Genomic DNA, 288,358 nt, shown 5'->3' on the forward strand with positions numbered 1-288,358 from the left:
TACACACAATGCGACTGTCTGACGAAGACCTGTCTGGAGTGACAACAGATCCCCATCTTGTCTTTTGTTTCGATCATGGATTGTGCCTTTAAAACTGAGAATTGCACAAGCAAAAAAGATACAAAAAAGATTTTATATCTGGTTTCTGTTCCTGTTGGACTGATTCTCACACGAGCCAGCGCAGGAAGTGCGGTGGCAATACTCAGGAAGACACACCCTCAGCTCCCCGGCAGAGAACAGCAGGAACTTCCTCTATAGATACCATCATTCGAATGTACAAATCACATTGTGCGTCTGTGAAAAGTTGAATCTTGTTCTTGCGGTTTCATTTTTGTCTCGGTGCCTGCCTTTGAACTTATACAATGATAATTATAACTCAACTGATGCTATAAAAAATGAGAAACAAAGGTGTGAATGAACAATTGAACAATGGCTTTCAACAAAAATCTTGTGTGGTAATAAATCCTGAACGTTTGACTGGATGACCCCTTCTTCTTTTCCCCTGTAGCCAGCTGGGATTAGGAGACTTGATCAATAGCCAGCTGTCATCAATACGATAGCCTAGCTTCTGTTGATGGGCCCCGGTGGGAGGAGGGAGCCGTTAGAGCCCTGGAGGTATGGCAATGGAGATCCATTGGTCTGAACCTGACAGCTGCTGCAGCAGGAGGGAGAGGTGCCTTACTGTACACAGCCATAGCTGACATCCTGCCACAGGAAATTATAGCAAACCTCATTAGAAAACAACTGGGGTGTTATTTTATATTATGATCGAGAGTGCTGATACTTCGTATTTCACTTCCTTTCTCACTGTTTTATTTTAGCTCTTTTTACCCCCCGACAAACAAACAGTATGTTTTAATCTTCTCATCAGTCACTCATCAGGCCCCGATGTCTTCAGTGAGTAATGCAATGCTCTACAGCTCAGTGTAACAAACAGTATTTGCAGATGGATCACTGAGGGGCGCTTTCAACCAGGGTGACTGGTCACATCTTGTGGACTCATGTGAACTGACCCTCCTCCCCCCACCACCACCACTCTCTCCCTCGGTTTAGGTCCACGTGGAGCTGATGTTTGAGTTCGGAGACTGGTTGTCAGAGGCCTTTTCACATAAGAGTGAGACAGCTGGGCCAGGCGGGGAGGCTTTTAAAAGCAGAACTTTTGCTAAATAATTTCTGAGAATGCATAATACATGACCCTGAGAGATCACGAGGGAAAGGATGGGGGGAGGGAGGGCAATGAGAGTGCGTGAGGAAAAGGAAGGGGCATAAAATCTCTCCAACCTCCTCTTCCTAGACATTTACTGTCTCAGTCTACCAACAAGGCTTCCATTCCTTCATCCTCTTTTCACTCTTCTCCTGCGTTGCGTCACACATTCACAGATTTCATTCACTTCTCCCTCTCACTACCTTGTCCTTGAGAAGTAGCCGGGCTTTAGCTCCAACAGTACTCACGCGTCTGTAAGTCATTTTCATTCATAAGACTGAAAGCGATTAGGGAGGCTGTGTTTTGGCTGCAGATTATGCCACTTATCATTACCAAGGTCTGCCTCTTGTGAAAATATCTACACAGAAACACTAACACCCTTGAATAAGACCCTTAACTTCAACAGACCGTCCCGCCCTCTGACAAAATACATCAGATAATTACACAGAGTACGTAGTAATCTGCTGTGTGTCATGTCAGTGCTGCTATTTACCAGAAAGAATTTCCCCATTGTTTGCAGCATTTACATGCAGAATAACAATCTGAATATCAAGCCTGACCATGACGTAAAGACATTGCTTTGGCTCTGATTAGTCTGGCTATATTTGACAATTATGAACAGACAGTGAGCTCACACTCTCTGTTGCACATGACTCCCTTCATACAAATTGGCCATGATTTGATTTGCCTCCTTAGTGGGTTATAAATGGGGTTGCATTATCCCAGCTTATTGGCCATGTCTAGTCTGATGATGTGAGTTGGCCTGATGTTGAATATGCACCCTCCATTGTTGAAGTTTTTTTGGCCTAGACTCAAGAGGTATCAGCAGATGTTCAGCTTTATGGTATGTGAAACCGGGGTGCCAAGGTTAGCCTGCATGTAAGGATGTTGCACAACTACAGAGTGCAATCATAAATGACTAATATTCTCAGTCTCCTCTCTGATGTTTCCCCTGTTTATGGTCTTCAAATCAATATCTGTAAGAAGAGGGATGGTGGGGTGGAGGAAGAGCATCCCTGCATCTTTGATGAAGAGTCAAAGTACAACTGTTACAGGCCTTTGGATTGTCCACTAAGAATACCACTGCCGGGAACTGTGAAATATCGTACTGGAATACCTACTTTGGCCAGACATCATTTTTTTATAAAGGGAGAAAATGCATGTAATGTGCTACTTACTGAACTCAAAACAGACCGACATTGTCAACATTTTAAAATTAAACTGAAAGAATTTTAAAAAGCCAATTAATTATGTAGGCATGTGTAGGGGTGGGGGTGAGGGGGTATGTATGTGTCTGTATGTATATATGTGTATGCCGACGAGTCGTACTGCTGTTCCTATAAGGTCAACAAAATGTGCTACATAGTTTTACTCTGTTGTCTGTGAACATTTTTTTTTATTTTGAAGGCCCTTCTAGAGACGGGCACTGGAAATTAGCAGTATCTATACATGCTGTGATGAATTGCATTGCATAATTGCTGTGCAATTCTCAATGTAGATTGTATCTGTCCCTACCAAACAAACATTAAAATGAATTGAAATGAGTGATACTGTGAGATAACAGAGGAATGTAATTTCATGTGTGAAAAGGTGCTTCAGGGACAGATAGTCAGCCTCATTATAACCATTATTATTATTTGTCTCTTCTATGCTCATTTATTTCAGATATATTCTAGATGTTACTGTAAATAAAGTTACAATTTCAACTTTCTCTTAAGGATAAATGTGTTTGTATTATTTATTATTGTGAGCAAGATTCCCAACATAAACGCAGTTAAATTCTGGTACCAGCAGACTTATTGAACGAGTACCGGATGAGTCTTTTCTCTGTACTGCATAGCAACAAATTACCTTGACAGAACAAGGACATGTTGTATTACTTATGCATCTACAGCCAGACTCAGTCACTATCTGATCCAGGTTCAGACCTGCATTTTGGACCTGCAGTTCCAATCCAACCTGTGCCACTTATAGACAAGGAAAGTAACAGCTGCTGCAGTTTCAATAGTGTTACTTGCTCACTTTACATGTTTATAGCGGTTGGTTATGGGGTTGTGGCTGTTTAAAATTTAACACACAATATTTAACAAGTTTGATGCCTAGAATATATTTTCTGCTGAATTTTAAGAAGGGTATCAAGTTCACCCTGCACGTTATCTGTCCTCTATCACTGTCTCTTAATTAATTTTTTTTTATTAATAGTGCAAGTGATTACCAGAATGACACAAATGAGGCAGTCATTGTCTCATAATGACTTTGGAAAGGGGTAGTTAGTCCTAGACAGGTTTTATTTGTGGAGAGGAAAAAATAGGGGTGTAGAGGTCAGAAAAAATTAGGATGTCTGAATATCTAAACTGCAAATCTTGCATGTTGTTGAAATACTTTATATATCTCCTGTTTATTGGTGCAACTCTGGACATGCAGCCTTAAGACATTCCACATTTTATTTGCTTGTATGGCTGTCGAGTGCTTAAAAAAACTAAATGCTGGGTTGCAGATGTTTAGAAGGTGAAATAAATACTAAATTAATTTACACGTGTTTCAAAAGCTGCAGTTGTTGCCTGCAGATAATTCATTAAAATTGCAACAGCAGTTTACTCGCCTTTGGGTGGCTGCATATCTAAACTATTACTTTCCTTTCCTGCAAGTAAGATCCATAGTTTTTATTTTTTTGCCATAAAAGAACGAGGTTTTTTATTACTCATCCAAAAGTGGTTTTGTTTTCCTTTTCCCAGAGGACACTGTAGCAATTTACAGTAAACCAGCTCTTGTAAACCAGCTTCCACTGAAATTGAGTGGAAGCATATGTGGAGAGAAAAGTGAAAAAAACAACCATACGAATAATATTTTTAAATTCTGATTTGACACAGATTTTTGTATGGCGATTTAGTTATTTATGTATTCATTTGCTATTTTTAAGGATTAAAAACAAAATGAATCACCATACTTTCAAAAAAAATCTCAAATAATGAGTCTCCTTTGAGCTCCCTCTTATGGAGAACCTGCAGCCTGCTAAATGGCAGAGTTTAAGTTTGAGTCTCAATAAGCTCCGTGGGATACTTCACATGATAAATAACGTTGATATTCCTGTAATATAAATATTACAATTGTTCTGCCTTTAACTGACTGAAATAGTCTACTTTGCACAATGCGCGCGCACGCGTAACGAATCAAACTGCTTGAGCGCGAGTAATTGGGTTTAATTGTACATGCGCGCGCGCGTGTGCACGCTTTTGTGGGCTCATTGCGATTGCGCCCTCGCAGTCTTGAATTTGTCCCGCGGATGCATGAGAAAGAGAGGGGAAGCTCTCCCGTTTGCAAGCACTGCAAAAGTGTGCAGGACGCAGAGCGATGCGCACAGCGAAGACTCCACAGAAGCGGACGTGGAGAGCGAAACAGATTTTTCAAGACAAGGAGACGAAAGTGCAAGCTGTAAACACATACGTCCGCAGCAAAGCCTGGCCATAAGTCCGTATTTCCAGTATTTTTACTACTCTAAACGTCTACATAAAGCTAATCGGAGGAGGTCGCGTGTGGGGAGGACATTGTCTGCTCATTATTTCACCAGGACGGTTCAGTCTGACCATCCGCTACCCGGCTTCAGAAGATACCGTGCGCTCCGAAGATGGACCGGCAGTGGTGATCCGGTGAAGAAGACAAACCGTCCTGGACGTCAACAAGTCCACCGTGCTTTGAGAAAATGGGTTGTTTTTACATTGTGGAGGGGAGGGCTTTGCTGTAGCCTAACACCGGCGGATCATGGCAGGGGTACACGCTTCAGATGCTGTGTCGGGACATTTTTTGGATCTTGCCATCGGCGCCCCGCCAACACAGGGTGAGACCAACGCTGCGGGAATCACCGGCGATGCGGCCGCGCTGCCTCCGACCGGTACCCGGGCTTACTTGGAGGTGTCGGCCTCTGCCCAGGGCTACGGGGCTGAGGGAGTTTACACCAATGGACGGTACAGGGAGCACGGCAGCCCAAGGATCGGGAGTGGCAGCCGTGATAATTCCACCGAGAGAAGCCAGGGAGGTGGAAACACACCTTGCGGCATCATGAAGGTTCGTTGATTGAAACACTTATTTCCCATCCCTTGTCATCGATTCTCAAGGTGACACACCAGCTTGTACCACATTATAGTCTAACTGAGCAATAGATGGAAATGTGTGGTAAATCGAGTGTTACTTAAACTGTGATCAAGACACTTCCAGGGGTCGTTAGAGTTTCAGTGGTTACCCCAGAATAAATTAGATTTAAGCTACTTTACTAAATCTCCTTATAAGTTTGGCACGAGAGAATGCATTAGGGAATTAGACTTTATGTCCCCGTACAACAGATCTACAATTCACTAGTCAAGAAATAAATGCCAAACTCTTCCATCTACTGTAGATCTCCTGAGAACACAACCTGGCCGGCTCATATTCTGTATTTTGGGTCCTTCACATGTCCCTGCATATTTTGTGTCAAACAAAAAACACACAGACACTTAGACAGGAAGTTAGCTCTATATGTGCTGCACCAGTCTTCTTGAAAAAACAATATATATATATATTTTTACCAAGATCCAAAACTCTTCATACAGGTTGCATCATTAATGTCAATTCAAACAGCAGCATGTTTAAAAGGAGCCTGACAATGACATTCTTTGAAGTCGGTTGCTATTGCTGCAGCTACCTTATTCCTCCCACAACACAGCACACAGTGTAGTTAAGCTGTGGTAATACAAATGCACACAATACAGAAATTGTAGAGTTGTAGTGTATTTGTGGTTTGTGAGAGTTCACAGAGGCCGTGTAATGATTTATTTGGTGGGTTTGGTGTTTATAGGTTTAAATTTTCACTACAAAATTTCTAAAGTATTCTGCTGCTGCATCAATGTATTACAGGAATAATTTAGTTTGGGTTTCTTTTTTGGATGAGTTTATATTTTTTAACAGTTGAGAAAGTAAAAGCAGATCTTGAATTTTGGTGTGCTTTAAAAGTTTTCTCCAATATAAACTTGATTTGTGGGCTGGGAGCAGGCCATCTTTCTCCGTGTAGCTCTTTCATTAATAGATAGTGTGGTTTTAATATTTTTAATGGTTGGCTAGTTGTAATTAGTGCTCCCATTACTGGAGGTTAATTAAATGGTCTTCTACTTATGGACAATATTGTCAGTTCCTAATGATACCCCATGTTATACTTTTATTACACATGAATGCCTTGTTTTTGACAGACTGTATCACGGGGTCCTTGGTGCACATTGAAATATTGCGTAGGTGGGACACACTGGAGAGTTGCATTCTGTCATATCAGTCCTAGTTTGCTTAGCAACTGACACAAAACACTGGCTACTTCTTCGTTACCCCCATCATTGGATTCCCAGTGGTGGTGGGCAAACACAACCAGCGCTCGCTCCCTCAAACAACACACACACATCTATGGACATAACGCCAGATTAAATCTGCTGCTGGTTGTCATCTCAGTGAAATCCAAATAAAGGTAAACTTCTCTCGCTGTATGAGCCTTTCATCCTGAGCCTTCTCCTTGGTATTTACCATGAACACATTTATTCTTTCTATACAAAAATAAGAAATATTATATGAGTCAAAAGCCCCTAAATCCCTCCTCTCTCTCCACAACAATCAGTCCACCTCTGTGAAGCTCATGAGCAATACATGACAGGAAAGCTGGAGGGGATTGCGCTGTCTAAATATGATTGATATCAAAGCTTCAAAGGCTCATTCTCTGAATGCTGTGTTCATATGACGTTAGAAAGTGATCCTGCTGAGCTTCGCTGGTATAGTGTGATGAAATTCTCATATACCGTCTCCTAGAATAAACCAGGGACAGCTTTAAAAGTAAGTTTAAAAACAAACTCATGCTGTCGTGTGTAGTTTCCATAATTGAACCTTATCCTGACTACATGATTAGTGTGATGTACTGTATTTGGCATTCAGATGAAAAATCAGCATGCTGTGCTGCGGGTGTTTGAGTGTTAACCTCTTGAATGACATGAGGTGTTGGTGGACAATGTGTGTCACTTGAGTGTGACTCTCTACAGTTGCAGGTAATGACCCCAGTCCTGATCCAATAAACTGACATTTTCAAAGCTCCCCCTATGACTACGTGCACTTGGCTGCAGCCATACATGTCCTTGATGATAGAAAGAGAAATCTCAGGTATGTGAAAGACATAATTTTAGACCGTGTAGCTGACTAAACTGATGAAGTGCAGGGAAACTGTACACTGTTTAATTTTGCATGGCTTGTGGAATTCACATCTCTCATGTTTGAGAGTAAGCGAAACTACTTTTTGCTGCAATTTTAATAGATTGCAGTTTTCCGAACACTTGTCTAGCGTTTTCTCTTTCTCTGGGGCAATTTCAAGTAGTCAACAATACCTCGGTTATATCCAGGAAACAAATGTTGTTGCAGTCTGTTTTGTGTTGTCACACAATGGTTTTGTAGAGCAGCTCTGAGAGTTTAACATAAATATATTTAAGGCACAGAGGTGAAGCATTATTATCGACAAAGATTCAGAGCCTGAAGTATGTCTTGTACTTTTTGATACTTTTTTGATATTCAGCAGGTGTGTCCAAAGAGGGTTTATAATTTGTCTGGGCACCTCTAGAAGGATTCATTGCACATTATAGTCACGACATGATACACACTGTTTAAGCAAAGCAGGGTAGGAAACTGGGTCAGCCATTCAGTAGACTTGGTTCATGTATAGCTTTAGCACGCCCACCTACACTTGAGCGGCACTTTGCCTGTGTGTTTGAGTGGAGTTTTTAAAAGGTGAAGAGGCTGTGGGTCCATGGGAATAGGGAAGCAAATGAGCAATTACAGCATTGCATTACCTCATTAACTTGGCTCTCAACAAGCAAATCTTAGAAGAGAGGAGTTTGCATGTCCGTCCCTTAAGCGGGGCATCCAACTTTGTCCTCTTGTCATTTCCTTAGCAGGGTGACAGTGTCATGGTGGAGAGGCTGCGAAGTGGCTAGAGGGGGGTTTGTGATGCAGCCTTGTTATGTAATGCTGGACTGTGGACAGCTGCAAGGCTGGCTCCAGCCCGGCTGCTGGGTGGAGGGAACTGACAACCAGCAGAACTAGTGAAGGAGCAAACCAAGACTTGAATGGTGACACCATTGGACCTTAACAGAATCTCCAAAGCATTTGCCATGTTGTTTTTTTTTCTTATTTCTTCTCTCCCTTTCGTCCTCTTCCCTTCACCCTGTAGAGTCCTTAACCTTAGCAGTAGATAAAAGGTCAAACATTTATTTTAAGAAAACACAGTTCATAGTCGGGTTAAAAAATAATCCAAAAAGAAGGAAAACACATCAGTGATGTAACACTGTTAATGTCCGTTGGGGAATAAAAATCAATAAAGATCACACAGTTATCAGTCTGCCTTGCATAAGGTCCTCTCTCCCATCCCCCTCTGCACTCTGCCTCCATGAGTGGCAGGATATCAATTCATCCTGTCATTCACGACCTCATATAACAGATTTTAACCAATCTGACCCAGTGTGCCCCTCATCAGATCAAGAGCATACTGGGATGCTTAATTAAGGGCTGACATATATGATTGGCTTATGGAGGAGCAAATCCTGTCGACTGAGAGCAGAAGCTTCTCTGCGTGAGAGAAAAAGAGAACATCCTAGAGGAGGAAGATGGGAAGGTGATACTTTGATTTTCAGGAGGTATAAGAGACGAGAGATTCAGGTTTTGCTCTCGAGAGTTCTTCACTCATTTATATTTAGGCCAGTGAAGTCTGGTATGTAGATTATAGGGAAGAATGTGAAAGGATGTGAAAGGACAAAACATGTTCTGTATAAAAACAGTAACTTGAGTGGTAATTTTGGCACGCTCGCATCTTCCAAGCTCGCCTCAGGTGAAGTGATGTAATCTGCTACATAGTTGCACCTTGGCAGTGAATAAATAAAAGGGATGTCAAATAACTACAAGCTCTATAATGTTCCTTCCAATCTCAAAGTTTTCCTCCTCCACTCACTAAAATAGAAATGGAACTGTGTTTGACCTCTTCTGGGCCTGATAACGGCTGCCACACATCACGCCGGTGACCAAACAGTTGACCTGTACTGTCGGCCATGCAGACCAAAGTGCCTTTCATAACTGCCTCAGGTTGATTGGTGGATAGTCTTTTTTTTATGGTTCATTCACGTTAATCCCACGGGTTCAGCGAGATTGGTATAAGGGATGGTCACTAGGTCATTAAAGTCATTTTACCTGAATGTTCCTAGAATCACTCCTGAGGGATTCTTGCTCTAGTAGAGGTTAGTGAAAATATCTGTTCCCTTGAGGGTTCATAATGGCCATGAGGGATGGAACCTGGGTTGCTACGGCTTGTGAAGGCATCGATTCTACAGGTATTAATAGACCCTGTGAAAACAATTGGACACTGTTGTCTAAATCTTTATTGTCAGGTTTACTGTCATGGCAACAATTGAGTTGAGGCATCCGTGACTATGCCTTTTCCTGTTGCAGGGCTCTGAATGTTGATCACGAGTTGTTTGGGTTTGCTCAGACTTCTAAACTTGGCATCTGTGACCAAATGATGACGTCATATCCTCAACATACCCCGATGTGTTTAAAGTCACTTTAGGTGTAAAACAAAGACCGTATTTGTCAATGATTAAATGATTTGTCCAAGATCAGCCTAATGATGATGATTGTATGACCATTCATTTATTAAATGGTGCATTAAAACAGTGCCAAGTTCATGTTTATGTTGTCATCTTCAAGCAGAAATAAATACAGCAGCAGTAACTTGATTAGTATCACAATTATTAGTATATATGCATTGTCTTGTAATGCCAGTGACACCATCTAACAGTAGAAAACGCACAATAGTGACAAGTTATTAAAGGACTAATTTTTTCTCGAGTTGGTTTGTTTTAGCTACAATATATTTAATTTACAAGTGGCCTACCGGCGGAAGAAACACAACACATTAACATTTTGACATTTAAGAAGTTTCCTTAAAACCTGTCTGACACCTGGATAGAAACGTAACTGTAGAGGATCTGTCAGACAAGAGCACAGAGTCTTAAATTTCTGCCCCTTGATGGATCCCACTGTCAGGCTGCCTCCACTCATGGCTATTGTTTCCCTAATGTGAGGTTTGGCTGATCCTGTCGAGGACATCTCAGTACAAGCCTGAACTAATAACACTGATTACATATAGTGGGATCATCTCAGATGATGATGGTGATGAGAATTGGAATAAGAGCCTATCTACGCCTGACTGCTCATATCACGGGCTTTGCGTAGAATAAGAGCTCCCTCCAGAAATTTAATTTAAAGTAATGGAATATGGCCACAGATCTCGGAAGTTCGGGTAAAATGCATGTCTCTTTTAATTCCCATGTCTCCTGCAGCAGCACCATGTACTGAACGCTTAGATATTTTTGGAAAACAGAGATCTGCACTGCGTTGAAAAGGAGGCAGCAGAAGATGTGAAGTGGTGATTACAGACGTCTAGGGCTGCTGAATCATCGCTTGCTCTCTTGGCTGATTCTTTCAAAGCAGCAATCTGCAAAACACAAACATTTCTAATAGGCCTCTTTGTATTTGAATCCACTGCTTAGTGCTAAACAAGGAGCAAAAGCATCAACAGTTTTATAAAGGTCAGTCACTCACAGAGAAGCTCAAGAGCCCCAAATGCATTCCTAGAACAAGAATGATTAACATCTCGGTGGGTTGAATTTAAACAAAGAAAAGCTGTGATTTATGTATGTTTTGTTTTTGTTTAACGTGTAATGTCAAGGGTATTTGATAGGCCTTGTAAAAATCTCTCAGATCTCTCAGAAATCTGTTATTGCTTCTTTGCCATTTAACTCAGATAAGAGCATCCAGAAGACAAGGAATCTAAGGACAAAAAACTGAGCAGACAGAAAATTTGTGATCAAATTTAAAAGGTAATGATTTGAGGTGTTTTAGCATAGCATTGTAATAATATAATAAAAACTGGGATGAAAACTGAACAGTAATCACTCTCTCTTGGGTGATCATGGTCCTCCAGCTCTTTAATTTCAAAGCGCTAATGCTAATTAGCAAACACTAGACTACACTAACTGCTTTTACAGCTCTGACAAGGATTAGGTGTTTTTGACTTTAACTTCATTGCAAATTGCTAAGAGAAGACACAGCACAGTAGAGTTTTTCTTGTTCGTGTGGCTATTCATCGCCTGTTTCATGGGGATGGAGTTGCCCAAAGTTGTCTCCTAATCCTTCCTCCTCCTTTATTCCCTTAAAGGATAATGACTTGACCTGGAACCTCAATTAATCATGTGTCAAATTGGGTCCCAGGCTAAGAGAGGCTTTCAAACAAGAACAATTGATTTGATTGGACACCACCAGGGTGTGTTTGGGGTGATGCCTTATCTTGATGATCCTTGTGGGACAACAATGCAACAGCGGTGATATCACAGCGGAGGCTGGCGTTTTAGTGTATGTGTGGTTCTCATGACAGAGAAAGATCTCTGGTTAAAAAAAAAAAAAAAAAAGGTCTGGTCAGGACATACGTTTGATGAGGAGATGATACCGCACTGTATTACGAGTCTTGCAGAATGGTCTTGGCTCTCTCAGGATAGCTGTTGTCATTTCAAGGACATAAGTAAGGATGAGTAATATTCAGATTTGTCATGCTGGATATTTACCAGCTTCATCTGGACGAGGGGAACAAGGGTCTGATGGATGAATAGGACAATCTGTCTGTGAAAGCTGCTCCACCGGGCTCTGCTCTGACATGTTTTTTACTGCCTGTAGAACATACGGCACTTCCTTTCAGTCACAGTTTTTCTTCTTCTTAATGTGCAGAAAGACAGGAAGGGAATGTAACAGTAGTCAGGTGACTTTGTGACTCCAGACGATGAAACGGTTTGCGATCATAAAAACAATCCCACCACAATATTCTTTTTTTTGTTGTTGTTTGAAAGCAATTTGAAATCTGTGTAATATCCCAACAATCCATTGTTTCACTGAATCCTATAATGTGGTATTTGTAACAATTTTAACACTGATTTTCAGGCTATTCAGGAGGGACAAGTTTATTTTGTGCTACTCTCATTCTCCCACTTTTTCTGTCATGATGTGTACTGTAGAACTTGTGTTCATGTTTTGTATCCTGTTATATTACAGAAGTAAGTGTAAATCCCAGGTCTTCCCCAGGTAATCCCACTGATGGGAAGGAAACATAGCAGATAGAGCCGGGCCCTGTTTCTTCTGGCTTCTTTCATCACACAACTTAATTAAAAAGAGCAGAAAAGGGATGGTAAAAGGTAAGACCTGCGCCAAGTCCTCATCGGCCTTGCTTTATTTACTCAGACAGTCAATCTGTGAGGTTTGGCCTGTCGGAGGGAGCATGCTGTCTTCACGTCCGCACCATTTCATTCTTCTGTTCCTCCTCCTCCTCCAGCTGCCCAGGGTGGTCTGGTGGCGATATCTCCGTGCCTGAGATCAGAACACAGAGAGAACGATTAGCAGGAGGGAAGGCTTTGATGGATGAATTAGGATGAGACGTGTGCGCGTATGTGTGCCTTTGGTGCGAGCGCGTGGTCACTTTCGATATAGGAAGTGACAGTGGTGGATGTTGATGTGAATTTTGCAGCCTTCTTGCAAAGTGCGCAACAGCTTTTCTCACAGAAGCGGAAGGAAATCCCTAACAGAGAGTTAGTCGGGACAGAAGACTAAATCTTTCACAATTGCTTCCTGAGAAAATAAAATAAAATGACGTTAAACTAATAACGGCCAGAGAATCACAGAAGAAAGGAAGTAACCTTTGATTGGATTTACACCAAGGCATGTGAGAGGCGTATTACTGCATATGATATAATTATAATATATCTCATTAGCCACAGTCAGCACTACTTTAACTGAAAGCACATACTGGTGCATTTTTTTGGTAAATTCAGTGGTTATGCAATAGTGTAAGGTTGGGTTCGGAGGTTTGAACTCCCATATTTAAATGGAGACTTCTCTTCTGGAGCTACTGAAAAAACACCCCTCTGGCTCTCCTATGCCGTCTGGTTTCTATATTTTCGTCTCCCTTGTCAGTGTGGATGCCAGTGTTGTTCCTGGGCTCTGTCTGCTCTGCTTTGCTGTATTTGTTTTCGTTTTTTCATTGCACTCTTCCAGTCATGCGTTATGTCTAAGCTCGCACCATGTCAAGCTCCAGTCTACTACAGACCTCAGCTTATTTATAGATTTTATAATTGCGGGCTTGGTCTTATATTTATCCATGTTGAAGGCTGAACAACACAAAGTGCTTTTTTTTTTTTTCCCCCTCTTGTGGGTTACCAAGCTGAGCAGTCTGTTGCATTTTCAAGTTGCCGTTGAAAGACAGCATGATGAGAATATTTCATGATCTGAACATGACTGACTTAACGTTATCTGATCAGACAGTTGCATCAGAATTTTGCGACTTTATTCCTCAAGTAGCAGGTATTATATCAACAGCAGTATCAAATATTTCAAATAATAACCAGCTGGGTGCCGAGAACTATTTCTTTCAAGTCAATTATCTTTGGTTTCTTTTTTTCAACAGTGGAACTCAGTGCACTGCAAAAAAAAAAAGTATGCAAAGTGCACAATGCATCATGCAAAACAGAACATAACTCATACAGGTCTTTCGATTGCCAAATATAGTACTAATGTGACCAGGCTCCTTCCTAACAAGTGTTCAACTGGCAAGGCGCTGGTACACAAACCTTGCCAGGAATTCACAGATGGTGCCATTTTTCTGTTTGCCCTGCATGGCACAGATGGCATAGGATGAGGAAATTTTGGGGCTTTGAGCACAAATTATTTTAAAATGATGTCTTCTGTTTGTTTAATGATTGACCCTTTTTTGACATTTCAGGGTTAGAAATCAATCTCACCGATTCGATTAGAAAATAACACTAGCAAAAGAAAATATCATCCAAGATTTAGCTCTTCCTTTTATAAAATACTAGTGGTTGAGAGAGCTGCCCACACATTAAAATAAATATCTCTTCTGATGATCCATTCTTAAAGTCAAACACCTACACAAGTCATGAGATGCAACTGAATTTATCTCAAACCCCTCACATGAGACTTCCTCTTCCACAGGAGACATTGCTTTTCATAATTTCAGCAATTACTTTTCATCCCAAATCTTGCGCAGATGTTACTGAGCCCATCTGCCTGGTTTGTTTTAAACATCTGCTTGTTTGTGTCCTCATTCATGCCTCATGTGACGTAGTATGTGTTGCCCCGGGGGTGTCTTTCTGCAGGTATCCGTGCAAGCACAGACGTGTCACTCAAACATTCCACTGATGCTCTAAACTTACACACACAAACACTGCTAGCATTTCCCATGCAGCGACAGTTTGTTTCTCTGCAGATTAAACAGAACACGTTGACGGTTTCTTCTTCAGGGCTTCACTGAATCACTCTTTTACATTGAACAAGCGTGTTTTCAGCTTAGCGAGGGGAAAAACTGCGTCTGTGTTCATCTTTACCTTCCTGTATATGTGTCTAGATGGTTCACAATGTGTGTTTTGTAATACTGTATTATGTGTGTAGTGGTAGTTACTGACAGAGAAAGGCTTTAGTCACTCTTGAGAATATATAAAATATGAGTTTGGGGATTGGAGGATTAGGTACAGGGGTCTCATGTGATCCAAGCTTTCTGTCTGCTCTGGGCCTCTAGTCCACCAGACCTCAGCTGCTGAATGTTCTGCAAATCAGTTTGTATATTTATGTTTTCTCTGAAAGTATACAGTTTGTGTGCGAAGGGGGGAGCAGCCCGGGCTTTGCTGTGACTTTGCGCTGAGGGATTTCATGTTTGTTCTTTCCGTTGCATGTGTAAGGGTCTTGAGCGAGAGATAGATGCGGACTTTACAGTGGGAAATGTGATACTGCGCACTGAGCTCTCCCCCGGAGCTGGGAAAATAAGGGAGGGAGAGGGAAAAAGTAAGAGAAGCCAAGATGACTGAGAGGGAGTTCAGTGATGTTAGTTTTCCTGAAATGAAAAGGAAGAATTGTGGTTAAGAGAAGGTTCAAATTTTCATTTAAGGATCTCCAATTTTATGAAATACCCAGATTCTTTAAGTGAATTGCTAATCTGGAGTTTCATCCCATCTTTTAATGAGCAATGTGAAAAGCATTCAGGTAGTCATTTAACTAAATATTAATACAAAGATACAAAGAAAACCAAAAACAAGGCCCTCCATCTTGAACCGATGAACTGTTCCTCAAACATTTCCAAGTGCGGGTACACTTCAAAGTAAAGTCATACAAAAACAAGAAAACATGATGACAAGTTCTCAACCACAACCTGCCAGTGCCACTGCGACCACATCATCTTTGCATAAGTGCAACATGGTGTGACAGTTGACGCTGGCTAAATGCTAGAGGGAATATTATTTCCACCACCTCATGTTTATTTCAGCTTCTGTGGCTGCTGCAGTTCCAGCTGAGCCTCTCAGCAAGGAGCAAACACCTTTTTTCCTCACAGCGAGAGGAAAAATGAGTCAGGAAAGGGTCGATAAAAGTCACAAGAGCAGTAACAAAACAAGTGGTAAAAACGCTGACGTCGTCTCAGAACAGTAGAATCCCTGAGGTTTACCCTTCTCCTCGTCCCTTCCAAAACCCTTTCCAAGTTTTCCATATTTTAGCCCTTACTGCCAACAATTTTTGACTACTGCATACTGTAAGATTGATTGCCTACCTTCCAGACAGCCATTAATTGCAATCGGTGCCAGGATAGAATAAAAGTCAACTATCAAAGACTTAAGATGAGTAATATATCACGGGGAACATGTTGGCTCCATGGTTCTGTCAAAGTTTGGTTGTCATTGCGGGACAACACAGGATTTGTTTGATAAACTCTCCTGGGTGGTCCATTCAAGGACACCTCTGACAATCCTGAATATTTTTTATTCACGAGCTATGTTGTTTGACAGTCATCCCCAACAATAAAGATCAACAATAAACAAACGGATGTTGTGAATAAGACAGGACAGGATTTGGTTGGTCCTTAGAATAAAAAAAAGTTTGCTGTATGGCAGCCAACTTTGAAGTCTTGAAGGACAAGATTTCAACACAATCTGCTCGCAACTGCAGTACCATGCAAAAATAAGGTTACTAAAAAGTTACAAGGTATTCAAACTAGATATTCATAGCAGTGAATGGAAATTAATGGCTGCCTGAAACCCAACATGCAATTTGTAGTTCCCGTAATGGGCAGAAAACACGCTGAATGTCAAGGTGTTCTTTTTATGTGGGCACCTTATTAATGCCATTGCATAATGTCAGATTTCAATTAGCCCGAACAGAGCAGGTCAGTCAGAGTAAGTGGGTACAAATTCTCAGCACAGAGTGACCCAGTTGTCAACAGCCTTGACAAGGTGTGCGAGAGGAGCACTTGTTGGCACGAGCCTTTTTTAGATGGAATCAGAGGTTGAGAGAGGGAGAGAGAATGGGAGAGAGGGGGAGACTGCTCACCGGTCTTCATCTGGAATCCAATTTTATTTGTGTGCTTGTGCATGAGAGCGTGTGTATGCATGTGTGTGTGTGTGTGTGTGTGTGTGTGTGTGTGTGAGGAGCGGATGTACACACATGAGTGAACGTAACCTTGAGTGCATGATTGTATGATTGTGTGAAAAGGTCAGACACTCATGCAACAGGGAAGTCGGTTTGGTAATCAGAGAAAATTAAGGTCAGTGTGTAGCTGTGATTGTTAGTGGGTTGGCTGGTGCTGAGAGGTGTGGGTGGCACACAGCACCGACCAAAAATACACATTAAGAATCGCAATTAAACTAATTCTGAGCTCGCCGCTCATCCTGTCGACGGATGCAACATGGTATCTGAAAGATTTATAGCTGTTGGATAGCGTTCAAATAAAAGTGTTACATGAGAGGAAATGACAGTAATCAACTTCACCCTTGGCATTGCTTGTTTACTGTTTTCAGTATTCAGTGATTTAAATATACCCTGATCTTTTAAAAGGACAGATTGGTTTTCAACTGGGTTTAATCTTCCCACACATCCAAAAGCTGTACAGTAAACAGGGGGCTGCCACTGTGACTATATTTTCATAATCACTGATCATTCTGACTCACATTAACAGATTAGAATACATCGACGTGTTTTTTTTTAAAGAACAAGAGTGAATAAAAGAAACTGCATGGGTAGGTATCTTTGAAATGAACAGTTATTGGTTTCCTTGTGCAAAAAAAAAGTAGGGATGCAACTAACAACTGTTTTCATTAAAGATGAATCGATTAGTTGTTCGCTCTACAAAATGTCGACGTCCTCGAATGTCTTCTTTTGTCCTGACCAAGATATTTAGCTTACTCTCACAGAAAATCAGAAAATATTAATATTTGAGAAGCTGCAATCAGAGAATTTGGACAGGTTTTTCTCAAAAGGTGCCACAAAACTACTTATCCACTAAAAATAGTTGGTGATTAATTTTCTGTTGATCGACTAATCAATTAAACAACTAATTGTTACAGCTCTACAAAAAATACTAATAATAGAATTTTGCAACTGAAAGTAAACAGTTTAAGTCATTAAAAACACAACATAAAAATATAATCCACCAAAATGTTGCTTATGCTTTCTTAAAATGCTGAAACCTATTTGAGTTATTTCAGTGTTTTATGCCACTAAGTATAAAAATAAATTATATAAACAGCGTCTAAACACAGAAAATTCCCATTGAAACCAATAAATTAGTGTTGGAATAAAAAAAATCTAAAATAATAAATTGCTATTTATGAGGCTAAATCAAATTGTTATCTGATTACAATCAATAGTTCATCCCTGGTCATCTTAACTTGCATCTGGAGGAGAAAAATTGAGGCTGCTTGTTGATCGCCTCACTCCTATAGTGACTGCTGTGTGAGGTCCTTTCAGCACTTGGACATACGCTTTACTGCATACTGCTTATGTGACTTGGCCTGCATGTTAAGTGCCCAGTGATGTACCAGCAGTGAAGGAAAAAAAAAACATACCGACATGTTCAGACTGCTCTGTTTAATGCCTCTCACCAGTGAAGAGAAAATAAAAGGGAAAGGAGGAGGAGGAGGAGGAGAGAGTCAGTCAGTCAGAGATGGTGAGAAAGATAACAAGAAAAAGGTAGAGGGATTGATATGGAGAAATAGATGAACTGAGAGGGCACTGTCTGTTTTACAGCTATGGGCCATTAGCACCTTCAGTTGGCAGTAATCCTGAACAGGGCGGACTGCAGTCTTCTCCCAACAGCACAGTCACGAAGCACGAGGATGCAGAAAGAGAGAAGAGAAGAGAGAGAGACGGGAAAGTGAGACACAGATGAAGGCAGAGAGTGAAGATGCGAAGCCATACATTTTGCATGTACATGCTTCAGTGAAGCCACGAGGGTGCTCCTCTTCTATCTTCCTGTCCTCGTTTAACCTGTGTAGTTCTCGTCTCTCGGTCCTTGAGAGGTTTGAAATGACTAAGGCGGCTTTTGCTTCTTACAAATGTGTGTTGTTTGGCAATTGTTATGCGCCGTCTTGAAATGAATAGCTTGTTAGACAAAGCAAGGTGGTGTAAGAAGTGTGTGTGTGTTTGTGTGCTCAGCAGATTGAGATTCTCTTTCATAAATGAATGCATTGTATATTTGTGTGGAAGTATGCCTCTGTGTATTTGTGTGGGTGCTCAATATAATCTAAAACAATTACACACTGAAATGATTTATTCCTAGATTATATAAAAACAAGATGACTCGTAATTGTCTACTTTATTTCTTTATTAGGTTACAACCACCACAATATATTAGTTACACGATGGATTTGAAATCAAAGCTGCGATGCAGTAATAGTCTGTGTTCTTCTCTTTCTTAGTCTCATGTTTGAGAGACTTGCTGATGAAGGAACCAATTGACTGTTTGTCTGCTTGTGCTTTTAGGAATTTTATTTCTGTGCCAAATTCCACTTCTCTCTTTTTTTTTTTTTTTTTTTTTTTCAGTTTTCACAGTTTTATTCAAGTCACATGCTTTCCCGTCATTGTTTACCCAACATGCAGCGTAAATATCCACAACCTATTAGAAACCAAATCCGAAACAGAAAGCCCCGCTCTCTCATCTGACGCTCACAGGTATGAATACACATGTAAACAAACGCATGTGTATCTGTTTAAACACAAACAAACACACTCACATAATCACTAAAATATGTGTTAGTTATTGCAACTTTACATACTCCTTCACATCATAATCTTATAGTACAGTTTTATATTTAACTTTTTTTCTTTTTTAAAATAAACTCAAGAACCCCTCCGGACATATTTTACGAGATATAAAAATACTCTTTGAAGAATCTTGAATAATTATTTGTGTCTGATATGGTTTTTTCAGTAAAAGGTTCATTGACCTAGTTAGATATTCTTAAGATTGTATTCATCCCTTCTCTCTTTTTGAAAAATCTGTTAAAAATGTAACTGCTGAATGCAAGATGTCCTCTACTTCACTGAGAAGAACATTATCAGTTTATCTGCACCTTCCACTTTCTCTTCTTCTCTCTCTGTCACTCTCTCTCAAACATACGCATGCATGCACACATGCAGCGTTATCATTAATTTGCGATTGCGGTTTTCATCAATGCTTGTGTTTCAGGGTGTTGAGGCTATACCTATGAGTATTTTCCCTATGTGGTATCCGTAGCTTACTTCTCACTCACTTTGCTGTAGCCTAAAGTTGATGGTTTGCGGGTTGGTTTGGGTTCAGGTGGTTGATTAACACATATTTTTGTTGGATGAGCAATGTGGATTTGCTCTCATAACGGGTCGGGTGGGTGCGGGTATTAAAAAACCCTGATCTGTGCATCACTGATGCACATACATCATTCTGCACAATGAAGGTCAAACATCTAAGTGAAGTAACAATAAGCAAAACACATTTTTGAGTGGAGTAGGTATTATAGAGTATTATGGGGTACTTTTTTCAGTAGACCGTAAGAGAGGACAGCAAATTAGATATTTAATTGTGCAGTGCAATTTGTTCCCGATAAGACAATGACGCTTTGAATCTTTGAATCTTGATTGACTAATTGAGGGCACTGAGGGCAGAAAACTTGACAAAATAACCAAAAAGCAAATAGAAAACCCTCATCTCTCTGAGCCAGCCTTTTTGTACGAATTTATTATCGACAGAATTAATGCTTCCTTCATTTTTTATTTGATAACGTTTATTTACTCAGGTTTGGTGAGAATGTGTTCAGAGTGTCTGTACCGATGAGCAAAGATCATTACTGTTGTTTCCGATTGAAGTTTGGGTTCTGAGAAACGCAGGAAGTATTTCAGGAAACCAAATCTGGTAAATGAGAAAAACACAGCAGACATATCTAATACGTGTCAGTCATCTCCATCACCTCAGGTAATTAGTATTCACACTGTATTCACAGGCACCTCATGCTGAGACTGATAAAACTCCCTCAGGCCTTGCATATGTGCCTGTGTGTGCTTAAGAGTGGGAAACAGGTGTGCCATTCCCCATTTGCCCGTCTTTGTTTACCTTGCTTGTGGCTGTGAGGAGGGTATAATGTGTGTGTGGTTGTGTGTGTTATTGTTTATGTGAAGGAGCATTCATGGTGCTGACGACAACGCCAACCCCTGTGGTGCAGCTTCTCTCATACCTGCCACTTACACTCCAGACTCCAGAGACCCATAGACCCAAAATGTGTCTGTGTGTGTGTGTGTGTAAGAGTGTGGTTGTCGCTTCAAAACACAAGTGCAGACTCACACAATAGCACCGCAGTGGAGCTGCCTACTATCACAGACAGAGCCGAGGGAGGGGAGGAAAAGAACAGAGATGACAGGATGAGAAGTAAAGGGGGTCTGGCTAAAGATGCAAGGAAAGTGAGCAAGAGAAAGAAAAAAAAAAAAAACAGCATTGTTTTGGTGGTGGGGGGTATTTTGATTTCCCAGAAATGAGGGAAAGGAAAACAAACAAGTTGGGAGAATGAGAAAGAATAATTCAGGTAACGCTGGGGAGAGAGAGAGAGAGAGCGCGAGCTAGCGTGAGTCTGGAGAGGTCAAGGTGAAAGCTAGAGGGGGTGATGGGTGTTTACAAGACAGAGAGTGACACAGAGGGATGGCGGAGGAAAACAAATGGGAAGGAGGGAGAGAAGAACTTGAGGGTGGGAGTGGGAGGGTTAACGTGATAGTCAGCTAAATCTTGAGGCTAGCCAGGCGCCATTAGATTAGCAGATAACTGCGCAGCAATCCGATTAGAGGCTAGTTTATCAAACAGTGATGCCAGAGTACTGAAGCGGAACACAGGTGAAGGCCAAAGTACACATCCCAGGACAACTTCAGGCTACAAGCACAAGCATACATTCAGTCACACACATACACGTGCACTGTTTGCTAATGTTGTTAAATGCTTTCCTGTCCGTGGAGGAGTTTGTCCTTGTGAGAGGATGTGCTACTCCTCCCTCTCCTCCTGTTCGGCCCCTCCTTCTTGTATTCCCACTCACCGCCAGACAAGAGAGAGAGATAGAGGAGGAGAGGAAGGAGGATCACATTTCCCAGAGTCAACGCTGCATAAGTGATATAGGAACCTCGCAGCCAGCTATCAGTCATAAGCATCTTCCAGCCGGGCCTGCGCCGAGCACCTCCACAATCTCCTCCCCCATTTCAAGTATTGATTTCAGACTGACGGGAGTTGTGATCGCCAGCGTAGATGTGACAGTGTGTTTGCCTGCCCTGCCTTGTGTGATACCTCTATATGTTATGGCTGTCATGTATGTAGGGCCATTAGCGTGCTTGCAGTATCAGGTCAATTGCTACATCCCTTATTGATGGAGCTCTTGACTGGAAATAAATTGAAGTAGAGGCTTGCACATTGGAAATGTGTCATTGACTCTGTTGGGGTCGTGAAGTATATTCATGCAGCGCCCACGAGGCAAAGGGGGCACGCACGCCTGGGGCCCTGGCATGTAGCAATGCAAAATAAAGATATGAATTACATTAAAACTAGATTAAAACTACATGCCACATTTACCTTTTGTTACACACATTATGCATCAGTGTGTTTTGGTGAAATTGAGACATCAGATGGCAAATTTGCAACGTACTGTTTGTTTGCAGTCAACATCAGCATAGAGACAACCAAACCGAAAAGAAAATACCAGACTGGTTCCCAGAATTGACACAATTAAACAGGAAACGGCAGAATTTACTGCCAATCTTCTTAAAAAAACATTTTTTTTTTTTTTTTAGAACAGCACATCCTGTCAGCAATGGAAAATTGCAGCTAGAATAGAGATAGCAGGTAACTGTTGGCTTAATAGCCGACTGACAACTGAACCTAATATTATTTTATATCAGTCAATTACCTGAGACCCTGCTGAAAGAGTTGGATCCATACCACCTTTAAAACAAAAACAAAAAACAGCTTGTTATTTTTATAGTGTCCTGTTCAACATGTTTTAATTCTTTGTGCTTTAGGAATATTAATATATTGTGGATATACTTTTTTGTTATATAGTAGTGGTGTGAAAGCAGTTTGTACACAATGTGTGCAACTATTGAAGTCATAGTCTAGCTTTGTAAGTACTGTTGCTGCTTGCATATCAATAGAAAGAGAAATATCGCTCCTAAATTTCTTCACATTTGCAAGATGTTTGATGGAAGAGACACATCGTTTCATGTCTCTGGTCAAACATCCATCGTGTCTCTATGTTCGTATCAATTCCCCTTAACGGAGACAACATTCAGCGCCACCTGACTGGTTCAACTGGTTGGTTTTTCCACTCAAGTCAAATCAAAATTCATTCTTTTGTTGATTTAAGCTCAAGTAGGCAGCAGCGTGTGACTGCGATCATCGATGATATCTGTGGGGGGAAAATAAGCCTGTGACGATGCTCATAAGCCTCGTCGACCTGAAGCCAGTCATATGAGCACTCCTACATGCTCTTTATTACAGGGTGAAGGAGGCTATTTAATGGAAAATAGCACTGTGATGTAAAGCTGTATGAAAACTAGTGCTTTACCAGTCTAAGGTCATTATTATATAGTGGAAGGTTAAGAATCACCTGCTGTTATCCTTGACCTCTATACATATTAGTTGAATGGGTGGTAACAGGTAGAAGCTTTGTTGAGCTTAGAGTTTTAAGTATGAACATAAAAAAAACACTCACTAGACCTAGATGATATTGGAACCATCATATAAGCTCTTTTGTTATTTTTCTGTTCATATTTTCGGCACAGAAATTTTGTTTCTAGTTACAGAATCACGGCTCTGTCTGGTTTAAGAGCATGACAGAAAGTGAAAGAGGATGTGTAGTCGGAGATTGTTTTCTCTTCACTTTAAAAAGCAGAAGCTGAAAGCTGAACAATCAGCCGGAAAAAGTGGCGAGTCAACTGTTTAGCAGATCCCTCGCTGTATTTGTGTGTGCATGTTTGTGTGAGAGAGAGACACACAGAGAAGGCAAGACATCTGTGAGGTAATGCCTCATAAGGTTTTCTCGGTGCGTCTGGCTTTGTTTTTTCGGAGGGATGAGGGATGTGGCTTGCCGGGGAAGAGACGAACTGACAGCTGCACAGTGCCTGAAAGGACAAACAGTGACCTAAAGGCTAAGAGGGTGAAAAATGCACATACTCTGAGGCTGCTCAGTGTCCTTTGACCAACTAATGTGATATTGCAGCAGGCTTTGGTGAACGCTGCTTTATTTTGCATGCTTGCATCATGCTGACTCATCACTTAGAAAGAGAGAAACAGAGACGCAGAGACAGAGAGAGTTTGTATGCTCACTAATTGTTTCTTGCTGCTGTTAGACTCTTCTAAACACAGCTTTCCCATCACTCCTTCCTCCTTGCATCCTCACTGATGTAACGTTATGTGATCAAACTGTGTGTAACTGAAATGAATCCTGACAGATTGATGAGAACATTGACAGAGTGAGGAAAAAATACGTGCTTTTATTTTATTTTATTCTATTTTTTTTAACTCTCGCCTCTCAACAGAGCTCCATCTACGCCACTTTTGCGCTTTTCAGCACATCTGCCCTTTGTCAGAAATAGCAACCATGCTGGAAAACGTACAAGCAAACACCTACAGCTTCACCTACCTTCTCTCACATTCCCATCCACCTGTGTATTGATTCTTCTTTGCATTTTCACACTGTTCGGGTAAACAGTTAAAACAGGATGACTCATTTTGTTGTGTGCATTGCTTTTCTCTTGCACCAATGGTATACACTGAGTTTGGTGTCCTTCAGACCACCTCTGCACAGCTCAGGAACTGGATGTACTAAGCTCAGTGAGTGGTGCACAGTAGCTTTTAGCCCTCTTCCCCACTGTTAGTGAGCCGGGCTTCTGTTTCACCTGCATTCGAGATATACATCTTTTTCTTGGCTGATGCATATCATCCTACTATTTCCCTGCAGAATCCATTTGATTTCTCCTAAGTTTCAGGTGCTGTGTGTAGAAATTATGCTTGTGAAGAATTTTCAGGTTTACAGCTGAATATGACACACACAGGTGCCAAAATTGTAAACAAGATTTCCATATTCTTGTGTGCTGTAAATAACAGAATTCTGTTTATGGTGTGTGTGTGTGATGTATTGTAATGTTTTTAATTAAAATTTAAATTTAATGAGACTTCAACCTGGTGAGTTAAAGGTTAAAGGAGAATAATACGAATATCACATAGATGATAGAGGTTATTAAGGTAGAATATAAAGAGTTCACTCTTGAGGTAGCGAATGCTTTCAGAAATTATTATTATATTGACTGTACGTGTCCATATTTCCAGACTGTTCTTGTTCTTTTGTGCCGGATCACAGTCATTCCTTCTCTTGTTGGCCCTTGAGTCTCTGACCTTCTTTGAGTGTAAATTAACAGATGAAAGGCATCTTTGAGTCGCTAGGCAACCAGGCCACTCTATTAACCTTTGTACATTTCTCTCTACATTTCAAATTAATGAATTACAGTAGGAATGCTGGATGAACACATAAACATGTGACTGTTTATATTGTGTATATATATATTGTATATTGCATAAAGTCTTGGCAGCTCATACGTTGTTACAATTTAAACCAAATATGACATTGTCTGACCATATCTCTCAGACAAATCTGTTTTAGCTGGAAAGTTCATTAAAATCACTTTGGATAAATTTCTTGTAAAGAGTAAAGCCTTTGTCGTTGCTGTGAAAACAGATTTTTTTTAGATAAGTTGCTCTTTTCATGTCTTTATGTGCAGATTCTCTGTCAGAACAAACTGCAGCACACTGCATTTGCCATGTGCTAATTGTTGCGACTCAGCAGCAGCAATAATACATTCAGATGATGATAATACCACCACAGACCTCAAATGTATCTAATCTAACTGCTATCATAACGGAAAATATAGACTATACATCCGTACTGTTACGCTTGACTTCAGTTGACTGTTTACACCTCAACTCTTATCAGTTATCTTGATAGGTTGTCTGAGTCATATCATTAATCTGCCCATATGTACGTTGAAACATGTTTTGCTCGCTTTAATCATTCCTCCTGTTCATACCGGCCATTAAGAGACCCCCTTCCTAATGCATTTCCAATGTAAGTGATGGGGGACAAAATTCACAGTACTTGCTCTGTGATAAATTGCATTCCCAAGTTTATCTGAAGTTAATATAAGGCTTCAGCAGTCTGAGTTAGACAAATCAAGTGGGTATCCTCCAAAGTTAGCCTTTTTAGTATGAAATTAATAACTAATAACTGTGTGCGTATAGGCATTTGATTGTTGTTTTAAGACCAATGAGTTCAGTTTAACAGTTCATCATCGTTGTGTGTTATGCTTGCTGTTTAACCTCAGATGGAAAAAAAAGTTCTCTGTAGGTGAGAACAAGGTATTATATAGTTTCACAATACTTGGGGAGGAAGTGGGTGGGAATGCTGGCTTCTTAGTCTGCACAGAACATGTAAGCTCTTACATTGAATAGTTGTATGACTGTCAATAGGCTAAGCTTCTTCTAGAGAGAAATAACAAAGTGTCTTATCTCAAAAGGCTTCTCTCTTCTCATGACAGAGGGAAGCAGATCAGGCCACTTTAGGGCTCAACTCACCCCTGTATTTAACTTGTCTCCTATTTGGTCCATTGCCAGTTACCCTGTATTTTTGGATAGGGCCTTCTGGTGTCTGAATATAGCCTTATTGGTTTAGCAAGTAAGATTCAGGGATTCCCCAAACCAAGATCCCTGCTGTTTGTATGACCTTGTAGCCTGAGGAGGACTGGAACAGCAGCAGCTAAAGCCAGAGAAAAGGCACCCATACAATATATTTGATAAAGTCCTGGTTCTTCTGTTTTGTTAAATGTGGTTTACAATGTTCCTTTGTCTGAAATTTCACTCAGTTGGATTTAAATGAATATTCAGCATACCAACACATTACCTGCTAATATACCCCCTTTATCACATGTAACAAAGTGTTTTCATTCATCACCTGATGAGTCCGGCTATCTGCTGTTCCTCTGAACTCCATTAGCATGTCAAATAATGTCAGAATCTCCCCCTTATTTCTGACATTATCATTTAATTAATGTGTTGACAATGTGAAAAAAGAGTGAGAACTTTCAGTATGTGGTAGGTCTCATTTCCTTTTCCTGCTCATAATGTCTCTGTTATCTGTCACAGACAGGTTTGTGAATAATGCTGGATGCAGCTATGCCTAGCTCCCCTGAAGAAAGGTCACTGCTGATGAATTTCAATTACCTGTTCACCAGAAATTGGCAGTCGATTTTAATCTGGGTTCAAACGTAGTCAACTGCATTTTGATTGACAACGTTGTGCACTTGCAGCTCAAAAAAAAAACATCTGTGTATGAAGGACAGGATGCAGATGGAGCCGGTTAGGGTGTGGGCACGGTTCGGGATGCATTTCTTAAATCAATAGAATGAAGCGCTATGATGAAAAGCGTTTTGCTCGTAGGCACCAACTGCTACAATCTGGTGCAGAACTATATAATATGTATGTATATGTATGTGGTTTTTTGCTTCCTGTTTTTCTTGAAAGTGAACAAATCCCTTGCCTCCTCTTCCCAGAGTCCTGCTTTAACATAGTGTTTGCACACTGATGACAATCTCAGGATTATGCAGCTGGTTGTTTTTTTTTTTCTATCTCCCTTATGTTTGATCAGATTAGCTGCTGAGCATTTGCATTATGTTGTGTGTGCATGTGTGTAAAAGTGTGTGTGTGTGTGTGTGACACTTCTTGTCCTTCAGGTGCCCCCGCAATGCAAACAGAGAGCTAAAGGAAATAGAGATTAACGGAGATAGAAGCATTGGAAGAAGGCCTTACATACTTTCTCCTAACATCCGTCGCAAACATGTTGTAAAATTCTCAGTGATATTATTATCACCTTGCTGCAGTGTTACAATACCGTTAAATTTCCTCCTGCACATTAAGCCTGTACAGTGGAGCAGTGCAGAGCTGGCATTGCTGTCGTCCTTAATGAGTGTGGTAAATCAGCCAGGATGCTCACGGATGCAGCATGTTAAATCGCAATAAGCCCTTTGTACAGGAAGTGACAAAGGAGCTTCCACTTTGCATGGCCCAGTGATTGAACAACTTCTGGTAAACAGCACAGGAAGAGGGAAATGACAAAAACACACGACAGATTATGGTCAAGTTTAGCTCCGTTGAGGATGGTACATCCTGCAGATCAGTCTGTTCAGACGTGGAAAAGATATGCCAATAGGAAGGAAGGAGGGAAGGAAGGGAGGAAGGAAGGAAAGGAGGGGTCGGGGGAGAACAGCAGATGGATGAAGAGAGGAGTGCCCTGTAGGATCCCTACTGCATGTGACCATCCGGTGGACTGGCTTCATGCTGCTGAGTTCACTAAGCTGGAGAAGATTTTTCAGTGTTGAATTTTCAAGCTCACATAGGAATTTCATTCACTATATGTGTTAGTGTACAAGAAATAGATTTTTTTTTTCAGGGTAGAAGAATTATTAGGTCTTCCATTGTTAAAAGCAGAATCTTTATTCTAAGCCATAAATGGAGTGGGATTTGTCACTGCAGGGTGAAATTGTTTATTTGAATTAATGGTGCTTTGTGTTATGCTGTTCTCTCCTGCTGCCTTCCCCCCCCCCCCGAAGCTCTCAACAGCTGCTCTGACCCTGGTTCCCCCCTCTCTGCCCTTGTAACACCCACACACTCCAGCCTGGTATGTCAAAGCAGCCACTCCGCAGTGGGATTTTTATTTTTCATTTTTGAAGGACGTTGAGTTCCACATTGTGCACTTTTTTTCATTCCATAATTAAGCAAATGCACAACAAAACCGTTGTTGTCCTTGGAGAGATGTGACTAATGCTGTGACTTTAGGCATAGTGTCTACCTTTGAAATAAGGCCTCTGTATATGTTTGTGTGTGTGACCGTGGATTTCATATTCCATTTCTAAAGCGTCTCAACACAAACGGTGGTGGAGAATGTGAGGAGGTTGCAGGTTTCAGTGTTCACTGATATCATGCAGGTTGGGGCAAAAGTTGTCTCCCAGGCAGTCTTCAGGCGCCAGACGTTGGAGCTTCCCATAGAGAGGTGTGATAATGGGTTCTGAGGGCCCAACCGGGGTAGGTCTACCCTTAAACACCGATGTGGTACTGCTGCCAGAACTACTGCTTCTGTAGCTGCTGGCTGAATGCTTACAAGGTTTTTTGTGCTCCACAGGGGGCTGTGAAGTCAACCACATGAAGGGATAACGTAACAGAGGACCAAAATAACTTAATGATGCCTCACTCACTTATGACACTCATTATAGGTGCTTCCTCCCTTTGATATAGATTTCAGAATTCCTCTGAAGCAGTGTGGGATTGTGTGTGTTGTGTGTTGGGATCTGGGTAGCATGGGAGTGTAATAGCATTGAGATGATCACTTTTGAGGCTGCATTACAAGGCAGAACACATACAACCACAGAGGAAAAAGTCAATGATTCTTTCTCGAAAGACAGACTACGTGATTAGGTAAAATAAACCTATATAACAAGTTTTCTCACTTTTTGAAAAGCAAACTGAAATTGTGGGACTCGTGGAGCCCAATCCTGAGAGGACTGTGGCTAAGACGCTGGTCTATCCAGTAGTTTTTCTTCTTTACAATAATGCAGCAAGTCTTCATACAGCATTTTTTCATACCAAAGAACTCCAGAGGATAACACTGCATATGAGTATATATAATGCGTAGATTGTTTCGTGCCTACCGCATTCCCACTGTGCTGAGAATAACAATCATGCCTAAGAAACAAGGACAGCATGAGAAATGACGCTAGTCATAGGTGACACAATGCAGTACTTGCTTTAGATCAGGATGGCTGAATAGTTGAATAGGGCTTCATCTTCCCACCGGTCCTTGTCTTCCTTCTCTGTGACACCTTCGCATGACCTTTAAACAATAGTGTGTCCTTGCATAGAAAAGATAGTTCAGTTTCAGTGGGGGTCTTGGCTTTTTGGTGAAACTGGGTCGGGTTGTAACATGGCATGGATATCAGCGTGGTTTTCTTACGCATCCTCATCAGATTCATCTCCCCCCCTGCTGTTCAGTTCTCTCCTAGGGAATCCTTACTCCCCCTCTTCACAGTAAAGGAGAGAGGCCAGACCTAAAAATAGGAATCGTTGTTCTCTCTGTTCTTCCCTTGCATGCCAACCGCCTTCTTTATTCCTGATGCAAGACACCCCCCAGTTTTGCACCCATTTCTTTTCCCCTGCCGAGCCATCAATCAACCATGCCCACTCAGATCAGGATGTACCTGATTTTCCCCACTGCAGTCCTGCCAGTCAGGCTTTCCGGGCAAACACAAAGGTCACCTTCACCCAGAGCTCTTCTGCAAAGTGGGAACATTGAACCACTCTGCTCCCGCGTCCTCCACCCTCCCTTCACTGTGCATTTACACAAGCACACCCCCTTCCTCCCATGTCCTACATTTGTGTCCACTTCTGGGAGTAAAAGCTAACTGCAACTGTAACTGTGATTCATCTCAGCAGCAATTCAGCCCAGTTCCACTCCCAGCTCTTACTAGTTAGCACTAGTCAGCCTTAACCAGTGGTGGAAGAGGTGTTCAAATCACTTACTTGAGCAAAAGTAGCAATGCCACAATACGTAAATACATCATTAAAATAAAGGACTACAAATCTTGTTTGAGTAAAACCATGTAAGGATTATCAGCAAAATATTCTGAAGTTATTGTGCAGAGTGGATCATGGCAGTAGTACAATACTAGACTCAGTTACCTTCCACCATTAAGCCCTAACTAGCAATATGATAAAGTGATCATGTAAAACATTCAAGGCATGGTCTAAGTGTGTTCAACCACACGATTATCTCATAGAAAAGAAGAGAGAAGAAGCTGTGTAAGAAGGCTCATCGTCCTGTAGATCAAAGATAAGCGAGTGCAGATACCACGCCAGGGTTCTTTTTTTTTCCACTGGCACTGGAACAGTCCACGAGTCGGTTTGCCAGCCTCTTGACGAGACAGAAGGAGCCCAGCCAAGGATCAGGCTCACGGGGATTATTTATAGAGTTGAGTGGGCTTCACGGACGCAGGCGTGGTGGAATGTGTCAGAGAGAAAATGCATCATTGATCAAAGCCTGCTCAAAGACGTAGTCTTATTTTTGCCAAACGCTGAGCAGAGACGGAGGTTTGGAAGAAAACAATAGCTTGTACCAAAGGCTCCATGTGTGTTGTGCTATAGTAAGCTTGCTTGCTCTTCTACCCACACAGAGTCCTCTGCACCTACACAGGTGACTGGACTTCACTGAACACTTGCCAATTTTAGCCTCTTTCTCTTCTTTCTCTACTCCAGCATCTAAATAGCTTTTCAGCCCTGGATGTTTAAAATACACACATGGTGGGTGTTTGGAAAGTGAATGTACTGCACTCGGAGGCAGGTGTGTATCTTCATAATGATATGTGGGTTTTGTGTGCAGAAGACAACACGACCTCTTTTGGAATTGTGTCACAAGAAATGTAGGTATTTCACAGTTGCGGATTTCTCTCCAATATATACCTCAAAAGAGATAGAAACAAACACGGAATCACTACCAAGGACAGGCTGTGGTTGTGCGTGTGTGTATATATGTTTGTGTGGACACCACGAGGCACATCTGTCAGAGGACAGTGCAGGATGTTGCTCCTCCTTTATCTCCCCCTCTCTACGGTCCCGTACAGGGAGTAGAGAAGAGGGGAAAAAAGAGAGGTGAGGTGTAGGGAGGGAGGAGGAAGGGAGGGGAATATAACAGAGGTGTCCTGTACTGCAGCAGCAGCATAGCTCTCTGGTGGCAGGCGGGGGCACTTCTCTCTCCCCACCATTCGCTGCAATGCAGACGATAGTCAAGGTTATGCCTGTGTGGCCGCATTGGCAGACTGAAGTATTGAGGATGCCTGGTAGGCAGTCCAAGAGACAATGATTATATTTTGGGAAACTTGCGGCCTCATTGTCCTGTAATGGCTGTATTTATAGTCAAAGAAGCTTTATTCTCAGACTTGCAGATCCCATACCAACTCCTTTAATAGTACCTGATGTTTCTGGGCCTTGGAAAACCACATTTTGCTTTTCTTACACTATACAGATAACATCTTTATTATTTGCCTCTTTGCTGCAGAGTTGCCTGTAATCTTTTGGCAGGCTGTCATTCCATACAAGCGTCGTGTTTGAGGTGGAGGGTAAATGCCGTGGAGATGTGTGGCACGGGACTGGCAGGGTGACATTTATTGTTAATCAGCCTCCCGCTCTTCCCTCAGCTTCCACTGTCTGTTTGTGATAAACATGTCAGTCTCAGCTACACTGCAACATGGAGGACCGCAGGCTGTGTGTGGTCAGTGCTTCAGCGAGGTCCTGTGTGAACTTTCATTAGAAGTGGATCAGAGAATGGCCACATTTGGCAGCGTTGCACGTAAGAGCTACTGCAACATGCTCACTTCCTGTGAGCTCTAGTCTTACATAGACACACTGAGAAGAAACAGGAGAGGATGACCAAATTTCCACATCCTGTGTGTGTGTGTGTGTGTGTGTGTACGTGTGCCCAAAAGAATTCCTTTGGCTTCCACTTTTGTTGCGCCTGAGGCTTAGGCAGACGATTCATTGTGAGCGGGTTCAAAACAGCTGCCTCTGTCAGATATTATTGAGGAAGTGATAGATCATTTCCCACAGGGTGGAAAACATTCAACACACCGTTAGTCTGACCTTAATTGTTTCCCAGTATCAATCTCATCTCTTTATTGGTCCTGTACGAAGGGATCTATGTAGCGAAAGAGACAGAGAGAGAAAGAGAAAGAGAGAAAAAAAGGAAAATTAATTCAGGAACCGAGACACAGAGGTTGAGTGACAGAGAGAAACACAGAGTGAGAGAGCAAACAACAGTGAGAGAGTGAAAGGACAAGCAATGAACAGAAAGAAAGGGACCGATGACAAGACCCAGGTGTCAACGCACCACTGTCAACTATTATCCTTTCATAGGTCATCATCGGGAGTTGGGCAAACACACTTTCATGTCACACTCCCCCATATCCTCCACATCTTGAACAAACACAGCCAACATCCGGCGCCTGTCGCTGAAAGTCATTTGGGAAAATGAAAAAGAAAATGCTGTGGTAATGAATGTAATGAGAAGAAAGCTTTGAGATGAGAAAAACACAGTTTAATTAAGGCAATGCAGACCATGGGGGAGTATTAAACATAGTTATATCTGATAGGAGTCAATGAGTGCCTCCAATAGTGATAACTGTGAGGGGCGTGGCGCTCAGCAGTCAGTTTGTTAGCAAAAGGCTGGTCTGCACCTTGCTGTGTGTGTGTTCTCACATTAGAAAAATGTAGCACAAGGCTGTTGCCAGACAAAAAACTCCTATTTTATTGAATTGTTTTGTTTTAATAGGAAGGTAACACAGTCCTCCTTGTGCTGTGAAATTTGACTAGTCTAAATTACAGAAACTTTATGAACCTTAAGACACTGTACCCACTCACCAAAAGAAGTTCTGCAGTCGATAAAAGCTTCCTATTCCTAACTGAGACTACATACTTTCAGCCTGTTTTCCCAGATAAAATTAAGTTGTTTTTTTTTCATCCACAGGAAGTAACTAATCCAAGCCTAAAAGCAAAATAATAAACTTGTTACTAAAGAGAAGCAAAGCAAATACTCACTAGACCTCTCTTGTTCCTTTGGTGCCTTTTGTATGAAGTGAATCCAGAACAGCCAATTTGGTAAATATGAGGATTTCTGCGAATTAAAGTTCTGTCAGAACTTCCAAATTATTTTCTCTCACTGTCACTCGCTTATCAAAACACCAATGTGCAAAAGTCCCAAGTGCACTATAAGTAGTGACAGATGCTTTAGGAGATAAAGATTTTTACTTGACAGCAACAGCATGCCATTTTATGGACTGTTTTGTCCAGAGTGCCTGATAGTGCCACGGGTGCATGCATTTTTAGATCTATGGGTAGTCCTGGTGAGAATTGAATCCTGTAATCTTGACACATTCTGTTCGGAGACAGTCAAACACATTAACTGAATGGGGGCACACAGCTTGTGGTGTGAGTTAGAAATCATGAATATGGGCTAATAAAACAACCCTCAAACATCCTCCACTAAACCAGGGAAAGTAAAGTTGGCAGGGGATTGCAGGGGAATCCAGGGACAAACAACCCCTTCCTGTGTCTCGCCCTCTCATATACAAGGATAATTCTGTTATTATTTAACACAGCTTCTGCAGAATTACCAGCATGACCTGACAGACAGACAATCACTCAGAGTGGGAGCTGACCGACGCTGAGATTGACAGCGGACACCTTGCCTACGGAAGAGGACGATGACAGACTGATTAGACGTTGACCGTGAGGAAATCTGGAACTGGATGTGACTTGAACCTACAAGAGAATCTCTCTCTCTCTCTCTCTTTCACTCTGCCTCATACTTAGCAACAAGCATGCACACATGTACACGCGCAAAACTAACCTGAACTCAGCTTATGAAATAGGTAGTGCAGGAAATAATTGGCCCCATTGGTGGCGCGAGGCGATGGAAAGCATGAGGAAATCAGCTGGGGACAACAAGGGCAGTGCGGTAGCCACAGGAGAGCCTGACATTGGTGTGCATGTATGCATTCAAATGTGCGGTGATTTCAGAATGGTGTGATATGATTTATGACCAAACCCGTAGATGTATTGAGTGGCCTCATGACTGATAAATCATAAATAATAAGAAATAAATGGTCTCTTAAACACAAATGCCAATGTTTTCCCTACCAACAGGACTCCCTGCCCCCCCTGAAAGAAACAAAATATGTTTATTCATGTCTGGAGAGAAACTAGCACAATGCTGTCATTTATGGTCAACCTAAGGACCGAAGCAGTCAACCTAGGGGAAACACAATGCATTGTGACTGAAGTATCTAAGCTGGATGGCAGCACTTTGTGCTTTTTTCTGTGCTTCCACAGCTCGATAGCATTGACCTCCACTCTCTCTGTGGGCCAGTAATTAGTGAGATTGTTTGGTGTGTCTTTGGCTTGTTCAGAGTTCTCTGGGGGGTTTCTACTTATTATCTGAGCACGGAAGGAGTCTTAACAGCAGACTCAGGGCTTTACATTTGAGGTACAGGGAGCGTCATGTGCAGAAGACCACCTGGATGAAAATGTAAATCCATTTGTGCATGGGACAAACACGAGCATGTCTGCACACACTCAATTCACGCATCTCAAATTCCCTCTCCGACCTTTGATTTTCTCGCCTATTCACACATTATGTTCGTGCTCTGCAAACTCTAAGATGGTGCGATGAGTTGCACAATGTGCGGCTGAGACTACCGCTGCGAGAATTCAAGCAGTCGCCCACATGAGAGATTACTGTGACAAACGGTGACAGGCCCGGCTTCTCTCTCCCTCTGACTCTCTTTTCCATCTTGTCTCTCTTTTGTCTTCTTTTCTCTCTGCATCCCTCTCTCACCTCTCCTATTTCCAAAATCTGTATTCAATACAGAGATGCTTTATTGGCATGACAGATAACAATGCCATGTTGCCAAGGCAAATGTTACTGACATCTCTCTATCCATCTCTTTCTCTCTCTTTCTCCCCCTATGAGAATTTAGTTTTTCAATTTGATTTGATTTGCTTTATTGGCATTGAGGTTGCACAGAATTGCCAAAACATCTAAACAGATTAAGTTAACATTAAGCTCATTAAACTTGCTCTCTTTCTCAATCTCTGTCAATCTTTCCTTCTTTATCTCCTTTGCAAATACACAATCTTCGCATAGATCCGCTTTACCTCTCTTTCGCTCTCTCTTCCTCCCTCCCTCTCTCCCAATGGATGCCTCTTTCCACACAGTTTTAGGGAGTAGAGTCTGTTAGAGGCTGAATGATGGCTGCCTTAAGCTCTGTGTGGCAGGATTCAGATGTCAGTTTGTGTAACCGTCTCGGATGTGGGAAGGAGGAGGCACTGTGGTGCCTTGGGGTAGTGGTGGGCAGCCCAGACTTGTGGGGGAGAGGAGAGGAAGGGGGGGGTGTTCTGATGATGACCTCCCACCTACCTCATCCAAATAGACTGGGGCTCACTGAACTGTGAAATCCTTCAAGGCAAAAGCCAGAGCTCTTTGATTCTTCACATCTTTTGCCTCAGCAGGGAACTGTGTTTGGCTTGCCCCCAAAAATATAATATACATAAATATCAGATGACCTTGACTTTTACTTGTTTAGTTTGTGAAGTAATAGATTCCCTGTTTTGTTGCATTTTTGTTTCTTTTGTTCCATTAAAAGCTGGTGAAAATCTTGGCCTACCTTATTTGGGGACAGTCAGGGAAACAAATCGCGATGATGCGTCATATTACTGTCATTGTTTAGGTGGATAAAAACAAAGAATGTGTAAATAATTCAGCCTGCTCAAAAATTGCGAGGACAACAGTTGCTTTGATGAAAATGATGAATCTGATAATTAGAGGACATATTTTTGCCTTGACTCTAATATCAATGAGATTGAAATAGTGAGTAGTGATTTTACCATCAAAAGACACAGTAAGCATGTATCTTTGTGGTATCCATGTGTGCTTGATTTCTCAACCTTTGTCATGTGTGCATTTGATGTCTAATGTGGCTTAGCTGTGACTAGTTGTCTGTCAGGGCATTCTGTATGTGTGTAGACATTGATCCTATGATCCTCCAGCACACATGCAGGCAAACACAACGCACATACTGTGACTCATGTCGTGGAGAGCACATCATCAAGAGGGCCCTGCTCTGCTCTGTTCTGTCTTCACTCCCCATTACGCACGCTCCCCTGTTGCCTTATTCACTGATTCACATTGCACATACACAAATGACACAGTTGCTCTGTGGGTGAGAGGAACTGAGCCGTGCTTGACTTCTTTCTGCAGACAGAGTTGAGATATGAGAGGAGAAAAGAGTAGCGAATGGCAGGCAGCCAGCACAGCCATGACGAGGAGGTGGGATGGTTTGAGGTTTTGTGGGATGTGGAGAAAAGTGGGCCATGGTAGTGAAAGAAGCGGTATGTCCAGAGTCCCACAGGAAGACCTGTAGGGGAAAGATTCATCTTCCATGTGTTCAAAAGCAGGTTGAGTTGCTCAGCACTCTGATCATTTAAGATTTACCCTTTTTAGCCATCACCTGATGAACTCCAGTACAATGTTGCATTTTTCGATGTGTATCAGAACATTCAAGTTGTAAGCATTCAGAGCCAGAGGACTTTTTAGGTTTGCTTGTGCTTTCTGACATTACAAGAGAACAGATAGCAGGAGAGGCCCTTGAGGTTTTTTGTTGGGGTGCTTGTGTTGCACCCACACACACACACACACACAAACAGACACACTCTATAGAGATTAAGCAGACATTCATTTTTCTGACAGTGCTGCATTCCAGGATGTACAACAGACTAGTGGCATACAGGAAAGCCAACCAGATGCATATGCATTTAAAGATAGTATACCATATAATCGGGAATGTATTGATTATTAAATTATATAAGGATAGGAAGTCTATAAAAATACTCTGTTTTTCCATTGCGCCCTACACTACCATTTGAAGGGGTTATTGTTTTGGCATGCCCACTCAGTAGGGTACTGCAGTCTAACAGGCAACCCGAAAGCTCATACTGCTTACGGCACCCAGCATCAGAGTGTGACAATAGTGACAGCAGGGAGAGCGAGTGTGACATACCGCTGCCCTTCAGAGGATGCTGGGGACCCGTCTCGCAGCCTGTCCATCCCCAGCAGCTTCAACCTTCCATCAGGGAGTGTTTGACCCAGCCCGAAGCAGCCAGTATCACCACAGGAAAGGGGATGGGGGAGGTGTAGAGGATTACCAAAATACTCTCACATCACCGCAGCAACAGCAGCAACAGCAGCAACAGGCAGTCAAGTGAGAAACACTCAAGCACACACACATAAACAGGGATACTGACATCTCTACTAAGAGAGACTTCTGGAGGTGTTGAAAAAATGTTAAGAGAGTGCAACAGAAGTTTGGTCGACCAAGGGGAAAAAGACGGCTGCATGTATGAAAACACATAGCAATTAATTGTATGCATGTGTCTGCAACACAAATATTATTTACCAGGCAAGTTAATTCTTTAGGTCACTGTGTTTATGATTTAGCATTCAATAAATGGAATTTTGTTTCAATAATATGTGAAATGATTCCTGGCACACACATATTTTGACCATTTGGTTTTGATTGAGAGGCTGGAGCTGAGGGTAACAGCATGTTGTCTTGCCTGGCTGTCTGGCTAATTGTAACAAAATGCTAATAAGACACAAGATTACCCCTCACACCCTTTGACCCTCTGTGGCTACAGCACTTCCCTAAAGAAGGGATGTAAACAATCAGACCTGAACAGATTTCCGCCTCCTGCCACTCGCTCAGTCTGCTTTCTGTCTCACAGAGTTTTCTTCACATACCCCCAATACCCCAGTCAATGTAGATGTCCATCTGGTTGATTTTGCAAACAGCCCCAGAAAGTGCAAAAGACCAGCTGTCTTTTTGGTCTGTTTTAAAAATAGGCCAGAGTTTTTAACTGCATTTTTCTGTCACAGGAGGCAAAAGGAGCGGGTTAGTGAGATTAAAGAGCACATCATTCGGGTTGAAATGTGATCTGTTGATTATGGCCTCGATATTAATCTCCCACTACAAGCACTATGATGGGTGGGGGGGCAGATGATCTTTTGGAGGAAACAGGGATGAGGATGACAAAGAGAGACAAAGATAGGGTCAGCATTAATGTCCTGCCTCTTATGTGAAGTGGTTGACAAGTTCATTTCACTCACCTAAGCTACTTCTGTGAAAGAGTTGGAATTGTATAACCCTCCAGCTGAACCAACAGCACTCTCCTCATCTTCACAGTCTTGGCAAGGGTACATTACTTACCATGTTCCTGTGGGTCTTGGCAACAGCTCTCACATCAATTGCATGCAAGTGTTTTTGAAGGGGAGAATATAAATGTTTGACTAAATCTGTTTTAACCCATAGTGAACAACACTTTTGACCTGGGTGGTACCAACATCACTAGGCCACAACACACCATCTGGTGTGAGGCCAGTGAAGGCACTATAGAATTTACAAAAGGTGTTTTCATCTACATTAAAGTATGAGCAGTCTTTCTAATCAATATGATTAACTTTTTTTCCATATCTGAAGAATTATACATTTGGAAATAATGATATTGAGTGCTCATGTGTAGGGAAAAGAGATAGAGGTCATCAAACAAGGGCAAAACCAGAGAGTGATGATCATGTCATTTCTTCGGCTTTGCGTCAAGTGGTGCTCATTTATCGGGATGATGTGCCAGACGTCATCTGCCTCTGACCATCAGGTGGAAGATAGATGGCCCTGAGGTGTTTCTATGTGACTAGCGTTGAACCATGTTCTGGGGAGATCCATCAGACCTGTAAAGGCAGTCATTGTCTTGGGGGGAAGGCATACTTAATCCTCTGTAGCCCTGTGGCCCTCTGCCCTTTCTAGCTTACTTTGAATTAAAAAAGACCAACAGACATGAGAAGAAGACTGAGATTAGGTGGCTTTGGTTACATTCATTTCACATTAGGGGTGTTGCAAGTAAACACACATCTCTACTGACATGTCACCATGGTAATAGATGTTTTCAGAAAATTCTTTTAAAACAGACTTTGTCTTCTGTCCGAGTTTCAACAATGACAGTCTCACAGGCTTTGTGTCTAGAATCTTTGATATGTAATAGTAATTTGTGGATTGGTTTCGGTTTGACTTTAATGTACTGTTCTCTGTGGTATGCATTATTCAACAAGCCCATTTTCTGAGCCCTAAACCAGGCCATCTGCATTCAGGCTATCTAGCTTACCACAGCCCTGTGTGGAGATAGGGCAGCACTGTCTGTCTGCTGTCTACAGCTAGCTGCAAAAGTTCAGCCGTGTCATGGCAGGTGGTGTGTGGAGCATCTGTTTTACTACTTTCACAAGTTTGGCTTTTGCCTTGGTTGTTGTAGAGAGGCAGTCCACTTAAAGCATCAACAAACTTTTCAATGTATTTTGAATTGGCTGGCAGAAATTTATTTATGAGAGGTTGTCCACAGAATGAATATTCAACCAGCAAATCTAATTTGCAGTCCTAAGGTAATGTGAAACTGATTTTAAAACCCTTAACTTATTTGGGAGATGAAAAACCATTGAGACTTGAGCCAAGCCGAAATTGTATCCCAGTTTTGTAACCTATAATTACCGCAAGCAGCCCAGTTTTAAAAAGAAACAGACCTCATGTGTCCTGCATTACTGTATATTACGTTTTGTTTCAAGTGAAAACCCCAGAAGTTACTCTGCCCTCACTTGAAGTTATGCAATTTACAATAATAGAAGAAGACTTAGACAAAGAGATGTGTATTTTAAACAAGCGTGCAATTATCTCTCAGGCTATTGGCCAGTTGTAAATATATTTTAAAAGACTCATGTGAAAGAAGTTCCTGCACGGTGCCCATCCACCACTGTGTCCCATCTCCATAAATATAGGCCCTAGCATGTTGACTCTTGTTTGGGAGAAAGAAAAATAAAGACTCCTAGCAGTTGATAACTGGGTGTTTCATTGCAGTACATTGATACATTGATGTAGTCATATTTGTGCAACCAGCAGCTCAGCAGTAAACTCATGTTTAGATTTAGGGTTTTTCTTTCAGGGGTCAATGTGTGTAGGTTTAAAGTTGCTCTGTCATGAGGAAGTAAACTAAGACTTTTGTCTCCTTTCTCCTGTTCTATACATTATCATCACACTGTGGTATTCACAGGTGTTTCCTGAATTCAGATATAAAGTGTAACCAAAAATTATTTTCTGTACCCCATTGTGTTCACAGGATGGTTCCAAACAGAAGCAGGTGAGGAAGAAGACGGTTTCCTTCAGCTCAATGCCAAGTGACCGCAAGATCAACAGCACAGCTGCTTGCATGGCCTTTATGATGGAGGGTTGTGAGATGAAGAAGGTGCGCTCTAACTCACGCATGTACAACCGCTACTTCCTTCTGGATCCAGACATGCACTGGCTCCGTTGGGAGCCATCCAAAAAGGATTCAGAGAAGGCCAAACTAGAGATCAAGAGCATTAAGGAGGTCCGTTTGGGAAAGAAAACTCCAGTTCTTCGCAGCAATGGTCTCTCAGATCAGTTCCCTGATGAATGCGCCTTCTCAATCATCTATGGGGATAACTATGAGTCATTAGATTTGGTAGCTAGTACAGCAGATGTTGTCAGCACCTGGGTGATGGGCCTGAGGTACCTGGTGTCTTATGGTCGGCACACCGTGGACATGGTGGATCCCAGTCAACCAAGTCTACGAACATCTTGGATTGGGTCAGTGTTTGAGCTAGCAGATATGGAAAAAGAAGGCCACATAGACCTGTTCAGGGCCACACAGATAATCAAGGGGCTCAACCCTGGAATGAAAGAGTCTAGGATAGAACTGAAGTTCAAGGAACTCCAGAAAGCTAAAGACCAATACGGAGAGGCAATTAACATGGACACCTTTGTGGAGGCCTACTGTGAGCTCTGCACACGGCCAGAGATCTTCTTCCTACTGGTGCAGTTCTCCAGTAACAAGGAGTATCTGGACAGTAAAGATCTGATGTTATTTGTAGAGGTGGAGCAGGGTGTGGAAGGTGTGACAGAGGACATGTGCAGGGATATTGTTCAGAAATTTGAGCCATCAGCCGAAGGCAGGGAGAGGAGCTACCTCTCCATTGATGGCTTCACACACTACCTCCTCTCCTCGGAGTGCCACATCTTTGACCCCCAGCACAAACGTGTGTGCCAGGATATGACCCAGCCCCTGTCCCACTACTACATCAACTCCTCACATAATGCCTCCCTTCTGGAAGACCATTTCTGGGGTTCGTCAGATATCAGCAGCTACATCCGAGCACTAAGGATGGGTTGTCGCAGCATTGAGGTCATTGTTTGGGATGGCCCTGATAATGAACCAGTGGTGTATGTAGGTAGTTCTGTGGCCTCACAGCTAGCATTATCTAAGGTCCTGGACATTATAAACCAATATGCTTTTGAGAGCTCCGAGTATCCCCTCATTCTCTGCTTGGTGACCCACTGCTGCATCCCCCAGCAGAGGGTCATGGCCCAGCACATGAAAAAGATTCTTGGGGACAAGCTGTACATTGAACCCCCCAACAAAGAGGAAAACTACCTACCCTCTCCTGAGAAACTCAAAGGTAAAATCCTCCTCAAGGGCAAGAGGCTACCGCCCAGTTGCACTGATTCTGAGGGTGATGTGACGGAAGAGGAAGAGGGTCTGGAAATGTCCCGAAGAGTAGGAGCTGATGAGAAGGACCAGCTAAATGGCTTGGGCTTCAAAAGACTCAGACTGTGCAGGGAGCTATCTGATCTTGTATCTCTCTGCAAGTCAGTACAGTTCAGGGACTTTGAGATCTCTAAAAGGGACCAAAAATTCTGGGAGATTTGTTCCTTCAATGAGGTAGATGCAAACAGGTTTGCCAATGAGTTCCCAGAAGAATTTGTCTGTTATAATAAGCGCTTTCTCTCCAGGGTGTATCCCACACCAATGAGGATTGATGCCAGTAACATGAACCCCCAGGATTTCTGGAAGTGTGGCTGCCAGATTGTGGCCATGAACTATCAGACACCAGGCTTGATGATGGACCTCAACCTAGGCTGGTTCAGGCAGAATGGCAATTGTGGGTATGTGTTGCGGCCAGCCATCATGAGGGAGGAGGTGTCCTACTTCAGTGCCAACGCTCGGGACTCCCTGCCAGGGGTGTCTGCTCAGCTCCTTCACATCAAGGTCATCAGCGGGCAGAATCTGCCCAAGCCTCGCGGCTCCGCTGCTAAGGGTGACGTGGTGGAGCCCTACATATATGTGGAGATTCACGGCATCCCAGCTGACTGTGCTGAGCAAAGAACCAAGACTGTGTCCCAGAACGGTGACAACCCTATTTTTGATGAGAGTTTTGAATTCCAGATCAACTTACCTGAACTTGCGGTTCTGCGCTTTGTGGTGCTGGATGATGACTACATTGGAGACGAGTTTATTGGCCAGTACACCATCCCATTTGAGTGCCTACAGCCAGGCTATAGACATGTCCCACTGCAATCACTGACAGGAGAGTTCCTACCCAACACCACCCTGTTTGTCCATGTAGCCATCACAAACAGGCGGGGAGGAGGAAAGGCACATAAGAGGGGTCTATCTGTCAGGAAGGGAAGGAAGGCCCGAGAGTACACCAACACCAAGACTACAGGGATCAAAGTAGTGGATGAGCTCTTCAGAGCTTCCACCCAGCCCCTCAGGGAGGCCACAGATCTCAGAGAAAATGTGCAGGTAAGGAATTATGTACTTATGAAATGTAATCACAAAATTATCACAAGTGGTGGCGGAGGTTATGTTAAGCAGGAGTTTTGTTTGAGCCTCTTGCCTTTTGATTACCTTAAATTGCTTTGTGATGATGGGCTTTGTGTTTGGTTGACTGGCCAGTTCTGTTAAGCTACCCCTACATTTTTGTATTTTTACAGTCTGGTTGACAAATTATGATGCTGATCTTGCAGAGCAAGTAAACAACATCATAGATCACTGTCAGTGTCAGTGTACTCTCTTGAGTGAATCTTGTCCTGCCTAGCACAGTGGTAACCAAACTATTATTACTATCTACTACGATCGGGTTAGCTGATAATACACAGATGAAGTAAGTAAGAGTTCCCTTCTTTGGATTGTCCTGAAATCGGCTAGAATACACTATTTACAGACACTGAAGCCTCATTCATCAACAATTCGGACGGCTGTCACAGACCACAGTAACAGCAGCTGAAGCTCAAATTTGGCACAAATGTCCACTTGGACTCAAGATTGAACTGATTAGATTTTGGTGGTCAGAGGTCAAAAGTCAAGGTCACTGCGACCTCATGTCCATCCCATTCTTGTGAACGTGATGTCTCAGGAATGCCTAGAGGGAATTTTGTTACATCTGGAACAAACATCCACTTGGACTCAAGGATGAACTGATAAGAATTTGGTGGTCAAAGGTCAAACTTGATACCTTTTCTTAAATTCCTTCCCAGTCCTCACTACAAATATATGAGTCTGGACAGACATGGATGTAAACTGCAACCTGATTAGTTGGCAGAGGCATACAACTGCAAGGCAATATTTCTAGTTTAGACTAAGCACTTGATCTAGGCAGATTGTAGCCAGCAATGTGATATATCTCATGTATGAAAATGGCTTAAGATATGACAAGGCAGAGAAGTCTGCATAACTATTAATTGCTTCAGTGGGTCCAAATTGATGTAAGTGTTTGTGACTGGACTCATTTCAGTTGCTGCTGTGGATAGAGGCTTGTTGCTAATTGTACTCTATTAATGTTGTAGAAGAGAACAGTAATAAAGTGACATTGTTGTACAATTATGAGTTTTATAAATAGTGTAATCATTAATGAGGGACAATTACAGCCCAGGGGAAAGGTCTGTGTTGCTAGGCACTTAGAGCACTACTTGAAAACTCCTTCTTAAAAAATGACGATTAGTAACCACGGTGTATATTTGGCTGTGCAGAAGCCTTTCAGTGCAGTTTATCATTTTGTTTTGATGACTGAAGAAGGAAGTAATACAAAGTTTATCTCTCATTTTCTTCACACATGAGCCTGTGAGCCTTTTATATGTCCTGTGTAGTGTTGTTTAGTTGTCATTTTAGGCTGGCAGGCTCTTGTCTTCTCTGACAGCTTTCAAAATAAAAATAATCTTGCTTGAACTGTTGACAGCACCATCAGCAATGCTCTGTCTACCTTGTGAAAGATTGTGTTAATAGAATTTTGTTAAGCAGTAAAAAACATATATACTGTACATATAGGCTGTTGTCTTCTTAAAATGTATGTAAAAGCGCTTTGAAAATCAAATAAGCAAACAAGCTTAGCTTACTCACTTACTTATTTGATAACGCACTTAAAACAAGCCTCCCATAAAGGCAAAATAAGTAATTGGTTATACATGTAAAAACAAAAACAAAAAACAAAAATAGTGATAGTGACATTTTCCTTGTCTAATTGTCAAAAAGAAAATAAAAAAGGAAAAACCTGGCAGCCAAATATACTTGTGGTACTTGAAAAATGTGGAAGGTAGTTGACAATCTAATAACTGTCTTTGATATCCTGCCTTAACCTGATTTCTCCAGTAAACTGGTTCCTTTTGTGCATGAGTAGCAGATGATGGAAGAATGCAGGCTTAACAAAATCAATTGTAATGTTGATGCTTTGTAAAGGAAGACATAAAGTTAGACAGACTCATGTGTGTTCTTCCAGAAGCTAATGTAACACACTCCTCTTTGCATATCCAGGTCATAAATACCAACGTCCCGTCATGTCCATTTGACTGCAGTAAGCCGTAACCTCAGTTTAATGACACAGCAAACAAAAGAGCAGACCAAACTAAATAAGGAGAGATGTGATTAGAGATCTTGTGGCATGCTGTCATGCATTCTTCGGTTGTGGAAAAAGGCACATTCTAAAAGTGGACATCATTTCCCTCAAAAGGACCCCAATACAGAGAAAAATATGTTTGTGTTTGGGAGGTGAAATTGAACCTGTAATTTTAGAGGTAGTAACATCAGTAAATTACAGCTTGAATGGGATAAGAGGAAGGTAATTTCAGGAAAATCATCGGAAATAAAAGTGTGAATACAAGCAACTAAAGAATGAAGAATCCTGACAAAAAAAGTGTTTCCCCACTAGACAACAGATTGTTTCTGGCATAGTCAGTGTTACTTGTTCGAATGATGGCCACCTTAATAGTTTGTCATGATTAGGTCCTAATGTTTGCTCAGGTGTGAGTCAGCATGAACATCTCATGAAAAGACTTGAAATATGGCTCACTGTGAAGTAAGCCTTGTAAGTCTGATAGACTAATGAAACACGTCCTAACCATGGTGAAACTCCAATCAAGCAACTCCAAGTATGGAAATAATCACAAGCATGCCATGTGTCACAGCTGACACTCCAATCTGTTTTGTAGCTTTGAATCATCTCTCATCTCTTAAGAATATAATTTATAGGCTTACATGAAAAATGGCGATAGGTTGATAGATAATCGTATGTAAATCTGTGTTTTTTTAACCAGATCAAACAACTTTTGCGCCAAATTTTCCATGGGAAATGTAAATGTATCTTTTTGAAATGAAAAGATAAAAGTTGATGAAATAAATGAAAGAGGTGGAGTTGAGAGGAAGGCTTTAAATAGGATATATAAAGGTGTTTTGGAAATGAGGCCTTTGCCTTTTAAATGTAAAAAAAAAAAAAAAGACAGTTGTGAAAGCTTTGTAGAGGCCATCTGTGTGGAGCCTGGCGCCTTGGATCTGGAGGGAGCTGCAGGGCAGCAACAGGGCTTGTGGCCAAAAACCCACAAGACAACAACCAGGGCAGCTCTGGAAGCTTCGCCACTCTTGACTTGAAGCCAAAATTAGACGTTAACGTGAGAAAGAGAAATCTTTTGTACCCACACTCATGAAAGTTTTCTGATATCATGGCATACAACTATAGCCTGAAAACAGAGCACACACACGTCAGATGATCGCCATCAAAAGAATCATTTCACCTCACCAAGCTCTTTTAAGACTCCTTTCATCCTCAAACGGCAAAGCTTCCAGGTGGTCTGCTTTGAATAATAACAGACGGACAAGTGCATCGGACTATTAAAAAGACTGAGGTGATACGTGAGCATTGACCAGTAGGCAGTTGGATTGCCATGTTTCATATGTAGATCTAGGCAGCAAATCAATTATTCTGCAGGAGACTTGAATGAAGGCCCATGAACTTTATAACTGATGGAGCTGCCAGCTTGGGGGTTTTTGTTTTTATTATTTAATTTGCTAAAAAGTGTGTGTGCCCTCATAGGCTCTTTAAGATTTACCACTAGTCAATACTGTTGCCCAGATAGAGGAAGAGGGAGATACACAGATAAAGACAGAAAGACAGAGAGAGAGAGAGGGGCAAACAGAAACAAAAGCAGTGTTGTAACCGGACACGAAGCTCTCATTTGGGGAATGTTGGAAGGGGAGTTAAGTGGGGGAGGGGGCTAATTAAAAACACAAGCTTCTCATTGGGTTTTGTAACACCATGGCTGGGAAACAGTATGGCTTTTATTGCACAACAATTATCGAAAAACATTTATGCATGTGGTCCCAGGCACACATGCTTGGAATTATACAAAGCATAATGAATGCTAATAACTTCAGCTGAGGCTACACTGGGACAGAAACACATGCAGTCACACACACACACACATAATCACACACCGGATTTTAATCCAGAACCCCAAAGCTGTCCCGCTTCCACCATTGTGTTCAGTGGCTGTGCTCAATGGCCCAAGAGGTGTTAACTACGGCTGAGGCTGAGCATACAGATGCCGACTGTGTCCCCTGGCCACCCTCTCTGTCTACAGGAAGGTCGGGCCTCGCAGTGACAGCACATCCTCTAGGGTAGGGGGTGGTGGGGTGGATTTTTCTGCAGGCCTGGAGGTCTAGCCCAGGGAGACAGCTGGTTCCCACACTGTGGAGTGCTGAGTGTGTGGACTGCTTCCTAATAACAACACTGGCTTGTTCTCTTTAAAGGCAAACTATGCAGAATTTTCCTAAAAAAACAAGTTATAGACTCATACAAAGGTAATCCTTCTTAACCATCACTTATGACTCACTAGAAGTGTGTGTTGGAGTATTTATCTGCACAGACGGTGCTCTCTGTCTGTATTTTCTTATTATTTTGCTTTGTTCAGGACGCTTCTGGGTGTCAACCTTTAGGCAGTGGGTGTGTAGCCTCCAGCCAATGACAGTGTGCATGGTGTGAGGTCGGACTCGTAGCGTAGCAACCAGGTTACATCGCTGTCTCCGTCTCTCTCCTCTGTTCCGCTCTGCTCTCTGTCTCTGCCTGCTTGACTGAGGGTGGGGTTGAGCTACACACACGCAGACCAGAGAGGCTACAGTGGACAGGACAAAGCTCTACATCCATACAAAATCTGGCAATGCCATGGCAATGTTTGGTGTGTGACCGGATGAGACTGCCCTGAGAAATAACTACGTTATTGCATTTACAACCCTATTGGCAAGAAGGTTAATTCTCTTCAAATGCAAACACACATTCCCTCCCACACATAGCGGATGGGTGTAAGACGTGATGATTCACATCGAACTAGAAAAGATAAAATACTATTTAAGAGGCCCTGTGAAGAAGTATCGCAAAGTATAGTCTCCTTTCTTAGCTTATTATGATAGACTACAAATGTCAGTTTGGGATGAGGCATAGGCTGATAGCTTATAGGGCATTGCACATGCAACAGTTTGATTAGGATGAGATACATCATCATACAGTGATCTAAATTCTTTGCATTCTCTATTTGTGTACTTTTACCTATCCTTAATTTCTCTCTTTTATTATTTATGTATTATAATTATGTACAAGGAAGGGTGGGATGGTAAGTAGTTTGGGGTTCATAAAGGGCATAGTTGATTGTAATGTCCATACTCCCCACATTGTCATCCCGTTGTTTTTACATTGCCCAAAACAACAAAAAGATTATTAAAAATAAATAAATAAAGTTGTGGACATGTTTATTTGTACATTAGAACGTGACTGCCATGAAACAATCTGAAAATAAGGTTTTATTTATCTAATTCACTGCTTTGTTTTTGCCAGCGCCACTCGCTCTCCTCATTCTCTCTCTAGCTTGCCCGACCACCGCTGCTATCTATCTCTCTCAGGAGGGAGGAGGGGCCAGCTTTGAATGTTGTGTGTTTACAAACACACTGACTAACAAATTCTGCAGTGTACCTTTAAATCGTTTTTTTTTTTTTTTTGCCTGTTCCTTTTATGCCCCTTGTTTTTCCTGCATTTATTTCTCTCTCTCACACTCTCTGACCTGACTTATGTTTCCTCAATACTTCACATCATTGCCCCACTACTCTTCTTGTCTCTTTGCAGTTTCAGACTTGCCTGTTCTTGCCTCAGTCCAGATTGCTCTTTCGCACTCTTTCACTGTCCCTTCCTCTTCTCCCAACTCACTCTGTCACACACTCCTTTCTTGCTGTCATTTAATCAAGCTAACTGATGGGATTCCCTGTGAAAAGCAGTGGGCCCTGTTTAGTTGCTTAAATGTCCATGCTGGCAGAAGAATGAAACATTGAGAGACAGTTACCTAGTTTCAAGAACTGCAGAGCCTTTAGACCCAGACATGCAGAAACTCTTAGCTGGCAGAGAGAAAGTGAGGCTGGCAGTGTACTCCTGATGAAAATTGAATTTAGTGTCTTTCCAGAGGCTGCCAAACTGCTGTTGAACATGATGCTGCCAACAAATGACAGTATTCTCCAGACTTGAGGTGTGTCAAATGTTCATGCTAGATGGAGGGGTCTGTGTGTGGAGGGGCCAGTTTGTGAGTAAGGCAGGAGCAGATGCAATTAGAAGAAATCATAAGAGGGGAAAAAATGACATGACATTATTTACCAATTTCAGATTGATGTAGGACTGCAATGATGGCCATGTAGAACTCTGAGTGGACAGTAAATTGAAAGCCATGTTCTGTGTTTTGTTTTGGTGCTGAGTCTTACTACTCAAATATGAACAATTTTGCAAATTAATCAGCTCATAATGCTGGCAGATTTCTCTCTGCTCAGATTTTTTTGATGACATTATGTTACATTCGTTTTGCAGATGTTTTTGTCCTTAGTAATACATACATTGTGAGTAATTTGGATTCTGTGTCTTGCTCAAGGACACTTCAACATGAGTAGGAGCTCAAGGTTTGAATCACCAACCTTGTGATTGGTAGCTGACCAGCACTACTAAGTGAGCTACAACTGCTCCTGATGAAAAACAAGATTTGCTATCAATACTAAATTAAATAAAAAGGACATGTTGAAGTATCTAACAGCATTGAGCTAGAATAGACCATTCTTGTACCTTATGATCTGTGGTTGATGTAGGTTTACAAAACACAAGGATAAGAATGCTTTGGTATTTACTAGATCGCTTTTAAGCTGGATATTTGCAGCAAGAGCAGAAAGATAAACATGTGTGGAGAAAGCAATAGAGAAAAAGTGATAAAAGAGAAGGAGAAATTATGAAAGCGAGGTATGAGTGACTAAATGTGCTTAGCACCTCCAGGCTGTGGTTAGAGGTTTGGCTCCAGAGCCTCTGGGCTGTTGAATGAGCAGACTGACGTTATGGGAAACCGATAATTTTACTGTCACCAAGACAAACACTCACTGCTCTCTTATCTTCTTTTTGGTCTGAGGGGAGTATCATGATCCCACTCATTAAATCTCCTTACTCAAGGTCATCTGCAAAAATTGGTTGCAATATTTGCCATTCCACCCGGACCACAAGCAAGTCATTTGCCAAGTACAATAACTCTATAGGAATTTGCCTTAGTTGGTTTCATCGAAACAGAGACATACTGCAGAGGTTAAGGTTGGGTTAAGAGCACAAGGACACACAAAGATAAAAAGAAGCCACACAGATTATTTATGTGTATTTATTTTTACTGGACACTTTCAACTGATTAAAAAGAGTGAACAGGAAAGGGTTCAGTATCTTGGAGACATGTGTCTGTAAAAACATTCTGACGTAGAGATACATGACAAATAGTGTCCATTCTTTACTGCGCAGTGTCTATTTAATAAAACCAAGACACAAATGTGCCACACAGAATGTTTATGTATGCTTTATATGTTAAAAATTAGACCCATAAGAATATCTGTTTTCTTCCCAGAATGCCATGGTGTCCTTCAAGGAGCTCTGTGGCCTGACTCCTGCAGCCAACATGAAGCAGTGTATCCTGACGGTGTCTACTTGGCTTATGAACAGTGAGCGGTCACTGAGGGTGACAGTGGACCTGAGCGAGACGTACCCCACCATGGAAGCTCAGGGTCCTGTGCCTGAGCTGCTGCGCAAAGTGCTCAACGCCTATGACATGGTAAATAACCTGCACACACATGAAAAAAAAATGTATTTACTGCCATATGATGCTTTCAGGCGACCAGAAATATTCATAGTACACCTGTACCTCAGTGCTCTTGTGAAAGATTGAACATTAGGATGATTAACAGTAACAATATTTTCAACAAATGTGCTCAGCGGAAATTCCTCTCCGCAGTACAGATGCATACATACCCACTTAAATGCATCTTATACTGTGTTCATGTGAGACAATAACACTCTTATTATAGTGTGTTACATCTAATGTCTACTTCAGATGAAGATAAAATGTCAAAGCACTCAAGCTTTTAAGTATAACAGAGGTTGCACTGGGGTGCTGTGATAAGCACTTCCTGCTCTCTGCAGATCTTAGGTGCCGCACTTACAAGAACAAGAAAAAAAAAAAAACACACACAAAGAGAATGGTTAACTTGCTCCCTCCCTTAATACTAGTTTGCTTAGCATTTCATTCAAGCATTCACACAAGTTGAAGTGATTCACAAGCCCTTTAAACATGGCTCAACCACCTATTTTATGTCAGATTGTCAAGTTGCAGCTACTCGTTTTATAATTTCAACATGTCCTTCTCCATCCCTCCTCCTCTCTTACAAGAACACTGCATTTTTCACCACTTGACATTGGAACGGCCAAAAGGGGGCTGGAGGACTCTGTAATTAGTTATCACCTGCTGTTTCTACTCCCTTCCTCCTCCCTTTGAGGCTTGGTGGTAGCTTGTAAAGTGGGTCATGAGGGAGGAACAAGGTTTTTGCGTCCGTTCTGCTTAGGTCGGTGACGCTCCTGCTGCTGACACCTATAGGAGCGCACTGACATCAGGAGCGATGCAGCGCCAGCTCCAAATAGAATCTGCTTTGATTTTTATGAGGCTTGGTACCAAGCGGGAGGCTTGGCACTGTCAGAGCAACTCTCACGCTCCAGTCCACAAAACAGTTTGTGGGAACAAGCAGAAAAACAAGGTATTTTAGAGCTTTTAGAGATGATTTTGTGTACTCACGGTACAATCCTTTTAAAGCCAAAAAATGTTTGTCACCCATGTTACCTCATTGGAGTTTTTTTTCCTTTAATATTTAGGATAATTAGAATGGTTTGCTTTTCAGAGACTGTTGAAAAAGTGCATGACAAAAAAATCCAAGACATAGAAAAATGAATGTCACCTACAAATTTCTTCTTCACACTAAGTTATCCCACAGTACCCTGTAATGACATTTCTAGACACTGTCCTCAGCCTGTCCCAGCACATACAAATGCTTTTGTGTGTTGTATTATGTCAGTGGCTTGCAGTTTTTCAAGGGTGATGTTGAGGTCTTTTGAGTGATTAAATAGGCCTATATGCTTCCCAAAGATTGGCCCGTCGGCACACTCTGCACTGAAGAACAAAGGACCCAGTGTGTGTGTGTGTGTGCACGTACATGTGTGTAAATGCATATGACTTCTTGGGAGCATGACTGCCAACACCGGGCCATTTACTGTAGAATAGTCATTGCATAGCCTGAGTCACCCCCATGTGGGCTGTTGCCAGCCAATGTTAAAAACCATGAGCTGAACAAAGCGTCAGCACGCTGGAACTCTTTCCAGAAGGCAGGCCAGCCAAACGCATATGCCCACATGCACGTACATTTATATGAAGAGTTCATTTGCAAAAACAGATATCTCCATTTTTAGTCATTTAATAAATCATGTTTTTTTTATTGTGCACCCCAGGTAATATCAGTCAAACTGCAGTTGTTGTTTTAATTAAGTAAAAATTGCTCAACAAAATACAGGTAATTTACAAACTTAAACTTTGCTGAAAAATTACTTTTTTTTCAAATTTAAAGTTTTTGTTGTTTTTTTTTTGTTTGGGAGGGGCAAAAGCAGATAACTCCAGCAGTCTTTTTTTTTTTTTTTTTACAAAAACAGATTTCATGTTTCAAACAATGCCATGTAATGGATTTACGTTTCTTCTAAGTGCTATATTTAACATTCACTAACATAAAACAAGTAGATAAAATGCTGAAAATTGCAACAAAAACAGCCCATTTATGGGCTGTATTACATAAGATCATACCTTGGAAAATCCCAGCTAGATTACAAACCCCCTGAGCATGAATGTGCCAGTGTTTTAACCTGTAGGATGCTATTAAAGACCACAGCTGTCCTTTTGTTATAGAGTTACCACAGTGGTGGTTCAGAACTGACTCACTGAGCCTCAAGTTTGCCAGTTTTTTTAAAATCTACAACCAATTCTTTAGAAACTACACTAAACTGTAAAAACAACTATTTTACAGTTTAGTGTACAATTTAGTATTCAGTTTCACAGTATTCAGTGTTACTCAGTATTCAGTGTTACTCAGTGTTTCACAATATTCACTTTAACTCAGTATTCAGTGTTACTCAGTGTTTTAAAGTATTCAGTGTTACTCAGTGTTTCTCAGTATTTATTGTGTCACAGTATTGAATGTTTCATAATATTCAGTCTTTCACAGTATTCTGTGTGTCACAGTGTCCAGTTTTAACTCAGTGTAACTCTGTATTCAGTATGTTTCCCTATTTAGTCTCAAATCAGTACTCAGTGTGACTCAGTATCTCAGTCTTTGGTATTTCACAGTATTCAGAGTTTGACACTTTAGTATTTTCCAGTTTTTGGTATTTCAGTGTTTAAAGGCCCAGTGAAACAGAAGTTAGAGCGTCTTTAGCTTCTGTACTGTGACGTAATTCCCAGTGAAATGGAATATTTGAGTGGTGTACAATTACAAGTGGGATTTAAATCAAATCCTTCGCATTTGATTGGACTGCTGAAAAGTGGGCAGGTCTTACAGAGTTAAGTGTGATATGCAGCTGCAGAGAGAAACGGAGCTACAGAGGACTGTTGGTTCCACACACACCTCCCTCACCTGTTGTTAGATCAGGAGGAAGATGAGGGAGAGATGAAATGAAAACCACTGATATCTAAACACACATCTCTTCCTATCTCTCTCCATATTGCTCTGTTTATACTATGACCCACAAACTGTGAAGTGACGTTTCATATGACTGGTGGGGCTAGCTACGTGCCCAAAGTCACACTTGATTGGATGAACTTTTGTAAACGTCCCTGAGTGCAGGATGAGTCATCAAATATTTTAAACTGTTTTACAGGGAGAGCCGTGACAGGCAACCACACACCACTGTCCAAAATAATCATTAGCAAATGTAATCATAATCATAACTAAACTTAACAAATTGCCATTAATATTATTACTACCAGTTTTCCTGCAGTTCTGTGTGTGGTTTGTCCAAGTGGTGTTGCTGTACCTAGCTGTCCAAGATGGTGGACCCACTCATGCATGCACTACTCAGATAGGGCTGAACGTAGCCGCTGCCATATTGCGTCACCTTACCTGAATACTGTGCACTGATTTGCAGAAAGGAATTATTGGGTTCTATTCAAAAACAGCACTGGCGTTAAATATTAAAACATGACCTTGCAATGCATTGACATTGGACAAAAACAGTTTTGTGACAAAACGTATGTAGGGTTCAGAACGTGCTATGTATTAAGAATAACTCATGACAGTCAGTTCATTTTTTTAAAGGATGGCGTTTTTCAGTTTTGCAAATGAACTCTTCATGGTATGTGCACACATACATTTGTCTTAATCTACTTGTGAGGTCCCCTTTATTATTTAAATTATTCCCTAACATTAAAGAGTCACACTCTCAAGAAATCCATCTCAGGTTAGGCAGAGGTGCCAAGACCAGAACATAGTGCAGCTTCAAGAAATGTTGCATTCGCTATTGCTATAACTCTCACCCACACATACAACTCTCTGTGTGGTTTGGTGAAGACATTCTTGCATATGTAGGTTCATCAGATAATGCAAATAGTGAAACACTGCATTAGACATAAAACATTCTGCATATTTATGATTTTTCATGTTCTCCTTAATGAAGGGACTGTCCAAACTTTTCTCATAAGGAGAGCAAAACAAGAAAGGGCATGCACATATACACACTGTACACACACAGTATAAGAGTGTACTTCCTGTCTCCCTGCTAACAAGAGTGTGAAACTTCATTAGCTTCTTCCACAGTTCAGGGATGGCCCAGCTGGTCCTCCTCAGCCTGTGGGAAGATGTTTAGGTCTCAGACTACACAGCAGTGGTCAGACGTAACAGAAGAGGTGAAAATAGGAAGTTGCATCTCTGGCACCCGTAGTTGCCCTGTGGTAACAATACACACATGATTTTGATCCAGATACTAGGTGACAGGCCACAGTAGAGGTGGAAAGACAGGTCCAGTCCAAATTGCTTACAATTTCAAGTTTATCTAGCTTTCTTTGTACTTAGAGAGAATAGAAGGCAAGGCAAGGGAAAAGAAATCTCAGCTATGCTGTTTGCATGTCCAATTAATTGGGAATAATCTTCTCTGATTATTATCTTACCCCAATTAAAATAAACAGATAAAGGCATTTACATGACAGCTATATTGTCTTAATTGGGTTAAGGGTGACTTGTTAGTGTCTGTGAAAACATAGCAGCTCAGAGCTCAGTTACATGCCTGAATACCTCAAGAGGACCCCTGGCTATTGAGGGGATCGAGTCTTTTAGGTTGTAGCCTCTGCTAGCTTGTCTTGGGTTAATGCACAGTGTGCCAAGAGAGACATCTCTCAGCCATTTAATGTTTCCCTCTTGGTATTTCTCTTTGATTCATATTGACGTAATACACCATGAAGGTCTGCTATGTATGGCTCTGCTGAAAGCTTTTCAGGAGACCCTGATATGACACTGAGATGCAATGCAGACTAACCCCGTGTCCTCTTTGTCTTCTAGATGATCCAAACCAGCAGAACACTGATAGAGTCGGCTGACGTGGTTTACTCCAAGCTTACACAAGCACAGCGGGCAGGTATGCAACAATATAGGATGAGCAGCGCCCTCATCTGCAACATCCTTGTCCTTCCTCTACATTCTCTACATTTCACAACCTGTTTATCACAACTGGACAGGGACGCTGGAACGCATTTTGAGTCGGGGGTGCTATACAGTGTATAGTACAAAGTCACACTATATGCTGTATTTGAACTAAACAGACAGGATAATTTATTTCTAATGATTTTAGCCAAAGAACCTCATACAAGGCGGAAAGAAAAATGATTATATAATTGCACAGTGCACACCAAATGACATGAAAATTGTGAAACCTGGCTTGGAATACCAGTAATATAGGCTTATGCAATGTGCAAATCAAAAGAAATCATCTTAACTCAGTTATCAAAAACTGCATTAACAATACATGCATCAGTTTAATAACTTTAACTCTTACTACTGCTGAATTAATAGGCAATGGTAAATGTTTTGAAGAGCAGATAGAAAAGAAAACAGCCAACTTAAACTTCTTGGTAAACAGAGGAGAGGAGTGAGATTAAGGAGAGAGAGAGAGAGAGACAACAACCCGTTTCATTGCAAGTGACAGATACAGCAACCACCGACACGGGCTAAGCCAGGTTACAGTCAGGTTAAAGATTTAAAGCAATGAGTATACAGCCCTACTCTGCAAACCCCTCTGCTGTTTTTCAAGATTCTGTCACAAATCACAACCAGAGAGGCTAAATATTAAACAAACCTACTGCACAGTGGCAGTACTAAAAAATAGCATCTTACCTCATGAAGACAATTTGAAAAGCCTCCTTTCACAAATTAGGCATCAGCTCTTCTCGTCATTAATTAGTTTCTTTGCTAAAGCAGAGCAACATGTGAAGCACAAGGCTTTATCCATCTCTTTCACATAATGAAGCCATTTCCACTGTTGAAACCAACCTGAGTTGAATGATCTTGAAAAGCCTGGATGGAAAGTTCAAATCCTTTGGCTGGAAAGGCTCCATAAGTGTGCTGACGGTGGTGTTAGCAGCTCCATCTTCTGCTGGTTCTGTGACTGTGGCTGCAGGTTTAGCTGAAGGTCTCGTGTTAGCCGGCTGAATAGGACTAAGGTCATTTTCAGGACCGGGGTCGCCGCTGGTGTTATCAGGGATGGACACCGAAGTGGCTGAAGCTGAATCATCAACACTCGTCATTGAAAGTTTCGAGTTGGTAGGGTTTTTGAAAAAATCCAAAATTCTCTTTTGCAACATTTTGAAATTCACAAGCTACATGTGTGTTGTGTGTGTAACAGAAATTACGTCCCTCTGTGGATGCGTCAATCGCAATCAGCGAAGACAAATCTGATTGGTTAACACACATTTTTGAAAATAACTAAATCAAACATAAAAATAAAATCTCCACCCTCTATTCTCATAGTCTTACACTAAAACCAAAGTATCCCAGTATAAAAAAATCATTTAATAATATATATTTTTAATTGCCATTGCAGTTGGGGTGCACATCCTGCGCCCATGCAACTGGACGTATAAAAAATGAAATAACAAGTGATCATTTCATATATACAGAACCAAAAGTTCAGACACACCTTCCCATTCACTTCATTCACATTCACAGAACGTGTGTCCAAACTTTTGACTGGTACTTTATATTCATAATAGAAAGTTTTTTCCAATGTAGATTCTTTCATTTCATGACACTTAAAAAAAAAAAGAATAAATAAAAAAGCAGCAGTACAATGAAACAAGGCAGGATAAAGTAAATTTCTCTGCTATTGTAATGAAAATGACGATTTAAGGACGAGATTTGTATTAGACACAAATGAAATTACCTCACTTACTGGCATATTTGTGTAATTAAAGAAACATAAAATCATAAGAAACAAAAACATAACACAACTACATTAATTTCTCAAATATCCAAATGAATATTATCAACTCGTCTGCTTTCAGGTCCAAACGAATCATGTACAGTAAGTACGCTCATCTGCAGCCCTTCAAACACATTATGTGTCGTGTCCTTCTGCCTAATAGAATGAGCGTAGTGTATCTACTCCTACAGCATCTCCATCAACATCAACAGTGGCTGTTGTCGATAGAACGGGCCATCGTCAGTGAGTCAGCACCGAGTCATGTCAGTGGGCAGGTGAAAACAATCAGCCAGCCACACAGACAAAGGGCTGCAGGAGAAAGAGGTCAGAGAGCATAAATATCCTTTGAGAGGATGAGAGAAATGAATAGATTTGACAGAGTGTTGAGTGAGAGGGGGAGGGATGGCAAAACAGAGAAAAGGGTGGAATTAAAGAAGCATTTTGTCTGTACAGTGTTTTTTTTTATTTTTTTAAGGGGTGCTCGATGTAAAAGCTCCAGCCTTTTAGGAGAGAGGATAAAATTGACCATAATAAGATCATTAGAAGAGAAATGGCTTCAAATCAAGAAATTTTGTGGCTTGTCTTCTCCAGTCTCTTTTACATTCAGCACTAATTGTTCCTCATTTGCATCACCTCTCTACTAACGCAGCAGTGCCGCTGCTGAAGAGTTCCTCAAATAGAAGCACATAGATTGAATACTGACAATTTCATTTTGTATGTCTATGTTGCACAATCTAATGCCCTAAGCAAGCAAACACATTACTGAAACAAACATAAAACGTACAGATTTAGTTATATTATAGACTTTATAGTAGCTGGTGTAAAGACATTTGCAGTGTCTGTGTTGTTGTGTGTTTTGTGTATGACAAACTCAAAGAAGACTAGGAAGGCTGGCTCACTGTCTCATGCCAACCCAATTTCCTGAGTCCGATAAGCCAATTTAAGCCTGCTATGCCCAGCTTTACTCCCTGGTGTCACACAGAGGCAAGCATATGCCTCACCCTCCCCCCCCTTCCACCACCACCACCACCACCACCACCACAACAAGCCAAGATAGTGGTGCCGTGCAATTATCCAGGGATGTAGGTTGAACGCTGGGGCTTCAATCACAGAGCTGTCCCCTGGCTCCAAGGTTCCCCAGCCCACAGCTAGAAGCATCTTCAAAGGAGATGACTGCAGAGTTAAGCAGTTAAACACCACGCTGCCACAGCCACACTCACAGCAGTGTCAGCAGCCGGATACCGGAGGCTGATGCTCAGTTTAGCGCTGCTGTCAGGTGAAAACTTAACACTTCTAAAATGTCACGTTTTGATGACCTAAGGATATCAGCATCGTTTTGTGCCTCACATGTATGCTTATTTCAAATAAGTGAATTAATATGAAAGGGCCTGAAAAGCCCAAGGGTTGATGCATTTTCTCAATGAGATCGTAATCCTTCCAATCCAATTGAAGTAAAAACATGGAAATTCCTAAATTTGGAGTTACTAGGTTTTCACATAAGTACAGCATTATGTAACGACAATACAATGAGGCAGAGGGCTGGAGCGACAGCCCTTAGGGGCCTCAGCTGCATGCCAAACATAGCACTTTCCCTATCGGCCACCCCCGCTCCCTTTCCCCCAGCACTAACACACATGCCTCAATCCATTCTCAAATGTACATAACTCCCATGCCTGTTCATTCCTGCTTCCAGACATTTGATGTAGTTTTGATAGCGATAAGTGAGGTGGAAAAAAAAAGAAAGGAAAAATGTATTTTCTTTGGAAAAATACAAATGGTAGCTTTTCCTCTGATACACTGTTGAAACAGTGTTTATGAAGATCCAGTAGCTTAGTTTTTTATCTATATAAAAGGTATAATTTGCCAAATCACAAATGGAAAATACAAATTATTAACTTTAAATGAAATGTAGCACTGTTGACCCAAGGAAATAAGGCTGAAGTAATATTAGCTCAGATTACAGAGGGAAGTGAGTTATTTAACTGCATGTGAAGGAGATTTTTGCATAAAAATTCCATCTTACAATATTGTGTGTATAACAGCTCCATCTACACTGACATGAGCAAACAGAACCCCCCAAATCCCCCCCCACCCCCCTCGTTAATAAACTAATTACTTGCTGATAATAATGCAGACACTTCTGTCCCGCTCCTACACCCAGTGTGCTCTTTGTCCTCTCCATCTGCTTCCTGTCTCATCAGGTCCCTGTTGTCTGTTTTTGCCTGCTAATGGGACAGAGTGACTGCTTTTTCTCTCATAAATGCAGTTTTTATGTGTAGTTTTTAACTGCATGATTTAGTGCAAGTTAAGAATTAAATACATCTATGCAGTAATATTATTACATTAAAGTTAGCCTAATGAGCAGAATTCGATTGATTGTGGTATGTCAGTCTTAAAAATTGCTAAGCTACTGGAGGACTGATGCTGCTCTAAAATAAACTTGATCTTCATAATGCTGGATATGTGACAAAAAGAAAGGTTGAGAGGGTTGAAGTAAGCTACTCCAGTGGAACTTTATAATTGAAATTAGTGTGGCTAATTAAATGCTTCACAGACTAACCTGTCTCCCCGTACAAATGCTGCAACACAGTCCAATCTCTCCTAAACCCCAAATGGGCTCTCTCCCTCTTTCTGCTATCTTTGTCTTGTTTAGTCTATGTCTCGGTTCATTATAAGCATTTCTTATCCCCTCGAAAGCAGAAAACCCATGGAGAACATTTGGATGTAGTTTTAGGTCCCCGACAAAATGCTGCATCTCTCTGATGGCTCGGCAAGCATGAATTTATCTCTTTTCATAGACTGACAAGCACTGAATGCACCCTTCATAAGCCATCTCATAAGCCACCACATGATTATGTACGGACTGATGTTGACAATAGCAACAGCTCAAAAAAAAAAAAAAAAATACAGAGAATCAGAGAGTGGAGGCATACGAAGAGCGAGATGGCGGATTTGCATGGAATTGAAGGTTTTGCCCCTGTGATCGATCCGGAAGCCAAAGGTATAATTTTGGTGTAATGGCTGTGTGAGGAACAGAAAAAGGTGCTATTAGAGGACAGGCTGTCAGCGATGGAGAGAGAATATGGGATGGAGTAGGATGTGCATGTGTGTGTGTGTGTGTGTGTGTGTGTGCTGCATCTAAGCTTAATTTAAGGCCGCTGATTGGACCTGACACTTTTGCCCTAGCAATGAAAAGTGTGCTCTGCTCATCAGCTAAATGCTGTTGTGACAAAGCCATAATCACAATGACGCGCGAGGCTATGGTCTGAAAAGAGGGACCTGAACTAACCTCTTACCTCCTAACTTGCCTTTCATTTTAAATCTGAGCAATATGAAATGACTGCACGTTGACAGATGCATCACTCATACAGTAGGAGGCTAGAAATGGCAACGTGGGGTAGTTTTGGGTTGCTATGGCTCTTACTTCCCAGCAACCCCTCCTCCCTTTCCTCTTTCCTTCCTGTGTTCAGTTTATGCCCAGTCATTATTGCAGCTAATCAGTTTAATTTGGGCAGTGAGGCTGACGTGTTGATGAGGATGGAGAGGTGCTGGATGATCCCCCCTGGGCACTATTGATGGCTCGCCATCACACACACCATTAATGGGGGGGCCAGATAGACAGCTGGGATGCACACTCTGGTACCTCCAGATGCTACCACTGTGTGTTTGTGTCTGTGTGTATACTGTGTACACTGGCTTATGTGTTCACATGCATATCTAATCTGTTTGTGTATGGAGAGCCCACTTCTACCCCTTCTCGCCTCTGTTCCGCTAGCTTCTCTAAGTCAATGGGTTTTCTCAAGTAACGATTTGGTTCATCAGTTTTTCTGATGATGTGTCTGGGCTTTTGTATCCATATTGAGTTAAAGTGTATCTGCTGGTGTAGTGGCTGGTAGGAATGCAATCTTTTGTCGTTTTAATAAAGATAAAATGATGATCATTGAATCAGCTTTATTGGCAAAGTATGTTTATGCATACAAGGAATTTGACTCTGCTTTTAATGGCTCTTAATGTACTTACACACAACAATCATCAGGGGATACATATGGACATACAGCCAAAACAAAGACAACAAGGCTGAACAGAGATATGTAACATTAACATATGACCATTATATACAAGCAAGCAGGTGAAAAATTAGATCTATACATATAGAATCAACACATGGACAACATACAATATCTATATACAGGTGAAACAGTTTCTGTAGATCTTAAACAAGGATACACGTAGTGCAAAGGTGTGTAATGGTGCAATGAGTGCTGAAATAAATATTGAATGTCTAACATAATAAGTTACTTTATATACATACAGTAAGTGGTTATGTACAGTATATGCATGTATACAGGTTTGTGTATAGAAGTGTGCACAGATGTGTAGATGTAATTATTGTGTCAGCATTCAACAACTGCAGCTCCCACAGCTCAACAGTGTGCCAGTAGCAGAGAAGAGGCTACATATGTGAGCAGGCAGGATTTAATTAAGACATTTACACAAAACGCATTTCTGTGTATGTTTCATGTCTAGCCTGTGGGGCTTTCAGGTGTCTGGTTTGAATATAGCCCTGCATGCTGCATGTTAAAGCAGGCCCAGGAACAAGTGTAAGCTCACTGTATGGGTTTAGGAGACACTGCCTCCCTGCCCATCTGACAGCGCTTATTGATTGATATCCCCGTCAATGCAACGACTCTGTCTCTGTGTTGATATGGTTCAAGGCCACTCCATATGGATTTCATTACCATGGAAATCCAAGGGATACAGACATCTCCCTTGCTTTGTCTGCCTTTGTAAAGCTACTGTTGTTGCGGCTCATCAGCAGCTGGAAAATCCCAATGATGATATTCTGATTGAGTTCTGCAGTGCTCACGACTTGAGATAAATTAATGAAACACTGCTCTGACTGTATGTATCTCCCTTTCACCCCTCTTCCCATCTTTGTTTTTCACCGTTTCTTTTCATCAGCGCCTGTTTGGAGATTGTGTTTGATTTTATCATTTATGCACCTTACACTCTCCGTCTGACTGTAGCTGTCTCTTTTTCTGTGCATGTGTATTTGGAGCATTAGAAGTGCTGCTACAGGACTCGTTACAAAGGCAAAAACCTTCTCTGCTCTATGCAGAGACTGTAAGCCTTTCCTGAGGTGTGTGTCTTTGTGTGTGTGTGTGTTTGCCTGCGTGTGTGTCTATACAGAACAGAAATGTTGTTGTCCCCTCCGTTACCCTTTCTCTTTCTTCTTTTTTCTGTTTCCACCAGAGAAGCGAAGCATAAGATCCCGTCTCATCAGAGTGTGCCATGGGGGCCACATTTTGTTTATTAACTCAAATTTCACAGAGTTTAAGTGACAGTAAGGAACAGCAACTGTGTTGGGTGAAGAAAATGCTTAATAATTAGGAAATTAAATGCTTGAAGAGGCTGTATTGCGACAAGCCGCCTCCAGCTAATTTCATCTCTTATTCAGCTCCCTGTCTGCCTCACTCCCCAAGTCCTGCAATCACAAACCGCCTTGGCTCAGCTCTGCACTAGCAGCAGCCCATTAACTACACCAGATTACAAGATCAAATCATCCCTAAACCCTGTTAACACAACTTTCAGGCCTTGAAACGGATATTCTGCAATGGCTTTACATCACCAGTTATATGGAAATTGAAGAACAACAGGGGTCCTGGCTCTTTTTTGCAAGGTTGAGTCTGATGTGCACTGGAGACCAAAGATCATATTTTCTGTATTTGCTCCTTGATCTCTTGATCTGTTTTGAATGCGCTGCGGATTATTTTAGAAAAATGTTCTTGCGGTCAGTCTCCTGTTGTCCTGAATGACATTTGCATACATTTGGTGTGCTTCAAGATGGACTAAAGCTAAGAAAAGACTATATACTGAACCCTTTTGTTTCCTTTTAGCACACTTGACTTGGCTATCAGTTATTTTATTGTGTGTTCAAGAGCCATATTATTGTGCTACCTTTTTTCCGACCTTGCCTTGGTGCTTTAAATCAGATGAGGAGGTATACATGTGCATGCATGATTGTTGGCATTTGTGCACTTGAACCCTGTTGCATGTGCAGGGATAGGTATTTATGTAGTGGCAGGTGATGTAACTGCTTGACTAGACAGAGAGAACATGGCATACACTCACAGCACAAATTCTTTTGTGATTCTGGTAAGTTCTCCAATATTATATAGCTCTGTTCATACATACATGTTATCTCTGCCCTTGGAAAATTGCATTTAGGATAAAGTCTCACAGTCGTTTCTTTAAAAAACAAGCAAGAGAGTCTGCCACTGGATTGAGGTAATCCTCCTCCTCTCCAATGAAAATCAGATTGATTAAAGGCTCTTGAGGTGCTGATCTGCCTACTAGTTACTGAAAAGAGCTGAGAACTAAAGAGTGAATGCCTTGTGATGATGGGATTTTTGTGAATTATAGCAAATTATGTTTTGTCAATGTCACGGCAGTGAATCAAAGCTGGGGTGGCATAAGGCCAGTTGTCAGGGACAGATTGAGAGGCTGAGACTTACAGCTTTAGGAGGAGTTTGTTCTTAAAGCCCCAAGGATTAGTAATGGTCTGCCTGGGCTAAATGAAGCCAAACCTACTGACTAATTAGAAGTTAGCCTGCATTGCACTACTTCAATTTTACCCCCATTAGCAATGCAGCACATTATATAGTGATCTATTACAGGGCCCATTAAGGTGCCCCTGAAGAGCTGGCTAGATGTTTTTTCTTCTGCAGAATTTGTGTTACAAAAGTGAAAAAGTTACCATAAGAGTAAGCAGTTATTGTATTATTACCTTTATCATGGTGAGTGTTTCCTGGGTTCTGTTTATTAGTTAGAGTGAAAAGTTAAATACATGTTATTATATTTCAGTTAAACCCAGTGGAAAGTTATGGAACAAGTGATTAATGGATTTTTACCGATGTGCAGAACTGAGAAACTTTTAGGGAGTTTTTAATATTGGGAAATGGGGCATTTCTGAACATTTTTGGTATTTAATCAAGAAGTTGATGTATCCATGATTGTCTATAAATGTTTGGATTTTGATGTATGGGCAATCTAGATAATTGAGAAGCTATTTACATTTTGACTTAAAACTCTTAACTCTCAACAGGAATTTATTCTTGTATAAGTCCAGTGATTGTCCTCATAATTCTGTATACTTCAAGATATTTGCATATGTTTAAAGACTATTTCTGCTCTTAAAGAAGCAAAGACATAAAAATGATCAATTTGTTAAATTATTAGCCATTGTCCAGATGTTTAGTTTTATACAAATACAATACCTGACTGGATAAAATGTAATTTTTGTATTGCAATTCTTTTTAGCGGGGAGCTTTACTGGTGCACGCTTTACATCGTGTATTTTATTTATAATTACATAAATGGAGCCTCGCTGTAGTTCAGGCAGGAATGGAAGTCAGTTAAAGTCACATGCTTCATACAGCCTCCCATCATGTATGTCCACATCCTACTTCTGTCAACATGCAGTCTATATAAACAGTCCTGTCTACAACAACGCAGAGTTCTGCCCTCGATGTTACATGCCTGCCTGTGTCAGTTTGTCATGAATTTTTAATGTTTCTTTTTCCTTTTTAATATATTCATGTTCATAAAATGTTATGTATCTCAGGGTTGTGAACTCAAGGACAGTCTGTGTCAAGCTCGCTCATATTTAGTCCAGAGCATCACATGAGCATAGCCACACTGCCAAACTGAAGTGCATGTAGCAATAAATGGTTAAAATCTTGACATGAGTGTCCTGACTGAATAACATTATACAGTAATTTATAATGTATGTCTGTGTCAAGGTCTGGACTTCCATGAGGACCTGCATCGCATTGGCGCAAAGGAAGGTCTGAAAGGCCGCAAACTGCAGAAGGCCATGGAGAGCTACGCTTGGAACATCACTGTGCTCAAGGTGAGACGGTCTGAAACAAAACACCCCATAATTGTACTGTCACCTCCAGTGTGTATTAAGCACTGGCTAATATCATTGGTTGATGTTCAGATGTGAGACTATAAGCAGCTGGATAAACAATCCCAACCCTCTTGCTGAGATTAAACTACATGGTGTCTTAAAGGGAAACTTCTGTATTTTTCAACTTGGACCTTATTTTCCCATCTTTTTGTGTCTTAGTGACTAATGGGGATGATGTGCAATTGCAACCTGTTGGATTACATTGCAGCCCGTTTTGTGGCTGCCAGCTGCAGCGCTCTTCCTCAATACTGGACCTATTTCAAAAATGATCGTTTCCATCAGTCACTTAGACACAAAAAATGGGAAAATAGGGTCCAAGTTGAAAAATACTGAAGTTTCCCTTTAATAAAGCTCTCTGGTCTAATTGTATTTGCCTCTTCTCTAATCTCTAAATCTCTTAATTAAGTACTGTTATTTCCATTTACTGTTTTATTTATTTGCTCATGTAACTATCTTAACAACACACGATAAGATCGCTGACACTTGTTTGTAGACACACACATGCTGCCCTATTATTCGTCATAAGGGGATATGGGGCCCCTCTGACATGCCTTGAGGATGATGCTCAGCAAAATGCATTCTTGTTTCTGCCTGCCCCATGACACAGGAGATAAGTTTGCCCAATGCCCTCATCTCATTGCTTCTATGAATACTGGCAGTAATACCAACACTGATAAAACACCACATGCTGCTCAGACTGTGCATTGCACAGTGGGCCTGTTTGGCTAAGTAAGGATAGAGCAGCCAGGATATTTTTATCTCATCTCATCACCCTGAAATCATTTAGTATTGAGTGAAGAAGCTCCCTTGGCTGAGCTTTTTGCTTGAGTGCCAGGATAGGTAGGTGATTGCTTGATTCGTTTTTTGCCTTCCCATGCCTGCCTTATCAGACGGGAAACACCAAATATTATAACGATTAGGGCTGCAACTAACAATTATTGTCATTAAGGAATAATATAACTGATTAATAGTTTAATCTATAATGTCAGAAAATTGTGAAAAATACCCATCACAGTTTCTATTCAGGTTGCTTTTTTGTGCAACTAACTGTCCAAAATTTTAAAAACAAACCAGCAACTAATGAAAGCAGCAGCAAATCCTTATATTTAAGTAGCTGGAAACAGCAAATGTTTGACATTTTCGGTTGATAAATGACTTAAATGATTAATTGATTATTAAAACTGTTTCCAATAAAATAGTGACTCATTAATTAACTAATCTGAAGTGAATGTACTGGCCATAGCAGGAGTGGATCGGTGTTAAAAGTCTTTGTGTTCTTGTCTTCCTTGCACTACTACAACAGCAGTGTGTGCAACAGCCAGATTTATCTTAGTTAAGCTTCATTACATTATCTGGATGGGGAAAGGCATGTGCATAAGTAGCATAACAGGTGGACCTAATTCCTGTCTCACCCTCCCTCCCCGCTACACCCATTACCCCTAAAACCCAGCCAGCTCCTCACATCTCTGCCTTGTTTCTCCAAACGCACACTTCTCTCTTTCATCTGCTTCATCTTTCCCAATACTTTAATTTCTTTGATGAGCCACACTGTCAACATGAAGGGATCTTGGCACGCACAGGACTCCTCCTCCTCCCCTTCTTCCTCCCATTCTTCAGTAATAATCTGTCTCATACTGAACATTTGGTGAAAGCCTGGTGCCGATTTGCCGAGGCTGGCAGCCATGCCCAGTTATTTCACCTGTCACCCTCTCCATATCCTCAGCAGGGCTAGAAGCACTCGCTGATAGATAGTATGGAGCTGCAAGGGAGTGAAAAGAGAAAGAGAAAGAATCTTTGCTCTGTCTCTCACTCTCTGTTTCCCACCCTCTCCACCCTCATTTTGACAGTTATTGTCAGATCAGAGCTGTCATTGTGAATAAGGTATTTGCCCATTTCTACCAGTGATAACGCCCCGTCATTCATCGTACCTCCCTGTCAAAAGAAAACCAAAATCAGAGAGACAGAAAGAGAGGCTTTGAAGTGAACGTCAAGCATAATGAAATCCTCTTTAAGAGGAATAACCAGCTCCAAAAACATGTTGCATTTTGTTTCTTCCCAAATCACTCACCATTGTAGTTTTTACAGTAATTGCTGTTTGGGACATTAAATCACATAATTAATTGAGCTCCTGCTAAAGTATCTTAGATTTTGGCAATAGGTGGCCATCTGTTGCAACTCTGGCCCCTCTTTGTTTTACCAACTCTCATTTTGTGCTGCTTCTCTCCAGATTTCATATATTTGTATTGTTCTGTACAGTAAAAACACACTGAATTCATAACTGATAGTTTGGATGGAGATACATCGCTCTCAGTCCCGCTCCTGCTCTGCTGTCACATACTACTCTCTATCTGCATCTATAACCTTAAAATAATATACTCAATGCAGGTTATTGACTGCCGGATTTCTATTAAGGGGATGGACTGATTTTGACAAGCAAAGAGTAGATTAAGATTGAATTTAATTAGGATATAGTGGTGGGATTTGGTGGCTGTCCTTGTTTGGGCTTAGCCCCCTGTGGATAGGTTTAGGCCAGCTGCAGGGGTGAATGCACCCGAATAACAGTGCATCGTGATTTGGTTCTGGAAGCGCAAGACAAGCTTTTCGCTGTCTTATTTTATGCCTGGTGAGTCATGACTTACATAATTTGTGTTCTTCAAACATATGACTTATTCATGCCTATGGTTTGCGTGCTCAAGTGGCTCAGGTAAAAGGCCATTTGCAGCGTGTTAACATCATTGGAGTAGAAAGTTTTGCATTGTGTGCAGGGCAGCACCTTTACTCATCCCACAATATGTCAGACTGCTATGTCTGCCTTATGGCATTGAGAACATTACCCATTTTACCATTTATGCTTCAGTCTGGTGCAGAATGGGTCAGCCGGTGACTATATTCTTTGGGATGTTAGCCCAACGAGCTGTCACAGCAGGTCAGACTGAGTCCAGACTGTTCAGTAGGAGGGAGGAAAAATATGCAGATTCACAGTTGAGAGGGCAACTGTTTTCAGCTTGCTTGTGAACAGATGTTGGAGGAATGGTGGTGTAAAGAAAGTGTTGGAGCAGACACGCTGGAAGAGAGGGGCTTGTGGTGAGACTGGGTGGCCTGAAGGGAAGAGTCAAGGGTTTAAAGACTGTACAAGTGAAGACAGGTTGTAAAAACATGTGGTCAAATTTGTTTTTCTTTTCTTCTTTTGGCCTGTGCTAATAATGCAAGCACCTCACACACACACAGAAAATACCGACTCTACCACATTTCCACATGGCAGAGAGCTAGCTTAAGGAGGCAGGCAGCCATGGCGGTGGCCCAGATTGACTTGACAGTGCTGTATAACAGGATGCCCGCTCCGACCACTTCCTCCACACATGGCAGGGATTCTTCTCTGGGGTGCTCCCACATAACGAGCAAAAATGTAGTATAACATTATCACCATATGACAGCACTATTCACCAGCTGAGAACAGTTTGAAGGGCTGGCGAGCAACCAAAGGCCTTCAGTCAGTGGCTTTACACTGCCCCCTTCTGTACCTTATTAGCTAATGCACAATTTTTTTTCTATACTACTTTACCTGATTTTTTCCCCTTATTTAAGCTTTATTTGACCAAGTAAAGGTACTTTTAGGATTAAAATATATTTCTTAAAAGAGATCAGGCTAACAAGGTATCATAGAACTAGATGATGTTATCTACCGCATGTAGACTTCAAGTTAAATGGATATCAAAGACATTTCTTGCTATTTTTTGTTGACTTAAAATCTGATGTTCTTATATGTTCTCTCTCTCTTTCTCTCTCTCTCTCAATCTCAGGGCCAGGCAGACCTGCTGAAGCATGCTAAGAGTGAGGCACTGGACACTCTTCGTCAGATCCACTGTGCAGCTCAGTCCTGTGGCCTCAGTAAGAACGGAGCGGCTTCTCCTCAGATTCAGCATCATCCTCTTCACCAGCCACAGCAGTTGCACATCCAGCAACAGCCTCAGACCAAGGCCCACCCACAGGCTCCACCACTGCACCAGTCACAAACTCAATCCCAATCCCAGACCGTGCCTCAGGCTTATCTCCATCCCCAACCCCAGCCACATCCCCAGCTACCAGCTCTCCCTCTGGTTCAAACTGTTTCAAAGCCACCGGCCTATCCTCAACCTCCACCCCTTCCCCAGCTTCAGTATCAGTTCCAGACTCAGCAGCAGAGGGCAGCAGGACCTCTGGACTCCATCCCTGAGAAAGAGATGGTCAGTGATGATCCTGCAGGATCCTGCTGACCCGCAGCCTGTGCCCACAGAGAATCCTACCCAAAGAGAGACAGAGACAGTGAGATAGCGATGGAGAACAATAAGCAGAAGGATGTAGAAGATAAGAAGGAGGTGGCAAGCAGTGCCAGTAAGGAAAGGGAGATGGAGGAAGTAATGGAGAGAGTTAAAGAGATGATGATGGTGAGGAAGACTCGTCGTGTTAGGAGTGAGACACAAGTCTGAAGGGAGGTTTTAAGCATTGAGCTGGCCAGAGGGCTGAAGGAGAAAAGACAGAGAGACCTCACACTTCATACACACATTTTTAAACAGGATGGAAAACTAGAAAGACAATGTTTATTTTTCTCCATTGTAAATTTGGAATAAACTTCCATCTGAGCCAGAAGGTTTAGGTCTCTTCTGTCTTCTATAATCTTTGGTTCTCTGTTGGGAAAGTAAAAAAGTTTAACAGCTGGTATCAAATTTGTTGTCTGGACCAGGATGGCGTTCGGTAGTTGGATCAGTGAGTCACATATCCCTGTCTCTCTCTGGGCAGTGCTAGTTACATGCCCCTACACTATGTACTCTAGCTCTGTGGGTACAGGCTTTACCTTACATCGGCATTTTCTGCCACAAATTTGCCTTTTCATTTCTAGAGACTCCTCGGCATGTCTTTGTGCTTTTATTTCTTCATGCTCACGCTTTTCCTCTTCCATCTTAGACATATCTTAAAGCTAAGCGCAAACCACTCCTTTCAATAAAGAGGTTGCCATTTTCATTCAAGTGCACCAAGTTGAGCAGCTCAGCTAGACCGAGCTCTCTAGGAGTCATAGATGACCATTTCAGAACAAACCAGGGACCTGTAGAGATAAAATACATAAAACAAACTGCAGCTGTTGATGTGTTCAGTCACACTGACGCTCTTGCATCCCTTGCTGGTGTCACCCTCCATCAGACCCCACACATCTCCAGTGTCATTCCTTACGATTTAAGTTCTTCATTATTTCAGGACTCTCCCCACAGGGTCTCCTTGTCTCCTCCCAAGGGGCTATGTGTGTGATGTTATGTGAGTTGGTGTTTTGGCCCCCAGGGGGGAGCTAGCCCACGTCCTTGAGTGGCGGAGCTCACCAGCCAATCACAACTGGAATATTTGACTTTGCCTGTTAGAGGCCAAACAGGAACATGGTACTGCTGTCAATAAAAACACAAAATAAAGTGAATATAGATGTAAAGTGTATGTAAAATGTACGAAGGGAACATATATTGCTATAATAATTCTTGCAGACACAGATATTAATAATTGATATTATGATTGTTGTTAGTTCTATTGATATTCTGATTCTTTTTTAACATTACTTCCACATATACAGTGATTTGACACCTGTTGTTCTGTGGTGCAGATCAGGACAACCAGTGCATGTGGGACTGGGAAGAGTGGTTATGGGTTGGCGCTAAAACATGAGGGTCAAACAATAACCTGACATGTGTTTCACTGCAAAGTGAGTGTGGATTCTGTAAGAGCTCCTTTAAGTGGCCCATTAAAACTGGCTTCATTGTTTATCTTGTCCATGTACAGTATTTTACAGGAATGTTAAATATGCATTTTCTTGGCAATTAGAGATGAATTACAATAACGAGTCAATACCTGGACTGATATTTTATTGAAAATGTTTCAGTTGTGCACGGTTCTGAGAACGTCTATGAGTGAATTTTTTTGGTTGCATTCATAAATACATCGCTAGCTCTTCAAGCAAGCAAGCAAAACTTTTATTTATATAGCACATTTCATTCCAGGTAGAAGCACAATGTGCAGCACAGAGCGTTAGCTACCACGGCAGTTGCAGCCACAAGATAAAACATTCAAAACAGTCTAATGATAACATGATAATGCATTCACAACTCAAAGCATTTTGAAAGCAGCTTTCACAATGAATCAAAAGCAGTCAATAAAGCTTTTAGACAGCTTTATTGATGTGCTGTGATGCTCCATTAATTCTCCTGATCTATAATTCTTTTCTTTCCAATAAACTAGAGGTAGGCGGTTTATTTTTTATCATGAATGAGTGTGTCTAAATAAAGCAATGCTTCCTGTTGTCCATGAGGTGGCAACAAATATTAAGTAAATGGCTGTAAGGACGAAAAAGATGAAAGTCTGAAAGTAATTAATTGCTTTGAGGTGTGGCTGAGCCTGTGATTTTCTTATCTGTTTATGTTTACTTTTGGGAGTGCCAGTATTCTACAGTTTATGAAGTAGATCATGTGGGACAAGGGTGTAGCAAGGAATTAAGGGCAATTGTGAAGGGCCTCTCCTTTTTCAATCAAAAATAATAATAATAACTGGAAGTTTTTGGACTCTTTTCAGCTGTTGACACCCCACTAGTGAACACTCTGTGTAGGAGCAAGAAAATGCTGTTACTTTTTGGTGTGTCAGTATAGCACCTTTTGTATTGAAGAATAAAGCCCAAAGAACCTCATTAGCATGACTTTTGAATGAGCTTGTCATTAGAACTGAGAAAAGGGCATCTGGGTTTTTTATTTTCTTATTTTAGAACTCATTGGGCCCATTAGCTAATTGACTTCTGTCTCTCACCGCTCATCAAAATGGTATGTCTTAATAAATCATTGGCATGCAGCCACAAAGACATACCTGTAGTTCATCAAAGGTCCAGAGAAGTGCCTTGGAGATGCTCTGCCACAGAAGACTAATGAATGGCAGCTAGCATGACATCAACACTTCAAATGAGCAAGGAGTAGAAACAAGAGAATTGGTGATTTTATGGCATGTTTGTGGTTGGCTTGAATGACGTCCACACAGTGTGGACAACTCAAAGCAATATAAAAGACACTCTCTTGCTCTTCACCCGGGGGAGATAAGATCAGATGACTCCCTCTCACACGAGCCAAAAGATGACGTTGTTCCCCACCAACTTCCAGAAAGCTGCTGGGATGGAAACGCCTAACAGGGTAAGACAGTTTAAGCTTGATCTTTTACTTGGAATTGAAGTGAGCGATATGTTTAACATTGAAAATTTGTGGTTTTAACAGTTGCATTAGGGCCGTCATGCAACTTTTAGAAGTGTTTGTCTTCTCACTTCTATTTTTATTTCTAAATGTTTCTTATGTTCACTTGTTGATTTATTTTTGTTGATGGGTTTTTGATAAATTTGTTGTATCAGATATTAAATTCTAAAGTATATGTAAGAGAAATTGTTATATTTGTTATGAATATTATATACAAGTGGGTATTCTTTGTCTGACCATGTTACTGAGATCATAAGGTGCTTTGTGACCTGGAGAAATATTTCATTTGAGGTTTCAAATGAAATTAAGTACGTAGATTCAAATTAAGTACGTAGGTTCCTTCTATGGGCAGGCACGCTTAAAAAAACATATCTGAGCAGACGGCTCTCCCAGTTCAGACAATCAATATATAAACCCAAAAAATTTCATCATTTTAAAAAGCTGAAACACTTACTGAGTTGTGATCAAACCTGAAGTGATGGGTAATCAATGTATTTCCAGAATATTATTTCAATAATATTTCAATTTTTCATTTTCTGAAATGTTCATTTTCTTTGTAGTGTTTGTGTTAATGCGTTTTGTACATGCATTTCATTATACAAGCCCATCTAAGGACAAGAGTTGCAAATTAGCTTTGGCTATAAATATATATAACATGCAAGGTGCTTGATTGGGGTGTTTTTGTTTATGTAAAATAACTGACTAGAGATTAAGGTTTTATTATGCACATGTAGAATAAATGTCAGTGTCATATCATTGGAGATTCAGTGATTCATAGCCGTTATGTATGGATAAGTAGTTGGTTATAGTGATACTGTGTGTATCCTTGATTAAAGGTTATGGTTTTATTATTTACATATAGATTAAATGTCAGCATCTTCTTGTTGGAGATTCAGTGACATATTTATTATATGTAGATAAGAGTTTGTCTTTTCATCCTTGATTCAGTTGAATCAACATTAAACATACATTTTTTTAGATTTAACTAGCAATATGTTGTGCATGCTGTAAACACCAGTATATAAAAATATAACTCAAAAATAGCCATATTTCAAAGATAAGTGGATAAATAATTATAATAAAAAATAAATAAATAATGTCACACTTTCTTTCTGTATTGTATCCTGGTAATTTTATCAGTTCTTTTCAACATTAGCTACTCTTTTTTGCCCAGTAGAAAGTCCTGGTGCTGGTCTTGATGTTGCTGCTGTCTCAACTGGCCTGTGATGCTCACAGCGTGTCCGCATGCTGCAGACAACCATCCTGTCGCCTCTATGTGTTGCTGTGTCGCTCCGGCAGCAAGGTCTTGGGGGGACCTCTCACAGACGATGCCTCAGCCGGCATTCTCACTCTGGGTAAACGAAAAGAAGACGAGCATCGCTTGCAGAGTCGACTCCACCAGCTCCTCCAAGGCTCCAGGAACCAAGCGGCAGGAATCCTGACTATGGGGAAGAGGACTGAAGAGAGGGCTGGAGAGCAGTACATGGACTGGATGGCTCAGTCAGGAACCACCATCACAACACCCCTACCTGTTTGAAGTACCTCATGGTATAAATATACTGGGACTCCTTTAAAATGTAGGCAGAAAAATCACACTCATCTGGTGATTTCCCAAAATGTATATTTTTTAGCTCATGTGGAGACAATTTAGTGATTTTCTTTCAATCGTGCCTGTTTGAATGTGATATAAGGTGCATTTGTCTGTAAAACAGAAACTTGGGAAAATGTGTAATATTGTACATAATGTGTAAAAGATCTGGTGGTGTAATAAAAAAGCATAAAGCTGACAACATGCCTTAAGTCATTCATGGGTGGGTTTCCTACAGTAGGGTCGAAACTGTTTAGTTTTTCTTAAACATTTGATAAAATGCAGTAATAATTCCATCATGGCTAAAGCTAATGTTGCATTAGGTTTCACCAAAAGAACTCATATCATGTTGCTTACTATGATTATTTATATAATCTATCCATCTAACAAAAAGGCTGTGATTCAAGCAACTTAAAGCAGTAGGTATGTGTCTTCAATGGGCTCCTCTTTCAAACATCATTGGTGTATAAATCAATATTCTTACTGCAGCTAACAAAAACAGAAGACAGAACTTACCTACATGAAAAGGAATAACTTCATGAAGGAGGAGAACGCAGGTTATTTTATCCTATAATATTATCTTCTTTATTAAAAACAGAATTATGCTGAATCAAAGCCCAGCCTCTCTCAGCTCATGCCAAGAGTTCAATCCAGTTTGATTGAATATGACCTACACAAAGGAGGGGGCATTACAATGTAGAAATAAATTGCACCAAAAGATGGTGCTGATTGTAAAAAGTGAAGTGATGCTTGTGATACAGATGATAGCCTGCCTACTGAATGATGTAATTACAAATAGGATACATCAATTCTGTTTACTTTGATTAACATGCGAGCCAAAATGTTTGGGTTTGATTCAGCATAAAACTATTTGAATGAAGAAATAATATAGAAATAGTGACATCTCTGGGTGATACTTTTCAGCAGAAATCTATTATTTTTCACTTGGTAACTACAATACCACAACTATACATGTAAATCTATAATCTAGGGTCAAAAAATATGATTAAAAACAAGTTCTCTCCCTCACACTCTCCCTCTTTTATTAACTTTCTATCAGATGTAATCAAATTTCTTTTTATCACTCATCATTTGTATGTTCACTGAATAGAGCCAGAGTCCTGCCCCTCTTTGAGACTAGTTCTGTTCCACTTGCCTCTGCTGCAAAATGTGTTTTTTAGGGGGAGATTTATAATGCTAAAGGATACTTGGATTACTCCTCACATTCTAAGGTAAATGGACAAAATATTCTGATCATTTTAAAAGTGGATCTTCACATATAATCCCTGTGAAGACAGAGACCATTTTATTTGACACAATGCAGATTGCAATCGCAGTGAAAACAACCAAGTGAAAGCTGTCTGATTGTACTCAATAGGCATCTAAAACTAGTCCACAAATTTGATAGATTGCAGAGTAAAACCACTCACACTGAATGAGGGATACATTCAAAAAAGACCGCTGCTCAGCAACATGGTACAACATGCACTTTGAATCAAACTGTAATTTTCCCAAAACCATTAGATTACTGCTCATGTAGGCTTTATAGATGCTGTAATTCTGACAGAATAATGATTCGTTGTGTGGACCAATTAACAACCAAAATATCTTTTGAGCAAACTAAAATACTTTTAATATGAAAACTAACATTGATTGTAATAGGCTGTGTTTTTGAACCTGCCACTGTAGAGAAAAAAAAGTCTAATAACCTATTTATTAATGAAATGTCCGGCCTCATTGGATGTGGTTGCACAACAGTTTCACATTCCTACAGGGAACCTGGAAGAAAGTGGTAATTTGCAAGGATGTAATACAAAGAGCCAGTGTGTGTTATTATTTAGAAATGCAATCAATGTGTTGTTTGTGTACATGTGGGCTTACTGTATACTGTCTTTGTTACAGCATCCGTGTGTGGGGGTGTTTGTTTAGGTAACAAATAAAATGTGATATAGATATGGCGATATAGACATCACAGAACCGGAGGCAGCCTGATAGATCCTCCAAGTGGCTCAAGAGCTGTAGAGTCCTTGAGCCAGATAGTGAATCACAACCCAGTGTTCAACCTGACCTCTGACCTCCACGTGTCCATTCTTACTGGACACATTATTGCAAACAACATGTGCTGTGTCTCTGTTTTTTCTCTCTCTCTCTCTCTCTCTCTCTCTCTCTCTCTATATATATATATATATATATAGTCTTCTGTATATTCACTCTCATTATACAATTGATATAAATTGTACACAATTCAAAGCAATTTGGAGAAAGCAGCCAAAGCAGCAGAGCAGCATCTTGTACATCCCAATAGGGAGATTCAGAAAAGGTGCAGAGGAAGATAGGGTGTGAGGGAGAAAGAGAGAGCACATAGAGAATGGTAGTGATTTCCAATAACTTCTCTGGGGAGTGAGAAGTAGAAGGACACATATTATGTATGAGAAAAAGAGAGAAGGCAAGAGAGAAAACTAATAAATCCACAGTGTGCAGGAAGGGGATGGTTCAGGCTTTTGTATGAGAGACAGAGGGAGGGAGAGAGAGAGGCAGGGGACTCGGAGATGGCAGGAACCACGGTGAGTGGAGTTAGACTGAGTGAAAAGAGGCTGAGGCTTCACTGTGATACTGGAGCAGTGCTGGGAGCAGAGTGATGCGCAACTGAAACCTGAAAGCTCCCCGACTCAATACTGAGAGAACTGCAACACCTCCGAGCTCTCTTCTGAAGGAGAAATTAGTTTTCTATGTGATGCGAGTCAGTGGTTTCCTCTCAACAACATAGAATAGACACAACTTGCACTGCGTTTCAAGCTTGTAGAAGAGTTAGGAGAGGCACCGTGGTTCTCTTTCAGGTCTTCTTTGGGGAATGGTGATAAACCACTGGAAACTGCTGTCTGAGAATCTGCAACCATCTCTTATTGTAGAGCAAGATGCCTGTGATGAAGGGCCTCCTTGCCCCACAAAACACCTTCTTGGACACCATTGCAAACCACTTTGATGGCACACGTAAGTATATTTTGGAGAACAGATTTTCATTATAATTCATGATACTAATTGATGATTTTAACGCTCTTCTTCTGCAAAACTTGGTTTGAACACACTCTCTAAGTCTACCTTCATACCTCTGTACATGAATAGCACATATGCCAGTGGTTTTGTGTCCAAACCTTTGACTGGTACCATACATAATGTACATATGGTGGCACTGGGTCTTTGTGGGTTCTGTATCATCACTATACTGAAGCCAATGTGTTTCAAACTTTTTCTCCTGAGACATAAATTATTAAATGACAATTGTGTTGCCAAATAGGTTTGTCTCAGTCTTGAGGCTGCAACTCCACCAGTTAACCTTAGCTTTTAGATTTTTTTTTTGCCTCTGGCATTTCTGTAACCTAGTTTTGGATTGTGACAGACACTGAAGAACACTGCTGTAGACAAATGTGTCCAACAGTAGTGAACTCCAATTATAAGACACCAAGTTATGACCATGAAGACAGACAGTGCAGTTGAGGATGATGTATTAGAACTGAAGAGCCACTTGTTGAGGCACGGTGTTGCTTATAGATGCAGGTTGTTCCACTGTAAGATCAAATATTTTTCACTCAAGGTATTTCTTTAAAACAAACAAACCAAAAGATATTAAATTAAATCCATCAACAGGAAATTTAATGGCTCTAATTTTAAATCTAACAAACAATTAATACCGTATCTTCACACTTGTGTGGAGATTTCTGCGTGTTTTCAGTGAGTCGAACATGTTTCTCTCATGTTGTCATTAATATCAACCTCTTTAACATTCAGGGCTATATATATTTTCATGGAAGGAGAAAGACATGTTGTTATGTTGGTATTTTCCTGACCCTGATGTTTGTTTTGCGCATCCTGTTGGTATACCCAGTGTCAGGCATATGGTGTAAGGAGGAGAGTTGCCAGGAGAGGTGCGACAAAATGGGAGTTGTATGCAAATGAGGCAGCTGAGGGATTCACATTTTTTACTTCAAATATTTTTATTGGAAGCATTTGTGCAAAAAAACTGGACATTTATACAGAATAAAGAAATGCTTGCTGAGGGATTAATATTTTGGTGATAATTGGCTATTTGACATTGCTTAGAATAGACGTCTCAAGACCAGGTTAGTTTCAGCAAAGTGTAAATGTGCAACAATTGTAGCATAAAGCTAAATAATATGAAAAAACTTGTAATTAAACACTCGACAACCACAAGACATTTCAGACCTAAAGAAATATAGCTTATTCTCATTATTATTCTAATAGATCTACTATAAAATGTAATAACATTTTACTTTTATTCTTGCTAACTAACTTACTCACTTACTTACTTCTTAGCCTCACTTACTTACTTTATTTTAACAGTTATTGTGTGCAAAGCAATGTGTCGAGGCTAAGGCTGATTTACACAGTATTTCACCTCACACAAGATTTTTGTGCATAGTGCATGAACAAAGAATGTTTGGGAATTCACTTGAATACACCTTCACAGACCTTGCATATATAAACTTAACTGGTCTTTGCTTTTGTAGGTTGTATCTTCATGCCTTGACAGCAATGTTCACCCACTGTTAATCTGTTTTGACTTTGTTTTGTTGGTTTATATTTTGTTCCTTTATTTTACTAGTCCAAGCCTGTTGATCTGCATCAGAATCAGTAGACTGAAAAGTCATCAGCAAGCACTGGAAAGCTCTTTCCAGAACCTGATGAAAAGTGTGTGTGTGGGTCAGACTGTCCTTTACAACTTAACGGATTCTGAAATTCAGTGTGATGACACCGTTGCACACACAAATCTTCCCTCCGGTCTTGTCGTGCCCTTGCTTTCTGTACGCACATACACACACACATCCATATATATACACTTGCGCTTACACATATTAGGGTGGCAGACATTTTCTCAATCTCAGCTGCCACACTACCGCTGTATCAGATGTGCAAGTGGGCGGATTGACCAAGTAGCTGAGTGGGAGGTGAAGGGGCCAACCAACAAGAGATGTCTTCAGAGCAAAGCACTGTTGAATCTAAGAACAGCCTTGAATTTGTCTTGTTTAAATTGAAAAGCCTTTTTTGTGCAAGGACAACTCTTTTAAGACAAGGGGATAACTGCAGGGCTGAAAATATTTTCAACTCATATATCTATGCAGGAGAAATAATACAAATACCCGCAGTGGGAATGTGAATTCAAGCTGGGCTCAGGGGAATGGACGTGGTATCTACATGACGCTGAAATGTGAGCAGGGAAATGAATTAAAATTAATTATACAGAGGCCAAAAGTCAATCAAATATCATTGGAGGTCTTGTTCAGTCAAAACGGCTAAATTATTCATTCATTCAATAGCCACCTCCCAATATAGGTAATTAAGAGAATAAAGAGAATGAAGACATTGGGGAAAGCAGGTGGTGGCGAGGTATCCAACCAAAATATACCTCTGTTAATAAAGATTACAGATTTACATAAATATTGGTAGAATATGTGTGTGTTGGTAATGTAGTTGAAAGGAACTGAACACAAGTGGTTTAAAGGACTGCAGTTATAGCTGATATAATCACTTAACAGAGTTAGTCAAATCCGTTAAATGAGCTGCAATGAGTTGTGTATGAATCAGAATGAGGCTGATATGGAGATCCTTTATTGGCTGCATCTGTGTTTCAGAGGGCACAGTGTCTCGGTAACCTCATGGATGCAAATTGCAGCATTGCCATGTTTTTTTCTTCTTTTTTTGAACAAATTGCTATGGCAACACGAGCGTGCAGAGCTTGCTTCTTAATTTAGTTTCTTGTGAGATTAACTGCACACATATCAGGTAGAAAATATCCACATATCACTAATTGCATGTCTTTTCCTGTAGAACAAACACTTGTTAACATCCCCTGATGCTGTCTGCTTGGTGATTGTGTCTTGGTTTAAAAGTTGTACTGTATATATCAGAAGAATCTATAACGACGTGCATTTGAATAAACTGTGAATTTTAAGTATGTGTTTACTCTCTTAGCTTTAGGGAGAATACAAAGCATCACACTCATTAAAACTGGCTGCGGCACAGGTGTCCAATGTTGTCCGATGTTATCATTATAGTGTTTTGCAGCATAGCCAAACAAAGAAATTTAATCTGCTTACATTCAGAGAGCAACTGAATAAATAAATGGAAGAGACATCACTCAGGCTCAGTCTATCTATCTAAATATTGAAGGGTTATTTGGGGTTATGTGGAGACAAGTGAAAGCAGACATGCATTAGTCAGTGAATAATGGCTGAGATTTGGCTGTTGTTTCTCTTTACAATAGAACCCGGAGAGCATGACCCCATATACTTTATTTTTACAAATAAGTCTGCAGCTTATAAGTCATGGGTTAAAATGGGAATGGAAGTAGGCCACTTTATTTCCCAGCTTTATTTATAAAAGACTTACTCACACAATTTATATTGGAAACCTTTATTTCTGTGGACAGAAAACATGGAATTGAGTCTGCTGTTTGTGTCCTATAATAGTTCTCATATTACATTATCTGCGCTGTCATAGATAATGGTAGTCTGTCACAACCCTTCTCATCGATTAGTGTGAAGAAACTCTTTGGTATTTACTGCAGAAGAGACTGTTGCAGATTGAGTTCAGTGCTTTGTCTCAATTCGGTGTTATTTTCATGATTATTTTCGTCTGCTTCACCACCTACACTTCCTGCCCCAAAATGACTCTCCACTGCTCCAGCGGCAGCATAACATCTTTTCAAACATTCCATTAATTTTCAGATACCTATCGGAAGTAGTTTCATAAAAGATCTTCTCCATTCTCCATTATTTCTCAGGCATAAAAGCATTCTTTTGATACATAGTGTTCTCTCTCTTACCTTATGAGTGCATGCGAGAAACTTTTATTGTGGGTATAATGGGACTAGCTGATCTTCTGTGTAAATAACACCTTTTTAAATACAAAGGGATGTCACATTACTTCTACTAAATGAATTCCCAAATTACTGTTCAAAACAAAAAAGTCATTAAAAAAAACAGGAGCCTGCCTATAAATATGTGTGGAACATCTTAATTAGGCAGCATTGCACCTATCATACCTGCTAAAGTATAATGATAATTTAATAAACATAAATCACTTATATTATTACAAAACATCAATCTGGGTTTTCCCAGGCACCATTTTGTCAAATAAAAGAGTTTTGGCTTTCATAACATTTTATGATTTTTAACAGAACAATATTCTTAAAAAGGCAAAACAAGCAAATTTGCAAAATGCATCATACTCATTCATGGCACCAGGGGATTGTGTGTGTGTGTGTGTGTGTGTGTGTGTGTGTGTGTGTGTGTGTGTGTGTGTGTGTGTGTGTGTGTGTGTGCAATCCATTGCACAACTGGTGGCAGGATGCCACCATGCCCCAGATGTTAATTAAGGGCCAGAGCCTTGCTCAGAGGCACTGGTCCCCCGTGGAGCCAGCTGGGCCCCTGCATATATCTTTAGATTTCATACACACCACCAACAGCCCTCTCTGATGTACACTAAACTATTTTGGGGGATCTCAGCTGGTAAACAGAAAGAGTGACTATGATTAAAAAAAACAACATCAAAAAAAAACCCCAAAACAAGATGTTTTCTTTTGGTTCACCAACAAACGAGAAGAGAAAAGGCAAACAAAGAAGCTGGTGGCCATGTCTCAACATTACATTCAGAGATGCATCCATCTCAATGTTAGTCACAGCTTTGCAGCTAGAAAAGCAAAAAACTATTGCCTGTTCCTTAATAACACTTTTCTATTCTTCAATGTCATGTATGTAACACAGTACTATTACTTTCCTCTTTTATTTCCCTTACAGACAGTAACTTTCTACTGGGAAATGCTCAGGGCCGCTATGGCTACCCTATTGTGTACTGCTCTGATGGTTTCTGCGAGCTGACCGGCTACGCTCGGACTGAAGTGATGCAGAAAACCTGTACCTGCAGCTTCCTCCATGGAGCAGAGACCAGTGAAAGTTTGATCCAGCAGGTAGACAAAGCCCTGGAAGGCCAACAGGAGCACCAGGGAGAAGTCTGCTTTTATAGGAAAAATGGTAAGCATCCTGTTCACATGATCACCCAAAGGTTGAGTAGACCATGGACTCAAGAACATACACTTTCTTAATTATGATATTACATTTAAACCTATGCGTCAAACCAGTCAAAGCATTTTCCTTACCTTGCTTTCATTGTTGTTGTTGTTATTTTTAAGAAAAACTACTCAAAACCAAACACACAGAGGGGAGTGAGGTGAAGTTAGCTATTAGAAAAAAGTTCCAGTCTTACTAGAAATCCAATCATCACTCAGGGGGAAGAACTGTCTACCGGTACTGTTGTGTAATCTCAGTGTAATAACTTTTTAAATTTCCTCAGGAAATCCATTTTGGTGCCTCTTGGATATCGTGCCAATTAAAAACGAGAAAGGTGAGGTGGTTCTGTTCCTGTTATCCTTCAAAGACATCAGTGAATCACATGGGAAAAGCCATCACTACGCCCAAGGAGACGGTGAGGCCTGCACATGCATTTCCTAGCTGTTAAGAATTTGAATTTTAGCTTTTAGCAAACTATTTTAATTTTAAAATATCATGCTTCCATTTTCATTTAAATAATTGAAAGCTAAGTAGAATATGGCACTTAAGGGACTGACTCAATTTGCATTATTCTGTGGGTTTTGTGCTTTTTGCAAGCAGCTATGTCAGAAGCTTCTCACCAGAGCAGGAAAACCAAACGATCCCACTTTTCCCAAGCTCGAGACAGGGGGAGGACTATTCTGCACCACCTGACCAACCTGTTCACCAAGAGGGGCAAGAGGAAACTGACCGATGTAAGTGTAAAACCCATTAAACCAACAAGATACAGCAACACTTTATCATTCATTATAGCTAAGTGATGTTTGGCTATTCTCCATGAAACAAAGGCATTTGCTTTTTTGATAGCTGAACTGACTACTTTTAAAGTTCCATGTGTCATTTAAATGTAAGTACAGATGAAATTTTATGGGCTTCATCAGTTCAATATGAAATCCCAGTCAGGTGAGCTTTGAGTCGAGTGTTTGACATCAATCTTTTTTTAATTCATGTTGAATGAATATCTCACATTTACTGATATTTTTCAAAGGAACTTGAACATGTGCATCTGTAACCATCTTCAAACAAATCAGCAAGCCTATTTTGCGCATAAATAGTTTATTCAAGTCTATTTAACAGCAATTCAAAATGTTATGATGATGATGGATGATCAGTGGCAGCTTTACTGGCTACCATCAGTGTTTCATGTAAGCACTGCCTCAGTAGGAAGTGAATAAATGCACAGAATTGGCCTTTTTCATTTTCAAATTTGTAATGTTTCATTTATCCTACAAATTCCTCAATCGAATTAATTGAGTTCATCACTTCTGATTCAAATCTAATGCCTTCTCTCTTTCGCAGAATGCAATTTCTAGTCATGCTTTCAGGATTTTTTAAAATGTAATTTGCTTGTGGACTGTCTTTCTCTCCTTTGTCAGAGTGTGTTCCAGAAACCGTCTCCGCCTGAGTACAAGGTTGCAGCTGTAAAGAAGTCACGTTTCATCCTGCTTCACTACAGCATCTCCAAGGCCTTGTGGGACTGGCTAATCTTACTGGCGACCTTCTATGTTGCTGTCACTGTGCCTTATGACGTCTGCTTTGTCAGTCATGATGAGGGCAGTGACCATCATTCACTTGTCAGTCACAGCACTATAGACAGTGACATAGCAGTGGAGATGCTCTTCATACTTGGTATGATTACTATATTTTATTAAAACATTTTTTTTTTACTCATTGTAACCAAGAATTTGTGTGCAGCCATGTAATTTTATGACCTTTCAAGAAAATATATGCAACTTAATCTTTTTTTTTTTTTTAGAAAACAACTGTAGTCTAACTTCTGTCATTGAAAATTAAATGGTAGCTTGCACCACTATAATTTTAAAGTTGCATCTCCAACACTGATTGCATGTTGCACACCAGTTGACCTTTCAAGCTGAGGCATCTTGAGCAGCATTATGAAAAGACAACAATGTTTAAATTAAGAACAACTATATTTCCTGGTGCAGCTGCAGTGGTTTCCCTGGTGATGGTTAACACAAATAAACTTCCTACCTTTCCTCGCCCACTCAGGGTGTCTCTGTTGCCCCAGGTTACGGTTCATAATTAGATTTCTCTCACTTCGTCCCACTTTTCCTCCAAAGGAAGTGTGATAGCACATCTGTCATGAGGCTCTGACTTCCTCTCTCTCTCTCAACAGGTTTGTCTGGGGACAGACGTGCACAATGATATTCATGCCCAAAATTAGCTCATCTTGTATCACATGCTGTTGCTGTAACTTTTCTTTTTGAGAAAGTATATCAGTGTTTTATGCCAGGTCTCAGTGAAGACGTTTAAAGTGGAGCACTACTGTATTTCTAGTGCTTGTTGCAGAACCAGTATCATTTACATTCAATGAACAAGAGAAGAGCCTGTCAGTGCAGGGAAAAATGAAAAATTAGTGCCAGGAATGTATCACAATAATTAGGACATTGTACTTGTGTCAATTTTGAGTTTTTTCAAAAATATAATTGCCATTTTTTGAGCTATTTTATATTCTATTTTATATTTTATATCATTTTTAGCTACTCCCCTAATATCCATGTAATCATCTTACTACTTATGTTTATTGTATTATGATTTAAACTGGTTTTTATTTCACTCTCTTGCTGTAAAGTAACTACCTGTCTTATAATTCTATTTACTTATAAATCATTTTTGTATGTAGTCCCTTTAAAACTCCCAAACTGCTCATCTTAGAGCTGAATTTAAGTAATTCTTTAAAAGTATTTAATTTCTATTTTGTGATCATTTTCCTTCACTTCCATTTTCACTGCTCTGTTTCAGATATTATCCTGAATTTCCGTACCACCTATGTGAGTCAGTCAGGTCAGGTAGTGTACGATGCCCGATCCATCTACCTCCATTACTGCACCACCTGGTTCTTCATTGATCTGATTGCAGCTTTGCCCTTTGACCTTCTCTATGCTTTCAACATCACAGTGGTAAGATTATCATTTTATATAACTATGCCAATGTCATACTCTCAATGTCTGCCTCTCTCTTTGCACTAACTTTAAACTAAAAACTTTCCTGCTGATGGTAACATTAAAGTCAGAGCAAGTGCCTCACAATGGAGACAATTAAATAACCCTTAATCAAGGTTAAATGAGAAAAGAGGATGAGTGGAATAAAACTACATGTGGAAAAACAGGTGTTCTGTTTCCCCTCTCCTGGTCCAGACCTCGCTGGTGCATTTGTTGAAGACAGTTCGTCTTCTGCGTCTCCTGCGCCTGTTACAGAAACTGGATCGCTACTCCCAGTACAGTGCTGTGGTCCTGACCCTGCTGATGTCTGTGTTTGCTCTGCTGGCTCACTGGATGGCTTGTGTCTGGTACGTCATAGGACGCAAGGAGATAGAAAGCAGTGACCCCGTTACCTGGGACATAGGTGAGCACATTGCGTTTGTGTGTCTGACTGCTCCCACACCGCTGAATGAAAAGGATAATGTTCTTTCTCACCCATTAGCTTTGCTTTGCCGTATTTTATGTCCCTCCTGGCAACCCCAGTGGGCCAGAGCAGCACATTGTCTATTTTTCTCCTCAGACCAGAGGAAGTGTAGGTCACAGAATAATTTCATTATATCACCAGTAATGCATTATACCATTGTCTATTATATCACCCATTACATCAAAAGAGAAAGGGTCGTCCATTGAAGCAGAACAAAAAGTAAAAACACTTTCTACAATTAGTTTAGTCACTGAAGACCTCCCACCTTAGTCTTACCCAACCACCCTCTGAACTCATCCATCAGGCTGGCTTCAGGAGTTAGGAAAGCGTCTGGAAACACCATACATCAACAGTACCATGGGTGGTCCCTCCATGCCCAGCGCATATATCGCCTCTCTCTACTTCACACTCAGCAGCCTCACCAGTGTTGGTTTTGGCAACGTGTGTGCCAATACAGATGCAGAGAAAATCTTCTCCATCTGCATTATGCTCATGGGCGGTGAGTTTATTGACGATCGCAGAAAATTCACAGAATGATGACAAATGTTCTCAGATCATCATAATATTACACCCTCTCCCACCCCCCAGCCCTCATGCATGCAGTGGTCTTTGGCAACGTGACAGCTATCATCCAGCGCATGTACTCACGACGCTCACTCTACCACACCCGAATGAAGGACCTAAAAGACTTTATCCGTGTGCATCGGCTACCTCAACAGCTGAAGCAGAGGATGCTGGAATACTTCCAGGCCACCTGGTCTGTCAACAATGGCATCAACGCCAATGAGGTTGGTAAAGGATCACAAATCAGCAGTGATCTTATTGTTCATTTGACACCATGTGCCTGTTACATCTTCAAATATTTCAACCCTAATTAAAGGCTTTGTAGTTAAAGTTTGTCTGTGTGGGCTAATCTCCTTTTAATGAAGAAACAATACATTCTGTGTTGGTGCTAGTTTCTAGATTCAGAAATATCATCCTTAAAATGTGGGTCGTATCTAATTCTCTGGAGTCTTATTCCATTTCCTTAAGTGGATGGCACTTTATTGCAAATAGAACTTTCGTTAACAATGCCAAAACTGATCTAGGAGAAGTTCCCTGTAATTACAAGGGTAGAAGTAGAAATAGAGAGAATACTCATTAACACCCTCGCCACTGCCATCTGTAGATAATTAATTCACTGTTGACAGACACAGCCGCTGCTTTCTGAGAACACATTGGCTTTAACACCTTGTGTCTGTTTTTACTGTGCAGCTTTGCATATCAGCAGAGTTGGTTGTTAATTCTTGCACGTCTTTCAGCAAAGTTTTTCAGTCAACTGTCTCAAGTCTGTTTGGCTGCCCTATGGTGAATGTCATGCCCCTCTCTTGACTCCTGTTTTTGTCTCTCCCCCCAAAAAACCCCCCCAAAAGACAAAAGTGTCTCTTAGTGTATAACAGTATACTGAACAGATCTAGCGTGATACTGATGTTGGATTGCAGCTGCTGCTGTTGTCCTGCTGATGTGTTGCTTTTGCTACGCGGTTGGTGTAGACAGAGGTTAGTGTGTTCGACTCCACTAGTGACCTTTGCAGATTACATGGAGTCATTTGATTACGTGGTACTATAAAAATATTCCTCAATAGAGATTCAAAAAAGATCCAGAGCCTTACAGAGTATGAAATCACGACCATCATGATAATAAACCTTGGTCATTTGAACAAGCTTTTATTCACCACACAAGCTCCACCTACAGCATGTCAGCAAAGCCATCAACAGAGGAATCATTTTGAAATAAGACAGTATACAGTCTTTTGCTATTTTAAATGTTTGAAGTGCTATTGTTTAAATAGTTGTTCGCAGATAATAGTTTTGGGCATGTAGTTGACATGGTGATGAAACACATGATATGTATTTATGTTCATCAATAAAAACAAAGTGATATCACTCAGAGAGGTGGGGGTATTTTTATCTGCTGAAGCAGTGTAGCAGACTGGACTATCAGATGCATTGCAATAGTCATTAAAGTCTTGATTTTCCCCATCCTCTCTTAGCTGCTGCACGACTTCCCAGATGAACTGCGAGCTGACATTGCCATGCATCTGAACAAAGACATCCTGCAGCTGCCTGTATTTGAGCGAGCCAGCAGAGGGTGCCTGCGCTCCCTCTCCCTGCACATCAAGACCTCCTTCTGTGCACCAGGGGAATATCTTATTCGCCATGGAGATGCTCTACAAGCCAATTATTTTGTCTGCTCAGGTTCCCTGGAGGTTCTGAAAGATGGCATGGTTCTGGCCATCCTAGGTCAGTGTGGACTCAAGGGTTAAACATTTCCTCTCTTACTAATTTTTGCATCTTTTAGCTGTCTTGCACCTTGTGTGACTCATCTGTTTAACCGACAATCCCTACAGGCAAAGGTGACCTTATTGGGGCTGACCTGCCAGAACATGACCAGGTGATCAAGACCAATGCAGACGTGAAGGCGCTAACCTACTGTGACTTGCAGTACATCAGTGTTAGGGCTTTGAGGGAGGTCCTTGGGCTGTACCCAGAATATGGCAGCCGGTTCAGCTCCGACATCCACTACAACCTCACCTACAACTTGAGAGAGGGCTGTAAAATTGATGTAAGACATTTGCTACTTAAACCCTGGCAAAAAAATTCAATGTACCATTTTTTAATTTCTTTGCTTTGGGTCATTAGTAGAAACATACATATGCCAAATATAGAATGTGTGTATAATCCCTTGTTAATTTTGACTTCAATACCTCTAGGGAGTTACAAGGTTTCCATGGTCTCCCAGGCAGTCTCAGGTATGTGTGCCTCACTAAAGTAATTACTTTAACCTTGATCTGCTTGATACATCTGACAATCAGTTACAGTAAAAATCTGTCACAAGGCTTTAGACTGCTTTACTTGCAATGTAGAATTGTTATGGTGGAAAAATGGCACATTAACGGCCTAAATTTGTTTAAAAAGAGAGAGAGAGTGCGAGGGAGAAAGGAAAAGTGAAGGAAACATGTTTTGCATGATTTACTCTTACATTTGGCACACTCTGTACATGCATATATCTGTTATTTTACCATATTAGACACCAGAAATTAAACACCAGAAAAGTCACAGCATGATTTCTGATATTGAATTGGATTTGCTTCTATATTTAAGTTCCAACTGTGAATTGATATGATAGTTGTATGTTCCACAAATTAAAGAAAACATCTAACCTTCGAACCGTCTTCTCCTAAGGGTCAAGTTTCTATCGACCATAAACTACCCTATATTATTGAGGCAGATGACGCAGAACATGGAGAAGACATGAGACGCTCTCAGCAGAGGAGAGTGCCTCTTCTACATGGAGTGGGCAGCCCTGTACGTCAGAGCTGCCTCAGCACCCTGTTAGGGGAGGAACTACGCCACATCAATGCCCTGCGTATCTGTCGGTCACCTGTTCAGGGAGGGGGAGGCCAAAGCCCCTCTCCTCAGCCATTCACCAATGAGGAACTCTCTCGGTGTCCATTGCCCAATCTTAGCAATGACCCAGTCTCGACCCATCGGCCAGCTAAGCTATTAATGCCATCCTTGCCTTGTGTTAGTCCACTGAGCCTTAGCCCCAGGTAACACATTCAACCTGTTTTATCCAAATATGAACTGTAAACAGTTAACATCTATTTAGAATTATGTAACAGTGATTTGTGTCTCTGTCAGGGTCGTGGATGGAATTGAGGACAATGATCACGCATTTCAATTTAATGTAGAGCAGAGCGAGGCAAAGACTAATGTAACAGGTAAAGTCTCTTTGAGCTGCATAGTGGATAAAAAATGAATTACTGAATTGGGACAGCAAATCTTCTACATCTTGATTAAAAACACTGTAAATTAAACACAGTAAATTATACAAGGTTGAATAAACATGAGCTTTGTGGCTAACTTTGTTTCTCTGCATCCAACCAACACCTACATTATTTCCCTCTCATTTGGAATTAGATGTCATGCCACATAGCATCTCATTAACCAGTGAAGGGTGTAATCTCAACTCTTTGCTCTATTTTTTTTTTTTGAATCCCTTTTTCAGACCGGCTCCAAGTGAGTGCTAACCTGCTTCTGGAGACTGAGGAAGTGAGACAGAACATCAGCAAACTGAACAAAGAGGTATGTTCAATATGGAAAATATAAATTAGCCAGCTGTATAGTATATCAGTGCATTTAATTTTTTGATATAAATAGTATTTAATTCATTAGGTTACACTTTTTTATTAATATTTGAACTTGTAAGTATTTTTGCTGCTTCTTCGGCACATGCAGAATTAACAGGCCCTGCTTGTTGACACAAATTTAATGTTAAGTGCAAACCTCAAGCGGTTTTAACTGACTCTGCTGCAGGTACTGTAAGAAGTGATCATGCTCTGACTTAAACTGTGGTCTTTGAGTCAACTGATTTTTATCCTTTCCCTCTAAGTGTATCTCTGATTCTTGTAATTGAGGAGTTTTTTTTTTACTTTTTCTTCTCAGGTGAACAACCTAAACCAAGAAGTATCCAACCTTGGCAAGGAGCTCCACGACATAATGCATTTCCTACAGTCCCATATGGCCATGCTCCATTACACTCCTCCAGTGTCCACGTATTCCTATGGCATACAGATGATTCCCAGTCCTAGCATAACTGCTTCCAATGACTGGCAGTCCCATGTCCCTTTAAATATAGCCACTGGCCTCCACCTCCATCATGAAACAATTAGTCACCCTGCCAGAAATGTGTGGGGCTGCAGTGGGATACCCTCCCAGGGCAGAAGTCCCACCTTGCTGCACTCCTCTAGCCCTATGTCATCCTGTTTACACCTGTGCTGTGCCGATAGAGAAGGGGGCACAGCTCACAGGTTACAAAGCCAGTGTGGCCCCTTCCAAAGCTCCAGAACAACTCCTAACTCCCCCTATATGACCCACTCCCATGCCCAGGGAGGTCCATCACTCCTGGGCCTCAGTTCAGCCTTCAGTGGCTTTCCAGGCATTTGTCAGGCCCCACAGGTGGCCTACAATGCCTCTATTCCCACAATGAGCAACTCTCACCCCCTGTGTTCCCCAGTAAATTACTCCCATCCATCTTTGAGTGTCCAAACCAACTCTGATCCCACACATAATCAGACCAACTCCCAGACACCCATCCATTCCTCCGTCACTCCCACTGGCCAACCGCAGTTCCACACTGCTTTCAGCTCTCTCACCCTTTCAGGAGTCCACACTTCAATGTGCACAGGGCACAACCAGAGCCAACAGGGCTCTATCAGTGGCCCCAGGCAAAATGACCCAACTGGATCCAGTCCTATTCACCACACACAGGACTTTGCATGTTCTCTGCTGGGGCAGGTAACAGACAGAGACTGTAGAGCTTCGATGTATAAAGAGACAACTGACAATATTGAATCTCAGGGTATGAGTGGCAGTACTCCAACTGTAGAAGTTCAACCACTTCTCTTGGACATGCAGGGAATACAAACCCCATACTGATGATCTCTGTATCTTGATGTGTAAGTGTTGGATAATGATGACTTTTCATGATGAAACCTTCAAAAACGTTTAGTGTAAAGTTTCCATTGAATAAAATGCTCTCTGCCCAGATGCACGAACATCTGCTGAAACCATACAGCCACAATTAAATAAAATATAGCTTGAATTGTATTCTATAAATTGTATTTTTTTTATACTAATGACATTGTTTGTTAAAATGGTAGAGAATAGATCAATTACTGGCCTACAGCTGAGGCCATTACAAAGACAATGCATTAATATCTAGCATGGCATGCACCACACACTATCTGTCTAGGATTTAATACAGCAATATTTGGATATTGACTTAAAGATGAATTTTATTTGCCAGTGTACTTGATTAAAAAAAACAAAAACAAACCACTGCATGCTGCACAACATCCGCACAAGGGAGATTTACTGTTGACATTTTCCCTGCTGTCATTGTGGCCAGGCTATGAGCTATGAGTCTGCAGCACCGTTCAGTGGTGACATGTGGTTACAGCACAACAGTCGAGGCATTTCATCACATTTTGAAGAGGGAGACAAACCAGTATTTATCTGAGACAAAACTATGATAACCACAGAGAGAAAATCTGGAGTACAACTGTACAGTAAGCTGAAAAAATTGCACTGCACATCTTGCAGGAGGGTGTTATTCGGATTCTTTTTCAAATATATCTTATAGTTTTTTCTTTTTTAACATTCATGAAAACAATATGAACACTCACCAGACCAGATAGCTTTTGAGTTATAGAATGGTTTTGAATTTTTTATGATTTTTTTTTCTTTTACAACCTTTTTCGATAAAACAATATTTTAGCTGGTGTGACTATTAAGATGCTATTGATGCTATTAAAGTAGCTGGCTAGCTGTAGCTGTCACCTGTTGGAAGAAATAAAAGACTCATTTTTACAGTACATGCCAATACCTCACGAGAATCTATGTTTAAGAAAATACGTTTAACATATAGGAGGGAGAAATATATTCCAAACACAAAACAAATATTCTGTATATCACTGAATTTTGGTGCTCAGTGGTCCAAAAGAGGTTGACTTTCAAAAAGGCCACTAATTGTTTCAACTCATCATTCATGGAGTGGTGACATCACTGGTACTTTCTTTTTTTTTGCTGTGCATCTGTTTGACTACGTTAATGGTGACTAATAATTCCTAACTCAATTTAAATGTTTACTTTAGACATAATTCAAAGACACTCACATTTCCCAGTATGGTATTTGAATGTCAACTTTGGAGGATCTACTGACAATTTCAAGTAGATCTATATAGTCTTAACATGATATCCTAACTCTGAAAGGCGTTTGGGGGGCATATTAGCTATAATTCTGATAGTAGCAATATAACAAACAAACCAACCAACCAAAAAGGCTGTGATGTTTTTTTGAGTCCATAGAACAGTAAGAACATGGAAATTTCATGGTTCTTGGTTGAGCCCTAATGAAGAAAAATGTCTTTTCTACAAGAGACAAATTAGGCTTATAGGTTTTCTAGACAATATTTGAGCCCATTACTACCTATTTGTTATCATACAGTACCTGCATCTTAAGCTATCAGAGCTTTATAATTAGCTCTCACACAAACAAAGCTACTGAATATGGAGATTCAATGATAATACTAGTCTAGAAATGAAGAACGTCAAATAAAAATGTACTGATAAAAAAATAGGGAGGTGACTGTGTGGTTTCAAGCAAACAAGTATGTGTACTGGTGCTTTAAAATAACCTATTTGAGCTCTATGTGTGCAGGTTTTATTTTCCATTTCAGACACAAGATAAAATGCTTATGTTGGAATTTTAGTTTATGGACTTACATTCCAGGTATATTGATGACTTAATCTAATGTTTGTGTATTGGAAAAATGACTAGTCAGGGCCCTGCATACATCATGTGTGCTGCAGAGTGGTGGTTTGTGTAGACTGTAGCTGTTGTCATTGGTCAGAGAGACACTGACAAAAAGTGGGAGGTTCCCGGAAAATTTGCTAACCGGAAGGGAAGGCCAGAGCCCAGAAGAAGAAGAACACAGCCGCTGCCGATGAGACCAGCGAAAGAAGAGAAAGTACTGTAAGTCAAACAACTTGAAATGATAGACGATGTCGGTAAAGAGCAGCATTGAACGCACGTTGGGCTTTTTTTTGTGGGCGAGCTGTTAATCGTAGTCAGATCCCCTCTCTCAAATTTTGTTCTACCGACCAGCCAAGTCCGGGGGCTCAGTCGAAATGTCCATCAGACTGGATCGAAAGGCTACGAGCTTCTAGCCTCTGAAAGACCACAGAAAATGTCCAAAACGTCTTGGTAGGAGTATTGTTCATCAGCATATGTCGTCGTTTTCTTCCAGCAGCAGACACAATAACAAGCCTGAGACCTCGAGCTGCTCAAATGGCAAACAGCTGACGACGTGTGGCCGAGAAAAGGAAAGTTGTCTAATGACGTTTTCGACACTTGGCTATCGCTGCTAGCCGGGCTAACGCGAGCAGAAATCAAGTTTTCCTTTTAGCGGTGCTTAGCATTAGTTTTTTTAGCGTCAATATACGCTAAGAAGCTAATGCTAACGCTAGGTAGCGTTAAATGATAAGGTCAGTAGTTGACGTGATCTAATGGAGGTTAATTTTGGTAGTTAGCAAACTGATTAGCACAACCAACGTTACTTGAAAGTGTATTGAAAGTTAATAATGGCGCTTGCTTTGTTTTGACAGGCTACTCTGGCTAACCAAACATTACAATTAAGTTACCAGCTAATATATCTCTTAACAAATTATTTTTATTACGCCAAACAGCGAACCTGTCTACTGTTCTGCGTTTACAAGTAAAGTTAGCTTGTGACTCTGCTAAAGCTAGTAGCAATCAGACAGAAGTCAACTTTTATGGTTAACGAAACTAACTTGGACATTTGCGTTTTAACTTCAAGTTGTAACTGTCATTGCTAACATTTATAGCATGCACCACCCAGTTAGACCTTTATTATCCTCAGTTTATGCCGCTGGTCAAGCAATAATCGCTTTTACATGTGAGACTGAAGTTTACGATCGAGTTAGAGATATACAAGCCACCCTAAGTAGTGTACTTTTAAAACTTAGATGGTTTTTGACAGCTTTTTATCTGAGCTTGTAATGTCCAGATCATTTTTTAGCATACATCAAGTAACTTAAAGCTTTAACCCAGCTGCTCATTCGAGATAGTTTGTAGGTTTCTCACTTACAGGCCAGCAAGCTTGTAGTTACACTCAGCAGTCCTATTACATAAGATATCATAGAGGTGTCATTACTGTTGGCATCATTTATGTGATAATTCTGCCAATTTCTGTACCTTAAGATTATAATGTGACTGCACGTGCGTGTCATTAGATTTAACAGCAAATGTAGACACTCCTGTTTATGACTTAATAAGGGGAACAGAGCTATGACCTTTGATACAGAGGAAGGATTTACAGTTACCTGCTTGAGCTCTTGTTATGTTTATGGCGTATGGACATTGTCCTTCTAAAATGGTGATGCATCTTTTAAAAAAAAAAACACACCCCTGAAAGGATGACAAGGAATTTATCCCTCACACAGATTACATAATATGTGTGCTTCGGTTTATCAGTGCTGCTCATTTTTCTTATTCAGGCCATTTTCCAAGACTGTGCATGTACTAAAGTTGCAGGAGGTTTAGTTAAAATGCCATGTTTAGGCATGGGAAAAACTGTGTAATACTCAGCCTATATTGTGAGATTCATCTCAAATGGTGATCATAGTGAACAGCAGATTTTGGTTAGGCCTCAGGGTAACTATAGCTGTTTTCACATCAGGTCAGGACATTGTCCGGAGTTGCCCTTTCACACATGTAGCGCACAACAGGAGATTGTCCTGTCAGACGCGTTCTCAGCTCTTGGAAATACTCCATTTGGTTTAGGCAAGCGGTGGCGCCTGGGTAGAGCGTGTAGGAGGCAGGACATGATGCAGAAAGTATGCTGCGGTCGTAATTTGGCGTTTTTAAGCTTTTCACCAGAAATTAAATTGCTTTTATTTTATGAAAAATCACAGGAAGTCCTCTTTCCCATTAGCACTAGTTTCACAGCGGAGTGTTCAGGCCCAGTCAAAACAATGCAGCTTAGCTGGCCTGCTGTGTTTATCCAGTGCCAGCTGCATAATAGAAGTGTCATCAACACGCCTACTTGCTTGTTGTGAATTCTCCAGAAAATAGGGTACAGACCTGCTGTATTCACACACAGGCTCAGTTGGACATTACACAGACTTTGTACTAGGGAGCTGGCAGGGTAAAGTCCGTTTAATGTCCGGTCCGACTGATTCAGACATTTGCGTTCACACATACAGCTCCTCCTGATAATATCCAGGAAATTTCAGGGTTGCAGTGCATGTGTGAAAGGGGCTTCTGATTCTCGGTTCGGTCATTGAGCTTTATACACAGAAGTCACGAGAAAGGGAAGTGCCTGTGATTTCCTATTGGCTTTGCTAACAGCTAGTGATGAGTATCCTGTTTGCTTTTCCTGAGTTATGTCACCAGTTTCCCATCAAAACTGTCACTGTTTCCAAAGCCATTCTTGATGGGAAACTTGAACTGTAGAGGGGCTTACCTTGGATCAAGAGCATTTCCTGTTTCATTAGAGATCTCAAGGATTGTTCTGCTTTTGTGTCTTTGTCGTTTGTGGGGGGGAAATGTCTGCTATAAAAACTCTTTTCCAGTAATGTGTAAGTCACAGTTACATTGTACATGGAAATTTTGCTATTTCCAGGTGAGAGTCTGAGCATTTGTCTCAACAGACAAAAGGGGGGATAGCGACGCAGCCCCTCATATCAGACACCACCAGTTCATCCAGGACCCCACCCTTAAAATGAAGTGAGCAATTCAGGTCACAGCTTGTTTTCTTGGAACTGGTATAGTGACACCAGCCATGAAGGTTGTTACACCACCACTTACATGGAATGTATGACTGATCTCAAGTTTTTGCACAGTCATTACATGTTGGCGCAAAGTTATCTGGCTCTTTTCTCTAATCAATAGTTGAGTTTCTTGTGAAGAAAGTATCCTGTTTTCAAGGCAAAGAAAGAATGATGCATTTTAATTTGAAAAAGGGTTAACAAAATATCATATAGGACACCATACAAACTGTTTCATTTTTTTTATTACAACTGTTACTGAGAAGTCTTACAAATACCATATCGCTGTTATTAATGGGTTATACCAGTCAGTATCATTTCTGTTTTTTCTGATTATGGAGGACGTGACAGTAAAACACAGAGGAAGGCGATCAGTATGTGAGCTTTCATAGGGTGAACACTTATTCATAAGAATTGTGTGTCTTTTTTTTTTTTTTTGGCACTGGTTTTGAATTTCAATAGCACAGCCATAAATTTGTTCTACATATCTATACATGTGATTAGTTTGTGCACACGTTCTCATATTTAGGTGCTCAATATACTGCAATCCCTGACAAGTGCTTGGATATTAATCTGGCAGCAGAGCGTACAGGAGGCCACTATGAATATTTCACAGGCTCTCTCTCTCTCTCTCTCCAGTCTGCTCCTCCTTGCTGCCTTTCCTTCTCCCCCCCTTTCTCTGACCCATGTCCCACTGTTTCTCTCTCTCTCTCTCTCTCTCTCTGACCCATTTCCCTGTGGAGGTCTTTAGAGCCCATTACGGATGCCATCAAAGCATCCGTCGCTGGCTGCTTACGATGTGTGCAGGTCTGTCTCAGTGTAACAGAAAAAAAGAGCCTATGATCGCAAGCTCATCGGCTGCACCTACCTTTCACACCATACATTGTGCATAGGTGTTGGCGCTACTGTTTTGGCTGAAAACCGTTTCATCGCAAAAAGGGTGTTATTGAACTCATAACAAAGGTTCAGCTGTAGGACACATGATCTGTTTTGCCACCTCAAGGGTATTCTTTATGTTTCGGAAAGCTCCCTTCACTGTATTCATCCTGTATGCTTGATGGCTGCAACACTCTTGCTCTCCAAAATAGCCAACACAGATACTAACCTAACTGTGCTGTATAACAAACCCTTGTCTTTTTAAAAACCCTTTTCTGTCCTATTCTTGATATAGGCCTACTATAGGTCTGTGTTACCCACCTCTCTTATCCAAACCTTCCAAATCAGCTGTGTCACTGAGCTAGCAAAATTGTCAATTTGTAAAATTGTCAATGTGTGATTCAGGCCTACTTTTTTTTTTTTTTTAAAAAACAAATTGAGTTTGCAAAGGAAACATGCATGCATGACTTGTATTTTTGAAGAAGCTGATTGTTGGGTCTATAACATCCAAAATTTAATTCTTCTGGACATCTGCTGCTCGAGAGAAACTTTGAAAACCAGTTGAGGTAGACTTTAGGGGTTTTTTAATCTGGGTGTTTTGTGGGTCTGCTTGCTAAAACTCAGCCCATCGCTTCTCTTTGCTTCCTCTCGTGAGGAATGCGAACAGGTGAAGCTCTGCTGTGTGCAATCAAATGAGTACAGGCCGACTGTTTGACCCAGTGAACAGAGTGCCTTTATGTCTTCTCCAGCTCCACCGCTGCTGTGAAAGAGTGTGTGTCCTCTAGTTTAAGAGACCACTGAGAATAAAGCTGCAACTAATGATTACTTTCATTTTCAGTTAAACTGCAGATTATTTTCTCTTTTTATAGATAGTCATGTTTTATCTATAAAATGTCAGACAACAGTAAAAATGTCTTGTTTTGTCCGACCAACAGTCCAAAACTCAAAGATATTCAGTGTTTGTTATCATGTTTGACAAAGAAAAGCATCAAATCCTCACATTTGAGAAACTACACAACATGACTCAATTATTCGATTTATCAAAATACTTGCAGATTAATTTGTCTTTTGATCAACTGATTGATTAATGGACTAATCGCTGTAGCTTTAAGTGTCTTATGCGGAGTAAAAGGGAACAAACACTGATGAAATTGGTGTGTTTTTATAGCGCATGATGCTCGGTTACCGTGACTGCTAAAATTAAACCTGTGCTACAAAAGGTAACGCAGCATGATTTGTGCTTTGACACTTACAAATGACACACGCTAGTTCTGACTATTTTATGGATACAGCCATGACCTCCTATCACATGCTGAAGATTAAGCTCAGCTCAACACCAACAAGCTGAGAAAAAAAGCCAAGTACAACCACACTATTGACTATCAGCTGTGAGCTTCTTTACTTCATTTCACCTCATTCTTGACACTTCCCTTCTCACTCAAGAATAGTCTACCCCTACCGCACATCTTTATGCACACATTGTGTTTGTGCATGAAGTTGTCCCGGCGACAAAGTTAAGACTATCCCAAGTTTCAATGTGCTCAGCAGTAAAATGTCTTCTGCAATCTTCACATCCTGCTTTGAGCTGAGTTGTGTTTCCTGTCCTTTTGACCAAGCAGAAGCTGGCTGACCTCATGTGTATCACCCAACTGAAAAAAAGATTAGGCAAGGTTTCAGATACTCAAAGCAGGCCCGAAGAGAATCAAACGTTGGCTGTCTTTTTATACTGCTATCACATAAAACTATGTAGCTCATTTGAGCCAAGTTAGGCTAGATGATTTCTTTTATTTTTTTTTAAAGTTTTGCTTTTCCAAGTCAGCCTCTGTGTTACAAGTTCCTCTTAGTACTAAATGTCAGTTCCACAACAGGATTGAGTCAAAACATAGTTCACATTTTGTTATTACTGCCTTTTAAAAAAACAAAATAAGTGTTTTAAGAAATGCCTGACTTACTGATTAACATTAAATATTAAGTCCTTGCTCTGGTATTGGGTGTTGCTGTACAGAAACAGCCACAAAGATCACCGTGAGAGGGAGACTATAGTTGTAGCAGACTGCGGCCAGACTGTTAAGAGATGAGTCACAGGAACAAATGTGTTGAGGTTGGGAGGGTGTTTGAGAAAACCTATCAGCTAGATTTCAACAGTTTATAGATATCTAGCCTATCTATTTTTCCATTGCTTCAGTTTTAATTTGTTTAATTTACACTTGCACCCATTAATTCTTTAGATTCACATACATTTATTTGTATATACTATGTTTGTGTATTTTTTTTTTTTTTAAAGAATTGAAGCTGAAGTAAAGCAGAAACTATGGCCTATTCTGCACCACATGTCAAAAAAACTTGAAAAGACACACACTGTCAGGACAACCTGTGGGAGCAAGATGGAGGGCACGGTTTCATAAGACACTAATTGTTCTCCTCCAGCACTTGTTTATACTAAACATGGTTAAATAATAAACTCTTTATCTGGAGGCCCAGCCCCAGTGTGCTGCAGGTTTCTGTGTCAACAGCTTCAAATTGTCTGACAATAATTTTGGCTAAAACAAAAAGCTTTAGCTTAGCTTTGCTGATACATTGCATAGTTCAACTGAATTTTACTTTATTCTTCTTACTGACAACTGTCAGCAGGAACAAGAAACGAATCTGCTTTTCTATTATTGAACACCTCTTTGGGTTTTGGCTGACTATAATATTCAACATGATTGTTTTAATGGAAAGCCTCTTTTCTGTTTGGAGCTTAACATACTGTATACGTTGTGTTTTTCCAGCTCCCACTGGTGAGGTCTCCTCTTCCTCCGGCTCATCTACCTGCCTTACCTGAATCTGCCCCCCCATCTATCTCAGCCTCACCCAGCCCTCACCGTCCCTGCACCGAGCCTAAAGTCGACCGGACTTCCACCCTCTTCTTCCACCTTCTTCTTTCTCCCAATTTCCCAACACTGCACTATGGCAGGGCGAGGCGGACCAGCACGGACCAACGGCACTGCAGCAAGCAACAAGATCTGCCAGTTTAAGTTAGTGCTGTTGGGGGAATCGGCGGTGGGGAAATCCAGCTTGGTGCTGCGCTTTGTCAAAGGCCAGTTCCACGAGTACCAGGAGAGCACCATCGGAGGTGAGGGTTTTGTGTTTTGTTTCCAAACTGTTAGTGTGCAGCGCCTGAGGAAGATAATTTTCTATAAATCAGTGAAATAATTATTAAACAATCCCCACATTTTTCATTAAAAAGGAACTATACTGCATCTCAGGGCTGTACAGAATCCGTACAGTATTTGCTCTTTAGCTTGTACTCAGTCTAAAACTTTCTCAACATGTCTGTGAACACAACATGAGTGCTGAAGCTGGAAAAAAAAAAAAAAAACATGTCCTTGCCAGTGCAATCTTTTGTGTTGTCAAAGCCTGTGCAGGAGAAGGAGTGGCAGAACCAGTTCTTTGTAGCCGATCACCTGATTCTCCTGTGAGCCACCGGCCACCTCGCGCATAGAAATAAATTACACTGCTTAATATTTTTGACAGTAATGAGCTGAAAATGACTTTAGCTCGCTCTCTGTAAACACTAGCTCTCAGGCAGCAGAGGAGTGAGGTTACTTGAAACAGGAAGGAATTGAGACAACAATGGGACCTGCTGTAGATCAGTGAATCTGATAAAAGAATCATGTTCAGTTTTAAAACAACAATATGATAATCTACCCGTGACTTTGTCATTTTGCATAGCAGGGGCGGTTAAATGTGTTGGTTTTTTTTTCTACATTATGGTACTGTAGTACTGTAGCCTAAGGGCTACACAAGTAAACTTTTAACTGGAATGTTTGGTGCAGTTACAGGTTTCTACTGGAAGCTGCTGACTTTTGAGACCGGACTCGTTATTCATTATTTCGTTAGCTTTACTCACAGCCTTCCCTCTGGCCATTGCCCTGCTGATTGATGTATTTCGTTCCTCTTCGTCAGCCTGTTGGGTTTAACAGAGATTTGTAACTAAATAAACGGCTAATTGAGATATTAATGATGAATAAATAACGGATTCAGAACTGTTAAGAATTCAATTGATCAAAAATATATTCACCAAATATGCACAAAGGTGGCACAACATATTTCTGTAGGTTTAATCTGTGCAGGTGTGTTTTAGCATCTGGATTTATGTTGGATTTGCATATAAATGAGGAAAGCTAGGCCACGTCTACCCTGAACAGCTCTGATCAAAGCCCAAAGGTGTTTTTGCCTTTTTAAATGGGTGAATGAGAGGGAAGTTTTAAAGCATTTCAGGATTAAAGTGCTATATAAATGCAGTCGTTTTATATATTGTAAAATGTTTTACTCTTATTTGTCAGCCAGTATGTAATTTTCTCTAGCTATTGGGAATTATTAAATTTTCCAATCCACATTCCAGCTGGCACGGGGGTCTTCTAGTTTCCATTTTTTTAGTGTTACACATTTTTTGGTAATAATTAATAACATTTCTGTAAGTTTAACAGCATTTAACAGAGTCCACTTGGAAAATGAATCTCATGGAATTGCTAAAAATAAAAAAAAAAACAGAAAGATGAGAGATTTCAGTTATATCTGTGTCTTATCTGGTGAATCATAAAGTTAAATATCTGGTGTAATTACTGTTATAAAGACTCTAACTTAACTAAAATAACTTCTCTTTTGTTTCTTTCTGAACTCTGCTTTATCAAGCTGCGTATGAGCCGTTGCGTCTTAGGGATGTAGGGACAGGATGCTCAGTGCTTACACTCACCAAAGACTCAAAACCAGTCAGCATTTTTTTTTTTTTATATTCTACTGAACTCTTGGTCAGCTGCATGCCTGGTCAAAGATTACAAAGCTTTAAAATATGTGCTACGTAAGTGTGCTTAGTTTCCTCTGTCATGTGACAGTGGGCTGAGTAAGCCAGTCAAATGCAGTTGTGCCTCCTCTTGTCTTTTATAAACTATGTTTTTACTTTAGTTTTCTTAATTGTGATGTTTTTGTTATTCTAATCATCTCATAAGGGATAAACCTTTCTTTTTTTTAGCTCTTGCAACTACACTACAGCCAGATGATGCTATATTGTGGTCAATATAGCAACGTGTTCCCCCAGATTTAATTTAAATCTTTGTATTATCATCTTCTAATCGACCGTGTGTGATTTTCCTCGTTTCGTCTTATCTTTAATTGTGGAATTTTCCAGTTTAGATCAGACACGTCAGCCCTGTAGACAGCGAGTCTGTGATTTTCTGCATTCTACATACCTCCCGTCTGTCAAAAAGAACTTATCTTATATCTTTTCTTTTATTTTCAGCTGCCTTCCTCACACAGACGGTATGTTTGGATGACACAACAGTCAAATTTGAGATCTGGGATACTGCAGGACAGGAACGATATCACAGCTTGGCACCCATGTACTACAGGGGAGCCCAGGCAGCCATCGTGGTCTACGATATCACCAACACAGTAAGTTACATGGACTTCTGCAGCACATCAGCCAAAGACTTATCCCATTTTGTTAACTGACCCTTGTCCTCCAGCTTGGGTTGATGATTACTTAATTCAGGAGACGGCTAGAAACCTTTGCTCTTTTAAATCCTACAGTCACATGTAACATGTAAAAAACGGCATCAGCGATTTAAAGTTTTTTTTAAAAAGCACAATGTCTCATGATTACGTATGTTGCACTTTTTCTTTTTTAAAAGGATACATTCACACGTGCAAAGAACTGGGTGAAGGAGCTCCAGCGACAAGCCAGCCCGAATATTGTTATTGCACTGGCAGGGAACAAAGCAGACTTGGCCAACAAGAGAGCTGTAGATTTCCAGGTAAAGAGGGATTTTTACTGTCTGACATAGAAGTTCTTTAATGAAATTCTTGGAGAAAAAAAATCAATATATGTCGTCAAATTGCCCAGAGATACGTTTATATCTTGTTGTATTTTGTTTGTTTAGGAAGCACAAGCATATGCAGATGACAACAGTTTGCTCTTCATGGAGACTTCAGCCAAGACTGCTATGAATGTCAATGAGATTTTTATGGCTATAGGTAAGTGCTCCTCAGCATAAACACAGACACATTATTAGGGCTATTAATTTCATTATCGATTAAACTGCTGAATGTTTTTTTTGATTAATGGATCAGTTGTTTAATTTGCAGATTCATTGTTTATGAAAACATTTGTTAGTTGCAGCCTCACTGTCATGTTCCCATCGTGCAGAAATTCATTCGTTGTTGTCTTGAATCCAAAAACAGCCAAGAAGCTTCCTAAGAACGAGCCTCAGGGTGGAGCGGGAGCTGGCGGACGAGCCAGAGGCGGCGTGGACCTGCAGGAAGCTGCACCACAGGGCAGAAGCAGCCAGTGCTGCGGGGGCGGGAACTAACCGACATCAACGAGTCAGCTGATCCAACCAATTTACAGCTTCGATCAACCAGACCAGATATTATCCAGCTGTCAAACAATGTCCCATCGGTCAGACCAAACCACGGTCAGACCGACTACCCTATGAGCAACACAGCACCAATTAAAACTGTTTGGCAAACGAGACCACTGGCCAGTAAACTGCCAGATCCCACTGATGGTTCCAACTGTCGAACCGACCTACAGACCAAGAAATCAACCAACAGGCTTATTTACAGAATCATGTTTTAACCCCAGGACTCGCCAATCCATGACCTCTCTATTGATGATGGACACTTGACGTCACCTTAGGGGGGGAAAAAAAAACAAAAGAAAACGTCCCACTCATGGAAGAAGGTAAAAAAAAAAAAAAAAAAGATCAGTCATGACCAATGGCACTTAGTAGGGCCATCTTGTTCACCCTTGTTTCTGTATTTGTGTAGAGGAAAAAAAATAAAATAAACGCAACAGGAAGGAATATAAACAGGCTCATCGGCCCTGTCCTTTCTCTTCTACCCCCCACCCCCACCCCCTGCTTTCTCACATGCACCATAAATTTCTAAAGTATTTCCATCATGGTCTTATGACGCTGTTCAAAAAAAAACACGAATCCCTTTTTAAGTGGGTGGCAGGTGCATGCAGCAGTCCTTCACTTTTCTGTCTTGTTCCTGGTCAGGCGCCTGGAATTGAAGAAGAGAGAAGGTTCGTAACAGGAGGACGGGAATGGACAGATATTTCCTTCTTGATAGAACTGTGTAGATTGAATTATTACCTTGTTATTGTTATCACTATTATTATTATTATTATTATTATTACTTCTTTTGACACAGGCTGTTCAGTATGATTCTAAAGCCTAGATTACCTGAGGTTTTACAATCATCCATCTTATATTACCAAACCATATACAGTAAATAGTACTTTATTAACATTGTCACCCATAAGTAATTTTAGCATTAATGTAATGTTTTTGAAATCATCAATGTAAAATGACAAATACATAAGGCAAGACTTGTTTTCTTGACCAAAATCACAACTGTGTATCGAAAGCATATTGCTGTATTTGTATCAGACTTTTCAAGTTTATAATCAATCAGTAGTTATTTGTCAAAACAATATCTTCCCAATCTCTACATGATGTCTTGTCAACCTTAATTATTTTGTGATGGATTTTTTTTTTTTTTTTTAATGTCTATTTTTTTTTTTTTTCTTTCTGAAGATCTATGGTATTAAATGCACTGGTTCTGTCTCATCATCTTTTTGTGAATTGAGATGTTATCCTCAGTTTCCTTTCCTTAATATTCTCTTTATTTTACTCTTCATATCAGGGAGGGGATCGCTTTTCGACAGTGTTGTCATCCTGTTATGGCATCAACAACTAGCACAACCGAAACCTGCACAGCAGCCGTTGCTGTGAGGTGGGGGGGGGGATGATGGGGAGGGTGGGGGTCGTGGGTAGAGAAAGAAGAAAAAAAATGTAATTTTACCAATAAACAAGGGGAAGGTATCTTTTTTTTGTATGCCTGTTTAATCATTTCACCATATATAAGTATTAACAGTTAGGTTTAGTCATTTTTGATAATCCTTTATTTAAACTAGCATTTACACATGGAGTCGGTTCTGAATTAGAGTCTAAAAAAGATGCAGTTTTTTTTGGTTTTTTTGCCACGAGTTGGCTTTGCCCTTACCTTTGCTCAGTTCGTGATAATCCTCCCGTTGTTTCTTTCCCATCTCCTATTTCCATCAAGAGGGTCTAGTTGGTTTAAAGTCCTTTAACATGAGACTTTAAACCAAAGTGGTTTCAGTTTCTTGTCCAATATGACATCTACTGAATTCAGTTCACTGGAAGGCTATGTGGTAATTTCTCAAGTACTCAAAATGTATTCCTTAACAATTTGATCTCCAAAATCTAGAAAGTATAATTTACTCTTTATTTTTTTCTGCACCTAAGCAGGTAATCTAAACACAGGTGTTATATGAGTGTACATTTCTTGGCTTATGTGAATGGAAATACTGGTGTCAATCTGTGATACTTGAAGGTGCAGAAGGTTCAGCCAAGGTTTGTATAAATGTTGGTGGCACAAATTTCAATCAGAAGCTTAAAAAAAATGTAGTAATCTCATCCTAGTTGAATCCAGGAAATACTAAACAAAATATACATAAGTAGTAAGTAAAATAAAATTAATTTGTCACTTAAATTCAAATTTTACCAGTGTGAAGACAGATCAACATTTGCAAATATCTATTTAATTATTGTGGTCAAAAACTACATTACCCACAATTCTCACTGCAGGCGAGGCGTGTTGCATTCAAATGCAATTGCTTTGCTGGGACCCCCCCCCCCCCCCCCCCCCCCCCCCCCCCCCCCCCAAACCGAAGATGGTGTAATTACCAACTCCTGTGAAGCACATTGGGTCAGACAGTTTTGTGCTGAATCATGTCTTATCAAGAGACAAGACATGCTGTCACTTCTGAGTAAACCTTGACAAAAAATTATAAAGATAAAAAAAAGAGACTGTGGTGTTTCTAACAATATTTATTGCATGGCTGTTCAGAACCCATGGTGCAGTGCTTCAGATTGATAATAAAAGTATCATTATTAATACAGATCCTATTAACATGACTACTGACGTCGAATAGCCTTATGTTATCTCTTAAGAATATCAGTTAGTAGAATAAATATCTGTATTATTCCCACGAAGAATGAAGAGTTAGTCTTTGACTGCGACCACTACAAATAATTAACATGATTAGTTAATACCATACTCACTGATTCGTTCATTTTTTAAAAGTATTTTGAAGTATAGTATAGTATGGTATTATGACTGGATTGTTCTAGATTTACCTATTTAATGGCTGCAGTTATGACATTTTAACTATAAATATGATTTAAAGGACCAGTATATAAGATTTAGGGGACTCTATTGGCAGAAATGGAATATAATATTCATAAGTATGTTTCAATTAGTGTATAATCACCTGAAAATAATAATCTTAGAATGAGCCCTTTATATCTACAGAGGGAGCGGGTCCTCTTCAACGGAGCCCACCATGTTGCACCGGTCACTGTAGGTCCTTTTACATACTTGGGGGGATATTCAGTTCTGCAACATCACCACTAGATGCCGCTAAATCCTACACACTAGTCCTTTAAACAGAGAAAAATTAAGTAGATGATACATTCAAGGTAAAATTGGATAAAAAAATATGAATCAGGAGAATAACCACAGCTACATTGCAGTGAAAGATAAGAATGAATGGTTTCAAAATTTAACCTAAATTTTCTTGGCCAACATCACTTATACAGTATTGAAAGAGGGTAATGATTTATAATTAATTATTATAGCCAATTAATTATTGACTATAAACATTATGTATTGATAGTCGTAGGATCTCCTGCCCTCTAATGGTGCTGTGGCGCATCTACAAGACTGCAAACTCTCATGGCATCAATTAACTACTCTACCCAGTGTTAATTGGTTTATTTAGACACCGTGTACTACATTCTCTAGTTAACTCTTGCAAGATATTACTCAAAAGTGTCGTTAAAAGCTGTGACCACTGAGTACCGAACACTGGGAACATGTTTATACTCAATAATATCTAACGGTATCAGTTTCACAAGCATCAAGGCAGACGTAACAGCACACACTTACACTTCCGGTGAAGATATTCAATATAACCCTTTTAACTCGGGAAGAAGTGTAAATGCGTGCTGTGATTTCAGGAATATGGTTATATATGCAAAATTAAGCTGATGTAACGAGACCTCTTTCACGGTAACAGAGTAATTTGGGGGTGTTGATTGAAGCGGGTAATCGATACATCCTGCCGTTATCCTCCTGCTTTGAAGGGTCGTTACTGTGTAGATTAGTCTGCTTACAGCGTAAAATCAACATTGTGTAGTCTACGTGTTTTGCCGCCTCTACGTCTGTTTGAATGGAAAAATCTGGAAAAGTGATTTCCATTTCTGAACGCTGTTGCGGTCCTCTTCGGTGAAATTTTTGCCGACAGCACTTGAAGGCATCATATGAGCTAACCGGGAGCAGAGGAAGAGTCGAGTAGCGCGGACATGTCGGACCCGGCGGCGGCGCAGGGCCTCCAACCCCGGCTTCTCCAAGCCCAGGCGACTGGGTCAGCTGGGTCCAGTACCGCCGCCACAGGCTCCGGGTCAGGGAACAGTGATCCGGCCAGACCGGGACTGAGCCAGCAGCAGCGTGCGAGCCAGAAGAAAGCCCAAGTTCGAGCTTTTCCACGGGCGAAAAAGCTCGAGAAACTTGGCGTATTCTCCGCATGCAAGGTAGCTAGCTTAGCTAGCCAAAGTTCTCCACAACAAAGCACCCGTAGCGTTATTGTGTGCGGTTTAGCAAAGAGTAGCACACTCAATATACCGCAAACAAAAAACAAATAAGTAGCTTAATGAGCTCGTGTTAACTTTTGCAGCTAGCTAGCCGCACAACCTCCATGCTACTTGTCTTGTTCACATTAAATCTCTGAAGGTGCGTTTATTATCAGCTAGCATAATTGTGTAGTCATTCATTGACGCATAAAAACAGCAAATGAGTTGCAGTTTATGTCGCTTGATTTGCTGTTTTGCACATTCTGTTTATTCTCAGGCTAGTGACACATGCAAGTGCAATGGATGGAAAAACCCAAATCCACCGACAGCCACTCGTATGGACCTGCAGCAGCAAGCAGCCAGCCTGAGCGAGCCGTGCCGCAGCTGTGGACATGCTCTGGGTACAAACTACTCCCACACACACACCCCAGTACTCCCCAGCCTTCCTCCCAGTAGCTAATAAATCTGTATTCCAGTGACTTCTTATTTCCCAGTGATGTTTGACACTTCACATTGACTTAGATGTGCGTTAATTGTATGTGATGCCTTGTTTACAGCTGATCATGTGTCCCACCTGGAAAATGTGTCTGAGGACGAGATTAACAGGCTGTTGGGGATGGTGGTGGATGTTGAGAACCTTTTCATGTCTGTGCACAAAGAGGAGGACACTGATACCAAACAGGTCTACTTTTACCTTTTCAAGGTAAGCAAAGTGTACCTCACATCTCTTTAACAGGCAGAACAGCAATGCGAACTGAGTTTATTCGCAAGATTTTTCTTTAGCTCACTTCAAAATGTCTGTCTTCATGTCATTGTTCAACCATCAGTATTGTTCTTAATTTCTAACCCATTCCCCTTAGCTGCTGAGGAAATGCATCCTGCAGATGAGCCAGCCAGTCGTAGAGGGATCCCTCGGAAGTCCACCCTTTGAAAAGCCCAACATCGAGCAGGTGAACATGAAACTACAAACACCTGCAGCTCATGTCCTGATCTGAAAGAGCAACAGGCCCCCCCTTTCACATACAGGCACTAGATAATCACACTTCTCAATGTTGTGACAGGCAAACAAACGACAAACTCATCACATTTCACGTTTTCTCGATCTTGTGTTTCCTTTCCATCCAAAGGGGGTTTTGAATTTTGTTCAGTACAAGTTCAGCCACCTGGCACCAAAGGAAAGGCAGACCATGTTTGAGCTGTCGAAAATGTTCCTCTTGTGCCTAAATTACTGGAAGCTGGAGACGCCAACGCAGTATCGCCAGCGTACCCAGAAAGATGACGGGACAGCGTATAAAGTGGACTACACCAGGTGTGTGCTTGTACTGTCATTAAGTGAGCAGTAGGACAGTAACAGTGACTTAAAAGGTCTCTTTGTCAATGTAAAGGCTGATTCCTGCCTGTACATGTTGGATACTGTTATCAGTTTGTATAATAGCCATGTTTTTCCTTTTGACGCCCAGGTGGCTGTGCTACTGCCATGTCCCCCAGAGTAACGACAGCCTACCGCGCTACGAAACCACTCAGGTGTTCGGCCGCAGCTTGCTAAAGTCCATCTTCACCGTGACGCGACGCCAGCTCCTGGAGAAATTCAGAGTAGAGAAGGATAAACTGCTACCAGAGAAACGCACGCTCATCCTCACACACTTCCCCAAGTAAGGGCGGATGTTCTCGGAAATAGCGTATGTGGGTCTGGGCTTGAATGTCAAAAAAAAAAACTGCTGACAAGCCAGAGTGCTTTAGCTGATGTTTACGTTTGAAAGCTTGTGTAAATTACATTTGTGCACGTATGTCATCAGGTTTTTGTCCATGTTGGAGGAGGAAATCTATGGCGAGAATTCACCCATTTGGGAGGCTGACTTCACCATGCCTGCCTCCGATGGCACACAGCTGGGACATCAGACAGGTGAGGCGGGTGTTTAGTGTGATGGGTCCAGACCATAATACAAGATCACGACCTGTTGTGATTTAACTGTTGGGCTGTATTCATTATAACTGCCATAAACAGTAACTTCTGTTCTCAAATCATCAACCAGGTCACCTGACCACAGCAGTAAACATACTGGCATTCTTAAACTTTTAAACATTAACTTTAAACATCTGTAAAGAAGAAATTTACATGTTAGAGGAGCACAAGAAACAAGAGATTGGTAATGGATAAAGAACTTTTTTAATGAAATAAATTAAATAAGACAACACAATGAAATGGTATTCAAAAGACTTTTACTTTGCAATATATTAGGCCCTATTTGTGCATTTTGCAAATGTCGCGGCAAACACAGTATATATATGTGTCTAATGAGTCTAGTAGTGCAACTCCGAAGGCCTTATTGAGGTGATATTGTGACTTGTTAAGAGACAGCAGCAGAGATAGGCATCTATAATGTGTGTAATTTACATAGTATAGATATACTGTGTCATTGCTGTCTTTTACTACTGTCACAGTTCCGGTTGTATTGTAATAAACCGAGCATATCTTGGTGTCTTTCCACTGCAGTGATCAGTCCTGCTGCAGTGTCCCCCGCTCTGTCCAAGGGTCTGAGCAGCGGCTCCTCTCTGGGCAGCATGGACACCGGAGGTGCAGAGCCCATCACAGGTGTGTGAACACTGCTCTGCTACTTTGATACTCTCAGTATGTACAGTAGGCCTCACAAATGTCTGTAGCAGCATCGTGTAACATTGAAGGTTATTATAAAGCATCTGACACACCCATGACTACATGTGTTACTGAAATACAGTATTAATGTGCTTTATGAAAATCACTTAAATGTCAAATGGATCAGAACGGTGTTTAGCTGCTGTTGGTATTTGCTGCTTGAACAGGAACAAATTATTTATTGAACACAATGTGGATTTTCATACTTTGTGAAAGTAATAAATCACAACAAATAACTCAACAGCCAGGAGGCTTTTACTCCGTGTCAAACAAAACTTTTGACAGTTCTGATATAGTAAGCTGTATCCTCTCACTTCGACTTCACTTTGACTTGAGAAATGTCACCGTCTGCTCAGGAGAGAAACGTAAACTTCCGGAGGCGCTGACACTGGAAGATGCCAAGCGGATCCGTGTGATGGGAGACATTCCTATGGAGTTGGTCAATGAAGTCATGATGACAATCACTGACCCTGCCGCCATGCTCGGACCAGAGGTAAGTCAGTCAGGGTTAAAGGGGCGTATTTTGTTATAAATTTAGACTGTAGCACTGACGGTTTATGTTTATACTTCCAGACAAATCTGCTGACTCCAAACGCTGCTCGTGATGAGACCGCCAGGCTGGAGGAGAGGCGTGGCATCATAGAGTTTCATGTCATCGGAAACTCTCTTTCCCAGAAGTCCAACAAGAAGATCTTGATGTGGCTGGTCGGCCTGCAGAACGTCTTCTCTCATCAATTACCTCGCATGCCCAAAGAGTACATCACACGACTAGTGTTTGACCCGTAAGTATATGTCTCATATCGCATGGTCGTCGTGGATCTCTCTACACTATCCTGACATCTCCAACTTTTAACAGGAAGCACAAGACCCTAGCCCTTATCAAAGACGGCCGCGTCATCGGAGGCATCTGTTTTAGGATGTTTCCCACTCAGGGCTTCACGGAGATTGTCTTCTGTGCCGTCACATCCAATGAGCAAGTTAAGGTACATCATCTGCCATATACTCAGATAAATGAGGTGTTTGTCTATAACTTGTGGAAGCTTCTTTAGCACCTTTTTTTTCCTGAATGGCCAGTTAGTGATCATTGTTTTCATACGGTAAAAACTCACCCCCTCTGCATTTGGATTGCCTGTCTCATAAATAATACTGTATCTTTATAAGCTTTTCTTAAAATTTCTTCCACATGCTAAAGAATGAAACAGCCACACGATACTTTTTTCCAAATCATCCCTTTGCCATCCTTGCAGCCAGGCTTTTGTAAAAAAAAACAAAAAAAAAAACACATTTTTGAAATTGTCTTTCTCTGGTCTTAAGGGCTATGGTACCCATCTGATGAACCACCTGAAGGAGTACCACATCAAACACAACATCCTCTATTTCCTCACATACGCAGACGAGTACGCCATCGGCTACTTTAAGAAGCAGGTACCGCAGGCGTGACCTGTACATTATCTCTGCTCCTGTCCCCTCTCTCTGTCTGGACCTTTCTGTAATTCGTTCTTTCCTCGCAGGGCTTTTCCAAAGACATCAAAGTGCCGAAGAGTCGTTACCTCGGATACATCAAAGACTACGAAGGAGCGACTCTCATGGAGTGTGAGCTGAACCCCAGAATCCCCTACACTGAGCTGTCTCATATCATTAAAAGACAGAAAGAGGTATGTGAACAACCAAAAGGTCCAAGTGAGGCTGTTGGATGTTATCATTAAAGCAAAGACCTTTTTTTTTTTTTTTTTTTTTTTCTGTTAATAGTCTCCATGTTTGTAATATTGCATAAACTTGAAAATGTCACATCAGATCATTAAGAAGCTGATTGAGAGGAAACAGAGCCAGATCAGGAAGGTATACCCAGGTCTCACCTGCTTCAAAGAAGGTGTGCGGCAGATCCCTGTGGAGAGTATTCCAGGCATAAGTAAGTGTTTGTGTACAATGAGAAAAAAAAAAATTAAAAATCAGTATTATCATATTACTTACAAGTCTCTTTCTTCTAGGAGAGACAGGCTGGAAACCCAGTAACAAGGAAAAAGGGTAAACTCTTGCATATATTTTTTTAAATTGATGTTCCAGTGTTGAGATGGAGCAGAGCACCAGGCTCTGTGTCCTATTGCTATCTGCCTCTTTTTTTGATGCTACCGCTGGGGAGCGTCATGAAGTAAAATTGCTTCTGCTACAGTGACACTCTGCTATCACCGATGCACATAACTCTTAATGGGTTAATGTTTAAAATCAACAACTTTTAATGCATACTCAAGCCAAGCCAACAACCCAGAAGTCCAATCACACTTGTTTACCTTCATATACATTGAATTGTGTGGAAGTAGTACGATATAATAAAAGCTAAATTGAATCCAACTGGAGAAAAAACAGCCTAAACTAAAACACCTTCATGTCTTTTATTACATCACAGTTTGTTCACACTGGGATTCATTTGTAAACATGGATTAACAAGCCTTTAATATCGCAAGTAATGTGCAATCTACTACGAACCAGATTACAGTACAAAATCTCATTTAGAAACCTTTTGAGTGGGATTTTTTTTTGTGCAGTTTATCTAAACGTAGTCAATCTTTTCCTCATTTATCATTCCTGGTGCTTTGTAGGAAAGAGGTGAAGGACCCTGATGTGCTATACAACATGCTGAAGAACCTCCTGGCCCAGATAAAGGTAAGTGACATTTTGACACCGCGCAGGAACACATTCACCACAAGAGAAACAAGAATGGAGACAAACTAAACCTTTTTTTTTTTTTTTGTTATCATGTTAACAGACCCACCCTGATGCCTGGCCCTTCATGGAACCAGTGAAAAAATCAGAAGCTCCAGATTACTACGAGATCATCCGCTTTCCCATCGGTGAGCGAGCATCCGTTTGATTATGATACAACTTTTCCTCTTCCTGATGACCTCTTATTTATGAGCTGTTCATTAGTTAAATTATGAGTAATTGACACACAGATTCTCTCCTTTTTTTTCGTCCCCACAGACCTGAAGACCATGACAGAGAGACTGAAGAACAGATACTATGTGACCAAGAAGCTTTTTATCGCTGACCTACAGCGAATCATCACCAACTGTCGCGAGTACAACCCTCCGGACAGCGAGTATTGCAAGTGTGCCAACACCTTGGAGAAGTTCTTCTATTTCAAATTAAAAGATGGAGGCCTGATTGAAAAATGAACTCGACACACACAAAAAAATATTTACAGATTTCCTGACGGTCGAGGATCAACTTTCACAGCTGCCACAGAGCAAGATGGAGCAGAGCACGAGGAAACCATCGCTAGTTATTGTCATATCTGAGTTAATAAAAGGGTATGTACACGACTGACAGAAGGGAATTGTTGGACTCGAACAAACATGGCAGAGGGTTGTTTTGGAAATATCAGAGCCTGTTGGGCGTAACGTAAAAATGTCAAAATGGCATTACTTTTCCCCTTACAGTTAACTTCTGTCATTTTTTTCCTTTCCAGTACCTGTTTCATTAAGTGTACCAAAGTTATAGGTCCAAGTTAAAACAATGCCACTCTTTCCACTCTTTATATATATATATATATATATATATATATATATATATAGTTGTCATTTAATGACATTACTTCATTCCAGTTTTGTCACGCTTAACACTCGTCACTCGTACAGACGTACTGTGTATGTAATATGTAGAGTTCTTTCACAGAAAACTGGACCTCGGGACCTAAAACCACGTTGCCTTCCGTTACTGACAGACACTTGAACATCGCAGCCATTTTCATGGGTATAAAGATAGACATACTTTGAAAGATGGGCAGTGCTTTGTTGAGTAGCCCTGAAACAAATTAATTAGCCAATTAGTTGATTGACAGAAAATTAATTGAAAACAGTCGCATTAATTGATCATTTAAGTTGTTTATCAAAGCAAATACCAATTGAAATGTAATGTTTGCTGCTTTTCTTTTTGATTCCATGGTATATATATTTTTGACTGTCAGGAAAAAGGCAAATATTAAGCATTATTGATAATATGGGTTTAGGTAACATCATCGTCTTTATTCTAAACACATAATTGATTATGAAAATATTATCTCATATTAATCAATAATGAAAGTCATTGTTTGATTGCAGCCCTACTCTTTTTTTTGAGTAGTCTGAGACACTGCCAGGCTGCTAGTGATGGACAGGACAAATATTCCCAGCACTTGTGTGCTAATTAAAATAATTTCCCTTGATCGTTGCCTTCAAGAAAACAGTTGTTTTCATGTTGACAGCAACATAATAGATACTTATTTATACAGTAAACGGGACAAATACTGTTTATGCACCATTTTCCACTGGCAGGGTTTTATTCCAAACCATTTAGTATGAGGTCTCACATTAGTATAGCTTTTACCATGCTTGCAGATGACACTGTAGTTGTTGGCATTGATTTGTTCTGTTAATAGACTCTAGTATAGTCACCGTCACATATATGCTAAGTAGTCCTATTTACTGTACAGCCACATGTTTGTGGTGGTCACAGGTTTACTGGATAGTTTTATGTTAAGAACTAAACATAGCGGGGGAGAAGCTAACCAGCAGTTCACACAGTCGTTTTGGGCTTTTGGTCGTCAGTCAAAGAAGAGAATTCTGGTTTATTTATCATAACATACACAAGCTGTAGTGGCTGTTAATGCATGGCGGATAGTTTACAGTTTGCATTCATAAAAACCATCCAACATTTGTTCATTTATGGAAACTACTATTGCAGGTTGTTTTGTTTGTTTGTTTTTTTACAGTGCTACAAGCATAATGAAATGTTAGAAACATTTCTTTGTTCAACGGTCAGTGTCAAATGGAGTGCTTCCTGAGATGCATTCATATGTTTATAGGAAGTAACTGTCAAATGCCGGTTGAGCCTGCTTGTTTGTTCCACTGACGTGTGCGTGTGTATGTGTGTGTGTGTGTATGTGTGTTTATTTTGTACTTGAATCATGACTAGCTTTGAATTACTGAAGTGATGTCAGTGTTGCATTATTCAGGGTTGTCAATTGCGTACTTCTCCCTCAATCTACCTATGCTGCATTTCAGATTTTCTTAAAGGTCAGTCTTTCCACCAGTTTGAGGATGGCTAATGTCTAGTTATGGTATAAATGCCAATTACTGTAACTGTAATACTGTTCATGACAATAAAGGTTTTTTTTTTTATAAACAATTCTTCAACGTGCGGGTGGTTCCTAAGCTGTAACTGACAGAGGTTATGAATCGTTGATTACCAACGGAAAAGTTCACAACCAGACAGGCATGGACTCAAAATGGAACTCAATCAAGATTTTGGGTATTTCAGACTTAACGAAATTTAAAAAAAAAAAAACAACAACACACATTTCACTTGTGACTAAACTTGGTATTGATCATCTTGACTCGAAAAATTTGATACCACCAGCAGAAAACTTGAGCAGGTCAAATGTTCAGACCCATGTTCAAGCTGTAAGCTGATTTTAGGGTTTTTTTTATTTATTTATTTTGTGCAAACATGGCTATCTAAGCTATTCACCACTGATTAAGCTTGCAAATGTATTACCACAAATTCTTAGTAAAGCATCCAAGATAGAGAGTCAATTTATATTTGGTGAAGAAAGCTTGATGCCCTTTTAACAACTTCAATTCCAGTCAGTGTGCTGCCTCAACTGACTTTAGTAACTAAAATGAAAAACTACTTGTCCTGTCCGGTTTGTTTTTGAGGTTTTGGCAGTCGGCTGTAGGTTTTGCTTTCTTGACAAGGAAGAGCATCAGCTAGGGCCCATTCAGGGTGTACTGTACACAAAACATGACAATGTTTGCAATGGCTTCTCCCTTTTGAATGCTTTCAATGAAACACCTTTATAATCAGACACATACAGTGTACAGAATGAGACAAATACATATATGATTTGATTACACATGGGTGGATCATAAAAGGTTTGTTAAATAACTATTTAATGTGTCTGCAGTTTAGATCCTGTCGCTGCATAATGAACACTATCTGTTCCATCAGATCCTCCCTCAGAAGGGCCACTCTGCACACAGTTTTTACTTTTGTTTCTCTGTATTACACAGATGAAACCTGTTATGAATGTTGAGTGCTGTCAGTATGGAATTTGTATGAATCTTGTTATGTGGTTAATTATGGTTAATATACTCAATAGACCTTTTCTATAAGTCCTTTGTGTCAACTTGTGCATGGTTAGGCATCCCCCATCTTTTTATGTAGAGGATAGGGTATTTCATCAAATATGTTTGTTTCTTCACTGATCTTGTAACTGTCTTTGTGTCCAGCGTTTAAAGGGTTGTGGAGGTGATTTGTCAGGTTGGGGAAGCAGGAGTGGACCCAAACACAGAGGCCAGAATGCAGATTTGATGAAAAAAATCTCCTTTAATCGTGGATGTTCAAGAACAGGCAAACAGAGCTGAACAGAACTAGCAGAATAAACAAAACAAATGATCCAACAAAGACTCAACTCAAAACCAGACCTTAAATACAGACTAAACTAATCAGGGAATGGGGAACAGGTGACGAGACACAAGGGCAGGCTGGGAGTGATTGGCTGAGGGGGACACAGGAAGCAGGGCAGGGCTGACGAGACTGATACAGGGCAGGTGTGGGGAAGACACAGAGCAGAGCAGGGCTAACGAGGGTGATGCAGGGCAGGTGAGGAGGAGTACATGAATACACAAGGGAAACACATCAACAAAACCAAAACCCAGAAAACACAATACTCTAAATACAACCCACATCAACCTGTCCAAGAACCACCATGAACCTAAATTTAAGTATACAACACACCAGGCTAAACAATAAAAGGCAGTCCAAACCCACCACCTAAATATAAGAAAACCCATTTGACCAGAAGGACTAAACAGACCTGCAAACCAGGAGACCCCAAAGAACACACAAAGTCCAGGCAGGGTGTGACATGATTACATCCACAGTGGGTCAACCCTAATGTGATGGGTTGACCAACATAGACCCTCACATAGAAAGCACCACCCATTGGTAGGCAGGTCTCTACATTACCTCTATCCCCCTTTTAAGACAGGCAAGGTTGGTGGGTGTGTAGTGTTGTGACCACAAGAGTACAGTAATATTTTTGAGTGAAGCCTATAAAAGTGTTTGTTAATTTAGATTATAGGATCTGTTGCCTGGCGCCGGTACCCGGATCAGTTTTATCCTCATCAACTGTTCATGAGGTAGGTCTTAGAATTTATGATGGTCTCCACTTTCAACTATCCTTTAATTGTTATTATAATTAATGTTGCTGTCTGGAGCCAGTCAATGATGTTTGCTCTTAGCTGAGTTCCCAATCCCCAAGACCATAGTCCTTCCTGAACTCAACTCAGTGACATATCTTGTGTTTTATCTGCAATAACTTGGCTAGTTTTAATTGTATCGGACAGATATTCAAGGTTTTACCCTGTGATCATTCTATATTTTTGTGAAAAAACTGTTATGATGAGCCATAAACATTATTTTATTATTTTTTTTGTTTCCCTTTGGAGCAGGGGCAAGGAACTGCAGGGAGTAGGCCAAACTTTGGTCCCTCTTCACTGCATGCTTTTGTGAGAGTCATGAGTTTTAGTCGACATATTCACTAAAGCTTTTGTAGACTTGCAGTTTAAACCTAAGTTTGCAGTGTCATACTGTCTTGAGCACATGTGGGAATTAGTATAGTATCTCCCTGCAGCAAGTCCTTAAGACCCCCTTTCTTTTTTCTTTTTTTTTCTTTTTTTATAAAAAAACCTATTCATAAAATGATAGCTTTTTAACATTTTACTGTAATAAAGATGCTTTTAAATTGATTGGTTTCTTTACATTTTGGTATTTATGATTTGGTCATTTAAAAGAATTTCATTCTTGTGAATTGAATGCACGTCTCCTGCTCTTTTAATTTATGAGTTATAGTTGGTAATCTGTAGTTGAAGCTGATTTACCACTGTATTAGGTCACACTATTTTCCTGTACTTTTCCCGCTTATAAAGTGAATAAATGAATATTTAGTCACACACAGTATGTTTGATTGTGGAACATCTTCACAAAACAATGACTTGAAAACAAAATCAATAAGTTGCTGAACAACTGGAGGGTAGAAACTCTTTAGATGATATAAGTTACTGTAAACGCAACCACAAGCATTTCTAGCATTAACATTAACAAGGTTTTAGGTTTTGATTTCTTGAAGAGCTGAGGAAACAGGTAGGGCCCAGTTAGGGTGTACGCAAAAACAAAGGACGTTTTCAACACTCTCAACAAAGCACCTCAGCTGTAAGCCACACATAAGAGTACATAAATACATTAAGTACATAGGTTACCTATAAATTGGATATACTGTAGGTTTGACCATGACTACATTACAAAAGTCCTCATCTATACCCATGTGTTCAAACTTCCCTTGTAACTGCATAACGTCAACTAGCTGTTGGTCCTCCAGAGCCTCCCTCAGTTGGACCCCTTTTCAGAGCGTAAAGGATTTACTTTCGTTTTCCTTTCTCGACTTCTTACAGCTGATCACAACCCAGTTTAAAACTCCCCACATACACTGTGTGCCGGCAGTGGACAAGAAGCATCTCCAAAAGCCGCACAGTTCACTATCACAGCTGACTGGTGAGTTCATAAATGCTGATTTTCTCTCTAACAGCTGTTTGATAAATAACAGGGAATGGCTCATTTATCGAGCATGCATCTCCATCAGAATGCTTATTGTTTTATTGTCGCCAACCCTCTACTATGATCTATTGAGACTTTATGGTGTTAATGATTATAGTTTTGACATACTGATATATGATCTACTGTCCAGTTCTTTTCCACAGTAGGGGAGAACGGGGTAAATTGAGACAGTGGGTAAAAAGAGCCACCCCCTTTATCTAGGTAACCATAAACAAAAGTAATCATGTGACCACTAATTAAGAGGATATAGTTCATATTGCTCAATCCATCTTGGACTCAAGCACATGGAGATAGTGGTCAGGAAAACAAAGCAAAAAAAAAAAAAAAATTTTGACATGCCAAGTGAATTCATCATGTTACTAAAGTTATAAGTCTTGTATCTTAATTAAAAAAGATAAGTTTTGGACATTATTACGTGTTAATTTAAGTCAGTCTAAGCTACAAAACAAGGTCATAAACTTAGCATAACTGTGGATCTGAACCACTGTATGAAACAGTTATGTCAAAATGGAGGTTGTGGGGTAAAACGTGCCAGTGATGTTGGGGCAAGTTGAGTCAATGGCTCAATTTGCCCCCCAAATTATTTTCTGATATTCAAGAGACCAGAGACACTGTTCATGTTAATGTTTGATCACTGTTACAAGTGTTACGATGTTGATGAATAAATACCTAATTGTTGACTAATGTTAAGTTTAAGCCACACGAACATGCTGTACATACGGACAGGTGACAAATTAAAGCCAACATAAAGTGTTTTAGTAAGGTGTTGGGCCACCAGAACAGCATCAATACACCTTGGCATTGATTCTACAAGTCTCTGAACTCTACTGGAGGGATGAACACCATTCTTCAAAAAGATATTCCCTTGTTTTGATGATGGTGGTAGAGAGCGCTGTCTAACACCTCAGTCCAAAATCTCCCATAGGTTTCAATTGGGTCGAGATCTGATGACTGTGAAGGCCATAGCATATGATTCACATCATTTTCATACTCATAAAAACATTCAGTGACTCCTCGTGCCCTATGAATGGGAGCATTGTCATCCTGGAAGAGGCCACTCCCATCAGGATAGAAATGTTTCATCATAGGATAAAGGTGATCACTCAGAACAACTTTATATTGATTTGCAGTGACCCTTCCCTCTAAGGGGACAAGCAGACCCAAACTATGCCAGCAAAATACCCCCCACAGCATAACAGAGCCCCCAGATCCCTTCACTGTAGGGGTCAGCATTCAGACCTGTTCCAGTTTTTCCTTTTAATATGTCACCTGTCTGTATACACAAAAGCACATTTACACACACATTCTTTCTGTATCTAACACACAGATCACAGTTTAATTTTTACTGAAAGTGTTTAGGTAACACGTTGAACAACAAGACACAAACATATCATTTTACTTAAGAGAATGAGTTTTTGCCTTTTGTTAAATTGATGGCATTAATAAAGTTCAAAATTATCTCAAAATTGTTTGATTTTGAGTCATTTTTATATGAGAATTTAATGGTAGCACTAATTACCCCGAGAGCACTCAACTTACCCCATCCCCATGCTCATTTTAGTTGTACCATAGGACTTACTTTTTTTGATGGGTCATTGTTCTAAAACCATAATAATTAGATAACTTGTTTTTAATTTCAATGGGTACACAACAACCAGGGGTATATATATTAACTATTATTTGAAACAAATACACTTTTATTTTGCAGTAAAATCATCAAATGTAAAAAGTGGCTCATGTTACCCTGATCTCTTTTAAGTGAATTCTGTGTAATTCTCATGTGTTGTCGAATAGGAGAAGAGTGCAGGATGGCAGATTTTGAACTTTACTCATTCCAACGAGAAGTGGTTGAAAGGGCTCTTCGAAGAGAGAATATAATTATCTGGCTGCCGACAGGAGGGGGAAAGACCCGTGCTGCTGTGTATGTGGCGCAAAAACATCTGGAGACTACCTCAAAGGCTAAGGTGGTGGTCCTAGTAAACAAGGTAAAATACACAAAATGGACAAAGACAGGCAAAGTTAAGAATGATCTTCATTATATTAATAAGAAAGAAAGTTAAATTCTTCACCAGTTTGCTTAAAAAAAGCCAAATATATGTGAAGGATAGACTGTTGTTACCATAGTATAAATGCATTGATGTATTCTATACTGCAGGTTCACCTAGTGGACCAACATTACAACAAAGAGTTCAAGCCTCACCTGGGCAATGAGTACACCCTGCAGCCAGTCAGTGGAGACAGTGAACAGAAGGACTTCTTTGGAAAAGTGGTGAAAAAGTCAGACGTGGTCATCTGCACTGCACAGATCTTATTCAATGCTCTGACTGACACGAACGAAACCAAACAGGTTGAGCTCTCAGGTCAGTAAAATGGAGCTTTAACAGCCTTGATTATGGTGGGTTTTTTTCCGAAGAGGTGAGATGTGGGATAGGTTTTATAATTGCCTCCCTTGTAGACAATAAGATCCACAAACAGAGATCCTTGATGCATTCAAGTGCCCTGAGATGACTTTTGTTGTGATTTGGCGCTATATAAATAAAAACTGATTGATTGATTGATTCATGGTTCCTTACAGACATTACTCTACTGATTATTGATGAGTGTCACCACACCCATAAAGAGGATGTCTACAACAAAATTATGAGATTCTACCTGGAGAAAAAGTTGAAAGGTGAACGAAAACTGCCACAGATCCTGGGTCTCACTGCATCGCCGGGGACGGGGGGTTCAAGGATTCTGAAAAACGCTGTGGAGCATGTACTGCAGGTGAGGGTTTACATAGTTGCTTTCACTGTATTTGTTACTAATATGAGCAGGTTTGTCAGATCTCCTTTGATCTCTCTCCCTCATAGATTTGTGCCAATCTGGACTCAGCCATAGTTTCAACCAAAAAGCACACTGCTGAGCTGAAGAAGAAGGTTCCCAGACCCATGAAGACATTTGACATTGCGGATATAAGGCTTCACGTAAGATTTTTTCTTTCTTTCTTTTCAAACACTAAAACCTCAATAGAATTTAAACATTTCCAAATTTGGCCTCCTCAAGTGGTGATAACAGAAACAGCTGCACACAGTGACACACAGTAATGAAAACATACACCACACCCCAAACTGGCCTGATCTGGGTACATTGAGATAAATGGAATAAAAGCAACATAGACTGCTCTGAATCTTTAATGGGATTGTCTGATATTTTTTTAAACAAACAAAAACTTAAGCCATCAAAATAATAATTAATTCATAAAAATGATACATATATTGGACACAAAGAAAATCTTTTCTCTTTTAGGATCCATTCGGGGATCATCTGAAGATGATGATGCAGAGTATCCATGAGTTCATGACCCTTCCTCATGACTTCAGACTGAGACAGTGCGGCACACAAGAGTATGAGGCAGATGTGGTGCTTCTAGAGAAGAGAGGTAAGAACACAGTTTCTTTTTTCATCCTCTAATGTAATGCTATTGCTTTAAGGGATTGCACGTTTGCCTTTTTGACTAAAGGGGGCAAAAAATGAGATGAAAATCAAATGTCCAGGGAATAGAATACTTCTGTTGACACCTGTGCATAATTTGTGTATTTATTGGACCAGGGGTAAAAGATGACAACAGAGTTCTGGCACAATGTGCACTCCATCTCAGACAATACAATGACGCCCTGCTCATCAATGACACCCTGCGAATGATAGATGCTTACCGCTCCTTAAAGGATTTCTACGGTACCACCACCACCATGGATGGAACAGACTTCCTGGTGACACTTTTCCAAGGTAGGAGTCCAGAAATATTTGCTCCTTGTCTATTTGTATGTTTGGCTGTTTTCACCATGCAACCTATCATATATATCACTCTCACTTATACGCAGAGAATCGAGTGAAGCTGAAGGAAATAGCAAAGAATTGTCAGTATGAGAACCCCAAAATGGGCAAACTTCAAACCGTTCTTCTAAATCAGTTTGGTCCAGATGAGAAATCAAGAGGGATCCTCTTCTGTAAAACTCGTAGAAGCACCCACCGCCTACATGACTGGGTCCTCAACAATGGAGCCTTACAGGACGCTGGCATCAAGGCAGCAGTCCTCACAGGGGCTGGCAATGGCATTAGTCACATGACACAGGTGTGTTGACATACAATATTCACCTATTAGCTTTCCAATTAAGTAACAACTTCTCTATTGATGTGTTTGTGTGACTTAGTCTGTATTTTCTTTTTGTGCATCCTTTTTTTGCAGAATGAGCAGTCAGACACGATCAGCAATTTCCGCGATGGTAGACTTAACCTCCTAATCTCCACCAGTGTGGCTGAAGAAGGCCTTGACATCCCTGAATGCAACCTGGTGGTACGCTATGGATTGCTTACAAATGAGATTGCCCAGCAGCAGGCCAGCGGACGTGCCCGGAAAGAAGAAAGCCAGTACTCAGTGGTTGCACAGAAAGGGGGACAGGAAGAGCGCAGAGAACACATCAATGAATTTCTGGAAGAGCTGACTGGAAAAGCCATTGCTGAGGTCCAAGAGATGAGCCCCCATGATTTTCAAAAAAAGGTGAGGGTGCGGTGTCCATCTTTACCCCTTTCTCACACTGCTTAGTGTTTCTGCCAACACATTTTACTCTTCCTTGTCTCCAGATAAGTGAGCTTCAAAAAGAGGCAGTTACTGGCAGTAAAGTTGCAGAGATGCAAAAAACGGACAAGAGGAGAAGCTTCTCTGCGTCCAGTGTCCAGCTCTTGTGTCGAAACTGTTTTCAGTGTGTGGCATCTGGCAGTGACATTCAACTTCTTGACAAAATGCACTATGTCAACGTGAATCCTGACTTTCAGTGAGTTGACGTCTTTTTGGTTTAAGAGTTAATGCAAAATTATATACAGGCCAGAGTCTTAACAAAACACTCTAATTTTGGCTTGTCTTTGTTCTCAGGAAGCACTACAAAGTCGGTGAGCAGGTTGCGCTAAAAAGGAATTTTGAGGACATGGAGCCTGGACGCAGAATCAGTTGCAATAATGGCAACTGCAACAAGGTACAGTAGGCCTTCTGTCAAATATTAATGTAAAACTCAGAAACACATGCTGTCCTGCTCAAGGCAGTTCATAATAAAGCTGATGTTGGTGCTCATGTTGAGGTGTAAGTTTTATTCTTGTCTAAATTCACAGGATTGGGGAAGTGAGATTAAGTACAAGAAGCGCGCCCTGTTGCCCAATATATCCATTAAGAACTTTGCCCTGGAGACCCCTGAGGGCAGGGACGTTGTGAAGAAGTGGAAGGATGTTACTTTCACCGTTAAAGAGTTTGACATTGAAAAATACCACCAAGACCACTTCCCCAACATGACCACTGATTGACACAGCAAGAGAGGTCTGTGTGGGTTTTTCCCCATTTCACAAGCCAGTTTTTATCTGTATTTTTTTTTCATTCAAAGCTGTATTTCATTCAAAGCTGTATTTCATTCAAAGCTGTATCTGTGATCGTCTGTGCTCATTTAGAAAAGGTAAACCATAATTTTATTGTTTGAGGTACTTAAATATGAACACATGCTTTTTAAAAATTCACATAGCTAGCACGTATTTGTGCTGCTGGGCCAGTGAGGCAGTAGTGTGCTAAAACCCATTACGCATCGATCATGCTAGAAATTAGCATGACAGCTTTGTTGATGCCTAAGGTCTTAACTGCATTTGCGTGTTTTTGTGTGTATTTCCTCTGCTTCATCTCAAGTCAAGCACAGAAACAAAGTACAAAATGAACTCTGCTGTTACATGAATCTTAACCATCATGAACCTTTGATCACGTATGTGTTGTATGCAGATATTGTGTATGTATTGGTAGTTTCACATAATTTATCATGGCCTATGTAAATAAACTAAAACAAAAGATGAGATTTAAATTTAAATAAATGTACTGGTTGAATTGCCAAAAAATTTTTTGTAATTTTTTTGCCCTTCTGAGCCACTAGATGTCACTGTTGGTCAGGAAATGTCCACATAAGAGGACTGTTTTCTAATCTACACTATAACTCCTAGCAGATTTTCAGTGTGAAATGTGTTCACACTGGAAGGGTGGAAAAAAAAAAAAAAGTATACTCCAAACAGTAAGGTCTGCATACTAAAACTACCCTTTGAGTGTGGTGTGGTGTGAATGGACAATAATAGTGGATTGTGGCATTCTGAAGTCACAGTTTGATGCCTTTACACAGCAGTGTAACAGTTGCATTAATTGATCATTTAAGTTGTTTATCAAAGCAAATACCAATTGAAATGTAATGTTTGCTGCTTTTCTTTTTGATTCCATGGTATATATATTTTTGACTGTCAGGAAAAAGGCAAATATTAAGCATTATCTATAAGATGGGTTTGGCTAACATTATTTTCTTAATTCTAAACACATAATTGATTATGAAAATATGATTTCAGTCAAGGTCAGTCTTTCCACCAGTTTGAGGATGGCTAATGTCTCTAGTTATGATATAAATGCCAATTACTGTAACTGTAATACTGTTCATGACAATAAAGGTTTTTTTTTAATAAACAATTCTTCAATGTGCGGGTGGTTCCTAAGCTGTAACTGACAGAGGTTATGAATCGTTGATTACCAACGGAAAAGTTCACAACCAGACAGGCATGGACTTGAGTCACTGACGTGGACTCAAAACAGAACTAGATCAGAACTGGGGGATTTCAGACTTGATGAAATAAAAAAGAAAAACTTAAAACACACATTTCACTTGTGACTTAACTTAAAATTTGATACCACCAGCAGAAAACTTGAGCAGGTCAAATGTTCAGACCCATGTTCAAGCTGTAAGCTGATTTTAGGGTTTTTTTTTAATTTGTTGTGTGCAAATGTGTTTATCTAAGCTATTCACCACTGATTAAGCTTGCAAATGTATTTACACTAATTTTAGTGAAGTATTCAAAATATAGATTAAATTCTGTTGAAGAAAGCTTGATGCTCTTTTAACAACAAATTCCAGTCAGTGTGCTGCCACAACTGACTTTAGTAACTAAAATGAAAAACTACTTGTCCTGTCCTGTTTGTTTTTGAGGTTTTGGCAGTCGGCTGTAGGTTTTGCTTTCTTGACAAGGAAGAGCATCAGCTAGGGCCCATTCAGGGTGTACTGTATACAAAACATGACAATGTTTGTAGTGGCTTCTCCCTTTTGAATGCTTTCAATGAAACACCTTTATAATCAGACACATACAGTGTACAGAATGAGACAAATACATATATGATTTGATTACACATGGCTGGATCATAAAAGGTTTGTTAAATAACTATTTAATGTATCTGCAGTTTAGATCCTGTCGCTGCATAATGAACAGTATCTGTTGTTCCATCAGATCCTCCCTCAGAAGGGCCACTCTGTACACACAGTTTTTACTTTTGTTTCTCTGTATTACACACATGATCATAACAGGTTTTAAAAACCTGTTATGAATGTTGAGTGCTATCAGTATGGAATTTGTATGAATCTTGTTATGTGGTTAATTATGGTTAATATACTTAATAGACTTTTTCTACAGGTCCTTCATGTCACCTTGTGCATGGTTAGGCATCTCCTGAATATATATTATATGTATTATGTACTGTATTGTTTGTATGAAATTCAGCATATTGATTTCTTATACTTTTTCAGTGTCATGTGATTATACTTTTGTCCATCTTTTTATGTAGGGATAAGGGTATTTCATCAAATATGTGGAGGGAATATTGTGGAGGTGATTACATCCACAGTGCATTGTAACCTAATGTGATGGGTTGACCAACATAGACCCTCACATAGAAAGCACCACCCATTGGTAGGCAGGTCTCTACATTACCTCTATCCCCCTTTTAAGACAGGCAAGGTTGGTGGGTGTGTAGTGTGGTGGCCACAAGAGTACAGTAATATTTTGAGTGAGGCCTATAAAAGTGTTTGTTAATTTAGATTATAGGATCTGTTGCCTGGCGCCAGTACCCGGATCAGTTTTATCCTCATCAACTGTTCATGAGGTAGGTCCTAGAATTTGTGATGGTCTCCACTTTCAACTATCCTTTAATTGTTATTATAATAAATAATCTGCAGTTGAAACTAATTTACCACTGTATTAGGTCACACTTTTTTCCTGTACTTTTCGCGCTTATAAAGTGAATAAATTAATATTTAGTCACAAACAGTATGTTTGAGTGTGGAACATCTTCACAAAACAATGACTTGCAAACAAAATCAAGAAGTTGCTGAACAGCTGGAGGGCAGAAACTCTTTAGATGACGTAAATTACTGTAAAAGCAACCACAAGCATTTCCAGCATTAACATTAACAAAAGGTTTTAGGTTTTGATTTCCTGAAGGAATGAAGAAACAAGTAGGGCCCAGTTAGGGTGTATGCAAAAACTAAGGACGTTTTCAACACTCAAAAAAGCACCTCAGCTGTAAGCCACACATAAGAGTACATAAATACATTAAGTACATAGGTTACCTATAAATTGGATGTACTGTAGGTTTGACCATGACTACATTACAAAAGTCCTCATCTATACCCATGTGTTCAAGCTTCCCTTGTCACTGGATAACGACAACTAGCTGTTGGTCCTCCAGAGCCTCCCTCAGTAGGACCCCTTTTTCAGAGGGCAAAGGGTTTACTTTCGTTTTCCTTTCTCGACTTCGCACAGCTGATCACAACCCAGTTTAAAACCCCTCCACCCACACTGTGTGCTTACAGTGGACAAGAAACAGCTCCAAAAGCTGCACAGTTCACTATCACAGCTGACTGGTGAGTTCATAAATGCTGATTTTCTCTCTAACAGCTGTTTGATAAATAACAGGGAGTGGCTAATTTAGTCAGCATCTATCTCCCTCAGAATGCTTGTTGTTTTTCTCTCGCTAACTCTCTACTGTGATCGATTGGGACTTTATGGTGTTAATGATTATAGTTTTGACATACTGATAGATGATCTACTGTCCAGTTCTTTTCCACAGTACGTGAATTCTGTGTAATTCTCATGTGTTGTCGAATAGGAGAAGAGTGCAGGATGGCAGATTTTGGACTTTACTCATACCAACGAGAAGTGGTTGAAAGGGCTCTTCGAAGAGAGAATATAATTATCTGGCTGCCGACAGGAGGAGGAAAGACTCGTGCTGCTGTGTATGTGGCGCAAAAACATCTGGAGACTACCTCACAGGCTAAGGTGGTGGTCCTGGTAAACAAGGTAAAATACAAACAAATGGACAAATACAGGCAAACACATTCAGAATGATCTTCATCATATTAATAAGAAAGAAAGAAATTCCCCACCAGTTTGCTTGAAGAAAGCCAAATATATGTGAAGGATAGACTGTTGTTACCATAGTATAAATGCATTGATGTATTCTATACTGCAGGTTCACCTAGTGGACCAACACTACACCAAAGAGTTCAAGCCTCACCTGGGCGATGAGTACACCCTGCAGCCAGTCAGTGGAGACAGTGAACAGAAGGACTTCTTTGGAAAAGTGGTGAAAAAGTCAGACGTGGTCATCTGCACTGCACAGATCTTATTTAATGCTCTGACTAACATGGAGGAAACCAAACATGTTGAGCTCTCAGGTCAGTAAAATGGAGCTTTAACAGCCTCGATTATGATATTTTTGATGAGATGAGATGTGGGATAGGTTTTCTAATTGCCTTCCTTAATAGAAAATAAGATCCACAAACAGAGATCCTTGATGCATTCATGGTTCCTTACAGACATTACTCTGCTGATTATTGATGAGTGTCACCACACTCACAAAGAGGGTGTCTACAACAAGATTATGAGATTCTACCTGGAGAAAAAGTTGAAAGGTGAACGAAAACTGCCACAGATCCTGGGTCTCACTGCATCGCCGGGGACGGGGGGTGCAAGGATTCTGAAAAACGCTGTGGAGCATGTACTGCAGGTGAGGGTTTACATAGTTGCTTTCACTGTATTTGTCACTAATATGAGCAGGTTTGCCAGATCTCCTTTGATCTTTCTCCCTCACAGATTTGTGCCAACCTGGACTCAGCCATAGTTTCAACCAAAAACTACGCTCCTGAGCTGAAGAAGAAGGTTCCCAGACCCATGAAGACATTTGACATTGTGGAAACAAGGCCTCACGTAAGATTTTTTCTTTCTTTCTTTGTAAACTTTAAAACATCTACAGGATTTAAACATTTCCGAATTTGGCGTCCTCAAGTGGTAATAACAGAAACAGCTGCACACAGTGACACACAGTAATGAAAACATACACAACGCCCCAAACTGGCCTGATCTGGGTACATTGAGATAAATGGAATAAAAGCAACATAGACTGCTCTGAATCTTTAATGGGATTGTCTGATATTTTTTTAAACAAACAAAAACTTAAGCCATCAAAATAATTCATATATCTAAAAAATAATCCCCTTCTCACCCCCCTCCCATGGGGGGTGGTGGTGTGTCTTCCTCAAGCTCGGGTCCTCTACCAGAGGCCTGGGAGTTTGAGGGTTCTGTGCAGTATCTTAGCTGTTCCTAGGACTGCGCTCTTCTGGACAGAGACCTCAGATGTTGTACCTGGAATCTGCTGGAGCCACTCTCCCAGTTTATGGGTCACAGCCCCCAGTGCTCCAATTACGACTGGCACCACTGTTGCCTTTACTCCCCTCATCTGTTTTAGCTCCTCTTTAAGCCCTTGGTATTTTTCAAGCATCTTGTGTTCCTTCCTCTTGATGTTGCTGTCGCTCGGGATTGCTACGTCTATCACTACTGCCTTCTTCTGTTGTTTGTCAATCAACACAATGTCCAGTCGGTTAGCCATTACCACTTTGTCTCTGGATCTGGAAGTCCCACAGGATCTTGGCTTGGTCATTCTCAACCAAATTAGGAGGTGTCTTCCATTGTGACCTCGGAACCTCCAGCCCATACTCAGTGCAGAAATTCCTGTATACTATGCCAGCCACTTGGTTATGGTGTTCCATGTATGCTTTTCCTGACTGCATGAATTCATAAAAATGATACATATATTGGACACAAAGAAAATCTTTTCTCTTTTAGGATCCATTCGGGGATCATCTGAAGATGATGATGCAGATGATCCACGAGTTCATGACCCTTCCCCATGACTTCAGACTGAGACAGCGCGGCACACAAGAGTATGAGGCAGATGTGGTGCTTCTAGAGCAGAGAGGTAAGAACACAGTTTCTTTTTTCATCCTCTAATGTAATGCCATTGCTTTAAGGGATTGCACGTTTGCCTTTTTGACTGATAGGGGCGAAAAAATTAAATGAAAATCAAATGTCCAGGGGATAGAATGCTTCTGTTGACACCTGTGCATAATTTGTGTATTTATTGGACCAGGGGTAAAAGATGGCAACAGAGTTCTGGCACAATGTGCACTCCATCTCAGACAATACAATGACGCCCTGCTCATCAATGACACCCTGCGAATGATAGATGCTTACCGCTCCTTAAAGGATTTCTACAGTACCAAGGTTGCCATGGATGGAACAGACTTCTTCCTGGTGGGACTTTTCCAAGGTAGGAGTCCAGAAATATTTGCTCCTTGTCTATTTGTATGTTTGGCTGTTTTCACCATGCAACCTTTCATATATATCACTCTCACTTATACGCAGAGAATCAAGTGGAGCTGAAGGAAATAGCAAAGAATTCTCAGTATGAGAACCCCAAAATGGGCAAACTTCAAACCGTTCTTCTAAAACAGTTTGGTCCAGGTGAGAAATCAAGAGGGATCCTCTTCTGTAAAACTCGTAAAAGCACCCGCTGCCTACATGACTGGGTCCTCAACAATGGAGCCTTACAGGAAGCTGGCATCGAGGCAGCAGTCCTCACAGGGGCTGGCAATAGCATTAATCACATGACACAGGTGTGTTGACATACAATATTCACCTATTAGCTTTCCAATTAAGTAACAACTTCTCTATTGATGTGTTTGTGTGACTTAGTCTGTATTTTCTTTTTGTGCATCCTTTCCTTGCAGAATGAGCAGTCAGACACGATCAAGAATTTCCGCGATGGTAGACTTAACCTCCTAATCTCCACCAGTGTGGCTGAAGAAGGCCTTGACATCCCTGAATGCAACCTGGTGGTACGCTATGGACTGCTTACAAATGAGATTGCCCAGCAGCAGGCCAGTGGACGTGCCCGAGCACAAGACAGTCAGTACTCAGTGGTTGCACAGAAAGGGGGGCGGGAAGAGCGCAGAGAACACATCAATGAACTTCTGGAAGAGCTGACTGGAAAAGCCATTGCTGAGGTCCAAGAGATGAGCCCCCATGAGTTTCAAAAAAAGGTGAGGGTGTGGTGTCCGTCTTTACCCCTTTCTCACACTGCTTAGTGTTTCTGCCAACACATTTTATTCTTCTTTGTCTCCAGATAAGTGAGCTTCAAAAAGAGGCAATTATTGGCAGTAAAGTTGCAGAGATGCAAAAAATGAGGAGGAGGAGTCGCTTCTCTGCGTCCAGTGTCCAGCTCGTGTGTCGAAACTGTTTCCAGCGTGTGGCATCTGGCAATGACATTAAACTTCTTGAAGATGCGCACTATGTCAACGTGAATCCTGACTTTCGGTGAGTTGACGTCTTTTTGGTTTAAGAGTTAATGCAAAATTATATACAGGCCAGAGTCTTAACAAAACGCTCTAATTTTGGCTTGTCTTTGTTCTCAGGAAGCACTACAAAGTCGGTGGGCAGGTTGCAATAGAGAGGAGTTTTGAGGACTGGGAGCCTGGACGCATAATCAGTTGCAATAATGCCAACTGCAACAAGGTACAGTAGGCCTTCTGTCAAATATTAATGTAAAACTTAGAAAATGCTCAAGGCAGTTCATAATAAAGCTGATGTTGGTGCTCATGTTGAGGTGTAAGTTTTATTCTTGTGTAAATTCACAGGATTGGGGATTTGAGATGAAGTACAGGAAGGTCGCCCTGTTGCCCAATATAGCCATTAAGAACTTTGCCCTGGAGACCCCTGAGGGCAGGGTGACTGTGAAGAAGTGGAAGGATGTTTCTTTCACCGTTGAAGAGTTCAGCTTTGAAGAATACTGCCAAGACCACTTCCCTGACATGACCACTGATTGACACAGCAAGAGAGGTCTGTGTGGGTTTTTCCCCATTTCACAAGCCAGTTTTTATCTGTATTTCTTTCATTCAAAGCTGTATTTCATTCAAAGCTGTATCTGTGATCGTCCGTGCTCATTTAGAAAAGATAAGCCATCATTTTATTGTTTGAGGTACTTAAATATGAACACATGCTTTTTAAAAATTCACTCTACATAGCTAGCACGTATTTGTGCTGCTGGGCCAGTGAGGCAGTAGTGTGCTAAAATCCATTACGCATCGATCATGCTTGAAATTAGCATGACAGCTTTGTTGATGCCTAAGGTCTTAACTGCATTTGCGTGTTTTTGTGTGTATTTCCTCTGCTTCATCTCAAATCAAGCACAGAAACAAAGTACAAAATGAACTCTGCTGTTACATGAATCTTAACCATCATGAACCTTTGATCACAAAGATGATTTCCTCATGATCTCTCTGTCTTTTTTTTTTTTTTTAGCTATTTTAATTGTTTTTAATTGGCGACTGAATTTTAACATTAAATGTAATGGTGTATACATATGCACTGTATGTATGTGTTGCATGCAGATATTGTGCATGTACTGGTAATTTTACATAATTTATCGTGTAAAATTAATAAACTAAAACAAAAGATGAGATGAAATTTAAATAAATATTCTGGTTGAATTGCCAAAAAGGTTTTTTGTAGTTGTTTTTGCCCTTTTGAACCACTAGATGGCACTGTTGGTCAGGAAATGTCCACACCACAGGACATGTTCCAAATCTACACTATAACTCCTAGCAGATTTTCAGTGTGAAGTGTGTTCACACTGGAAAAGTGAAAAAAAAAAGTATACTCAAAACAGTAAGGTCTGCATACTAAAAATACCCTTTGAGTGTGGTGTGGTGTGGTGTGAATGGACACAATGCAATGCACAAATTACATGGAGGAGCCTCTCACAGCTGGACAAAATTAAAAGTAATAGTGGATTGTGGCATTCTGAAGTCACAGTTTGATGCGTTTGCACAGCACATGTATTTCATCATTTCCTGCTAGTATAAAACAATGCCGTATGTTGAGTTCTTGTATACTAACTGCAAGAAACAGCATACTATGAAGGTATGAAGATACTATGTTTCTCCTCTACCTCTGTAGCCTCTTACAAATAGTGTGAGTAAAGCCAGGATGGAAATTTTCTCTGGCGCTTGTCAAACTGAATTCAAGGAGTCCATGCAGTGGCTTTGGGGTCACAGGAGTGAGTCTGAATCCCCAGATGGACTATGAGTAAGGATTAGGGAGATTAATACTCACCAAACTTTGCTGATCTACCATGAGGCAAGGCACTTATCCCCAACTGCTTCAATGGAGCATCTCATTTGTTGATAGTACAAGATCCAAAGGTTTGTATGTGACAATTGGAAAAGAGAAAATGTACACAGGAAAAGGAACAAAGTATTTTCTTGCTTTAAATGTTTCTTAATGTATGTTTGAGTCCTGTTCCTGAAACCTCACTGTAAGCTGGATCTTCTCTTTACTGATTGTGAAATATTCTGACTGCAGCAGCTCACCATGCTGCTTCTGCATCATCAGATCAATACAGGGTTATGTATTTCATCTTGGATCATTTAACACCATCTAAACACAGTCTAAATAGAGGAACAGATTTATTAGACTTGCAAATGATCATTTAACACACTGGCTTCAAAGATACATTTCATTGCATAATAACTTCACTGTCACTCAGAACCCCTAACAGCTTGATTTTTAGCAACCCCCAAAAGACAGATTTAGACAGCTAATCACAGAACATAGTCTTTGCTGAAACTGTTTACCATTTCATTTTCTGCTGTGTTTACATACATGAATCAAGCTTAATATACAGTAGCACAGCTTAAGCTATAATGAGCAGCATCCAAAACAAACCCAGATTATGAAATGAAAGCAACTGGCAAGGAAACCATTAATTCCAAGCTGGCAGCTGTATTGGGTAGATTCACTTTTGACCCACAACGCATCTTCATGTGTCTACAGGCAAGACATGATTAGGTCAACCTCACTCTGTATCACATGCGCCGTAATCCCTTCAAATCTGGCAGAGCGCTGGAGTCAGTGGTGCTACCATGGACATAATCACACTTAAAACAGGCTCTGTTCCGGTGTCATGCCTAACTCAGATTCAGGCAAGCTGAGTGGAGGCGAACAGTAAGATTTACTCTGATCAGGCTCAGGCTCTATAATCAACACTGATTACTTCCTTTTACTTCCCAGCTCAACACCGCATGCATCTTAATTGCAATTAGCTCTCTTCTGAAATTAAAGCAGCTTGGAGAAATTGAGCAAAGGTTGACAACACAGTGCTTTTGTGTGCGTGTGTAAGTGTGTCTGCGTGAATTTAAGGGATGCCACTGACATTTAAAGTAGGCCCCTTGTCACTGATATCAAGGGCATCTGTATGTCTACTGTATATGTCCCATCCAATAGAGTATATGAGAACTACATTATATGAGTCACGTTTTAAATTCAATGGCTAGGTGAGGGGAAGTACATCTTAGCTGTGAGACTGATGTTATATAAAGTCTGACATTCCAACTATATTACTGTACTGTACTGTCCCGGACGAGCCCCCATATGTCACAGCCCGACAAAAATGGGAGACCAGACGAGTTTGCCAGTTAGGATAAGTTTGTTTATTTACAAAATAATAAATCAGAACAGAAAAAACGTGGAAGTCAGTAATCAGTAGTGTAGGCATGTATGGAAACAAAAGACAAACAAAAGACAAAACAGCCGTGCCGGGCCGTGCTCGGAGAGGAAGAGGCGAGATGAAAGAGAAGAGGGAAGCTCTGTGGAAGGCCAAGCTTTATACTCGAGACCACACCGGGCCCAGGTGTGGCTCATGATGGCGATGACGAACCTCCGCCCTGCCCCGGATCCTGCAAGACAAGAGGAAACCAGCAAACGGAACATAGGAGCACCTAGTGGAGCAGAGGGGTCGTCACAATAACTAATAAAATTTGTATTACCGATTCACCAAGTCATAAGACATGACTTTGCCCAACTCACTGTCATTTAAAATATGAAAGTAATTGGATCATATCTGCATGTTCTGACTGAAGAAATGGGGATCCCATTTTCTGTGAGGTCTTCACTGCACAACCCTGGGTGTGGCCTTTGATGAGTGATTGACAGGTTGTTAGCCTTATTAGCTACTTAGAATTGAGAGAAGGTGACCTACTGACCTCACAGTGTTGAACTAAGTAAGGGTCAGACTAGTACAGGAGAAATCTGTCAACTCAGCTGGATTTTTCGTAATAAAATCTCCAGAAAGAGGATATTTGTATTCAGGAGGTATTTACTCGACACAAAATAAACAGAGCTAGCAAACAAGATTTAGTGCAAGATGTGGCAACAAGGTGTGGAAACTCAGCCAGAGTTAAGCACCAGATAAGTGTTTCCAAATTAATTATGAATTGGCAGCTCATTTATTACCTGCACACATATCGCTTTTATAGTTGTAGCTCTGGGCAGATGTGTAACGTTAAACAGTTTGTTGCTACACCTCTTTTCTTTTCCTAACATACACAGAAATACCTTGTTTTTCTGTTCATGGCATTGTGTCGAATCAATTTGGTGCGTTTGACGTTTGTAAGCTGGTGGTCTCTCAGGTGCATTGACTCTGTCATTGTTGAGCGCAAACTTTCTATTAGCTTTCTCGTTGAATTGAATATGATGGAGCTGCTTTGTAGTTTTTTGATTTCACATTGTTAAAACCCTCATCTTTATGAAACATACAAGTTATGGCTGTTTTTCCTCTTTTAGCCCCTGTGTGTCAAATTGTTTCTTGATTTAATTTACATAACAGAGATGCCCCTACAATGGACACCTGAAAAAAAGTCCAAGTAAACTATATTGAACTGTTATCTCTGTTTATTTTATGTGAACCTGATGTGTTTAGATGCATCACCTTTTTGGCTCATGACCCCATAAAATGAAGCAGAGTGATTTTTGCCTTTTCAAACTGTTTAACTAGAAGGATTTTTAAGAGGCCTGACGTGGTGAAACTATAGTATTTCAGAGAGAAACATAAAAAAACAGCTAACAAACAGAAATAGACCTATATAGGCTACATTTTTCTTTTTCCCTTTAATTATCTTGTGTCCCATATGTTTATCCTCTAGTTTGCATTACATATTCTTTTTTTAGATTTGCAGAAAACAGTAATTTAATTTTCATTTCCTGTGACTGTTAAATAAGAAAAAAGTCACAAACTGGTTCAGGAATGTGACAAGGCAGGAGACCATGCAAGAATATTCTTAAAACAAATTTATTAAAACTCAAGTTAACACTAACAAACACTAGGGTGTGTAAGGGTGCAAAAAGCAGAACAAGGTGATGCAGGACGAAGGGAGAAAGAGTGAGCACATTGGCCAGCTTTTATAGCCTGGCAGGCCCAGGTGAACCAAATTGCACTGATGTCTGAGTTTGGCCAGGACAGCCTTTGACAGTGGGAGGGGCGTCACAGCATAAAATTAATGTGGCAAGACAGCATTTATGCAAGACTGTAAAGCCCATCACTTGATCAATTTCCTGGCTGCAGACAGAAGTCACACCTGCTGGTCCACTGTCAGACTGGTCTCACACGCAGCAACACACAACGGTTTGAAACACACAGCTGCTTTCTGCCTGTGCAGTCTTCACATACTCTGTCCAGCATACTCTCTCACAGGACACAGACAGAGACAATGACAGACTGAAATATCTCGTACGGTACAGTAAGCCGGTCACCAGGATGGGTGTTTCCTCTGGGACTGGTCCACTTGTCAGCCAGCTGCCTGTGCTGTCTGTGAGCTTGCTATGTTGCTTGTCAGCGATAGGGTGTTGGCATTAATACTCCTACTGTATGTTGTTATGTATGACGTTTGTAGTTCAAAGTGGTTATCATGTTGCCGCCCAGCCTGTTTGGATGTACAGAACTGCAACTCAGCTATGTATGGGATCTTGTGGTTTGGAGGGAGTGTTGGTATCTTTGACATCTCTGTCTGCTAACGCCATTTGACCTTTTTCGGGACCGTCATCTCAAGGCCATCAAAAAGCTCTTGGGCCAATTCAAGATGGAGAGTATTTAGAGTTTTATACACAGCATTCCTTCCTACATTTTAATTTAGTTCCCTTTTAACACCCTGATGCTTGAAAACATGTTTGTAAGTATTTAGAGGGCAACATGCAACCAATTATAGAACGTGAAGGGTGCATCTTTGTAGTTGTATGTGTCCTTTGATTGAGGGTGTTGCTCTCTGAAGTGGACTGGAACACTGCTGGTGCCAGAGTCGAGCGTTAACCAGCCTATTTCATGCTTTATTATAGAGCAGATAAAAGAGATGCTTGTCTTTGCTGTCTGCTACTTTGTGGCTGGGTTTTTGTCTGCTACTCACTGTCATGTCCATTTATTCAGCCCTGCTTTTGACAGAATTGCTCGCTTGATTATTGGAGTCCAGAAACTCATGGATGAAGTCCTAATAAGTTTTTTGATGTCCCCCCCTGCAGATTGTTTGACTGTTGTGCTGGCAAAAGAATTCACTCTAAAAACCGCAAAACAAGTACAGCTGTCTTTGTTTTAGGTTTGGGCTGACAGTCATCGAACACTGAGCACTCTAGTATTGTAACCCCCCCAGACACACACACATACCACAGACACACATACACATGCACACACACGCACACACACACACACACACACACACACACACACACACACACACACACACACACACACACACACACATGCACACACACCACAGACACACATACACATGCACACACAAACACACCGTAACCCTAACCCTAACCCTTACATTAATTTTTACATTAAGGGAACATGCTTTTGTCCCCATAAAGGGAGGTAAGTCAACAACATGACTGTATAAACAGATTTATGTTCCCACAACATGAGGAATACCTGGTCCACACACACACACACACATAACTATAGAATCGTCCATCGCGATGTTTCGCTGTGGACATCGTCATATGTCAATTTGGTCGACATCACCCAAACCTATTTAGCTCATAAACCATTATGACACAGCTGTAGCACAGACATTAGCACTCACATTAGAATCTCTGGGAGAAGTAGAGACTGTTGACAGATTCATGATCTTGTTGTGCATATCTGTTGTGAGTGTCTGCCCATGTACATAGCTCTGTGTGTGTGTGTGTGTGTGTGTGTGTGTGTGTGTGTGTGTGTGTGTGTGTGTGTGTGTGTGTGTTTGTGTGTGGACCAGGTATTCCTCATGTTGTGGGAACATAAATCTGTTAACACAGTCATGTTGTGGGGACTCGCCTCCCTTTATGGGGACAAAAAGCATGTTCCCTTAATGTAAAATAGAACATAAGGGTTAGGGTTAGGGTTAGGGTGTGTGTGTGTGTTTGTGTGTATGTGTGTCTGTTGTGTGTGTGTGTGTGTGTGTGTGTGTGTGTGGTATGTGTGGTTTGGTTTGGACTAAAATAAATATCTTTCTGTCCTCCTTCCTCTGTCTCTGCCATTGACTGCGGTTTGTGTCACTCTAATCCCTGTTATTAATCCATGTTGCGTCGCTTTGAGTCATTCAGGCTGGTGGTGGGGATTATTGTGGACTCGTGTGACAGCCCACAGTTATTTATTTACTCTTTTCTGTGCTGATCACCGTAGGAAGATTGAGGGTGGCCTTGTTTGCAATGCGGATTTGTGTGTGTGTGGGCTGGGGAGCCTTGCACTTTGAGCAAAAAAGTAGAAATGAAAAAATTATTTAATTGAATCAATCAGCCGACTTGCAAAAAAATGTATCAACAACACTTTGATAGTTGATTATGTTGATTCAAGTCATTTATCATGTAAAAAAACAGTTCCCCAAAAATTAATATTTGCTGTGTTTCTGTTTTATATCATTGTAAATTGAATCTGGATGTCAGGCTGTTGGTTAGACAAAAATTTTAGGTTGGGTTTAGGGAACTTGCAATGGGTATTTTTCTCTATTTACTTACATTTTATGAATTAATTAATTGCAAATATATTTGGCAGATGATTCAAAAATATAAATAATTGTTTGTTGCAGGTCCACAAGCTGCAACAAACCTGCTTACTTGCTGTCACTGTGCATGAGTGCTTAATGCATAAACTGTAAATGTGTGTACAGTTGTGTTTGAGAGAGAGTGTGTGTGACAGAGGGGTGAGTCTATATTCTCAGGGCAAGGCCAGGGGGGGATTTCGTGGGATGAAATAATTGTGCACACAAGAGGAGCCCAAAAAGCATTTGACTAAAACAGGCTATCCCCGAGGTTGCTGCTGAAGGTATCGTTTATACCATGAAAACCTCAACAGTATGATGCAGTCAAGGCTTAGACATGCAGACTCTGTTATTTCCAATTTTTAAAAAAGAAATGAATGACAAAAGTAAACATGACTACAGCTGCCTGAAAAGTGTTTCAGAAAATTCTGCATGTGACAGAAAGAGGGTAATACTGAAAATAGAATGAGGGGGCAGAAAGGAGAGGGTACAAAAATGTTGATTATTGAAGGAAGAATAAGGAGAGACAGATTAAGGCAGAGGGGAGGAGAGCTGTGAATACTTTCACAGACAGTAAAAAAAGTGGGAGGTTGAATTAGTGAGGAAGAACAGCAGCATATGTCCTGGAGGAGGAATACTGCCATACAAAAGTGAAGTCGTTGATTATCTGCAACCTTGCAAGGACACTGGACAGAATCCCAGAGATCTGATGTAAACAGAAAGAGACAACAACAACACAACAGTCTCACAGGGCTGGTTGATACACACCATTACAATCCCAGAGTAGCACAGTCAAACCTAGAAAAAGCCTTGTTTCTGTGTACTAGTTGGAGCCAGAGATAAGTAGAGGGCTCATATGGCATAAAAAGATTTCTACAGATTTATGAGGCTCTGGCACAGTGAAGTATTGATCTTTCACCCCCATATGAACCAGTCAAAGGAGAGTGGATGCAACTGCAAACCTCAGAATGGCTTACATACATTTTACATTTTGGGTGCGTAGGTTGTGTTCGTTTTCCAGAGTGACTTACTGTAACCAGAGACTAAGACATTATTAGAATTGCTGTGAGCAAAGGCAGCTATAGAAGGTCAAGGCACCTCAATATCAAGAGTGGAATCCTAGAAAATAAAAAGGAAATACTAGAAGTGTTCACAGCAAGGTCTGAAGATCTTCCTGAATAATAAGGACATTATATCTCAACACATACAAATTCAAATAACCTTTATCTGGGTGGCAGCAAAGGTCTACAACAGATATCACGGGGGATGAGTATAAATGTTTGTTTTTAATTGGGAAGGATATGGCTAGTGGTTTTCTATATTTTGTCAACAAATCTCATGCGCAGAGCCAAACCACCAATGAATTGATCCTACTCACAAGTATTGTGTGTGTATCCAAAGCCTGATATATATCTTATACGATAGACCTCTGTTGTTGTTCAGACAGATAAACACATCAGTGAGCCACGGCATTGCACTGGGTGACATCTTCCTTTGCCATAAAGAGTTTTGGGTACATTAGTTTGTGAAGAAATGACTCCAAAGTCTAGTAACACTGATCACATTACATCTATATATCTATATATATATATATGATCTCTGGAGGGTAGTTCTGTGTAGACCCCACTGTGCATGTGTGGGAACATACAGTTGTAAATTTCTCAAAGAACTTCAACACAAAGTCAAACGGTTGTGATATGTAATTTTAATGTTTTAATATTTTTTTTAACAATGGAGGTCTACAGCACAGAGGAATAAGATTTGTCAGGCTTTGGATACACACACAATACTTGTACAACACAAACTCTAGCTCCTTATCCAACATGGACAATAAGCTATTTTAAAATGAAATAGCATTTTTGGTTGGACCGCAGGGACCAGCCCTATAAGTGCAAATGTCTGTCCCTGACTGAGTGAGTCACTGACTGAGTGATGAAGTTACACCATTGGTCAGTAACTTCATTACTCGCCTTGGCCAAGTGTCGCCACGTGTCACCTCTTTCTGTATTTATGATTCAGTTCAATTCAATTGTATTTATATAGTGCCAAATCACAGCAGAGGTTATCTCAGGACACTTTTCACATAATTTACAGAAACCCAACATTCCCACATAAGCAAGCACTTGGCGACAGCAGCAAGGAAAAACTCCCCTTTAACAGGAAGAAAACTCAAGCAGAACCAGGCTCTAGGTGGGCGGACATTCGCCTTGACCGGTTGGATTGAGAGAGAAAGAGGGAGGGGAGAGGGAAGAGAGAGAGAGAGAGAAGCAAAGCAACAACAACAATAACAATAATAATAATAATCGAAATATGACTAATAATAATAGCAGTAGCGGTGGGCGTCAAGCTGGACAGCAGTCGATCCACAGCCAAAGGTTTTATACTTGCAAGACGAGAAAGCACAAAACTACAGGGAAGATGCCAAGTTAGTAACATGGATTAATGGTACATGAAGGCGTACAGATGGAGAGGGGAGGGAGGAAAGAGGAGCTCAGTGCATCATGGGAAGTCCCCCTTACAGTCTAGTCCTATAGCAGTATAACGAGGAGCCTGGGCTGACCTTAACAATAAGGTTTTTCAAAAAGGAAAGTTTTAAGCCTACTCTGTATCCGTTGTTTCAAATTAAAAGCCCTCTGGCGTTTCATACACAGTCCAGCCATATTCTAGGTTTTGACCTGGTCTTGTTCTCATAACATTAGCCACCTCTACATTGCGATACACGCTGTTTCTTTATATCCATGTCCTCTGTGGATCATCAGCTTGTTGGTGAGGATGCAAATTTTGGAACATGCAGCTTAAGCCTCAGTCATTTAGCACAATATCATGAATGTAGTCATGAAGAACATATAAAAGAGCCTTTTATAGGATCCTCATCTTAAAACGAGTAAGCAAGAAAAATGAAAACTCAGCCTGAGACAGCATTTTCAACAAACTCACGTAGCTAAAGTTTGCTTAATTAGCTCAGAGCTGATAAAATCTGCCAGCGACAGTTGTCATTTCAGATGACAAAGTCGAGCTGTTTAGAAAGAAGGCTCCTTTTGTCTTTGTCATCTGCCATTGTTTCAAAAAGTTAGTAAGAAAAGGTAAATCTACCACCACTATCATTGTAAACTACATGTGTGCCATGCAAGAACAAAAATCTTGTCAGCTGTAGCAACAGTAACTAAGGGTCCGGACGCAGCTTAGAGAAAAGGTCATTTGATGATTAGAGACCACTCTTTTATGTACCACCTCATCATCATCGTCACCATCATCAACATCACGACCAACAAAAACAACAGCAGCAACAACAGCAAAATAACAAATAGAGCCATCGATCACGCTCGGAGAGCTGCAGGTCATGGGCTGCAGCTTTGCCTAATAGAGGCACTACATTAACTGGTGGAGAGTTTTGACAGATCCAATTACAATGAGCTCCACACCTCTGCCACTGCCCTGCCCTCCAGGCGACCCTCAGACAAGCAGTGGTAAGGTGGCATGGCATCCACACCACTCCAGCTCATCCATGGCCTCACTCATGGGGAACTGCACAAGTACGTACATGCAATAGTAATTAATGCCAAACATTCATTGTTGCTTCTGTTGTTTTTCTTGGCTTTGGATATCCTCATAAAATTTATCATACAGTGTTCGTATACAGTATGTTGGTAGAAAACACATGTTTCCACACTGAATACTTTTCATGCTGCCACCACACCCCCCAGTTGTCCGCATCCCTCAAAATGTCTATTCCTGTCTTTGGTGAAGCTGCTTTTCTCTCGTCTATCCACAAATGTCCAAATGATAGGTTTTGTGTCTAAGGAGAAAAGGGAGTCATGCTTCACAAGATGAAGCACAGCAAAACATCTGACTACTGCCAAGGAGGGGAAACAAAGCAGCCTCATTTTTGCAAAATCTATTCTTTTGTCCCCATCTGAGGCCTGCTTTCATTGTGTACCCTTCACTCTTCCTCCAGCCGCAGTCCTCCCTCTCAATTATTCCTGAGAAACAACGTTGTCAATCTTTTCCCTTTCAATAGCTAATGTTCTATCAGCTGTTGAAAGTCATTTTTAGTCGCAGTAGGAGGGCAGTGCCAGACTGACAGCGTTGACTCACATATCCATTGTTAAGAGAGAGACAACAGTGAGTAAACCAAGGTAAATTAGCCTGAATGGATCCAGGAGTCATTTTTTTTATCTGGACCATTCAATTATGTTTTTGTGTGCATCATTTCCCTGTTTTTTTTCTGCTTTACCACACAATGTGTGCACATGTGTACTTTTGCAGTCACATTCATCGCAGAACACGTGGTATGGTTGAAGCATGAATCAATACGTCTTGTCAGTGTGAATACTAGAAGAAAACATACAAGGCCATGAGAAATGGTGTTTTCAGTCTGTTGCGTGGCCTTGACACTCCTGATGTTTTCTGTGAAGAGGGTAAGTTGTCTATTTTCAGGTGTCATATTGTACCTGTATTTCTCACATTTTGTTATGCTTTCCGCTTTTCAGTCTCAAGACAGCCTGCACATGCCATCTGAACAGCTTTTCTTTGACTTTCTCAAAAGGAAATCTTTGAGAAAATGGAACCTCTGTCACAAGTGCATTGAAAGATGATGAGTTGTCCAAATACTGTTGAGCAAGAATTGTGTGTGAATGATTTTCTTCCCGTTTTTTTTTTTTTTTTTTTTCGCTGATGCGAGCTATCAAACCCCTCATGCAGGCCTTTGATGTAGCTCTCCATTGTCTTGCAGAGCTGCAGGAAATTGAAAGGGAAGATCAGGGGAGTGAAGGGGGAGTAGAGGTGGAGGACGGGAGTGACGCGCAGCACGTCAGGGTTTTCTGGGACACAGCACACGGAAATGAACTAGCCTTGCATGACCTGCGGGAGCTCGCTCTCAAAATGTGAGGATATATGGGGCAGAGACACAAGAACAGTTGTTTTAGAAAACACAAGAGATCAAATAAGTGATTTTTTTTTTTTATTCACAAAAAAAAAAAAAAAGTCTTGGGGAAGAAATCCGGGTTTAATATTTCTGTAACATCCTTCCAAGCCCACGTCGTCTCTCACTACTGCATCCAAAGCTTTATTCTAATTCAGAGAAAACATTAAACCTTTGGAGAATTACACAAAACACACCCGCTCAGCCTTAAAAGAGCATCTGTCCCTCGAGTGTTAAGAGTAAAGTTTTAATGGAACCAAAAATTGATTTGAAGCTGTCTGTGACATGAGCGAAGGAGAAAATCTTCCTTTTTTTTCACTGGCTGTTATTCTCCTCCACACTATAAGTGCTTTCTATGTCTGTCAATGAACACACATTTTCACATATTTCTTCCTGTGCTGATAAATTATAATGACAGTATGAACCGGCTGTTTCAGGTTGGGGAATACAAAATGGTTTTAGGCAAGGTTAATAAGTCCATTTCTGCTCTTTTGTGAGACCTGTAAAGTGGAATTAGCATTTTATTTCAACATGGCCGTTGCATATTTTTGTGAATATATTTGAATATTTCAACCATATTTCAAGACGTGATTAATAGAAGTCATCCATTAGAGGCTGTAAATACTGAAAATTACAAATCGCATAGTTTTCCTCTTGTTTTTATAGGTAGTATATTTCATTAGCCTGTTCAACTGGAGATGAAATTTCTGTCCTAATTACTGTTAGTATAGGCTAATCAGCACAGGAATGAGAGCAATTTCATTTGAATTTATGTAGCAGAGCTTTTACCTCGTGAGTCTAGGTTGTTTAAATAGAGAACATGAGGGAGATGAATACAGAGGACAATGGCAGCAGTTAGTTATATTAAAATGACAGATGCTCAGGTAGTGTAGAGAAGGAGTGGGAAGTGTGATGTGCAACGTGGCAGGTCAGACCCTGGAAAGTGGGTTTGCTCTGGCGGGAAATGGCTATTTACGTAGCTGAAAATGGAGTGGGCCTTTCTGACATTTTCATAGCCCTGCAGGCAAGAGTAACCTTCAACAGAAAACAGAACGATTAAAGAAAAGGGAGGGGGAGAGGCAGAGCAAGAGGTGGGGCAGAAAGGAGGGGGAAGTGATTGTATGGGAAAACTGAAAAATGATTGGAAACTGAGTTTAAGAGAAGAGACAGGAGAGAGAAATAAAGATGGGTAGAAATAGACAAAAATGGTTTGTAGGTCACGGCAAGGTGTGAGAGGAGAATGACGGCCTTACTGTGACAGGAAGAAAAGAAAGGGAATAATGGAGCGAAATGCTGGAGAAGGTTAACAAAATACTTACATCTCATCCACAGGAACACAATAAACAACATACTGTATTTCAGCCTTTTAAGAACAGCTTCACACCTTGTTGCAACTCTTAATCACTGCTATCAAGCCATGCAAATCATTCAACCTTGAAATGTCTACTGATGTGACGAGTCAGACAAATTATGCATGTATAAATCATAATAGCCTTGCACAACAGCCTCAATTAATATTTCAGTCTTCAATAAACTTGACATGATAATGTGTACCATAAAGTGTCCCCTTCCCTGTTATTGTCTTGTGTGAGTGAACAAGTGAATGCAACCAGTTATCTCCATCAATTACTTGCGTCACTGGGCTGTACCACAATTTTCAATCACAGGTGCAGTCAAGGATTGCATATTTCTGTGGCACAAAATGAAAATGAAAGATATAATAATAAAACAAGGTGAGACAGGGAATCTTTAGGTGTGTCTCAAACAAAACAATAAAAGCAACATTGAGGTATAAGTTATGACCGGTTTTCTATCTTTCACTCCCTCTAGAAACAATATTAAAAGCAACAATAAACAATATTATATAAATAAAATCAACTGGGTAGATGCAAGCTGCCACTCTCTGTATTCAATGTTTATTCATATTTAAGCTCTCAGAACCAAATGCATTCTCTATACCTGCTTATTCCCTCTCAGGGACATGAAAGTTGGTTTTATATCCCAGCATTCATTGGATGAAAAACAGGATAACACCCTGGGCAGGTTGTTTGTCCATCACAGGACCACCACAAATAGACACATTTCACACTTACACCTACAGGCAATTTAGAGTTTCCACCTAATTGGACCTGCATGTCCTCAAACTGTGGGAGGAAACCAAAGCATGAATATGCATATGTGTAAAAATGAGGGCAAACTCCAGTCAGAAAGAACCAAAATATTGTAGTTCTATTAAATGATATGAATTGCAATTAAAGCCTTTGCATATTCTGTAGGCTTTCTCTCTCTCGTACCTCTCCTCTGCTGATACAATACCTAGTTTCCTGATGAAAATGTTTAACAATTATTACTGTACTATAATATACTGCACGTGGCTATGTTGCTTATCAGGTGGTCATCGCACAGGGAGAATTCAGGGAAAGCTGTGTGAGAAAATAAATTATTTCCATGTGATTGTGTTGCCAAGGAGGGCTGATTATATCAGTAGATGCTACTAATAGACCCTGATTATGAGCAGTTTCATTTCCTACAAATGATTCCTTTGCTGAGCCACGAGGAGTGAGAGAGTATATTATTTTTCTTGTATCCACTGTCTTTCTTTCATAGCATAACAATGACGCCATATTGAGAGACTTGTTAAAGACACACATTCAACTAATCTTTGCACTTTCTCTCCTATAAATCCGGCTCTCTCGTGTAATTAAGTGAGGCTGAAGGTTCATGAGCTCTAACTGTTTCATTACTTTTGAATAGGCGAAGCTGTGCTGATATGAGTGAGAATGAGATATCAATACGTCTATTGTTACTTCAGTCTTCATTCATTTTATTCTACCATTCACCTCATACTTCTCCTTCAGTATCCTCTCAAGGCTATGCAGAGATAGAAAACAGTTTTACGTGATTATAATTTGGTGAATTGCAGCGGCAAAGCTTTGGTTTATTTAAAGCCCTATAACCAGGTGTGCAAAATATGAAATATCAAGAACAACCATTTCCTGTTTGATTGGGATAAATATACATGTATCATCATATTGAAATCAATATACAGTGATCTAATAAAGACGGGGCACAAATACAAGCTTTTGGTGGTTTATTGCTCAACAGGGAAGGCTTTTTCCTCTCAGTGCTGCAGAAAGCAACAGACAAGAGGTGTGAGGATGGCTCCTGCATGTCACTTTGACAATTAATCCTGCTGAGACCCGGTAGGCAATCATCTATGATAATGTAGGTTCAAGAGTAAAAAAAGCCTCAGTTTCAACACAGTGAAGTGTTTTTCTGGACTCTCAGGCAGGGACACTGCCGAGACCCAACAGATGAGAAATTCTTTGCTGCATTTAAATTATTACTCTCAGCAGACTGTGTACAATAAACTATTTTTAGAGGTTGCACATAGAAATATGCTCACATAAGTTATACATGCCAGAGGGTCAGCCTCCTGGTAAACTGACAGTGGTTCAACTCAGCGGCAGAGTCCTCTATGTAAAAGGTGTGGGAATAGGCATTTCCACTTATTAATATGTATAACTTTTTCTTCCTCGTCCTCCCTGTGGAATAAAAATCTGATGGTGTGAGAGCTGGGAGGCTTTGTTCCTCAACTGGTGCTGTGTCTCCCTCACTGGGATAAATGCCATGAAAGTCACCAACAGCCCTGGGAGGTTAATTGCTAAGTTATAACAAGACAAGACTGTTAGGTTATGGATGTTGTTAGCGTATGGCTTAAGTTACTTCGGTTATAGCTAAAGACCCTCCTGCTGTATGCCAAGTTTGTCATTTAATACCACCATATTAATATCCCTTTTGATTTGTAATATTCTAGCAGCTGCAAGTCACAACAAGTGCTGAGGAAGTTTTTAGTCATGAGTCATTTTAATCACAATGTGACCCTCATCGGATGTGTGAAGGTTTGCAGTGTGCATACTAATCCAATCAGTGCACATTTTGATTGGTCTTCAAAGATTTAATCAAGTGATTTCAATTGCACTCGTTCCAAAACATCGTTGAGTTCGAGAAAGGTGCTCATCACAAATTCATAACGTGACATTTCAGAAAAGTTGAGAGTTACTGTAAGTCTTTGTTTCCTCATGAACGACTTCATAAAATGTTAAGACTGAAACGTTTTTATTTGCGGGTACTATCCAGAAAAACTGAAGCTCTTTGTATTGAAATCACCAGCTAGTCGACAATAGCAACAATAACCAAGTGGCATTTTGTTCATCACTAAGGCAAGCAGTTCTTCAAAGATTTTTTTTCCTCAGAATATCTGTGTGATGGTAGTAAAATGTTGGCTAGAGCATTAACTTCAAGTTAAATCTTCATTTATCAAAACATCAATTGAAATGAAAATAAAATTCACACTGGCTGACCAATATTTGATTTTTACTACAAGGCCAACAATGGCCTAATATATCATATATCCCTATAACTAAGAATATGTAGATTTATCTATCTATATTATGCTGCTCTCTCCATCTTTAGCAGTGATTGTCAGTCACATATGAATCTGTCCCACTGCGAGAATCAGGAAAAGTGATTGAGCTTCGATGGGTGACCGAAGTCTGACTGACAGCGTCGTCTGTACTGCAGATTATCGAGCAATGTGTCTCTCTCAGGATGTCCATAAATGTCTGAGAAAACAGCCACACAGTGTCTTCTCTACTGAAAGTTATTAGTTGTGATGTGTCTTTGCCTTATATACCCTTACCTAAGTCAATGTGCTGCCCTCTAATTTGTATCAGCCATTTGCCATTAGTGCCTCAATGGCCGGCCAACATAATTAGTTCTATGGTCATCCCATTGGACCCTTCTAATTAGAAGCAACGCCGAGGGCAGGTGACCATAGACGGGGCAGCAGCAGCGTGCCCCCGCTGTGGAGAAACAGCGCAAGTAAACCATAACTCATGTTGCACTGGGTTATGGGATTTTAAGTGGCCTCCCATTTCTTTTATACAGGGCACATTAAATCTATGACTTATTTCAAAGGGAGCTCAGTGTCATTACAATGCAGCAGCTAGGTATACAACAGTCACATTGAAGTGGCACTTCAAAACCATGAAATATCACTGAGAAATGCCTTCATTCAGACGATTGAGAAATTGAGTGTCTAAAAAAAAAAAAAAGTTCCTTACAGTGAAGTGTTGCCAGTCTTTGAAAGCAAGGACATTTCATTATGAAAAGAAAAAAAAATGAATCCATACACACTGTCAAAAGAAAACACATAACACAGTATGAAATGATCCCTGAGTGGACTTTTGCTTTAAGAATGCATGAATGAATAAAATGAGCTTTGAAACTGGACTTTGTATTCCTGTCATACCTAAAGATGACATTTATACCTTAATGTGCAGCCTTTTTTAGAGCTACATAGTGTGTTGGAAAGTGACAGGTGTTATGGATGGTAAACACAAATGTCCATGAAAATCTAAAGGAAATGCAGACTGTAAATGGAACCACTCAGAGGAGTTTTCATGCATTGCACTCTTGTCAGCACCTTTTAACCTTTTTAAATTTCCATATTCTTTTTTTTTTCTTCTTTTTTTCTTCATACCCTTTGGCTGCACTCACGCTGGAGTTAATCAACTGCCTGAAGTACCATCGGTCTTTTACCCGCCCTCCTCTTGTTTTTCCTCGTTTCCGACTCCGCTCTCTCTCTGGTCCATCAAAGGCTCCATTTAAAGATGGGTTTTTAAAGTTCACGTTGGATGGACACAGCTTGCCACTTTGGTTGCCGTGGAAACCAGGTTGATGCATGGACAGGTTCTTGAGTGTGAGTGTGAGTTTGAGAGGCTACACAGGCCTGTCAAGATTTATGGATTGTACTGTACGGTTCAACATTGGCAATTTATCCACCAGGAGGAGAAAGACTTTACATTTGTATGCAGATACAAGAAGAAACATAAGTCCAGGCAAAAGATTCTGATATAAATCTCAATGACAGAATTTTATATATTGTTTCGTTATATTCTGATATGTAATTTTAAGGGAAACAGGCATCATTTAAAGGACCATGCCAGTGATTTTGGATGTTTAAATGGAATAACTACTATCCACTTACACCTTCTGATAGTGCCAGTGATTTCCCAAAACCTGCGGCTATATTTTATCTTTAGATTCAGTGCTTCACCTCACAAAACGTTCAAAATTATAACAAGTTTTAATGACATTCATGTCTTATAATTATTAGTATTCCCTGTTGAGTGTCCAAACATCATAGCTTATGAATGCGATGCTACGTTCCAGCTGAATGGAGAATCTCTGTCATCAGACTTTCATTTCAGCACATGAATGCACCACCAGGAAGGATTCACAGTTAGATCGCTCATTTTAATCATTTAATCATTTTAACACTATTAAAATGGTAAAATTAAGATTTTTTACAGGAAACCAGTGTGGACGTGTGTTTCATTATGAGGCGTTTCAAGTCTCTGTGAGTTGATTTTGATAGTATACCAAAATGAACAGAAACCAATGGTCCCCTGGAAGAAAGGGACAACTCTTAAAAAATTACACAACTGTCACTTCCATAAATTGGGAAATGACTGTGTCAGTAATAAGTTACTGTAAGCGCAAAGAATTTACTGAGCTGATTGTGCAAAACCTTTAATGCTTCTTTTATTATGAGTTCTCTTTATATTAGAGGGTGCTCTCTAATGATGACCACCAGACAAAGGTCACAGTTTATTCACCTCTAGTCTATAATCAGTACTGTCAGCACGAAAAGGGCAAGTTGCACCAACAGTGTGGTCTGGAACCTTATGTGAGGCAGGTGCATGCTGGTTTGATGGGGTGCAAGGTTTGGACAGTGACCTGTCAGATACCTCTTAAGGCTCTGAATTTGGCTTACATCCTGCCCTTTAGCCATTACCAGCAGCTCTGCGTGCAGGTGGAAGGGACTAGGACTTGCGCTTGGGGGAAACAAAATAAATTGCCATAATATGAGAAAGAAGCCATGCTGTTGGCACGTTTCTTCTGAAGGCAGAACACCAGTGTTAAAAATGATTTTTTTTAAAAATCTACAATTGATGGATTGAAGACATCTTATTTCGGAGATGGTTCTTTGTAGTGTTTGGTGTCAGTGGGTAGAGACAGCGGTGTAATGTTTCACTCACCGTGGTCCCCATGTTCTTGCCTGTGGGTTATTTTTGTGATCACTACTTGTTTGAGTGCCAGCACATTTGCATGAAGAAGGACATATCTAGTGCTCATAAATAGGAGAGCCAAAAGTATCCATCACCTGACTGTTGACAACCCCTTCTTTACATCTCTCTGTTTGAGTCACGCCACTGTAAAGGAGCCCAGTACACGTTATTCAGGGCAGTTGGCCTCTCTGATAATCACAACGTGCGTCTTGTAAGATTAGAATCAGTATGCAAGCCAGTAAGAAAACAGAATTTAATGGAACAAATGAACGATGAAAAGGCCCTAAAAGTGGTGAGTATTTAAATCACATCTTCAGCAAACTCAGCATACTAAACAATGTTTTCCTTGGATGAAAAGAACAAGGCTGGCACTGTGGGATGTTTATTGTTCCCGCAGTGACTATTTTGGAGTCTAGGAAACTGTTCAAATCTGCCAGAATAAACACCTCATCGAGTAGACTATACACTGTCTGTCACATTAGATTTTACCAATAGCAGTGACTTTTGAAGCAGATCAACAGCAGTATGGTGTCAAATGTTACGCTGACATTAACAGGCTGTGAGCTGCAGCCACATGAATGGAGATGAATTAAGAAACATCATTGGTTGACATTCATAGATGAAAATAATTGCTGATGAATCCTTGTGGTTCATTTTTTTAACCATTAATTTGTGGTGGCAAATATTAAAGCCATTAAAGTGACAGATATGATGGCATGAACAAACACAACAAATCCGCATAAAAGTCTGTCTGGAGAGAAAGAGAGAGATTTGTATCCCTTTGGTGCTAAAAAGGTAATAATATTCATTGTTAGTTAAAATCACAAGTGTAATGAACAGTTTTTGGACCTGTGGTCTGTTGATGCACCAGTGTGAACTGAGCAGAGTCAGAAATAGTGATGCCAGATGGGAAATGTTAAAGTATCATACCAGTGCCTTAAAATGATCATATTTTGAAGAAAATTATTGTACACAAGTCATAACCAAGAGAACAAATAGACCTAAGTGAGTTATTTCAGAAAACATGTATTTATTGAGACAAACGACTTTTTGACACCACCTACAAATCTAACCACATAGTTTAAAAGGGAGTGGAAGGGGTGTAGTCTTTTGGGACTACTCAAATAAAAATATCCCAACACTGAAAACAAAAGCATAGCTGTTCAATAAATAAATAAATAAATAAGACTTTTTTTTTTTTTTTTTTTTTTTTAACTTTTTTCACATGGATGTAGCAGTAAGCTCTCGCTAGTTCAAACTCTAGCGGGAGAACAACAGCCGTGCTCGTTCATCGTCACAACAAGCACAATTGGCTGGAAAGATGTCACTTGAGTAGAGATGTGTAAACACAGACGTAGGATTCATATTTTACAATTCTGATTGTATTAAAATGAGACAGCCTAGACCTGTTGTTCACAAACTCTTTCATATCAAGGACCCCTAAATTGACCCCCATTTGATAAAATGTTGTCCCAGGGTCCCCCATCTGATGAGATTTTTGCTTTTAAATGTTACAGAAAGTGTGTGAAACCCATGACCAAAGTAGTCATACATTCTGTCTCCTACTTATGGATGTAATTATAGTGAAAGTAAATGATTCCCCTTTTTGCTTGGGACGCCCTGGAACCTCCTCAAGCACCCCTGGGGGTCCCCGGACCCCACTCTGAGAACCTCTTACCAAGACTGATTACAACTACTAACACTAAATGACACAAAATGATCAAATTATTGTACATTATGGGACAATTATCGTACAGAGGGTAAAATGATCGCACAAATATGATAATTATTGTGTGTCTGGCAAACAGCAAAGACATCTGGTCAAATAGTTCAGAATGAAATTGATTTGCAGCTTTTGGGTTATAAAGTAGGCTAATTGGGTCGCCAGAAAAAAGAATTATTTATTTTCACTATAATTTCATAGGTAACAAAATGGCAGAGTATTTTGGTCATGGGTTTCATACACTTTCTGTAATAAAACATCTAAAAGCAAAAATCTTATCAGATGGGCTCTCTGGGACAAAATCTTATCAAATGGGGGTCTGTGGTCTAATTTGTGTCAGTTTAGGGGTCCTTGACGTGAAGAAGTGTGAGATCCACTGATGTAGGAAGTCCAGCTCTGCAGCCACATTTTACGCTTTATTATGAAGGGGCACTTCCAGTAGTATCCAGGCTGCTTGTGTCTGAGCTGACAAACCGCTGCACCGGAGAGCTCTGCTTTTTGCGTTGGCAGCCAGTCTTTACCAATCTGTTTCCACTGTTGCTGGGCACGGACGAGCACCGGGAAAGTCGGAAACGGAACGGGACCGGTAAGGCGAAGCGCTTTCCAAGGTTTTGATTTGGCTTGAAAATGAATGTGGATATAGTTTACAAGTGTACAGTTTTGCTGGGTTTTGACAGACTGGAGTAATTAAAACATGTGGTGCTGTAAAGTTTTATTTCGCTCATCGCTTTCGCTGGATTGGTGGATTAACTGTGTGGTTCAGATATAAAGACTAATTGCGCATCAGCAGCACCAGACGTCTAATCCCGCTTTTCCACACTTGTCGTCCCATAGGAACAATATAGGAACAATAGGCTACTGTAAAGTGTTTCATGAGTGAGAAAGATGTAAGTAAACTGATATCACAAATGAATAAATGAATAAAAAAAACAAGCAACACAGTAGAATAAATACAACAAAGTGGGATAGATCTTACATGGAGATGCTGATCATTGTAACATGGATTTAGGGATTTTCTTTTTGGACAAAGGTTGGATATCAAAATTTTATAGTCTGCTGCTAGTAGACATTGGCAACATTTCCTTTACTCATGTACTCCTCTGTACCAAACATTATACCCCCATCCCGATTTATGATCTTACTTAATAGTATTTTCCACTGAAAATGGTCAATAAGTTCCTTCTTGAGGACTCTGCCCTGCAGCCTATTGATATTACATTTTGTGTAATTATGGCAAATAGAATATTCACTTTCGCTCTAGAGGGAAATGACTTAAATGTGCTGACATTTTTTACAGACTTACAGTACATATGGAACTTATTAATGGAATTACAGTGACCTTATCAGACTTTGCAGTGTTTCTTTCACCATTAGCAGCAGGAGACTGAGGAGATAATATTACTTTGAGACATTCAGCTTTGCATTGATAATCACTGTCAAATGTCCCACTACATCGTTACGTACTACTGATGGGCATAAAGTTACATTTTTATAACTGATTGGACATTGCAAGGTTCATTGCCTTTGAAGTAGACAAACATTTTACTTTGCATGTAGGACATGTTTCCACAGAGTATTAATTCTGCACACACACACACACACACACACACACACACACACACGCACACACACTCTGAATCAGATATGGTCTACTGGGACCAATATTGACAGATTTAAAAGCCCTCTGCTCATGGAGGAATTCTTGAAGTTTGACATCAATGCTGGCAGTACTCTGTTGAAAAAAAAAACCCCATCCAGTAAGTACATTTTATAATCATAACTGTACAGAGAGAGGGATACGTGTTGGAATCAGCCAGGCTTCCTAAAGAAAGGATCATTGTGGAGCGTGTGAAACTGTCACTTCATTATATTGAATTTCTACTGAACACCTCTTTTGCTGCAGTCTCGGTGCTCAGTAGCTGTTCTAACAAGTGAGAGCTCTGATAAATCAAGTTAAATATCACAGGGTTGATTTAGAGAAATTGACATAATGCAGCTGCTCTGTACAGACTTTATTTATGGACGGCACCTTTTGAGTCGGCTTCTTCCGCTGAATGGCCCTTGCTGATAGATGCTGCTATCTGTCTTGCTGTTATGATGAAGCGCACTGGAAGTTTCTCATAGTCATTTGTGTTTTATTGTTTTGTATTGTTTGCTGCAGGGAATTTGGTATTTTGAGTGTTTTTTTAAAAATTTTTTTTATTTTTTTACCCATACTAGATGAAATAGAGGAACGGGAAATTGTGTTTAATGGCACACGTATTCGTAATGTTCAGTACAAGCTCTTTGGTTTCAGGGATACAGTATAGTAATTACAGTCTGTGAAGACATGCGGAACATAAATTAAAAAGTACAAATCCCATGTTGAAAACTTTGGCATCTCATGAGTTGTTGGCTGTTACATAAACCATACTAGTTAGGTTAACCCATGTACACAATTATGGTGAACGCAAATGAGAAACCAAAGACGGAAGAGCCTCCCATACCACTTAGATCTCCTGTTTTGGGGTATTATGGTTTCCCAGTAAATTATAACAACACTGAACAGTAGTGCAGATGAAAACCGTGTTTCGACATTCTCACAGAGAACGTGAAGTGGTCAAGCTTCGCTCTAATGTTCTTTAGAGCTAATGCTCACTGTAAGTTTGATCCATAGTGACGCACATATTTCCTTTTTTTACTGACTATATACCAAATGTTTGAGTACCTTAAATTTTTCGTGTATAACTAACACACCATACAACAAGCTTAACTCACTCACAAAGGTCACAGATTCTTCACAAGGGGGGCTGTTAACTGTCAAGTATTTTTTTCTTTGCATTTCTTGCATCATTAGCCAGAACATAAAGAAGAACCAGCCACACAATACAAAAAGGGTAACCTTGTATGTCTTTTGCCACCGCAGTGGAACACAAATAGTTGTTGTTTACAGAGTCTACAAGTGTATCATTGCTTCCTTATAGAGAAATGGACCAGCTAACTGTAGTTAGTAGTCACCTGTAAGTTCAAACTGTTTGTTTTGTAACTTGAAATTGGGTGGATTCTATTTGCAGGAGTGTGTAAATAGCACATATACATTAACAATTTCTACATTTTCCATTATACTGTCAAATGTAATCTCTCAGTAGTATAATATGTATAATATTTATGGTTTTCAGTTAATAGTTTCACTAAAGAATAATTTCAGTTCCTTTAGGAATTCAGTTTGTGTGTGACAGAGAGAGAGAGAGAGACGAGGAAGTGTTTGGTACTCATGATAAACCATGGTGAGTACAGAGGCCTGTACTATGAAGCAGGATTTGTGGTTAGTGAGGTAACTTCAGGTTTAATTCTGGGTTTTCAGGGTTACAACGATGATTCACTTCTTAACGGGGTATATCGCAATGGTAACTTATGCTGAACAGCTAACCTGCTCCGGAGCAGTTTAACTTCAGAGGATCAGATCACAACCTGTCAACACCCCGACTACTGACCAATCAGATCACTGGAAAAAAAGAGTCATCATTCCTACAGGATCCCGACATGGACAAAAGTTCAGAGTTTACAATAAAGTGACATGTAAAAATGAGCAATATATAATTTTATAGATCAGTGGAAACATTTTATTGTTCCAGGCTTTATATTTCCACTCTGCTTTTAAAACAGAGCTTCTAACAAACGGAGAGATCTTTAATGACACTAAACACATAATAATGGTTTTAGCTGCATTTTAATTGTGCAAAGTTTATTTTATACCCGGAGTGAAAGCTGACAGTGTGAATGATTTTACACTCTGATTCCATCGCTGCAGCTCAGAATAACTTGAGACAAATGTGTGATGATAATTGGAAATAAAAACAAAAGATTGTCTTTCATTAGAAAAATAATCCACACAGTGTTAATTGGCTCCCATGATTATAAATGTGACACTGCGGTCAGATAGACTTCATCAGTTATTGACTACTTTTCCACTCTGTGCTTTTATAACAGAAACAGTCTGGTATTACATTTAAGTTTTTTTATGTGACATATTCAGAATGGTTTCTTCATCATCCAACTAAATAGCAAAAAATACTCACTCAATACTTAAGCCATATATAATAACAACTATATGTATTTTAAGCTTAAGCCTACTTTTAATATTGGAAATTATATCTTCTTATTCTGTTGTGTGATCACAGGCTTGTTTACATTTCACTTTGTTGAATATGACTTTTTAATGTCCCTAAAACAGAAGTTTTCTGCAGGTACTTGGTATCACATGAAGTACTTCCATCGTAATTAACAATCTCGCCTCTTTCACATGAACTTGCTTGTAGCTGGAAAACCCAGAGTTGACTGAGCTAGTTGATAGCCAGCTTTGTAGTATTGGTTATATGGATGGCCAATGTTTGACTCAGTGAAGCCAACTAACGAAAAGATATCCTGGGTATATTGAACTTTCTTCTTAGTACAGGCCCCAGGTGAACTTATTATGTAAACACAATTATTTAACTAATTTCTGTACTTTAATTACAGCTGCGAGAATAACATCCAGGTTCTGTTAACCTTTCATCACTTTAAGTCTTTTGTTGAACCACCTCACTATTCCACCTACGTGCTGCTGCCACTGTAGATGACTACATGCACAGCAGTATGTTAGGAAATGTCCATGTTACAGCACAATTATGGCCCATTAGCCACTGGCCATTATTTTTTTTAAATAAATGGCAGGAAAAAATGTATCTCTAGTTTTCCTTATATGAAAAACATATTGAACCGCTACACAAAACCATATTGAACGGTGAGTTTTGCACACTGTTACACCTCGAGGAGATGTAGGTTGTATGTGTGTGTGTGTGTGTGAGTTGGTGGTATTGCTTAGGTTTAAATCATTTGTTGTTGGCAGCAGTGATGCAGAGTGGCGAGGGACAAACAGCTTGTCTGTCGCTATGTAATGTTAGTGGCGGATACTTGTGTTAACTTCCACTTCAGAAAGCCCACATTGAAACATGTCCTGGCAAAATGCAGTAAAGTGGCTTCATGTGCCTTGTAGTGCTCAATGCTGAAGGCACTTATTCATCTCACAGGGTTATTTGAGAGCGAGCATTAATGTTAGACGTGAGAGTGGTCACACTGAGGACCAGCACTTCTGCAGATACTGTCCACTTGGGTTATTGAAGGGATTAATTCTTTTTTGGAAACTGTTAGTGTTACTTTATGGAGAGGATGGCATTAGAGTGCACCGCACAAGGAGAAGGAAATGTAAACATTGTTACTTATTCAAGTTACTAGACTACAATTATGCGAAGAGAGACAGAAAGAGCATAATTTAACTTAAAAAGAGAAGCATCCCAGCCCACACATCTCGATGGAGTTAAGCCTGGAAGTGTCTTCATAGACATAACGTTGAGTTATGTTTATCACCACAATGTTATGACCACAATGCAGGGCGAAGCAGAGTGTCTCCCTCTTAGTGTCTTGACCTCAGAGCCTTCCAGCCTTCCCCTCCTCTCCCACAGATGGATTCAGGTTGTTTGGGCACCAGGCTGGCTCGTGGCTTACACGCATAACATGATGTATGCGCACAAATTTCCATGAATATGTATCTGTATGCTAACGATGTTACTGCCACTGTTTGTCAAGACTTTCTCCATAAATATACCCATGTGTAAGGCAGCCTTATTCAAACATACTTAACTGCTGTCTGTGTTTATCCTTTTAGAGCCGGATGCAGCTCTTTTTTTTAAAAAAAAAAATGCTTTTGCAGTGTTTTTCTGTCAGCCGTTTGCTCTTATATTGCTGCCTCTCACTTAATAATCTGTGATTTTGCTCATCTGCAGTTCAAATGGCCTCTCCTTATTTTGCTTCGACCTTTTGATCCTCCTCCTTACCGCTGTTATCTATGGTATCATCACCCGCTGAGCCAAGGTGACCAGCCCGTTCACACTGATCAAAACACACAGCTGGAGCCTGCAATGTCCAAGACTGAATTTAGAGACTTTTGGGATGTTTATTGACCTCTCTCTCTGTTTCTTTCTCTTTCACTCTGTGTGACTGCTACTCTTGATTTCATCCTAGCACAGTGACCTTCAGTTGGATTCCATGAAAAGTTTTGTGCTAAAACTGTGACGTACTCGCTGGCCGCTTTTCCAATTGCCAGGACAAACATACAGTTAATTCCCAATTAGCCAGGGGAAGCTTGGCACTGGAGGACATTGCTGTCCTGTCATGGCCTGGCAGAGCAGCACTGTCTTACTGCATGATAGCTGATAGTTGCTCATGTGAAGCACAAAAAAAAAAAAAATTCAAATGAGACAAAAACATTGTGGTTTTGCATGTTTTACAATATTTATAATGATTTATTGGAATTTTGTAAAATATGTAATTTGGAGAAATGATCATGAAAGGGACGAATAAATTCCCACATATCATATTTATGCAGATGTCATGTCACAAAAAAAGCTTGATAAATTATAATTTCCCTCACCACACCACACTCTAGGGGTTGAGTGACAGGCCAGTTAACATGATAGGTGAAATGAAAAGGAAAAATCTCTAAAAGGCATGAACACTGACACCTCTAGCAATGCTGTCTCTCTCTGCCAGAAGGAGCGATAGAGTGGTGGTGCCCTTCCACCCCCGAGCCCCTCCGCTGGCCAGAGTTGGTGCCCTGTGTGAGGCTGGAGGTGGCAAAGACAGGGTGGGGGTCAGAGATTCTGACAGCTGCACGGAGCCTGCCTCAGGGCATGCATGCTGGCCTTTTTCCCGTTGTGAGCCCCCTCCCTCCCCTAGCCCCCTGCCTGGCTTACTGGCATGCCCGACCAGAGGTGCTCAGCCTGGGGATAGACTCAGCAAAGGCTGTCTCACTCCTCGCTAGGGAGCTGGAGAACTGACACTGTTGACCCCAAGGGAGGCCAGGCTTAGGTTTCACTTTCTCCCTATCTGTTTCTCTATATAATCCCCCCTCTCCCATCCTCTCTTGACGCCTTTTTCACCTCAACCTCCCCTCTAAGCTCAGTGCCCAAACAGGAGGTGATCTGGCAGCAAGAAGTTAGAGCAGAGGCGAACAGGAGATGGCGGGTGAAGGGGAGGGGGGGTCAGGTTTTTCACCTACAGTAGAAGCAGAGGGCAGAATCCCCTCAGTGGCACGTTCAGAGTCTGTGTTGAGCTTCATCTGATCTCATTTGATTCGTTGTTATGAAGTTATTATCCTCATTAACAGAAAGCACCAGAAGCCTCACTGCTATGAGCCATAGATGCATGCACGCGCGCACTAGCACATGTGTAATGAGTCACGCGGACAGTGGCCCCAGTGTTAGAGCGGCGCATTCATTTACACAAACACATGCGCACACACAGTGGTGCGTTTATGCTGCTGAGCTGCTGGTGAGTGACGGTGCTTTGGGGTTGAACACTGGCTCAGTGTGTTGGGCCAGGTAAACCTCCTCAGCCACTCTGCACAACAACAAACACTAAATAGACCACTTGTTTGGGTCCAACTGCACTCTGCAGGAAGGGTGGCGGCTAAAATCATTTGATCAGAAATATTATTACAGGTTGCTTTCATGAATATGCAGATTGTGTGTGTGTGTGAGTGTGTAGGTCGGTCATAGGCTACTTTCAGAGACAAAGTTCAGACTTAAGACCAGGTAATTGGGGACAAAAGCTGTGTGAGAAAGCAGATTTTTGGGTCAGTGGTTAAGATTAGGGTTAGGTTAAGGGTTAGGGTTAGGCAAGTAGTGGTTATGTTTAGGGTTGGGGTAAATCTCCAGGAAATTAATGTAAGTCTAATGTACCCAAAATGGACCTAGGACAACATATGAGTGTGAGTGTGTGTGTGTGTGTGTGCTTTCTGGTATTAAGTTTTTTACATTTATTTATGTAGGGATGGTTTGATGAGTATGCATGGCCTCGCTTCACACACAGTTATTCATTCAGTTACACACATTCACACCTGGTAGCCGCCCAGTACAACCACAGTCTTTCACCAGAGTTCTGCTGAAACTGCCGTGGGTTAATTGCCTTGCTCAAGGGCATAATGGTCATCAATACTGACAGAAGGGAACGTGTTACTCGTTCGCTTTCCCTGCCAAGAATTATTTATAGCTGTAGAGAAGACTAGTTTTTCAGTCTCGATGGTGTGTGTTGAGCCCTTGTCCTCAGACTTTCCAATGTCAGAATTATGATACTGTAGCAACATTCATGAAGGCATTTCATGTGGTAAGGTTTGAAAGAAAGTTTACTTTACTGTGAAATCTCAGTCAGTGCTGCAGTGAAAAATAATACTGATTTTCTCACTGGCTATGTTTTGTTTTGGTGGCTAAATCTGAATGAATGAAATGCATTAGTTTAAGTAAAAGATATTTAGCTGCAAGGGATTACTCTGGGGCTAAATTTCAGAATCACCCTGCACTCTAAAAGATTTAAAAATCATAATATCATTTTGATGCCACAATACTTACTTTATCTGTTATTTCACGGTGGGGGAAAATTCTCAAGTGTAATCAGGTATGCTTAGGTTTGTCCTGACTTAACTTGTGGCCACTGTGGCCTACACATAATCTAGTATTTTACTAGTATAATAATAGTATATCATTTATATATAATAGTGTTATCTGGAGTCTCCCACTATGTCTTGCCCCATTTTTACACACTGAAAGGGATCTTTGCTGTCACTGGAAGTATACAGACATAGCTTGGAATAGAAGCAAAATAAACATGGCATACTGTAGCATAAATGTATGAGCAAGGAAGAGTAGCTTTTGAGGAAAATAATATCTGAAAAGACAAATTTTCAGCCACAGGCCAAAGATGTTTTGCTGTCACTGCTGTCACCCAAATATGAAATAGTTACAAATGATGAATATGTAACACTAGCAGCCATCAGGTAAGACTGGCGCCCCGGAGATATTTGGATAAGCATCTATTTGGATCAACATCTATTTTACATTCAGCTATCAGGGGGGGTCTTGGGGTGAAATTAACATTTTGTTCTAACTAGTGAGCCTTGTCATTTGATTACAGTGACAACTTTGTGTAAGAACATGTGCTATTTTTGAAATATTCTTGAAAAAAAAAAAAAAGCCCACATCTTTTCATAAGTGTGAAATGTTAACAGCTCTTATTTTCAAGTATTTGCTCTGAAAATGACATAATTAACAAGTTAGAAGAGCTTGTTGTTGTGCAGAAAAGCTTCTTACCTGTGTTAATAAACTGGATGTGTGATTTTTGTGTGTCACGCTCGGCTTCCACTTGATCTGAGTCTTCTTGATGAAGCACAGTGAGCTCAGGAGAAGACGATGCCTGACAGTTTTTTTTATTATTATTATTTTTGCATTTGAAAATTAAAGTAAAAAAAATAAGCTTTTTAACTTGAGCATCATTTATCTATTACAGTGCTTTCACTAATCTAACTACATAATCCGGCAGCGTGTGTGTGAACGAGAGACTGTGTTTCTGTGGGTTTTCTGCTTACATTATTACGCTCGTCCTTTGGGAGCAGCATCTGTTTTATCTCCTGCGCGGCAAACAGCTTCTCCTCTGGCTCCCACAGCTACAGATATCAGCTATCAGAGTCATTACCGCCCGCAGGAGGTGGTACCAAAGCTTCCTCCACCCCACCAAGTCACCAACCCCCACCTCCATCTCTCATTGATCAGGCTGGAAAGACATCAAATCCATGCTGATCACAGTAACCTCCACCGTCTGGAGGGCTGGATCTGTGGCACACACTCTTGTCTTACTGTGTCTCTTATTGAACCACGCTGGCTGTGAGGAGAGGAGGCTGAATATTGATGGGTGTGGCTCAGGTCACCCCAGATAGCCTGATAACATCAGTGATGCTGAAGATGGGCTCGTGATGCCACTATTGACGTAGCGACTGACTCAGAATTGTTTATATCATTCAGGTCTGGTTGTCTCCTTAGAATGAAGTGTGGCTTAGCAAACCTATCACTGGTGTCCTGGCCTTTGATTAAAAGTCAGATTATCAGTCTCTTACCATATGTTGACTAAGCAGCTCTAGGAAACTGAGCTTGTTTGTGCATCTAAATTCTTTCCACAGTCCTCGGTATGTTTTCACATTTTTCAGTTTATCTTTCTGCTTTCTTTATCTCCGTCCTCTCATTTATAGCTGAGGTGTTTTTCATTTCTGTGTTGCACAAGTGTGTGTGGGTGATGTGCCTTTGCACTCTGCTTGGGGCCTCTTATCATCTGTGTCAAACTGGTGGGCTGAGAGTGGATGAAGAAAGCAAGGCCACCTCTCTACTCTTCAAGATCCCACATTAACTCCACTTCCTCCGGTTTAAAATCCCTCTTAGCCCTGCAGCAGCAGCCGAGACACCAGCTCTTAACTCACACGGCTGACGCACACATTGACTCACTGATCCGCTAAATCACTTCTGTTAACTGCATTGATTCAGTGTGTCTCTCTCCATTCCTTACCTGTTTGGTGAGTCACTGCTTCTACAGTACATCCGGCATATCCTGAGTTGACTGGCAAAGTTGAATAAGGCCGCTTCTACCTGTGATTCATTGCACATATTTCACAGTTAAATTTGTTCATTTCACCTTTTGTTTGCCTGTCTGAGTTTTAAACAAAGTTGTGTTGAATGAGGCAGCAAAAGCTGAACCCACAAAGAGCTCCTTTTGTTCTACATTAGTAAACGGCTTGACTTTATCTCCCTCTAGCTCAGTTCAAGCCATCACAAACTCATACTGGCCTGACAGACCCTGTAATTGAACCATATATTTTTTTCCTCTCAGTAAAGAGAAGAAGGGGCATCTTTCAGTGCTCGGCTCCTGGGAGCGTTTTTGCTGACAAAACGGGCTGCTGGGGTTGGGTTAACAATCGTAACGACACTGCTATCAGAGAAGGGGCACAGGGAAAGATAAAGAGAGTGGAGAAATAGATGCACCTGCTCTCTGGAAGAGCCACATATAGCCAACACTTAGTTTGTTCAGCTAAACCTTGAGAGAGAGAGAGAGAGAGAGAGAGAGAGAGAGAGAGAGAGAGAGAGGACAGAGAGCAAAGTACAGATACCGGCTTTAAAAGGCTGTCTGAAACAATAATATTGTATTAGAAAATGCTTTCAGATAGACCACCTCTGCTTTGCACTAATAACTGTCTGCTGCACTCTTGGACTAAAGCTTAATACAGCCACTCTATTTAAAAGGAAGCATTTCTTTACGATAACAGACATGATTTGGAAACCTTGAACCAGACCGGCTTTAAAATGAAATTTCTCATATAATGCTTTTTATTTGTTGTGTATTGGGGGTGTTTCACCTGATTTGCCTCAGCAAATGTCAGTAGCATTTTTGCAGATATCTTTTTTGTAGACTTTATGCAACATATTTGTGATATATTTACACAAACATTATGAAGACTATGTACTTATTGCTCAAAGTACAAGTTTTTCTTCTTTCTAGTTGTTACAGTTGACAGACTGACAGACAGAATACTGAAAAAGGTTCAGAGGAAGTGAGTCGGGAGCTTATCGTGTCTTAATTTTCCCCTTGGTGTGAACAGGGTGGTGCAAGCCTAGGTACGCCTCAGTGACTCTGTTCTAAGAAACAAGGCAAGAATCAAAATAAGTAACTCTTCTTCTTCAAAGCCAAATTGAACCACAAAAAGTCTGTAGGAAATCAATCACTGTACTGAAAGAGAACACGCTTGCTCTGGGCTCTGCTAATGTTTTTTGATGGTAAAGAAAACAGAGGAGGGAACATCTGAAGAAGAGGATGTGAGAGAGCCTCCCATGCTCTACTTTTCTCTTTTATTCTGATATATATACAGTACATGCACATATATCCCCAGACATGTGGGGTCGTGTGGGGCATGAATACACACACATAATATACACTGAATTTAGTCTACGTAGCAAACTCTGACGTAAGGAACTGAAATAAAATTTCTTCAGTGAGGTGGTAAAAATGGAATCTCACATACGTAGATGTCAGCTTGTCACCCATGTATCCTCATGATGGCAGAAAAAATAACACAGCATGTTGTGTGTGGACAGAGGAGACATTAATTAATTAGAATAAAATAGAGTAAATGCCATTTGAGGTAGTAAACAGCAATTAAATGCCATGTTTCTAGCGGAGTCACAGGTGCTTGATCCTCTTGAGTACATTTACATGCCTCCTGCTGATGCAAACACACACTTTTTCACGTTTTATTTTGCCAGCTTTTCAGACATTTGTATGAGTTGGATGGTACATAATTTGCTTTGCCTAACCCCACAGTATATTGCCAAGCGCTTTTCTTGGAATTTCTCCAGACAATGTGAAATATGCTAGCATTGTAGCTGACAAGAAAGGACAATATCATCTAGCCTGATGCCAATAAATTCTCCAAAGACTCTCGTCGCTTTTCCCTGCATGTTTTGCAATGTAGCCACATGGAACAGAAGAATGATGTTTCGCTTCAAAATCCTCTTCACAGCAGGATGGAAACATGTAGTAGAGTGCAAAGAATTTGTTTAATATTCCTAACACTGTGCTCAGTCATTGCCTCTGCTGGATCTCGACAGCTTTCCCACTTCACAGCCTATATCAAGGTACTCCTCCTTGAATGTAAACTTTTCTGTGGCACATGAACACACAGCCCTCCTCGGCCCGGGCTCACATCTAACCCCAAAAGCACACAGTGAACGCTGCTTACAGGGAGACTGACCCCTCACAAGATACAGAAAACACAGAGAACGGCCCTGTTCCCCCTCTGGCCAGGGACAGAGGGGCACACTGGAGCCTTCAGATGGATGAAGGCAGAAGGACAGGATTTGTAGGAAGGACACATATTGGAGCTCTGTATTTCTGTATTTAACTTCCTCCTCCACCTCCCTCTGGCACAGCCCTTTCCACTCCATCCAATTTCCCTTCTGTCCACACATACGCTTTTGAGACACGCTGCCCCAGTGTAGAGTCTGATTTTGGCGGCTGCTATACCTTCTGCTTTCTTGCCTGTTTTTTCTTGTCTGCTCTGTGATCTCCCAAGCCCATAAACCCCAGCCATGTTAATCCAACTTCCTCAGTACCAGCTAGCCGAAGTCTTCCTAACAGCCTGGACATACAGTGCTTTATACAATACAGAGAGAGCGAGACGTGAGAGGAAGCCTGTCTTTCAAAGAGAGGAGTAATGGGCCCTGAGGGCACTTCTCAGCTCCCATGTAATCTCGCTGGCCCTTGCTTTTCTACATGCCAAGAGAGGTGTTACATAAATGACAGAATATCCTCGATGGCCACTTTTTGTATGCTAAAAGCCTTCTCCCAGGTTAGTGTTTATGTTAATGACTTTAGTCAGGGTTTTGAAGTGCCTGGATGATGAGCATCTAGCCTAGAAACGAAGGAGTGCCTCTGACCTTGGCCCACTTCAGGGAAACGCTCTGGTTTCTGACTAATAGACTATGCCCTATTCTTTCTCCCACAACATGCACTCAAAATAGCTCTGGCATGCCCCATTAAGCAGCATTTTAATTGTTAACACGGCATACTCTGTCCTTGGCACACATTAACTACTTCATTTAAATGTCAATCCCAATTAAAGAAGGACTAAGGAGACGATCATTTAACCAGGAATAAGCATGTCGCAATAGCCATTATCGGCTTTTAATGGTATTTGAGTGCAACATCAAATATTAGACATCAGCTTTTTGGTCCTTACCTGATGACTGACAGATCACTCAGGGGAACCAAGCGTGATATAGATAAATATAGAGGAACTGTGCATATTTTACAAATTCAGATCAGTCTACTACTCTGCAAAACAGTTTTATAATGTCTCCTGCGGTTGAGAAAATAACTCTAGTAATATCACCAGAGTTATCTCAGCTATAGGACTTTAAGGCTTATCGTAAAAGAAGATAACTGAAAGACTTTATTACAACATGGGGGTAGGGACTTTGAAAGACATATGCATTTACAAGAGGGTTTACTGAAGAGCCACTATTATTACTATGTACATCATGGGAATTTTATGACTCAGTCATTTTGAAGTTTGACTAAAAATCAGGATATCACAGTCTTGGCTGCATCAATTTTGATAATTTAAGGTTCCTTGTGGAGTTTTTGACCTCTATGGAGCAGTTTTTTCTAGGAATGTTCATGCATCACGTGTGCGTTGCGGGTGACGAGATACACAGTCCTACCAATCGTTTCACACTATTCCACTGATCTACAGGTGGCTGTAATCAGCCGAGAAACACAGCGATGCGCCAACAAAGGCAGAGAAAAAGAAGACAAGTAAACATGAATATAAACAGTGCAGGGATTAAAATGCTTGCAAAAAAATATGCAAATTCATCAGGAAGGGAATGGAATCATCACATTTGTAGATCTGAAGGATACTCAAGTTTTGGTGAGTAACAATGAATGTGAACATAAATTTGTTTGTTTACAAGAAAACTCCGCAGGGCACCTTTAAAATCCGTCTCATTTTAGTCTCCCAACTTAATTGAAATACAAAACTAAATCACTGGAGTACTTGTTTAAATGAAACTGGGGTTAATGGGGTAAATGTGATTCATGTCATTATCCAGGACTTATGTTCTCAGTCCTAGACTGCTGCACTGCTTGGCTATTGGAAAGGAGCAGTTTCTTATTTGTTGTAATTCAGTGACTAAGCAGAAGTCTGTGACGGATGTTTGTTTCCCAGTGTGTACAGTTCCTCCCTTCCTTCCTCTAACTGTCGCCCTAGGCCTTACCCTCAGTAAAAACGTCTGTGGTTGGCAACCCCCTCTTTCACCCCTCCAGCCTTACCCCTCATGGTCTACCCCCACCCCCCTTCAGCCTGTAGCCTGCTCAGCTGTGCTGGGACACAAACCCCATTTACCCTGGAGAGCAATAATGCTAGCATTAGGTTCTGCACAGAGTGGTGCCAGCCCAGGGGCCTGGCATGCAATCATCCACTGCTGCAAACAGAAGCACACATACACTGAATCCATTCCCAGCACTGCAGTACCAGATGGATGGCAAACAGGGATGCTCCCAGGTCCAAATCACCTCCTGCAGCTGGGCGATAGAGTCCCACAGCAGGGAGATGGGGCAGGCAGGGATTGGGACCTACTGCGTTTGTTTCTGCTGTTTTGTTGTAGCGCTCCCATTAGCTGCCATGTAGGTCTTTAAATTTTGGATCATCACCACCAGTGATACGTTTGTTTCAGAGTGTGTTTGTATTGCTTTGTTGTTTTTGGTGCGTATTTTTTCTGTGAGGGACTAGCTGCTTGTTATGCACCATCTGATAATGGGTAATGCATTGGTGGCTGCCTGCCTAATGAGTTAGATAGGTAGAGGTGCTCATATTGGCAAGCAAGTGTAGTGTTGTCATGGGGATGATGTGTGGGCCTCTTCTCCTCTACTGGAGTGAACCAGCGAGCGGTGCTTGACTACGCACCACCAAAAGGCACAAAAAAGGCTAATACACACATGCAAGTACACATGTAGAAGTACCAACATTGCAGTACTAGCAAAGTGGATGAATCAGTGAGTTCTCTAGCATCTCGAAGTGGAGGAGGTGGAGGAGGAGGAGGAGGAGGAGGAGGAGGGAGAGGGGTTGTCTAGGTTGATTTAGTCACATAGCGCGAGCAACAATGAATCACAGTGTTACCTCAGTGTTAATCAACACACTTAGGCTACAAATGACTCACTCATGGAAACACGCATCATTTGCATTGCTGGTTGTTTGCTATTTTAATGCTAATGTGTTTTCCAGTGCCCACCAGCCTACTTGAACACACTTCATCATTCAGTCTTTCTTTTTATAGCATTCCTCTTTCTGTATCTGTCTATCTCTTGCTCTGTCAACCCCTCCACCCACCCACCTATTCCTTCCCTGTCCCCCCCCCCCCATTTCTGTCTGCTGCCATGCTCCCATGTCTCCCATTAGGAAAGGAAATGAGGCGAGGTACCGATGCAAATATCTAGGACCCCTCGCTGCTCCCTGACTCATCATCCACAGACAGAAGCAAGGATGGAGTGAGGAAGAGAGGAGGGAAGGGATGGAGGAAGAGGTGGGGGGGGGGGGGGGGGGGGGCGTACACAAAACATACAGATGATTGATACAGAATGAAGAAATGGGGAAAGGGATGCCTCTCTGTGAAGGCAGAGTTTATTATCATGCAGAAAGGTTTCTCCGGCAAAGTACAGGAAAGAGAACATAAACCACCAAACGCCCTGCATTATTTCTCTCTTTCACTATCCATCCTTCTTCTTTTGTGGTGTAGCTATTCTATCATTCAGACTGCAGTGCTATTTCAGCAGTTCTGAGGGGTCATTCCTTTTCTCTGCCTCTCGCCTTGTCCATATCTCTCGCTCGCTTGATTGTTTTACAGATTGTATTGTAAAGTGCTCAGCAATGACGGCTTTCCTGTTCAAAGCGCAGTTTGATATTCATTAGCATCTTACTTTGTTTTATGGTCAGAGGAGGTCAAAAGAGGAGGGGGTTGGGATTATTTATTAGAGATAGACAGGGTAATAGAGAGAAAATGTAATGAATTAGGCATAAGAGTGTAGGACATAAAAAAGTATTTAATGTCACAATCGGCACGGAGCTGGCAGCCTACGCAAACTCCGAAAAGTGCTGTCAGCTTCGGCTCCACCGACCAGCTGTAGGTGGAACACCATTCGGCAGATTCGCCGTGTGTTTATGAGAAGCTGCTGTTGTAACAGTATTCAGTCAGGACGTGAAATCTTTCATGCTCTTCTCAGGGATGTTATCAGTCACCTTCCTTATCTGCAGGATTATGGAAATGAGGGAGGGTATTGCTGTGTCATATTCAAATGCACATCCAGAATATGTAACTGTAAAAATAACTATGAGCTTTCAGTTGCCTCAAATAAATATCAGCATTTTCATTACAGTAAACTAAAACGTCTATAAAGTGGCTGCTACAAGTATATTTTTTTGTTTGATCTCAGAGATTTTTTAAGGCTGCAGAAACAACTGTACAACATTTTCAACAAATCGCATGAGACAGGTTGGAAACAAATAAACAATTTGCCCAAATGTTGTGAAGCATTATGTTTGGAACTGAAACCGAAAGTGAAATCAAAAATGCTTCATTGTTCAACCTTGATCTTCATAGCATTGTTGTTCACACAGACATGTTTTAATATTGTGATGAGCATATTGGGTGAGTTCATCTCCACTCTCACATTATTAATAATAAATATACGTTTTTCTCTATATTAGATGATAATCTGTCTTTTGCAATGTTGTCTAGTCTTCAAATCTCAGATGTTAGTCAGTAACATGGTATCATTTTGCAAAAGAAATACAAAATGACAAAATCAAAACACAACACTACAAAAGTAAGACTGAGTTTGCTTCCTTCAAACCTTTTTTTTTTTTGTTCTGTCAATAAAAAAGACAACGTGCTGCCATGTGGAGACATTTGTCCCAGCTGGGTGGCTGGCCCACAAGGCTTGACCATGCCTCCAGCATGACGGTTTTGCTATAATGGCATGGGGTGCCCAATGATTTGAAGAGAGCACAGTGGAATCCTAATGAGCGTAATGATTATCTCTGTGGCCAGCTGAGCCATTTGCCCGGCTGGACTCTGGCTTTGCTGGATCTCCTGCGCCATTCATGCTGTTTGACAAGCTATATGTGAACAGAGAAGACAGCATTTCTCCTTGTCCTTAAAGGGAAAATATGTATCATCCAGACAAGAGCTGAAGGGAAAAACACTCATCTTTTCACTGCAGTGCCTCCTGGTAGTCCAAGCTTTGTTTGTGTGTGTGTGTGTGTGTCTGTTTGTGTGTACTTTTGTGTGGTTACCCATGCTGTGTAGACTGCAATACACTTTATCTCAAGTGTCAACTCCAGCTACGTTGCTGCCTGGTCATACATTTTGTGTAAATTCTCTCTCTGTGTGTGTGTGTGTGTGTGTGTGTGTGTGTGTGTGTGTGTGTTTGGCACTTCTAATATTAGTTAGGTCTAATTGCTGTGTTGAGTGCTAACCAAAAAGTTAATTAGGCAGTGATCTCTGGTTAAGGAGGAGGAGGAAAGTGAACAGAGAGTTGCTATTAACGGGATTCTCCTCCCTGAGTGTGGTTTTTGACCTTGTACTAATCACCACTACCAAAATATCACAGGAAAAGATTTTTAGTCTAGTTTAGATTAGTCGTTTGATCTATTTTTGTGCCTGCATATAGAAGTGTCGGCTCAGGGAGTGCCATATTGTGACTGTCAATTGCACTTCAGCAATCTGGAAATGGTTGCTACAGAGAGATTGGTTGAGGATTATATTCCACCACAACGTATACCATAAATGTATTGCAATGAATTTTAAACTTTAAACTCTCTATAAACCTATTTTTAGAGTTATCCCTGCCCCCATTTTAAACATGTTCCCTGAATCTGCAGGGATAGTGTGCACAGTATAGTGTGTATGAGTGTGTGTCCAGGTAAATTGCACTGAGGACTAATTAGCTCCAGACTATGGAGGTGACACCGTCAATCTGCATGTATAAAATGATGTGTGATATCTTAACTCACTCAAATCTCACACAGAAAACGCAGTGCAGGATTTTCACACCAATTGTCTGATTTTTTTTTCTTTTTCTTTTTCTTTTTTTTTTTTTTTTAGTAAAATCTTATCTGCCTCGAGCTTTTCTGTCATTTTTTTGTTCATGAATGTTCTCCCCCCCCCCCCCCTGCTTTCTCTCTGCCTTTCTGAGTATGGGCAACGTGAACAAATTAAGACCTAGCTTATTAAACAAGTGAGCCTTTAAATTACAACAGACTGGCCTTGCATGCATGGGTGACCGTCAAAGCCCTTTTCCCTCCACCTCCAGCAAAAAACAAACACAACAGGGAGGGGCTGCGCTTCACTGTCCCTTATGTTATGTCCATTCTCAGAGAGTGGCCTGATCTAACACCAAAGTTTTTTAGGGTGCTGTAAGGGTGATTTAACATGATGTTGATGAACTGAGTAGTGTATGAGTGTGTGTGTGTGATTGCATGCCTCCTGTTTTTTTTTTTTTTGTCTTTTTCATTAGGGAGAGGGTAATGAACCTAAATGTTGATGCAATTTCAAAAGCCTTCCTTCATGCAGGGGAAAGTACTTTTTTGTTTGGCTTGATTGAGTTTTGAATCGTGACAAAATGTTGATGCTTAGTTTGGTCTTTCCTAAGTTGCTGATTGCTGTTGATGTTCAACACGTATTATGTCTCGGTGTCTGCGAGTTGCGAGGATGTTTGTGAATGTGGGAAGAAGATAGAAATGGTTTTATCTTGAACATCAGGCTCAGAGGATGTGGCTGTGTTTTCACAGATTTGCTTGTTCTGAGTATTGTATGGTTTAACGTAGTCATTGTTGTTAGCGCTGGCTCTTGTGTATATTTAGTCTCACTGAGCCTTTTATATTGAACACTTTAGTCTTATTCTCCTTGTCATGTGTATACTTGAACATTTCCTACTCTTGTGTATGGCTGTGTGGATATTCACACTGTTAAATCACAGTAAACACCTTAATTACGTTTTCATAATCAAGACAAGCAGTTCAATTTAAGCTGAGATACCATATTTGCAGAGTGAAAAAACAATTACGCTACAGCTAAAAGTGATTTAGAGCATGATTTGAAGGCTTTTATCACAAAGTACAGACTGTTGTTGTTAGCTAAGCATACATTGGAACAATCAGGCTTTGAGTTTGAGAACACATGATGCTACATTGAATTAACTACGTATCCTCTTTTATTAGTAGTGCCTTGAAATACTTGCAAGTGTCTTTTTCAGGAGTGCACACCCTTAGCATTACTTAAAGCTACATGAGTAATACATTTGCATCAAACTTACAAGTCTTTTGCCAGAAGATATTAGAGAAATAAATTCAGGAGAGCATACAAACATCATTAATCCCGACATTATGCACACAAGTATGGCAACATTAAAATAACTAAGTGCACAGAAAGGTGTGTGACCCCCATTAACCACACTATTTCTCCCCCTCAAGGATTTATGCTTCCAATAACTGGTGAATAAGATAGGTTTTGTCATGGAAATGCTACCCTGTTGTCACATTTTGTTGCCTTTGTGTATAAAATGTACTTTTGCTAAGCATCCCAGTAGACTTTTGGTATCTGTTATGAAAGTGAGACTTTATTTCTCAGTTATCTTTAAAGTGGTATCTTTAAATATTTTTTCTTAAAAAAAAAAAACCCTCCAAAAGAATGGGGCCATGTCTTTTGAAATACCAGGTCAGAGAGCTAAAAAAAAATGGTGTAATCAGTTCACATGCATTCTCCAAACTGCAGTATTTATGACGAGTAGTACGCCTTTTACAAAACTCACCTTGGGCGATTTTTTAAGATTTGTATGAGCGTTCTGACTGCCCTGGGGTGGGTAACCACTTTGAGCATGGTAGAAGGGTTCTGGAGTCCTCGCCTTTGACAGCATAGTGTGGGTTGAATCGGTGGAGTGTTTCTGTCTAATTTGAAAAGGAGCAGGGGGCTCAGGAGGAGAATAAGTGTGGGAGGTATAAAACCAGCTCTCAGGTCTGTGCTGGGTCCTTATATTCCCAGGGGTTGGGATAAGGAGTTTGAGGATGTGTTTTAAACATGCAATTAAATCAATTACATTTGCAAGTATACTTAATCTTAATAAATTATCATATAATATTTTTAAACCAACTTTTTGTAAGACTTAATGTGGCGCATCGACTCCAAGTTGTTTTAAAAAGTTGTTTCTCTGAGAATACGCAATTCTGAGAGAAAACTGAGCATTGATTGTATTATCAATTGTGTTAAATCAAATATCAGCTACTGACATCTAAAAACACCATAATGGTGTTGGCCAGAAACCCAGAGCAGATGAATCCTAAAGCATAATATTAATGTAGACAATATGTTTTATTGAAAAAAAAGTTTTCTAGATTGAGAAGTTTGTGAATTGTAATTTTCTTCACATCTTCCAGACACATTCATGTCTAAATGTTAAGATTTGTCAGGCTTGTCATGTTGTTACAGCTACTGTCCCTCCAGATTCCTGCCATAATACAACCAGTTGCCTTTTGACCTTTTTTATTGTTCCCATCTCACCCTTATGTGAAAGGACTATTATCTGATGGGGGTCATGAAGCCCCAGCTGCAGCCCTAAGCCCTCTATACTGAAGATGAAAAGTAAGCTAACCCATAGAGACATATCGGAGGAGGCTCTGCCTATGCTCAATTTCCCAGAAAGTCTTACCCATCTTGTATGAAAGATAATCACTGGCTCTAGTATGTATATATATAGAGACCATTCTTATAATGAAACCAGCAAAATGGCTTCCTAAAATACAGTCAGGCTCATCCAGGAATGTCAGCAGGCTCACAGAGTCTGACGTTATACTTCGATTTGATCTGATTCTGCCACATTCTCAGACTGTAATAACTGAAAATGATTGGAGTGACGCACTCCTTATTTAATCCCTTGTGTGTGTGTGTGTGTGTGTGTGTGTCTGTGTGTCTGTGTGTGTGTGTGTCTGTAAACTAAACTAAAAACAGAATAATCCACCAGAAAATGCTTGGCTGCAGGGCTGCAGAGGTTTGACAGTGTGGAGGAGTTGAGCAACCAAGAGACACAGATGTTGTTGGGATGTAGGTGGGACATAGAGAAGTGTGAATAAATGCTCAGTATTTTATTCCTTACAGATGTGTGATTTAGTCTGCTGGTGTGTTAAAATGAGAAAGACATAAAGGACATGATAAATGACATACTGCATATAATAAAACAACAAAGTAAAGCGTTTTCTGGCATAAGATACTGCTCCTCTCAGATGTCGCTGTTAATACAATTCTAAGTAAACCTTTGTTGTTGCAGCCAAAATGATGACATAAACATAGCCACTTTGATTTATACCTATATGTGTCTGTGTGTGTGTGTGTGTGTGTGTGTGTGTGTGTGTGTGTGTGTGTGTGTGTGTGTGTCACTGTTGTTTCTGATCAGCATCCCTCCACACTGACGGCCCAGTCAGTACAGCAGGTGCCCTCCCCATTGACTGGCATGTTAATCAGGTGGGATTAGGCCTCAAGAGAGTACAAATGTGATGGAAAATGGTTTGAATTACATGCTAAACCCCCACTGGCCTGTAATCCACCACCCTTCACTTGGAAAAGTCATCCACCGGGTAAAGTGTGTGTGTGTGTGTGTGTGTTTATGTCCACATGCAAGTGTGTACCTCTGTGCCACACGCTCTCTCATGATACATCCACACATGAACCAAATCCTAATCACTTACACTCTTCGCAAAGTTTGTACCCTCAGAGTGACTTCATCTGTTTATTCTGGCTCTCCTGAACAGACACATTAGTTAATAAGACGGCATGTAACTGATGTGTAGACGGACGGAGAGAATGAGAGAAGAGGGAAAAGATGGAGGCAGGGATGGCCTGATGGGCTTGAGCGAGACATCCCCTGTTTTTTGAGCGACATCTAATCAACGTGTTTGTCCCCCCTGAGCCGCAGACGGTCTGGATTGAGATAGTCTTGCCAGCAAAGCAATAGATCAGTATCTCAAGGACAGTTTACCCCCATCATGCGGTAAATAGAGCACTGGCTTTGGGACAGTTGTTTTTACCCTTTTCCTGTCACTCAGACCTCATACCACCCCTTAACCCTCTCTAAAACAGAGTGGTGAAAAATCTCTCTGACCCTCCCCCCTCGTTGCTTATTGCCTCTCTGCCAGGTGGTCGAGGTTACATTATCATCATGATTAACAGATGGTAAATAATCTGCACAGAGAGGACTAAAATCCCTTCAGTGGATGGGAGAAAGGTGAAATCTTTCAAAGGCAGCACGGTCCAAGAACAGTTTGTTCCTGGAAGGTGAGCATAAGGAAAATGATTGAGTAACACTGCAACAATTGTCATTGCCGTGCCTTTGAGCAAGACAATGATTCCATGTAGCCGCTCAAATGACGCTGGTAAATATGGTATGCTAAACTAGCGATTGAGACCATAAACTCATTGGGAAAGTGTTGACTGAGGTGATAAATCAAGTGAGAAGTAGGGTCATTTCCTCGTAGACTTCCATACCATTGGTTTTCTTTTTGCAACCAGTGGAGTCGCCCCCTGCTGGCCATTAGAGAGGTTGCAGGTTTAAGGCACTTCCGCATTGGCTTCATTTTTTAGACTGGGTTCTACCCGCTTGCAACTGACAAATTAACACATTTTATCTTTTTTGTTTAATCCACACAAAAACAACAATTCACTGTTCAAGTGGTCTCACTGTTTTCGGCCTTTTTTTGCCAAGCTAAGCTAACTGGCTGCTGGCTCCAGCTACATATTTACTGTACAGACATGAGAGTGGTGTCAATCTTCTCATTGAACTCTTGACAAGGTAGCAAATACTTACATTTTCCAAAATGTCAAACTATTCCTTTAAAGGTCAGTTCACTCAAACTATGAAAAACATAGTTTCCCACCTACCCCTAGCGGCATCTAGCCATGGAGATAGTGTTGGATATATAGCAACAGTTAAAGGTTTTGACACACCTTCCCATTCCCTTGAATTAGAAAGTGCATCCAAACTTTTGACTAGTGCTGTATGTGTTAAGATTTATGTCTTGAGATTTTTACCACCACCACAATATAATGGATGTAAATAAAATGTACTTTGTGCAGCTCACAGCATCAAAAAATATATTCAAAAAATTCAACAGTACCATGTCTAACCAGAAACCATGCCCTGGTTACTCTTCTAATCATCAACACACCACAGTGTGAGCAGTTTTCACTGGAACTACTTTTCAACTGAAGAAACACCATTTATTGTCAGCAAGGTCGCTGTTTCTGTCAAGAGATTTTGCAACCCAATCGCCAGAACAAAACGTTGGCATTGAACGTTTCTGCAAACCACAGAAATGTTGAATATATATGTTTCAACACATGTAATATGTATCATATTAACATTTCTACAAACGTGGCATATTAACATTTCTACTCGTTGAATGATGATGTTTTATGGGGTGAAAACGCTATGGTTAAGGTCTGGTTAGGTTTAGGCACAAAGACCACTTGGTTAGGGTTAGGGAAAGATCATGGTTTGGGTTAAAATAAAAATAAAAAATAAATAAAAATGGCCGATGTCTCACTAAAAACACCCGGTTTTCTCTCCCGAAAAATGGCTGCAAATGTCCTGACATCTCGCTAAAAACACCCGCTTTTGTTGAAACGGGAAGCAGGCATCGGTTTTGAGGTGGTCTTGAACTGTACTCTGGTTATTTCCAACTTGCTGCCAAGAAACTTACTAACCATCCACTGACCCCTCCTCCTCCCAATAGGAGAGTCAGCCCCATGTGAACTAGGTCACTTTAGAAATGTTGAGACGATACGTATTTTGGAAATGTTGATACGATACGTTTTGTAGAAATGCTGAGATGATACATTTTGTTGACATTTGCTATGATACATTTTGTTGAAATGTTAATATGATACATATTACACGTGTTGAAATGTAGATATTCAACATTTCTGTGTTTTGCAGAAACGTAAACTGCCAACATTTTATTCTGGTGACCAGGCTGGATTTTGCCTTTGAATTTTTCAGATACCATTTTTAATGCAGTGAGAACTACAAAAGATAAAAACCACTCATCAAAACATGGGCAAATAAAACCAAAACTATCTGCATTCCCACATGCAGATAGTGAGCATGCATACGTTCTTTTATAATTTGAGTGAACTGAAAAAGAGCAACTGTGCACAGTTGTCATTCCTTGAATAAGTAAAGATCTATGAGATTTTTTTTCACCAGCTACTGTACAGATCTTCACTGCAGTGTGTCTGGATATGTGTGTGTGTGGAGACATTTCATGTGCTCCTCATCCTAGAGATGCATCAAGGCAGATATGAGCACAAAGAGACCTGAACACACACACACACACACACACACACACACACACACACACACACACACACACACACACACACACACACACACACACACACACATACACACAGATGCCTCATGAATAGATAGTAGGGTCATTTGAAATAAGTGTTGTCCATGCGACAAGCAGAGTGACTGTCCTTTGTGGAGGAGAGGGGTAATTCTCTTTCATGCATCATTAGCTCTCCTCATCTGTGTGTGTGTGTGTGTGTGTGTGTGTGTGTGTGTGTGTGTGTGTGTGTGTGTGTGTGTGTGTGTGTTTAGCATCTGCCACAGCCAATCAGAGCTGCTCATCAGTCCTGGGCCATTCCAACTCCAAATCACGGTGCGATGGCATCTTGTTTCTGTCTCATCTATTTCAGGGACTGGCTTTCATTTCTTCATTTATCTCTTCCTCTTTATGTTGCTTTCTCTTCTTCCTTCTCCTGTTCTCTCTCATTGTCTCTTTTCCTGCCTCTTTCTCTTGGTGATGGAGAGACACAATCACAGTCGCTCCTGGTTTTAGCTGACAGTCCATTTGGTGCTGGAAAAGTGATTTCATTTCACTCCTCACATTCAGCAACCTCTGCCGCTGTTATCATTTGTAGTGCAAAATAGGTTGTAATGGCTGCACACTGCCATTCTCCTACCTGGGATAATAATTGAATGAGATCGTGAGTAATGGGGTGATAATGGCATAATTGGTTGAAGAATTGGTGTGTGCTCAATGTGTCTGCACAGATTGTTTGTGAGACAGGTAGTTATGGTGAACATGTGGGAAATCTTTTCATTTCCACTTGGTTGTAGAGGCGCTGAAAACGTAGGGTTCCAAGATGGAAGAAGTCCTCATTTGACTAACTTTCACAACAGTCGGACTAGCCTCTGTGATGGTTGAAAGCAACCTAATGTCGAGTTGCGAAAGAACATTACATTTCTATTGAATTACTTCCCTCAGATAGTGGTTGCAAAGCAAATTATTGGAAGTTAAATAAAAGGAATTTAAAACAAAAATCTTGCAGTTCATAACAGACTTCTTTAGCAAAGCAAAAAATGGAAAAATCCTTCTGTTTAAATTGAGAGTTATTTAAATACAAATAAGCAAAACACCAAAGGATGTAATACTGCTAAAATTAGGAAATTAGAGGATCAAAACTTTATCACAGGTGTATCTTTGTTCTCTCAAATATCACCAGACACCTCAACAGAAGAGGACAAAATAGAAATGTTTAATTTGCAAGAGAACTTAGATAACATGTATAAAAAAGAGGGCAGAAGGAGCTTTAATTAGGTCCTAGGTCATTAAGAAACAATGGTTAGAAAAAGGAGAACAGAGCTCCTGGTATTTCTTCAAACTGGAAAAATATCATGCAAAAATTAATACCATTAATGAGTTAAAAATTAATGACACCATATCTGATGACCCAAAGCTTATATCCATTTTTTCTTCCACCTTTTATAGGAAATTGTAGGCGTCATACTCTGAAAATGATACTCTAATGTTCCTGAGTTCTTTACAGAACACCCCTCAACTCAATGACTCCCTTTATCTGTAACAGAGGTCAGTAATTGTGTGTTCTTAAGGATAACAAGTCTCCTGGAATAGGAGAATTTTATAAATTATTTTCCTAGAAGAAGTGTTTAACAAGGGACTTCTGGTTATGGCGTGCTGCTGACAAGTTGCAGTAACTTGGCTCATTGCTAACTTTCTGAAAATAACACTTAAAAAATGACTGACGGCTTGAATAGATTTATTTTTAAGTTTTGAAAAAGCTCTGTCAGAAACCAAAAATCATTCAAGACACTGATACAAAATGACCAGAATGAAGCGAGCATTAGCTGTTGCTAATTTGTTGACCATTCATCTCAGCTCAACACGTATTAATAAAATCATTTCATATTGTTGACTGATTTATATGTATTTTTTATTCAAATGTCTAAAAGATTAATGGACTATTTGAACATGCTCAAATCTTAGAGTTTTTCAGAGTTCAAGAGTCTCAAACATAATACTGTAGGTCCAAATTTCCAACCTTTCTCCATGCATGTTTTTCTGAAGTTAACCCTTGATAATACTAATACAGAACAAGGAGTATCAAAAGACAACCAGTGATGAATCCATAATATAATAAAGCAATCAAATCAGATGTCTCTGTCATGATTAAAGCTACTGTAGGTAACTTTTATGGGTTAATTGTTATTAAAAATTAATAGAAAATAATCACCTTGTGTGTTTGTTGAAGAGAAACAAACAGGCTAGAACTTTTTGCCACAATACCAGAAGCTCCGTTCCTCTGCTGTTCTCTGTTTAAGGCTTTAAATGTGCAGAAACTCTTTCAGCCAATGAGGAGAAGTCAGAGGCAGAAATGGGTTCTTCAAGCTCACCGCATTTCTCTGTCGTCACTGTGCGTCCCGTGGCTGCCCCAGATATGAAAATGGGCCGTGGCTAAAAAGAATCCACTCATGGTGTTGCATGACCTAACACCTTTGCTGATGAAGTTGATGGATAAGCTCATCAAAAAGGAAAATGTACAGCAGGTGGAGAAATTGTTGGATACGTTTTTAGACTAGCAAAAGTGTGGAGAATGCTGTCATACAAACATCTGGAGGGCCAAAAAAGACTCACCTTGATTTCACCAAGTTTTCATCAGCCCACACATGCTGACTGATAAGATGTGAAGTGTCACATTTCTCTCAAGACAGAAATCTTGTGGGATGGATGAAATAGACTTCATGACCAGCTAATCCCAACAAGAGCTGTTAAAACAACTTTGCTTTCCGCTGGTTTTCCTGAGGGCTTGTTGGTTTGAATTTCTCAAGCTTTGGTCTCTTTCCCTCCTTTAACGTATTTACAGCAGCTCTGGCTCACCAGTGTTTGATATTAAATAAAAGGCCAAAATATACAGCATCAGGCTGGTTGATATTCCACACATGCCAGGTGGCCTGGAGGGTTTAAGCGTCAGGGTTTTCTTCGGTCCCAGAGACTGAGAGAAACTGAGATCTGTGGCTGTAAGGCAATGCTGAAGCCCCCCTGCCTCACTCTCTTATTGCCTGTATATATATATTTTTTTTACTCACTGTCTGCTTCTTTGTGTGACCACTGGGGCATCAAGCTTGTGCAGTCAGAATTGGATCAAATAATTGCATTTCTTTTCAAGCAAAACCCCAAAAATCTATCAAAGTAAACTGGACAGCAGGAGTGACAGACTCCAAGTACCAGACCAGAAGTTAATCAAGCAACAGCAGTGAGCCAAGGCCAAGTTTCAGAGTGACTGTATAGCCATATATCACACGGTACCTAAGTATAGTGCTGCTGTTACACCCAGTGACATTCTCACTTGTCACCACTGTATCCACTGATCCATCACACTATTCTAAGACCGTATCCTGTGTAATAGCCAGCGTGGAACAACAACAGCAGCTCATCATTGTGTCACACTGACCCACTGATGTGTTAAACTTCTGGTAGCCAGCCAGGTTGGAGAGGTTACTCTGAACATGTATTCGATTACAAATGATTGTTAGTGTCTCAAACATGTGCTGCCAAAGTTGTAATTAGTAACACACAGCGGTCAAAGGGATTACTCGAACCCTGTAATTATTCGGGTTATAGATTCAGTTACATTACTTTGACATTTGAGGCTCATTATTCCAGTAAATGAAAAATTAAAGTTAAGAAATTCTTAAGAATGTGAAAACATGATAAAAGAAATTTGTTTGAATCGTAACTTCTTAATCATTTGTGATTTCTATCAGTTTTTCTCTTCACTTTCTATCACTGGAAGCATTTTTTGAGTTTTCAATGTCACAAAGGACTTTATTTAATACAAATTGTGGTGTTCAGTGTTCTCTTGTAGCAAGAAAAGTAACAACGTCAGGGTTAAAATTAACTGTTTTGCTAATTTGCTTGTTTTAAAAAGTTGATAGGGCGAAAATTATGAGCCTTACATATTTTTTTATATAACAGTGCAGAAAAGGAAAATGGAATAAATCTGATGAAATAGAAGGTTTGCATAGTTTCCTTAACACCTGCCACGTCAAGTTTTTTATTTAATTTTTTACATCTATCTGTAAGAATAACTTTTTATAGTGTAACATACTACAAGTGTTATAGGCATTTTTAGTTTAAAATAAATCTGATCATGTAGCCGATGAATTATTATATATATATGAGTTAGAATTGCTATATTATCTCTGATTGCTTGCGGCCGAGAGGCGTAATTGTTTGGGCAGGTGACTTAGTAGCAATCAAATACTGACCCTGTCATGGTGATGGTTTTTGTCTATAATCCATTTTTTGGTACAATAAATTATCAACAAGTTTCAACAAGTTTTGGAGTGCATCTTGAAAAACACCACAGACTCAAACTGTTACCCAGCATCGCTACCCTCAGAAGCCGGGACAACAATTATTTTTTGTATGTAAATATAAGTGTTCAACCATGATGGCGCCGTGTGTAGATGTAGCGGCCTGGCGCTCTCCAACACTTAGCGGCTCTGTGTCTTCATCCAAGCTGCTACACTGAGGATTGCTGCCAAACTGTATTTCGTTGTGTATTAATACAATGACAATAAAGAATCTATCTATCTATCTATTACTGACCTCTTGGCTGATGACTAAATCATTTCATTTAGGTCCTGTATTTTCACGTCCTCACCATATACTTACTCATTAACACCTCTTGGGCTTTTCTCTGCTACTGGAAGTTGGCCCTCTGCTTCTAAATAGTTGTTAGTATGTTCATTCCTCCGCAGCGGTTTAGCGTGTGATCGATGAGCACCAGTTGGCTCTGTCACTACCACTAAGACAGTGATGGAGAGGGCCCTTGATCCTCGCTGTTATCCCCAAATACATTAGGATATAGATACATAACCAACAGTGAATTGTCTGTAAAGCCATAAAGAGCATGCAAATTCTGTTTACTGCCAAGTGTTGAATAATTGATATGGTGATAAAACTATTTTCCTACCGGAGTCATTCCGGCTGTTATGGTTGTTGTGGAGGCAACGGCGGAGTATTTTGTTATTAATAGCCTGGTAATTGTGAGTGGCAACCTGATTGATTCACTTCACTTCCTGTGAGAGCAATCACAGACACACAGACATTACCACACGCCGTACACAATCAGGCAAATGCATCCTTAATTCTCGCACACTCTCATTTCATGCGTACACACTTGCTCACACACTTCCTCAGTGTTAAAAGTGTCTGCTACATAATTAGCCTAGTTTAACAGTGTTAATAGGTTCCTCGGGGTCTTTCACGTGCAGATAGAAAAGCGGAAGATGTGCCAGCGATTGCAAAGAGGGAGAGGGAAAGATGTGTGTGTGTGTGAGTGTGTGTGTGTGTGTGTTGGTGCATACAGGTGTCTGTTGTTATGTAGAAATACAGCTGGTGCTTGTAGCACTGCATCATTTCATTTAACACATACACATATGGTGCAAAGTTTTTCCTCATGAGCCTACCCCGACCAATCTTAGCAGGTCCCTTGACCTTCTCACATCAGACAGGAAATTGGTTACATGCTCAAAGGCCCAGAAGGGCCTCAATAAGGCTAGTGTATGCTGTGCCAAGTGTAGGGGAAGACGTGATGTTTACCTGTTCAGAGACAGATCTGGTCACAGTGGAGGGAGGAATGTTAAAGGGCAACTTAATTGGGCAACAGAGTTCAAAGGTCAGGCTAGTTTGTATTTTATGGCATTGGGACAGTTTGGTTTTTCTATGGACATCACTATTTGGACTTGAACGGAGTGTCAAGTGTGTTTACTGTGTGTTCATGTGTGTGTTAGCACATATGTCTGTGTGTTGTTGTAATTACACTCCATCCATCATGGCAAAACCACACTGTCCCTCAGACTAACCATGTTTCTCTCTCCTAAAAGATCGCATTTGACCCAGATACTACTACTGCGAGCTGTTTATGACTATGAATGTGTGAACGCGTCTATTCATTTGTCTGTTTTGCGACGCCTTCTCACTTTAGCCCATCAGCTCCAACCATGCTTGTGCTTTCCCTTTTTTGGAAAGCATCCAAACACAGAATGCATTTGTAGTCTTTTTGTCAGTGTCTGAAGGTTAATAAAGCAGATACACTTCCTCATCAAAGCCTTGGCATGGATGTTACTCGGAGTACGCAAGCGTGCCCAGTTCCATCCACCCCTCCACCCCTCACTCCCACCACTCTCCATCTCTGCCTTTACTTTTGGAGTCTCTACAGGGGCAGCAGAGTGCAGCCTCTCTCTGATTGCTGTGACTTTGTCGATCACAGCAAGGGGAGAGCTCTGGCTCACACTTTGTCACATATGATCATAGACCTGATTATAATCACTTCCATACGTTTAGCAGGGTAGCATAATGTATGCCACAGATACACTTTCTTTCTTCTTCAAAGACGGAGAGTGAAAAATGTGTCCTGAAAAGCGACACCTAAATGAAGCAAAGTACTGTTTTTGAAAGGATATTTGGTCATTTATGTCCTTAGATAAAATGGTAATACTTCCGCTAAATGGATAAGCTGCTGAATATGAATGAATTTGTGTTTTTCTACAGAATGGAAATCTAAAATTATAAATGAACTCCTTTAAGGTAACACAGTGGTATTGCTATGAGAACAAACCTGCAAATCCTTCTCTAGCTTGTAAAGATTCATGACTGCCAGCAGCTCATGTCTCACACTTGGTCTCTAATATATCCCCCCACCAAGGACTTGTTGACAAAAGATCTGGATTAGGTAAGCCTAGACTAGATTAAATTAGATTATTGGATTAGATTTAATTAGCGATGTAGACATGGTAAAGCCTCATGATCAAAGAAGGGCAGTACAGGCGAACATTGCTGTGAGTGACAAACAGGCAGGGACCTACATATGGTCTGAGAGCTTTATGTGTCTTTATGATAGGTGAGAGGCATGTGGATATACGGTAGTATGTGCTGTGGGAGCTCTATGGCGGTGGCTGGTGTTAATGTGTTTATAGGTCCACTGAAATGAACTCAGCAGGGACTGCATGCGTCACTACCTTTTATTCACAATGTCAGTCCTTTTACAGCATTGTCCTCCTTTCACCTGATTTTCTCTCTCGTGGATCCACTACAAAAAGGCAATTCAAGAAACTCATGATATTTTTATATTTTTAAGATGATTTAACTGTTATTTTCATCATTATTCTTTCAAGAACCAGTTGCATAACTGGTTTCAAGGTAAACAAATGCCAGACAGAAATGTCACTGCTTTTTTTTTTCTTTTTGTTGAATAGATTAATGGCTTTGGATTGTATCTTAGTAAGTTATTATATAATCTTATATTTAGATTTAAATGTTGTTGCATTAAGCAAGCTTCATTTTAAGAACACTCAGCTTTGTGTTGTCGTCCAAGCTACATTAGTTATGAACTGGAGTGTCCTACCTGCATGGAAGAGTGTGTGATGATGATGTCGTGGGTCTATGGCTGCCTCTCGACTTCCTGTCGAAGCTTTCAGAATTTAATTTCAAATTAAGTCTTTTTGTACTTGTTACAATGTCTGATAGTGTTTTGTTGTGGCCAAATTTGTATGCTAATTTAAAGACATCTCATTAAAGCCACGCTCAGTGATATTTTTATCCTAAAGTATCGTTCTAAGAAAGCACGCTGTTCAGTACTCACCCATCACCAAATGGCACACAGATGTGCCAAGTTAGTGACCAGCTGGAAAGCAAAGTGGAACATTCAGCTAAAGAGCCAAACATTATTTTCAGGAATTGCTTTTGTCTGTTAGATATGTAAAAACATGTTCGCTGTAACAACTTTATAAGGTGAAAATCTTGTTCTGCCCGCCCCAAGTGGCAAAAAAAAGCAGCTTGTAATTTAATTTTTGCTTCACTGGCAGTTTTTTTTGTAGTGAACATAAAACTTACTATATGTCAAGCCCACTCTCTTTATCTTAAGTCCTACAGTTCATGTCAATGTACTCATCTGCCCTCCTATATATATACCCCCCTGTCCTCCAATAATTTCTTTCTTCTTTGTGTGTTCCTCTGAGTAGCATGGCAACATAAATAACGAGTGCTCGCAATTCTGGGTAGGTAATCCTTTCTCTTGTCGGAGCTGGCACTGGGAGTGCGACAGGGACTGATGGATGCAGGGACAGCTTATTGGCAAGGACAGCTTGCATGCCAGCATCAACACCATAGCTGATCCCAGGATAATACGATTGGATACTCACTCTTGGATACCACAACACGCACGCACGCACACACACACACAGATAGACATACACAGCTGAATCACACTCACCCCACATGCTGAAACAGCATTTCAGCAGCAGCAGCAGTGCTCTTTATCTCCCTTTATTGGGACAGTTCTGCCTTTGGTCTTTCCTCTGAGACCACTTCTTACATTCTGAAGGTGTGTGTCTGTGTGAATGTGGATATGTTTAGTTCAGTGTGTCAAACACACCTCCTCTGTGTAAAGGCAGCCAGTGTTGCTTCACTTCCTGTAAATACTCAACATATGACGCCAGATGCTTTGAGTTGAAGTTGCTCGGGTGTTTGTGCGCTTGTTGCACAAGCACCCTTTTCACTGAATTACATTTGTTTACAATGGAGCAGGCAATTTGTCAGTTTGTCTAACTGCATGTGTGGGAGACCGACTCGGTTCTCTCTGTCTAATGAATTTCCTCCTACAGCACTAATGTCATTAACGACAGGTAGGGATGAGGCTAATGTAATCAAATCCTTGCAGTAATTGCAACTCTCCCCAGAACAGGCCTAGGTACGCCACACCGATGAAAAGAAGCAGCTCATTAGGAGTGCTTGTAAGCGATACAGCACCGGCATCAACGGAGGCGCCTCCTCCAATGAAGGTGCCATCAGGAAGATCCAGTGAGAGAGAAACACTGAACGTGAAATAGCAGATCAAAATCTAGTGGAGGTTATTTGCCTTTTAATTGGGCGGGACATATGAGGTTTCAGTGTCAGCTGGTCATTGTGCACCATCTTACTCCCCCGTTCTGAGAGGCTTCGTAATGTGTTTTCAGCATGTCAAGAAGAAAGGAGGAGCGGAGACTGATGTGGTAACTATGTTTCTATTTGACTTGTTATGGGAAAACAGGTTGGCAGGTTTGATGCATGATGTTTGTTACATAGGCGGGGCCACTGGTTATGGATAATAAACTTAAGTAGGGTAAAACCGAAAGGGGCAAAAGTTGGAGTTAAAATTATACAATTCAAAACATGTCAGAGCAGTTTTTAGATAATTCTTGCCATTAATTTAATGCTGTTATATTGTTTGAAGAGCCCTCTGCAGCAGTATGTTTATGCTTGATATATTATTACACAGTTTTAAGTTATATTTCCTTTCGATTTATGCTTTCTGCACATTTGATGAATGTCAACATGAAATTCACCAAGCAGTGTCATCTTTTTTGGCCATTTCAATTCATCTTCTGTAGGGTTCTTAACCAAAATATAAAATACCAAGGTTTCAACTTTCAGAGATAAATGACAGTCTACTGAGACAATTAACAATTTAGACATATACCGGGCGTCTCTATTCAGAGTTACCTCCACTGTTAACAGAGAAGATTTCTTTGGGCCATCTTTGAAACAGAAGTTTATGTTTCAAATCACCATGAAAAGTGTCTTTTTATGGAAAAGCGTATTTCTCAAGTTAATTATTTTAAGTACAATAATCAGTCTGTCAAATTTACAAATATCTTATTTTAAAAATAATTTAGTTTATATCCTCTGCCGTCCATTCCATATTATTCCATATTCATTTAACCATGTTTAGAATCACATCAATGTCCTTTTCAGGCAAAAGAAGTCAGACGAAATGGAAGCATAATATTACAAAGTCTCAACCAGCATAATTCAAATAATACTTTGAAGCTAATTTGCAAAATGTTACAACATAAGCCTTTAAGGTGAGGCTGTCAGCAGAGTTTGCGCTATAAAAGCACTACGGTGACAGTTTTTGAACCCATTGTGACAGATTTCAAGCCGAGCACTGACTTGTGCACTGAAGTGTTGCTGGAAAAGAGGAACATGATTGCATTAATGTCATGACAGCAGGGGCCCTTACTTTCTCTCACTCTCTTTGCCAGCGGAGGTGTCTGATTCTGTTTAGGTCACTCTAGTCTAAATAGTTTGTGGTCAGAGAGCCGTGGATTCCTCAGTTATACATGGTTTTTCTGAGAAGCTGTATGAAAGAATGTCTGGTCTACATATCTTTTGTGCCCCTTGAAGACAAACAGACCAGAAGCTATTCCTAGCCACAGATGCTAGCTGATTCACTGTGGTGTACTTTTTATTTAAGGAGTTACAATCATCCACCCACCTAAAAAAGTATTAGTGGAATAACATGTTTTCATGAAGGGAGGAGTGTGTGTGTGTGCATGTGTTTGTTTTTGGGTGACGTGACGATACAGTGCGGACTTTATGCATGCAAGAATGTGCAAGCATAAATGGACTGCACTTAATCTATGTGTATAAAACACAGTGCTGCACCTGTGTCCAACTTCCATTCCTCTTCTTCCTCTCTTCTCTCCCGAAGGCAACTTGTTTCCTCCCATCTCCATCAGACATGCTATCTAAGCTCAGGCTCTCTGTTTTCTGCAGAGTGCATGCAATACCTGTTTGTCACATAAGCTGTGTGGGAAAATTACATGGTTCTGTCACTGGAGCGTGGGAGCTTGTTTGGGCTCTGCAGATAACTATTGGAGCCCATTAAACAATAATTGCATTGGTGTTGAGAGAAGAAGATGAGCTGATAGAGGCGCATCATTCTTACTTAGCCTATTTTTTCCTTCTTAAATATATATACAGTATAAATGTATATATATAATATTAGAGTCTCCTATCCTAAAGCAAAAATCCATCTACTTTTCCTGCAAAATCTATGTCCAACCAGCTCTGAATTAATCCCTTTCCCCAGACATATGACAGAGCACACAACGCTACCGGTAGCTGGACTCTGATATAGCTGGCTCTAAATTTGTGGTTAAAATTAGAGAAATACTAGCAAAAGACTTTCCTCACGGGTTGTGTACAGCTTTTTCTGGCATGATTTACAGTGAAAGTGAGTACAGGGAAAGCCAGTGCTAGTCAGTACTAATAATTCTGAGTGATTCTCTGAACCATTCATGTTTAAGCCAGTGGTGGCAAAATGTCCTTGATGCTATTTCTGAATCTGGTCATCATCGACATAGGCCGAACGCCACTGGCAAGGCTCTCAATCCACCAGCTTTTTGTGTAACACCTCAGCCAACAGATGCCTCCAGGGATGAATACGACCACTTATTAAGAAATTAATTGGATTCATTCCTGGCTGGGAAAAACTCTTCAACACATCTTCCAAATATTGCTCTTACTTTAGCGGTGTCATGAGACTGTGTTGTTTAGATGTTACAGATTGTGTCAGATGTTTGCTGAAGCAGGTAATAAATTGATAAAAGGTGAAAGGCACAGGCCAAAGCAGTTTGTAAAATAAACACCTCGTAGATAGGCCTTTGCACAAATTACCATCCAAAATGTTTGCAGTCCCGGATTTGAGAATAAAGATTGTGTCTTCTCATCTGTGTGTGTGTGTGTTTGTGTGTGTGTGTGTTTGTGTGTGTAGCTGGTTGACGGTGCAGTGTGTGTATGTTGTGACTGTGGCTGAGCCTGGGTTTGTCCATGTCTAAGTATATCCAATGTTGTATGGAACCTCTCCCAGTGTCTGTGGTTACTCTTAGTGGGCAGTTCCCCAGTTGAGTTTGTGGTGAAATGTGAACAAGGCGAATATGGGCCTGTTTTCCTGCATGAGCTAACTTTAGCATGCTGAAAGCAGGCGGGGATTTGAATAGTAGTGCAAAAGCTGGACTGGTCTGTTTTTTGTGGTTGAAAAATGAATCGGGCCACACTGAATGGAGTCGCTTTTTGCAAATTGTGAAATCTGGACTGCATGATGAAGCACAAGATAAATACGGTATTCCTTGAAGTTCAATAAAAGATGCTTCAGATATAGTTTTTCTTTTGAAAACACTATGCATATGATTACATGCAGATGAACAGATGTTTTTCCTCATCCTTTCATAGACTTGCTGATCAATAACTATTTATAAGGATCCATTCATACCATCTTTTAACAGCATCTCAAAGAAAGGATTAAACTGCACTTCAGAGAAAATTTAGACAGATGAGGAAAAGCAGAAGTTTACCCTCGCTATATCTTTCCTTAATCTGTTACATCTCTAACTGCACATGATTCATGTTTATGTTCACCTACACTCATTGTATCTTATTCTGCATGGATTGTTACAACAAAAGTGGGTTTACAATTCAGTACAATTCACAGGAGGATACATATGTATAGGCTACTATGCTGTATTATTGACCATGTTGTTAAGAATGCCCACAATCCATACCAGCAAATGTAAATGTAAAACACATAAATCTGCAATTGTCTGTGTGCTTACAAACAACCATATTCAAAGATCGAAAAAAAGATCTGTCTTTCAAACAATTATGAGACAATCCTGCACACATCAGTAGGTTCTGGGGGCTGCATGTTGGAGATGTAGAAATATATCAGTCTGAGAACAAGCAAAGAAGTGAGGGATGAAGAAGACTCAGAAAGTGTGTGTGAGAGAGGAAGATGTGTTTGATGTTGATGTTGAGTGAGTGTTTGTTGACGGCGTGGTTAGTATGGAACTGCACAACAGAAAACTCCAACAGTCACAATAGCTATCTCACACAGGCTCCACCCTCCACTGGACTCTATGGGTAATACTCTCCACCAATCACACGCATGTATTCGCCCATTGAACTTTGCATAAACGTAGCTGGCCAATCAGGACGTGCCTACCTGAATATGCGTGGAGCTCACAGTATTTAAGGCAGCGTCACTGCTGTCCGCCATCCTTACTCTTCAGGGATCTGCGAGTTTGCTCACTGATTAGCGCTTTCCAGGGATGGAGTCGCCACTCCAAGAAGCTCGCTTCTCGCTTCAAGTTAGGGTTCGCGATCAACTGGAGGAAGAGCAGCCCCCAGCTGCAACAACAGGTATAATATCTGGGAGTTGTGCTCGACTTGCCTGGGGAGAGTAGGAGTTGGAGAGAGGTGGAGTGTGGCCTCCGACAGAGAGCCCACTCATCAACCTCCTTGAACTCCAGGCTGTGTTTTTGGTCCTCCAACACTTCAAGCCCCTGGTACAGGGGAGACATGTGTTGGTGAGGGCTGACAACTGCACCACAATGGACTACATCAACAGGCAGGGCGGGGTTTGGTCCGCTGCCCTGTTGAGTTTGGTGGAGAACCTGTGGAGATGGGCATCAGAGGATCTCTTGTCTCTGATGGTGCTCCATGTTCTGGAACCGGAGAACAGGAGAGCCAACCTCATGTTGAGGGGCGGCCACCTGCCAGACAAGTGGAGGCTTTACCCCGAGGTGGTGAGGCTGATTTGGGCTGGGTTCGGGAAGGGTGGAAGTGTCTGTCTCATGCCACTATTAAAGTGTATGCAGCAGCCATTTCTTCCTGTCACAAGGGTTTTGGCAACAGACCGGTCTTTAGCCACCCTCTTGTGAAACATTTCTTGCAGGGGGTCAGAAGGCAATGCCCGGTGATGTGTCCCTCTACCCCCCAATGGAAACTGCCACTGGTGCTCAAGGCTCTGGTGAAGGATCCTTACAAGCCTTTGACATTCAAGACAGCTTTGCTGCTTGCTCTGACCTCAGCTAAGAGAGTGTGTGAGCTAAGTGCCCTGTCAGCTCACTCTGCATGCTGCTTTGTGGTGAATGTAGTTGAACTACTCTCAGACCTCCACCCCATGCAGGGAACTAGGAGGCAAAAATACATCTGCTTTGCCCAGTTTGTGCCTTTGCATGTTATGTTGAATGCACCGCCCCCATCAGATGCACAGAGCAGCTGTTCAAGTGCTACAGGGATGGTTTGGCTGGAAAAGCCCTTTTCAAGAAACACCTTGCTAGGTGGCTTTGTGAGTGCATCTCCCAAGCCTATAAGCAGGCAGGAAGAGACCCTCCCACTGTGGTCCGTACACACTCTACACACAGTGTGGCAGTGTTGGCAGCCTTGTTTAGTGGGATGAGTGTTAAGGACATATGCCCAGCAGCATAATGGTCTATGCCCTGTCCATTCATACAGCTCTATCTTGGCTACGCCAGGCTCCCTTTCACAGTCTATGCTAGCTGGAACGACCCAAGACTGATGAAAAGGGTGGATGTTTGTGTCAGCTGTGTTTCACCTGACCCCCTCTGGGCATGATACACCTGCATTTTTCCTGTGCTCCTTGATGACCCACAGAATGAGGTGTGCAGAGGGCCTGTGGCCTGACAGTGGACCCCTGTGAGGTTGGGCCATGGCCTTACTCAGTTAAGTTGTATGCTGTCTGGGTTGGCTGGGGCCCCCTACTTCACTGCTGAGGCAGCCTAGGCTATGAGAAGAAGGTGGGCTGCAGCGACTGAATTGTTTTATTTCTCAATAATTTTGATATTACTGAGTGTGAAGTTATAGAGTATGAAATTACCCACAAAAATCTATCATTAATCTTAAGATTAATAAGTGATTGGCTTAGTTGCCAATCAGGAGCGCACACAAGAGAGGCTGTCACTGATTGTACTTCTCGCCCCATCCATAATTGTATCATTAGTGAACTTTTAGCCCCACTGTTCCACTCTTCAAGAAATACAGTATTATATTAGGTCTAGTATTAGTGTTATCAGTACAATGGGCACACATTGTGGGGGTTATTCAGTTTCTTCCTGTTTATGTCTAGCCGTAGTACGGCAGCTTTGTAGGACAAACGTACATGTTGACATTACCTCAACAATCGCCAGCTACACTGGTCCAGTCCAGCAGATGGTGACAATGTGACAAAAAGGAGCGGACAATAGCAAGATGGCATGGAAGGCCAAACTGTACTATTTCATATTTGCATTGCTGAAACTATCACAGAAGCAGAAATACACTTTCAAAGGTTTGTTTTGTTTTCTAGAGGATCCTAGAAAGTAAATGGAGTAAACGTAACAGTCTTGTATAACTGGAGTCAAAGCTTAGTGCACCAAGCTGGACAACAACATTGCCAGTGTAAAAGAAGCCCTCAGTGCCTGTACCCCAATCCAGGTAAAGAATCTGGCTGCTCTAGTAAGTCATTTGATCTGTTTATCCAACATTTTTGTCCAGAGTGAAATAATGTTTGGATGGATTGCCATGACAACATACTTCAAACACTGAATTTTGCTGTCAGTGGAGTCTGACGGCACATCTAAAATCGAAATAATAATTAGGTAAGATGGACTTTCATCTGACGCCAATTCTGACAGTTTATAGTGCAATTTCTATCACTTAAAAATTCCACAGAAGGTGTCAGTATCCTAAATTAACATGTAATATTAATACACCACTTGTAAATGGACATCACACTTGATTTGAGTCTAGTTTGCTCTCAATTTGGAACAAAATGGCACCCTCCTGACTAATGTGTGCTTGCATTCGACTGGTTGTACATTTATCAAATTACTAATTGTGCACTTATACAGTACAAATTATGTATGCTCTCCACCAAAGCCTACTGGTATAACATGTATCATTGTGTGTTTTTTAGCTCCAGACAGGCACAAAATGAATATACTAAAAAATGTCAACCTTTGTAAGTTTGTTTACTTGTTAAATAAGCTGTTTTGTCTAGTTCTTATATCTCTTCTAATACCCTCTGTCCAATGTGTGTGCCAACTTGCACATATACACTCATATACAGCCTCAGTGATAGGATCAGTGTGATGCTGTATAAATTTCCCCTGGTGAAACATTTTTTTTTGCCAGGACACACTGGCACATACTCTCGTGCACAAGTAAATACACACAGACGGTGAACAAATGCCCTCCCTGTGCGCTGCCAAAGAACTGCTGCAAACAAAGATTAGAGAAAACACATCAATTTATGTGCCACTGCTTTTTCATTTACTCTCAGGCTCGGGCCGGGGGTGACAGGGACTGCAAACACTCAGTTCTAGCTTTCGACTCCCAAGCCAGCCGCGCTATAGTTGAAGCTTCTTTTTCAATAAGCGCCAAACTGATTCCTGTATAATTACACTCATTAGAGAATCGCAGTCTGGACTTTATATAATCAACACTGATGCACTGGATACAGAGACATGGAGCTTCAAAGACCTCAGGCCCGTTCTGTAGTTGCAGTAATGACAATACAGCAGTGATGACAGTAATGATACTTTGATTATGCCAATTATACAAGGGCCTTTGTGCTCTCTTTACCAATCTCTTTCTCTTTCTGTTTCTCCTCCTGTCTCTCTTCCATCACTGAATTGATGTAGTGAAGTGCCCTGAGCTCTAGATGATTGTCAGGAGAATTTTGATCCTTACCCATCTGATATACGTCAGACAGGGAAACAGAATATCCTCGCCTGCAGCCATATTGTCAGGACTGCTTAATAGTGAGGAATGCTAACTACTGATGTTTTTGCATGCAACTGTTTTAATTTTTTACTACTGTTTTCTTTTCTTTCATGCATGTGTATCTGTATCTCCTCAGAGCCAGTGTGTTCTGGCTGCTGCAATGCTTGTTGACTTCATTGGATTATATTTTTTTTGTTGATTGTGTTTGTTTATATTGCTGAGGTCAGTCCGTGTACTGTGGGCAGCAGAGGATATATTTAGTCAAGTCTAAATACCTCTGTTTATTTGTACATGTTTGTTGACTTACTTACTCCTCATTTTCAGAATCCGAGCAACTTATGTTTGTGCCTGTAACTGTACACATGCATGCGTGTATGTCAGCAGTGTGTGCACACGCTTGTGTTTTCCTGACAGTTTGAAATGTACAGTATGTGGTCAGGTGGCCTTTATGAGAATCTCTGTGTCTCATTGGCTTGCACTTTTCGGTGTCCCCCTCTCATCAGGGTGATTTAGGAGCTGCTAAAATGCCTGCAGTGTTTGCACTGGACCATCTGGAGGCCAGTTTCTGCCTGCAACAGGAAGAACCAACACCCCCATGCCAACTGTGGCCACAGTGGATGGGTGGGGGTGCTCTTCGAGGTGGGCCGGTGGTTAGAGCTGGTCTGAGCTAGGGAAAGTGCGATAGTATTTCAGGATCAGTGAGCAGCAGACACAAGATCATAAATAGAGTTTTTATTGCCGAGCTGCTATGCTGGGTGAGCTTGGGTCTTTCAGCAAGATCACAGCAGTGATTGATGGTTCCCATGTGCCATGGGAGGAGGGTGTGCGGTGTAAGCGGGTGGGGGTGGAGGAGGGCGGGGGGCACATCAGACAGCGGAAACAGCGGACATGGCAAGGCTGGCAAAGCCTCCTGCCCTCCCTCAGGGTTACCCCCTGACAATCTCCTGTCCTGTGTCAGCCTACAGATCTCTGTGCCCAGCCACAGCATGGGATCTTGTCTCACACAGCTTCTTTCTAGAAGTGGAAGAGTCTCTGCAATCACACTTATATATGCAGAGGTGAAAGCTGTGAAAACCTTTTGGTCCTGGTGAGCCTCCATCCAGCAGGTGGATTCATAGCTACTGTACATGAAAGTAGCTTATCCCCTTCACTCTCCAGGTACTAGAAACTTCACAGTGAAACGAGGACCACCCAGGGTATTGGTTTATTGAAATGTCCTCAGACATGACATCTGTTTCTTTCTCTATTTAGGAATATCCATCAGAATCATGCACGTGATGCAAAAATGGCACAGGAGTATAAACTTGAGATTTAGAGCATGAGATCTTTAATTTTAGTATGAGCAGTCTATACCCTTTAAAAATGAATGTCTGTTGAAATGTCTTTAAAATAACAACTAAATTGTACGAGATACAATGCAAAATGGTAAATGAATGCATTCATGATTTATTCATATTTGTCTTGTTGCACACAGTATGTATCAGGTGCCAACGTATACGTTATTAAAACAATACTTGTCTTACTTTTTAAAAAAGCTGAAGCTAAAATAGAATATGCAATTCCTGTGAAAAAGTTGTCCTTTTGCTCTTTAACAACGTAACTCACATTCAAAATGCAGATGGTGTAGTAGGATAAAAACACTTTCCTCTCCTCTCTACAATCTGCCTAGTTTTGTGTCATGCTGCATACATATCCAGTGAAGCTCTAAGGTTAGTGTAATTCATACCAATTTGCAAAAAAAAAAAAAATCACTATTAGCATCTAAAGCTAAATGAACTGTTTCTGCAATGAGATGATTTTGTCAGACCTGTGCCAGATTGGTCACTATGGTAACAGGCATGCTTATTTCATCTCTGCAGGAGGCTAAACTGTATCACAAAATGACAAGCATGAGGTTAAGACCAACTTTTTGAGGGTAGACACCGAACTTGCTTTTTATCCTCAAAAGCATGAGCAGTCTTTGAGATCGTCTAATAGTCTGTTATATCTGAATGTTAGGATTGTTTTGTTGACTATGAAGGTTGTGACGGAGGACAGAGGGATGTAATATGCTCTGTATGTTATGTTCTATAGGTCGTCATTGAGGGTTTTGTTTTTACAACCATGCTAATTTGGGGTGGCTTGCTGAGTAGTTTGGCAGGAGTGTGAGGAGGTTGTGTGGTTAAGGACCACAGAGATTTTTTTCATTCGGTGCCAGAGAGCAGCATTGCTCAAAGCTTTCAAGAAAACATCTGATGGAGTCTCTTGAGTGCTCCCAGATTGGCAACGTGAATGGCAGCTTTCATGGAGACTGCTTGCCCTAATGTGTTTTTGAGCACTGTGTGTGAGTGTGTATGTCTTTGAGAGAGAGAGAGAGAGAGAGAGAGAGAGCAAGAGAGAGAGAGCACATTTGTGTGTGAGTTTTTTTTCATGCGTTCAGGCATGTATGCATCATAGACTTTGGTCTGTGTGTATGTGTGTGTGTCTGGGCGGTTTGGGTGTTTACGTAAATAACTCAAGGTGGAGGCCAAAATCCAGCAGCAGAAATGCACAGCTGGGTGTATTTCAGGGACTTTTTCCAATGGTGATGTCTCAATCCTTTGCAGAGCTACTGTAGACCTACCTTTTCATTTATTTATGGAGACACAAGCTGCATGTGAAACAAACTGCTCCTCTCTGGGACTGTCTAACCTGTTAAGGCTTCTACTCTGACCACAGAGTCCTCCTTGGAAAAACTGAGGTGTTCAAGCAGCAGACTTTTTTGACAAAGCTGTCATTTTGCTTCTTTGTCTCCTTCTATATCACTGTCCTGCTTTCTCCTTTAACCCCCCATATATCCGGCCCTCAGGAGGTTCTCATACATTTTTACAGCTGAAGGTTTCTTCTGATCACAAGGATGATTTGTGCTTCCTCAGTAACTTGTTCGAGTTGTACAAACTTAAGAGATGAAAGTAATGTTTCAGCTTACTCTAAGCTCATACAGTTGTATATTTGGTTCAGTTTCTGTTAGTTGTATCTGTAACTAATTTGAACCTAATGCCTTTCCATCCCTAATTATTTTAACTTATTGTTTATTTATTAGATTTCTTCCTCTCCTGCGCAAGAGTTTGCTTAAAAATCATGTATAGCAGAGTGGTAGCTAAAAGGGTGTTTGTGTATTTGTCTATATATCTCTATATCAAATCTTTAAATCTTGTATAGAAAAATATATCTTTAATTCGCAAACAAACAGAACTAAAAGTAAATGTCAGCACTTATGAGCAGAGCTGTTTCATAAGCCCCAGACTCCTGGTTGTTTTCCTGCTCGCCTATCTGATCCAGGCACCTCTTGGCTGAGATCTTAGACAGAGGCAGTGTAGCTACTCCTGCAGCATTTTGGCTTGCAGGGGTGCACAGACAGCAAGCAGGCATGGAGTCATCATCATAAGTGAAACAGCTTGTCAGAGGGTCCTCACTAGTCCTCAAAGAGCCACACAGCAGCACTCTGTCTCCCCCAAGTGGTGCCTCATTGCACCCCAGGACCACTGCCGCTTGGTCTTGCCACTTCAAGTATGGTAGACCTCCAGTGTGACCATATGTGCATTTGTGTCCAGTCTTCTCCTTTCACTGTGTTTCCTGATGTCTTCATGAGTATGTGTGTGTGTGCACACTGAGGGTGTAACTGTGTTTGGAAGGTGCTGACAAGCATGACTTACATCGGACAGGAAAGGAGTCAGATTCCACACACTCCTCTACAAAGCTTTGGGAATCAGGGGTATTTTTGCCTGTGTGTGTGTTCTGTTTTATCAGGGTGGCTTTGTATGCTGGCCGTGCCAGGTCAGACCAGGCTGAGGAAAATGATACCTCCATCTGCAGGAGACAGGATACACTATGTTGCACGCTGTGTTGCACATGCTAACACTGGGGTGCTTTGGGAAGGGAGGGAGGCGCGTCAGACATGTGGTCTCTGATAAAACTTTTGTACATGATGGTGTAGTCTGACACCTGAGCTGTAAATGATAACCTCTAAGTAACACTGCTCTTTTTGCTTTTTATTTTGGTCTCTTCTGCTGTTCCTTATGTTGTCACTCTGTATGTCCTTTCTTTTGTATTTATCACCTCTCTCCCTCCCATTCTCTTCTTCTGTTACAGGTATGAAACGTCCGTTCAGCCAATCAGCTCTGCCGGACACCCAGCTGGACGGGACGGGGCTTGACGCTGGGTTGGGAGTGCAGATGGACGGGGAAATTTGCTGCGACACCCAGAATGAAGCTGCAGTATCAGACGAGCAGTCACCAGGGGGCGCCCTGCCTTCTGCACTCTACAGACCCAAAAGGGAGAGGAAGCAGCGGAGCTACACCTTGTGTGAGGTTTGCAACATCCAACTCAACTCAGCCGCACAGGCCCAGATCCACTACAACGGCAAATCCCACCAGAAAAGGCTCAAGCAGATCAGCAATGGCAAGATGCCAAGTAACACAGGTAGGCCTGGAGCACTGCTTGACTGACCAGTTGTTTGTTTATTGTTGCAAAATTAGATATAAAAGCAGAACATTGGATATAATGCTCTGCCACCGGATTTGGGAACATTGTCTAGCACAATAGGGCCATGCAGATTAACAGAATCCCACACACTGTTCACAGCACACTGTCATGAGTCTCTCTGTGCCAACCCCCCCCCCCCCCCCCCCCCCTACTTGTATTCAATAGAAGTTAAACAAATGGGATTCAATTTGCTGAAATGTTCAGATGCAGCCTTGGGCTGAGGACACACACAAACACATACACACATAAGTAGAGCGGAGCTAAGTGAAGTCAGCAAGTGAGAAGCTAATTAAGTGCCGGTTGTGTTTGATGGTTGTGTTCCTGGGAGTGATGCGGCTGGAGTGAAGTTGGACATTTTGTGATTCTAGTCACAGCCTCGATTAGGACTCTGCTCCAGGGGAATCAGTCTCTCAGTTAAGTCTGACTCTTTCACACTCCTGGTTTCTCTTTTGCTCTTTCTTCAGCCTTGCCAAAAGGATGTGGACACACCCGATACTCACACAAAACACTTAAACACACTGACGGGCAATAATCTCACATATCCCTTTAGAAAATACATATATATATATATAGAAAAAGAAAATACATGGAAACCCATTTAAAGCACAAATTGTCATACATGTAGATCATAAGATCATAGCAACAGGTTGACCTATCTTGTAAGAATGAAGGATCACAGTTTTACATGACTGCTTGGTTAATTGACAGGAAGAAACATGATGATTGTGTCTCAGCACAGCAAGTTTCCTGAACTGGAAGACATCTAAATTAACCAATCACATGACTTTCATCTACTCTCCAGAATTGAACACTGTCAGCAGGGCCTCACTGATAATTTGTTTGGATGTGTGTGTGTGTGTGTGTATTTGTGTATCTGTGCATCTGTATGTTTGTGTCTCTTCCTTTGTTTTTTGATAGAGCTTGGCAGTATTTCAACTAGCACCATGTGAAACTGGCATTTTGTTACATCAGGATCTAAAAATTCTCAAAGCAAAGTAATCTCGTCCTGATGGAAGATCTATAAGGTTAAATGTCAAGCCCTGAAAAAATATTTCTAAGGCAGCAGCGGACTAATGCTTAAGGAAGTAGGCTTGTTCAAGAATTTAGACAGCTGAAGAGAGAAAAGTCAAGATACTCTTTACAAGGCACTTAACAACCAACAATAGAGGTGCCTAGTGGACAACAAACATGTACAGGACATTCTTTGCTAAAAAGGACAAAAGACACTCAGTTAAAAATGGATAAATAAAGTACTGAAATTCCCTTTAGCTGACGCTGAGTTACGCTGTAAGAAGCACAATTTGTATAACCTAGTTTAGTGCAACTTAAACGAGTGCATAATGTTAAAGATACACTATTTGTCTTGATAAAATAAGATGAGATGCTGATTTTAATGGTCAACTCATCATCCTGTTTCATTATGTGAGCAAAAAATGTACAGTTCTTACACAAAATCCACAGTGACGATGCATTTCCTGTCAAATAAGTTATCCTTTGCTTTAGAAAAAATGTATTTGGGTAACTTTGCTTGGTATTTTTCAGAAACATTTACATAATGTTGTTAGTTATGTGTTTAGTTTAGATTTGTTTGTGTAAGGCTGTTTTCTTACTTTTGATAATACTTTTGATATTATAATGAGCGGTGCCAGTAAATGCCACAGTTATTTTATGGAGGGAGGAGGTGGAGGGGGTGTTATTTTAAAAAACGCACGAGGTAGAAAAAGGCTAAAAGTGAAGGTGTCCAACTTTTTCATGTACAACCAAAAAAACATTTCAGTGTTTGTTTGTTTTTCTCACTAATGATGACAGCGGAGTAGTTTGTAGCCAAGGATGATGACTAATCAGTAGATCTGAGTCTCTCTGTGTATCAGTGCCCTTGCAAGAGATGCTTGCTTTTCTCACTCTCTCTCTCTCTCTCTCTCTCTCTCTCACTGTAACTTAGTGGAAGAAAAAAAATAATTACAGCAACTACACTCTAATTCAGTGCAATTAAGATTACGTGTCTTCTTGGGATTAGTCCAGTTTCTGTTCTCATTTAATGATTTTCTAAGAACCTCAGGAATCATATCCTGTGACTAATTTGTGATATGTGTGAATCAAATCAATCAAATCAGTAAGGAATTACCTTTCTCAGGCGGCGGTTATGACAGTCGATCAGATCAATATTTTATATTTGTGCTTCATTTGACAGCAGACAATCAGATGTCAATGATAACACATGGCTCTATGGAAATGGGAAGTTAATTACTGAGGAGAAGAGTATGTTATCAACACTGTTTGTCAAAAGCAAAGCAAAAGCAAAAAGAGGAAAAAAAAGAAGATATTTAAACATCTGTCAATGTGGGCAGCAAATCTTTTGGAAAAATTGTTCTGAAAATGCCAGTGTTGAAAGAAAACCCTTGACAGTGAAAAGTGTTTTCAGATTTATCTCCATTAGTGCGGTCAAGGCCTGAGATCAGCACATAAGAATGTCATTTATTTGGAGCTGAAATTTTGGTTTTAGCATTTATATACGAAGTGCTTCGGTCTTACTTTTTGGTGAGAACTTCCTCATCCATAAAATACTCATGAGTCTAGTATTTCTGAGAGTTTCTACGCTGATGGGCCCACACACAGATAGACATATACCCCGTCAGACTGGGTGTTCCCTGAAAAAAAAGACATAAATAACATATGCATACCCTGAAAAGGGCTGCATGGTCCTTTTTACAAGACATGAAAAATGCCATTCATTCACACACACACACACACACACACACACCATCCAAATTTAAAGCCCTGGCACCGTTGGCTCTCATTGGGCCTTATCAACGGCTGTTGGCCTGACTCAGCACGTTGAAGCTGCAGCAGGGGTGAGATGGAGCTGTCTGACTGACTGTTCAGCCTAGCGAATCCGCGAGTTTACCAGTTACGTGCAGTAGCTCCTTAATTTTAACCTTCACATTTCCTTTTCTTTTTCTCAAATGGAAAACACTACAAACTGATTGTATCAGTTCAAAGCAAAAAGAAAAACAACTTTATAGCGCTGCAACTTTTTTTTTATCATTGGACATATTCTCGTTGGAAGTGATTCGCAGTGGCGCGACAATGGCCCTTTGTTTTTGTTTGTCTCTCCTTGATGCTTGGTTACTTATTAGATTATTTCTTCTCACGGAAGGCAGTCAGATTGCAGCCGGCTGTAGTCTTTGTTGTGTTTCTAAGTGAAACTTTTAAAAAAAGAAGACATGAGGTGATGCAGAGTGTTTGATCATTTGGCCTCTGTCGTCACTAGCTCTTTGAAGTCGGCTCGGTGTGTCAAGCCACTTACATGCAGCCGAACATGAAACAAATTTCATAAATTCTATAATATACCAGAAACTTTGTCATACAGGGCATGGGCCACATGTGATCTAGTCTAAATCCCCTGTTATGGTACACTGCTGCAGGTGATGCAGACTGCATATATATAAAAGTTTGTGTGTTTATTTGTTGTGTTGTGCATTGTGTGTGCAAGCGTGTTTGTGTGTGTGTGTGTGTGTGTGTGAGAGAGAGAGGCGCAGGGCATGCTGAACTGTTGTGGTGTGCAGATTCTCTCTGACATGCAGTCACAATCACACAGCCTTATCTCTGCTCACCTTCTGCTGACTCCCCCAGGCAGCCAGCTCCACCACAGCTTCTCTGCCCTGTATGTGTGTGTGCATGTGTGTGTGTGTGTATGTGTGCATCTTGCATGTCTGGTTCAGATATTTTTAGAATTTTTAAATGCTGCAGTGTCTGTAACATGTGCTGTGTAAACATATATATACGTGGTTGGGTGCATCTGTGTTTATGTCAGCCCTCATATGTACAGTGAGGCATCTGTATGGATGTTTATAGGTTCATAGATTCCACGATTAAAGAACAGAACAAATTTCTCTTGTAAAACTGTGTGTGTGTATTTCTCTCAGCGATCCGTCTCTGTGTCGGCGTGTGTTTCCCTCTCTCTCTGCTTCACTGAGCTGACAGTGGGTCCGGGCTCTTTTTTTTCTCTCTCTCTCCTGTCTCCTCTCCTTCCTTTCTCTTCATCCTCTTCTCTCCCTCCTTCTGGCATGGATGGACATGGACATGTGGCGCAGCCAGTCCTACTAAAAGATGAATGTGTCAGTGATTAAATGATTTCACTCTGTTATCATGGAGAATAATATGTAGAGTAGCTTGCTGACAGACATGGAGGGAGAGAAGAAGTCCAGATGTTTGGACGACAATATGAGTTCAGGTGTTAATTTATGCAGTTCAGGCCTATAATGTTTCACACTGAAGAATATTAAAAATTCATTGTGAATTCCAGCCCACTTGTTTTTTTTATATAGTATACGGTATTTGTATAAGGGTCTCAAAGGTAAGTTGGCAATGACATCATGTGGCAGCACATGATGCTCCATCAAGGGAATGTTTAATGTGTGGCAGAAAAAAAAAAAAAAAAAATCCGATTCAAATTAGGTGTTTCCATCGACTAAGCCGAAGCAAATAGGTTTACTGAATATAAGATATAATAATATAATCTGAATATAATCCAGATGGGGGAAGCTCAGAGTTGATCAAAATGTAAATATGATCATCTGAGTTGCCTTCAGTTAATATAGTGCGCTCACAGCGATGAAGCTTTATAGACTTTTTTTTGCCCTGGGTTTGGCCTCTCAGGCAACATACACACTGCTCTGTTATCTTGGGGTCTGTCCCAATACTCACACTTCTGATCTTGAGCACTTAAGTGCGCATTCACTCACTGCCAGGTCGTTGGCGAGTGTTTCCCACATCTGAAATATACCAACACACACTACACTTAACCCGTACTTGATGCACACTTTTCCTAATACTGCTTCAAAGCCATATTCAGAGCCAAGTGTATCCCACAATTCACCACGGTATATTGCGCAACGCCAGTCTAGTTGTTGGCAGTACTGTGCCTATAGGCTGGCTTCGGGACCAACATCAACAGAGAAGAAGAAGTTGAAGTGTATGATATGTTGGATTCAGTGTGAATATTATTATTAATATCCAAAGTCTAAGTTAAGGCAGAAGCTCCACAGATGGTTTTCAACATAATATTATCTGTTTTATCTTGATGAGACCGATAAGAGTAATATTATCTGATACTGTAAATATTCAATATTATATCCATTATCAAAGATTTTAAGAAATATGATCCATTCTCTAAAAAATATTATCAGACAGAAAATGTTGTGTTATGTCTCTTTTATTTGCAGTGAACCCACATGCTTTTAGATAGCCTAACTCTATTTAATCGCTTTGTATTTCTCCTCTTTGCTCAGTCATCAGACTGTAACTTTGATTCTGTTTGGTTGATCTTCCTCCACCAATTCATCTGAGTTAGATTGTAACATACACAGTGTTTGTATTTGCATGAGTGACAGGATGTCCGTATTAATCAAGAGTGTCCCAGTGAGCTCTAATAAGCCTTTGCACTCTTACGGTCTTAACAAGCACTTGGGCAGTGTGGCAGTTACTGGAAATACATCACACCAGTACTCACTATTGGGACGGCCCCTTGGTTAGAGTTGTCGGAGCTTAATGCTGCCTGTGAAGAAAGACGCTACTCAGGGCTGGAAAAGTCCCCCATAGCATTTATACATTTTTAACCTGAACAAGAGCTGGGAGAGGATAATATTATACAGATGCTGATATGTGTATTTGACAAATGTGTTGACATCACTTGCCTAATTACCTCACTAGTGAAAAAAGAAATACCTTTTTATCTCAAGCGCGGTGAAACTTGACAGTGGTGATGAAAATTGGGCCATATTTTCCCATTCAGTCTTTGTTCGTCATTATTTGCATAAAAATACAAGGAGAAAAGCTCAGGTTATATGAGTGACTCATTGTTTGAGTCTTGCTCACAATCTAACTTTGAGCTGAAAAACAGAAATTGGGACCAGATGCTATTTCTTGTTCTCCTTATCTCATTATGTCTGTCTCAGGTAACGTCTCGCTTGAGATTTTACCCTCACAGTACGATCCATGTCACTGAGTCATACAATTATGTGTGTTGTGAAGCCGCAGTGCATCTAGACATGCGCACAGATAGATGTGTGTTTACACCTTTCAAAAGACGTGTGTTGCATTTGTATTCGGGCTTCCTGATTTACATTTTTCACGATCAAGGCTACTGTATGTGTGTGAAGTTTGATCGTTGTTGAGCGTGTTATCGCGGGCATGCCTTTTTTATATGCTTTTACAATGAGCCACATCCACACAGGTTTTCTGTGTGACACATTACTTGACTGACGGGAGTTTTGTATTTTGCTCAAGGACACTTTGAGAAGAAAGGCGCATACGTTATGTTGCAGAAAAATTAAATCTGTTCAACTCTCAAGTCAGTCAAGTCTAAAGCAAGTCTCATATCTTGGAAAAAAGGGAGCCTCGAGTGATGTCCTTATAAGACCTGAGAGCACTTTTGCCTTTTAGAGACCTCAAATACATGAAAGTCAGTTGGAGGTCCTTCAGATCTCTGAATGCTGACCATTAAACATAACATGGTATTTGAGCATATTTCTGTCAAAGTTGTGTTAATAGTGTTTTTTTATATAGCTGACAAGTCTTTTCAATGCAGGCCTTATAATTAAAAAAAATCAAAGTGTTTCGTTAAGCAAGAACTTCAAGTGGAACAGTAATTATCAAACGGTACTTACATTTCTGTAATGTTTCATTGATCATCCCTTCGTGCGATCTTTTTTATACGCGACCAACATAAACTAGTTTTTGACTTCACTGTTTGCATTTGTATGTTTGTTAGTGTGATGGTGCATGTGAACATGTGAGCGTGCGAGCATGAGACCCTGTCGTCTGCTCCCCTTTTTCCTCCGGTGCTGCTGTTCTCACTGGAGAGGCTGGGAGGGTTCAGGCTTCCTCTGACCCAGCAATAAGCAGCAAAGAGTCCAGTCTTCAGAGGGAGACAGGCTTTAATCCTTTATAATTAGCATTGTTATTAATTTTAGCCAAGGCCACGCACTCAGACACACCGAAATATGGAGACAGACAATTAAAGCATACCGCGCCCCTGACGGAAATGCCTCTCACATATGCACTCACACACTTGCTCACGCACTCTCTCTCTCTCTCTCGCTCTCTCTCTCTCTCTCTCACACATGGCTGAACTGTGCTGTAAATCACCCTCCTTTTCAGAGCAGATGATCAAATGATGATGGAAGGGTGTGGAAAGAGAGGGAGAGAGAGAGAGAGAGAGAGTGGACAGCAGCCTGGCCTAATGTGACCCAGCAGAGGCACCTGTGCATCTATAAATCTAACAGCCTGACAACACACTGTTTGCCTGTGTGTGTGTGTTTGAGTGTGTGTGTGCGTGTGTCCTCAGCGTTGTGAGGAAGCATAAACGTGTCATGTGTTTTCTGTGAAGTGAAACAGAAAGTGAGAGTCTGAGCAAGAAAGAATTTGCATTTGTTTTTTATTCATGGTCTCCCATATCTCATTTTCCTTTGATTTGTGTATATTTTTTTTGCAGTGTGTGTGTGTGTATGTGTGTGTGTGTGTGTGCGCGCACGCATGTTTGTGTATGTTTGTGCTATGTGAGCTTCCTCTTCATGGTTAGTCTCTTCATCATGGTCCCTGTCTGACGCTATCTCTCTGGCTCTGTTTTAATAAAGCGTGAGGAATTGGATTAAAGGCAAGGATTTTCTGCATGAATGCATTTGCGCATCTGCGTTTTATTTTTGTGCTGCCTTGCCATTTTCCTATTTTTTCCCCCAGCGGAGTGAGATGACTTCTCCCTCCCCATGTCTATGGACATACATGTATGTGTGGTGTGCAGCAGCCTTAGCGGTCTATCCCTATCCTTATATGTTATCATGTGTTGCTGCTCTCTGGTTGGTTTGTTTGATGTTTTTATCAGTTCATCATTTCATACAGTATGAAAGCCGATGGAGAAATTACCATGTAGCTGCTGGTTGGCGGCTGTGTCTAATTCTAGAGAACAATTGCTCCCACTTGATGTAATTTCATAGTGTGGAATAACATTAAAACCTCTGCTGACAGTAGCATCTATAATTACAAAAACATCTATCTTTAAATAAATACATACTGTGTGTACCAATCACTCAAAACCAGTGAAGGCATATAGTTGATTGCAGTGACCTATTTTATATCTACACGAGTTAATCATGCTCTCAATTAATTTTAGTAACCAAATAACCATTTCTTCTCATCTGTGTCTTTTCCTGGTGTTGCCAAGTGCTTAAAATTCTCCTCAAATGCAATTTGGCGGTGGAGTCCTGCACTTCTGAGGAGGGGAGGGGGGGGGGCTCTCCTTCTCTCTTCCTCCTCTACGCTTCGCCCCAGGTGACGGCAGTTCAAACTCTGGGAAAAGGTCGGCGGGCATACCGGGTCGACACACAGGGCCCAGTGGAGCGAAAAACATGAGGAACAGCGCTTATAAGGCCACGGGGAGACGGGCGCATCTCTCAGAAATCATCCGATGTCTGTGTTTAGCTGGGCTCTGACAGGTCGACCGGCTCTGTCTGTGGAGAAGGCCAAGCGAATCTCACTATCAGCCCTTATCTGGCCTGTCTGATACACGAACCCACATTGCTGCAGCTGCCGTAGACGTATCTGCTAAATGAAATGAACTGTTTGCCAGTTTGCGAAATGTCAGGAAATATCAGTCAGTTTCAACGGTATTTTGTCAGTTTGGCCACCTAGCATGACCCCCCTCTTTCTCTTTCTCACTCAGTGTTGCCCTCATTCCCTTTCACTGCATGTTTTTTTTTTTGATTTTCTATCATCAAATAGATTTTAACTCATTATGCTGTAGTGGATTAAACACTTTGTATCAGCGTGTGTGTGCACTTCATGGAGAATTCTGTTTTTTCAGCTCCTCCGACACAAACATCAACATCTTGTACATTGGATATGAAACAACAAAGGTACAACGTGACCTGATGAGCCTCCCTCTCTCACACTCTTTCTCTCATTTGGCCAATTTTGCCCTCTTCCCCCAGTGGCCCATTGCAAAAAAAGGCCCATGAAAGGCTTTCTTTCTGGGTAGAGAAGAGTCCCTTTAACCCTCCTCATCTCGCCTCCAACTTAGCCATCCTCTGAGCCCAATCATTACAGGCCTTTAGAAGGGCAAAATTACAGCAGAGTGACTTATTACCAGCTGTATCCAGGGACAGGGATGGAGGTTAGAGAGGGAAAAGGTAGGCAGGAATAAAAAAAAAAAAGGAGATAGAGAGTGATAAAGATGAGGCAGAGTGACAAGGAAGATGGAGATTCTAAGAGGGGAAGGATCACATCGTGTGAGACTGAGCTAGAGGGAAGGGGTAAAGATTAGAAAAGAGATTGAGAGGCTGGCTTGAATAGAGAGTGTGTGTGTGTGTGTGTGAGTGTGAGAGAGAGAGAGCGAGAAGCAGACGTAGACAAACACTGTCATTTACCGAGCAAGGCAGAGCTGTCTGCTAATGGATACATGATATATGGCCCCTGAAAGTTTCCACTGCCTCACAGTTCCCAAAGTTCACACGTACCTCCCATCCTTCACATCCACCGCCTTGCCAACGGATGCAATGCACTATGGGATGCCAGAACCAGATATGCGGTGGGTCAGCGAGTTTTGTCTCCCAGCATTTGGATGTTAGAGCATCATTTTTTTTTTTTGGTGATTTAATCTAATCTCGTGAGAGCCGTTGTATCACATCGAACGAGTAGCAGCAAAGTAGTCTGACAGTGTCGGAGTGTTTGTTAGCACACGGCATGGTGGACCTCCAGAGACCCTCGCTGTGTCGAACATGAAACTGAAGTAGACAAGCTTTAGTAAACAGATGTAAACTAGGCGGAATGGGACGAGAGCGAGAGTTGGAGGAGAGCATGTTTGGTGCACTAACAGACAATAACGTTTCACCTAACGCATGTTTTAGGTGAAACATGTTTTTCACATCTACGTTTGTACCAGACTCTTAACGATATCATACAATAATGCATGTTTAAATAGGTAGGTAATGGGTAATTTTAGTCTGACAGAAATCATTTTTAATGCAAATTCACACCATATTAAAATAAATGTTAGTAGTTTTAAACTGATGTCAGTTGTATAAGTATAGAATATACAAGAAACAGATTTATTTGTACAGAATTGTTACTACTGTATGCATCAGAACAGCATTTATAAACACAGTTAAGGGGGAAATTTTAAATTAGAACAACTCAAACAAAGTAGTCCAGTCATTTATATTTACATAGCCCCCAAATCACAAATTTGTCTTTCAAAGTTTAACAGTCTGTGCAACATACAACACACTCGATCCTTAGACCCCTGAATCGCAAAATGAAAAACTGCAAAAAACAAAACAAACTTTTAACCAGGAAAAGGTCAAATAAATTAAAATTTTACAAAAATAATAGATAAGAAATATAATTTCTGTGAAGTTACGGTGTCGTAGTTACTCCAGATAAAGAAAATCAGTCAATCAAATGCAGATAAACAAGAGTGAACAGTGAGGAATATTTTCAGGAAATTGTAGATTTTTGGTTTCGACGCCTAATAACTATGATAATTTACATCACTGCACAGAATATGATGTTTCTCAGGACAGCACTGGCCTAGAACCAGTTTGTAGCCCTAACATCCATTGCCACCTGACTTGTGATCTTAACCTACTATACTGCAGGTATGCCTGTTCTTAGAGGTTTTATGCAAATAAAGTACGTCCAGTTCCCTTGGTGAGCACGGGCTAAAAGAGACAACTGCAACTCCTCCTGACTCTCACACACATACACATGCACACACACACTGCCATTTAGAGAGCGAGCGAGGCAACTCGTGGATGATTTTCATTGTTATTCATGTATTAATTTATTCGCTCATGGCAGACGTGAAACAGGGCTGTATTATGCAGATGTGGGTTTGTTTCTCGATGGAAATTTTCCGGTCCACTGCCTCTAGCTGCCACTAATAATAAAGACAGGCAAGGAAGGTAGAGGAGGAAAGAAGGAGGAGGAAAGAGAGAGAGAGAGAGAGAAAGAGAGTTGGAGAGGGAAGGTTAGAGTTGTTAAGATGCCTCCAGTTATACACCAGCTCTCAAACAAATCCCCCTCTCCCTTTTCTCCACTCACACACATACACACATCCGAGCAGTGACCAGGTGTGATCTAACTGTGAACGATCTTGTCCTTGACATGAAGGTGAGCATGTAGACTTGTCCTCTCTCTATTGTTGACAAGACGCCTGAGCAGCTGCAGGCTCTCGCTCCTCTGTCTTCTGATCAGCGGTTAGAGGCTGATTTTAAACGCTTGATAATTGCGACACATTAAGATACCAGGCAAACACACACATAACCTGCTACCCATAAGACAATTAAAATAAAAGATGTTAGCAGTGATATTTGCCCACAGTGATCCTTAAAAGACACAAGCAAATACTTTTTGACCCTCATGAACATCGGCTTTTGTTTCTCAGCTCATAAGGGAAATCTTTGTTATGCTGCTGAAAAGCTAATGCTTTTTATGTCCTACTTTATTGAAATGCTTGTTGCCTTAGTAAGTTGAACAAACTGACAGAGTCACTGCCCGAGACATAAATAGCCGAGGACTGTAAGACACCCTGTAGGCAATTGGCTGTGAGACATGTTGTTTTCTGCGCGTGTTGTTGTGGCGTGGCACCGGGGTTAGTTCCTGTGGGAGGGTCATAGGCGTAGAACATTGCCATGCCGGAGGAGTAATGATGTCAACGACAAGACGCTAACAGGCAGCGAAAGATTCTCTCTATTTTCTCTTCCCTGCTGCATTTATAAAAGACGTTAACCCCCTCTTGTCCGTGTGATTGAGCGGTGGAATGCCGGCTTTAGGAGGGGAGGGAGGGGAATGAGGTCCTGAGAGAGTTCATATAGAGATGGATGAAAGACAACACCGATCACACAATGACATAACTCACATGTTGAGCTATAGATAGAATTAAAGAGGGAGGAAAGCAGGAAAGACATGTGACCTCAAAAAGGGGGTCAGACAGGTGAAAAGAAGCTTGGGATATATAACAATATAATATACAATGCTTATACTATGTTGATTATTTTACTGTCTAGCATGCTTAGTTTACAGGAACAATAAAATAGCAAATTAATTAGAGGAATTTAACTTTGAAAACACCTGATTACAATTGTATAGCAATTGTACAGACATTCATGGTCCTCAGAAGATGTGTCCTGCTAACTTTGGTGATCCTCTGACCTTTCCTCAAGTGGCACCAACAAGTCAAAATTTGTCATAAAATGTGGTACACACATTAATGTCCCCCTCAGGATGAATTGAAATAACTTTGGTGATCCATATAACTAATTCTTCTGGTCAAAGTTTCAATCCGTCAAACGCTTTGGTTCATGACAAAATACTTGCGAAAGTATCGACATTGTCATCAGCCTCAGCTGTACTTCATGTTTAAGTGCTAATTAGCAAATGCTAGCATGCTAAATGCTAAACTAAGATGGTGATCATAGTAGTGATTACACCATTTAGCATCAGCATGTTAGTACAGTATTGTCATTGTGAGCATGCTGATGTTAGCATTTAGCTCCAGACACTAATGTGCCTAAGTACAGCCTCACAGAGCTGCCAGCATAGCTGTAGACTCTTCTTGTTTCATGATGTAGTTATTTTGTCTATCAAGTTTTCTGCCAAGATTTCTGGTTATAGTCTACTCCATGAAAGTCTCAAAGGTAAAAGTACTTATAATGAAGAGTTATATTATCCTATTTTATATTATTGGACAATTATACTGAAGCATAAACTAACTAACAGCTAAATTTATATTGTTAGTAATCTGTAAGAACGTATCATATTTTATAAACTGATAATGTTTTATCTTAGTAACTATAAACTATAGCTTTCAAATAATTGGTGGTATAAAAAGTAGAATATGTCTTTCTGAAATGTAGTGGAATAGCAGCGTTAGGTCGCATATAATGGAAATCCTCTGGCAAAATACATGTACTGCAAAATTGTACCTAAGTCCAGTATTTGTAAATGGGCTGTTACATTTCACCGCTGCTGCAAACACAAACCTCACAGCATTCATCATGCATGCTGACGTCTTGTTCCCCTCAGATTTATAGACACACACGCATGGCTATCTGGCACTGAAGCCCACAGGCATGCACCCAGGCCAGAGTCCAAGCCGTGTCAAATCAGCAGAGTCTTCACCAGAGGCCAAATCTGTAGCATATAATTAGCTTTTAATCAGCACCCTCATTCAGGCGAGCAGTAAAGATTAGCCCAGCTTGGGCTCTGCTTAAAATAAGCATTCATAAATGCGTGTGAAAGCCTCTGACCCATCGCATCCAATCATACACACACAATGCAAAGCTCTCTCCCTGACTGTCCTCTCCCTTCTTGCTTTCCCTGCTCATGCCACTAAAGCTCCTATTTATTTTCCCCACTCTCTGCTCGTCTCTTCTCTGAATATGTTGGTATTTTCCAGGGATGTCTGCCTGCCCGTTCTCATTTTTAAAGGAAATGTATACATGTAAAGTAACACCTGCTGTTCAAATCTATTCGATTGTTTGCCTGTGTACAAGGGTACAAGGACACACACCTACACTCAAACCTATACATAACATAACAAGCCTGACCTTCATGACACCTTCTGTGCTGGAGGGTCTATTTGGATAATCCAATATGGAGATTTTAAAGTGAGTGTCTTTATTAAAAAACCTGCCGGGGTTCGAGAGCGTAACATTTTAGATGAGCTCGTCTCGTCTAATCCCTGCCTCTCTCTGGGGTGAGCTGCAGCATTTATGCCAGTAATGAAGTGCAGTGAGATGAAAGCCTTTTTAATGGGATTTAGTTAAACTGGGACACAAACCAGAAAGTCAGGGAGAGGGGAGGAAAACGCTTCCTCATCATCACGGCCGACGTCATTCTTACTTCTGCTCTCTTGCATGACATGCTTACATGTCTCATTTAATGAACGTGTGTGTGAGTGTGTGTCACCTCTCTTTTCTATTGGCTATGAGGAACGTCAGTCTCATATTGCTCCTGTCATTTTTATTTTCCTCCAGTTTATTTTTCCAATCGACGACGGACGTGCTAATATTTCCTTCCTCCTTGCTCTTTGCTCACATGACTCATCATCTGTTGGTTGACAGTGAACAAGGAGCGACTGTAGTGTATGTTGCGGGTTGAGTCGGCAAACTGTGCGAGTGTATGTGCTTATGGGTGACAGGTAGAGCATTATGTGTGTGTGTGTGTGTGTGTGTGTGTGTGACACGAGCTCATGCTACACAAATTTGCAAGGTGACAGTGCAAGAATGTGTGTGTGTGTGTGTGTGTTTTAGAGGTTGTTCCTGATACTATACTGTATCTCTCTTACATCGAGGCATTATGTTGTGTGCAGCAGACAGTCAGTGTGCAGAAGAAAGGATGCTTTGCTGGAAGTTGAGACACAAAGCTAGCAGCCTGAGGCAGTCTCTTTCTTCTATGATCTGGAAGAAACTATAGACACACACACACACACACAGACACACACACACACACACACAACATCACAGCTTTATTAAAGCACCAAGGGACCCAACTAGTGTAAAAGATGCACATCCAGCCACAAAACTCTATATACAGAATTGTCTTTGGTTGCACAATGGAAATACATCGAGACTGTTGGGCTGATTATAGTTTAATCTATACATTATGACTGATTGCACCACAAAGGACTGAGTCTGTGGTCTGAGCTATTTAGAGAAGATTCTAGAAGAAGATACAAGAAGTTTATTGTCATTATGCAAGCACAACAAAATTGCAATTGCATCAACCGCAAATGGTGCATTTGTATTTAAGACTTGACACATATTTACTTCACACATGTTTACAAAGAATAATGAAGACAGAGATATAAAAAATATTCAGCTTTAACAGATGGTGTCCAGGGTGTGTAATGTCTTTTATGATGTTCTCAGTCCTCCTCACACAGCGAGTGCTGTGAAGATGTTCTAGTGATGGCAGCTCAATGCCATCAATGCCTGTGCTGTTTTCACAACATGCTGGAGGAGTTGACAGCCGGTAGAAAAATCAAACTGTGTGTCGTGTTTAAGCATTCATATCTTTGGCCAGTTGTCGCCACTCTCTCTAGTTTGATTGAGCTTGTTTTACTTTTAAAACAGGAATCGGGACCATTGGTGCGACAGGTGTTAGTAGGAGAAATAACAATGCCTCAAAAAAAAAAGCCGAAATAGTGGTATTGTGCCAGAGTTATAGTCCTTGTTGTATACAATGCTCCATATATACCATTTCACTTAAATTTGGCTTTTCTCCTCTGTGTCTGCACCTCGTCTGCACAAATTGCGGTAAAACTGCAAATTGTTTATTGACAAAGGTCAATTGATTTTTTTGATACAGTGGCGCTCGAAAATTCATGTTTTGTAGGATTCCTAGATCTCTACATGTTGGTCACTGTGTTTCATTGTGTTGTCTAATGTTTTCACTTGTGTGTGCCTCTCTTTGACTGATTATATGTGGAGTGAGTGTCTGGACTCTGTTATTATTTTTTAGCATTCTTCAGGTCAGTACCCAGCTTTAGAAGTACCACACTCTGCACCCTCTGACACTGCAGACAAAGCAAAACGGGATTTGCATACCAGGAAACAAATCACTGTGAACGGCTGTTGCAGCGAGGCGTTCAGCCTGCGAGAGCCAGTGTGTGTGACTAGCGCGGAGTCCAGCTCTCTCCAGCCAGCCAGCGATCCTGCTGCTGCTGTGATGAGTTTGGCTCATGACCTCCTCGGGGCCGCGCTGCCGTATTGGCCCCCCGCTTATTGTTCTGTCAACAGCATCTGTTGGGCCTGATAACAGGATTAGACCAGCCCCCTATAGGGCTGCTGCAGCTAGCCTGGATTAGCCAGCAAGGCCTATCTTTTCATACATGTGAGTGTGTAGTGTAGTTTGTAGTGTTTGTATATGTATGTATGTGTGTGTGTGTGTTTGTGTGTGTGTGTGTAATTTTAACTCAGTCAATCCCTTCTATCCTGTCAGTAAACCTACACCAGAGCAAAAGAGGTCTGAAACCGGCTCTCTTTCTTTCTCACATCCAGCAGATAAAGCCTAATTTCATCTTTCCTACCATATTTTTCCAATTATAAACACTGCCTTTTCCAGAGCTCTTATAGCGCAAAGAGCCTATACAATATGTTCACTACAAGGACAGACATTTGTATTAAGAATGGGCTCTGAAGTGCAAAATAAATCGAACATGATAATCCTGACCAGTGGATTGAAGGTCATGTCAAGGTCCAGTAGTGTGTTGCTCATGAATATAATATGTGTGTCTCTCCAACTTAATTACACGCGTCCTGGTTTTCCAGGTAATAAACAGTTTTGCGGGTCAGAGAAGCAGGCATCCATGCTCTTCTTCCTGAGCAGAGATGATTCCCTGGATTACAATAACCATGAAAACACAGTAATAATCTGTTTCAAACTCTGGTCTTGTTTGTTGTGGCACCTTCCATAGTATCAGAAAATCAGCAGAAAAGACAGGCCAACAATAGCTCACACAGAGGTCGATAATGGCGTTGGCATCTGATAGGGATGTGAGAAGCACACAGGAAGGGCACAATCCTAGAGTACACGGTGGGAATCTCACAGGAGCGTGGCAGCAACGTCCCCAGCCACCTCGACTTCCCCCTGGGATACACAAATCAACCGCCATCCTCCATGTTTTCTTTTCCCAGTGAGTATATACCTGCCAAAGTGCTCGTGCTCCTGTGACATTCCTGCCAAGCCGCGCACCGGCTGATCTGTTCGGTCCCACTCGACCCAGGAATTTGGCGGTATTTTGGATTAAACGTGGAAGAAGAAGAACTAGTTTGCCGTGTGTATTTTTCTCATGTCTGTGTGTTTCTGTGTCAAACAAACAGGGAAGACCTTTGGTGAAAAAAAATAAATACATCAGAGCTTTCGGAGCTTCTCTCAGTGGCTCAGAACAGAGTGGTGACCGTGAAAGAGAAGCTGAGGAGAAGAGTAAATAAACTAGTTGTCAGTCACGTACCACTCCCCATCCTCTCTTCTCCACACTGCCTGTCTAATCTCCATCCTACTTTCCTTCCAGAGCTGTAATCAGGGAAAGGACTCCCAGCTGCTTAAAAGATGAAGCAATTGTGTGGCTTCATGTCATGACACACCAGTTTCTGCCATCCCCAGCCGCCATCTTTCCCTGGTCAAACTGACATATGTGTTGCCATGAAAATGATTTGAGACGTTTCACAGAAACGTCGCTTTTCCATTTCCTCTTCCATCCCGGCTTGTCAAGAGGTGCATTTAAAAATGGCTGGCAGATGCCACGTCGCAGTGTAGCAATTGTTTTTGTGTCACCGCGACTCGCCGTGTCAGGCCGCACCATTCATTTCCGACCAGTCAGATTAATCAGACACTCTTCAGAAGAGGCCACTGGCCACCGTGCCTTCATCTCACGCTTTTTAACAGAAGCCAAGTTGAGGAATGGACTGAGAAAGCTGGTGGAGAGATGCAGTTTTAATCTCTCCTGGCCTCCCACTCCAACCGGTCACTCTTCACATTCAATCACAAATTCTCAGTATACACAGCTTGCACAATATAAAGCAAGGGTTATATTTTAATCTATAAATCATCAATCCTTAGTTTTATAAAAGATGCATGGTGTGTACACTCTGAGTTCACAAATATTTTCATGCCAAAGCCTTCAAAATACATAGAGATTAGATAAGATTCTGTCTGATGGATCCTGATCTGAGAAAAATGATGGATATCGTTTCATACAGACCAAGTACGGCAGGATAAGAAGGGGAAAGACCCTCTCAGGCTTATTTCCAGGTTGTGTACTGCCTCCAATGAGAATCACTGATCAAATACTTATGTTTAGTTATAAGTTACAAATGTAACCTTATCTTGGGAATTACGTTTATATTGGGTAATTCTGCAGGTCATGATTTACATCCAGTGCCAACGTTCAGTGCTAATAATGCACCCTTCCCTAATCTTAACCAGGTGATGTCGCACCATTTACAGCACAGCATACTGTAATAGCGATGTTTCTGTTCCATACTGCATAGTTGCCATATTAATATTGTAAAAAAAAAAGAAATACTAAATTGTTTCAGAAATATCGGCATTGGACATTGCAAAACAATGTGATTGAATATAATCAGCAGAAGTTCTGTCTTGAGATAGGGTTGTGACAAGTGATTTTCTTTGTTGGGGGGATCAATATGTGGAACTGCTTTCACACAGAACTCAGAATTGATCATTTTAAACTCAAGTTGAAACTGGAGAGAGAGAGAGAGAGAGAGAGATGGAGATGCTGTGGTATGTAGCGGGGTAGATGTGCCCATAAAATTAAACATTATTTAAAGCAGCTATGTAAGAGTCATCACTTGTAGTGACAAGACCTCTCGGCTTTACGGAGCTTTGTAGCGAGTTTCAGCTCATTGTTTAGCTCTACTGCTGCAATTTTACTGTATTTTTTTTTTTTTTTTACTCTCACCAACCTCATAGTATCATTTTCGGCCCCAGATATTTCCCACAGGAGTTGATAGAGACCAAAAACAGAGCTGAAGGAGAGTGAATATTGGACTTACATTCACCAGATGGACAGAAACACGACTCCAAATGAATGCTAATGTTGCTCCATAACTGCTGGGTGTGTAAATAAGCAACAAATTGCTAACAAGTTCGCCATATCAACTTAAAAATTGATGAAATGTCAGTGGTGTGTTCAAAGTTTTCCGCTGCCTCCAAATGGACAAAAATTCACTTAATGCAGGTTTAAATAAATAAACAGGATTAGCAGTGTATAAAAATGGATGGATGGATGAATAAATGTAGCGTTAGGACCATTGTTGGTGTCTGTCCAGCTAAGCAAAGAAGGATGTCTGTGCCTGAGAGGTTCCACTCAGGTGTCAGAAAGAGTGAAAACCAATCAAAACAGACACTCCAATATCATTCTCTCATCGCCCTCTCTTCAAGACAATTAATCAATAATCAATAAGAGTGAATAATTGAACCTTTAGGAGGAGAGGGCATTGTAATAAATAAAGGGAGCTTGAATTTCTTCTCTCTTCCCAGTGTAGTAAGAGGACAGTGTTGTAAGGGGCACGCCGACCTCTTCAGACGCTCCATTTTTTTCAACTTTTAACAAAAAGCCGCCACTTCTCTCCGCCCGCCTCACCTCGCTCCTCTCCCCTCCACCTCTCTCTCCCCTGACAGAGCCCGTCGATCTGTCTATTGTCTCGGCTTCACATTGACTCCCTGTCACTGCCTCTATCTATTATTCGAACTCTTCTGTCTGTCAGTCTCTCCTGCGCTCTCTTCCTCTCTCTGCACTGTTAGCCTGTTTCTGTCAAACAGTTTTTCATTCCCTGTCTTCACGGCGGGCCCTGCTCTTTATCCCGACACTTGCTCTGTTTCTTTTTAACAGGCCTTTTATCATATATAACCGCGTCTGTCTCTGTGCATGCACACACCCCAGGCCTGTGTCGGGCCCCGGGTCTTCTTGATGATGAGTTCACAGGTCCACGCATCCGCACGTATGCACACACACACACACACACATGCTTGCAGTTGCACACAAATACACAGATGGTGTGCAGGTGTAAGATGTGACATAGTCCAGATATTAGGCCATCGCCTCCTTCAGTCCACATCGCAATATGTAACAGCTGAGGCTGGATTCCAGTGGCATAGCTCATTCTCCCTAGTTGCCTCTCGCTGTCCCGGCCTTTGTGGATCTATAGTTTCTTTTTTTCCTCGTCCTTCTTCAGTTATACTTGATTTGTGTCTATCTGCTTGTGGGCTTTGTTTTGTCCCTGGTGATCATCAGTCACATTTTGTCCATTTTTTGACCCGTAGCAAGGCGACTAGACAGTCTGCGCCATCAAAACATCAGAAAATGAAACACTGCGCTTTCACTGGCTTTATGTTTGTTTGTAAGCCTGCAATTATTATATGATTATGTCTTAAACAGTAATAATTTATCACTGCTGCTGCAAAAATACAGTTGGCTTTTTTAAAGCACCATAATGCCTTCTGGTATGACTCATATTTGTACTGTAGTGACACAGTTACACATGCATACACATAGGATTTGCACAGTGGTGCTCACACACTGTTGCTATGTTGTTTGTTCTCTACTTTATATATGTGTGTATGTTTGTTTATTCGTCTGTGTGTGTGTGTGTGTGTGTGTTTGTGTTTGCATGCGGAGGAGGGGGTGGTGGTTGCAGATTGTGCTCGGTCCAGTAGACCCCTCCCAGTCAGAGTGGAGCTGTCTCAGCTCGTCAGCATTAGACTCGCGTGGCACCCTGATCCGCCCCGACAGTCAGCCACAGGAAATGATGGGACGTGAAACCGCCCACAGCACCCATGTGACCTGGCATACAGGGGCAGGCGGAGAGCTGTTGGATGGGATAGAAAAACATGAAGGCAGCGAGGCGATGTGTCCTCACTGTTGCTGTGGCAGAAACCATAGCCCTGCCTGGCACGACACAGACAAGACGCACAACACCTTGGCACGCACGAATACATGCACAAACAGACAAATCTCACACACATGTACACAAATAGGCACACAGACAGACCCACGCACATTATGACATTGGGCGCAGGCCACGACTGCTGTGATATTTTATCCGGTTGAATGGCAGTGAAATGAATCTCAGCATGCCTGGCTCTAGACCTTTAGGATTGTGCCATTGTCTTTCTCTCCACATGCCTCAGCTGCTTCAACCAAACACAGATACAGACACACACACACAAGCACAAATACACAAAATTGGGTCCATCCATGTTAAGAAATAGACACAGAAAGCAGCCTCAACTGCAAGAATAGATTTAGTGGATTTTGAAGTGTCTTACATGCATAAAATCTCATGGATCTTGAAACCAACTCACTCGCTTGTTTTTTAAATGTATTTGTTCATTTGTTCAGTGAATCACATACTAACTCAGTTGAGGTTAGCCAGTGTTTTGTTGTTTGGTCTGGCTTTTTGGAAACAGTTTTTTTGGTTAACATTTAATTGACATGTTTGAATATCGTTTTAATTTATTTTATGACTTTAAATTAGTTCTTGAAACAAAATACAACCAAAATCTCCATTTTACCCAAGGTGCATATCAAAAGGGAAGACTGTACATGAGATTAAGTGATTTTGTTTCAGAGCACCACTTTTTCTGCCTATAAAGTGTCATGCAGGGTCTCTCCATGCAGAGTAATTCCTCCCAGCAGGCCTTCACAGACGGGGGGAGAGTGATGTTATGGGCTGGGTGGGGCTGTAACTTGGCCTAGGTGTGGAAGAAGAGGACAGGGGAGATACAGCATGCGTATGTGGGGTTTTTCCAAGGCGCAAACCCTATAGCCTTTCACATTTACGGGCCCTTTTTTACAGATTTTCCAGGCTTACCATCAGGTGCGTCAGACGCTGTCATATTTCCAGAGGAGAGTGAAACCCCAGTGTTTCCACTGGGCGATCGGTGGCTCAGCGCATACCTCTCTGTGAATTTCTTTCCCCTCTCACCTTCAATATCCTCTCTCATCCCTTTTAGATCGAACGGCATCTCAGATCATAGCTGTTTCTTCTCTCCGTGCCTTTCTTTCCGTCCGCTGTATGATGGTCTGCTTCCATACTGTCATATTGTGTAAATCTGACAGAGACTGAGGGAGCTCCTTTGCTTCTTTCTATTTCTCTGTTTTCACTGTCACTCCTGCAGCAGCTTTGATGTGTGGCACACAGTAACCACACTACAGCTATAATGTCTCTCTGTGGCAGTTTCAAGTGTGTGATGTTTGCACTAAAGCACAAAGTCCTGTTCGACATGCACATGCGAACCACGTCATCTAATGCTATATTTTAGTGTCTGAGGAACTTCATATCAGCCATTTCTTACTTTCACTTTACCTGGATAAGTGTTAAGTTGACCTTGCTCACTGTGAGGACAGTCACTAGTCACATTTTTTATGTGAAGGCCCTCGCTTTCAAATCAGAATAGCCTTATCTTCAGTGTACAAAGCAGCACTCTGCCCCTGCAATGACTCTCCATCCCTTTATCTGAGTCAACGAACAGACTCGCATCCGCTGACTGCTTTATTGTATTATTTATTGAACCCAAAGACACGAGCTCTTTCAAGGTCAATACCATCGAAATGGACAAACATTTTTGTGAGCGCTGTACCTAAAAAAATATTCACTCTTCACATTTATACATGCATACGCTCGCACAACCAACAGAACGTTATCAGAAATTATTAGCCCTTTATTTTTCACCTTGATTTTACTGTTATTACCATACTCAAATTAAAGTGAAGAAAAAAATGTTTTAATGGGTTTTTCATTTGCAGTGCAGTAAAATTTAAAATAAAAAAAATTGAAAGCATGTGTAGACATTTATGTAGGTTTTTTTTTTCTTTTTAATACAAGGCTAGGGCGCTCTCATCAGTATGTGTGAACATGAGCGACTCTGCAAAAAGAAGACAGTAAGGGTCTAATACGTGGTAATGTACAGCTTGAAACCACTCCACTGATAATGAATAAGAACATTTGTCTGTTATAGTAGAGCACTAAAGCAGCAGATGACACCTTTAATCAACATCAGTCATGTTGTCATTATAATTGTTTCTATATTTTTCAAGTGACTCACACAGGAGCTGCACATCAACCTGACAATGCAACGTAAATCAGCTTTCCATTCCTGCCTTCGAGAAACAGCCATGAACGTATGCTAAGACAGTCGGAACCGTCCTAAAACACCGTAATAATGCATTACAAGGCGAAAAATCAACACTTCTCCCTCTCAAAGTCTTTCTTTCGTGGCAGCAGCACAGCAGAAGTCACTCTGAAAAGAATTTTTAAATGTATAACCCCCCTTTAATTACAGTTTGGAGTGCCAAGGCAGCAATTAAGGAATAAAAGTACAATCCAGCATTATTCATTCATTGTACAGTATTAGTCTCTCTCACTGGCCTAGAGAGCGGGAGAGCAGAAGATAGAAAAGTAACAGTGTCTACCGCACTAAGTCAGAGACAAAAAAATGAAAAAAAATGGAGCTAAACAACGATCCACACTTAAGGTTGATGGAAAAACATGTCAGGCTACTGAGATACCACTTGGAGACTGCAAGAAGTTGCCACCGGTATGGTGTTTGTGTTTTCTCCTACAGGTTTATTATAATTGCATAGATAGTTGAGAATGACGACAACCATTTTCACTGCAACCCAGACCTTCCCACCATCGCTTGTATCACAAAGTGAATGAAAGAATGTAAAAAAACAATCACTGTAGGGAATATAATTAAAGCACAATAAAGTACCAACCAGTGTTGCAGTGGTGATAACATCAGGTGAAATCCAAGGCTGAGCTACAAATCAAAACTTGTGTCGACCATAAATCTGGTAAATCAGGTAAAAAACTATTTGGATTTGAATCTGTACAATACAAGATTATCATCAATATAGTGACAATTGACTCTATTCTTGGGCAAAACATTTGCCCTTGAAGGTGGACAGAGGAGAGACTATCGGGTCGTTATAATAGAAATTGGTTAATCAAAACGAATTTCATCAAATTTCATGGCAATCTCTCTTTTAGATCTTGAGATATTATTCAGTAATTGGAAGCAACCCTGGCATTACTGCCTAATGGTGACACTAAAGGGAAAGTCACCAAAAATATTAGGATTCATCTGCTTGGGGAACATGAATATTCACAGCCAGTTTCATAGAAATCCAGTTATTTTTCTCAAGATACTTTGTCATGGACCGAAGGTTGGTATCTGATCCAATGTCAGTGGTAAACATAGGGTCAGAACATCACAGAAAACCTTCTGAATCATAGTTTTGGGACGGTGAATGTCCATAATGCATTTCATGATAAACTGACCTGCGGTTGAAAAATAATCACAATGCAACTAAAAGCCTTAGAGCAGGAGTGATGGTGCTTGGATGCTGCCTTGAAGGTTTTAGGAATAATGATAACATGTTAGAGCATAATGCAACACAGTAACCTTCCACGGAAACAACAACAACAACAGCAAGTGTTTCAAAGACGGGTTTAAGTTAAACATTACCAATAATCGTGTGCATGAGTGTGTGCAGAAATTACGTCAGTTTCGCCGCAGATGCTCCTTTTGTTTGTTTGTTTGTTTTATTCCATTTGAAGAAAGAAACAGACATTAGGATTCCCACCTGCCTTTCGTTCCCCTCAGCCGGCAGTTTCCCTCTCCACCTGATCTGTTTCACTCGCCCTCACCACCTCCTCATCCCGCTCCTCTCCTTCATCTTCTTCCACTTGTGAACCCAGCCAAGGCGATGAAACACATTGATGATTTATTTATGTTAGGGAACCATCTTTCCCTCTTTCCTTACAACTCACATACACACACACACACACAGACAGACACACACACGCTCACACTTTTTCACTCTGTCTCTTCTTGTGTTTGTCTGTCTGTGAAACCGTATGTGACAGTGATGCTAAATGGGGCGTCCTCTCTCCCGTTGTGATGAGATAGAATGTGCAGGTGGCAGAGCTTACAAGCACAACACACACACACACACATGGACACACACACACCTCCTCTGCAGTGTCATGGTGAGAGCATCGCCCTACTCTGAGGTTAACTCATATGATTTTATCATTTGACACTATCCGCTCCACTTTTTAAAGAAACACACTATAGAAGCCAATATGTCGAGAGACATTAGGTGATGGTATCATCAGACATAAGAGGACCAGATGTTACCATCTTTATCATATTTCCATTCATTAAAGCATTTTAAAGATTAAATATCATCAATTCCACATGTTTCTTGCACCCAGGTTTATTTTTGGAACAGTTTACGTCTTCAATCCCTGCACAGCGACTGTTTGCTGCATACAGTGTTGCCAGCCATCGCCCACGACAGTCATGTCTTATGTAAACAAGGGAAGACTGGAGAATCAAAACATTATGTTATCTGTACATGTAAAACTGACAGGTCTGCCCATTTAAAGACACTTACTGTGCTATGGTACCATTTCCCAGGCAGCGTACATTGCAAAGAATGTCTTAATTTGTGACTAATAGCTTTTATTAAATAGTTTAATAATGTTTTTTTTTAGATTCATTATAAGAACAAGTTTTGGGTTGACAGGTTGTGAAAAATCCTTTTAGCCCGCTGCACTCTTCCACCATTAATATGCTTAGTCTTTTTTATCCAGCTCTTTAAATCATCAGTACGACCTTCTGTAAAAGATCTGCAAACCGTTGCACCAAACTTCATCTATTAACAACTTATTCCTGCAACATTTGTAGCACTAGACGTGATGTATTATTGGAGTGAGCTATTTAAAAAGACAAAGGAGGAGGATGTACACCTGAGTTATAAATGTTGCAGCATTAAGTTGTTAATCAATGTACTTTGGCCCGATGCTCTGCAGCTCCTTTACAGAAAGTGAATTACGGTGAATTAAATGATGAATTATAGGTAAAAAAAAAAGCAAAGCATGTTATGCTGGAGGTGGACACCATCCAAAAGGATTTTTTTGTTTGGTTTTAATAGTTTTTAGATAACAACGGTGGTCTACGGCACAGAGGAATGAGATATATCAGGCTTTGGATACAAGCACAATACTTCTAAGTGTCAGTTTGACTCTGCACATAAGATGTTGTTGACAGAGTAGAAAAATATAGAAACTCACCAGCCATATCTGTGATTTTCTAACCTCTGATTCAAGTCAGTATACACCTATGAGGAAGCGACACAAGGATATTTTGTCGTGGATAAGTCGACCAACACACAAATTACCTAAATTGTGGTCTATTCCCTGTAATACACAGTGTTTCCTTCAGGTGCTCTTATAGGAGTGGCCATCTTACACTGTCACCTGTCAGCATCTGTCTTTCCTGTCCACCCATCTTCAAATTACTTTAGCTTCTCACAGTCAACACCCTCACTGCTCCTCCGACCTCCCGTCAGTCTTTCTGTCACTTAGTTAGTTAGCGTCTCCGTCAGTCAGTCAGGTAGCTGTCTAGGTCGTTACGCTCAGAGGGTGTTCCCTGCCGATGCTCTTCAATTAATTTGTTTGTTTGTCAGAGAAAGAGGGTGAGAGAGGTGCAGGGGGGAGGCAGAAAGAGAGAGATTGGGGTCTTGTGAGAGATTGTGAAGACGGGAAAGAAATATGCCAAAGACAGAAAAGCAAAAGTGAGAAAGACCGAGGAAGAGATAGAGAGATGTCAATTTAGAGAGTGAGAGCTTAGTGTAAGACTTTCAAAAAGAAGAGAGTCTGAAAGAGAGACGTAACTGCGGAAACGAGTGAAAGCTGCTAGTTTTGGAGAGAGAGGGGAACTAAGAGAGCGGGAAAGGAAAATTGTTAGCTTAGAGAGAGAGAGAGAGAGAGAGAGAGAGAGAGAGAGAGTCCGGGTGAAAGATAGATGGCTGTTTGCCTCCTCTGCTGCTGCCAGTCATTACCTAGTCGGGCCTTGGCAGCAGGTTGGCAGAGCGAGCTCTAATTGAGGAGGCCGGTGGCTCGGAACAACGGAGAGAGAGAGAGAGGCAGGCCTAACTTTCCTCTTTGCGTGTTCATAAATTAGCCTGTCACTCATTACGTCCTGGCATGTGGTTGGGATCAGAAAACACCGTTTCCAAACACATTTGTCATAAGTTTCTATACTATAAAACACAAGCTCATAAACCTTTGTTGTATTTAATGGTGAGCACCATTTATGTATGCCGTAAACTGCCCAATAAATGTCACAAAAGATTTCTTCTACACAATGATGCTGCCAGAAGAATAAAGAAGACAATATCAATATCTATTAACCCAGAAGAGCGGCAACAGCGTCTTGTTTAGTATAAGCTACAAGACTCCCAAACCCTCATTCCCGCGCTCTCGAACACGCCGGCACACATCACAAACAGCTGTCACTTCATCACACTCGTGCATTTCTGTCACATATTGGAAAGCAAGAAAGTGAACATTACGAGGCTGTCTCGCCTTGACAGGTATTGATCAGGCTGCTACTGAGAGACAGCTAGATGAACTTCACATCAGCTTCACATGGGTGTTTGTTGCCATCTGTTAATGACGAACGCAAGTCGGGATGTGTGAGGGGAATGTGTGGAACAGAGGAAGGGGGAGGCGACTGGAAGGATGTTGTAGAGACGCCCAGATGCCATCGCTAAAAAGATGTCACATGGTATTAGGCTTGCACGATCCGCTGTCATCCACTCAGGTGACAGCAACTATCTCCATATTCCACGCTTCCACTTCCTCCCCCCCCCCAGGTCTCGTGCCCTCACTGTCACGCTGTCCCGGAGCATCCAAAGCTCTCGCCACTCCCTCCCACCCATTTCCACCCAACAGCCCATCCAACCCGAACCAGCTCGGCCCATTGTGGCGACAGCGCCGTCATGCTGCAGCACGCACACACGCTGCATGATAATTACAAGCCGCTCACCTCTTCAGTAGCTTCCACCTTACCTTTCCACTCTTAAAATCGCACGTACAATGCAAAAAAGATAACAATGCACATTCGCCATTTGTGTAAACTATAACCTTTATCACAAATCGTCTGTTTAAACATGTTGTAGTATTGAAATGAGGCCCGATTGGTATTTGCAGACATAATTTCCCCACATGATCACAGAAATTTCATTTGGTTATGTACGCAAAGAAAAACACGAGTGCTCGTCCCTGCTGTGCACACTCATCTTACCCAAACATGCTACGGCAGAACAAGTAGAAAAGTGTGAGAAATAACAGAGTTGTGGAAAGACAACACAATTTCATGTAGACTTGAGTGTGACAGCTTGACCTTTTCCTCTCTCCAGGGTCCATCACCCATCACCATAGATACTTGGCTCCCAGCAACCCAGTAAATACCAATAATATTAACATACTCCATCATTGTTAACCGCAGATTCACCACCCTCTCCACTCATGAGAAGAAACAATCATGTTGGGAGATTATTTGAACACTGATGCTACTTTTTGCCATAGTATTGTTTTAACTTGTGTCAAATTGCGTGAACAGCGTGAGCGATATGATCCTGACGAACAACGTTCTCCCCATCTCGGCATATGTGCTGCAATTATTTTCATCTTGACAAGTCAGTCAATCTACTATTCATTGTCTACCAGTGAAGGGAGCAACATGGTGTTAAGAATTTTCAGGGAACAAGTCATCATTCGTCAAGTCAAAACAGTAAAGCAGATCACTCCACTAGTCCTAAAAACCACACTTGATTTAAAAAAAAAAAACCTATGAAACAATTAAATTACATTTAAATTGTTTCATTGGTGTCTTAGATCATTACTAGTGTTGGCCATTATGATCAGTTTGGGTGTTAACTCGTACTGAGTCTGAGATCTTTAGTAATTCCAGTTCTTAAAACTTATAAACTTATTCACATGGAAAGAAATCATCTTGGCTGAGGCTGACTAATGTAAAGCTTGGAGCCGTTCCTGTGTTTCTAATTAGCCCTGGCTCTGGCGTGCAGGCCAGCAGGCTGATGGTTGGCATGAGGCAGCTCAGCTACCCTTGTGTCCTCCACTCTGCTGCAGGGGAAGAGTTTCTGGGTCCACTGCTTCCTCGGTGTGTGGCGAGGAACAGAAACCTGGATCAGAGGGGAAAGGTAGCTCACACCCTGCATAACACTTTGTCACAGGCAATATTTCACATTTAAAGGGACCTCTCCATCAGCAATCTGATCTCTACCACCCCCCGCTGCTGCCACGCTCCTATTTCACGCTCGCAATGTTACCCCATGGAACAGCACTCCGACTACGCCGTAACAAACTGACGGATAAACAGCGTCACGAATAGATTAGTGATATACGTGTGAAATTAGACAGTTCAAAAGCACAATAGAGAAAGCAGATGAACCGTTATGATTTACAGCCTCACAGTGGATGTCAGGAACAATCAAGACACATTTTTAAGGCCTTTTCCCTCAGTGATGATTAACACAGCAGTGCAGTACCGGCAGGCATTTTTGTAAGACCAGCAAGTGCAAGAAGGAAAGAGGGAAAGCAAACAAGAGAGAGAAAAAGAGCAACAAGAGATAAAGACAGAGACAGAGAGAGAGGCCTAGATGGAAACGCAGTTTGAGGAAAAAGCTCAGAGAGAGAGAGAGAGAAAGAGAGCAGGAAGGGGGAGAAAAGAGGAAAGAAGGGGAAGTGAACTGAGAGCGGGAGCGAGGCGGAGAGGGAGCAATTTAATGCTGTAATTAAGTTCCTGATAGCACCCTGGGAGATGTGCTTTGGCGTAGCTCCAGGACAGCTTAGCATTGCACCAAGGCTCTTCAACCCACAATCTATGCTTTCACACGCACACATGCACGCACACCATTTGAACAAACAGAAATTTAATACTAGCAGGCTCTCTGTGCTCTCGAGCCAATTCCGAATCCCTGAATATGTGTCAGCTTCACCAAATGATGCATCGACAAGAAGAGACACAAAGGAGGAGCAGACTGGCAAGAGAGATGGCTGTGAGAAACCATCACTTGCAGTCACTCTCGCGTCGTTCTCTCTCACACACTGTCATGCACACAAGGCAGCTGCCTTGACAAGTGCACACAAATTATTCTTATGAGAGCACGAATGGGAACCTGTCTCAGAAAATATTCTTTTCATTCTCTTAATGTTTACAGTGCTCTTATCATGCTTCTGCCAACCAAAGCTTTTCAATGCCTCCTGCTCCACCTGGTGTTTTCCTTTTTCTTTTGTTTCTCCACTCTCTTCTTTGGCTGTATGACAGGGCATATGATCGAAATATATCAGACCTGTAAAACAATAAGTTTGACAAGAAAGCTAATGCAGTGTCAAGTTGTGCAGGCATCAAAAGTATGAGAAAACACCAGCTAATTTCCCCACCTGTACAGTCCTGTCAAGTTAAAAGATGCGCACTGAGTGGAGCAGAGAGAGAAAGGTAGGACTACAAAGAGAAAAGGATGACAAGGAGCGGACTCGGAGAGAGAGCGAGAGCGCAGAAAGAGAGAGAGAGAGAGAGAGAGTGAGAGAGAAGGTACAGGCAATTACACCCAGCTCCTCTCCAACAGCCCCATTCCTCGCCTCCTTCAGGCCGAGCGGAGCAGCAGCACGAGCAAGAGGATTTTAACTGAGGATAACGCGCATCAATAGGATCTGAGATTTCTCGGGGATCGGTCACCAAAGACGCGGGGAGGGAGGAAAGGATACAGTATCGCAAATAAAGAGTTGTCATTACAGAGACAAGAGAAGGGAACGAGTCCATCGAAATCAGCTCCAACACATTTCGAGGTTTTTTGTTTTTTTTTATAACTACAGGACGCTTCTAGTTCGCACCTGTGCGTCGTGCATGTCCTCTTTCCCCGGGGATAAAAGTGCGTAAAATTTTGCCGTTTTTACGCACGGTGACACGCCGAGCTGGAGAGACGCGGATACGGTCCTGAACGCACGATGCTGATCGGTAAGTGTTAAAACACCTTCAGTACTCCACTGTTTACCGGTGAGGATGTGGCTGTGTGATTATAGTAACCCGTGTGACAAATTTATGACGGATCCTAGAAATATTACGGCTTTACGTCCATATGGACATTATAGAAATGTTGCAGCGGGAGTCTACTTTTGGAGATACAATTATCTTAAAGTAGGCCCTACGTTAATGTCACTCAAAACGCATTACTGAGTGACATAGGCGCACTGAAATTTCGCTGTGAGGAATTTTTGAAATACTGAGGATTCAAAGAGAGTCGTTTTAAGATTGAATTTTATGGTCATCTGCTCGTTTATTCGCCGTTGTAGCGATTATAACAGCAGAATGGAGTCAATCAAGTATCAAGTAGTGTATGGAGATCAAAAATAGATCCCACCAAAAAAAAAACAAAATGTGTGCGTCCTGACTGGTGCGGAGTTACGGACACATCGGCGTCCTTATTCCTGGTGGAAGTTTAGTCTTATATTTGGGGGGGGGGGGGGGGGGGGGTGAAGTGTAGTTCTGCAGTAAATAAATATGATGATAATGATAACGACCAATCTCTTTTTAGAAGTGAGAAAGTCCAAGGGCATCCTGAGTATTTGAAAATAGGCCCAGTAATCTGACCTGTCCCTTCATACATCAATCTGTCACCAGTTAGCCAAATAAAAATTCCCTCAATCAGCAAATACATTTTCGTTAAAGATTGATTGTGCCGGGATTATTGGCTATGTATAAACGAGTATTGATTTAACTATGAAGCATGGTAATGGGAGGTTATGCGCTCAATGTAAACAGTGTGGTAAATATATTTTTAGATATATTTTTTGTCTTTGAATAATAATATACAAAGTCAGATTTTCATCTAAAATAATCAATAAACATATATTTTCAGATTTCCCACTGAGGCTTCGGACAATTTGTTGTTCATTTATTTCTATTACTGATATTGATCACCTTGCCTTTACTTGTCAGAGAAGTGAGCTTTAAAAGGAATTATTAGATTTGTTTTGGGTGTAAAAAAATATAAAACCTTGAGTGTGTTTGATACTTTTGATTGGAGTTGATTCTGGCAAACCTGCCAATGAAAAAAAAAAAGACCCACTACATCCAGAAGAGAAAACCTCTTTAGTTCATTTGCATAATGAACTCCATCATATTTCTGATTATATCAGAGAATGAAGGTGTACGTTTCTTTTGTGTGGGCTGAGCTGAGGGATAACTACCTGCGCTGCTGTGCTCCCTGCTTCACCTGAAACGCTGATTTATACCCATGGCTCAATCTTCTCTTTCTTTCTCCTGCCATAATGCAACGATTCTTACATATCTGCATTTTACTGGTCGGACTGAGCTTTGAGCCCTTTCCTCCATCTCAGAGACAAAGAAATAGAATACGGAAGAGAGCGTGGAAGTGAAAAAGGATGAGATTATCACAAAGATCCAAAAGGAATATGCTGATAGTCTTGTTTACTGACTCGGATGTGATGGTTGTATATTCGCACGCGGGCACACCGGGCCTCTGGATGTGATGGATCTCGCCATAAGATTGTGGGGGGGCTTTGAGATCTCGGTGCTCTTAAAATGGCTTCGGTGCACATGGGCCAATGACTCATGCAAATGGATGCCACATTAGCATTTCTCCAGATATTTACCTCCTCCTCCAAAAACACCACCTCCTAATCTTTCCACCAGTGAAGATGGAGGCCACCACAGCCTCCAGCTTAGAGGTGTTTGACCAATATGATGTTTTTTCACCTCTCTCGTGGCAGAGAGCTCTCCCTTTCTCTCTTTTAGTCAGCTCATAAAAGAGCAGCTCTACTGTCAAGTGGAGCCCTAACTACTCAGGTCTTGTCTTGTGCTGATTTCACCTCAACCATTATGTCGTCTTAAAAGCAGTTTGGTGGGTCACAGGGGAGCTCTATGGTCGCAGCAGCTTCTTCTCAGTTCAAGATAAAAGCCGTTACCTGACAACGGACATGATTATTCACTATGTTGTTGCCTTCATAGAGGTAGGGCTTTGTTTTTCTTTCTGTAATGACTAGAAGAGTTGAGGAGGAAAAAAAACTGGTGTTTGGGAGGAGGGGGCTCGACCTCGTCTCACTATACTCATCCATCCATGACCCCCCGCCATCCCCCCAGGCAGGGGACAGGTTGTGGGGCTGCGGGAGGGCTGATTATAGGCCTTTCCCCCCCTGGGAGTGGGTGCCATTCTTCCTCTTCCACTCCTTTTTATCTGCAGGATCTGAGGTGGGGGGGGCTGAGAATGCATGGGAAGCAGGGTTAATCTGCGCTAAACAGGGTCCCAAGCTTGATCAGGGCTAATTACATGGGGTTAGAGTTACAGTCTGTGGCCGCTCAATGGGGGCTGACCACACCCTGAAAGCTGTGAGAGATTGATGGAAAACAAGTAGGATGGCAATAAAAAGCAGGTTTGGTGCTCAGCAGATGTTTTAATAAAGATAGCATATTCCCAAATTTGGAGCCCAAATTTTATTTCTATTAATCTTTAATGTATAGCCCAACTGGCAGTCCTTGACCTTGAGATGTGTGTGTGTGTGTGTCCACTTGCCCTTGGTTCCAGCTTTTATGTGCAGAGGCTGGAGGGCTTCCCAAGCAGCAGGGAGCAATAGCACGTCTGTTTGAAGTGGTCATGCAGGTGGAGGGGGTGTAAATCAGGAGGAGGCTAATGAAAAGGCAGCACTGTTTCTACTGAGGGCTTTGGTCCACTTCCCACCAACTCCACATCTCTTAGACAAACCAGCCCCTCCTCAAACGTGTGTTTTTGCTAAACGTTCATGTCTTTTTGGTGAAAGCAGCTGTGTGTTTCTGTCTGGACCGGCTCCGTCTCCTTGTGAGAAGGGAACAGATGAGTGTGTGTGTGTGGGCATGTGTGTGTGTGTACATGCATGCTAAAGCAAAGTGTGAGGCATTGAGACATTATGATGGATGGATCTCCTGAGCCTCCTGTCTTTTCGTTCATCCCTTGCGGGCCAGAGGGATGAAGGTGGCAGCTCTCCAGCTCCTGCTCAACCCACTTCTACCTACTCTGTCTGTCTCTCTCTCTCTCTCTCACACACACATACACACACACACACACACACGGAAGAGACTGCTCTATTAGCTCAACAAACACCTCACCTCAAATGACAAATCTGTAGTCAAACTGACTTTTTTATTTTTCATTACCTCAGCTCCTATTAGTCTGTGTCATTCCAGTAAAGACTCCTGTGAGAATGAAAAGGAACGTCTAGTACGATCACAAACTGTATGATATATTATTTCGTATTCATTATTTCTCACCCTGCTGCATTTGTTGTCCCGCTGCAGTAACGTTGTATTCCACAGTAGACAATGTACTGTATGTGTGTGGCTGTTTTTTCACTTTAATGTGCCAGTCAGCCAGTGCTTCCAGGTACAAGAACAATGGGATGTGTTATCACTCCAGAACTCTTTCTCTCTATCCTTTTTTTTTTTTTTCAGCATTGCTGTAGTCCCTATTCTTGATCTTGTTTTATCTTTGCCTGCAGAGATCAGTCCAGGAGGTGATGTGAGTTTAGCAGAGGATTCTATTCAGGGAAGCTCTCACAGCGTTGTATGTCATCAACCTCTGATGTTCAGTGCTTTTCAGGAGTCGTTTTGTGATCAAATGCTGGTATTCGAGCGTGAGTCACACCTTCTACACGTAATACAACACGCCGTATGGCATTGTACTCTGGTCTTTTGAGGCTATTGTAGAAAACAGGAATTTTGAGTCTTTGATTGATTTCTCTCTGTATTCCAAGATTTTCAAAAATGTTCTCCTGCTGTGTCTCTTAACCACACTCCACCATCAGTGACACAGGAATATACACTTCATACTTAAAAATAAAAGCTATATTTGTCGGCAAATGTGTCTGACTGTGTAGATTGGCTTTTTATGCTTGTGCATGAATCATATTTGGAGGGGGTTGGAGAGCAGGGTGGTGTGTGTGTGTGTGGGTGGACTGTGGCAGCAACCTTAATGATTAGACCTGTCTACATGGACCTGCAGGTGCTTTTCAGACAGGTCAAAGGTCAGGCCAGGAGCAGAGGTCACAAGTCAATGTAGTTACTGAAACGTTACCTATTCCACGCTAGTTTGCCCCGACCCCCATCTTCCAAATAGATATTCATGAGATTTTTGTATGCTCTTTGTAGCTCAGTCTATTAATATGTAAGTGTGCGATTTGTATTGTGATAGAAACTACATGTCTGCCTTTGCACATACAGCGTTTATATGCATGGTTCGTATGTGCCTCTTTCTGGCCTCGGGGCCCCCCTGTGGGGAAAATGCCTGTGTGTGAGTGACAGTTCAAGTCATTTCATTGAAGTGACAGCATGGGTTTGATTGGCCCGCCTGCTGAAGTGATGGCGTCTGGATGTTGAGAGCTGTAGGCATATGTGTGGCCCAGCGGGAGCTCTGACAACATGAGAAATGGTCCCACGCTGCACTTGGCACCAAAACCTCACCACTTAGCCTCTCATTCCCTGGGTGCTAAGGCTAAAGACAAAGGCCTTGAAGGGAAACAGCAACACATCACCTCTCAGTGCTGCATGTGTGTTTGTGTGTTTTTCTGCACCTCTGAATTCATCAGTCTCCAGCAGGAAAGGCAGCTTTCAACTGAAGTGGGTCACTAGTCGTCCACTTGATGCTCTGACCTTGACATAAATGAGCACGAGAAGAGTTAAAGGCCCTCAAGAGCGATAGACGAAAAAGGATGAGAAGAAACAAAAAGAAAAGAGAGAGCAGAGAAAGAGAGAAATAACAAGAAACTGAGAGAGAGATGATTGAAACATGAAGTGAATATAACCTGAAAAGAGGATGGAGTATCTCTCTTATTCTCCTCTGTGGCTCTCAGTTCTCTCTCTATCTCAAGTGTATTTCCAAGTCATCAAACCAGACTGTGTGTATAACCGCCCCAGCTCTCCAAGCACCAGGATCAGCGGCTCAGAAGGTAACAAAGGCCATCGATTTTACAGTCAACTCCAGCCATCAAAACCTGGTGCCCTGACCACCGATCTGCAATACTCCAGGGTCCAATGCATATAATGGAGTGCAGCTAGTGTGTAAACGGTGGTAAGCGTAAAAAAAGAAGACACAGTGATCTAGCTCTAATGGCTGTCTTTGCTCCAGCTCTTTGTTAGCTGCTGGGCTGCTGATCTCCACTTGTACTGCATGCCATCTCATGAGTGTTTAACAGCTGGATTAATTACAGTGGCCGGGAATTAATGTTCAATCGTTGTCCTAGATGCACGTGAACAAAAGCACAAATTATGTTAAAAACACTGGATGCAGAGAAAAGACTGTGCACACACGAAATACATTGCTTTTAGTAGGCAGAATAACACTAGACAGCAACTAAATCTGAGTTATTAATGTTTTCTGATGCTGTTGAAGGTTTGTTTACATCACAATTTTTTTGTGAACAGAAAAAAAAGGTCAGTTGAGAAACACAAATAGACTTCATATTTACAGTACGTTCAAAAAATGAAGAATTGGCTTTTTAATAATAATTGGAAAAAAGCAATCGCTCTTCATAAATGTGTTTTTATAGACACACACAAAAGGTAAAGCTCTGAATTGCTGTGCCTAAACAACGAATATACATAAATCAATTGACAGAGTGCAATCACCAAAACATATGATTTGCATTTTCTATGTGCACACACACACACACACACACAAGATACAATCACCAATATATATAGTAAGCAATTTCTGTGCGCAAACACACACCTACACATGCAGGAACACATACAAATTGTCAGAGCTCGGTGCACAGAGGACTGCACTTTGGCAATTTATGATATACATAAATCAAATGAAAAAACCACAAACACAAATACATAAATTCCAGTAAGCATTTTTATTTACACACCCACACAGACACAGTTAAATGCAATCAACAGTAAGTATGGATTTGTTGTGTAATTGGACTGTATGGAGAGCACACAAACGTATATGAATATACACAAATGAGCTGATAAAAAGGCAATTTCGAGTACACAAATACAGTGGGTGTTACACAAACATAATTATATAAAAAACATGTAGAGTATGTACAAGAACTGTACATAAATACATCTCTAGTCATCTAAAGCCTGCTGTTTAGTTTAGCTGTCTCACTTCCCCATGTCGATATTTTGCACTACAAAGGTGTCTGTGTGTGTTGTGTTTCTCTGTGTGTGTGTGTGTGTGTGTGTGTGTGTGTGTGTGTATGTGTGTGTTGGCTTGCATCTCTAACAGGAATTGGCATTCTCACTTCTTTTCGTCAGTGCTGAGCCGTTGTGGAGAGAGCCTGACTGGGAATGATCAGCTCTAATGATTTTATGAGAGTCTACATGATTAATGTTGGCACAGCAGTGTGTTTGTGAACAAACCTCTTTCTCTGTCTCTCTCTCTTCTTTCTCTCTCTCTCTCTCTCTCCCTCTCTTTCTCTCTCTCGCCCCTTCATCCCCTCCCACGCCGCCCTTCCTCCCCCATCTCAGAGACTCGGAGGGAATATCCAGTCTCAGTGTGTGCTGATTTCTGTGGCGCTAGCTGCCGTTCGCCACATTAGTGTGTGACAATGGGTCTCTTTGAAGTGGGTTATTCTAGCGCGGCTCACAGCGCAGCGGAGAAGATGTGCCAGCTCTCTGTGCAGACAGGGCCAGCTACGAGCACAGGGATAGACAGAAGGTACAGAGGCACACGTGCACACCAGCGCAGACGAAATACTGGGGTCAACACAATAGCTTTGACACCCACATCCTCTAAATACACTTTACTTAAGCACTTCCATCACAGACAAAAGCCACGCACTGCTCCTCTGTATGCATGCATCTGCCTTAAAGCACAACACGGCACCAAATAAGAGCCTGCACCATCCTCCCATCACTTTATCAACAATCCACCCATCTATCATCTGTCCATCGTCTCCCTCTCTGTTTTTTCCCGTCCTCCTCTGTTCCCTCTGCAGGCCCAGTCCAATCTAAAAGCTTAGTTGAGCTCCGTCTCTCTCTGCTTATCTCCAAAAGCTGCCTCTTTCATTTGAGTAAATGCCTTCATTCCCAGCTTCTCTATGAGGAAGCTGATAAGGGATGTCTTTTATCCTCAGCACATAGCACCCACCCCCCCCAGCCCAGTGTGGGTGTTTGTGTGTATTTATATGCCTGCTGCACCGCATATGCAAAATTATGTGTAAGAGATTATATTTGTGAGTCTTGTGTGAATGTTTTTTTTTTGTTTTTTTTTATGTATGAGAATAGCTGATGATTCTATGGTGTAAATATGCAGCGTGCATCATGTTTAGATCCGCCTTCTCGTGCCGGTTATCATTCAAATGTGACATTTCTTTGATTACACATAATCACACAAGACTTCTGCAACCTTGCAGGTGCCTCTAATAGGAAGTGATTAAGTGGAACAAGCTAATCATCACAGTGCCTCACTCACGTGTGTGCATGTATGTTTTCAGGAAGAGGCTGTCTAATGAATTGATTAGGGCTGCAGAGTGGATTTGTCACCAGGCATGGAGAGATTAGTTTTGTCTGTGTTTGACTCAGTCTAAGCCGTTGCCAAAAGCTGCACTTCTCCCCCCCCTCTAACACAACAAATGTAAAGATCGGCTTTTGATGCCTCAAATTTTACAGTGTCATTGAAGAAATTCACTGCAGACGTCTTTGCTGAACCTACTTTTGGCCAGTGCTACATCTGTATTTTCTACTAATTGTCCTCTATCTGTCTTTACTGTCTTCTTGCTTCTGTCTCTCTCTGATTTTAGTCCCAGTGGTCACATCCTGCTGTGTCTTGGACACTGTGTTAGGGAAGCATAGAGTAGATCAGTGCTGCGGGTAATGGTGCTACACTGCTTTTCTCTGATCTGGGTGTAAATCTCTCTTCCTGTAGTAGTAGTCTGGGGCCAGAGGAGATGCCCCAGCTCTTTTTTAGCCTCAGTGGAAGCTTGTCTTCTTGGATCTGCATTTCCCAATATTGCCTTGCCCGTTGTGAGCTCCTGCCCTCCCCTCCAGCACAAGCACACTGCAGCTGGTTCTCTCGAGGGACATATGAATAAAATTTGTAAAGCTATTGGAGCCAACGCAAGGAAAATACTCCTCACTGCTCCCTGCGGAGAGCCTCAACCTCATTGACTTGGATTTGTTTGCTTGAAGCCAACAATTGTGCTCAGGCTGATCTTAGTGGAATGGCAAGCGCAGAGTCAATGAGAATGATGCATTAGCAGCTCTGCATCTATTAAAGCTGCTTGCTTTGGTTGAATCCAGACACCCCATTGCAGGGATTTATCAAGCTGCTTACCAAAGAGAGGTGATTGAATTCATTTGCTTACTAATGAGAAGGGATTGCGAATTGTACACTTCCCCAGCTACACTTCCACCTGTTAAAACCATTTGCTCATTACTGCAATCAAATCCAACGTTTGTTCTCTATTACAATCAAACCCCTTTTTGTCACCTCATCAGACACTTTTGTGCCTTTTTGGCGCTCAGACCCCATTTCATCTGTGCTGGTTTTGTAGGCGTGTGCCATTAAGGGTGTGAGCTACCTTTTGCAGCTAATTAAGTTGCGGAATTCATGTCTTATGCCAACGTGTTCATGTTTTCAGTGGAGAGCCTGACTGATTCATGTTGTTTGAGGAGTTTTCTAGAAATTAATCTGACAATCTTGAAACACAGGTGAAATTGTGAGCTCATTTGCATTAAAAGAAGGACTAAAATTAGTTCATGGCAGGGTTATTTTTCTTTAAAACAGTCAGTTTAAATGATTTTTTTTTTTTTGCATGTTCCTTTACAAAACACTCCAAGTGTAATCAAGTCCAATCAAATAACTGTCAGTTCTTGCTCCCTTTTTCTCCAGTCAATCAACAAAATTGATTTCATTAGAGGTAATTGTTCCCTGTTTGATGTTCATGATGTCTTGATTAGTCCTATTCTCTGGAGTGTTGTGGAGGGGAAGCTCTCCTGCTGTTGTTAAAGCCAGATTAATGTTAAATCCTCTTTGTCTCAGCAGACAGCAACAGACAGACTAAAGTGAGTCAGCTGAGGCCCACACGGTCAGATGGGGTGACAGTATGTTAGCCAAGGGTCAATAAAGTGTTATGTTATCTGCATCAATTGTATAAGACAAAGAGTGATACCAGTGGACCAGAGGGATTCTTCATTTTCAGCTGACGATATGATTCATTTTTCATGATACATTAACTTCTGTTTAAAATTTATAAAAACACTTAAAGTGATATTTACACAAATTATAGCCAGAAAACAGGCTTGATCAAAGGTGTATTTTCACTTCTGCGCTAAACTGTGACTAACAAGATCTAAAAACTCGCAGCAGTAATTGAATTTTAACTTATTCATAATAAACACACATGTAACACATGTGATTTTACAATTATCCAGAAATTAACAAGGAACCTAGATAAAAAATAAAAGTGTAAAGAAGCTAAGACAAGCAGCTAATTAAGCACTGCAAACACATTAGATTTACAGTCAAAGTTTTTCAGTCTCACCCATGAGAGACAATAGGCAAGGGTATAGATTTCACAACTGAAGACACATCCCTCAAAACCTGTTAAAAAGTAATGAATATTATTTTTATGTATATGGATGTTAGCAGGAAAAAAAAATGGGTTTCTCCCTCACAGCAAATGGTGTTACCTCTAGTGGGAAACATGGCAGTGAATTAATTATGATGAAGACTTCTTAAAAATCCCAGTGAAGGAGGGTTTTGGCAGATTTAAAAATTAACAGATGATTTTGATTGCAAGGTCAACTCTTAAATTCTTATGAGCTGCAGTAAAAAAAAAATCTTCTTCTATTCTTTCAGTTCTTTAAATATGATGTCAGGGTGGTATAAGGCTACCTTTACCCTTCCATGTCTGTTTACTTGGAGGATGAAATAATGCTAATATGGAGCTATGTTCCTTAATGTCGTTCTCATCATATCAAGTCTAAACTGGTAAATGAAATGTAGTAGAACATCCTAAATCCTAAAAGCCATGAAAAAGCATTTAAAATGAGTTGGGTTAAAGTTTTCGTTTCCTTAAAACGTGGATTTTTGCTATACAGAATATTACATAGCAGAAGTAGATACTACAGTCTCTAATTACACGAACCTCTGGTGAGTGAAAAATCAATCAGCTGCCTTTTGACCTCCGACAAATGAAGAGTTTATGCAGTGTTGCACACTGAACCGGTAACAGTACAGCTACAGTAACACATTAAAATCATGTTCCAGATGATTTAAGTCCGTGTGAGAGGAAGAGACTCTTTCAGCGGCTGAAACTGTGATGATGTGATGCTAATATGAGCAGAGGAAACATCAGATTTATGCAGTTCTGACAGCAGCAGTCCAAGGCTTGCTACAGACAGTGAGGGAAGAAGTCTTTTAAATCAAGATTTCACATGATGAGGGCTTAATCCAGTGTGTGTGTTTGCACACTTTTTACAGTATCGGCTGCTTTGTGGGTGTCCGTCCATCCCAAATGACCCCGGAGCTTATTTTCTATCTTTTCATTGGGTCGTCTCCACCGCGCCCTCTCGATAAGTAGTAATGCTTTGACGCTTGAGGACACTTCAGCAACTTTCAATCGAGATTAATCTGTCTTTCAGATCTGCCAAGGTCTCTGTGGATGCACAGCTGAGACAGCGAGAGAGAAAAAGAGGGCGGTTATAGAGATGGGCCATTTGTAGCTGCTGTCTCAGTGATGTGGTTCCATTCCCACTTTGCAACCAGAGGGGACAGCTCACTATATCATTCAGCCGTTTGTTATTTTGTCTGAAGCAGGAGTTGGCCGGAGGGGAGAAATGTCTGTCTCTTCCCCTTGTTGCCTGAAGGTGAAACCCATGCATCATTCTGCAGAGAGAGAGAGAGAGCGCGCACGCCTGTTTGCTTTTGCATGCATTCTTGTGTGTGCGTGTGTGTTCATGCAGATGTCCACATCAATATGGGTGCATAAATGGGAGGCTTATTCTTGAGCTATCAGGTGTCAGAGACTATTGTTCAGGCTGAGTGAATCAGATTGAATTCCCGTGATTCAGTTTGGTATTTCATTGGTGTTAAACTAAACAAACGCGGCGGGTTGCCTGTGTTTTTTTGACAACATCCGCTTATTTCCAGCCTGCTCTCTCTATTTATCTATCCTACCTTGTTTGCTTTCAGTTGTGCCCCTCTTCTTTTCTTTGCTACTGTACCTCTCTGCTATTACATCTCATTTGTGCTTTTTTTAATGACACTGACACTCTCTGGAGCCAGTCACCGCTAGACTTCACCAGACCACTCTGGGTGTTTATGGGCTCTGTGTTGCCACAAGCAGTGGGGGATCTGTTTGCAATTCCCCATGCTCCCAAAATGAATCGCAGTGATCCGTGTTTCTGGTGTTTCTGCACTGGTTATTAAAAGCCAGGGGAAAGGTTACAGTAAATGCCACTCAGCTGATGCGCAGCTCAAGCTTGGCAGACCTCCTCAACCCCCATACCACCCAGAGTTACGCTCTAACATTTTGGGGAACAGTAATTTCAAATGTCTTGCTATATTTTTTCCTGCTACACCCCCAAAATTGGCAAGTGCATCCTCATTTTCTGTCCAAAACTCTGTCACCTTCTATGTAGCTTCAACTAAAAGTCTGTTAAATGTTGTATTTCAAGCCACAGAATTCCAACTAAAAGCATGAAAAGCAAAATCAGCACCTGAGTCTGACAAATTGGCAACTTCCTCTGAATCATCTCTCCCCCTCCTCTTGTCTCCTGCACTGTCCCTTCGAGCCACCCCCCCCCCCCACCCCCACCCCCACCCCCTCCCCACCCCTCCTCTTCCCTTGTCACCACTTCTCCCAGACACCCATGGGCACTCATCACAGAGGTCACGCACCTGTTCCCTGCTGTAAACAGGAAATGAATAATTCAAGAGTCGGCGCTGGTTGACTGCAACAGCTGATGATCTCTCCGTGACGAGCAAAGATTTATCCCAAGGATTCGCATTATATTCCTCAGCTGGAATCACACTAATTAGAAACGCTCTGCGGAGAGTCTGAGGACCCACTCGGAGCCAGACTGCATGTCCTTGACCTCTGTGGGTGACAAAGTTTGTTTGAAATGACAACCTGTAGTGGCACGAGAAACTTCTGCTATACACACACTGTTTAGCATTTTTAGATTTGAAGGACTGTGCCGACATACAGTGGGATCAACTGTGAAGAATGAAAGAGCATCTCTATTGGCCTTTAGTATTTCCTCCTCTCCTCTCAATTCCCATCCTCTCCTCCCCAAGGTGTCAGCCCCGCAGAGGGAGTTGACCTATAACAGAGAACCAGTTATATTTGAGAGAATAACCCAAGTAGCAGGTTGAGAGTCAGAAAGATGCCAGTTGGGGCTGCCGGGTAGCTGGAGTGATTGCTTTTCACTCCTTATCGCCACACCAGCAGGTATCTAAGACGTGCTGTACTGCGGCACTCTGAGGGGATTCACAATTATAACACCCTGGCTACTGGCCACCCGTCACCCTTCATATACACAACTTCCACCCCCACCTCTACACATTCATCCCTCTACACTTTTTTTTACTCTCTTCTCATCAGGTGAAATCCTGCTGTCCTATAGTAACTTAAGAATCCTGTTATAGCCTCACTCCACCAAACACCTGCACAGGCTCTGATAAGAATCCTTATCTGCTCAGGTCCATGTCTCTTCTCTGCACCCAGGCAGAGCAGGAGGGCCCTACAGCTGGATTGGAGAGTATATAACACCACCATGGGTGGTCAAATTGATTGTTTTTCAACCACATTATCCTGTCGGGTGTGTTATGTTGCAGAGGGTTTTGAAGCACAAGGAAGTAGGCAGCTGCGGCAGAGGAACGACGTGTTAAATCCTTTGCTGTGGTGAAGTTTTCCTATTTAAAAACACGCCGGCTTCCTGGCTCGTGTGTGCCGCCTGCAGTACAATGCCTCATATGAAGAATCATCCCTTTATGTCGCTCTTGCATCTTTGTAATTACACATGAGGAATGAGAGGAGACATCTGCATGCCAGCACTTTGAGGAGAGGAGGAAGGAGACAACAAAGGACAGACCGGCTTCTCACAAAGGCTTTTCAATTTGCGGCTTGCAGCTGTTTCTCTTCAGAGAGCTCCTCTCTCAGCCTGAAAGTGGCCCACAATCCAAATGCTGATTTCTTACCCGCTGTTGACTGGAGGCTAATGTTTGGCAAACGATGACACTTTCCCTCCTTCGTAAGAATTGGTTGACTGTGTCTGCGCCTGACTCTTCTCCTCCATTAACAGGTGTTTAGATTTGGAAATGATAAGAGACCAATCAGGGAGGGAGAGAGGGAAGGCGTTTAGAGGGATGACAGTTTTTCACAGCTGCACTACCTGATGTGTATCATGTCTGCACTGCGGGTTGATACATTCAAATAAAATCAACTCACACACACATCACCCGCTGTTCATGAACAGAGGTCTCTCTGCATCTGTCTTCATTACACGCTATCTATGCATGTATTGACACAAAGTGTTGAAAACTGTGTGCGTGCGAGTGTGTACAAATATTGAGCGGTTTGTGCATTGTGTTTGCCTGTTTCCTGGCATTTGTCCGCCATTATTTCAACTTTATTTAGCTGCATATGCTGTACAGGATTGAAAACCAAGTGAGTTTAATGGATCCACAAGGCATGGCACCGCGACCCGTAAATTAAGTCCCACAGATGTGCTTCTGTAGATTAATCTTCCCGTTCATGAGCAATTATTGTGGCGGTGACGCTGAGGCATGAGGCTGATTTGAAACAATTACAGTCCAGGTTGGGCAAAATTAGCTCGTTCATTTCCCGAGGCCGCTGCTGATTGAGAGTGAGGGCATTTTATAAAGCAGCCAAGGGGTAATTGGTTTTTAACATCAGCATGTCCTTCAGCCAACCTTTTAACCTGAGCATGGACATTTAGGGTTAAATCCTTTCAAGAAATTGTCAGATTTGCTTTCAGTCCACCAAGATATTACTCAGGATTTTATAAGCATTTGTGGCTAATTAAAACTATCTTAGAATTGAGTTATATTTGCATCGCTATTGTATTTGTTATGTTTTTTCTTCTAGTGTTATCTACATTATAGAAAGTGAGCTAATTTATGCATTACCACTGTGCTAACCCTCGCAGCTGGAGGACTTTTATTACCACAGTTGTTCCTATGCTATAATTTTCATGTAAGTGCATTTCTGTTCCTCAAATAATATAAAAGCTGTCTCCCACTTCCCTGCTATGTGCATATATTAAAAGGTTGGGGGAAAAAAAAAGTGATTTGGGCCTACAGCTAGGACTTAAAAGAACATGAAAACGTTGTCTTTTTATAACTAGTACACATTTCCATTAAGAGTTTTAATTGGCCGTAGACATATGCCTAACAGCGGAATTCAAATTAGGTGTGTTATAAGAATAGTCTAAAACAAAGAACCTGGAAAGAGGAAATGAATGAGGGGAAGAGACGTTTGGTGAAAAACAAATTCAGGTAGATGATCAGCAGGCCATTTGGTAGCAAGAAAGGAAATCTGCTCTGGAAGGCAATTTACTGGCTCGCTGCAAACACAACTTGCTTAGCAGGAGCTCTTTTGCATAACAATGAATGTAATAATACACACATAATGTACAGTACAATTCTCTTTGCAAGCGTTTTGCTAGTGCCGTTTGTATAAATAAAGGGAACATTCTGGCCTGCAATACCGAAGAATCTCAGAGAATATTTGCAACTCTGTAAATGAATCATTAATTGCAAAAAAAAAAAAAAAAAAAGCTTTTGTCCTCTGTGTGTGTTGTGACACAGTGTTCATTTCTGATGAGAAATGCAGGAGCGGATAGTTCCGCTGCATTCAAAACAGCTACAACTTCATTTTCATTTCACATTCGTCACAGCCTCATAACCACCTTTATGTCTGCCTCGCAGTGTCTGAGCGAGTGTTTTCATCTCTTGCTCCTCTCATCTCATCAGCTGAGGAGTTAAAATTAGAAAGTAATCTCTGTCTTGTGCTTATTTTTTCTCTCCTGTACACCACATCTTCTCCCCTCGAAGATCCAACTGGCCCGGCTCGCCCACCATATCTAATCAATTTATAATGAGTTGTCACAGTTGGCATGATGGCTGTGTGACGCTTGGTTGACCAGCCTGATATTTATTCATGTAAAAAACGATGTTGCACTTAATGCCACTTCCACAAATGACTCAATTTGCTGAGGAAATGAACCTCATCTGAGTTCCTGTCAATCCTCCAGAATTCCTAGACCTAGGTTTTTTTTGCATATGTGTGGGCATGGCATAACTTTGAATATGTTTATTTCGTCTTATTTGTTTTCCGATGTGCTGCTAAGACAGACAGCATATCTGCAGGATGGTAATGCTACTTATGATAATGAAGATGGAGGTGATGCTGACATTAATTCTCTCAGACAGATGTTTAAACCGTTCATCGTATTTTACCTTAGATCATTTTTCACCTTTTCAGCAGCATTGTGTTATAGGAGTTCATTTTGTTTTACCTCAAGGGGAAGGTCCAACAGCTGTCGTTATCTTTTTAAAGCGAAAGGAGGAGATTAGGAAAAGTGTGGGAGACTTATTAAAGCTCCTCACCCTAAGGCTTGAAATAGACAGAAAAAAAAACCCAACAATAACATTTCTTTTCTGATTTCTTTGCTTTTTTTTTTGCTGTTTATCGTCATGCTGAAGTTCTGTGTACAGCTGCCGCAGAGCAATGGCTGGCCATCGGCACCATCTGCATAGATTAATGTGTTTGATATTTCCTTTCACTGCTGCCTTTTTCCTAACATCAGGAATCAGTAGCATCTTTGTTGCTCGCCTGTAGCCGACTGCCTAGTAGGGCTTCACAGTGGGGAAGCTGAGCAATTTGTTTCTGTATGGCTCCAGGCTTATCGTCTCTGCTTGACAGATGGGCCTTGCCTCTGCTCAGGTTGGGTTCGGTAGCAACGCGCTGCTTGCTGCTTGCCTGACAGAACTCATTATAGACACTCCCCGGGAGAAGAAGCATCTCCACGATGTCCTGTTACCACTGCAGGACTGCCACGACTCACTCCCATGCCGTAGCCCCACACATACTGCTGAAATCTACTGTCTAGTATGAAGTAATATGTTAAATTTAGGAATTACTCGTTCAAATGTTAAACACACCTGATACTGTATAAGCCAACGCTCATCAAATATTACGTTGATATTCGTTTAAAAGAATCTTAAAATGTCAACAGTGTCTGCTCAGATTGTTATCTTCTTCCAGCTATTAACATTATGATGAAAATTACAGATAATTAAACTAAAGTCATTTATGGGAACGTATCAACCTGACTTCCCTCATTGTACCGCTCATAATTAAATTTGAGCCCTAACCTTGTTGTTTGTCAATGCCAATAAACACAGGCAAAGGCTGATATCTTTGATGAGGCAACGTCTTGGCTGAAGCCAGAGGCTGTATATTGATCATATTTAAATTTCAATGTCAGGTCATATTTTATTTATTGACTGTAAATTAGCTTGTATGTACCCTTATCTACTCTGTGATGGAGCTGCCTTAGGTCTAAATCTCCTTATAAATCCCTGCACACTTATCCAACCTCATACTTCTTTTCATTTTGTGTCCTGTAATTAATAAAGCACTAAACAAACCCCGATTATATAACCGTACGTATGTGAGGTTTTAGGATTGACAGAGAGGTGAACTCAACAAATTCAGTGTCTGGCTTTGTATAATTTCTTTAAAATTGCATGTGAAAGAAAAGTTATGAAGTCATCTCCCTTCCTGGGGGTGCTCTATTTTCAGTCGTGGGTCAAACTGTGCTTAGCCTTGCATATAATCAGGCCACATGGAGCAGTCTGCCACCTCCTGCAATCCAGGGAAAAGAAGGAGAAAAGAGGACAGAACTACACATGAGAGATTTTTTTTAAGGAGAAAAGAGGACAGAACTACACATAAGAGATTTTTTTTAAAGAGCGGATTATCTTAAAATAGGGTGGCAGAAAGGAGGTAACAGTGCTGAGATTAAATATAATCCTCATAAGAGAAATCTTCACAACCTTATTAGAGCTAAACTCCAGTATTTCTGCTGGAAATATCTCCAGCCTACTGTGAGCTCAGTAGACAAGCAGACGCGTGAATGTTCTGACATCAAACAGGGTAAAGTTGAAGTTCTGTTGTGCTCAAATATTCCTTGTGCATATTTACCGCATAAACTGTATCTGCCTGCTGCACACACACTGGAATACAAACTGTCATGTGCAGCTCACACAGTCATCAACTCACACACTCCAGTACACAATATACAGTTGCAGTGCAGCCAGCATGACGAGTGACCCAGAAAAAAAAAGAGAGAAAATGTAATTCACATAAACAACTTTAAAAGGCTGTAAGGTAAGGTGAGGAAATGACACACAGAAAGGAGGGGGGATAAAATGAGGGGGTTCTTTGTAGAATTTTTTTAAAATTGCATGCAATTGAGGATAGTTTAAATTTCTCTTCTGAAACAGAAAAGTGGCTTGCAGACATAAGTCTCCAAAAAGGTCAATTTGAATGCAAAAGCAGCTAGAATCATATATTTCTTTGGCCACTTTCCAGGTGTGCGCATTTCATATTTAGAGTAAAATCCTATCTGCAGCTGTGGATAAACATATAATCCTTGCCGGTTTCATGCAACCGTACCAATCAAAGTGGCTTAATTTAGGGCTAACTGAAGTTCCTTCATCATCTCCGTACTGTTTCATCTAATCAATCCAGTCACATGCTGTCTTGAACTCGGGTGTGCAGATTATCATCGTACTTGAAGGGGGACTGGAGAATGGAAGTGAGGGAGGAATGGCTGGGGATGGAGAAGAATAAAAAGTGTCAGTCTTTAATTAAAACTGATTGTGGTTAATGTTCTCCATCCATGCTATAATGGTTCCCACGGTGGCCCTCACACCACCTCCTGATCAAGCGGAAGCTAATTGGCTGTTAACAGTCACTTTTCTCTCTCTCTTTCTCCCGCTCGTCATTGTCTCTCAGTGTAGTACATTCGGACATCCAGAGGCAGTGCAATGTCATTTCATGCCCTCGAATGGCCATGAGCCTCTAATACACCATGAGGCCAATTTACAATTTCCAGGCGTACCATGTGGGAGGCAGCCATTTGTATGCATAGCATGCATGTGGGTTATTTCATACCTTGGTCAAAAAAAGACTCTGTCGGTTGGGTTATTCTAACTAAAAAGCTCCAGTTTTATACTTATGTGGAGAGTAGTAGTTGCTGACTCTTCCTGTGCTGTCAGATCGAGTCCCATCAGCCCATGGTCTGAGGCGGGGCAGCGACTGTTGGGGAGTTTGCGGGGGCGGCTGGGGGGATGGTGAAACAGTGTGGCAACAGTGTGGCAGATGCACAATGAGCAACATCATGTTAGCATGACTCTGAGTGTGCGTGTCGTGACTCGACTGTGTGCACATTTGGTACGTGACGGCTAAGATCACTGACTGCGTACAAGAACCGTGCTAAACATCATCAAAAACAAGAGGTTATTACGTGCACTTTGCATTTTTTCGAAAGAATCATCCGCATGGTGCAGAGTAATTATGCTCATATTGCGCCTGCACTCAATGTTCATAATTTTACAAGTCGACCATTTCCCTTGCAAACTCCCCCATTCAAGTTTAGATGTGGAGATTTTTTATTATCACAGCTGGATGATCAGATCAGAGGCCCGATGGCGAAGGTCTAACCGACAGTCCAACTGTTACTCAGCTCAGCAGCAGAAATGCGGTGCATAATGCTCTTAAATTTTGCAGAAATCAACCCAGTAATTCTTAACCCAGTGCTTCCACAATCAGTCTACAAAGTAAAAAACACAAAACCGGAGACAAAAGCCAACTACATCTCTGGTGGATTCTTTTAAAGTGTTCTTACACAAGGAATTTCATCATGTTTTCTTTTCTGCTAGGCTCTATAGGAAACTGCATAATAAAAGTAATTCTTTCTTTGAGCTTCTCCTCTCTGCTGTGGTTGTTGAAGGACTTAGCAGCAGGAGAAGTCTTGTACATTATTTTTTACCTCACCAAGCAGCTTTTTGTCTCTTTTCATGTGAGCACCATAGTCAAACCTTGGGGGTCCACGAGGGTGCATCACTAGCACCACTGCAGTGTCCTTGGGTTTTCAAGTCTCTGAGGGCTGCAAAATCACAGTGAAGAAAGTTTAGCCAAGCTCTAACCTGCATTGAGAACAACAAACCTCACAGAGCCAGCATACATCTTGCTGGCTCAGTTTATCATGTATGAATATCATTTATCATGATTAGGATGAATCAGCAAACTATGGGAGAATTCAGATAATGAATTTACACCTCTTGAAACTCCTTCCTGTTAAAAAGTTAGGAGCAAAAACCACTGACAGTTCAATGAGTGGCTGTTCGTCTGTCAATCATCTATTGTACAGCTTACATGTAATGGCACCCATTTTAAGTTCACCTAGGGAGAAAGCCTTGACTGCCTTTGAGTGGCAAGACAACAACAGGCAGAAGTAAAAGAGGGTTGAGATCCACTCACCCAACTCCGAGACCCTGCTGTGCCAGCATCTATCCCACATAATTACACAGGGCCACAAATAGCAAGGCACTTTTCTCTCCTCCTCGACCCTCTCCTTTTCTCCTTCCTTTGCCACTCAGCAGCAGTTTACAAGGATATGCAGAGCGTGGAGGCGGGGTGGGGGTATTTAGATGTGAGAAAAGGCAGTTTGTCAGAAACCTAAGGGAGCACTGGAGTGATGACAAGAGAATTACAGAAGAAGGACTACAGGGTTGAACAGCTAATACCGTGATAGTGGAAGAGGAATGAGGAGGGAAGGCGCAGTAGGTTTGCTTGTGTATGTATGTTGGGATCCATTATTTTTTCAGATGAGCAAGTGGAAAATAATTGAAAAATCGATGTTTGAATTCTACGGCTTGGATGCACCACACAAGTACACACATACACTCATCCGAGTAGATGTGATGTGACGGTGGCTGTTGTGTAACCAAGCCCAGTGAGTCATGAGAGGGAGGAATTCGTTGTTGTGATGGTCGGAGGAAGAGGAGGAGGAGGAGGAGGTCTGCCTGGGGAAAGACTGGCGGAGACAGTCAGATCTGTTAGCAAAGTCATCTGGGAGAGAGAGAGAGAGAGAGAAAGAGGCTGGACATTTGGTTTCAGGCCTTGCCTCAAATGCTGGTTGTCTGGACCCCCGGACCACAAGTGAGGCGTAAATAAATCTTGAGCCTTGACGCAGACATGACTCTGGACAGAAAGAGCATATGTGCACATAACCACATTCACATACAAACACATGCATATGTGCAGACACACACACACACGGTATTAAATGAGTGGAAAATGACGCAGTGTGATAGAAGGAGGTTATCAGGGGCTGCAGGCTGAAATAAGCCAACCATCCTCCTTACACACACACACAAAAATATCAGAAATGTGCTGCAACACTCGAAAACATATGCTGTTTTGCTTTAAAGTGTAATCAGGAGTACGCTACTAGAATAACACACAATATGTGCCAAGTGCAAAATTATACCTTGTTTGATTTTGTGTGTCCGTGTGCGCATATTGTGTGACTGTGTGTTTATATTGACGTCCCCTTCGCCACGGGAGCTATTTGTTTTCAGAGGTACGTAGGCAGTTCTGTTTGTATGCAAGTGTGTGCGTGTGTGATTCTCGTCTAGTACATGCGAGCCGAGCACACACACTCCTTTGCGCGCTGTCATACATGCCTGGTTTCGAGCTGTGCCTCCGTGGCAGCGTTATCATCCAAAGAGGCAAACAGCCAGCCCCTGATTTAATAAGCTGCCTAGGGAGTCACAGAGAGGTGAGGAAGCACTATCAGCTGATAACTGTCCTCCCTGCAAGCCCAGCTTTTTCTCTGATAGCCCTGCCAAGAGAAGACTCAGCTTCTCCTCGTTTTCTGTGTGTGAATGTGTGTGTGTGTGTGTGTGTGTTGCGTGTGTGAGCGATCTCCCGCCGGCTGCTGCCCACGTGTCTGAGGGCTGCGTCCGTCTTGTGCTGCATCTCTCTGGGTGTCAGACAGACAGCAGTGGAGAGCCCACACATGGCAAAGGCAGGCTTGAGCGCAGCACTGAGGAGCATATGCTCAGAGCTTCAGTCTCTCAGCCCCCCCTCTACCCAGCAACCACACACACCCCACGTCATGGCTGCCAATCCTGCCAAGCCAGAGAAAGCCATGGGCCAGACTACTTACAGATTCCCCATCTATCACTCTGCTCTGTACTTCAGAGGCCATACAGCAGTATCACTATCATACCAGAGCCTTGACACCAATGCTAAGTGACAAAAATACGACTAAGATGCAACAGCAAAAAAAAGAAAAAAACACCACAAAATTTCACAGAAGAACTGCTGCGCATTATTTTGACAGTTTCTGTTATTTTGTTGAAGGTGATGGCTTTGCCATGTTTGAGCAGCGGCTCTGGGTAAGCTGTAAGTGGAATAGTTCCATATTTGTCCAGCCTGTGCAGTCTTTTTTGGAATTATGTTCAGAGCCAATTCAGGAGGCAGAGCGTCCCGAAGCAAGGTTTTGCCTTGTTTGAAGCGAGGAAAAACATAAAGGTGAGATGGTGGATGGTTGTGTAGCTTGTTCTGTTTTCATGCTGGAGACTTGGAGTTTGCATCCCATCGCAGACATACAGTTCTTGCTGGCTTTTATTGAGCATAACCACAATCTTTCCTTAACTAAGTGTTTTAGGTTCCTAACTTTTAACCACCTTAACTATGCTGTAGTATTGTTTGAATGATTAATGTAAAAACCTTGGTATTAAATGTCAAAAACACGGTCACTGAATGTCATCTAGGTTTTGCAGGATTAGCAAATATTAACTTTCTGTCTGGTGAGTGGGTTGTATGTCATCAGGTTTAGGTGGACGAGGATTCAGCTAATGCAGGTGTTTCTTTTCCAGTTATATTTGAAATTTTGAATTTCATGCACAAGACAATTAATTATTTGATATTAAACATCTCAAACACACAGTATTGAACTGAGATTTATCACCATGTTTTTATCATAGTGATGAAGCAATTTTATTTCTACACACTATGCACCCCCAGCTATGAATATATTACTGATTTTTTACTGTGACACTAGTGTTTCAGTCTCCTGTTTCAGCCACCTTTCGCCTTCTGTAACTCTACCATCTGTCTCTGCAATCTTGCACAATCTCCCTCCCCCACCTTGAGAAGCAGCTCTTTCTTGACCAATCTTTTCTATTTCTAAGAATGTCAGTGGTATTATTGTAAGGTCAGTGATTGTTTTTCTTCCTGTGGTGTGCGTTATCACACACCAGTCCTACCGCCTCACAGTATGTGTGTGTTGCACAAGGGCTCACATGATAGGCATACTTTGGGGTGGCCATGGTGACCCACAACTGACACCGATGATTGATCCTGGTGCTGGGATAAGTGCCTGCACACCGCTGAGTGCACCGGTCCACTGAAACGCAGCCAGGCGGAAAATTAGAAATCTCTTCATCCCTGGTCCATTTGAAATGTGATATCACCCATCTTCCTCTCGCGCAGCACCTTTCCTCCGCCAATAAATCAGTAATTAAATGATGTGTTTGTGAGTGTGTATATACATGAGGGGGTGGTGTATGTCCTTGGGGATCAGACTGGGCAATTGGGGTGATGGGGGTATTCAGTCTCCAGTAAAATTGCCCATCCCCCCTCAAACATGTACACTTCCTTTTGTCTGCATAAAAACAGAAACGCACACTGTTGTCCCAGATACAAGCACATGCCCACACTTGCAACCGCAAGCGTATACACACACACGCACACACACACACACATCCGAGTCATACAGAGTGTGTTGGATGTCAGCTGGAGGTGTGATGGTGCCTCTGGTTTCAAATAAATCAAAGTCAGGCTTCCTCCGAGTGCTGCACCTGACCTCTTGGAAGCCATCAGTGCGGCTCCGCTCCGACAGTCACACCGGGACAGAATTGTTAACGTTTCCCGTTGCTTCCTAACTTCTAACATCTATCTCTTTGTGCTGTCCAGGTACGTCAGCCCAGGGCAGCCCCCTTCTGGCTTCCCTCCCTGTTCCAGGTCGGCCACTGCAGCCTCAACTCGACCTCAAACACCTCCTGCCCTTCAGACTCAATGGATCCTCCCCCCTCAGCCTCTTCCCTAACTTTAACACGGTGAGTCCAATGGCAGAAGTTCACCGTTCTGTAGCTGCTATAATGAAAGCCTGTTGTTTATTAGATTTCATTAAAAATAACAAATTAGATGAACAGGGATCTACTTGTTGGAACCAATTAATCTATTACTTTTATCAACAAGGAATTTCAACTTTAAAGGTCTCCGCCAGAGACTAAGATGTCTTTAAATGACAAAAATAAGTCCAAGATGGTATCTAATTAGAGCCGAAACCCAGCAGAAATATTTTGTAAACAGGTGACTCATTCCACCACACAAAAAAAAATATTGGAATTATACTGTTTGGTAACATGCTTTTTTGAGTTTGAGAACAAAATGTTTTGTAATACTTTTTTCATCTCGCACACTCCTTGAAAATGCAAGGCGTTAGGCATCGTTAGGCAGGGGGAGTGAAAGTGAAAAATTGAAGCACCTGGCAAAACATCACTCAATCGCTGAGCACTGTGTCGATCAGGAACACTGTCAACCCCCAACAGACATATTATATTAACACAAGTTTATATTCTAGCGAAGCAACTGTGTTTTCTTTATGGGGTTACGGTCAATGTTGTGATCCATATACTTCATAAACTTTCTGTCGGTGTTCCACCTCATGCTGGTTTCGCTGCTATCTGCTCTTCCAGACCTCAGCCTCCAGTACTCGTACCATTAACTCATAGCAATGTCTCCACCTGTGCATAGGCTTTACCTTACGCTTGGGGTGCTAATCTTTATTCAAGCAGTGTTTTACCTCTGAGCATTGCTGTTGTCACCTCAGTATCAGCATTTCTACACACGATCCTCTTATAACTTTGTTTCGGACGTCAGCAACAAACTGTACAGTTTTCAAGCGCCTTAGCTCTGATGCTTACCTTGCCTCTGTGCTTGGGATTAAAGGCTTGAATCTTTGATCCTTTACTTACCAGAGCTATACCCATTGTCATTTTGTGTGTGTATGTGTGTGCGTCTGTGTGTGTGTGTGTGTGTATGAATGTAGACACCTCTGATTTCTTTGATCCTAGTTATACTGTGTGTGTGTGTGTGTGTGTGTGTTCACTTCGCACACCATGAAACTGTCTCCAGTTCTGCGGTCTGTAAATGAAACATAAGCCAGAGCTTTCACTCCAGCATACATTTTACACCTTTTCAAACCGAGTAGGTAGGATGAGAGAGAGAGAGAAAGAGAGAGAGAGAGGTAGGGCCAAATAGACATCTGGCTGGCTGGTTTTTACAGTAGAGGACATGTGTGAGGGGGTGGATGAGACATAAACGTGCACTGTATGATGTGCATGTGTGTGTACGTAGGGGGTCTCCAACCTGCAATGTGAAAAGTGCTGTTTATTCATTTGCTAAGCCGCCCCCTGCCCTGGGTCATTGTGTCGCCTATACTGCCCTATGGAGGACTGAGCATGCCCAGAAGCTAATTCCTCTAACACTCTCATGTATTTATATTAGTGGTGGAGGCAGTGGGCAGGTTTCGGGTCAGTGTTTTGTCTATGTTTTGCTTATGTTTCAATTGCTGTTTCTATTCTCAAACCAGCGTCTGTACCTCAGAGCTCTGTTAAAGCCTTCATGTTGTCTGATAAAAAAAAAAAAAAAGTGGTAACTCACAGGAAATATATATTTGAATTAAACACATTATACGTCCTTATTTAGAAAAAAAGTAAAGGTAGTAATATTAGTAACAGTTATTGTCAAAGAAAACTGCAGCAGATTAATAATAAATGCTCATACAGAGGAAATAACATTCATGTAGTTGCAATGATATACAGTCGGCCATTGTTAAGTAGAATGCAAATTGCAGTAAAACGTGGAATCTACCGCAACCAGAATGCAGAAATTATGATAACCACGGAAATAACATCAAATCAGTGTCGCTTCAGCCCCGGGAGGAGATGATTAGCCTCTATAACACACAGTCTGACAGCGCAGCTGTGGCATTAATCACAAAGTCCATTCAACAGGGAGCCCCAGGTTCTCTCAGCCCTGATAAGGCACACGTTGTCCTGGACGTGTGCAAGGGGGAAGATGAATGCACCTGTCTCCAAAACTAAATATCCTCCGGTTCCCCTGGTGCCCCTTCTTACATCCCCCCCACCTCCCACCCTCTCCTCATCTCCTGATGAGTCTCCTTCTCCATCTCTCTCTCTCTCTCTCTCTCTGTGTCTACTTGAAACCCCATCACGGACTCAGCTGCCCGGCGCAGGATAAGTTCTGTCTGCACTAGGATGGTGGGGGAGGACGGTGGGTTTGGACAAAAGACGCATTTATAGCAGTCGGTTCAGGTTGGCTGCGGACAGACAATGGGCACATTCTTCAGCTCCTAAAACAAATAGCTGTGTGCAGCCTGCCCTGCTAAGGTGGACAGAGGGCGGCAGGAGTGGGAGAGCTCGGTTTCCATGGTCAGGCTTCGGCTTGTGAAGGGAAAAGTCAGTTGCTCCCAGAGGTAGCTTTGAGTCATGTAGAAGAGACCAAAATAAAACAACAAAGGCGAAGATAGCCCCAAGGGAGAGATGTACCTTCAGAATGGAGGTTTCAGTGTCAGACGTGTTTATATTCCCTCTCACACCTGGCCTTGAGGAATCTGTAGTAAACAGACTCCACTCTTGCAGAGGAAACAGCTGCCTGGACATGGCGCAGTTTTTTGTGTGGTATGGAAGGAGCCGATGTTGTTCAGGCGTATGTATCAGAAAGAAAGAAAGGCAGTGTGTCATCCTCACTATCATCAATACACCAACACCCCTTGATCTCTGGGCAACTGGGACTTTCAGCACTGTCGCTGGTTCCAGTGAACGTGGTGATCTAACTTGGTATGAGAACAGCGATCTCCCCGGCTGTTCTGTGACCCCTCTCTCATGTAAGCAGGGTTATGAACTGAGCCAGGCCTTGTGCCAGCCTTTGGAGAGATCCTAGGTGATTGTGATACCATACTGAATCAGCTGTTATCATGGAATGCAGACCTTCTAATGAAGCCTTGGCTTTCACTCTGCTGTTCTTGGATTCTCTGCAGTCTTTTCACAGACAGTTAAAAGTGCAGCCTATTAGTCCGACCAAAAAACTTTTCAGAAACACTTCACTGTGGGCTGCAATGACTCCCAATGTATTAGATGGTCACATTTCTGACATGACAATAAAGTCTACCTGCATTAAAATACAAGCTGTAGTTAGGCTTGTAACAAGATGATAGTGTTGTAATATGACCAAACTGTTTGTGTGGAGAGTGACGTGGAGGCTTACAGCTGAAATACACCAGGCACAAATGCGACGCGTCACGTAGGCGGGGCTGAGCAGGGTTTTCTACCCGCTACATCAACTCCATATCCGTCACTGCATGCATATTGAGTTTCGCCAAGTTGTTTACGCAGGATTTGGAAGCGTAGGCTATATTAACTCGTACTGAGTTAATTAACTAGATCATTTTAACTACAGGATCGTGAGGCACATTGATTTTATTGATTTATTTAAATGTGCAATGTAAAAAAAAAAAAAACAACACAAGGGTGCACGTGGCTTCCGTGGTCAGTGTAGCAGCTTCAGTTCATTATAATGGACACACTCCGTTGCAGCCATGACGGACGTGTCGCGCCACATACTTGCCTAAATTGTTTGCAATGATAGCCTCTGAATATAATTGGCACCCAGCAGATCTCTGAATGCTTCTTTATTCCTGGGTTCTGGGTGGATGTAAAGCAAATCTCTACAAATAACCTTTGTCAGCAAGAAGCATTGTAAGGAGCCATATTTACTCTATTTTCATAAGTATTGCTATCATGGGTGTTGAGTTTCATGCTCCACTTCTCCACGCAGGTCCCGTCTTGTTAAAAATTGTTTTTTGTAGTGGTTAGTAGGTGGAGGATGCTCCATCCAGTGGCCCATCAAGAGCAGAGGCTGCCTTGATGATTACTTAAACCTGCAATTCATTTCTAGTGAATGTGACATACCTTATGCTAAAAAAAAGATTCAAACAATGAAAGTTACCAACACATAAGATTGACCACAAAAATCCTCAAAAAAATCACACATCTGAGATCAAAATGTTTTTTTTCTTTAATGCTTTATTGCATAATGTATTCCATACAGTATACTGGACTATAGAGAGGGCACTGTCAGGGTAAAATATGAGTAAAACTAAATCATGTTTAAGAATGCCACACATAAAAATTGGGACAATCATGCTATATGCACAGTACTCTGAGCTCCACCGGGAGCCCTCTCTCTCCTCGCTCCTCTGCGGTGCATTTAAGGGGATGGAAGATCCTCGATGATGGCGGAGCGGGAATGATTTCTGTGTCATAGCCGGAGGACAGAGGAGAGAGGATGCGAGGCAGCATTAGCTTAATGAAAAGCACCCCAGGTATCTCAAGAGACTTTCTAGTTAAATAAAGGTTGAAAAAAAAAGAAAAATAATTGAACAAATTCAAAAAATAAATATCATAACTACCTAAGATTATTACTCCTAGAAAATATTACTTCAAAAGTGAGTAAGAAGTGGGCACAATATGAAAAACTGTTCCATGCATTTATCTTATGTAATGACGAGTCCAAAAAAGTTCAAGACATGTGCACACCCACACAGGTGTTTTCAGTTAACCTGCTGATTAGTCCTGTTTGGAGTAAAGCAAACCAATCTCAACGTATCATTAGGAATATTTTCCTGCTTTAACAGGCGAAACTAGAGACTGATGTCATTCAAGCACATTTTGGACACACCTCCGCTGTCCTGAGAAGTCAGCTAATCAGGCAAATAAGTGAAAACACCTGTGTGGTTGGAGCATGGCTTTAGTAGATTGACATTGTCATTAAAAACAAAACAAAAGTCAGTATTTCAAGCACTGTTTTATGGGTGGATATCTATAGAGTCAAGCATTTTTTCTCTTCCATAGTCATTTAAACGTCATTGCTGTTGTAGCAGTCACTCTTTCACTTATTCAGTTATAAAGTGACCCAAAACCACGACTCTGTAAAGACTGATGAAAGTCTGATTCTCCTTTGATTTTAATCTCACTTTTTGTTCACCTGAGCACTGTAGTACCATAAACCACAATAAAGCACCAAAGGAAAAAACATTTTGCTCTTTTGCTCTGTGACTGTATTTTGAGGCTGTCTGCCCTCTATTTAGTGCAGGTTATCTTTTCAGTTATAGCCACACAATGGAAGCGTTTTGCGGCAGATCAAACCACCTTGATTCATCCACTCTCACTCACAGTTTTCTGAAGGCCTTAAGACAGACACATTTTATCCTTCAGCAGCTGTCTTCTGTTTAAAAATGTACAATATACCTATATATTTGGAAGGAAAAACAAACTTCAGGTGCTCGTGCATGGAGCAGAAACAAAAACAACTGCATTTTTTTATTCTAGCACACCATTACCTCTTTCTCACAAGCCTTTTTATTTACTTGTAGTCAAATTACTTTTGAGCATTGTAATAGAAGTGAACTGGCACTGTTCATGTTGCTCCATGCATCTAGACGAAAGAGCTACCAGTATCAGAAAAGTCATGAACAAAGCTCAGAGTCTAGTTTTCTATTTGTTTCAGATTTATGCCAAAACCTGCTCAGTAATCACAGATGTCTCTATTTCTTTGTTCTTATTTTTTACTATAATGTTTTATGTTGATATACCATGATTGACATGTGAGGAGCAGAACAGATATGGGTTATTTTTTGATAATAACTTTGTCATATTATATGTGATGTTCAGCACACTCCGGGAGTTATTTGATGATTTCTGAATTTGCCTGTGTGTGCTGTACTTCCATTTTCCCTCAGTCACATTCAACAACTCTCATAGAAAGCATATGAACATGTTGCCTTCCACTAGTTATGATGCGTTTAAATGTCACATTGAATGGCTTCATGCATTAATGAATCTAGAAATTCAAACAGATCACTGTAGGGTCAAAGGTGACTGTGACTGACACGCTGGCCAGTTCACACATCATACAGAGTATCTTAAAGGTCCAATAAATTACATTCAGCCTCACTAGATGTCAACAAACAACTATTTGCTATGTAATGCATGTTAGTTAGTGTATGTGAGCGTGCATGTTAGTTAGTGTATGTGAGTCCCTCCGTGTCCTCCACCTCCATTTCAAAGATGGCGGCCACGTCACAAACTTTCTCAAATTACAGCTAAACAGTACACTAAAATATGTTTCTGAAAACATTTGAGGAAAGAAATAGGCAACGCAGTATTAGCGTCTTGATCCATATTTGATCAGCACTGCCTAGTTTGACACTTTGATCTGAGTTTCGTGAGCTGTCGGCTTTCTTTTTCCTGTTTTTCCAACTTTATGGAGTAAACGATACACATGTTTGTTCTGGTCTGAGATGTTGGTGCTATAGTGCAACATCTAGTGGCTGAATGTTGTGTATTGCAGCTTTAAGAAATTGGGTTTGTTTACAACAAAACTTTTTAATTCTCTCTCTTCAATAGATTTCTCAGCAATAGTAGCATATTGAAAATGCCCTCATTGATTACTTCCCAGAGACTGACACCAAAACATATTTGCCACCGACAGCTGAAAGGATATCCCCTGTTACATTCTTCTGTTGCTGCTGGAAATATCTGGATGTGATGTTATTTTATCTACTGACGAATCGGAGGGTACTTTGTAACAAGGATGGCCACACTGAAGATCGAATCTCTGCTAGCTGAGGGAGCAACTTCACCTCTCCTCTGAGGCGAGGTTGTTCTGCTGCAGAGAAATTTCTCATTTGGGAAAATAAAATTGTATAGAACTAATGTTGTTTGTACTGGTATTTTCTTTCTGTCTCTTAGATGGACCCTGTCCAGAAGGCAGTGATCAACCACACGTTTGGTGTCCCACAGCCCCTCAAGAAGAAACAGATTATATCCTGCAACATTTGCCACCTGCGCTTTAACTCAACGGTAAGAAATGGTTTAGTGGCTTTATGCTGTGGTTTTTATGAGAAAGATAGAGAAGTTGAGGGACAATAAGAGAGAGAAAGAGATGGCACTCTAGACTGTAATTTACAACATGAAAGCAATCTATAGCAAAGAGTGGGTCAAGCCTCATAGAACATCATCTCTTTTGTGCTTCTGTGTCTTCTTGTGTTGGTTTTTGAACATATGGTCACTCCAAAATTACCTCAGCTCTTATCATCCACACTTACTCTTTGTGTTTGTGTATACTGTGCGCAGATTTGTATGTGTGTGTGTGTGTGTGTATAAGCAAATGTAGGTATCTTTGTGTGCATATACAAAACCCAAACTGTAAGTGTATCCCTTTCTACAAATATAGGTACCTTTTTAAATCAAAAGTTAGTTGGGTTTTTTTCTAGTTTTCTGTGTATGAAATTTTGTTGGATTTTCTTTTCAGTGAAATCTGTGTGTGTGTGTGTGTGTGTGTGTGTGTGTGTGTGTGTGTGTGTGTGTGTGTCTGTTGTTTTGGTATGAGGGATTAGACAGCAGGGAGTGCTGCCATTTATCAGCAAAGAGCAGAAACAATCAGCAGCCCCAACAGGAAGCAGCATTCTCGACTCCTCGTCCCATTTTTCCCATCCTTGCCACCTCTAGTGCACTCGCACAAATACACACACACACACACACACACACACACACACACACACACACACACACACACACACACACACACATATTCTGTACACATACAAACATGCACACTATCTCTCTCTCCCTCTCTCTCTCTATATCACACACTCACACACACACACACACACACACACACACACACACAGAGGCAAATATCTCATGACATTTAATGCATACTCACATAAACAAATAGATTAATAGTCCAGAAAGCCTTAAGATATCTCAGGTCTGGGCGCAGTAAAACAAACACACACACACACATACACACATACACACACACTTTTTTTTTTGGACTCCATCTTCAAAGAAGGGCTGAGGCACAGGAGACAGGGAGCTGAGGGGGGGGAGAGGAGACACAGACGTGCTCTTCACACACTAGAGCAAATCCCATTCCCTGCCTTCGCACATTGACTTAAAGAGGAGTGTCAGGTCTGACTGTAGCTTTATCTGTCTCTCTGAGACTATGAATACTTTCCTAACACTTCCATGCACCCTCCTCAGAGTTTGCTCAGATATTATACCAAGTTATCCTTATGCATAATGCTCAAAGGGGAGATAAGTAAGGTTCCTCTGCTGCTCAATATAGCACAAATTGACCTTAAAGAGCTATTTGAGACAAGCTGGAAATTTTTGTTTTTACTGACCTCCAGCGGATTAAATCTGACCTTGTTGAACAAGGCTCAACTTTTGCTGGAACGCAGCGTGACTTGCCAACCAAATATATACACTTTCTTGAAAGAATACTTTTTTTTAACAAGAACACCATATCTCAAGTGTTTTCCTCGCAATCGTCCAAACGAAAAATTAAATGATTGCTGCTGTAATAACTTTCCACAGCTGTAAAATCCATAATATTGTAAACAGCTGTGCGGTGTTTTGGTGTCTGATTATCCTTCAAACTCATGGATCTGTGACTCTCAGTTTTGCTTTGTGGATTGTATTTCATATCTCACTTATATTTATTTGATGTAGGGCTGTTTTCGGTCTTAACACCAATTTAATATCACACCATAACTTTTGAATGGCCCAAATGTTCTCTAGTTGTCTAAGTTTTTCAGCCTTTCTGCTATAAAACTAAAATGCCCTGTTCAACCAAAAAAAAATAAAAGGAAAGGCAACATATTTTTGCACGGTGAGGTGGACCATCAGATATAGCTGTCACATACTTTATTTATTGTTTATTTGATGACTAGCAACACTGTAGGATGCTCCCTTAAAAATATTCTTCTTTATTACATATTAGATGGTGTAATAGACTCTTCATCAGGTAGAGGCAAGAGGTTGTTTGAGTGTTTATGCAATCCCTAGACGTTGAAAGATTGCCCTTTTAATATTAATTACTGTATAGATGGAAGATGTCTAAAATTGCTAAATAATATATTGGCCATTTTTGGTATTTGGGTCTGGAAACAATCGAGTTAATTGGAGTGGATGATTCTATTTTTTCAGCACGTCTTATACTCTTGCACCTGCTAAATTTTTTACCATATTACAAATTTTACATTGTTGAAACAGAATAGAACATAATTGGGCTTCATTTATTTATTGCACAGTGCAGTGAAAAAAATCCCAGACACATCTGTGACTGGCAATTTTGGTAAAAACCCTTTTTTTTTTTTTTTTGACATCCATCCATATTGTTCATGACTTCAGGCCCTGCTATTCATCAGCTTGCACAATCAACAGAGGCAGCTCAGTGATTGTTAAATTAAGCAAACCAACTGGAAAATCCGCTTAATTTTTCATGTTTTTGTTGTTATTTTTGCTACAAGCTAGTAGTTATTGGGGAGAGATGATTCAACATCTCAACACCTCAATGTTTACTTTAATCACTGGACAATAAGGAATCCCTTAGAAGAGAAGTGTATCTCCCTGTAGTCCTGCTGCTTGGGGTGGTGATGTGAAAACCAAAGCTCATTTCACACCTTGTCCCTCTGCCTCCACTGAGACTCAATTGGATGGAGAGACTGGTGGTGGGGAAGGCGCTGGCTGAATTCGTCACATCACGCTAATCTCTGAAGCCTTTTCACAGCAGATCAGTCACATGATGCGCTGAGGTATTAGAGTTGTTTTTACAGATGCTTTGACAGCCACATTATTTATAGGCTTCCATTATATTGCACCATGAGGCTCGCTAATGTGAAGTGTACATGGTTAACTCTTGCTGGTGTTTACACAGAGCTAACACATGAGACTGTATGTCTCATGGTGTACTGTGTGTGTGTATCTGTGCGCTAACACCCCACCAGCAGTAATCATTTTATTGCTTATGGGATGCAATGTATTGTTGATGCTCAGATAATCAGAGAAATCCATATTGCGCCTTCAATAAAAGAGTCTTCCAGTGTTTGCAACTCTCTTTGTCATTTCTGCATGGATGTATTCCTCACTTAGGAGTCCTTCAAAGCATCGTCCAGTCTCTTCACTCAGGTTGTTTGGTGCCTGAGGATTTGCATGATTTATTTCTCAAAGAAGCGTTAAGTGGTTGAGGGCTCGGAAAGAAGCATCGCTGTCTTACAGGAATAGCTGCACCGCATCTTACGCTACATGTCAAAACAAACGAAATTTAAACTTAATCATTATTTCTTAATCCACACATTTGTAAAACATTGAGGGTACATACTATGGAAATAGTCCATGTTATTGAGTATTGTGGACATGCAGGTTTTTCACACTTTGGATATGATTTAAAACAAAACTCCTTATTTAATCATGGCTGTTCTGTTTTTATTGAATGTACGTGGGTTCTAGTTCTGCTCCTTCTCTCTATAACTGTCTTATCCAGGCCAGGAGCTGATGAGAGCTGATTCCCCGAGGTTGTTTTAGCTTTTAATGAGTGATCTCTGTATTGATTTCCCTGCTATTCCTATGTATCCAGGCTTGTTCTGACAACAGGGGCTTTGTTCTTGGATTTGAACGGGGCCGTGAGAACGTGAAGGTACATCGCGATCCACCCAGACGGATATGTGCGTGAACGTGTTTAATTGCTGCCTCGCAATCAGTCGGAATGTTTTTGCTTTTGATTGTGGGTTTGTGTGCTCGTGAATGCGCCGTGAGTGCTCAAATGTGTGTGATATTAGTATGTATTGCCACATGTGTCTAGGATTTGCAGAGGCTGACTCTCATAGTGCACAATAATTGGGTAGTTGTGGAGATGGGATCCTCTCTCTTGTTGCATATTACACATGCAATTATACCTCTGGCCTCCCAATGTGCCAGCGCTGTTATCAGGTGGAAACAGACTCTCCTCCTTGCAGCTTGTGTATGTCTGCGAGGGAGCAAATATTCAGGCGCACATTTTAACATTTATTGCACGTGGGCTCTACTTTTCAGCAGATAATGCATTGAGTGAAACACTCCTTTCTGCCTCTCTATGCTAACCTGGTTTCCTCTCATTTTCCTGCAGAACCAAGCAGAGGCCCACTATAAGGGCCACAAGCACGCCCGGAAGCTTAAAGCCATGGAGGCCCAGAAGAACAGGCAACGACGAGCCGGGGAAGCCTTATCCGCAGGAAGGGAGAGAGAACGAGACAGAGACCGGGAACGAGACCGGGACAGGAGCAAGACGGTTACGTCTGAGGCAGCTCTCCCTGCGCTCATGGATACAAGCTTAGTGGAGGGAACAAGTACGTAAACTGACAGAGAAACTGGAAGAAGGCTATAGCACAAGCATGCTATTTGTAACCAATCCTTCTCCGCCCCTCTCCACCTTCTTGATGATCGCTCTATCACGCTTCAGTTCCTTACGTCCTCTAATTCCCCCTTTCACTCCATATCATCTTTATAAAATCCCCTCCACCAGTCCTCCTCTTCATCCTCACATCACTGACAGCTTCCACCCTCCTCCACCATATGTTGGCCTCCCTTATCGCCCTCTCTCTCTCTCTGCGCCATTGTGTTATACTCTGAGATTACATCTTCTGTACACCTTATCCCTCACCTCTCTCCGTCCTATCCCCTCCGCGTTTCTCTTCATTCAAACCTCAGCAATTTAAACCCACATATCCCTGGCAAACCTCTCTGACCTGGCCTTCTGTCCTTGTGCTTTGTGATGGATGGAGGGCTCTGAAGCTGCGGGATTGTGGGATGTCTAGGAGCAGGAGATGTTGTGTAAATAAAGGGGCCGGCTGAGATCGATTGGAGCCTCTCAGGGGTCGTTTTTACCCCCTTTGCCTCTTAATTTCCACTGCTTGACTCCCCTCTTGCTCCCTCTTGCTCTCTACTATCTATCTCGGTTGGAGAGGGTAGTTGTGGAACCAGAATTGGTGTATTTGTGCAGCATGAAAAGAATGACACATCATGCTAGCTGAATTTAGAGGAGCAAAATAGTGGTGAGAGAGTTTTTATTTGTGGGGCTGTCAAAGTTGAAAGAAATCAAAGGCACTCGTCTTCTCTTACAAAAAGTTTGAATGTTTTCACATTTGTGGTATAAACATAGACATTTTATATAGAAAGATGGAGTGCGTTGGTTTCTTTCAGCTGAATATGAATGTTGACTTTTCCACGAGACAAGGCTGCAACTTTAGCTTGAAGAGCATGAATTGCTCCGATGGCATTTTGACAGCAGACTGAACCCATTACCTTCTCATGTTGCACTTGTCTGGGTCCACACTTTTCATTTATCCATCCGAGGTGATGGGACTGGAGGAGCGGTAGAGCAGTTTCCCCCCCCCCTCTCTTTTCTACTTTCTTACTTCATCCTCCCCTCCACTTCCTCTGCCCCAGAGAAGATCACTATCTGAGGAGAATTTCAAAATGCGCTTGGATGCTAGATTGAATATCAGAGAAGAGATATGAAGGTTTGGGGAAAGAGGGGAGACAGTTTGTGCTTTATCCCCGCTCATAGACATAATCGTGTGCACGTGGACACATACACACACACGCGCGCACACTTTTCTGCCTTGAGCACTAAGAGTCTCCTTCAGAAAGGAGAAAGTGGACAAAAGACTGGGGGCCTGATAACGCTCTCATCAAATCTCATTTTAATATTCCGCCGTTGCAAAGGAGAGCTCTGAAAAGGGGGAAGCAGCAGCAGAGACGAAACGAGATGATGAATGGAAAATGAAAGATAAGATTAAATGAATGAAGGAGACAGACAGAGAGAGAGAGAGAGAAAGAGGGAGGAATAAGGGAGAAGGAGCATGGCGGAGGGGGTCAGTGGGGAGTAGATAAGTCATAGCTAGTTTTTATGCTGTGAATAATTTTACAGTTCCAAGGCAATTTCGTGAGGAGGAACACTCTTTAATAAGCCCAATTGTGTGATTGGCCTAATGTGAAATTGAAATGCAGCAGTGCGAGCCAGTGGTGGCACGCACCACAATGCCAACCTGTAATGAAATAGCGCTCCAAATTAACACTCTATGAAATGAGTTATGTCTGCCACGAAGCCGAAGGCTGGTGGGGAGCTGTCTGAGGGTAATGCCCACATTGTCTGCCATCAGGAACCAATAACGCATCTGTCGGCTGTTCCTCTAAACAGTCTGTCTGGCTCAGAATAAACAGACATCCTCTAGGCCTACAAGGTCATCCTCCACAGGTCCATTAGAATACCTTCTAATGCACATTTAGACACAGGAGGCCACTACCATTCATATACCACCTTTTGACCGTGAAGTGCTGGAGGGAGTTCGAAGTGCACTTTTTCTAATGTACACAAGAACAAATGGCTCACAAAATGGCTGTCCAAGTGTATTTGGGTGTGGAGTGATCGAAGTAATGCAACAAAATGAGACATAACAACAAAATGAAGAAAACTAGCAAAACACACCATAGATTTAATAGCAATATGGCAGAGCCAGACACAAACAAAAGACTTTAAACGGGATGTATCTTGCGCATTTCCAGGAGTATATTTATATCCTGGGGCTCTACCAGTATATCTTTGTATGATTTACAGTTAAAAAAACTCCTTATTTATCTTATACTGGCTCTTTATGCAGCCCCACATTTCAGCCTTTGTCTGAGACAGATTGTTTTAGCTCCTGTCTCTTTAAGGCCCCCCTCCCGATGAGCCCACTCAGTTTTGATTGGTTAGCTCCCGGAAACTGCATCTCGGCCGACTTTCAGCGGCTCCAGAGGCTACGTAAACAATCAGTATTAGTATGATTTTTCCTCGTCTGTGCATGTTTGAGCCCAAATCTGATCTGAAATATGTGACTGGACAATTCAAACAACATGTGGAACAACCTTAACAACAAAAACTACCAATGCGCGGCCGTTTGTGGGTATTCGCGAACAATCCAATGTCGTCACGAGGAGGAAGTAGAGGTAACATTGCAAATGAAGCATTCAGAGCAGGCTGAAGTCCTGGCCATGGCCTGACCATGTTTGACATAGACATCAGACACCATAACAGTATAGAAATAACAAAAAATCACAAAAAGCATATGTCCCCTTTAAAGTACCAACACAACCTCTATACCAATGGGGATTTCAGTTTAACTACTTTTCTCAATTCCATCAATTGTCCTGTGTTGCCTGGCACAAACTTTTTTGCCTATAAATTCTATCACATTACAGTAAAACTCTCTTGCTTTCTACAGGTATTCTGTCTCTTGGGTTACCGCAACAATTTGTACCATAAAGTCAGGGACGATCAGAGACAACATTTTCAATCTTAGAAAGGGATTAATCAATGCTTGTAAACCATGTCCCGCACCAACAAGGGGAGGGAGTGGGTAGACGGCGAGTGAGCAAGTGAGAGAGACAGAGGGCCCGCATCAATCGTGACAAGCATCAATCACCCTCAGCTTTGATTGACTGCTGTTGAAACGTCTTCGCAGGGACTCTCTCTGTCACCACAGTAATGATGATTTAAAGCAAGGATTTTCTTACTCCAGGGAAGTTGTTTATGTTCTGAGGCTGCCTTGGATCACTGCTCGGTGTGTGTGTATGTGCATGTGAGTGTGATTCATATTAATTTGCTGTTTGGCTGTGGTTAAAGTTCTCAGCAGATCAATCTGATGAATAGCAATCTCTTCAGATGTGTTTACTCTCTAAAAGCCTGTCACATTAAATTGGACTGTTAAAAGGAAAACTTTGCCGATTTGCAACCAACATTGTATCATTACAATGTTGGTAGTATATCCAAATGAACAATATTTAACTTCCTTCCATGTTGCCTGCACCCAGGGGTCCCTGCTCATTTGCTGGCAAAAATTTAACTTTATACTTTGGAGATCTGGCTCAGACTACAAACGACGTTTCTGCATTTTCTGTAGTGATGCCTTCAAGGACAGTAAAATGTGGGTTTCCCCAAACACTCCTGTCTACAATGTTACGCTAGCGATAGGGAAAAGCAGACACTAAAATATCATACTACTAAATACTTGAAGAAAACTAGTTTCATGATACAAGGCTGAATATTGTACTGCGTAATCAGACACAACAGGGTATGAAGGGAAAGCGACCACCAGAGCTAAGCTAACAGCTGTACCCTGACATACAAAGTTCAGCTGCTGAGTTTCTCCAGGATTCCTAACACTAACACTAACAAACAACTAGCTCTATGATATAATGTCGGAGCAGAGACGCACCGTGGAATCAGACACAACAGAGTGTGGAGAACAAAACGTCCACTGGAGCTACGTTACAGTGGCAGATGAGAGAGAGTCGCTTCAACCGGGGTAGCTTTGCAGTATCGACAGTTCAACAGTTGCCCGTCTGGTGAGGATGGTCAAAAAGAAGGGAGAGAAAACAGAAAACTCCACGTTTCAACAAACTTTGCGGTGCTTTGGTAAACCTGACTTTGTTTTCTGACAGATTATGATATTGGACTTTAACTCTGAGTACAGAACAGCACAACAGTGACTGTGTGTTATCTGTAATTTATGCAGCTGCATTCAGCTTTGAGCACAATTCCTCATCGTCCAAAACGATAAAAGAAACAGTGTTTGGTTGCAGTTTTTCACCCTTTCATCTGTGATTATTTTCCAAACCAAACTGAAATGTAGACAGCAGACTAGACAGCACCGGTACATATATCCAGACTTGATGAGGTGAAACGTTTTGTGAATGAAAATAAGCCTCAGTTAAGAGATCTAACGCTGCTCACTAACTTTATCAATGAAACTTTGTCTCTGTACTCACTGCCTGCGTCCTGTAAACACACCGTGAGTAGCTGATAGAACGAGACCATGTGCGAAGCATTCTGGTTGTTTTAGGATTCCCCCTTAAGAGTGTTATGGAGAATATCAAGCTTTTTTCTCAGTTTTCTCTAGTCATAGGCACAGATTTCAAAAATAATTCCACATTTCTACTACATAGGTGACCCAATTTTAAGAAATCATCATTTTCACAGCAGTGAATTTTCCCTTTAAAATGTGGATTAAATTCTTTTCAAGTTAAATAAAACTGGTGATTGCCTGCACAACATTGATCCAAACATCCATAATTCACTGCCGTATAGTTCTACTCCAGAGAGTCTCTGCTGGCACTGCCAATATGCTGGCCTTTGGTCTGACAGTTTGCCAATCTCGGTGGAAATGTCTGCCATCTTATCGTCGTCTGGGGGACGACTGAAGATGGAAGTTGGACGACTGAATGATAGAAAGGAGGCATTTTTTTAACAGGGCAGATGCTGAGAGAGCCCTGGTACTTATCAAAGGTTTTATTTATTTCACAAGATTTTTTTCCCCAGTGTGCTTCAAATCACCAGCTCTTCCTATTACTTTGGATTCTGGCTGCAATTGAGGATTATTTCCATGATCTCATCATCAAAGTCCTGGACCCCCACTGACTTTATCCCACCCATGGACGCTACAAATTATATTAACGTAAAATCTCATAATCCTATATTTTGCACATCTGTGATTTTTGGTCTAATATGGCACATTACATTAACACAATTGTTATTATTACTATCATTATTGTTATTACCTGTAGCAACTCTTCTCACTTAGAATATATTTTACATATTTGTTATTGTAAATTTCTTTCTTTCTTTTTTAGATTATTTAATTTTGTGTATATTTTGGCTGTCATGCACCACAACACAGAGGCTAATTCCTTGTATGTGAACACCTACTTGATATTTTTCTGATTCTGATGATCAATTCATGCAGTATGTCAGTTATTTTATGATTAATCATTTCATTTAGTCTATAAAATGTCAGAACATTGCAAGTAACTTCTTCAGTAAATCACATTTACTGAGGAACCCAGACATTTGAGAGGTGGGAACCAGACAATGTTTGGCGTTTTTGCTAGCTGAATTAATGAAATTTTTGGTTGATCAGCTTTCATTTTTGGCCTTGCTTTCAACAGGATTCACTGGTGATTTGGCCATTCAAGTTTGAAGTGTGCTTTTTTTAAAAATTAGGCTAAATGAAACTCAGCAGGCTTATCTGAAATTACTCCCTGCTGAATGTGGTCCTTCATGATCCGAGCCTTTGGATTTGCAGAGGGCTTTGAATCCCACCAGCCTCCACGTCTTCCTGTGTAAGGTGCCTGCTAAATCCATTGATCAGTATCGCTCGCCTCTAGACACTTCTCAGGTGGCCCTGTCTTTCACATAAGCTCAGGATCATACCCACCCCCGCCCCCTACAGAGGAGCGCCAATCCCCCAGGGGTCACTCTCATTACAGCGAGGGGACTGTCTAATCTTGCTCCTATATAGGTTCTTTTTCTTTAGCGGGAATGAGAGAGGAAGACCCTTATCTCCAATGATGAATTTACTCTTGGACGTAAAAGGGAAAATCAATGGAGCACAGTTGCATTGTGGAGGGTTGTGAATGTGTGTGCGGGTGGGGGAAATGGAGATATTCAGCGAGCGTAGCACACAGTGCTCAGGGGTGAAGTGTGCGACTCCCTTGGGAGGGCAATGGGGTGAAGGGGAGATGTGTAATGGAACTCCAGTGACTTATCAGCCAGGCCTGGCAGTCGATGGGTTTGTTTATATTGACTGAGACTCTGGGTCCACTTGATATTTGAATAGTGAGGGAGAGTAAAGGAGAGGGAAGAGAAAGAAGAGGAGAGAGAGAGAGGGGATGAAGAGAGAGAGAGAGAGGAGGGAGGAGGGAGGGGGGGAGGGCGATTTGCCTAAACCACCACTAATCAAGTCTGTTCCACATGGTTTAAAACAAAGGCTGCTACTATATCAGAAAAGCCACAAAGCCAGCACTTGAAAAGCACTCTTGATGTTGGCTGCAATATTGTATTAAAAGTGAAATGCTAGAGCGCCCTGGTAGCTGAATGGTTACTGCACACATAATGTCCCTGGCTCGATTCCAGCCAGGGATCCTTCTTGCATGTCATACCCATCTCTCTTTCTTGTTGTTTCCTGTTTACCTCTTCACTGCCCACTATCCAATAAAGGCAAAAATGAAATGTGGAAAAAGTGAAATGCTTTTGGAGATAAATTCTGCCGACTTTATATTTGCACTCAGATGTTAAGTCAATCTACAAAGTGTTTTGCTGATTTTTCTTATTTAGTCGGGCTCATTGCTTTTTTTATCAGACAACATCCTGCTCTGTTGGGTTTTACTAACTGTAATGGAAAAAGCTTTACTTGTATCTACAATAAGCTACTGCTGAATGAACCATAGTTTGCTAACATTCTCCTTTATTGCTACCTTTTAATGCAGGTCTTCAGTCTGATCTAGAACCAGCCAACCTGGAGGCGAAGCTTGAGGAGAGTCCCAGGAGCTCAGTTATGCTGACGCCAGTATCAGAGATTTCTTCTGTGGAGCTGGTCACCCTCTCCCCTCCTCAGATTTCCCCTTCCTCACAGCTTTCTGAGATTGCCTCTGACACCAGTGCTCCTGAAGTCCCAGAAGCCACTGAGGCTGCGGGCCTGACCACTGAGTCAAGCAGCCATGCAGATACGTCCAGCACAAATGGGGACGCACGTCCAGATGAGGACAAGGACCCCAAGAAGAGCAAAGCTCACCTCCATTGTCCTGTCTGTAAAGTCACAGTAAACTCAGTCTCCCAACTGGAAGCACATAACAGCGGTAAGAGCATAGCTTGACTCGGAAGCTTGCACTTTTATCTTCAAAACACTAATTTTATATTTGCAATCGATTTTTGGTTGGTTGTAGTCAGATAAAGGCCTGTAATATATGATTTGTACTACAACAAACCTGGCTATTGTCATGCTCTCCCCACCAGGTACAAAGCACAAACTGATGCTGGAAGGTCACAGCGTCCTGCCGCGACGCAGGGGGAAGGTGGTGGCAGCTCGTGCGGGCTGCAAGAGCAAGAGGCTCGGCAGCAAAGGCAGCGTCGGGGTGCCCAGCAAGAACTTCCAGTGTGAAGTGTGTGAGATCTTTGTGAACTCTGAGACCCAGCTGAGCCAGGTGAGGGTCAAACGCAACATGGATATTCAAGTTATATTGCACATAAATATATAGTTGAGTGTTTAATGTATTATTTATATTGTAGGTGTTAGATATTCCATTGTGCCCTGTTAGAAGATGTAAGGTACAAATGAACACATATGGAGTAACTCTTCAACCTTTCACAAACAAAACTTAGGATCACATTGACTCACTTGTTGAACTTTTAACACCACAAACGACATCAAAAGTTTTTCACTGTAAAGTGGCAGAGCAGGAGTATGAAACAGCAAGAACTATGACTCAGAGACTTCACTATCCTTCTTGTGCTGTATGAAATGAAAGATGAGGAGAGAAGCGGGGGTTTGGAGAAGTCCTGCAGATTTGTCAAGGCATACTAAGTAAGAGTGCTGCTAACCTGACAGGGTTGTATTCAAAAGGGCATAGAGGTACTGTTGACTCTGCAGGGAAAAGCACTCTAGCCCAATCACGTCAGGTGGTGGAGAAAATGTTGCATATAATTACCTCACCTTCACAGACAGATGATGCGGCCACAGAATTAATCAGAAAACAGAACTGCCTGCACATAGTTAGCAATTAACTTACACATCAAGAGACCGATATTACACATTAAACTTCGACCAGACTGACCTCTGATGCACAGTTATAAAAGTGAGCACAAATGATGTCTATTTAAAGTGTTAAACATGAATTATGAGATTTTAAAGACATTACTTAATCCAAAAGACCATTTCAACATCACCTTGACGGTAGAAATGTGTGTGTGCTTAAATCAAAGCAGCAGTTTCATTTACAGCCACATGAATGAAGCCATTGAAAGCAGGTTGCGAGTGCAGAATACATTCAAGCAGCAGCTATTTTTCCGCATTAGACAGATATCATCTGAAGCTTTAACTAACTGCAAAGCTCTTCACTGAGCAGGGATGTATTTACCACTCATTATTGCAAGCTACTAATGCCTGCTGTATTTAATTTTCTGGTTACATTGGCATCAAACCATGTTGGGAAAGTAATTTCTCCCCCTTTGATGTTCATTAAATACTACATCTGAGTGAAGGGATTGTCTTGGAAACTTTGCCTATGCTGGAGTGGAATGTGGAAAAGATACAGGATATGCTGGCATGTGTGAGCACCCAGGCTGCTTTAGCCTTAAATGCATTCCAGTGGACTTATATAAACATCCCCTATCCCAGGGGGACATAAGCCTGTTAGTACTTCAGCCAGAGAAGGAAATAGTGTGGCAGTGGTAGAAAGTAATGTGATGTAATTTCAGTGCACTTCAGTCAAACTCAATGTGTATCCATTATTAATTCAGCAGATAACATTTGAAGTTGTTCCACTGTGGTACAACAGATGCTTGTTAGCTCGCTAATGGTATTTCTGCTGGTCTCGACAGCACATGAATAGCAGAAGGCACAAGGATAGGCTGGCCGGAAAACCACCCAAACCCAAATTTACCCCCCACAGCAAGAGCCAGCCAAGCTCCAGCTTAGCGGTAAGTCTCAGCATAAAGACACAGACAAACAAAACACTGTCACGCAAATATGCGTGCATACACACACACTCAAGGAAGACAAACAAAACATAATTGCCTTTCTCTTACAGAGGATATGCTTGAACATGCCGCGCACATGCGCCAACATTGGAATAAATTCAGTCTAGCTTGTAAACTAATGCATTTTTAAACACCCGTTTTAATTTATCTCTGTTACAGTTAACTGATTTGACCCCAGCCCTGACAGACATACAGTAAAACCCAGACACACACAGATCTCATTACATTGCGCTTCGGGGCTTCTATTTCTCAGTGAGGCAGCATGCGTGTGTGCCTGTGCTGTCATAGAGGTTAAGCACACTGTTGTACTCAGTGAGTCCCCTACCCCTGAGACAGGTCTAAAATAGTCCTGCTCTCCCCCACTGACCAGCTCTGACAACAGCAGCCTGAATCAGCACTCCAGATTAATCACTTCTCTGCTCCTGTCATATACACACCTCCCCATCTCTCCTTCTCTCCATACTCCTTCTCCTCCTCCTCCTCCATCCTACAGAACGTGAGATGGAGTGGCTATGCAGGCGTGGCTGTGTCTGCCATGAAGAAAGCATTCAGCCAGTACAACCTCACCTCCCTCTCCTCGCAGGTCAGTGGCAGGAGAGGCAGAGACTGGGGTTGGATTGGAGGGCGAGAGCTTCAGCTGGCTAAACTTTAGGCCTGGCCATGGGCAGGGGACTGAGCAGAGATAATGAAGAAGTTATGTTTATATTAAAGGGATAGTTCAGTTGTTTTTTTACATGTTACTTGTTTTACTCACTGGTGGTGTTGTTATCAATGCATGGGCCTGAGCTCAGTCTTGATCCCAGAAAACTAACAGCTTCTTGGACAGACATCAGAAAAGTTTTTATTGCTGTTTTCACAAGACTTATAAAACATTTTAATCTTCCTCAACAATATACAACATCCTCCTCTCACACCTCTCTGTATCATGGAACTATTTTGTTTATTGAATAGCTCCATGACCCGAACAGGTCTGCAAGCTAAGTGGAAGATTGCAAATTGCACTTACAAGCAATACTTAATCAAAAATCTATCTTTTACATATCAAATATTTACCCCATATAAAGTTAGCTCTGAAAAGTTTGTAGTTTTCTGCTTCATGGAAGAGGTAGTCTGCTTGGATCTGCTTAGTTACATTGGATTAAAATTGGCATTGGTGATTAACAGCAAGTTTTAAAACATTTTATCTGCATGGTCAGTATATAATACTACTAAATACGCCACAAGAAGGCAACAGTGCAACACAAAAGTGGTGTATTTATCTGTGCTGTTGGGAAACTAATACCAAAGCTGAAAACAGCTGCAGTCCTCTGTGAATAAGCAAACTGAAAACTGAGTAAACTTTTCAGAGGCACCTACAGGCCTATAGGTGGTGAGTATTTGATTTAAAAAAAAAAAGGGCTTGAGAGCAGAGATGTGGTTTAAAATGTTTTTGTTAAAGTTTTTGGCTGCTGACTGGCATCACAGGGTCTGTAGAGATTGCACAGAGAAGCCGACCTGTGGGTTGGAAATGGAAAAGAAAAAAACACACTAATATATTAACGAAATGTGAACAAGTATAAAGGAAACAGCGATGTGAATGTCTCCAAAAGTTCCCCTTGTGCAAATTTGCCTTCGTGCAGTCCAGAGCAGCATGTTCCAGCCTTAAGCTGCATCATTATCATGGCCAGTGAGTAAATCTTACCTCTTAAGGTTAAAAAATCAGAGCAATCCTGTTAACATTAGAGAGCTTAGAGAGTTAGAGCTTTATGTATTTCTGTCTGTCTGATGAGTGTTCATGCAAGAAGATATCAGAAATCCAGGTCTGTCTGGTATTTAGTGTGGAGCAATGTATGAGCACACATTACTCCACAGACTAGGTACTGCAGCTACGTGTTGAAACAAGGGCAATGAGTTTGGGAAACATGTTTGCCCAGTAAACATGCCCTCATTGTGTTCTTCTCTCACTTCTCACCGTTCCCCCTCCTGTCTTCTCCAGACCAAACTGGCCTTGCAGAAGCAGCTGACCAAGAGCTTGACAACTGGCTTCCTGCCCAGTCCCCTCACCCCGCCAACTCTGTGCACAGTGGCGACTAACCCACTGGCTCTGCGCCACCCAGTGGGCACCACCACGTTCATCCAGACCCCCTTCCTGGGCCCTGCACTGTTCCGGCCTGCCCCGGGGCCGCTGCGGGCCACACACACACCCATCATCTTCTCTCCCTACTAAAGACTTGACCCACTTCCCATTTGAGCTCCACCCCTGTCCCTTAACCAAACCCCAGGCCCTCCTTTAGTGTGACCCATATGACAAAGGCCACACGCAAACTATGCAGCCCACCTGACTTAAGATGGAGAGAGTGCACAAGTCCCGATGCTCAGTAGGCCACGAGGCCTGAGAGCTGTTCCTATCATAAAGGCCAAGATCCCCCATCATGCCTTCTTTCTGCTCTTCTTATCATGACCTAAGGAGCAGGACAGGCCTCCAGACAGTGACTGGTGCACAGAGGCCGCTTTTATAGCCATTTCATGGGTCAACATGGTTTGGATTCTGGATATTATTGTGTAATTTATTAGAGAACAAATATAGACAAGTCTAGATGTATGTTTAGTGTGGTTGCCACAAAATAAGGTCCCTTTACTTGATGCTCTTTTAAAACATTTTTAACTTATTGGTTTTGGGGGTTTTATGAAAGTTGGGATGATAGTAGGTCATTAAAGCAACAACTGTCTGGACAAGTACACCTTCTCAACTTTAAACATTTAAAGGACAAATGTGAGTCCTCATTGTGGGCTGTATGTGGACCTATAACTACATATTGTATGTCCATTATGTTAAAACCACATTAGCACCATTTTGCACCTCCAGCCCTTTCCGCAACACTGTTTCCCCAAGCCCTTAACTTGTACGATTAAAACATTTCTTTCTCTCTCTCACTGAGTCACAGCCATAGTCATAGCCCTCCAGATTTTGTTCCCTCCCTGTATCCCCAGGATTAAGCACTCATTAAGGTCTAGAAAAGGTCAGCTTGTCAACTTGACTTTGTTTCAATTTGCAAATCTGTCTTCAGAGTGATTTTTTTTCTGCTCCAGTACATCATTCATGCAATGCAGCTTGAACATTATGTTCTCGCCAAGCTAGCAGCACAAAAACATTTTTGCAACTATGGATGTCTTACATTGCAAAATGCCATTATTTCTTTCCCCCTGTGACTGCTCTTTTTCTTTTTACTCCTCCCTCACTTCACCCTGCTGTCGTCACCTCGTCGTTACCCTTGATTTACTCTGGTAAGCATGAGATGATGAGGAGCAGGGAAACTCCCAACTCACGTGCACAGAATCACAAAACACAATGGATGACCTGAAGACTTGATGGTATTTCAGAGCTCAATGAAAAGTTTGGATGACAGTGGGTGGGGAGGCTGCTCAGCAAGTACTTGATTGACATCCTGTTGCAGTGTGTGAGTACAGCGTGGGAGGGAACAAAGCACAGTGCCATGGCAACCACATTAAAAGCACCTTAAAACTAATATACTTACAAAAGCAATGAAAATTGTGTTGATATTCATCTTTTTTTGCTCTAGGTGTATGTTTTTGCAATCCCATGTCAGTTTCGGTGAGAATTTTGCTTTGGAAAAAAAAAAAACAATCAGGTGAGAATTATCACATTGTGGTTTATCAATGACAAATCTCACATTTAAAGCAATACATTCAGTATGTTTATGTTTATTATGTGTTTTCAGTGTGTCAATGGCTTTATCTATTCTATACTGTACACACCTGTAACAATGTATTATGTACTCCAACTCCAACCAAGGGCCAACTCTGAATTGTCAGCAAAGAGTCATTTGAAATGATGGGCTATCCTGATGGTGCTGCCCTTGATGTTTGATGCTCATGGTCAGTCTCCACATGTTGTGACTCTGGGCTGAGCTGTTCCATTTATAGCTGCTGTTCGCACTGCGGAGAGGGTGCTTCAGCACCGTATGACATTGCTGTTTCACTTTTTAGTGGAGCAGGGGAACTTTTTGTATGACTTCCACTGAGGAAAAAACAATGTTAACGTCAGAGACATAGAAGTGTTTGGGATAAGTGTCACAAGTGCAACATCAACTGTCATATTACTGTTCATGCCCGTGTGCTGTATCAACCAACCGCCCACGCACCTAGGATATCAACTGACATTCAACCCTCCCTCCGCCAAAACAGACTGTTGGCAAGGTCCCATAAGGACTCGGAGCCCACACATCACCCTTCCTTCAACACTCATACCAAATCATGTTCTCTTAAATTACAGTAATGGAGCAAATCCTATGCATTTTTCATTGTGCAATATGTATAGTTGTCTGTGATGCAGCAGTGCCATCTGTCGTGAAAACCCTGTAATTGCCATTCAGTACTAGTGCTTCTATAAAACCTTTGATCCTATATACATTTCTGTTTAAGGACCCCCCTCCCTCCCCCAGTCATTTTGGAATAAGCGAAACCGCCAGGTCTCCTCCGCCATACTGATGTGATTCTCCCCAGTCGCACTACTCAGTGAACCAGCCAGCCTTTAATCTTCACTGTTTGTTTGTTTCTATTGCTCAGTGGGAACTCTGACCTAAAGAACTGAAACTTTCTTAAAATAAAGAATCTAGAGAAGGCAAAGTATATGTAGAAAAATAGAATAACTATAGAAATTTTATCAGAGTTGCTATTGTTATCTGTATCATAAAGAACTGCTATCATAGAGGAGAGTAGATTATGTTATTGTAGACTCTGTACGGCATACAGGGAAAGGAAAAATGCTTTGCTTTTTTTTTGTTTGTTTGTTTATTTACATGGTTTTACCAACATGTTTTTTTTAAGTACAAGAGAAAATATTTAAAACAAAATTTTTTTGAGTGACCTTTTATTTCCTTGTTGACGGTGACTGAATTAATAATTCAAGGCCTTTATCGACAATATCCTAAAGTCACATTAGCCAGGCCTTCTCAGGGGTGACAGGTTGAGCAAATACTAACATGACCATCCATTCAGGGTATCCCTCCATAGCTCTAGAGAGCAGGAAACACTGTACGCATGGATGGACTGACAAAAAAAATACAAAAAATACACAAAAAAACAGTGCTGTACCATAGAGAGGACAAGGGATGGATTTTGGAAAATAAAGCTTTTAGAACTTGTAAAAAAAAAAATGTTTTTGTAATGATTATGCAAATATCTATGTGTGCTTGTGTGTGTGTGTGTATGCACTTTTCCTGCTTCATGGGTAAAAATGAAAAACAGCAGCAACCCAGAAGGCAGTGCTTTGATTCAGATTGATATTTGAACAATAATATTATGTGTGTGGGTGTGTGAGGGGAAAAAAAATAGACAGAAAACTCAGGCAGATGATTGCTAATGAATAAACAGTGACAACACGAATGCTCAGATTTCCATGAAGATGCACAAAATTGCACTTGCAATCTTTCTGTGATCAATTTCTGTATAAACATATTATTGATTAATCAGTCAGCCAAGGTGAGCATATCCAGCTCCACCTCAGGAAGTAGCCTGCTGAAATGAAAAAGAAAAAAAAGACACAGAAAAGGGATTTTATATGTGATCCTGAGTTTGCAGATGCAGGGTCCACTGGCTTCTCTGAATGTGCACAACACCCTCACAGCATCTGTTCATGTGGCAACCCACAGCCACTCATTTTCCAGCCATTTCAGGAAACAACTCATGACAGCAGGACTGGTGTTTAGCCAAGAGAGACCGGTGAAAGCAAATGGAAACAAGTTAAAGCCACCGTGTCTGAGCTCTGGTGCATCTGTGGCACGCAGAGGGAGTGATAGAATAATATACCTGAGTGGCTGATGTGGTTTAGAGACAGGCTACTAATCTCCTTTATTTTCCGATGATTCTCCACAGATGGCCGATGCAGAGCACATTGTGCTGCAGAAAGATTTGGTACTAAACAATGAATCCTCCTGGATTGTGGAGCAGGCCTGCTGACTGCTGTACTCAATATCTTCTATGTGTTTTTCCAACATAATACAGTCTTTTTGCCTGTGTCTGAAACTGAGCAGAGTCTGCGTCAGTCTCTGGACTCTTAAAATGTGATGAGATGTGACTCAGTGCTTTTATCTATCACACTGTAATCTTGTCTTTAGTTCAGTTGGCTCTGTTTTAATTTTCCAGTTTTCTTATTTATTTGAAGGAAAGCCCTTGGATTATACGTTGATGTTGTCCTCTACACCCCAGGCCATCGTGCCAGCATATCCTTTGTGGAAACAGTAGATAAGCACAACATCAAGTCCAGCACCTCCCGTGGTGCCAATCAAAGCAAAGCCATCGGATTCTCAGCACTTACGAAAGCCAGTGATATGGCAGAAGGACATGATGACCTTGCTAAGCTGTGACACCGGTGTATCCGATGTATTGATCCATTATCTTATCTGACTGCTCTCCGTGGAGGGAGTGACACCTTTATCTCCTGTTGTGGTGGTCAGCTGCTCCTTCAGTCAAGAGTCACCTCATATAGTCATAACTTCAGGTGACAGCAAAAGGCTGATTTCAAATTATTTATATGATATAGAATATAGTCTAGTCTATAAAATGTCTGAAAATAATGAAAAATGCCGGGTATAATTTCTTAGAGCCCAACATCTTTAATGTCTTGTTTGGTCTAATCAACAGTCCAAAATACAAAGTTATTCAGTTTTCTATCATGTACGACACAATTAAAGCTTCAAATCCTCACATTTGAGAAGCAGCAACAAGCAAATGTTTGGCATTTTTCCCTAAAAATGACTAAAACGGTTATTCAATTATCAAAACAGATGCAGATTAATTTTCTGTCAATCAGCTTATCGATAAATCGACTAATCGTTGCAGCTCTAATTTAAATTTTGAAGAGCGGGAAGGTCATTACTACAGTCAGGAACTTATGTCATAACAATAATTACCTCTGTTTTTATAGTATTTGTTGTTACAAAAAGGTATTATTATGTACAGTAGCAAAGAATGATGTAAGCAGTAATCAAGTAAAAAGAACTGCTAATTATGTAGTTATTATGATAAAAGCAATCAACCTCAAATGCATTTCAGTCAGTAATGTGCTTATAGGTAAAGTAATAATACAGTATTTATTCATGATACTTGCAGTAGGTTATTTATTTATTGTGTATTAGTTTGTAAGCCATACCTATGCTACAATTATCTGGTAAACACAAGCTAATTATCAATCCTATTATATTATTATATATAAGTCACTGCAGGTAAGTTCCCTTTTTTATACTCAGCACATATAGTTACCCTTTTATATAAGCAACTACTGCAGAATTATCAAGAAAATACTATTACTGCATGTATTATGGTGTTATTTATAATTAAGGGTAAAAAAAAAAAGGCAAAGAAAGATGAGAGAAAGAGACGGAGTTGAGTTAGTTGTGCAGTAGAATGAATCATTTTGTTCTTCAGCTTCCACTGTGCCTTTATTCAGTCTTTTAATTGAGCTTAAATTGTCTTTCTATTGATTGGTGGAAGACAATCTGTCAGCATGTTCCTCTGGATAATGTCAAATGTGTCAAACAGCTTCAACATAGCCGGCGAATGTGCAAACACACAGTGTGGTTTAGCACGTAAGCAATAACTAACATCCAAATTTTGCACAGTTCAGAATTACCTTAAACTTGACTTATCCCACGTTAAATCAACCAGTGCTTTCAGGACAAATGATCTGCCTCAGATGCTCGTGGGCATCCAGCATGACGACTAACATTTGACATTACTGATGGCTTAAGGGCAGCTGATATTTCCAGCCCACAGAGAAGCCTGATACCACAGAGAATAAAGGTGGCACTGCCATTTAAACCGTATGTGTTCACTGCTGCGTGGAATTGTTTTGTTAATCTGACACTTCATGATGGTTGCATCGTGACTGCAGGAAAGAGGGTCAATGCCGCAGCTTCCAGTCTGTTTTCTCTTCACAAAGAAAAAAAAACAAGGGGGGATAAAATGTTATCTAGTTTATGGGTTCCCTGGGAGAGCTGCAGTCATGAGACTCACTGTCATGCAACAGTAAAAGAGTATTACTAGTAGCAACACAAGGGCATTGCCTTGTTGCCCTGTGACTGTGACAAGCAAGTGGAAATTTCTATTTTGTGGTCAGTGTAGTCTAAAGGAAGAAGACGGTTCATAAATCACACAGGCAAGTGATAAATCGATCCCTCTGTCTGCCTCACTCAGTGTTTATTTCTCATTTTGTGTTGTGATTCTTCCTTTTCAGTATTTTTTTTATGAGGGTCAATACATCCATGGAGCCATTACACAGAAAGGCTTTGACAGGAGAACATATTAACAGCTTACGGGAGTCTGTTCCTCACCGTTTGAACTCTCAGAGACATAAAATTAACACCACCATGTGCTGCCAGTGTGAATGTGTGATACAATAACTGAACCGCTGTGAGTGAAGTAACGTTGGCGCACTGGCTTCTAGTCATTAAAAAGAACATGATTGAAATGAGATGGTACATGATTGCACCCTCTGGGGAAACTAAGGTGAGTGTAATATCATTTCATAATGTTCCACTTGAGGTTTTCTCATTATCTTGCATTAACCTCCCCAGTCAACATGCCAGTCTGGAGCTAGCAGATCATTTCCTCTTCCTTAACATCTCTGACCTTGTCTGAATGGTATCGTTTTCATTACGACGTCCAAACTGGAACATAAGATAGCCATTGCAACAATTGATAAATTAGACTTCTTTTTTTTTTGACAGAGATAAAATACCAGACTAATTAATGTTCCGGTAACTCCCTTATATGATTTTCAACCAATTTTCTTGGTTGCAGAAACCGTATACTGCAAAATTTGGAGAGCTGTGCACAGATCATTGTGGATACCTGAACGCAACACTGCTTCAGTGATTGCACTGATGGAAAAAAAAAAATCAGTAGTCAGCACAAACTGTAACCCAGCATGTCTATTAATCAGTGAATCACTGGCACAGCAGGGGATCAAACCCCCTGAACATGTTTGTCATGAATATTTCACTTTAGTGTGTTTTATGATTTGCATTCTGTTGGAACAAAAAAACATCACATCACAAGCTGAAGGCAGTTTAATGCCTATTTCCCCCATGGTCTTTTATTTCTGTTTGACTTCGAAACTGGTATGAAACTGAATTTATTCATCAGTGTTTTTCTTTCAAGGGAGACAAAAAATAAATACATTTTAAATAAAATGCTGACTGTAAATCCTCCAACATGACAAAAGTTGGTAACAAACACATCATAGTTTTTATTGTTTGATAAATAACGGTGTCAAACTATTTGACATGACACAGAAATAAAAACTATATATAGTGATTAATCTTATCACTCATCACTTATCAAAATGATGTTTATAGTCATGTTAGGAAAAAATGCTAATGTGTGTTCATAATATGCACTTTATTATCAGAACATATGAACCCCCTGCAATATAAATAACTGCCATGTAATAAATAAATAAATACTACCTTTCTAGTGGTAACAGGGTCTCCACATTCTTCAGTGGGATTAATACATATATTCAGATTATTATTATCATTATTTAGAGGTATCAGTGAAGGCATCCACCTCACTTAACAATGGACAGTAATTCATTGTAGCATCTTTATTATTGTTTATTGGAAGTGTGTAGTATTGATTCTACCTTGATGAGTGTTGCAGTTACTGACTTTGACCACTGGGGGGCAGTAAACAGATATTAACAGGGTTAGTTTACTGTCAACTTAGTGTCAACGGCGTCACACAAAGTGCAAATATCAAGAATTTGTTATTAATATCAGTATGAACAGCTCGTTATTAGTGTTATTATTATTAGAAATAACAACAGTAACATCAGTATTGGTAATAATTATTGGTATCATTCATAAAGACCTGTTTTAACAACGGTTTTCTAGTGTGGAGCACTAGATATAATGAGTAAAAATGAATCTATTCAATCTTTTGAGGATTTTAAACTATTTCTTTGTATTTCTTTTATTTGTTATTTATTTTACTTATTTTTATTTTCGGTGTCCTTTATGGGCCTTCATATACCACTGAACAACAGATCATTTTGTCAAGTGGTTTGAGGACAACAAACATTTTATTACTGACTTCAGTTGCAACTTAACTGTCAAATGAAGGCATTTCTTTAAAGATAGTTGTTACCACAGAGTCAAAGTATAATGCAGAGACCTCAGTGCTACTTTCTGGATGCACAAAGAAACTTCCCTAAAAATGAAACTGATGGAAACTAGATCTTTTAGAGCCTATATAGAGGCAGGTGATTTTTTTTCCACTGAAATAGATCATGAGACATATTACAGTGTAGATTAACTGAAAGCCAGTGATTGTAGAGTTCAGTTTAATTTCACCTTTTACACCACATATGTGAGCTCTTCTGTCTTTACACTCCAACCTTTACTTGCTCTTTGCTTTTGAGAGGATTACAAATCCCAATCTGGAGACAAGTCACCCTCCTTATCAGGTCACAACGCTGAGAGGCGTGCTTTCATGATGCACCGACATCTCAAACGCCAAATAACTTCCATGATGAAACAAAAGCTGTATTTAAATACATCAATAATTTTAGCACAACTTATTCTGGTTAGGCACAGAAAAAAATCTTTTAATTTGTTTACACATCATGCAAACAAATATCAAGTGAACACAATTTAAGGATATTAATACATAAATGCTTGAAATTCACAGAAAAAGTGTTGAAAAGAGTTTGAAAACTGAATTTCCCCTTTTCAATGAAACAATTCAAAGCTGCACACATTTTACCTGAATAAAGCTACACAGTTCAACGATCGTCTAACGTCTTCATATGGGTTTTATTTTATAGCTTGGTAAAATTCAACTTCAGCAGTGATTGCAACTGATAATATGATGAGTCGTGTTGTTAATGATAGGACATTTCACTGTATGTATTGTGCTGTAGGTCTTTTATGTGTAGCAACAGAAAAAAAAAAAAAAGTAGCACCTGAGCCTGCAGAAACCACCGTTCACGTCAACGTCTTTCGGTTATATTTGAACTCCTAAAACCTGTACAGAAGGCCATTTGCGGTAAGGAATGTCAATCATTCACTCTATAACATCAAACAGTGAATCTCAGCAAAGAAGATATGTAGTGTAACAAATCTCCACATCAATAAAACAGCACGTTTACTGTACATCATCGCTAATGTAATAATAAAATCCCTTCACCCACCTTTTACACAGACAACACATAATATTCAGCTTTTGAGTGATGCAATAACTAGGTAACATTTGTAACTGCTGCCATTTGTGATTCAGTCTGTGTCTACATGTGGTGTCCATGTAAATAAATCAGTAGCCTGTGGACATGTGTGCTAGTTCCTTATTTATCTACGCATCGAGCACCGTGAGTGTCTGATATTGTAAAATTCTGAAAGTTTAAACTAAATTCGAATGTTGATTGTCAGATTATGAATCAGCAGAGTGACCAATATTACTGTGAAGATTCATCATAAAGAATCTGGATGAATAGTTTGACCATAATCCAACCAAATATAACTGGAATGACAAAGAAAAACATCTTGGATTCGTTAAATTTCTTCGATTGATATGGCAAAAAGAACATTTAAAGATCAGCATTTTTTTTCAGTCCAAATTAAATATCCAGTAAGTATTTCATCAAAACCTCAATATGAATGCAATACCAACAGTGCTCTCTGTATATAAATACAATCATTCTGCCTTTTCTCTCATTACCACTGGCCCACACTCTCAAAACTAACTTTCACCTATTCAATCCTTCAATAAACCAAAATTGATTTAAAAAAACAAAGCAAAACTAAGTTCCCTTTCACACACCCCTTCTCCCTTTTTCCTCCCCGTTGAACTTCACGTCGGCGTCTCGTCACTCAGCTGTCTGTAGAACCACCCCCCTTATTCTTATTGCGACTGAGAGGGAAAGTGGACTTGCTCTGCGGCTGGGTCATTTTGCTGGCCAGGTAGACGAAGGGTTCAATGAGCGTGCGACGGTCCACCACCGACACCTCCCACAGACGCACCTTCTCGTTCTTAGCCCAGTTCAGGGCCATGTTAGAGTCAACTCTCCTCTCTTGCTGCTTGTCCAGCTTGTTACCCAGCACAACAATGGTTACCTGTGGATCAGGATCATCAGATTAGCCCTACATCAATTAAATATTTAACACTGTCCATACCAGTGTGCTTCACCACATCAACTCGAGTATTAGTAATGGCAACTGTGATGTTGGGAATTAAAGAGAACTGCGAGGACGGAGCATTTGAATCAATCATTTATTGAGCACATTTAATGCTTAGGGAAGATTAATCACTATTTATAAATGTACCTGTAATTAGCACACATGTAACAGCTAAGTTTACCCACATTCAGTTTTATTCAAGTAGCTCTAAATGAACCTTCCCAAGCATGTCAATGTGTTTGGTTCTCACCTCTTTCTTGTCTCTGTGACGGTCAATATCCTTCTTGAGGGCCTCCATCCGCTTAAAGGACTCTTTACTATCAATGCTGTAAACAAGCACAAAGCCGTCCGCAAAAGTGTAGTAATGTCGAGGAAACTCCATCCCATCCCGGAGTCCGCGGGTGTCATAGAAGCGCACCTGCTCTCGTGTGCCACGGTCAGTTTCTATGGAGCCGATGTAGATATCCTCCAGGGTCTCCATGGGCTCTGAACCTAACATTAAATAAACAAAGCCAGGCAAATATTATGTGATATACTGTACAAGTATTAATACAATTGCTTGTGTATTTAATACATTATTATTAAGCCTAACACTTCCTTACTAGAAATTACACTTTGTCAACAGAAAAATGTAAACATATGAAGTAAAATAAAATTCAAATTGAAAGGTGAGCAAATTCAAAATAACTTATACTTCCGAGTTAACTAGAAACCAAAAAAATGCAACCAAAAATATCTTGTTTAATCCACAACCCAAAGATACTCGGTTTATTATCATAGAGAACTAAAACCATCAAATATTCACATTTAACAAGCTGAGAATTTGGGCATTTTTTCTTAAAAAAATGACTCAAAACGATTCATTAATTCAAAATACTTTATTAATGTCACCCAACGTTGTTAACTGTAATACACTGTGCTATCAGCTGGTAATAGTATTAGCTCCCCTCACAAGTGCCAGACTAAAGATGAAGCAGTATTTTGGCTAGCGGTTGCAAGAAAGTAGAAGTAAATTTCTCACATTTTTCCTACTTTATGTAACAACCTTAATTGAGTTTTAGGGATGGTGCCGAATGTCTGACGCCTAATGATATTCATGAGCGAGTTGATTATGTACTGCAATTAGATAGGCTGTAATTAAAATAACATATTTTGCTTGTTAAATTGCTTTCCAAAATAATTACTGATTGATAACAAATAATTAATGATTGAGATATTTCAAGGCTCCAGTCTGTCAGGAAGAATAAATGACAATTAAACTGAACATTTTAAATATGTAATTCATTACACAGAGAATAACCAAACTGTAAAATCAACACTGACAACCAACGTTACAGGAAGTCATTCCTGTCGACTGACATCAGTCTGTACAGTGACTCTCCTCTGTGACAGGAGAGGGGACAGTGATGACAGACTGCTCATTCACATATTACATTATCCATCCCATCTGTTATATTTCAGATTCATATTTTAGTCATCTTTAAAGTACGGTCTGTATATACTGTTATCATATGTATGTACATTGTGTAAATTATTCAATTAGTACACTCAATTCTAACATCCATGGACAATCATGCACTTTACTGCCTTTGCAATATCTACCTGACTCACACTATGTGCAGCATATTAACATTGAACAGTCTATACCTACCAAATAGTATATTATAGTTATGGTTATATCTCTAGTCTCTATTTTATTTTTAGTTATTCTATTTATTTTTTTATATTTGAGTTAGTCTATTAAATTATTGTATATAATTTAGCCTTTAATTGCATTTGTTTCTCTTACATACCTCATTGCTTTTGTATTTCGATTTATGTCAAGTGGCCGCTATCTATCTATCTATCTATCTATCTATCTATCTATCTATCTACCATCTACAGAACAACCAATGCACACAAACCTGTTATACTTTGCACATAGTTGCTCAGCTGTTGCCATGTCTCATACGTATTGATCTCTCAGCAAGAGGTCTAAAGGACTAATGACTGTAATATATGAAACACTGCGGTATTATTATGTCATTTACCTGCAACATGGTTGGCATACAGTAGTTGTTCCAAGACAGCCGTTTTACCAACTGCAGCCTGGCCACACACCACCACTTTACAGCTTTTGCCCATGACGATTCGTCACCCTCAGGTCAGAAAATCTGCTTATCGAAGAAAACACACAGATGAAAGATTAGTTAGTAACCTTGCTTTATTACAGTGTAAACGCATAGCTTTGTACTACGTTTGTGGTTTTGGCAGCTGTTACTGCGTTATACATGGCTGTAAACATATCCTTACTAAAATGGCTTGCTAGCAAGCAAATAAAAATTATATGTTAGTCATACTATGATGTCATACTACAAGATAAAACGTTTGATGTCTGAGTAGTCTTTACAAAATATAACACTTAGCTTAGCATTAGCTTACGGAGATATGTTACAGAACCACGATATCACAAACTAAGTCGCTAATGTTAGCTGAAACCGACTAACCCGAATAAAACGCGTGTGTTCAAAAACATATGCGCTGGTATTTGGCTACCAGCGGCCAGATATGTTTTAGTTATGAGAATAATTTTTACTTGCAAGCTAACTGCTTACCTTACCCAACGGACTGTTTCCTGTTTACAGTGTACGTCACGACTGCAGTCTGTGGCCCCGCCCCCTCCCCATTCACGGCAAAATGGCGACGGAGCACAGTGATGCTGTGAACATGGACCCTGACATGGAGCTGCTCAGTGACGAAGAATTAGAAAGGTATGAGAAACTAACAGTGTGTTGTCAGCGGCCGAAATACACGTGTAACGAAGTGACTTATCGATATGTGTAGTCAAAAGTCCTTGTCATGTCTATTTTCTTGTCACACTGTGAAAGCTAACTAGCGACCCACCGCTGTTTAGCTAAATTTGGCCCCCGGGTAGCTTTTAGCTCGGCTGTCCTCCAGTAGCTAGCTCCTGTGCTGGATATCTGGGTTTCAGTCAAGTAAACTGTGTAAATCTGTAAGTCTGTAGTTAACTGATCTCACCGAGAGTACTGCTTTTATATTATTTCTATATTCACAGTCTGTTACAGATGACACCATTCACTAATTGTGTGGTCGTGATGTAACGTTAAAACGTGAAAGGTTTCCAAAAAAAGTAATGGCATTTGCCCCCAGCGTGGTGTCATATGTTCCTGGCTGTGCTCCCCCTTTAGCTACGTGATTTATCCCCTGCTGGTTTGGCTCTTTCTATGTTTAGCTAACGCTGGCCAGTGGGCTATCTGATGCACAATGCCATTCACAATCGTCGACATGCTCTGTTTACAGATGATATAAATGTGATGCTCAGCCTTACAGTTCAGAGATGAACGTCTACACACAAAAAAGTTCAGTACTCTTTAATCTGTGATCAGACGACCATCACATACGATCATGCTGTCTCCTCAACTCCTCTCAGATTTGTCTTCTAAATTTGCATTAATTCTTTTTTTATATATATATATTTTTCTGCTCACTTTTACACAGGGAAGCGGAGGGCTTCAAAGAGCAAGGCAATGCTTTTTATATCAAGAAGGATTACGCAGAAGCATTCAATTATTACACCAAGGCCATAGGTAATTATTCTTAATATAATTATGATCAGTCCACTTGTTGTTATTT

The 288,358-nt window shown here is 41.1% G+C and overlaps 10 protein-coding genes and 2 long non-coding RNA genes across 21 annotated transcripts in view; 9 read left to right on the top strand and 3 right to left on the bottom strand.

Moving 5' to 3' along the window:
• The first annotated feature begins 4,475 nt into the window (after positions 1-4,475).
• plcl5 (phospholipase C like 5) lies at positions 4,476-71,074 on the top strand. Of its 2 annotated transcripts, none has more exons than XR_006092293.1 (6): positions 4,476-5,266; positions 40,488-42,974; positions 50,396-50,599; positions 55,410-55,485; positions 57,516-57,648; positions 65,127-65,208. XR_006092293.1 is itself a non-coding variant. In XM_042392658.1 (6 exons), exons 1-6 carry the CDS (start codon positions 4,964-4,966, stop codon positions 69,547-69,549), a joined length of 3,633 nt encoding a protein of 1,210 aa, XP_042248592.1. In that variant the 5' UTR covers positions 4,476-4,963; the 3' UTR covers positions 69,550-71,074. The 2 variants fall into 2 exon arrangements, 1 of the variants encoding a protein (XP_042248592.1); XM_042392658.1 differs by lacking the exon at positions 57,516-57,648 and adding an exon at positions 69,097-71,074 and having other exon boundaries at positions 65,127-65,236.
• A 90-nt stretch (positions 71,075-71,164) lies between these two features.
• On the top strand, positions 71,165-74,287 carry hcrt (hypocretin (orexin) neuropeptide precursor). Its single transcript, XM_042392660.1, has 2 exons — positions 71,165-72,480; positions 73,715-74,287. The coding sequence occupies exons 1-2, from the start codon at positions 72,397-72,399 to the stop codon at positions 74,072-74,074; spliced, it is 444 nt and encodes a 147-aa protein (XP_042248594.1). The 5' UTR covers positions 71,165-72,396; the 3' UTR covers positions 74,075-74,287.
• Positions 74,288-77,040: 2,753 nt separating this feature from the next.
• On the top strand, positions 77,041-91,255 carry kcnh4a (potassium voltage-gated channel, subfamily H (eag-related), member 4a). The gene is made up of 16 exons (XM_042392681.1): positions 77,041-77,116; positions 81,940-82,173; positions 82,493-82,624; positions 82,819-82,943; positions 83,625-83,877; positions 85,012-85,169; positions 85,407-85,614; positions 85,979-86,173; positions 86,263-86,462; positions 87,707-87,956; positions 88,064-88,278; positions 88,427-88,465; positions 88,899-89,266; positions 89,358-89,437; positions 89,725-89,801; positions 90,162-91,255. Exons 1-16 carry the CDS (start codon positions 77,041-77,043, stop codon positions 91,152-91,154), a joined length of 3,603 nt encoding a protein of 1,200 aa, XP_042248615.1. The 3' UTR covers positions 91,155-91,255.
• Positions 83,758-97,803, bottom strand: LOC121884096. The gene is made up of 3 exons (XR_006092295.1): positions 94,623-97,803; positions 84,241-84,391; positions 83,758-83,835 (listed from the first exon to the last, which is right to left on the bottom strand). It is a non-coding gene; the product is annotated as an uncharacterized LOC121884096 (long non-coding RNA).
• Positions 93,152-103,905, top strand: rab5c (RAB5C, member RAS oncogene family). Of its 2 annotated transcripts, none has more exons than XM_042392682.1 (6): positions 93,152-93,252; positions 99,716-100,059; positions 102,226-102,377; positions 102,617-102,739; positions 102,866-102,959; positions 103,167-103,905. In XM_042392682.1, the coding sequence occupies exons 2-6, from the start codon at positions 99,894-99,896 to the stop codon at positions 103,292-103,294; spliced, it is 663 nt and encodes a 220-aa protein (XP_042248616.1). In that variant the 5' UTR covers positions 93,152-93,252; positions 99,716-99,893; the 3' UTR covers positions 103,295-103,905. The 2 variants fall into 2 exon arrangements, with proteins under 2 accessions (XP_042248616.1, XP_042248617.1); XM_042392683.1 differs by lacking the exon at positions 93,152-93,252 and adding an exon at positions 93,394-93,483.
• Positions 103,906-107,041: 3,136 nt separating this feature from the next.
• kat2a (K(lysine) acetyltransferase 2A) lies at positions 107,042-115,463 on the top strand. Its single transcript, XM_042391975.1, has 18 exons — positions 107,042-107,608; positions 107,925-108,048; positions 108,205-108,350; positions 108,508-108,597; positions 108,775-108,956; positions 109,108-109,299; positions 109,444-109,550; positions 110,142-110,240; positions 110,657-110,793; positions 110,874-111,082; positions 111,157-111,283; positions 111,615-111,725; positions 111,812-111,955; positions 112,095-112,209; positions 112,289-112,325; positions 112,898-112,961; positions 113,065-113,149; positions 113,280-115,463. Exons 1-18 carry the CDS (start codon positions 107,381-107,383, stop codon positions 113,471-113,473), a joined length of 2,391 nt encoding a protein of 796 aa, XP_042247909.1. The 5' UTR covers positions 107,042-107,380; the 3' UTR covers positions 113,474-115,463.
• A 1,875-nt stretch (positions 115,464-117,338) lies between these two features.
• Positions 117,339-125,154, top strand: LOC121883615 (probable ATP-dependent RNA helicase DHX58). The gene is made up of 13 exons (XM_042391977.1): positions 117,339-117,478; positions 118,790-118,889; positions 120,747-120,937; positions 121,108-121,312; positions 121,528-121,718; positions 121,805-121,918; positions 122,241-122,373; positions 122,544-122,720; positions 122,816-123,066; positions 123,181-123,492; positions 123,576-123,766; positions 123,865-123,964; positions 124,098-125,154. Exons 3-13 carry the CDS (start codon positions 120,761-120,763, stop codon positions 124,284-124,286), a joined length of 2,040 nt encoding a protein of 679 aa, XP_042247911.1. The 5' UTR covers positions 117,339-117,478; positions 118,790-118,889; positions 120,747-120,760; the 3' UTR covers positions 124,287-125,154.
• On the bottom strand, positions 124,369-132,640 carry LOC121883616. Its single transcript, XR_006092250.1, has 2 exons — positions 132,409-132,640; positions 124,369-124,719 (listed from the first exon to the last, which is right to left on the bottom strand). It is a non-coding gene; the product is annotated as an uncharacterized LOC121883616 (long non-coding RNA).
• dhx58 (DEXH (Asp-Glu-X-His) box polypeptide 58) lies at positions 127,590-132,415 on the top strand. The gene is made up of 12 exons (XM_042391976.1): positions 127,590-127,690; positions 127,936-128,126; positions 128,299-128,503; positions 128,645-128,835; positions 128,922-129,035; positions 129,951-130,083; positions 130,255-130,434; positions 130,530-130,780; positions 130,895-131,206; positions 131,290-131,480; positions 131,579-131,678; positions 131,801-132,415. The coding sequence occupies exons 2-12, from the start codon at positions 127,950-127,952 to the stop codon at positions 131,987-131,989; spliced, it is 2,043 nt and encodes a 680-aa protein (XP_042247910.1). The 5' UTR covers positions 127,590-127,690; positions 127,936-127,949; the 3' UTR covers positions 131,990-132,415.
• Positions 132,641-153,277: 20,637 nt separating the features above from the next.
• Positions 153,278-277,750, top strand: znf385c (zinc finger protein 385C). Of its 4 annotated transcripts, none has more exons than XM_042394030.1 (10): positions 153,278-153,375; positions 198,094-198,423; positions 251,982-252,124; positions 258,905-259,015; positions 263,106-263,325; positions 270,284-270,652; positions 270,810-270,997; positions 272,394-272,492; positions 273,046-273,135; positions 274,528-277,750. In XM_042394030.1, the coding sequence occupies exons 2-10, from the start codon at positions 198,096-198,098 to the stop codon at positions 274,756-274,758; spliced, it is 1,779 nt and encodes a 592-aa protein (XP_042249964.1). In that variant the 5' UTR covers positions 153,278-153,375; positions 198,094-198,095; the 3' UTR covers positions 274,759-277,750. The 4 variants fall into 4 exon arrangements, with proteins under 4 accessions (XP_042249964.1, XP_042249966.1, XP_042249965.1 ...); XM_042394031.1 differs by lacking the exon at positions 153,278-153,375 and adding an exon at positions 190,562-190,617; XM_042394032.1 differs by lacking the exon at positions 273,046-273,135 and having other exon boundaries at positions 153,316-153,375.
• Positions 277,751-283,462: 5,712 nt separating this feature from the next.
• Positions 283,463-287,403, bottom strand: nkiras2 (NFKB inhibitor interacting Ras-like 2). 5 transcript variants are annotated; one of them, XM_042393217.1, is made up of 4 exons: positions 287,320-287,403; positions 286,756-286,878; positions 284,976-285,217; positions 283,463-284,662 (listed from the first exon to the last, which is right to left on the bottom strand). In XM_042393217.1, exons 2-4 carry the CDS (start codon positions 286,847-286,849, stop codon positions 284,420-284,422), a joined length of 579 nt encoding a protein of 192 aa, XP_042249151.1. In that variant the 5' UTR covers positions 286,850-286,878; positions 287,320-287,403; the 3' UTR covers positions 283,463-284,419. The 5 variants fall into 5 exon arrangements, with proteins under 5 accessions (XP_042249151.1, XP_042249155.1, XP_042249152.1 ...); XM_042393221.1 differs by having other exon boundaries at positions 287,325-287,348; XM_042393218.1 differs by having other exon boundaries at positions 286,756-286,881; positions 287,320-287,338.
• The window catches only part of dnajc7 (DnaJ (Hsp40) homolog, subfamily C, member 7), a 7,149-nt gene continuing 5,598 nt past the window's right edge, over positions 286,808-288,358 (top strand). The window contains exons 1-3 of the mRNA XM_042393216.1: positions 286,808-286,868; positions 287,350-287,475; positions 288,224-288,312. Of these exons, the coding sequence (XP_042249150.1) occupies positions 287,402-287,475; positions 288,224-288,312 (163 nt within the window). The 5' untranslated portion in view covers positions 286,808-286,868; positions 287,350-287,401. The remainder of the gene's footprint in view (positions 286,869-287,349; positions 287,476-288,223; positions 288,313-288,358) is intronic.

This window comes from Thunnus maccoyii, chromosome 18 (assembly GCF_910596095.1).
Source record: "Thunnus maccoyii chromosome 18, fThuMac1.1, whole genome shotgun sequence".
In the NCBI taxonomy this organism is placed as follows: Eukaryota; Metazoa; Chordata; class Actinopteri; order Scombriformes; family Scombridae; genus Thunnus; species Thunnus maccoyii.

What these genes read in the sequence shown, in the direction of transcription:
- nkiras2 (XM_042393217.1), bottom strand. Translation starts at nt 286,849, where the DNA reads ATGGGCAAAAGCTGTAAAGTGGTGGTGTGTGGCCAGGCTGCAGTTGGT. An exon ending in GTATGCCAACCATGTTGCAG is followed by an intron (nt 285,218 to 286,755) that starts GTAAATGACATA and finishes ATTTAATGTTAG; the next exon opens with GTTCAGAGCCCATGGAGACC. An exon ending in GTCACAGAGACAAGAAAGAG is followed by an intron (nt 284,663 to 284,975) that starts GTGAGAACCAAA and finishes CCTGATCCACAG; the next exon opens with GTAACCATTGTTGTGCTGGG.
- dhx58 (XM_042391976.1), top strand. Translation starts at nt 127,950, where the DNA reads ATGGCAGATTTTGGACTTTACTCATACCAACGAGAAGTGGTTGAAAGG. An exon ending in CTGTGGAGCATGTACTGCAG is followed by an intron (nt 128,836 to 128,921) that starts GTGAGGGTTTAC and finishes TCTCCCTCACAG; the next exon opens with ATTTGTGCCAACCTGGACTC. An exon ending in ATAATGCCAACTGCAACAAG is followed by an intron (nt 131,679 to 131,800) that starts GTACAGTAGGCC and finishes GTAAATTCACAG; the next exon opens with GATTGGGGATTTGAGATGAA.
- rab5c (XM_042392682.1), top strand. Translation starts at nt 99,894, where the DNA reads ATGGCAGGGCGAGGCGGACCAGCACGGACCAACGGCACTGCAGCAAGC. An exon ending in TCTACGATATCACCAACACA is followed by an intron (nt 102,378 to 102,616) that starts GTAAGTTACATG and finishes CTTTTTTAAAAG; the next exon opens with GATACATTCACACGTGCAAA. An exon ending in TGAGATTTTTATGGCTATAG is followed by an intron (nt 102,960 to 103,166) that starts GTAAGTGCTCCT and finishes ATCCAAAAACAG; the next exon opens with CCAAGAAGCTTCCTAAGAAC.
- plcl5 (XM_042392658.1), top strand. Translation starts at nt 4,964, where the DNA reads ATGGCAGGGGTACACGCTTCAGATGCTGTGTCGGGACATTTTTTGGAT. An exon ending in ATCTCAGAGAAAATGTGCAG is followed by an intron (nt 42,975 to 50,395) that starts GTAAGGAATTAT and finishes TTTTCTTCCCAG; the next exon opens with AATGCCATGGTGTCCTTCAA. An exon ending in GGAACATCACTGTGCTCAAG is followed by an intron (nt 65,237 to 69,096) that starts GTGAGACGGTCT and finishes TCTCAATCTCAG; the next exon opens with GGCCAGGCAGACCTGCTGAA.
- kat2a (XM_042391975.1), top strand. Translation starts at nt 107,381, where the DNA reads ATGTCGGACCCGGCGGCGGCGCAGGGCCTCCAACCCCGGCTTCTCCAA. An exon ending in GCGTATTCTCCGCATGCAAG is followed by an intron (nt 107,609 to 107,924) that starts GTAGCTAGCTTA and finishes GTTTATTCTCAG; the next exon opens with GCTAGTGACACATGCAAGTG. An exon ending in TCATTAAAAGACAGAAAGAG is followed by an intron (nt 111,956 to 112,094) that starts GTATGTGAACAA and finishes ATGTCACATCAG; the next exon opens with ATCATTAAGAAGCTGATTGA.
- hcrt (XM_042392660.1), top strand. Translation starts at nt 72,397, where the DNA reads ATGACTCCCTCTCACACGAGCCAAAAGATGACGTTGTTCCCCACCAAC. An exon ending in GGATGGAAACGCCTAACAGG is followed by an intron (nt 72,481 to 73,714) that starts GTAAGACAGTTT and finishes TTTGCCCAGTAG; the next exon opens with AAAGTCCTGGTGCTGGTCTT.
- znf385c (XM_042394030.1), top strand. Translation starts at nt 198,096, where the DNA reads ATGAAACGTCCGTTCAGCCAATCAGCTCTGCCGGACACCCAGCTGGAC. An exon ending in AGCCAAGCTCCAGCTTAGCG is followed by an intron (nt 272,493 to 273,045) that starts GTAAGTCTCAGC and finishes TCCATCCTACAG; the next exon opens with AACGTGAGATGGAGTGGCTA. An exon ending in TCACCTCCCTCTCCTCGCAG is followed by an intron (nt 273,136 to 274,527) that starts GTCAGTGGCAGG and finishes TGTCTTCTCCAG; the next exon opens with ACCAAACTGGCCTTGCAGAA.
- kcnh4a (XM_042392681.1), top strand. Translation starts at nt 77,041, where the DNA reads ATGCCTGTGATGAAGGGCCTCCTTGCCCCACAAAACACCTTCTTGGAC. An exon ending in CTGCTTTTATAGGAAAAATG is followed by an intron (nt 82,174 to 82,492) that starts GTAAGCATCCTG and finishes AAATTTCCTCAG; the next exon opens with GAAATCCATTTTGGTGCCTC. An exon ending in CTGCATTATGCTCATGGGCG is followed by an intron (nt 86,174 to 86,262) that starts GTGAGTTTATTG and finishes CCCACCCCCCAG; the next exon opens with CCCTCATGCATGCAGTGGTC.
- LOC121883615 (XM_042391977.1), top strand. Translation starts at nt 120,761, where the DNA reads ATGGCAGATTTTGAACTTTACTCATTCCAACGAGAAGTGGTTGAAAGG. An exon ending in CTGTGGAGCATGTACTGCAG is followed by an intron (nt 121,719 to 121,804) that starts GTGAGGGTTTAC and finishes TCTCCCTCATAG; the next exon opens with ATTTGTGCCAATCTGGACTC. An exon ending in CCCATGATTTTCAAAAAAAG is followed by an intron (nt 123,493 to 123,575) that starts GTGAGGGTGCGG and finishes CCTTGTCTCCAG; the next exon opens with ATAAGTGAGCTTCAAAAAGA.